A 264,206-nucleotide genomic window follows, 5' to 3' on the forward strand; every position below is an offset into this window, starting at 1 on the left:
CTGGCTGTGCCTTGATTTCTCCAGGCACCCGCTCCACCCCTGTCCAGCTGGAGAGATGCAGAAACGGGGTGTTAAATGCTGCTCAGCCCAGCGTGGGGCTCGAGGGACCCTGCCAGCGCTGAGCTGTGCGGGGCTGGACGCCACGCACACGAGCTGGGGCTGGCGCGGCTGCCCGGCGCTTTGCCGCTGCTCTCCCGCTGTGAGCGTGGGCCGGTGCCGTGCCAGCCCCGGGACCGTGGGAGCACCCGTGCCGGACACCCACCCCGGCAGGGCAGAGTCCCCCACGGCGCCGCTTTGCCCTCGCGTGTCTGCAGGGTCCCGCTCCAGCCGCGCGCTCCGGGTGCCCCCCCCGCGCCCGCCCGTGGGCCGGCGGCGAGCGCGGAGCTGCCGGCCGGAGCCCTGCCCGGAGCGCGGGGCCGCGCTTGGGGAAACTGAGGCAGCCCGCGGGCAGGGGAGGGGGCTCGGGGCAGCCCCGGGACGGCCCCCCCCCGGCGGGGGGGGTGTGGGTGGGTTAAAATTTTATGAATGGGGCCGCCCCGCCTGCCATTGCCGGGCGGCGCGGCGGGTGTCAGCAGCGAGCAGCGGCGGGCGGCGCTCCCCGGTGCGTCCCGCTCCCGTTCCGCCGCCGATGGCCGCCGGCCGCCGCGCTCCCCCGGAGCCCGGTGGGAGCCCGGTATTACTTCAGGGCATCTTCGGTGCGGGACCGAGCCCCGGTGCTGCCGCCTGCTCGCTGGCTCTGACGGCCCGGGAGCTGCAGGTGCGGCGTCCCGGCGGCTCCTCCGGGGGCTCGGCCGGTCCCGACGCCGCGCTCCGCCTGGCCGACTGCGTGGGCTCCGCCGCCTTCCCCGCCGCCGCCGCCGCCGCCGCCTGCTTCTCCCTCGTCTGCTACCCCTTCCGCGGGCCGCGCTGGGGCTCGCCCGCCCGCCAGCGCCTGGAGCGGACCTTCCTCGTCTCCCTGGGACCCGACGCCGAGGGCAACCTGCGCATCGCCCAGGCCTGGAGCCGGAGGATCCGCGAGCTCTCGGTGCCCGCCGTGCCCACGCAGGACGGTGAGTACCGCGCCGCCGCCCGCAGCGGCCGCCCCACGCTCCCCCGCGGGGGGGGGGACACGACCCGTCCCCGCTCCGCCGCAGGTCCCGACGGAGCGAGCCCCGGGACCGGGCGGGGGGATGTGCCGGGACCGGGACCGGGGCCAGCAGCCGCCCGAGGGCGTGGGGTGCGGGGCGCGGGGCCCGCCGGCTCTCCGTTGCCCGTCCCCACGCGGGACAGCTGTCCCCGAGGGGCGGCGTGGGGACGCGGTTGGCAGCTGGCGCCGCGCCGGGAGCGCTGCGCCGTGGTCGGGCCCCGAAGGGACAGGTCGGGGTCGGGGCCATCCGCACCCCGCGGGGTCACCCGGATCCCCCCGCCCCGAGCCCAGGGCGACGGGGACATCCCTGGGCACAGCCCCGGGGCCGGGGGTGGCTTCTCCCCCCTTTCGCCCTTAAACCGACGGGGCGGCAGGGACGTGGTCGCACCGCGGGGGCCCTTTGCACGGCCCCCCCGCCCCTCGCATCGCTTCGGTTCGGTAACTAGCAAAGCTCCAAAGGGCGGCATTAACCAGGAAAAATAATAAAGGCATCGTTGCTGTCGCAGGCAGGACGGGAGCCAGGCACCGTCCTCGGCAGGTCCCGTCCGTCACTTGGGAGCAGGGGAATCCCCCCGGGACCCTCGCCGGGACACCCGCCCCCCCGGGGCCCAGCGGGGTCCCAGGGCAGCACGGAGGGGTCCGGGTTTCGGTTCCCTCTCCCCTCGGGAGCTGCCACCAGCTCGAAGGGGAGCGTCTGGCTCGGGGGCCAAGTCCCCCAGCTCCTGCAGTCAGGGCAGGGCAGGCTGGCATATACTTGAACATCTGAGCAGAGATTCAATTATATGCACTACTTCATTTATTTAGCTGTCCAGTCGCACTGATCAGACTTGGAAATTAAGAGGCATGCGGTTAGAGGGATCCTGTCAAATCACATTTAGCCCAACTCTCCCTACTTGGATTCTAAAATGCAGCTTTTTTACATGACCTGCAGCTACAAAACAACTTTCTGCTACTCTTCCTAAGGAATAAAAACAAATCTAGTGGAAAGGGGTGAGGGTGAAACCAGTTCCCCAGCTCTATTTCCAGCCTGAACTCCGCAGCTGTAAGTCTCCAAGCATTTTAAAACCCTCGCCCTTTTAGCAGGCGGTGCGAGGGTGCTGGGGCAGGAGCAGCTCATTGCACGGCAGGGGCCTCGGGGGAGCCAGAGGAAGGAGGACGGGAGAAGGCGGTGTGGGATTTTGCAGTTATTTTTCTAGCTGAGGGCCAGCAAGATTTGCAAGCCTCCTCCCCCAGTTTGGGACAGAGCTAAAAATGCCTCTCGCCACACCCTGCGCTAGCACGCACCCTCACGTGCCGGTGTCGCGGCGTGTGCGGGACAGATAAGGCTGTGCCGGGAAGCTGCATGCGAGTCCGTGTGTAGCAATCCTGCCACCCCGTCCCCACGGGGAGGGGACCCGGGGAGCCACCGGCGATCCCCTCCCAGTGTCATCTCAGCTCCAGCATCCTGTGGGCTAAGCCCTGCAGAGAGCTGCAGTGGCAGTCGAAGCTTCCCCCTCCTTATTTCACCCCAAGGGGAAAAAAAAGTCCCCCAGCAGTGAATAACCCCAAAGCTGGGGCTGCCCGCAGCGTGCAGGGAAGTGTCCCACGCTGCAGCTGGCAGGGAGGGAGACAACCGGCCCCGGGCTTGCGTCCTGGTGGGGAAATCCAGCCCCCGGCCGTGGCAGGAAGCTGCCGTAAGGCTGCCAGCAATGGCCACAGTGTCGCGGCGTGTCAGCTGCAAGCCCCTGTTTTGGGGGACCCCCTTGCCATGCTTGTCCCCTCGCTGGGCAGAGGTGACACTCTGTGGAGAGGGGATGCGGTGGGCATGTCCCAGTCCGTCCCAGCCTTGTGCCAGCTGGGTCACTGGGCAGGACAGCCCTGTCCCCCGCCAGCCTGGCACACTCGTTCCTTGTGTCCAGAGAGTTTCCAGAAGGATGCGGCGACACAACAGAGCAGCTGGGGCTGCTGACGGTGGAGCTGTGGCAGCGTGGTCCCCGCCTGAGCATGGCCGGGACACGTGTTCCATGGGGGGACGCGGGCGAAGGGGGGAGAGCAGAGTTTGTGCACTGGCAGCAGCTGGAGCCCCTTCCTCCTGCTGACTCAGTGTCTGCTCTGCTCGATGTTTGAGGTTGAAAGCAACCGCGCTGTGCTGGGAAGTGGCTGAGCCTCGCCGAGATGCCAGGGGCCGGCCGGTGTTGCGCAAGGGAAAAGGCTGCTGCTGAAATCTGCCCCTCCGCCTGAGCATCGCCGCTGCTGTGCTCCAGCTCTGAACCAGCACCCTCTGCTCCTGCCATGGGAGCCTGGGCTGAGCCCGGTGCTGCTGGTGTCACTGGTCCTGCACTGAGATCACGTCCCCATCCCTGGTCACACCCTGGTACCAGCAATCTGTCCCTGGTGATGGAGCTGCAGCATCCCTCAGTGCCCTGAGCAGGGTTCGCCTTTCCCCCTCCAGCCAAGGAGCGGGTCCTCGGCATCCCAGCCGTACCCTGCTGCCCAGCAGAGGCCACGGGGCAGCAGCGGGTCCAGGCAGGAGTTTCAGGCAAGACCCGGCTACAGCTCTGTGTGCATGTCAGAAACGATGTGGCTGATTAGAAACATTATGAGTTTAAAAACTGCATTTAGGCTCTTTAGGTGCCTTGTGCTCTCGCTCTGCATCCTCCAGGGTGGGGGGGGAGAAAGAGAGAGAAAAGCCCCCCGTCACCTGCCTCCAGCAGCTGGGGCTTGAGCACAAACCCCCTGTCCTGGGAGCTCGGCTGCGTTTGTCAATAGGGGATTTTAGTGCCGGTAGTGACCGGGGAAGGCTCTGGAGGGGAGGGACCAGGGCCAGCCCAGCCCCGGGGTTGCTGCCCGTTATCCATGACCCGAGCTGGGGTGGCCTCTGCTCGCGGCGCTTCACCACCGTCCCCGAGGGCAGCTGGTCCCCTCGCATCTGGCGCCCACTGATAAGGGGCCAGGGAGGGTGGGGGGCAGCCAGCGGCTTCCCCCGGCCCTGGGCGACAGCGTGGAGAGACAGCCCAGAGCCAGCGCCTGGAGCCAGGCTCAGCCCTGGCTGACGGGGCTCTCAAGGGCGGACCTTTGCTGTGGACTCGGTGGCAGGTCCCAAGCAGCCAGTGTGGGGACAAGGAGGTGGCCCGGAGGGTGACAGCCTCACCAGCTCATTCTCAGGGGCAGAAAACCAACCTGATGGCATTGAAATCAGCGGAGCTCTGTGCGCTCCCCAGGGCTGGGATGGGCACGGAGATGGGGTGCTCCAGACTTGTCTCCCCGCGGGGCAGCTCACGGAGCTCTGCCAACCAGCAGGGAAGCCCTGGCATGGCCGTGACCAGTGTGATCCTGGGGAGGTGGCACTCGTGGGACCTCCGCCACCCCAGGCTCCCCTCTCCCCGCCTCCATCCCCGGTGCAGGCGGCAGGAGGGGTTTTAGCTGCAAAAACGCTGCCTGTGTATTCAAACAGCTCAAATCAAAGCGTGCGGACAAGGCAGGGGCAGGCAGCCAGCCCCAGCCCCCCTGCCCCGGGTTAAAGGGGGGTTCCCGGCCCGGGACAGTGCCTGGAATTGCTGTCTGCTTTGGTGACTCAGCTCCTGACGGAGCAGCTCTTTCTGCTGAGTCAGCAGGCACAGCCCCCGTGCTGTCCTGCAGAGCCCCCGCGCCCAGGCCAGCACCCACTGCCTGCCTCGGGGCCTGATCACAGCTTAGGTGGCCCAGAGCAGGTAGGGACACCCCCCAGCCCCCCAAAACTGGCTTCACCCTGCAGGGCCGGGACTTTCCAGAGGCGCTGCGGGAGCTCAAGGCACACTGCCCTGTTCATTTTGGGGCTCAGGGTGCCCGAGCAGCACCCAGGGGTCCTGCCCTTGAGCACTCTGCCTCCAGCTCCCCCGAGTGCCATCGCATCGCTCCTCCTCCCTGCACCTCCCTCTCAGGGCAGCTGCAGCCCGGGCTCACCCCGTCCCCCCCGCACGGGGAGCGCTGGGCTTGGGGGCTGGAAGCGGGCAGGGGGGCAGAGGGATGCGGGCCCCTGCCAGGCTTGTAATTACAGCCTGACTGGGGCCCTCGCGCGGAAACCTGAGCCCCGTGGGGAGCAGGGGAAGCAGAAGCGTCCGTCTGCCAGCGCAGGTGTCGGAACTGGCCCTGCTCCATCTGGGACGGATATGGGGAATTGGGAGCTCGAGTCCTCCAGGCCCTCGTCCCCCGTCCTTGGCTCACTGTGCGTTGGGGGGCTGAGCCATGTCATGAGCTGTGGGGTTCAGCAGGGAAAACTCGCAGCCAAGGGTGTTTGGGGCCAGGTGGCCTCGGGTTTCAAAGCTCCCCTTTGCTTCCACCTTTCTTTCCTCGGTGTGTCCGAAAGCGCAGCCAGCAGCACCCCGCGGTCCTGGGATGCCCAGGGATGCTCGGTGCTGCAGAGCCCCGGCTCCACTGCGGCATCGCTGTATTGCCGTGGGGCTCCGGCCTGGGCGTAAGACATCTCTGCTGATTGCAGGGGAGCTCAAGAGGAGTCCCTGCAGGACCCCGTGTCCCCGTAGGACCCTGTGTCCCCGTCTCTGCCACCTCCCCTGCTTTCCCAGCAAGGATCCTCCCTCCCTGCTCACTTCCCGTTGCCTGTGGGCAGGGATGCAGCCCGGGGAGCTTGTGGGGCTCCGGAGCAGCTCCCCTTCCTGTGGGGCGGTGGCAAATGCTGCCCCGGCTCGCAAAGCCCTCCCCGGACAGTGCCATGGCTCCACCACCCTGACCCCCGTCTCCCCCCGCCCAGGTGACAGCTATGGGGTGCTGCCCCGGCCCTGCCGTGCTCTGGTGCTGCTGAACCCGCAGAGCGGCGCCGGCCGCGCGCTCGAGGACTTCCAGGCGGTGGTGCAGCCCATGCTGGCCGAGGCCGACATCGCCACCACCGTCTTCATCACTGGTGAGTACATGAGCGGCTCCATGACCTCCTCCTCCTCCCTTCCCAGGATCCTACCTGGGTGCTGCCACCCCGGGACCAGCTCCTCCAAGGGCCTCGTACCCCCTGCATCCCCACGGCTCTGGCTCCCGTGGGGCGGGTTTGGACAACACGATGGGTGGGCTGTCACAAGGGGTGGTGGCAAACGGTGCAAGGGGACGTGGTTACACTCAATACAGGTGACTGCCTCACCTCCTGCACCCCCACCTGGGACCCCCGTGGGGACAGTGGGGCTGGGGTCACCATCTGGGGGGTGGCAGCAGGCAGGGCAGAGGGGCGGAGGGTGACACTCGACTCTCTCCACTCTCCCCTGCAGAGAGACCCCACCACGCACATGAGAAGGTACGAGATGAAGACCTGTCGCAGTGGGACACGTTGGTGGTCATGGCCGGGGACGGGCTGCTGTACGAGGTGAGGGGCACCCCAGGGCATCCCCCCGGCCAGGATGGGCACAGAGCCGGGAGGAGAGGGATGCCTGGGGCAGGAGCCAAGCTTCGAGACGTGAAGGCAGGCAGGGAATGGCAAAGGAGAGATGGCACCTGGCTTGGAGAAAAGCAGGGCAGCCATGGCCTCGGTCCTGCCCTGGCCGGGGGCAACGTGGGCTCCGCTCCCACTGGGCTGTGTGGCGGTCGCTGGGTTCCTTGCCTGGCCCCAGGGGCCACAAGCTCCTTCCATCCCCGCAGGTCATCAACGGGCTCATGGAGCGGCCGGACTGGGAAGACACCATGAAGAAGCCGCTGTGCATCCTGCCGGGGGGCTCCGGGAATGCCCTGGCTGCCTCCATCAACCACTACGCAGGGTGAGCCCCGGCTCCGCGGGGGTACCTGCTGCCGGCACCACACCGGCCCACACATGGGGCTGCTCTGGCACCGAGGCGGGGGGGATGAGGGAAGCGAAAGCCTGTGCGTGGCTCCAGCCCAGGGGAAAGGTGCTGGGTACAGGGATGCCCAGCGCAGGGGTGCCCACCTGGGTCCCCACCTCCCGCCCACTGGTGCGGCACAGCCCCAGCCAGTCCCTGCAAGCATCGGATTGCGTCCCTGGGTCCCCAGCTCCCCCTACACCCTTTCTCCTCTCCGGGCTCCAAGTCTGGCGCAGCTTTACCCCAAAGGAGCCACCCTGGAGCACAGCCGATCCCACTGCACGGCGGAGGGACCAGGATTGCCCTGGCCCGGCAGCCCCAACTTGGTTCCCCCTTTCAGGTGCTGGTTTATCCTTCCCACCCCTAGCAAAACCTCTCCCAGCAGCTGTCCCTGAGGGTCACCATCACCCAGCTGGGATGTGTCCCACCCACAGCACAAGGGCAAGGGTTGCACGTAGATGGCAGGAGAGACCCTTGAGTTGGGTCCAGCCCAAACTCACCCTCTCCATCTCTCGCAGCAACGATCACGTCGCCAAGAAGAAGCTGCTGACAAACTGCACCTTCATCCTGTGCAAGGGGCTGCACACGCAGATGGACCTGGTCTCGCTGAGCACAGCCTCGGGCAAGCGCCTCTTCTCCTTCCTTGGCTTTGGCTGGGGCTTCATCTCGGATGTAGACATCGACAGCGAGAAATACCGCCGGCTGGGCAATGCCCGCTTCACCCTGGGCACCCTCCAGTGCCTGGCCAAGCTGCGGGTGTACCAGGGCCGCCTCTCCTACCTGCCCGCCGTCCCTGAGCAGGGCACCTCGCCAGCACCCAGGGACCCCCACGCGCCCGTCACCAATGGCCAGGCTGGCCACATCCTGCCGCCGGCAGGGACGGAGGTGGCCGGGGCTCTGCCCGCCGACTCTCTGTTGGTGCCACTGTGCCAGCCGGTGCCGGCGCACTGGACAGTGGTCCCCGAGGAGGAGTTCGTCTCAGTCTATGCCATCTACCAGTCCCACCTCGGCACCAACCTGCTGATGGCACCGGCAGCCCAGCTGCACGACGGCTGCATCCACCTCTTCTACCTGAAGGCTGGCATCAGCCGCGTGGCGCTGCTGAAGCTCTTCCTGGCCATGGCCAGGGGGACCCACTTGGACTTGAACTGTCCCCACCTGTGCTACGTCCCTGTCCGGGCTTTCCGCCTGGAGCCGCGGGCAGCTGCAGGCATCATGACAGTGGATGGCGAGGCGCTGGCCTGTGAGCCCGTGCAGGGCCAGATCCACAGCCGCCTCTGCCGCATCCTCAGCGGCTCCTGAGCAGCTGGGGTCAGCCCCCCGCAGCACCGAGCCACTGGCACAACCCAGCACGAGGGCGGCAGAGTCTTCCTCCCACTCAGGAACCTCCTCCTCCTCCTCCCATAGCAATAGCTCTTGGGGGCCATGGGCGCTCATCCCCTCGCTTGCCCCCACGCTTAGCTTTACTCCCTTGGGACAGCCGCCAGCACTGTCCCAAAAATGAGCCACGAGCCCTATCAGGTACTTTGTGCTGGCAAGATGCCAGTGTGTTTTGTCCCGGTACGAGGTCCTGGCCCCAGGCGGCTGTGCCGGCACAGCCCTGTCCCCTCCCCGGCTTGGACACAGATGGTGGCACCGCTCGTGTCCCTGCCGTGGAGCCAGTGCCACCCCCTAGGGATGGTCAGGACCAATGTATCTAACAGAAGAAATCAACTTTTTTAAGAATGTTTCTACGCAAAGCTTCCTGTAGAAGCAGAGTTTATTCTTGTGAGAAATGCAATAAATATCTAGCATTTGCAAAAAAATCCCCCCTGGGTTTTAAATCCGAGCTCACGGCTGCCGTCAGGGGCAGGGCTGCGGTGCCGTCACCCCGGGCTGGGCTCACACGCAGCCCAGCCAGGCGGCTGCCAGGACGGGTTTAGCCCTTCGCTCCCCAGCGTCCTGTCCGCGCTGCCAGACCACTGTCACCTCAGGGCCAGGACCAACACAGGGCGACGGCCCCAGGGGAGATGCCTTGGAGGCAAGACGTGGGCCATTGCTGCCACCGACACCGATTTTTGGGGTGCCTCCTTGCCCAGCCTCACACTGAGGCTGATTGAATCCAGAGAGCTCAGCCCCACAGCGATGGTTTGGGACAGCCTGGGGAAGGTTCAGTGGCCTCCGAGCGAGGGCAGGGAAGGGGTCATGGAAGAGGTTCAAGGAGTGGGTTGGTGGAGCCGAGGGGTTTGGCTTTCCGCAGGGGCCCTACAGGAGCTCACACGTCCCCTTTCTCGGGCAGCCCAGGGCCAGCTGGAGCCCTGCAACAGGTCCCTGCCTGGGGCCTTGCCGGGGAGGGATTACTCTGCCTGTTTGGTATAAAATTGCAGTAATTAAACCTCATTTACAGTGCTCAAGTACAAAGTAGAAGAGTAAACAGTGGTGGCTGTTTGCATTTATTCATCTGCAAACTATGCAATTAGGACTGCAGAGCAGGGAACGAAGAGCATGATTGTTCCCCCCCCCAGCCCCACTGGCTCGCAGGGAGCTGAGCTCCTGTTCCCAGGCCAGCAAGGCAGGTAGCAGCTGGGAAACTTTATTTTGGAAGGTGGTATTTCCCCTATGGCATTGGGCCAGGTGTAAAAATGGGCTCAGCAAGGCTTCGTTGAACTCTCTAACCACGTCAAACAGCCGCTGCTGCCGGAGGAGGCTGCAGGGAGAGCCCAGGGCAGGGGATGTGCTCAGAGCTCTTGGCTGCCTCCGCCAACGAGACAGCTCACGGGAGCTGAGCCCTTTGGGTTTGCAGCACCCGAAAGGCTCCCAGGAGTCTGCTCCAGGCCGCTCCTGGGGACAGTTGTATTGCTTACAGCAGCAGGTTTTTAGGATCTCCCTCTCCCTCGCTGTTCCAGGTTTTGCTGCACAAATCTCTTCCTTGACCCAGCTGCTTCCAAACCCTGTCAGCCAGCAGCCATCAGTTCTTCAGGGGAGCCCCTGACAGCTCCTCCCGTGAAGCCCCTCGCTCCTGACACCCGAGGGAGGTGGCAGCAGCTGCCACGCACCCCTCAAAAGGCAGATGCTTGCTGGTTTTGAACAACTCCAGGAAAGCCGCAAGTCTTAAAAGCACTAACATCGCTGCCCATCTCCTCTGCCTGCACCGGCCCCCTCCGAGTAGGCAGAGGGAGGCCAGGGAGGGCAGCCACAGGGGCAAACATCAGCGAGGGTTAAACACGCCATCGGCACCCAGGAGGTACAGAGGCCCTTGGCCCCAGCAGCCCAGACATGGCTGTGTTTGCACCTCGTCACACACTTACCTGTGCGCTGAGGCGAGGTGCTGGGAAGGCAGCTGCCCATCCCGCTGCCAGGCTGGGGGGTCAGCAAAGGGTTTTGCTTCGCCGCGGGTCTGGCCCCATCCGCCGGGGCAGCAGCCAGTTGAGCTGCCAGCCGTGCTGCGGCACACGCCGAGCTGCCGGGCAGCTTGCGTGCACCACACGCCAGCAGAGCATGGAAAATAAAAAAAGCATGACAGATGTCCTGTGAATCAGGGTTTCGGGGAGCTAGTTTATACGGAGCCACAGGGGCAGCCCCTCACTGCCAAATCTGCCTGGCTCCCTCCGGACTCGCTGCCCTCTCCATGCCATCAACTTCAGCCAGCAGGACCCCGTCCAGCCCAGACCCTGGCGCAGGGGCAAGTGCCAAGCGTGGTGGTGGTGGGGGAAAAAAAAAAAAAAAGACAACACTCAGAACTACTCACAGAGGCAAAATTTAATGGCAAGTCATCTTCCCTCCTTTATTACACCTTGGTTAGCCAAACAAAAAAAAAATTCTGCAGGTAAAAAAAGTTTTAATGGTCACACAGCACTTTATACATATATCGTAAGCAACCAAGCATCCACATCTGCACGTGAACGACACACCTCTAAGCATGGCCTCAATAGTCAGGTCTTTTTTTTTTTTCATTAAATACTGTACAGAATCAAGGCTACAAACTGATTTTGTAATGCTTCTTCCCCAACCCCAGCACTTAAAACAGTTACAGGCTGCTCTCATTTGTACATCACACAGTCATGTAGCCAGTTTTAAGGCTAACAATATGCATCATGCTTTGGCTTTTTTTGTGTGTTTTTAATTTTTTTTAAGGTTTTAGCCTTTTAAATTTTGTTACCCTTAAATATTACATACATACACAAAAAATTACATAGCTGCAGTGTGCTCACCACCAACCTCATCACCCAGGAGCTTCACATTATCAAAAGCTTTAGAAAATTTGTAAACCTCTGTGCACGCTTCAGTTTGGGACAGCCAGCTACAGAGAGCGAGTGATGCCAGGGGTAGCAGCAGCCAGAGAGCAGCATCCCCTTCCAGAAGGCCAATACACACCTCCTCGGCAGGAAGCCCCAGGAACCTGTGCAAAAGCTCTTGATTACGATCAGAAGACACAAGGAGACTTCTCGGGCGAATGGGAGAACTCGCCAGGGTCCGAGCAGCTCACGCCAGCAGCGCTGGCTGCCTGCCCTCCTCCCCAGGCGGGTGGGCAGCCTGCCCAGCCCCTGCTGACGGCCTTCCCCATGAGACGAGAGCTGCAGAGAGTGAAGGGTGGGCAAAGCAGGGAACCCCAGAGCTCCTCCATCCCTCCAGCCCCAGCCACGCCTCACCCCTAGAGGGTTTTCTCCCTCCCTGCCAGTGGGCCCGGCACAGGGGACAGAGGAAGTCGGCATCTGTAGATCACCAACCACAATTTTGTTTGGTGAGTAAGAGGTTTTAATCATTTGTGGAACAAGCCTCGCTGCCTGCCCTTCCCCTGCCCTAAAGCAACAGCCTCACCCCTCTGCCCCAACTGGCCCTTTATATTTTGGAGACGCCTCTGCTCCTCACTCAAAGGGATTCATTCATTTAGCACCAGCCACAGCCAGAAAGTGGCCGTGAGTTACACGTGCAGTTTGCACTGCCCGGCCCATGGCTCAAAGCATCTCTCCGCACCCCGGATGGGGGTCTGCCACGCTGCCAGACCTCCTGCCTGCCAGGCAGGGAGGGCTCCTGGTGCTGGAGCAGGGCCAGAGCTGCTGCACAGGCGATCTACCCGCCGACCAGCGCTTAGAGAGCTCTGCAGGCCCAGGTCTTCGCTCACAGCTAAGCTCTGCTTCTTCCAGAGCACCGGGAGCAGGACATGCCCTCCAAAATCCCAGCAGTGAATGGTGACACGAGAAGGGCTTTGCGCAGCCAGCCCCCTGGCTCCGGAGCATCACAGGGCAGCTGGAAATAGCAGGCGCAGGGAGCCAGGTGGGGGGATGTGGGCCAGTGGGTCCAGACCCTGGTGCTTCAAGGAGCAGAAAGCACCGCACAAACGTGCCGAGATTCGCCTGCTGTTCTCAGTTTCAAAATGAGAAGGCCAGATTCTGGCCCGGGTGGGGGGAAGGGAATGCAGCCATATTGAGCAAGAGCAAAGGAGAGTTTTGACTCCATCCTTATCTCTGGCAGAGCTGTCTGCTCAGTCCGACTCCTCCCCAGGAAGCCTGGCACCACTGGCTCCCTGTGCCGGCTGGAAGGACCAACAGACTCTCCCTAACAGACTGTGCTCCACATGGATGCTAATGCCTTCTCCAATGCCTAAACACTGGGCAAATGCAGTAGTGCTGGAGTGCGATCTCCCAGCTCCAGAAGTGAAAGTAAGTGCGTGCACACAGAAAGAGAGGCTTCAGGAAGGTGTCTTGACCAGGAGACTCTGGCAAGTCACTGCTTCAAAGTGCTCACGGTCACCAGCTCAGACAGCTCTCTGCTGCTGAAACATGGGCTGATCTCGCCAGCCGTTTCCCAGAGTGGCACAGCAGCGCTGTGGTTGAGATTAGGGATAGTATGTGCTGTGCCCACAATGCTGCCGGCCGCAGCGGACCCAGGCCACCACGGGAAATGGCTGGTAAGAGAAGGAATTGATAACAGTCCGCACCAGTGTCTGATGCGCTCCAGCTGCTGGCTAACAGCACAGGAACAGTCACAAACTGCTGCTGCTAGAACAGGACCTCGTCATGACACGACAGCTCCTTTCCCTTGGGTGACCCTGGCTCAAACAGCTCCGAAATACCCATCTACAGCCGAATGACGGAGAAGCAGCAGCCATGCCAGGTTCACCATCCAGACTAGCTGCTAGATCTACAATACGCCCCAAGATCACTTGCTGCCGCCTGCCCAGGCGAGGCTGAGATCCAGGGGTAGGTGTAGTGCTGTGTGACAGCCAGGACGGCTGGGAACGAAAGACACGGATACCTAAGCAAGTAACAAGGGCAGAACCTTCAATCCCATGTATTTCTAGAAGACAGGCATGCATGGTGGGAAAAGGGAAGTTTACCTTCCTCTGGAGAAAAAGAAGTGGGGATGGATAGAATTGCTTCCAGAAGACTGACTAGAAGTTGCAGACGGGATGGAAACCCCGCAGCACTACCAGGCAGCACAGGTGCTAGTGCAAAGCTCTGGTTCTGCCTACCAAGTCCTGATCAGAACAACCTCGTAGCTATCGGTGAACAACTAAGACTAGAGCAACTCCGTATGGTATAGATAACTTCAATGCAAACACAATCCAATGTCTAAGTACATATAAGCTGGGGTAGACTTCATAAAACCCATGGTAACGCAGAGAAAAATGAAAGACTGGGAGGGCATTGCCCTTCACTTCCAGATACTACAGCAATCACTTCTCCTGGCTTGAATCCCACCAGAACAAAACTGCTGGGTGTAGCGCTGGGTGGGAAGAGTCCTTGTGTGGAAAGGTGCCCCAAGATGAAAGTGCAGAGGGAACGTGGCTGCAAGACTGCTTCTGTGCAGGTCTCAAATCTTACCATTGCAGGGTCAAACTCGCAAGAGGAGCACGTACATGGGACAGGGGAAGGAAGAAGGGCTGGGGGAAAAAGAGTTATTCATGCTTAGACAACCTTTCCTTGGAGGAGCAATCAGGCCTACCACCTTCTTTGGAACAAACCAAGCTGAGGAAGAAAAGCTGGAAGGAGAAGCCAGTTTACTGGTAACAGCGTTTGCCAATTTCCTTTCTGCTGCTTTCCCCTCTCCCCTGCACCTGCCTGTCCCTAACCTGATGGTTTATTTGTCCTCTGTCCACTCCGGGATATTGGCCCCTGCTAAGGCAGCCCGGTACTGCTGCAAGACACCACGGATGCTTTTAATGAACCCCTTGGACAATGGGAAGAGGGGGAACCCAATATCAGGGTAACCGCTCTTCTCCGGAAGGAAACTCCTGTAGCTCTTTCTCCTTTTCTTTGGTTTCACACTAGGCTGCAAGGCAGAGTCCTGGGCAGCCTTCCCCTCGTCCGTTCGGTCTCTGGCCAGGTCTACCCCCCTGGCTTGGCCTGTGCTCTCCGAGTCTGAGTACTGTTGGAGATCACCGGCGTTGGGCGTCGAGGTTGTGAACTCCGACTCGTCCAGCTCCTCCTTCCCGTCCAGCGCAGAGTCGGAAAGTTCAGCGGCCGCTCCCTGCTCCGAGCTGCTGCCGTACTCCCCCAGCGATCCTGCATTGTCTCCTGGGCTCTCAGGCAGGGTGCCGCAGGCAGAGAGGAGGGAGGCAGAATCCGCCCCGTTGGCCTGTTCGTGGCTCCGCTCCACCAGCTCATTCGTCTCCAGCCAGGACTCGATGCGGGACACCAGGCGCCAGCCGTTGCAGCGAAAATGCTCACGGATTTCGTGCTCAAAGACTTCCACTGGCCTGCGCAGCAGCTGCATCATGGACTGCACCACCCGGATCAGGGTCATCTCATTGTAGCAGCGACTGTTCTCATAGCCCTCCTGGAGGCCCCGGTCACTGTCAAAGCCCGCCTCATTGTAGTAGGGCTCATTCACTAGGATGAGACCTGCCAAGAGAAGAGGAGACCAAGGCGTTAAGGGAGGAACTTTACTGTGAATCGCCATCCGAGGCAGAGACTGCGGGGACCCGATTTCCGCCAGGGTGGTTGAGATTTGAGGGTCACAGCACCGCCTCGCTGAGGCATCACCTGCAGCCACACCGATGCAGGCAGCCCGAGGCTGGCAGCAGGCAGTGTAGGGAAGGGACCGCAGGAGAACACATTGCAGGGAAGCTGTGCTCTGACTTCAAACAGGTAGCAGAGGCCAGGTTGGACAACCAGGAACCTGCAAGATGCACTGGACTGGTATTGCAAGGGGAGCACTCGTGTGAATGGGTCTGTGGCCTTCTGCTAGGGCAGTGGGGATCTGAGAATGGCATTCAAGATCCTTGGCTGGCAAGAATAGCCTTCTGCCAGTGCGATGCAGAAGGCACGCAACAGCAGAGTAGGTCAAAAGGGCAGAAGGGGAAAGGTTTCACAGCTCCTTTCCCTTTCCTCCCCTCCTAGCAAAAAAACCACAAACACAACTGAAGCTTTTTTTTGTTCTCCTCTTAATCAGAACAAAGGCCAATCTTCAGTAACGGGCTTTGAGCTGGCCAGGTCCCACCCTATCCAGCATAGTCCCATCAGACAGTGCAGTTCTGAGACAGTGCATACCGTGACAAGTCACCCATACCAAGCTTTCTCCTGCTTGCTTCTGGTCTAATGTAATTACACGTATGTAGCAACGGCACTAACACTGCCAGGCTGCTGGCAGCCTGCCACAAACTGCATTAGAGCTGGTGGAGGTGAGATCATGAGTCTCTCAAAGACCAGGCAGCAGGAGGGGGAGAGGAGGTTTTTCACTAGCACCAAGTTGCTCCAGTAAAACATTTAGTATTTCATTTTTTAAATTTGGATCCTCAGCTTTGTAAAAAAAAGAAAAGGCTTTTCTCATGGTGTCGTTCCCCCACAGGAGGACACAGGTAGACTGTGAGACTTCAGAGGAGGAGTCGCCTGCTGACTCAAGGCAGGAGCCCTTGCTCTATGTCAAAGGTTTCTCAAGTCACATGCCTGGGCTTCCTGCACAAAAAGCTGGCCTTGAGGAAGAGATTTGATTTAGTCTGTCTGCTCTCAAACTAGATATGGCAGGGCAAACCCCTATGGCAGGAAGCCCTGGGGCTGGTCTAGACACACCCCTGATTATTCTCTGCTTCAGAAGGAGCATAAACACCATCATCATGTGCAAAAACATGCCCAATGTAGGATGGGTGGGTGACTCAGCGGGGATAAAAGTGTCCTGCGAATGAAGCCCAGTTTAGCAACTTCAACTAACTTCAGTAATGGGCTGAGGACACAGTGGTTCACCTTTGTTAGCTCAGAATAACAAGCAAAACAGCTCTGTGCTTAGCCGCCACAGCGAGGAGAAGGGAAAGCATTGTGTCAGAGACCTGGGATGTGGCCAAAAATCAGGGCATGAGAAAAGCAGGGCATGCACCTGCTTTGACTGCTGAACTGGAAAGATAAGGACACTGCTTTGTCCAGCAAGGTGAGAGCAAAAGGCAGCACTAACTCAAATGGCATGGTGGATCTCAATTGTGTGCCCCTCATAAGCCTGCATCCCCTCCTCCCTCCGCCTTTTCCTGTCCCACAGGCTCTGCAGAAGCATTTACCTTGGATGGAGATGAGTACTTGAAGGAGGCTGGATTTACTGGTCCACCTTTCTGTTCCCTGAAATGCACATACAAATGCCTTAAAGGGCTGAAGCACCATCAGTTTGCACTGTGATAATTGTTAGATTAAGTGAGGTCCCAGTTTCCTGCACCCCTATTCACTAAGGTCCTGTGGCTCACAGCAGGAACAAGGGACTGACTCGACAAGCACGTGATGTGCTAGAGTCCCATTGTACCAGTCAATCTCTCCGTTACTTTTTGCCAGCACCGCACGCCATCAGGCCAGTTCTGCCTGGAACACTGTAACCCTACACACCAGACATCAGTTCCAACCCCTCCCCAGCTGCCCTGTTGATCCACCTGCCCAAAACACAGCACTTCCCTGGCTCTGTTTATTCCAAGTCTCCAGCTGGACTTTGTGCCACGCTACATGACTTGTCCGCAGTGTGGGAGACAGGGACCCAAACCATGGGAGAACACCCCATGCTGGTGTTGGCATCTCTGCTCTGTCCAACCATGACACAGCCCGGCTGGTCTGACCACAGGCTTCTCATCAAGGACGGACAGACAAGAGCCAAATACAGTCCCAGAAGAAGCCAAACTACACCAGTTACCTGCCCCAGACATCTAAAACAGAGCCCAAAGCCAGAGCTATCCCCAGCTCAAGCACCAGCTGAGACCAGAAGCCACCCAGGACTCTTGGCCTGGTAGGAAGTGGCTTGTTCCAAAAGCAGCCTGGCACAATCACTGCCCCCATGGATGGGCGGATGAAAGCGTTACCTTGCCTATCCATGTCCCCAGGAGGCTGACACACACTTTGCCATTGTCGTACAGGTTGGGATTCAGTCTCCCACTGCACTGGGAGAGGTAGCGGAAGAGAGGTGGGACAGCGGGGTAGATGTTGGGGAGCTGGATATCAAAGAGAAAGAGGCCATCTTCATAGGGTGTGCGCGTAGGCCCTTTTATAAGTGCTGAGAAGAGATCCTGTGGAGAGAGGCAATATAAGCCAGGCACTGTGAAACGTCCTCTTACCTTGCCAGGGTTGTATTTACACAGAGGGAGAGAGGGGATGTGATTAACTCAGCCCTTGCAAGAGTCAGCTCAAGCAACACATCTCAGGGCACCTTCCCCCTAGAAGCTGCACTTCTTCTATGGCCTGACGGCAGACCAAGCCTTCAGATCTGAAGCAGGGCTTCAGAGGATGGCCAGCAATCCCCAAGCTGCTCACTGGTTACATCAGCCCCTTGCTGGCTGGCTGCCTGCCTTTCCTGCTTGGTGGGACAGGCAGCCCAGTGGACAAAGCACCCAAAATAGGCTTCCTGCAATGAGGAGCTCCCCGTTGTTTGTGTCCCTGACTCAGGGAATGCGAAAGCAGCCCTTTATGGTAATTACAGCCATATTTCACATGCTGCACACATTCCTGCAGCTCTAATGCAAAGGATTAAGGCTAAGCAGGGAATTCCAAAGAAAGCAATCTGGATGCTGAACCCAGCACTAACACACAGGCATTTGAGAGCAGACACTTGCCATTCGATCTTCAAAGGTTTTAACCATGATGCCATCAGGCAGGGAGGTGGCCAGGAGAGCCATCTCTTTCCGCACGGTGCTAAAGAACTTCTTTGCTTCTGGGGGCTGGAACTCCATTTTCTTGAAGGCATGGGTATCTGTGGGGCAAGGAGGAGAATGGCATTAAAGTCTGCCTTTGGAAACTGCTGCAGGTTCCTTGTGAAGGCAAATCTATCCATGTGTTAAACCTATAATTTGGAAGAGAAGAGCTGGCTTGCTTTGTGTCGAGCCAGGAAGCAGCCTACAGATTATTTAATTTTTCCCACGCTGTACAGCAGCCACAACCTGCATCTCCTGTTCTCATGGTCCCAACACAACATTGTCCCCGTGCCCCACAAGAAGCCCTGTCCCACAGCCGGGACAATGATGCATCGCACAAAGCGATGACCCTTTCTCTGCAAAACCTAAGCATAGCTCCCCATCTTTATTGATACACACCTGCAGGTTCAGAGCAGTTTGGCCACCTTTCCTTCTCATGCCTGGCCTGGCTGGCCGAGCACCTTGGGCTCCGCTGTACCAGTGTTCCACACAACCAGATGCTCTTTTTTATTTTTGGCTGATTAACATTGGCGCAAGTGAACAAGGACACTCACCCACCAAGGACACCCAGCACAAGAACACCAGCTGTTCCTGCTCTGCTTCTCAACCAATCCATCCCTGCAAAAAAACCTGAACAAACCCTGTAGCTTTCAAGAAAGTATCTGCAATGGAAAGCAACTGATCTCCACAGCCCTCCAAAGTTAGTTACCAATGTGGACAAAGAGGAAACCCACTTCTGTGGCTTCAGAAGTTATGGTAGTGCCTAGAGACGCCATCTAAAAGCCAGGTTTAAGTCCCAGAACAGATCATGCTACAGAAGTTGTCTTGATTTCTCCTCACCAGTTAATGAGCTGTGAATAGGACTAGGAAGAAGAGAGGATATCCAATCCAAAAGGCCTAGAAGCAAAGGTTTTGAAGACAGAAACACTGCAGGACAACAATGAAGGACAGAGTATCCCACACTGGCCTGACCACTCACCTGGAGCATACTCCAACACAGAGAAGACTTCTCCCTTGGCACTGGTGAAGGTGACTCCAGGCTTGCCTCCACTCTGCTGGCAGAGCACTGGTGTCTCACTGGGCCACTCCGACCTCACTGGTGTCTGTGCCTCTGCTTTTTCTTCTTTCTTCTCCGTCTCCACCATGGCTTCCATCTTTTCCTCCTCTGCAATAGCCACATTATCCAAGGTCTTCTTTAGATTTTCCTGCAGCTTTTTAATATCGTCCAAGAATTTCTTCTCCCGAGTGGGTTTTTCCAGCTCCACAGTTGGGGAGGTGGGAGAGCCCGTCAGCAGCTGCTCCACAGTCATATTTTTCAGGCTTTCCAAGATCTTGATGGCCTCCTTTAGCTCCCGGAAGCTCTTTGGGGCTCCGTCCTTGCCAGCTTTCTCTGCAGCAAGATCTGCAACTGCCATAGCCACAGCTCCCTGGACTTGTTCCTCTACTTTTTTCACCTCCTCTGCTGCCGGCTCCTCAGGCTCTAACTCCTCAATTTTTGGGTGGTCGTCTTCCATGAGCCCATTGTCTGTCTCCCAGCTGTCGCTTTCATCCTCCCACTCAGAGGATGCCCCGCTGGTGCTGCCGTCAACAGAATCGTAGTCTGACTCCTCAATTTCTGATTCAATATTGTATAAGTGCTAAAGGAGAACAAAGTTACAAGAGACTTAGGCTGAAGCACAAAGTTTTAGTTGTTTTTAAATGCAAGTCAGTTCTCCCCATGAAAAGGGAGCTTCCATCTAGGATCGGTTGGGCCGTTTCAAGCCCTTCCATCTATACAGGGTGGACTGTGTTTGATCCAAATAACAGGCTTATCAATGACTGGCACAGATTATTAATCAGCATAGCCCCATCCTCCACCTTTCAAAGTAGGGCATTGGGGGAAAACGAGGGCAAGTTCTAGGTGGGCTGCAGCCATCCCAGTGGCTGAGATCCAGCCAAGGAGAGCACGCAGGCGCCAAACAGCTACCTGGATGCCCCAGGGTTTCTGAACGCAGAGCTAGTTCAGGAGGTATTGGGTATCGTGTATGGAGTTAGTATTTCTGGTCCTGCTTCTGCACCAGCAACTGTGTTGGCACAGAGCCCTGGTCTGGCTGCCTCCACACTCTGTGCCTTCCACAGAGACAATGCTGGAACCAGGAAAACATTCCCACACCAGCTTTCTTCTTCTGTGGCCCACAACGCTGCTTTAGCTGTTCTATGTCACTACTGCTTAAAATTCAGCTGGGACAATGAAGCCTAACCCAAGTTGCTGAATAAGCTCTTACATAAAATGTTCTCTTCCCCTTCACTACTGGAAGCTGAACCCACCCACACTCCGTCTAGCCTCACCTGTTATAATCACGCATTTGCACATGCTACGTCTCTCACGAGGTTTCCCTGCAGAAGCTTACAGGCATACTCCAGCTACGAGCTCCCACAAAGAAGCAGGGGAGCAAGAACAACTTTGTAAGGCTGTGTTAGGAGTTTCAAGATGGAGCATTTTATCCACAGGCTTCTGACACTTGAATGATGGCCCAAGAATCGTCTTAATCTTGCAAGATATGACCCCAGAGGCTAAAGCGCATGGACACTCGGTTGTCTTGTCAAAGCCTAGAACTGAACCAGCACTGTTCAGCTAGTCCTGTGCCACCCAGAGACAGGCAGCCAGCAGGGGTTAGCTGGGTTCAGCACAAGTGACTGCAGGCAGGAAAAGCCATCAAAACTCACTGCCCTCAAAGCTAATCCAAATCTGAGTTGGAAAGTTAATTAGCCAGTTATGCCATCTTTATTTTTAGAGCTGAGAAAGAGCACCCAGACAGCTCGTCTCTGGGCACATGGACAGGCATTGATAAATCACGGTTTTACCAACTGATAATTCACGCTCCTGACATTTCCCCAACTCCCATAATTACGCAGATGAGCAGAATCGAAGGGACTGGCGTGACACAGCAGGAGCTGCTGCAGAGCCCCAGCATCGCAGTGTGAGAACAGCCCTTTGTGGAGCACACATCAGACCTCCGATTGTGCCTGTGATCCAAGCACATGTGACAACAGGGGGAAGGGAGACAGCAGCCTGCTTTGTAATGCTCTAGTCCACTGCCATAGTGCAGGCATTGACTATTCTACTGTAATTAATGCAGAGCTGCTTGGTTTAAAAAGAAATCTTGATCGAGTGCTTTCTACTTGCAAACGCATCTCTGCAGCAGAGGCAGTGGTGTTCTCTGCCACAGTGACGGAGATGGGACCCTACAGAAGCAGGTCTTCTCTTATCTTTAGGCTGTCTGCCTTAATTTGAGGCAACAAGGAGAAGAGACATGGGATGAAACTGTACGTGGAGTAGTGAATAAGGTTACAAGACAGTACAACAAAAACTTAGAACAATGCAGAAGACAAATCAATAGGGTTAAGTGGATTACTGTGGCTATATCTACATTTTTAAGTTCGTAGTCAACTCCTTTCCCTCCCCACCCCAGGAAGAGATTTGGGCTTGATCCCTAGGTTAGCTAAGGTCACAGCTTGTGGCTCTAGTCCAGCTTCTGGGGGAGCTTCTTTAGCCAAAGAAAACACTATGGTGCCATTTCACAAGCAAGACAGAACAAGCAATTGTCTCTCAGCAGTGCCTTAGGTAGGCAATGCAGTGAACATGGGCTTAAGTCAGAACTGATGATCCCCGAGCTCTGCAACAAGCTCTGCAACCCCCTCTGCAAAGCAGCAGGTGCTGGAGGCCAAGAGCAGGGCTGTGGTCAGAGCTGTGAACATGCAGTGCAGCGTGTGAAGGAGCAACAGTCTGCCTATACTTTCCTGGCAGCATAATATTCTCTGTATTCATGGGGAGTGATGACAAATTAGTTGCCCAGTCCTCCTGACAAAGGATTTTGATGTGCTAACAGAAGTGGGAAGCCACCCTATCATATGGTAAGGCAGCAATAAACAGAGTAAAATTCCCTTACAAAGTGAATCTCTCTGCACCCAGGATTTAAAACCAAGACTTGTCACTCAGCTAAGGATTACAGAGATATCACGAGCTGGAACAGGACCTCACCTGAGGCAGAATGATAGTCTTGGAGTTATCAGCCCACACCACTTCCACTTTACTGCTGACATCCACGCGAGCCACCTGTCCGACCGATGGCTGTGGAAACAAGAGCAGTTTGTCAGTCCCTTTTCTTTCCCAGGCATTTCAGTGCAGAGCCAGGAAAATTTTGAGAAACAGATATTCCCCAGGTTGGAGACCCACCTAAAGTAATGATTGCAGCCTGCTGCAGAAGTGGCAGAAGTCCTGGGGTCCCATGCCCAGGGGGAGAAGAATCCTACAGATAGGGTTTCCATGAGAAACCCCACGACACTGCCACGGAGATGGGGAAAATTCCGCCCCCAAAACCCCCAAGGAGGAGAGGACCAGGAGGGCTGGTCTGTCAGCAGATCCTAACTTCTGATCAGGACCAGGGCCATTGCAGGGCTGTGGCCTTTCCTCAGGCAGCACCGCTGGGGTTGTGCCAGCAAGGCGACAGGACCTTCCCCTGAATCGGGCTGCCCTCTAGTGGGGTGCCAACAGCCGGCCCCTGTGCTCCGACACCCACCATCGTGGGCTCACAGCAGCTTCTCCCAGCAGAGAGTGTGCAGGCGTGAACAGACAAGTCACGGTTGGCACAGGGTGTGCACAGTAAGTAGCATCTCGCACTGGAAGAAGGTTATTTAGGTCAGCTGAGCAAGCTCGGGTGTGTTTCATGCTGCTGAAACTAGAACCGCAGTAAGAGCCACACTATACCTTTTAATCCTTTTTTAGGGCAGTCTCAAAAGCTGGAGATCTTCCCTGCACAGTAAGGAAGCCTGTTTCCTAGCAAAGAGTGTATCCTCTACAATATAAATTGTTCCCTCTTCCTCCCCAGGAGATCCATCAGCTCAACAAAATTAACACGTACATAATAACTCAGATAACCAGAACCCCAGTCTTCTGTTGCCAAGTGAAACTGGTTTCATGACAAATCCACCTTCGCTCTTGCTCAGGAGCCCACAGAATATCCTCATATTAGAAGTTACTCTGAAATCCTAAGCAAGAGTTTTATTAAAAACCCGCAGGCATATGTTCGATTCTTGTCTCATCTTTGTTCTTGTTTTGCCATACACTCTGTCACCAAGGTCAAAGGATTTCAAGGTTACATCTCCACCAGACTGATATGTCACTCATGACAGCAGGGGACACTGACACAAAACTAACAAGCTAGGGAGTTCCGGATGCCCGTGTGGGGCCTAAGGCCCTCGTATTGACTTTTTCAAGTGTCTCCACTAATACCTGGTGACAATGCAGTCACATAACTGTGCCCAGAACCTACCTCATCTTCCTTAGCTGTGGCTCCATCCGAGTTGCCAATGCGAATCACAATGTCAGTAGTGCGGAATCGAAAGTCTGGATGATCAGCAATATCATACACACTCACATCTTCCTCCTCCCCAATCAGCTGCATCGGACACAGAACGTGAACGTGTCAGCCCCAGGATGCTGCACTGACCTTCAGAGCACACCTTCAACACTTGAAAGTACTGTGTTACATTTTGTCAATTTTCAGTTGCTCCAACAGCCTGCAAGAAGCTGCTAATGTTCCTTGTCACCTCATCCTGTAGCACATCAATCAAGGCACAACAATGAAAGGAAGCAGATATTCTGACTCATCTGCTCACCCTCACCTTTACTTCAGGTTCCACGTCACTACGATCACGAGACATGCAAGAACAACATTTTATTCCCTTCTGAACACCCAGATTTCTCAAAGCAGTTCATTGGGGCCCAAAGGGTTAGAGTATACTTTTGAAACTATTCAAGGCACAGGAAATGGCTGACAAAAAATTTGTCAATTAATGGGAAACATCTTTCCTTTGATTTCTCCTGGAAGAATAGAGCTAGGAGCCCACAAGTAATGAGAAATGGGTAAAGCAGAGCACAATCCCAGGCCAGACTGATGTTCTGCTTCTGGATGTAAAGGGCCCTGCCCGGTTAGGACAACGTGGTCTCCCATCCTAAGGCAGAAAGCAGTACACCAGATTTGTGTGGTTCCAGTCCCCCTCTCATCTCCAACTAGACTGTAGTCTACCAAGACTCTGCAAAATACAGTGTTCCTACAAGCCCCGAGAAAAAGGTATTAGGCTGACAATAGGCAATAGTGCCTGGCAGAGGCAAGCAGGACAACATGCAATAGATTGATTCTCTTTCTGTGAACTAGCAAAGACATGGGAAGGAAAAATTCTTACAGTGAACTCAAGAAGTCAACTGTCTGTGACAACTTCAGCAAAAATCTTCATCCATACCAGAGCGTGATGTTGACTATGGGATGTAAACCCTCTGCTTGGTCTTTGCTGCCTTGCAGGCATCTACAAATATGAAGCGACACCACCTCTAGCCAAGTCTCCCAGGCCCAAAAGCACATTGCTGTTCCCTTCCTCAAGGACAAACTCCACTGCAGAGCTGACTCCCAGGCTTATCTATGTTTTTCTGTGAAGCTTGTGCTGTTTTGTGGCTGCTTTCTCTTAGCTGGTTCCAACAGGCACTGGGGCTCCTGCACTTACCTCCACATCATCGCCACTGGATTTCAACTTGAACCACTTCACGACACAGGTACGGCCAATATGGTCACCAGACTGCACGACTCCATATAATCCAGGGTCCTGGGAGCTCTGAGCTTTTGGTCGCAATGGTAGGGAAGAAAATAGACAAGTTAAGTGGAGGAGCACAGACTTTGCACAGCAACTGAGGCTGTCAGCTCCCAAGCTCTCACAGCTGAAACCTTCCATTTGTGAATGGCATGAGGAAAAACAGTTCTTCCTACACAGTCAAACTTGTACTCGACTAACAAGTTGCATTTTAATGGGGCATGGAGTGATGATAAAGTAAGATTATGTTGCATTGGACTGGGTGAACACGTTCACTTTGGGACCACTTTCAAGCTCTATCACCAAGAGAAAACACGCTGTCACCTTAGTGCTCTGCTCTCCAAATTAGCTCTGCACCAAGACTGCCAGAGTTTCTGGACAGGCTAGCTAAGAGCTCCCTGAGAGCAGCCCCAGCTGCCAAGCTCTTCATCTAGAAGTGTGCCACCCACAACAGTTTTGCTCCTCTGGAAAAATGGACTGGACAAAGGTGGAAGGCAGGTAGGATGCAGGCAGGCACACGTATGTATACACACACTGAGGATCCAACAGCACCAAAGCTGGGCCTGGACCACCTCTCTAGGCCTGGGCTGTTATCCAGCACACTGTTATCCAGACACCTTTCAGATTTATCTGGCTGACAAGATCCACCTCCCAGCATCCTTAGCAGGGGGATGCAAGGAACTGTGGGCATCCCAGACTGCTTGGAGACCATGTTTGACAGACACAGAGGAATACAGATTCCCTGAGGCCAAACTAGAATGGTAGAGCTAGAGCTGATGGATAACTTTAGTTTCCACAAACCATGTCTAACCCACAAGACCAGTCAGACTATTAGTCATCGGAAGTGGCCGCACAAAACAGCATTTTTTTTGCTAAGCCAGCTTCCCCTCTTCCCAATCTGACAGTATCTTGTGCTCCTCGCTGTTGAGGGTCTATCCCTGCTAGAACAGAAGAGGAGCTGAGAGCCAGATGGTGTGCCATCAGTATTTCGTATCCAAAAGGTGTAAGTCTCCTTGAACTTGTACTGTGACCCTCACTAGTGTCACCAATTGGTTTGGTGAAGAAAAGGGATGCAAAAAGATGCCTCTGGATCCCAAAACTCTCCAAGAAAAAAAATGGAGGGTCATGATAGGCAAGCCATACAGAGAAAGGAGTGCAAGTTGTTCATTTCTCCCCTTATTCTGCGAGAGCACTCAGAGCCGTTTGGCACTTTCAAGGAGAAGCTGGGCCACCTCTACTCTACAGAAATACTGAGAATCCTAGCTTTGTTCCTCGGCATTTATTCGTTTCACATCTTGCCTGTTGTCATAGTCCAACCTTGGTATGTAAATAATGGTTCTCCACTGACATTCATGTTAAGTCACCTGAATCACACTCTGTCCCTTGTTAGGCTCTTGTGCCTATCTCAAGTGAGTACCTCTAACAGCTACCATAAAAAGGGCTACAATTTACATTAGGAGATCCAGATCGAAGAATACTTCACAATTAAGAGCATGTTTGTTCCCCGAGGAGAGCATTGTTTTGACACCCAATACCTCTTTTGTCCACCACAAAATCCCCAGGGCAGAACTCGTTGTTGTCCAGATGGTGGACTGGAATCAGCTCATTGGAGCGAATGTTTGTCTCCACGGTGCCATCCTGCCACATCACGTCAGCTGAAGTCATTGTGGTCACCACTTCTACAGCAACCCTGGGAACACAGAAAGGCAACAAGTTACCAGAGGGAACATGCATGAGCACAACCAGAACGTGATGCTGCCAACATAAGGAATCAAGATGGATCTCAGCAACACAAGGGTACACATATCAGCAGGCTGGGAAGCAAGTCAGGAAACCCCATCTAGTCCCAGTGGAAGCAGCTACACAGCAGGCTTTGTTTTGACAGGTTCTCAATCACTGCAGATGTTACATTGCTGCAAGTCTATATTGCAGGAGGACTTACTTTCCAGGGAGCTGATGCTGAGCTCACTTTTATTCCTAGTGGAACAAATCAACATCTACTAGCACCCACTTTCTACCCCTGGCAGAGGCACAACAGGAGCTTTAAATACTTTGAAACTTAAGATCTTCTCCACTGAAGCACCTTCTAGCCTGGCAGCTCTGAGGAGTCTTTGAAGCTAGGAGCATGAGACTGGAAAGGAAAGACAAAGCAGCATCTATCTCAGCCCTTCCAGAAAGGGGGAAAAAAAAAAGGCAACACATTGAATGTGGGTAAAGCAAAAGGATTTTGTTTAAAAGAGACAAGACTCCTTCCCAGCTGTTCAAACACATACATGTGTGTCTGCAGCTCAGAAATGAAACCCAAACATGCAACAATGGACCACATGCTGGTACTCTGCTGTGGAGCTTGACAGAACTGCTTGAAGAGACAAGTTGCTTGGGGGAAGGAGGAACAGAGCTGCAGTCTAGCTGGACAGGCTCTTCTAATGTGCCCTCCACCATTTTCATGTCTCCTACAGCACAGAACAAATTGAATCCCACGCTGATTTTAAATTTTGCCTTTATTTTGTTGGCCAGGCCTTCCAGACCTAACACAAGTGCTGCATTTATGTTGGTTTCAAGTCAAATCATAAAGAATAGGCAAATACAACTGATTTCCTCCAGCACTGTTTTTATGAATGTCAAAGAAATATTTTTAAGTAGAAATAATATGAAGCTTCTAGTAGGGCCAGCACTCAACGGCATAAATTATCAGAGAAGGAAATCTGTAACAGGTCAAGTGTGGTGGGTGACATGCCAACAGATGGTTCCTTTGGGGAAGTGGGGGCATGTGCAGCTGAGGATGGAAGGGTGGAAAGGCAGGCCACCCAAGGAAACAATATGGTCCTGTCTCCAGTGCAGTTTATGCTGCTTCACAAACAAAAATCACGACTTGGCATTAGTAAAAATCCCTGTATATCCTCACTAAAAAATAACCAGAGGTCTGTGTGCTGCCTGGAGAGCTGCAGCAAGTCACTAAACGATGGTAAAGCCACATGCTGAGTTGGCCCCCTGCAGTCAGAGATGCCCATGAGCTGACACATCAGATCGGGTGACTAACTGCAGCAAGCCCATCCACCTTGCATTTCTCAGCAGTGCTTGGCAGCACACCTACTGATGGTCTCACCAGCTTCATCCAAATATTCAAACAGTGAAGACCCCTCATACTGAGCTGTGACCAGCTGCCACATATGCCCTTTAAAGTATCAGCTGGGTTTTCACATTCTGTGCTTAAAAACCTGTATTTCTTATTCTCTGTGACACGGTCATCTCTGCAAAGTGTTCCAACATCTGATCTCTGCATTTCCTTGTACGGAGCTGCCCAGATCCAGCACAGGCATCTCTTGGTGTTGTCACAGGGATTTATTCTCCCCACTGCCTGTATGGTGCAGAAAGCTAACAGGTTGACTAGCTAAGCTCTTCTTAGCAAAGCCTTTAGTGAAGTAGAGGCACTCAGCGGGGGAGTGAGAAGTGAAAAGTGAACTGAGAATCAGTTCCCAGGCACTCTAGCATGCACTCCCATTTTTTTTTTCCACTCGAATACTGCTGTGCTCATGTTTGTGACCTTCAAATCCAATTTCTCCAAAACCCACAAGGACTAAAGGAACAACTCCCCTTGCATACAGGCAAAGCTAAAATACCCAAACAAAATGTGAATGAAGTTCATGGCATTCTCTAACTACTTGATCCCTTGAATCCTGATAATGCAACTTTCCTGGGAGGATTCTCACATATTATCTGCACTAGTTAATTTCTGATGCAGGATCTGTATACAACTAAGTAGCCCGGGGAAGCCAGCAAGACAGGCTAGCCAGCTGTCAGATGTCTTTGCATGCCCTGAAAACAGTTTAAACATTCTCAAGTTAGGCAAAAGATAAAAGCTGCTGAGATCCAGTTTTATCTAGAAATGGGCAGATACATGCAATGCTCCCTCCCCCAGGCTACTGAAATAAATTCCTCCAAGGCTCTCAAGGAGTGCATTTTGTTCATTAAAAACCCAATAAGAAGTATACTGCTGGCAAAAGTTGCAGATCTCTCTCCAGAGCAGGGTAAGGAGAACAGAGACCACTGCAGTATGAACCCCTGCCAGCAAAGACCTCTGTGCTGATCTGCAGACAGCTCTCTGAGGATAAGCTGTCCATTCCTGCTAGCATGGTCTATCCTCAGCCTCTCTGCAGAAGCTGCCAATGACATAACCAATTAGTGTCATGTTTAAGCTCTATGATCTTTATTCACCTGTCTCTTTCTCTGCGTACAGAGTCTAGTACAGCACAGATATTCTGTCGATGCCCTGAGGCGTAGCTGAGATAGAATAGCATCAGTGTCACATCACGTGGCCCCACTTTCATCAGAAGCTGGACTGAGACCAAGCTGATTTCAACCAGGCCACTGCACAGTCTTCACAAGATAATCACTGTTGGTTACTACCAAGGGGTGTTCTAACATGAGGCATACCATCATCCTCCACCGAGGCTAAGGAGGTGGTTTACATCTGAGACCTTCTGTAAGGGATATTTTGGCAAGTATACCTGGGTTTGGAAATCCAACCCACCTGTCTCCTGGCTTAAACTCTCGTGAAATCTTGGTCTTCTTCTTCTTGTGCTTCCGCTTCAAGTTTTTGATGGAAAGAGGGATGCTCTTCTTGCGGCCAGTGCCACTACCACTCTGGGATGAGGCAGTGGAGCTAGCAGAAGAGGTGACAGAGCTGGTGTCATCAGTGTCATCAGCTGCCTCGTCATCAGCATCTTGCTCCATGGACTGAAGCCGGTAGTCTGACGACCCTTCGTCTTTCAGCAGAAAGGGAGGCTGCTGCTGTCGTGCTGCTGCTCCCCCTTTCTCCTTCCCTGTTTCTTCAGGCTGCTCCTCCTTTCTCTCCCCAGGGCTTGGTGCACTGTTGGAAGAGTCATCCAGCTCACACTTTGACCCAGGCTTAAGCTCTTCTGATTTTTGGTCAGCAGCTGCAGCAGACTCTTTGTCAGGGGCTTCACTGGTACCCTGAGACTCTGGGGAGCATGACATGATCTTCACTATCTGCTTCTTCAGCAGTCGCCTCACCTAGAGAAAGCAGACCTGGGTCAGACAACATGCCTGTACACTCAGCAAGCTGCCAGCCATCCTGGGGAATGGTTAGCTTTGTACACAGAGAAAAACAACACCCCACAGGCCTCTGCACATTTCACCTGCACTGGAATACTCTGCGAACCAGCATCTCACCACTGCTCTACTCAGGAGCAAATACCAGCCAGTTCCCAAGCAGCACTGGACTAGGCCAAGGAAAGTGAGTTTTGCTCTTTAAGGTTATTTTAAGTACATTCTAAACTTTTTGTTATGGAAAGTCACAAGAGGCTGCACAAGTTAATCTATGTAACAGACACAGCTATGCAGGGAGGTCAGCATCCACACTGCTGATATCCTGTTATTCTAGGAACACCGCTGCTCTACAGACAGCATGTAGAAATCATAGCATGACTCATTTGGCCTAGGAGGCAAAGACTTCTTTCTTGTCTCATTGTAGCAAGGATTTAACTGTTCAAGTTCAGCTCCATAAGAAACCTGAGGTCATGCTAATGAAAACGACATGTGTAACAGTCCCGGCTGTCACAGCACACCAGCTCTGACAAAGCTTGACCCCTGCAAGGTGACACCTCTATGTTCAACGTCCTGTTCATGTTCTCTTGTGGCATTAGCTGCATGCTTCACCCAGTGCAGCGAGACTGCTGTACAAGGTGACTTCGCTGCTGGCAACAACAAGCCATTACTCTTTACAACAACCACTTCAGGAGTCACATTTCAGACCACATGACTACCAGGAAGATTTCTGCTTTAAAAGCCACAGCGACCAGAAGTGCTTAGAGAAGTCAATGCCTCCCTTGACCCCTCAACTCACCTTTTTGGCAACTGATCCTTCACCCAGGACACAGTTCCTCTCGGGGCATTCACAGGTAATTTTTGCAGGTTCCACTTTGTCTGGGAACACATAGAGGCACCTTTCCCCAAGCTGCCTTTGGGCATGGTCAAAGCACCCCAGACGCTTCACCCTGGTAGAACAGGAGGACAGTCATGAGCAAAGTGCAAAAGCAGTAACAGAACCTAGCAGCAACCAGGGCCTTCCCATGGCTGGCATGACCTCATGCCAGCGGCACTTTTTCTGGGGTGGTAGAAGCCAACACCACACCAAATCTTTTCCAGGCACACAACTCTAAAGGAGGAGTGGGAAGCCTCACACAGGCACTGGGTGGGGATTTAAAAGGTTTGGGTAGGACATCAGTCACTCCTCTCCCTCTAGCTCCCCCTCCCAGAGACAGCTGCCAAGAGACGTTTGAAGTTGGCACTGGTTTTTTTGCTGTCATCCCAGAGCTCCTCTCCTCCAGCTTCCTTATGAGCTCCAGGCAGGAACTACACTGCATTGTGCTATTACTCATCTAACTTTTCTTTCTGAATTTTCTCCAGCCCGTTTTGCAGCTGCAGCCTGCAGAGGGCACCAGATGCTCCCTCAGCATCAGTCTGGGTCCAGAGCAGGACACCTTAGCTGCCTATTGCACACACACAGTTAAAAGATGCAGCCTGCTCCAGACACAAGTGGAAGGACAAGGGAAGATGTGAGCTGTTGCCAGACACCACATTCCTCTATGCACTTGTCAGCTGGAGAGTACTTGGAGAGGATTGGTGAGATGCTAGCCCCTGTACTGGTAACTCAAGTGTCTGCTAAACTAATTTGGAAGCTATTCTCTCACATTTTTGAAACTCTGGAATATACAGGCATACAACAAGGAGAAAAACCCACTGGAAACAGCAGTATTGTGTCTAATCAGTTGGTAGGCATGTCACCCATAGTCTGCACAGGCCCTGGGTGCTGGGAGTGAAAAGGGGTTTTCAACTGATCTCACCTGGACAGGTTCTCCTGGCTGATTACCGAGGGAGGAGGGCTCACACTGTCAGTACCTCCAGGACAGAAGCTTTTAGTGATCCAAGTAACCTTTAGTTCTACCACCTGTACCTACAACATAAAAAGAGAGAAAGCAATTTAATTTTTCAGAAGTTTTCCTAGACCGGTGTCTAGGATCTGAATGCACAGGAAAGCGGCAAACCTGCTTTTATCATTTAGGTGCAGTTTTTAGGCCAAGTGCAGTTTTACCACATCCAGGACCACTACAATGCTCCCGTAGCATGGCTCTTGGTAACACCAAGAGCTTCTACAGTTTTCAACTTCAAGACAGACGACATCTGGCTTGGGAAGGAAGCTATAGTACATACAAAACAGCGGTCCAATGTCACAAAGAGACATGCTAATGGACTTGGAGCTGCTCCCTCTTTCAGCAAAGAGTCAGCAATGTTTCTCCCTTTTTGGATAGCATGCAACATTAAGTTTCAATAGAAGAGGTGCTTCTACTACCCTAATGATCAGCAGTACTGGCCTCTAAGTTTATTGGCACATGATCACCTTACAGGGTGCTGGCAGGAACCCTTGCAAGTAAAAGCCAAGCCACACTCAAAAGTCCTGTCAGTCCACAATGAGGAATTTGTCACCTCAGAAGAACAGAGCCACAGTGCATTTGCTCTTGGAAGGTTACCATGGCAAGCTGACTCCGCTTCAAAACGCCAGCCAGGGACCATTCTGTGCAGAAGGTGGCCATGTGTCAGCTTGTCAGTCCTTACCTCTTCCACCACCACTCTGAACTTGCTCTTTGTGCTCAGAACAGGCTTCACACCCGAGAGCCACTGCACACTGGAGAAGACTTTAGAAGGCCCGATGAGGACTTGCCCAGGATAAAAGCCATATGAATCATCAAAGAAGAGACCCTGTTGGGGAAAGGGAAGGGAAAAAAAACAGCATAAAGGACTCTTGCTATTAAGATTTAAGATTCCAGCATTTCTCTTCTCTCATTCGTGATCAGTAAGATTAACCATAAAGGAAAAGTCTGCAAGTTGCCCATCTCTTAAAGCTCATTCCTCTCCTGAAGTCAGCCCAGCAGTTCCTATAGCAACCCATTCTGTCACACATCTGAACTGGACTATGACTCAGTGAGGGAGAAGCAAAGGTACTTGGAGGAAACAAAAGATGTGGATTTCCACACAAATATTCTCAATAATGAGGTAGCCAAGGTGGGCTGAGTCCTGAGCAAGGACACCCATCTCTTTTCCATGTTCTAATTCAAGCACCTACAGCTTTCAGAACCAGAGGATGCCTGCCTTCACTCCTCTGCTTGTCAAATTAAGTTTGTAAGTATTACTCCTGTCTTAAGTGGATTAGTTAATATGACAGTTCTTTGAAAACAAAACAGGATGGTAAACACAACAATTGCTGTCCTAGAGCTCTTTCTCACAGCTATTTAGAGTGGCTTGATGAGCCGAAGATTCAGAACGTGGGGGCGGACACAGCAGTTTAGGGTAGATAAAATACTGAGCACAAAACTGTACCGAGTCTTGTAATTTGTCAGAAAGGATAAGAGCAGCATGACAAGATCTAAGTCAGGTAAGTATCCAACACACAGCAATTCTGAGTACAGAATCAAGAGTAACACTGGAGACAACTCATGTTTCAGACCAAACCGCAAGTCTCCAGAGGACTATGTACACTTTAAAGGCAGCCTGACTCAAAACAAGGTATCTCAAAATTGGATACCCAGAAGCTGGATGCTGCTACAGCATCCATTTAGCAAGCAGAAAACATACTGCACAACCCAAAGCAGCAGAGACTAAGATACTGGAGAATATCTAGCAACAGACCGCACCTTTTTTGTACAGAACAAGAAAACCACAGCAGCACATCCTATTAAACTGATATTCCATTTACTCTTCAAGAAACAGGCATCACATTTTAACAGAAGTACAGTTTTAGATCAAAGGGACCTTTGCTTTGAAGGCTGGGAAGGATAAGGGCTGACTGCATTGCTAGTTCCTAAGAATTACACGCCATTCTCAGTCAAATCCCAATACCACTGCCAGGAGTGCAGGAAGGCCCTACTGATGCTGTTTGGAAGAACAAGCAAGCTGTTGTCAGCCTTTGAAGGTGAGAGGTTAGACCCCATCATCACACAGGGAACTCTATGTTTTACCCAAAAGCTAGCCCACCACGTGATGGGGAAAGTGCCAGTATGGTGGCAGGTCTCCATTCAGAGAATGCGACGGACTACAATAGCAAGAGGGACAGTATTTTACATGATCTGGAAACGTGCTTCTAGCAGAACACCTTTTAAACAATATGCCCTTTTCCAGAAGGGGAACAATTTTGAAAGCATTAAATGGAGTAAAAGCCTTTTCAAGCATGTACAGATATAATAAGCAGACAGTGAACTGCCTTGATATCAGCCATCTGACTGCACGTTATGCAAGTTGTTTGCAAAGAAAGCAGCTGGATATACCAATTGTAATATGTCCTCAAAACCTGCTCATTACTATCATTACCTTTAAGCTACATCCTGTTACACTTACTTCAAGTGAAGATCTAGTGAAGTGTTTTTCAGCTGTGATGCATCGTTTAATTTTTAGGATTAATAAGTGCCTATGGTTTTGCCTTCCTCCTCCCTCCTGCACAAAAAGCTTACAAGATGAAGTTGATCAAAAAGACTCTCAGGAGAACCAGAAGCTCACCGAGTCACTGACGTGAGGACAAACGTCATACAGCTTGGCTCCATCTTCTGTGCTCATAGAACACCTGGAAAACAGACAAGAGAGACGGTTGCATTTCCAGAGCCATCCATCTCAAAAGCAAACAGCACCAAATTAACTGACACTGCCTGAGCAGGTCTGTCCATGTGCCCAGCAGTATAGCGCTGAGCCTTTATGGCCCACAGCAAAACCGGTTGTAGACAAGCTATAAAAGCACTGCCTGGTATTTAAAGGTTCCCTTCAGCACGTAAAAAAATAATAATTAAGTAATATGCAGGGTGCTGGACAAGAGTTGTCTGCTGCAAAAGTCCCATTTGTTATTCATACCGACACTGGAACCCAAAGGCAATTTGGGTATACTTGCTTCAGTAACAGCTTCATTTCCAGAGTGAGTTCTGGTGAGATTTCAAATGATTCATTAGGAAGAGATTTTGAAAACAGTTACCTCATTTTACATAGCTATGCATGAGCTGGTAACAGAAACCAAGCAAGGTTTTAAATTGCACCAGTAACTGCAGGCGATACAGATAGAGAAGTGTAGCTATTTTTCACTCCCAGTTTAACATATGTGTAAGAGCTTTTCAGTCTGGGTTAACCAAAAGCTAAAACAATCAAAATCACAGACGCATCCACCAATCATCTGTTACAGCTCTCACATTACTCACTTCTCTTAGAAAGACTCAGAGCTGGCTGCAGGGCTGTGGGTTTTTTTTTTTTTTTAAAACATCAATGTCAACACTCAATTTACAAGACAGATGGGTTATCCCCCAGCTGCCAGGCCCATAAGCCTCTTGGCCCTCCACTGGTTCCTTCCTTCCTTTTCAATAACAAAGTTTCTTGGACAAGACAGTAACAGAGTGAACATAGCGAGTTCAGATGGTTTGAGTTCTCAAGTGTACTGTCCGACACGCACAGGGAATAGAATTCAGATCCTTCTGCTGGCTTTGCAGAACTACAGAGCAAGTTAACCAGATATGTCTTTCAATATCTCTGGTTAAATCTCTCTAGAGATATGACTTTAGATTATGTCTTCATTGAAAAAACATTCCTAATACAGTTGCAAATAACAGTGAAAATAAAGCAGTGCTGTTCAGTCTTGGGCTGCTTTTTCATCTTTGATGAAAACCACTAGCCTGCAGGTTTCTACACTTCCACAGACGACTTTTTTTTTTAAGCTAAGAATCCTCCCCTCCCTGCATCTCAGTGAAGGTATGCACTCCTACTGAGAAAAAGTCTGGCATATGCAATCTATCTTAAACAGCCACTTTTCCAGGGGAAAAGTGCAGCTTAAAAACCAACATACTTTAGTACTAGAGGACTGGTCTGCTGGGATTGAAAAAAAAATTGTCATGTTTCAGACAACAGCTTTTCCAGAGGGTGACCAGTGAATCTCGATGTTTTGAGAGAAAGATGTATTCTTACTCTACATCTGAAGATAATCCAAGCAGATGATATATCAGTATGCAAATGAGAAGCCCAGCCTGTTTCTAGTTCTCCCAAAATACATCAGGATTGTGAAACCCAAGGCGGACAGTCTTCAACAGAAAGAAGTACCTGGCTCCATTGGAAAGCTTGAGGATGACTTGGTTCTTCAAATCATAGACCTTGCCCAGCCAGCAGTCATAGGCTATGTAGTCACCATACATGAAAGGCTATGAAGAAAACAGGAAACAAGCCTTATGAACATCAACCCTTGTACTTTGAGCCATCAAGTAAGTCCTCAGACAATGCAGACTGGATAGCAATCTCAAAGGGATTTATGACAGCAACTGCAGATCTCACTGTAAACTGGAATAAATGTACATTGAAGAGTTTGCTTGACAGTCAGCACATAGCCTGGATTCTCCAGTTAAACAGCTCGGGCTTTCTGGGTTTTTCTCCCTGGATTTTAAACTTGCTAAGTCGCACTTGCCTTCAGCCAATACTGACAATTGATTTTTATTACTGAGCCTAATATTCCATCCCAAGCAGAGAAGCCTGTATCCCACTGCCTTTCCACAAGCTGTTTCTTGAGAAGGGTTGTGACACTCCTGCTCTTCACTCCCAAATTATCTTTTTCTCAGAGGAAAAAGAATTATGAAATCCTATCCCACCTGGTCTCTGGAAATCACCCACCCACTCGAGAAGGAGAACCAGGTACATTTCAGACTATTCCAGCTCAACAGAAAGATACTTGACTCCTCTTAGCATTTTTATAGCCTGTTTAAACAATTACAATACTGCAGCTCAGAAGCTCTGCGCCACTGCCATGAGCTGCCCCAATCAGGTCATCACACCAGCCCATCTCAATGCAGAAGTTCTCACACAATTTAATGTCAACCTAATCCTCAAAGTCAATCTGGTCTCAGCAATGCGATCAGAAACACAGAACAGATGGGGAGACGAGGCGATGCTGCATCATCTTCTTCCAGGGAGGATGCTTTCAGTAAGTTTAAAATAAAACCAAACCGCAGATGCATCTTGCACAATATGGACGCCTCCCTTGCATGTGTTACTTGGAATACAGCAGCATCCCTCCAAACCACCAAGCCCTGGCTCCCACGTGTATTTTGGCTGTATTCTCACCCAGATATGTTGCAGGTCTTTGCTGTTGACGGGGTAGAGGATGCAGTTGGTTCCTACCAGCTTCACAGCACACTCTATGTTGACATCAATTACAGTCCCACACTGGCTGTCCTGAAAACACAAAAGAGAAAAACAGTTTATCACCTAGGGAAGGTCCTACATACACACATACGTGCTCTGTGTACAGATGGGAAGTGCAGAGACAAGTCTCAAGAGTAAACCCACCTCATACCTTTCAGGCCCTCTTTCTGAAGGGGCATTTCACATGACCCTGAGAACTCAGAAAGTGACATCACTATTAAAGACCTGCAGTGTTTTCTTCCCAGTTAAAATTTGCAATGGCTGCTAATGCAGCAGCCCAGAGACTCCTGCATCTGGTCAAATAAGACCACACTATGTCAGATGATTAGCATTTACTTGCTTTAAAATCTGCCTGGCTCCTTGGTCTATCCAACTGAGATGATCTCTGCAACTCCATAGGACTGTCCTGCAGGTACTTCCCTAAGCCAGCAAAGGCAGGAGTAGATCATCAAGCCCAGCACACAAGGGAAAACCTTTAAAGCTATCTGTGACTTCTCATGTAAAGTTTGATTTTGCAGGACAATATAAATGGTCTTCAGTTGCTGCCATACTAAAAAAAAATCTGGCACCTTTCATCAGATTTCAAGGTTTCAAGCCAGATAATTTACAGTTGGTCCAATTACGAGATGGTTGTCATTATCTCCCTCACTTTTTAGCAAAGTTTTAATCTTTTTTGTCCCCAAGAAAATAATGCATGCTGTCAAGAGCCTTCTGGGGATAGTTTGGCAGGGAGCACACAATATGCACATTGCTTACACATATGGCGGAGGCCTGCAAGGAAGGGCTGCTAACCCAAACAGCGTCAAATGCGGCAGCTGCCCTGGCCTCCTGACAGCTGGGACAATCGATACTCTTATTTATTAAAGACCACAAGTCCATTATAAAAGCTGACTGAGGGCCAGCATGACAAATGCCCTGGTATCAGCAACTTCTGAAGCTGTCCTTATCTCAAACATCAAGGTCTCTGCTCCAACAGGACTTGAGCATTACACTTGAAGGGCTTACACCCTGCGAGAAGTGTATTTTTTTGCTCAGTCCACTTATAAACGTGCTCTTCTTTTGACCGCATTAAATACTTCCACAAGGCTTTCACTCAGAGCCCTGGGCAGCCCTTTTGGGAGTTCAAGGAGTTTGTTGGCGCTCAACTCATCCAGTCTCATCTTGGGCACTGGTAGTTAGAGCACAGACACCCTACAGGCACCTGCAGTCCAGGACAATTCCTGGACAGATTGCTCAGGCCGTTTGGCTGGCTTGCTTTCCACCTGCCTGCTGCAAGTCCTCTTCCTCACATCACACAAACCCTGTGCTCGTCAGCCCCACCGCTCCCGAGGAGGCTGTGATGAGCAGAGTGGGTCCTGCCCCACACATCGTCCAAGCACAGCTGTGCCAGCATGGCCAGGAAGGCTGGGAGAGCAGGGCCAGCAGAACCCAAAGCAGCAAGGGGCTCGTTCCCTCCAGCTGCTCCACATACTACTCCCTTTTCTTTCTAGGAAGGCTGGAAAGCAAAGGGAGCCTTTCCCAGCTATAGCTCCATCATGACAGACAGCAGCTAAGCCTAACATAGCTTGCAGCCTGCACAGGCTGCCAGGAAAGAGTCCAGCAGAGCTGTACCATAACTCTCACCTGTAAAGGGTTTGCCAGAACTACACCGGATCCACAACAGCTGCTGCCAGCATGATTCAAGCTGTAGGATGAGCAAGGCCTGCTCAGAAGAGGCACATGCTCAAAATGCACAGCTTCTGAAGGCCAGAGCACAGCCACCTACCCTGCTTTTCCTCCAGATTAAGGTAAATTAAGTATGCCCACTCCATCCTCTGCCTGTGCTTTGCAGTTCAGGCTCTGTGTTTTAGATTTCTTACTAGTCAGAACCAAAAAAACCTCAAGAAACAAATCCCTTGCCCTACAATGAGCATTTCAGAATTAATTTTTCCTCTATCAGCAGCCAACATGACAGCAGCTGAAACATACAATCGAACACCTGCAGTTCCTGTGGATCACCTTGTCTCTGGGCCTAAACATCCTCTTGTATTGAAGGTGAAAGAATAACAAGTAATTAAACCAGGACTGGGGCGACTGACATATACCAAGACCCCCTGCACATTCTCTAAGTGACAGCTTCCCCATGGAGAAGGTGCCTGCACCACCCTACAAGCCTGCCTCCCATCTTACACAGCTGGGTGCCACCTAGTCACAGGCAAGAGCACCAGGTTTAGTTCAGCTTGCTTCTCCTTCCAGTTGCAAAACACTTGAGCAAGCAGAGAGCACTGTCTGTGGTTAAGAAAGCAGAGATCAATGTTGCGAGCAGCCCCAGAAGCTACAGGGCTGTTGAGTCACAGCTCTCCTCCCTCACCTGCCACTGAACCTTTGTTTATTATGAGTTTATTTATTTCACTGTCACATGAAACATTAGCTTGTGACAGGGGAGGCAGATTTGCAGGCCGAGGGGTTCTGCTGAATCATTCTGAGATTATACCAGCACTCAGCAACGCAGTCCCAGAATGAGAAGTCGCCAACTGGTCTCGTCTTCCAGGGCGGGTCTACAGCCAGAACATGGCTCTTCACCAGCCTGCTCAAACACAACTGCCCATCCTGTGCATTAGATGCTCCCATTAAAGGAGGGGCCAAATGGAATGAGCTAACATTTTACAGTTCTTTTACAAAAGTCAATTTCCATCAACTCCAACAGCAGAGCTGGAAAAGGGAGGTGACTGATCTTCGTTAGAGGAGTCGATGGGTTCAAGCCCCACTCACACCAGAATTAAGTGCATTCTCTAGACTTTCTTCCTGCTTCTTCTAGTACCCTGACAGCATGCACCATGTTGGAGATACTGAGTATTTAAGCAGTGAATGGATGGAGAAGTGACTCTTTTCCTTCCCCACCAGAGACAAGGCTTTAAGGCAGATCTGCAAACTCCCATCTGAGAGAAAAGCAGTTCAGCAAGTGTAGTCTGCAGTCCCACATCTCCTACCTCCCATCCTTCTACTCTTGGCCTCGACACTCTGTTTTCTAATAAGGGCATCTTTATTCCACCCTCTTATTCCTTTATTTAAAAGCCACAGCATAGCCCAGTACCCTTTGAAGCAACAAAATCCAGGTGTCTGACAGATTACAGACCTACTTCTGTAATCTTTCCCCCAAATTAGGTTATCACCTGGAAAAATGAGCTCTGCCACTGTCACCACTTCTCATCCAGCTGGATTAGACTTACAGGCCCAACTGCATTCAGACAAAGTGATCTCATTTTATGCATTACCTCCTGAAGCAGTCTTTCCCCACATTCAGTGCTCGATGAGAAGCACATGAATTTGAGTCAGCTCTCTTCTCTTGAGGAAGAGAGGATTTCAAGTCCTTCCCGCTCAAGGTTAAAAACAAGCCCCAAGAGAGTGTGGTGAATACAGAATAAGTTCCACATTGTGCATTTGCCAGGCCAACTGGTGCAGGGCAACCATCCCACATCCTGAATTTGGCAGGCTGATGCTTGCAGATTTTCTATTTTAAATGCTTTTCTAATTTTTGGAATACATCTGATTAACAAGTGAAGGTTTTCTTTGGGGTAGAAGGGGTTTCTTTCATTTACCACTGACACTTAGAACATATTTGAGGGCAAGGTGAAGTATAAGTTGTCTTCAGATTTCCTATGCTTTTGACTAGAGGGGAGAGAAGAAACAGTTATACCCTCACCATTCCATCAATTAAAAAAAATGAAGTTATCAGCCACTAGTACAAATGGTCAAGCAAAAGCCAGTGTTTAAAAATGCAAACAGACAATAAAGGAGCATGCAAGACAACTGCTGGGCAATGTACCTACTGATACATGTGCAGCAAGCCAGAGAAGCCAATTTCTGTTCAGATGAGTATGGAAATTGCAAACAAAAGCAGTACATCCATGTTTGCCAACAGGAGAACAACTTGCTGTCCTGAAAGCTTAAAATTACTTTAAGAAGCATTGGAGAACAAACAGTTGAGAGGCAGGACTCAAAGCATCCCTCTGAGCAAGAAGAATATACTACAGAGTCCAGCTGTGCCAGGTACAACAGCATGAACAGCTGATATTTCAATTTGCTAGCAGTTCTTTGTTTTGGATTGAAACGCTTTCATAAAGCTGCAGTTTTAGTAAGATATGTTGACTCCAAATTTCCATTTCAAACAACAATTACATTTCTTAAGAAAATACTTTGTTTCAGCATTTTTCAAATTACCCTTCACGTTTTTTTCCCTTTTCTTCTCTTTGGAACATTCTGTGAAAAAGGGGTGGGTTTACTTTTTTTTAATTGACAAAAAGGCTTTATTTAAAAAAACAAACCACCCAGGTCAGAGAACGGCCTTCCCCATCCCTGCACCAGGCTGCACACCATGTGGTGCAACTGCAGCACAGTTAGTAGCCAGCTGCCTGCTTCATCACAACCTTGGTAGCCACATTGCTGGAAGCAAGTCAAGAGAAGATACAGGCGTGCACATGGCAGGCCATATGGCTCGGGGTTATAGGTTAGGTGTGAGCAACAGCAAGAAATTGCCAACCTAGCTAATCTCCTAAAGAGACCACATCCCATCTGATAATCAATCTGAACAACGCTCCCAGTATTCCCGACACAAACACCCAAATCCACTCATCTCTGACAAGCACAAATGCTGTACAACTAGAACACAATGACTAGGACTTAAAATAGTATCCAGGAAAAGTAAAGGTAATGATTCTAGGCTGCTGATTAAGAACCAGCTTGCTTCCTGCTGACCTAGCTGTGTCAGATGCTTCAACGTATGTCTTGTTTCAGTAATGTTGGGATTTGTTGTATTTCTGGGAGAAATTGGACAAGATGGTGCTCACTGTAGATTGAGAGGAATCCCTGAAAACATTTCCTCCAAATTCTCTACCACAGCACGCCAAAAGGCACACAGCAGCAATGTGATCTACCTCCACTCCAGCCTCCCTGTTAGGTCCAGGAGAGCAGGTCCATACTCCCCACATCTCAGAATGGATTGATTTAAAACTTAAAGGATGGCAGGATAGACAAAGCTTCTTGTCTCATTACCTGACATTATCAGGCTTGCTTGCTCAGGAGACCTTTGCAGATATGCAACAGTAGAGAGGCAGCCTTATCAGCATTTCATTTTCAAAGGATGCAGCTAGGTCTATCAAACACTAAAAATAGAACATGCTCAAAGCATTACTGTTCAGTTCCATTCTGGCAATTTGGCAAGTCTTAGAAATCCATGCAGCGGTATCACGATCAAAAATGGACAAAGAAAAAAGCACTTACACTGGAGCTCATATGTCTGACCACATCTCGAGGGACGACAGAGCGATCTTCAAGCTTCAGCTAAGGGAAGAGAGAGACACTGGATTTAGTGACCCCAGATGATACTTGGTCAGAAATAACATGACAAATACAAATGTATAGTATGCTGTTCCTCTGGACTGAGGAGGTTTTCAGCAGAGGATGGTACTTCCATAAACAGTTAACCCCTTGGCACATTCGCAAAATCCAGTTGACAGATCTGAACACAGCAACCAAGCAACCTGTCCACAACTGTGCTCTAAGTCAGCAGACACATCAAAAAGGGTGCAGACATTCTGACTCATTCATCACTTAAAGTCTCAACTCTCCTCTTCCTCCATCTGCATCACATGTCTTTTCCTACTCACATCCAGTCCATTTACTAGAGAAGACAGGAGAGACAGGAAGAAGTGCATGACACCAGTTCTGTGTCTCATCTTGCATGCTTTTCACCAAAGATACCCCCAAATATCTGTGGAAATTCTGTTTGGCCTGGAACATTTTAAGCAAGGTACTGTACAGTGAGAAGTCTTAGCTGGCAGGGGAACTGGTGTCAAATTCACTGCAGCAAGAACTTGCTTTGGAAAAAAAGGAAAAGAAATGGCTGTTGCTGCACTCGCTAGCCCCCACGTCCATGCAGGTAACACAAAACATCGATAAGAGCATGGATAAAGTCAAAGCACTGCTCATACTCCAGCTCCTGCTAAAGCACTTGCTGGCAAAGAGCTAGTGCTGGCAAAAAAAGATGTGGCTGGACCATCATTACATATTCTACATCAGTTCATGCAGAGTTGTGGGCACCAGGAGTCATTACTGGTAAGGGAAGGTATCACTTGATGAATCTCCAGTGACTACTGGCCAGTTAACCAAGGCGATGTCCTTCATCAAGCTGTTTCAGTGATGGCTTGCGGGCTATTTCATTAAGTGTTATCAGCAAGCTCAAAACTACAAAATGCAGTTGCCATTGAATACATCAATACTAAAATGCTACATGAGGGATAAAGCCTTAAGCCAGGGAGGCCACAAGACTGAACTCCAATTTCAGGCTTGCTCAGCCTCACAGTAACTCAGCTAAGATTTCCTTCTGCTGAACAGGGAGGAGTCTCATCTGCATTTCGGCGGTCAAGAACATATTTGCATTGGTACATCATTCTGAGCCCTGCAAATACACTAATTACACACCACACATTTTGGGAAGCACCATGTGACGCAGTACCAGGGACAGAGCCTCTTTCACATCTCGCTTTCAGAATCTGCCTCTTCACTACTGCTGCATTCATTGCTTTTCCTTGTTGATTCCCAGCCCGAAATCCACGGTGCTTTGTCAGCATTTCATCCTAACCCACGCCCTGGCTTACAGCCTGCTTTACTAAATTAGACATAAATCTATAAATCCAAGGACATGATCCGGAATCAAACCAAAGTACCTAAGTATTTATTGCCTTCTTGATTGTGTGTTTCAGTAAGAGAGGAAGAGAGCCAGCCAATTAGGCTTTTAGACCCAACTTCTGGAGTCAGAACTCCACCGGAGTGGGAAACCTGAAGCCTCCCACAGCCCATTTCCAGATTGTGGAAGGGTTTTCATCGCCTCCCACATCCCACCAGGGTATATAGATAGACATAAATTTTTATACAGCTTTCTAAAATTATTTGTTAAAATAAGTACTGTGTGGATAGCCTCTTAACATCCAGAAGCAGGCAGCAATGCTCACATTCCAGTAAGTACTCACACGTGAGCAGCAGTTTGAGTATTTTAACTGGAGTTCTCTTGCTGCAGAGCTCCAAGTGTATAATGATACTTTCATTTCAACATGCATTAGGGCAATTTAATCTCTGACACGTGGTATTTAAATTGATGCATTATGTTTCAACATATCACTGAGCCATACCTCTCTGTTCTGTATTAAACAGTATCTGAAGAACCCAGACTGACAAGATGATCCAATGCTACCTGGCAGCAGCAATATTTGTGTGTTAGTCAACTCTGGTAAATCATAAAAGTTGTAAATGAGTAGCTTTCCCATTTTGTGATCCTTCCTGAAGGATAAAATCACAAATTCTTCCCAAAGCAAGGCATAAAGCTTTCTCTGCAGGGGAGCTACATTTAACCTGTTTTCAGATCTCTTGATTTTTAAAGGCAGCACAACTATTTTCAGCTTCATGTGCCAGACCCACCTGCCTCAGTTGCTAGGATAAGCAAGGCAAGTAGTAGGCAGAATGCCAGCATCAACAATAAATACTTAGCAGGTCTGTCATCACACAAAAGACTGTAAAAACCCAGAAGAAATCCGACCAGAGGAAGCCAGAATGGCTGTTGATGAACACATGACAGTTCAGTCATTCCTCCTCTCGTCTGTTATACCCAGAGCGATGTGATCAACAGCCAAAGGTTAGCCCCCTCACTCAGCAGTGAGGGAACTCAATATCGGAGAAGCACTTTTAAAATAGGTACTTACAGCTCAGCTGCTATATTTACCTCTATGAAAGTCGGTGTTAACATGAGTAGTTTTATGTTCTAGCCATGTGCCTTGATAATAGCACCAAGAATGAGAAATATCAGTTTCCCAGAAATGCTCTCAGCTAGTCCTGCACTCCTGCATACCAAGCTGGGCTCAACACCCTCCAAACACCTCAAATGCAAGGCATGTTTTGTGTTGCCTTTTTAAAAAATAAATTCACATTTATGTATGTTAAATAAGGCAAACCAGACACTCATCACTGCACACACATTTAACCTAGGCAAAAAGGGACGACCAGCACACACCCACTGGGAGTCAGTTACATTGGTTAGTGCACCAACTGCAAAAAGAAGGGGCAGAATAGCTCTGGCTCCCATTTATTTTCTCCACTATTCAGATGCTCTCTTGGTGCTGCTCAGCACTGAATCAATGCCTGAGCTCTACAGCAGATCTACTAGTCAAAAGGCACCAGCTGCAACTCAGAGAACATCTGATACTTCCCCAGGTCTGATGATGCTCTCATACCAACACAGCAGGAAGGGTACAGAAATTTTGATTTTTGCATAGCAAACAAGCACCAACAGGAACACGTTCCCCCTCTCAGCTGAGTCACCTCATCTCAAATGAAATAAAGTAGCCATGACAGCTCTCACCTGAAACTGGGTAGACTAGGAGAGAAGGACAGACATTTCTGCCTAGCTGCTGAGCATTAACTCATTAAGCCTTAGTACCTTATTGCTTCAAACCATTTAATTTCTTATCACAAATAAACTTGTCATTTGAAGTAAAAATCTTTGTGGTTTTTTTTAATTAACTGCAGAGATTGGGAGATATACCTGTGGCAGTAAACTGGATCCTCACTTCAGAAAACAATTCAGCAGCTAGGTGTAGGCATCCTTGGGCCAGGGTGGGTTAAACTCACACTGTAACTTTCTGGGTTTAACCTCTCAATTCTATAAAGCAAATGGGAGACACGGGGCCAGTTTTCCTCTCCAACAGCCACCTTCTGACAAGAGATCAAAAGCAGAGTAATTTATTTTGATGACTTCGACTAGCCACCAGTGCCAAGTATTGTGGCAGGTAAATAAGCAGCAATTGCTTCTGAAATTTAGTGACAAATAATAGAGGAGTTGCTGAGATTTCTATAGGGACAACTAGCCCTGGTTGGTGTGTATCCAAACAAAACCAGCACTGGAAGTACTCAGTAGTGGCATAAATCCCTGGTCACTACCTGCATATTTAAAAGCAGAGCTTAAATTCACTAATTAGCTGCTCAGGTTTGCTTGTAACATCATTGGTACCCAACAGTGGGCAAACACCTCTACACAGGCTCCAGCTACCAGTGTCATCCCCCCACCAATGTTTTATCCAACAAAGGGGAAACAATGACACATACGCTTACTGCCAGCACATCTCTTGCCTTCCTATTCCCATACAGTCTCTTTTCTGTAGGGGGCAGGAGTCTTGATATTTTATTTTAGGAGAAATAAAAGAAGGCAAATAGCAGCATTTTGTTTTGCTACTGACACACTTCACTCCAAGTGGGCAATGTTGTCACAGGAGGGAATTACGAACAAACCGTCCCCTGCTCTGAACAACCCAAGAAGATAAGCTAGGGGACAAGCTTAAACACAGAAGGGAACCATAGTTTTAAAGGCTGAATGCATCTACATGTAGTCATTGGTTGTTCAGTCTCAAAATACGCCAGCACGCACCTTTTGGACAGGCTCCCTTACCAGCTTTCAGAGGAGCCAACTACTCAGTGGACCTTGCAGGTTCAACCCATGCTTGGACACCAGGAAGGACAGGAGACCTTGTCACTATGACTCATCATTGCCCAAGGCTCACTTCAGATGACAGTTCCTTGATCTTCAACACCCAGTGACACACGGACTTGGGAGCACACTTTTCACCTGGATCAGCCATGGTTTTACAACTGCATTTCTGCTCAGCTACCCAGCGATACAGAATTCACCCTGGCTATGGAAGATGACCCCTGATCCAGCACAAAGCTTGCCAATACCAACTTAACCTGTTAAAGTTCACACTCGGTTAGTGCTGTCTCATAACTGCAGTGTCTGACCAAGGAAGAATAAAACCTGCTCGAGGGTGCCAGTGTGATCCCACAGCCTCTACCTCCAATGCAATCAGCATGGCAAGGAGAACATCAGTTTCTATTCCAGAATCTTTCCAGATTTTATTCTCCAAAACAAGAGCCCTGGGAATAAGCACATAAGGATGGAGGAGAAAAAGCAGCACACACACATCCACCCTCCCTTGGTAACTGCTTATAAAAATGGGAATACAAGGCACTGCAAAAAAAGAAAAAAAAAAAGGAGGAAAGCACAATGCTGGAGATGAAACTCTATATATTTGCCTAAACTGCTATATGATGGTTGCGATGTTATCCAACTAAGAGTCAGAAGGGAACTATCTATTATGGAAGCTGCTTCTACTATTTGAGTTAAGCAAGGACTTGGTTAGCAGTGGTCACCACCACGAGGGCAGGGAAGCCAGGCTTTGACCTGCACAGACCTGCTACCACTACTCATTCTGGGCTATTTCTCCACCCTTACATGTCCTAGCACTTTCCTCATACATCTTGTGTAACTGATCTCATTTAAACCACTGTTCCAGGCTATCCTCCTACATTTGCAAACAAAAAAGTAAAAAAGAAAAAATTACTTGCAATTTTATAAAGCCTGTCTTATAACAGGAACGGTGAGTTCTATCAGTGGGACTAAGAAAGCAAGCGTGAGGGGAAAAATAATAAATAATGCCTTTTGGATCTATTACCATTCTATGGTCTCCTTTTTAGTCAAGCAGAGGTATTATACATGGGAAACATGTCACACTTTTGTCTTTTCTTTTCTCTGCCAATGGACAAATGTCGTGATGGAGGACAGATGAACGAGGTATCTGATTTCTGTCCAAGTTTAACAGTTAGGATTTTAGTCTCACATGCATCAAGGTTTTTTTAAACTGCACTGGAGAGTGCTCCCGGCAAATCAACTGTCTGAATCTGTTCTGGAGTTAAAAATTAATCCCCTCCCTGGGACATCCCTCCAGGTCACCAACTCCAACTGCCAGCATCCTGCAACCTCCATGTTAGTATTTTTGTTTTGAAGGGACAACACCTACATGTTAGCTTGGAAGTTGTCATGGAAACTTGTAGCACCAATGCTCAGAGGAAAAAGAAAAACCACAGGTTGAGAGCAAACCAGAGAGAAAGCAGTCTACTGCAGCAACAGGTAACAAGGCACCGCAGAGCTCTCCAAACCCCAGAACACACTCCGAGGATGCTTCATAATCAATTAAAGCTAAATCCAAGTGCCTGATGCTGTGAAGAGGTATAATCTTGCTTCATTCAGCTGACAGACAGGCTCCTCCATAGGTCTTTCAAATGATCTGGCCTCTCAGCACCTGAAGTCCATGTGAAGCAAGAGGTGGTGTACCATATTTCCATGCCTGGTTTCTAAACCTGAAACCTATTAGGTCCTTTTCTCCAAAGGTAAAGCCGCAATTCAGAAACCTGCACCAGATAGCACCGGTTCGTGACTGGGACCACTGCAGGGCTCTTACTGGAGGTTAAGGGGAAGCCTCCTTACTATGTGAAGCAGCTCCTGGTACACCACCAGCTCTAGTCCCAGGCACTAACAGAAAACAAAATGGTGCCAACTAATGCCATGGCTGGCTGTAACCCGGAGCAGCTCAACAGCAGCCTCGACACAGGGGCGGCAGTGGGATGGGTGTTCGTGGAGGTGGGACAGGAGGGAGCACAGCCAGCAGCAGCAGGCTTAGCAGGAGCCAGCCCAAGTCAGCATCCCCCAATTTATTTTTTTTTTTTTAACTCTAAAGTCTGATTACACACCCAAATTCACTTCAGCTAAAACAGTAGTGCAGCAATCATCTCAACACAAGCTGTTTTTATTGAAATCCAGCAAGTCAGCTGTCCAAATATAGCATGGATACACAGAGTTAGATGACAAAGGTTCAGAAATTCAAAGACCCAGAAGATCTGAAGCCAGGATATTTTTAATATCATTTCAGTATCAACACATTACTAGTGGCATCACATACTACTCTCAGGAAAATATGTTCCACATACAAAGTTCACTTCCCTTGAAAGACTTCTGTTACATTGATCATATTGCATTGCACATGAGCCGTCTAAAAAGCAGGAGGAGAGAGGATAAAGCAGCAAGAGCAGAGAACCCCATGGGAGCTCAGATTTGGTTCACACTGTGACATTTGAAGTGGCACACATTGCTTCACTTTAACAACTGGAGGTTTCGAACCACACTGCGTTTTATGGAGAAGGAAGACAGGAGAATGGGGCAGAAGAAAGACTGCTAGAAACTTAAGACTCCAGAGAACAGAAATTCTACTACCCAGAAGAGCTGAACAATGAGCTAGACAATATGGAGAGTTTTAAAAACAACCCTTGAGGGATGCAGCTGCAAAACTGTGAGAATAAATCTTCTGCACTGCCCATGACAGCTCCCGGTTACTCCTACATGGCAACCACATGTAGCCTGTGGCTCTTCCAGACAAAAAGTTCAAAATCTGTTTGAGACAGGAGGTTATGGAGACACCCGCATTACTCACAGAAGAACTACACCTTTCTGGGACAAGGTGTAGGCTTCTGCCTGATCAAGTAGTAGATGTCAGAGTGGTATGTTGCTCCCTACACCCTACTATAGAACAGAGTCAGTCACTGCTCTGCCACATAACTAATGCCTTTAGATGAGTTTGGGTTTTTGGCCATTTTGCATTTTAACATCATCATTCTGCATTTTCATAATATCATGATATCGCTTGTCATCTCAAAGTGCTCAAAGAATTACAAAAGGAGAAAATATTTAGAGTTACTTAGGAATTGCATCAGGAGATTAAAAAAAATTGTTCAACATGGCCTGTATTCAACTAACTCTCAAAAACCTTAAGTGACTCAGGAACACACAGTTCCCCACTTGGATTGGCCAAAGCAGGGGAAGGACAGTGAGCAGGATCTTTGTTTCCTATATTCAGGGCAAAAGAGTCCAAAAGCTCGTTCATGAGGCTGTTTGGGCAGTGCAAAACACCATTCTGCAAAAGGTCAGGTTGACAATTAACTTCAGCTGCAGGAAGAACAGAACAGGGGTAGGCAGGGAGGTGTTAAAATGCTCCCCAAGACTGAAATAAATGCTTTCAAGGACTTCACAGAAGCGAAGATGAAATCAAGACAGCTTTGCATTGCGTGCAGCACTACCTGCAGGCAGTCAACTGATAACATTACAATTCTTTTGTTCATGCAACCAGCAGATCTGAATCTGCCAATCATCTGACATTCAGCACATTCAAAACTAGCAGCACAAACTAAGATTCACCATTAAGCCTACCCCAAGTAGTGCCTGTTACCAGCAAACTACTGTGGATTTAATTGTATAGTGTGGACATAACACTTTTTCAGACAAGCAAAAGGCATGACCTAAAGCAGGATTTCCTAATTTAGCTCTGAAGATACCAATGCTGGTCGGGATGAACACAGCAGCTTCCAGCCCCAGGCCATCACACACTGCTCTAAAATAAACTTGCCTGTCACCAGCTGAATGTCTACAACAGCTTTAAAGCCCCTGTACTAAGGGGACATGAATTTTTATCAAATTACACACCAATTGTTTACTGGACTGCCAGAGACAGGCAGCACCTGCAATCTTCTAGAGTCATTTAGGAAACAGCCAGCAGGTGACTGTATGGAAGGCAGCAGAGAAGGGAAGACTTTGCAACACCCACAGGAGATCAGGCAATCTGAAAAATGAGAATCAAATCATTGGCTCCACATTGCTGTTCCCTTTCAACACTGCTAGTGGTGCAGGAAGGCTTGTTACACAGGCAGCTTCAAAATCCAGCTGTGTCATTAGTTCTTATAATCTCCCAACACTGTGAGCCTCCCCAGAGACCTGCAGCTCTCGTGAGACAAACTGACAGCTCTTTAATTTGTCTTTATGACATATTATGGAGACACAGAAACCTGAAGTTGTGCCACTCAGTTGAGTTCCTTCCAACTTCAGGCTGAAGCCTCCTGAGCCTCCCCTATCTACACATCTACCTGCAACGGACTTGTAGCTGCTTTTGTCCGTCGACATTTCTGATCACCCTACCTGTTGGTTTTTTTTTTTTTTTACCCTCCCTGTTATTTTTGGGTAGTAAAGTTCTTTGGTGGCGGAATATCTTTCCATCCTCTCTAAGTATAAAACTCCTTCTGCAGCACAGTTCTGGTCCTTCACTCACAGCCATATGCTGCAGCATCTTCCTCCCCTCCCAACAAATATCACCTTTGAGCCTTCTGGCAGAAAGACACTGAAAGGCTCTACTTTCCTTTCACAAGAAGTGGAATTTGGCTAAAAAGTCTGAACAAATCACTGGATGCAACAAAAGTTCAGTTTAATTATAATGTGGGTAAATGCTGTGCTTTGGAGCAGAGGAATCTGGCTTTTACATAAATCTTTTGCTTAGCAAAAGTAAATCTTTTACTTGGATTTCCCTTGTCCAAGACTGTCAAGCATTATTTATTATACTGGCAACAAATCACTTCTGTAGCTCTGCAAATTTACGTGACATTTTGGAAAACACTGCAAGACAGATTCCCTGGCCTGGTGAACGCACCAATCAAAACAAAGACAAAGTACAAGGCAGTAATTCAAGGGAAGGAATACAAGACAACAGGAAGGTTACTGGGTTATTATTTAAAGGAAAATAAGCAGGTTTGGGAGCATTTCCCAGCAGAGGCAGCGACGTGGTTGGGAGAGAGGAGGATCCTGGAAGTAGAACAAGGAGAGCTGCACAAATCCACCTTACTCTCTGCTTCGCTTGGAAGATGAATCGCACCTATAACCAGCAACAGCAACTCTCAGCTTTTCAGCATCCTTAGTCTCACATTTCTATCTCATGCATGTAAAAGTTGAGCACCACCACTCATCACCAAAAGGGATGCGGCAACAGGAAAGCCACTCGCATGTGAGCCTGGGTTAGATGCCTCAAGAAGGGGCAAAGCAGCAAAGACAACCTGGTACCTAAAGTGCCAGCTCTGGCTTGAAGGAAGAGGACCTCAACAGCCTGCTGAGCTTTCTAGACTCAACAGGCAAGAATGATCTTTAGTGCAATTGGGAAAAGAGTTACAGAAAAGTTTGACTTTGTCCAATGTTGTCATCAAGTGCTGCTGAATTGTTTGTTCAAACAGGCTTACATCCCATATACTCACTCACATCAACCAATAACCCTGTGTGTGCAAAAAGGTTTACAAAACCTTAGAGGAGACCTGAAAAATAATTCAGAAAGAATGAACATGATATGGAAGGCCAAAGTTTAAAAATACATGGCTACGACTACAAAACACAGAAAGATCTTGTAAGAGAAGATTTACTAACGACTAAGTCTAGCAGTAAGCCACCTAGAGTCCTATTGGGAATCTTTCAAAGATGTTCCCAATTACAGGATTTAATCTAAACATAGGATTTTTCTTCTCAGCAGCAGTTTATAGTAAAAGATATCATCCCCCTTCTCAGTGTTTATACTTCTTGCTTCATGTACCCAGTCTTCTGGATATAGCAGTTCTGGGAAAATCAGTTGCTTAATAGAAAAGACAAGACAAACCTAAAGGATCGCCTCCAGGTGCAATGTCCCAACAGCACAGATTATTACAGGACAGCCCTCCTCCCATTTTCCTATAGTAAGATGGCTGATTAAAAGCAATACTGTCCTACTATCTCTGCCTAAGAATTTTCAAAAAGCTTGATAAAGAGCAGTGCTCTAGCACCAGATGGCACTGTTACCTGAAAAAACCCACATGAGACTGCAGTTAAAGACAGGAGAAGCTGGTTGGAAGCAGTAAGCAGAAAAGTAGACAACATTTTGCCTATACATCAGCCAACGCTTCTTGCAGACAGGTTGTCTCAACACTGCCTCAGTAAAGCCTCATCTGAAACACAGGTCAGAGCTAGCAATTCCCAAGAAGAAAACAGCCATGAGGAGCTCAGCACCTCTACAGACATCCAAGCCCAGCTTGTCGAGAGATGCTCAGTTCAAACAGGACCTAAAGGGATGGCTGTTGAAACCTTGGTGAATACCTAACCATCGAGGGTGACAGCAATGGTTGTGCTGATCTTTTTGACAGTATCTAACAAAGACTAAGTGAGATGCATTTGACTGCTAGAAGAGACTCCCCTAAGGAGAAGCTCACCTGAATGCTAACACCAACCGGTGTGACAGGGAGAGAGTAGAAGCCCACTTCAGCCAACAGTCTATATTCCTGGGATTCCTGACAGCCTGCTGTTTTATCTTGCCAATTAAGCTGTCTTCCTCCTTGCGTGCAAGAAGAGCCTGTCCAGTAGCTCTTTCATTTACCTGAAGCAAAAGGATCCCTCAAATTGTTGCCTTGGGAGGGAGATGGCAGTTGTTATACAACAGGTTTTCCACCTTTTTGCTGGACCATGCTGGGGTTGCCATCTGGACAGCATCAGCGCTGTAGAAATTAGTCACTTGCCACTCTGAGCAGCATTTGGGGCACACTGCCAGGCCTGGAGGAAAGAGTGGGACTGCTCGAACCTCCATCTGCCTTTGGAAGGATGCTGCGAGGAAATCTGTGTGACTATTGCTGACCAATTCACTCCTGAGGCACAATAAGTGCACTGCCCCTTTCTACATCTTTAGGAGTAGGAATAAAGAGTATATCCATGAGAAATATTCCTTTGCTCCATTCCTGGAGAAAAGCAGCAAGGGCTCTTCTACTGAGCCAAAACTAGACTCTGCTGGGTTGGTGGTAACTCTGTGCTAGGGAATGAAGCATCCTCTCTCCCCTTGCAATCAGGTCAGCAGCATGCAGGGGGAACTCATTATTAGCCCACAGCAAAAATCCACCTTGCAAAAACTGCCAGGGAACAACAAGAGGGAGACATATCAACATAAAATCACCATGTCTGCTTTCCAGCTGGTTAGCTCATATGCTGCTGCTGTGAATACAAACCAGCCATTTAAATTAGCTTCTAATTGTTCACAATTATTCAGAGACAGCATAACCTGCAAGCAGCTTTAAGACAGCAGGCAAGCAGGAGAGAAAGAATGGTTTAAGAGGCCTTAACAAGTTTCATATATTTGTGCTTTGCAAGTCTCCAGCAATGCTGCCTTCTCTAACAGAACCCCCTGAGGATGTGTGCTTTGCATGCATTGGAGAAAAATAACCCATGAGTATTTCTACTCTTTCTTGCTCCATTTTTTGGACTGGTTCAAAAATTAAGCCAATAATATTTTGGTCTACCCCAGTCGTTCACAGTCTCTGCACACACAGGCAGTTTGAGCAACACTATTTATAAAGCTGCTTAAAATTCTGGACACAGCCAGAGCTCTTTGATAGGATGTCAGCCATGCGACACCCGAACGTAGGAGGTTGACACAGGATGGTTAGTGTAATACAGCCCACTCTTCTTTCCCTTGCTTTCACCCAGAGCCTCCACTACCACCCTCACAGGAGTCCCTTCCCCCAAACACAGACAGTAATGTTTCACAATTGCTGCAATTTTCTCTCCTAGGAGAGAGGGAAGATATTAACCTGTTATCCTTAAATCCCTAGCATGTCAGTTTTGGTTCACACAAGACCCAATGCAAGTCCAGTCCGCAGGTCAAATCGCTTTAGGGGACTGAATCCAGACATACCTTAATGATGAAATTCCCTCACATTCAGCCATGTTTGGACCCAGAGGTACCACACTGCCACAGAGCCAAAATACTCATCTAGGACTAGGAACTGTAGCAAATTTAATAAACTTAAGCAGGATTATTTTATCAAGTACAGAATCTCCTAGAGGAGACAAAATAACACTGAAAAGGGATGTATAAATAGCTGTAGCTGAAAGCACAGCAAATGCTGTGTCATGTTACACTCCCAAGTCAGTCCTGGGCAGCGAGCGCATGGAGCTGACCGGTCTCTCTTGTAGCTTCTCTGAATTTCATGCCTGCTCTGAAATGAGAGCATACCCCTGGAGAAATATTCTTGGTTGATCTCACATGCAGAACACACTCCCCAAGCACACTGCAGCGCCTTACTGCTCTGCTACATGAGGAATGCTGCATGGACAGACAGGCTGTCTGAAGCCCAAGGAGAAGAGGCAGAGCAGTGAATTCAATGAAGCAGATCAGGACCTGGGTAAATTTGCTAGCTTAGCTAGGAAATATAGGATGCTCAAGCTGGAGATGGGGGCAGTTTCCACGGCTAGTGGTTAAGAGCACTCAGGGGAAACTCTGACATTTAGCTCACAAGGAAACCAGTATCACTGCCTCCTCATCAGGACGCAGCCAGGGCAGAGGTCTAGGGTCACCTCTCCAGCCCCTCCTCGCACAGAGCGAAGGCAAGCGCTGTTTTAAGAGGTACAATGGCTAACACTAGCTGCAAGACATAGCAAGTGTTCTGCAAAGGCTTTCTGTTAAATAACATGCCTTCTGAACCAGCTGTATCCACAGTTAAGTCAGATACTGGTTTAAAAAAACAATCAAAGCCTTTACGACCAGTTCAAGTAACCTCTGGAACACTACAGAGAATCCACCCAAAATCCAGTGACAGCATGGGTACCCCGTGCATGCATTTATTTCTGATAAACAGCAAAGCCACTCCCCCAGCTCACACTGCAGATGAGAGTATGTGAATGCTACTGGGACAATGCAGCACAACTGCATCATTGCCCAAAAACCTCAGCTGCATTTTCTATTCACTGAAAGAGTTTCCAATTATCCCCCCCTGTACATAAATGCTGTATTGGCCATTACAAAAAGAAGGAACAGCCCCTAGTGAATCCATACACCAGGCTACAGAAGCCCAGTTATTTAATGACTGAATTTCTGCAACCCCTGCACTGTTATATGTCTTTTCATTCAAGGGGTGAATTCGCCACTTGCAGAATGGCTGGGGGAAAGACTAAAACATCTCCCAGCCAGAGCAGGTTTAATTCATTGCCTCCTGTTTGTGCATCCTGTAATACAAAAGCAACCAGCCTTCAGTTCCCTTCAATAACTCTGGGAAAATCTCACCAGGACTGGTGACAGCAATGATGCAATAAGGACAGAAGTGTAAAAGCCCTTCAGGGTCTGACTTCATACTCCTGGAGCAAAGCTTTTTTTTCACACACACCCCCCCCCCCCCCCCCCCCAGTAAGTCTAGTGGACCGGCTTTTTCCTCCTTACTATCTCAGCCAGAGCACGAAGCTTTCAACATCATATTTAAAAACCATCAATGCGATCATACAACACTACTATATCATTTTGCCTTCAGATGTTTTCTAGGCTGACTTCTAAACCATTTATTATAAGCTCTCCAGATTTGTGCCAGCAACCTAAGACAACACCACATTTGCCCAGCAGAACATCCAACATCTGCATGGAAACACCGCTCTCCTCTCCACGTTACTCCACAGGTATCCATTCAGTTATTCAGCAGCACGTTTGATGTGACAATAATTCAAGATTATAGCTTGGGGAATCTTTTCTCCCCCTGTCCCTTCCCTGGCAACTGAGCAACCAAAAAGCACGTATGTAGATGGCTCACAGAAGTCACTGATAAACAGTAAACACTTACAGCAATGGCATAGAAACCAGAGGAACAATAAAGCCAGATGTTCCCTGGTTTTGTATGAAAACACACAGTTCCCATTCTAAACCTGCTGAAGTTAGATTATTACCTCCCTGTACACAGGTTTTAAGGGCAAAATCCTTTATACCTGCATTAATCCTTGCCAGCCTGGTTTTCCTCTGGACATGGCACACAGACAACAGTAAACTTCTTGCAGGAGTACGTCGTTATGCTCCTCAACTTCGCACATGCTCTACAGCACAACACAGCCCAACAGCGGTACAGCAGTCACAAATTACTGGGGAAAAAATATTTCCCAAGATGCTCAAATCCAGTTTTCAGGAATGGCTTAGGTGTTTAGGAGACCCAGCATCAGAAGAGTCCCCAGGGGAGTAACACACTTCTAGGCCAACCAGGAAATGGTGAATCTTCCATTTTTAATGGGAGGAGTGTCTCAGAGAAACCTGGAACTGCCCCTTCACTAAAAACATTTCTAAAAGGTCACCTCTCACAGACAAGCAAGGGGAGACTGACTGTTAACAGAACTCACCTCGGAGCTTACTATCGTCCCATAAATGTCAAAGACCGAAGTCTCAGAATTTTCCTAACTGGGGTTTAAAACTGTTTTAAGGGATGCTTTGCTGCATCCCTCACCTCTGCATATAGATCAGCAGGCTGCTCCTAGCAGGTTTTTTAAAAAGCCTCCTCTGAATTTGTACACCTTCAGCAGAAACACGTCTCTATTCTCTTCCTGCCCTAATATGACAAACACCAGATAGTAACATCACCTGTAAGATATTTCAATGCAGATCTGGTTAGAAAAAATGCTAAAAAGGCATTGGGGGATGTCACATTTGACTCAGCAGCTCTGTCAAACACTGCACACTTAGAAAGTGCATTTGTTCCACTCCTATCCTTCCCACCCCTCCTTCAGACCTGCTAGCTCAGCCTAAGGTCTGAGATGAGCTGAGGTCTTTCATCTTAAGCATCTTCACTGCCCTCTGTGGACTCTCTCAGGTGTAACCTGACTGGATGTAAGTAGCTCTGCTGAGGATGCCCTTAGAGGAATAAGTGCTCACTCCAGACAGCATGAGCAAAAAGCATAAAAGCCTGTTTGCCTGAAGTCAGCAGTTCTGCCTCCAAACAGACACACAGCTAGCCAGTGAGAGGCTTTTTCTTTTTTTTCCTTTTTAAAAAAGCATTCGCCTTTCAGAGCAGAAAGGCACTAGATTCCTAGCACAGATGCGATACTGAGTCTTGCATTGTACCTGTGCTAACAGCCTCTTGGGAATATCTTAACCAAGAAGCAAAAATACTAAGGACAAATGATGCAGCTAATCAATTACAAAGCCACTGATCCCTGTCCCTACAGTGGCATGACTCCAAATGTATGCTTTGTACATCTGGATGCCTTCACATCTACACATCAAAGAATAAAAACAGTCTGGTGAACAACTAATCAATAGCCCTGTCTGCAAAATACATTTTACCTTCTTAAACCAAGTCAGTTACCCTTGACAGGGAGCCCCATATTTCCTGGAACTGTAATTCACTTGATGCCTACTTCCTAAAATGACCTTTTTTGAGGATATATTGCTATGCACATACACAGTAAGAAAGTGCATATTTTGCTTTAACACCAGACTCTTTGTTATGTGCCACACACATAACATGTTCTTTGCTTTAATGACTTCAGTTATAATAGAGGGATTTCAGCCCATCACAACCCCAGTGAAACATTGAGCCATAAACACAGTTAGAGTAGGTTTGCAAACACTATAAAAATACCCTCACAAGATGATTTAGAGAGCTCTGCTCCCCTGACAGCTGGAGAAGTGCTCTGCCTCCTCCTCCCTGCTTCCAGCAAAACAGAGGTTAACTGAACCCTGCCTCTAATGAGCACTGCCAAAATGCCATGGTGAGGACTGTCCTGCAAACCCTTGAAAGGGGGACAAAGCTGCAGGCCTGTGACCGCAGAAAGTAATGACTGGACAGCAGATTTCAGTCACTGAAAAGCCACGTGGCATGAACTGAAGAGCATTAGCACAACCGTAAGCAGAACTGCTCTGAGGTGCTGAGCCCCAGACGTGTTCTGGAAAGGGTCCATGGGTTGATAAGCCTTAGGCTGCATTATATGGCTTGTTGTTCCTAATTAAACACACAAACTAGGTTCTTCCTTAAAACTGCCCCTACTCATTAACTGCCCCTACTCATTAACTGCCACTGTATACTCCTCAGATTTGGCAGGCTCCTGAATAGGATGTGTAACCTCCAGCAGCAACTCAAACCAAGTCAGACCAGCCACTCCCATGCTTACAATAGTGATTTTTACTTGAAAAAGATTCCCCAGCTTTGCAGGCTATGCATATGCAAAGGTACTGTGTCATCAGCCACTGAAGTGCAGCTACTGCTGGGGTTGAACATGGTAGCTATGAAAAAATCAAGTGCACCATTAAATAGTGGACAATAATAAGCCAAGAACACAGCACTTCTCCATTTGAAGGTGTACACTCTGCATATACTCAAGTATATAGTCATATAGTCAAGTACCCAAGACACTGTCAAGATTCAAAAGTATACAGAAAAAAGCAGCAAGAGGGATACTTTTGCTATGAATATGAAATGACATATTGTGTTCTTACCACAAACTAAAAAATCCAGAAAGCACCCGATACGGCAAAATCCTGGAGTGAAAGGTCCTCAACCGTGAACATCTGTGTAATATAACCACCAGCCTTAGACCCACTGCCAACAGGCATTTCTTGTCTTTGTCGGATTTTTTGTTTTTTGGATACACCCCTTATCAGGTGTGCGTTAGGAGATCTCCTGCATGTTACAACACGTGCCTTTGCAACAGATTCAAGCAGTGAACACAGAGCACCCCCTTCTCTGCACAGAGCCAGCTTCCATCCCACTTAATTCATCTGTCCAGATTCATTTCTCATTACCCTAGAGCTACATGCCTGGCTCAGACGGCCACGTATGCAACATTACCTTTATCCTATCTGGTACTTAACAGTGCCTCACACCTCACTGCTTTCCTCCTTTTCCCTTGCCTTGGGCACTGAAGGCTGAGAATACTGATTTGGACAGAGAAAACATGGCAGACAGGAGGATGCACTGGCCAGGATGCTAGCCCTAAAGCCTTAAGAATCACATGTGCCATGGCATTTAGTAGGGGTGAAGCTGCTACTTAATTAGGTATGCTTAATGAGTTATATTAAATAGTGTATATGTAAGAACAGGTCTTCTATTAGTGCGAGGACCTCACTGGATTATCTAGGTGAAATGCTGCCATTACAATGGAGTCTTTTTTCATTTTATATACTTAATCATGACCTACATTCCTTTGCTCGAAGGAGGCCCATCTCCAGAGGGAATGTGCCTCTTTAATCAGCTCCAGCATTTTTTCAGGAATCAGCAGGGATGGATGGAGCAGCCTCACATCTCTTCAGATAACACACAGCTTACAGAAGCTCCAGGAGAGAGTGGTAAAAAAAGCCATCAAGTTCAAATAAGGGCAAGGCAGTATCTACAGCCTGATCTGACCGGCACCCTCTGCTCCAGAGACTGCTGGGATCGATGAACACCAAAGCCTCCACATGCCCCCAGTGAGCCTGGCCAGCTGCTGTGCCTTGTGCAAGGGGTTGTCTCCTGGTGAAACTGCAGTCAAGATCAGGTTTGAGGAGGAAGACAAAATCAGGTCTTTGGAGCAGTCAGCAACCTTAACTCTTGTCTCCACAGGAAAGGATCCTATGAGCCATTAGTAAAGAGAACACATAGACAAGCAGACTCACCAGCTGCATTAACATACAAAAAGGGAGCAGCAACTCACATGTAAGGATTACACCTTACCCTTGTTTCCCTAAAGTTCTGGGAAATTCAAACTGCTTCCAAGATACAAGCCTCTCCTCTCTAATAATGCAGAGCCAGCAAAACACAACCCCCCAAAACACACCCCAAAACCCAAAAACACCAGAAAGGAACCACAGAAGGCTTGAAAGAGAAGGAATTTGTGCAAAGCTGCTCTGGGGCAGCGTGTCCAGGGAGCCAGGCCCATCCCTCGGAGCTCTAGGCTGAGCTGCTCAGGGCTTCCCCCAGGCCCACCACGGCCATGGACACTGCCTGCCTGTAAGGCATCAAGCTACGGGGACAACAGCTCACTCCGAGGGCATCAGGGCTGCAATAGGCACTGAGAAGGGCTAGAAAAAGCAGTGACAGAATAACACACCTCACTGCCACAGCCTTTGGAAAACACTAATTTGATCAACGCATTCTCCCCCTCAGGACGAGTTTCAGATTTACACTTTTTCAATCCCATATCAATTATAGATATTTAAGAAACCAACAGTTTTTACAAGCTAAACCACATCATTTTTCTGCCCTCTCCATCACCACCAGCAATAAAGATCCCTGATACTTCCAAAGGCTGTTAGCTTTGTTGATACATGATGCAGAACAGGATACGCCCAACGCTGCAAAGCTCAACAATACTGACAGCAGTAAAAATAACTCCTGCTTTGGTATACTAAGCAGTTAAGATCAGGAGGTGCACAGAGAATGTGCATACAATAAGCTGTCACCAAATGACAAGGGTTATGTTGCACAGAAATAGGTCTGAGATTTAAACAGATATGAGATCACCAGGGGCGTGGTAAGAAAGCCACAAAAGAAAAAAAATCCCACGATTTTCCCTTTTGTTCACATCACCCCAAACAGAACAAACTACGGAGAGATCAGGCTTAAAGTTCCCTCCAACTGGAAGGAAACAAGCACGCCCTCCTCTTTGTTACGGTATAAACTTCTTTCCTTCATAAGTCAGCTTACCGAGACACAGGCTGGCGGGTGTTAGTGAAAAGGGCCTTGCCTGCACTAAGACAGCAGTCAGGGCAGGTCTGGCAGCCAGACTGCATCCAGATCCAGGCTACCTACCGCGGGACAGACCCGAGCCTCACACTGTGGCAGGACCCTTTTCCCTTGCCTTGGGCACTGAAGGCTGAGAATACTGATTTGGACAGAGAAAACATGGCAGACAGGAGGATGCACCGGTCAGGATGCCAGCCCTAAAGCCTTAAGAATCACAGGTGCCATAGCATTTAGTAGGGGTGAAGCTGCTACTTAATTAGTTTTGCTTAATGAGTTATATTAAATAGTGTATACGTAAGAACAGGTCTTCTATTAGTGCAAGGACCCACCACCATCACCGTTCCTACCCCGTCCTACTCCCCTGCTGCAGTGCCAGCACCTCTCAAGTTCCTGGTGCCATTCAGCATCATGTCTTCTCTCAAACTTTTCCATCCTGTGTGCCAGACTTGGGGAAATGAAACAAAGATCCCAAACTCAGGTGTGTGCAAGCATGCACTCTCACACTGTACTCTGCCAGAGCATGACAGTCTCAGCAAGGAGGCAAGGGATGAAGAGGTGAAGTCTGCTTGTCTTCCTTCCTCTCCTCGCACAGCCCTTTGCAGAACTGTTTTTTCCCTTGCCATTTTTAAGTGTTTTGTTTTCAAATCTCAGCCAGAGAAGCATAACCTGGGAGTACAAAGCCATTAACTAGCTACTTCTGGCCTGGAATCCAAGCAACTGGAGGAGGCAGGACAAGCAGATTTTTCCAAAGGCTTCAACCCATAGAGGGCTGCCTGCCCACAGAGCTACTAGTCTCTACACAACAAGAAATAACCAACCTCACTGAAATCCATACATAAGGGTTTATGGAGCCTGTTGTATGACATCCTGGAGGGCCACTGAATATACTAAGCACACTGTAAACTGATCTCATCTCTTTACTTTTGGCAATGTTCAGACCCTAGAACAAGATAAGGTTACTTTTCACAATTACCCAAAAAGATGAAGAGCCCATAGTGGAACACTGCTTCTAAAACAGGTAAAAGTTTAACCCCAGATTTTTAGGGACACTTAAGCCAACATTTATATTTAAGCTGAAACATAACAAGAAGGGTCTCCCCTTCTGTGTTCCTAATCAGCAGTAACACAAACCGTTTGTGGCAGAGTCCCAGCACAAATACAAGTCACCTCTGAAACCATCCCCTGCCTGCAAGGGTTGCACTGATGGATGGTTTGTATTGAAGTGCTGCAATAATTAGTAAATTATTAATCAAATAGCAGACAACCATACAGTTCTCCTATCAGAAATCTGCATTTTCAACCCAAAAGAAGAGGCAAATACCACCTTTCTGCGTGAAATGATTTTAAAGAAACTCCAACCCTTACCACCCTGATTTCTGCACCCCTCAGGATGGAGACTCCAACTATATTCTTACCACACACATGCCTTCCACAGACAAAGCATACGTGTTGTTTCAGCCCCAAATTCAGAGTCCTTCCTAGCTTTCAGTCTGGTCAGCAACCTAGGCTGAGATGGTAACACAAAAATGGGAATTACTAAAAATCTTTTATACAGTAGTGTAGTACATGCTTGTCCATCAGTGCTTCAGTCTTCTGCCACAGCCATGTTCCAGAACCTTTTCAGGATTATATTGTCACCTCAATTACATCACCGGCAGGCATCAGCACTAAGCCTCCTTGCAGTCACAAGCAGGGCAATGCAGAGGTAACTTCCACAGACATTGGGTGTTAGAGATTTTTACCAATACCTTACTAGCTCACTTAATAAAGCAATAATGGTAACTGCAAAAAGGTACTCTCCAGTCAAGTTCTCCATCCAGCAACCTGAAGCCTCAAAGCACCTCAGTGTTAAAGCATTTAAGTCTCATGCACCTTTTGAACAGGAACAGCCCAAAGATCAGAAGTTGGCTTAAAAGTCAAAATCTATAATTCAAAAGTCCCCGATTTATTTAATCTAGCAAGGATGATTTTGATACAGTAGCTTTAAAAAAAAGATGCCAATGAAGTTTAAAAAGAAGCTGCTGCTCTCACCTCAAGAGTAAGTGATGATCAGTAGAGTTCATCACCTTGGGAAGTGGTCACAATAAAGGCAAGTAAAATTTGCAGCTGAATCCTAATTTTCTTCTACCACATGCACCAATCACAGACCTCTCCACAAAGTTCAAGTAACACTTCAGGGTTGAATGGATCAAAACAAACTGCAATTTTCCTCTGGTAGAAAATCTCAGCATCAGAAGCCTAGTCCCACAGCAATATTGCAGAGACAGCATGTGATGGATAAATATTTCAATGGGGAAGTCACCATAGCTTACTCTTTCAGAGGACAACTATAAAAAGAGAATTGTGAAGATACTTGAACACTGCACCAAAAAGCATATTGCTAGATGTTACCAACAGTCTGGGCACTCAAACAACACTTCTTTTCATAATAATGGGAAAAAAAAGCCCTTGTGATGTGCACAAAAGTAGGGAACTGAAAAAGTGTAGAGTTTTCTGAAAAAAAAAAAAAAATCACTTATGGTGGGGGAGTAGGGTGGGATAAAAACAATACATTTCTATCAGTGTGACACTTTAACAACAGCAGCAGCAGCTTTTGTGAATGGAGCACCAAGATGATTCAAGAAAATATTAGAGTTTCAAAACACTTCAAAAGAGAAGCTCTGATAAATAGCTATCTCACCATTACAACATATCTTGGCAGAGATGCACAGCTTCCAATACATCTGACAAAGCAAGACAATGCCTCTCTCTGCTCAGAGACATGCATTCAACACATCACTCAGATTTCACCCAAGTGACATTTCAGTAGCACCTGCCCACAGTTAAAATAGCCATTTATAGCAAGGTGGGTGTCAACAACAGTAATTTCACCCATCACTTGAGGCCTGGGTGCAAATCACAGACCACATGTTGTCATTTATGATTAAAAGCTCTTCCTGGGCTCTAATGGAGATTTGCCACTTTGCTAAATCACAGCATAGCTGAACATGACAGGTGCCTTCTTTTCCTGAAAGCACAAGATAAACTCAAAGGCAATGTTTGGATGAGGCTAAGCTGGAAGTAGCAGTACTAGCTATGCACGTAGCACACACTAACCTTGCAAAGTTACTACCGGAGCCTCTTTTCCACATGGGAACATAATAAACATCCTTTGTTTTACTCTTCTTCAGAAGACAGATAACCCTGCTTCATTTCGAATACCCTAAAGCAATTTAGTGGAAAAAATGCCCTTTTAGTTCACATACCAGCGTCGTTCATCAGCAGGAAAACCTAAAAACCCAGCTCAACATCACTCCTCAGTTCAGGTGAAACACTCCCAGGCTAGAAGGTCATACTTAACCACTTAAGCATTTTGAGAACATCTAGGGATTTTTCCTGATGAAACTGGAAAAATGAGAGAGCTAATGGATGTCCTGCCAGCCGGGGACACAAAGCATTGGACAGGTCTGGCAACATCCAGAGCAGGGCAGGGACCACTCTCTTAAGAGCAACAAACATGCTATTGCCCTGAATAACTTAATTCCCAGAGAAAAATGAAAATAGCAAAGATAAGGGATGTGAGGATAAATGGGTGGGGACAAAGGGTCTTTGAGGCACCAGAGATCCTGGTGTGGGGAGAAAACTAAACCTAATCAAAGGGCATGAACACTTAAGGGCCTCTGAAGCAGCAAAATGTTATAAAAATGAAAGAAACAGCTATGAAAAAAGACCTGCTACCACAACAAACTTTTGTCTCCAGTAGCAGTAACACACCTGATCCTCTTACAGCACAGCAGGAACCAGCTGAGCTAAGAGCCAAGCTAGCAAATACTTAAGAACTGCAATTTGGTGTCTTTTCTACCACACTCAGTACATACAGGTTGGACAATGATGCTATGAATGCCATTCCATGTCTAATCCTTGATCTTTTGTTTTAAACCTTCATTCAAGCATTGCCAGCACTGTAGATCAGAGGCAGGCAATCTGAACTGAACTGTAGCTGAGCTAAGTTAGCAGCACTAACGAGCACAAATGACATTTCATAAAGATTTCTTAGGCTGCTTTCCAGAACAAGTATCACGGACTCTCCAGCTCCTGGGGTGTTCGGTTCGCTGCCATCATCACATCAACACAATTCTTCCAGCACCAAGGAGATAAAGATAGGAGCCACACAGCAGACTTCTAAGATTGCTCATAAATGCTTTTGCAAAATGGCTTGCTAGCCCAAACAGTACTAAGCAGTCGTAAATATCCAAGTTCTGGAAAGCAAGAGCTTTCCACCCCACATTTGTTGCCCCCCCCCCCCCCCCTTAGCAGCATAAGAGCACAACACTCATTTGGAGAAGCAGGTACAGGAGCACGGAGACAGGATTCTGCCCTACAAACACAACCTTTAAAAGCTGATCTTTTCAATCCTTTATTTCTCATCACATCTCTCCTGACAGCAAACACTTATCAATGCCAGATCAGAAGAGATTAATTACATTATCACAAGAGAAAGTTAAGGTTCATGTCAGTCACCATTGGGCAGTAAAGTACACTCAATAGTAACTATCAGAGGTAGGGTGGGTGATCAGAGTGGTCTACCCAACTGATTATGGCCAAGAAGGTCAAATGCAGTTTGTCAAACCCAACATGTAGGGCTCACCATCAGTTTCCAACCATCTCCACAACCTCTAGAGGAAAAAAATAGCTTTGCAGTGAGTGTTCACGTTACAGCAAGTATGCCAGCTATGGGAGTTCTCAGATAAGAATATTTTCTCTACAAAACTGCCTTGTTTGCATGATTGTACATATGCTAATCAGAGAGAACTGCTGTAATCCAAAGAGAAAGCAACTGCGTGGGGCAGAAACAAAAGAAGCCAAAGCATCACTGTGAGAGAAACAACATTAGGTGTGAATACACATTGTGTGTTTGCACCTGAATGCCAATTAAACAGCAGCATACACAGGATTAGTGCAACACACACTCAGACCACACTCACTATGCTAACATAAGACATAATTCAACTCACAATTAACTATTGTGCAAGAACAGAGAGATTCCAAATGGTAACCAGTATCTATGGATGGCAATCTGGTACTAAATTATGTTACTGAGAACAGAAAAAAAATAATACAGACAGCACGATTAAGAGGAAGCCAGGAACTTAGCCTGGATTTCTTCCAAAGTTCAAGGTGTCAACACTGGAAAAAAACCAGAAAGAATCCTCAAATTAATGTTTTTACTCATGAATTACAGTGACCACATCAATTACTATTTTTGTGATATTTATTTCCTATAAATTATTAATCTTTCTCTAAGATCCCCAACAAAACAAGAAATATGAGAGCGGATCACATAATACTCCTGTGAAATACAAAGAGTGCTCGATAAGGGAAGTGTTAAGTTTTCATCTAACGCTTGGGCTCAGATAAAAACAGCCTCAGGAAAGAAACATTAATACCATTCACCAAGGTACTCGAGGCTGATCAGGGCAGCCAGAGACAATTCTGATCAAGGAAGCATGGCGTGAGCTGGAGTAGGTGCGGACAAGGGCTGCCGGATGAGCAGGGAAAGAGCCAATATGGCAAGGAAGTTAGTGATATACAGTCTGAGGGTGAAAGGGGGGAAAACGATTCTGCTTCACCGCATAATAGCACATTTATAAAGACAAGAAGCTATTTAGGAGCCAAGTTTGCCTTTTTTTTTTTACAAGAAGAGATAGGTGTAAACTGCTTGCACATTTATGCTAGAAATTACAAATTCTCTCATCAAGATTAGGACAGCTTCCTAATTCAAGATATCAAAGCAAACTCTTTTTATGACAGACCTTCCCTGATGGATACATGAGCAGGCTGCTGCTCCAGTGATAGCAGGGACTGGCTCAGGATGCCCTCGCGAGTACTAGCCTGGAGCGCGCACGAGCAATCACAGGGAGTTCCTTCCCGGCACACATTTTATTATAGTAAAGTCACCCTGTACTTAGCACTTGGCTTTATCATTACAGGGCAGGTTTCGTTTGTGAACCAAATGAGACATTTCTCTGTCATTTACCAGCACAATCCCCAACACCACACAAAACTAAACAGAGGAAGTTTCTAGTCCCAGAATCAAAAGGGCAAATAAGCCAATTCAGCTACACAGGTCAGATGTTCTGGGTGAAAAGGTAGTTACGGAGCCAATAACACACTCTGAATCTGATTGTCTAATTTTTACACATAAAGTGACATCTCAAAACATTGACAGCTGGCACATTAGGATGATAAAAATATCAATTAATATATTAAAAAAATCCTGAAGTTTCTCCCTAACCTAAGCAGCCAGGAATTCTGGTATTTCCTGTGCAGTGTCACCTTCCCTGCTGTGTAATTCTGCAAGGTGCTCTCTTCTTTCTTGCATTTCAGGAATATACAGAGGTGCATAGTCTAGGAAGCAACTTGCTTCATCCTGTGAAGTTTGCTCCCTTTCAGAAAGCTTCCACAGTCAGGATAATTCAGGTCTATGTTCAGGTCTAATCACAAGCTGCATTAAATATACCCCAGGGAGGAAACATTATATACTACTACACCTCCTTAGGAAGAGCTTCCCAAGCTCTTTGGAATACACCTGAAATGTTGGCCAGCCCACCTCTTACAGGAAGCAAATGAATCACCCACATCTGCAGACTTTAAAAAAAACAAAACCAGAAGTTTTCCAGGAAGGACAGAGATTCCTCCCTCTCCCCCGCTCCCATTTTCTGCTTTAAACTGAAACCCACAGACAATTCACTAAAACAAGATTGTGCTTCAGCATGGGAAACCAGAGCAACTTTTACAACCTGTGGCACAAGGACAGAGAAAAGGCTTCTGACAGAAATCGCATGTGTTAAGGACAAAACAAATATGAAGAGGCAGTTCATTATGTATCATTTCCAGCCAGTTACACAACTGCATAGTAACTCTAAATTTAGAAAATGTGGCTGTTTTCTCTCAAGACTAATGCTGTTTCAAGGAACTTGGACTCAGATGCTGAACAGAAGCATGAATATTTCTTGCAATAGTCATGAGAATTATTCACTTGCATTAGATATGTAACCCACCTTCCAAGGGAAAACACCAACTTTCATCTTCAAAAGCAGACAGAAGGGCAAAGCCAAAGGATGAATAGGGCCTTGCTGGAAATCTGATCAACTCTGAACAAAACTATTAAGCGGTGCTCCATGCACACTCGCCTCAAATACTGAAAAGCAAAGGTGTGAGGGCAGAGGCCAGCAGCAGCAGCCACTTGAGATGGGCAGCAGCCAGGAAGGGCAGCAGAGCCCCACGCTGCAGGGGCTGAGACCTCCGACCCCTCTCAGCAGCAGGCAAGGCAGAAGTGGCCATTTTAGTGCCATGTGGAATAAAGCCGGATGAAGGAAAATACAAAGGCTCCTTGGTGATCAGAGTGCTACTCAAGTTCCAACTGTGTTTCAGCGTAGCTGCTGCCAACAATTTCACTGAGGACTGAGATCTAGGACCAGTTATTTAACAATATATCTTGAGCCAAGAAGCCTGAAACACCCACTTGATTCTAGAACACTGCTATGAACTAAGTTAACAGCATACATCTAGGCTGCTCTTCACTGACTACATTTCTTTCCAACCCAGCCCTGCAAAACTTACAGCTCAGTAGATTTATACCTAAACTAACTTTTAAAAATGCTCCGTTACTCAGTTTAGCTACTCACATGAGTAAAATCAAATCAACCTGAGTTCCTCAATAGCAAGAGATACAGTATGCCATCTAGTTTCCAAGCATCCCATTTTCCACATATGCTGAATGACCAATGTATTATGATTTGGGGTGAGAATAATTTGCCCAGACAGAAGTCTCTAGCTATAGCTGCACTGAGGAACGTCAAAAGTTTTTCCACCATCCAGACATCTCATGCTCTCCAGCCTTGATCAGAAAGGGTAAAATGCAGAAGGCACCGGGCAGCCACCAAAAACACCACCGGGGCCTGGCAGCACTGGTGCAGGCTGTCTTACCCAGCGTCACCTGAGGGGGAAAGTGTTTGTCACCTTTCGGACATGAACAGCCAAAGAGGCACTGCCACATCAGAGCCCGGAAAACGCTTTGAAGATGAAAAGTGCTACTTATATGCTAAGCATCCTTATCAGCAGAGAAGCAGCACTGTTTCTTACAACCAAAAAGATTCATACACAAAATTATTTTATTCTCAAAGAAGTTATACCCTTTCAAAAGTAGGTAAAAAAATAAATCAGCATGATGGAACTAATTTCAGCTCTCCCAGTATTAGCGTATTTCACTAAGCAGAAGGTTCATCATCCACTGACGAATGAAAACTGTACCCTGTCACTTCAACAGGAATGATGCACCAGGAACTCCCAGCTTTGGGCTAAGAAACACAGTTAAAAGCCTTAAGCTCCTCACCTTTTCAGCTGGTGATTAACTAGCCCTCTTCACTTGGCAGACTCCAAACCCCTCCCTCACAAGCAGAAAAGCTAATAGCTTTACAGGCAGCGGTAAGAACAAACCACAGAGGCTGTGTTTGATGTGTGCTGAATGCAGAACCACATGGTACCACTGTTGCAATTTTATGGTACAAAATGAATGCTGTTTAATAGACCAAGGGCACAGCTACCTAGTTTCTCTTCAACTCAAGAGACTGTAACCAGAGGCTGTGAAGTGATACCACTGCAAATGCAAGCTGAGCAGGGTTTCCTTGTTTCAAATTTACTCCCATGAATTAAATTTTTTCCTGGCCTGGAAGCTACAAGTAAGATACCGAGTGCTCCTGTCCTCTCCTAGCCTGCTTTCCTGCAAGTCCTTGGTCTCACCTCCTACCAACAGCCTTCACACTGCCCATTCGGTTCACAAAGAGTTACAGCACCAGCTGTTGAGGAAAGAAACAGAGGTCATGATTTTAAAGACGATGGCAAAAGCAAGGAACAAATGCAGCTTTGCAATCACAAAGAAGCCTAACTACCTACCTAGAGCATTCAACATATCTCTGTAGCAGGGAGCTATCCCTTGAAAAACTGGGCAAATTATTTAAGATGTAGCTTGATGCGTCTCACTTTCAAGATCTCGGCGTGTATGCACAAAAACCATTTTGTATCTTGGCTTCCACCTGCTCCCCTTATATATCCAAGCAACCTTCTACCCCATGCCAGAAGCTCATAGAGCCTCATTGAGATAACTGCTCTAGACAGCACTTCCACACATCTCTAACTATTCATTTGTTAAAGTTTAGACCAGCAGGTTAATAGACACATGGTGCACGCTCTAAGCTCACAGCATACAGGCATCAATACTATTTAGCTTAAGTCTTCTCCATAACCTGAAGTGAACTGCACTGCAACCTCCTCCACAGTCAGAGAGCTTCTCCAGTGTGACACGCACCTGACCAATGGAGAAGGATGAATGAAGCATAAAGATAATTACATTTCTTTAAAAAACAACCCCAAAAGCACAGTCTAGTGTACAGAGGTACAGATTTCTTAGTCTTAAAATCTGACCACTCTCAACCCATGATTTTGGCCTCGACCTATATGTCATATTCTGTAAGAGAGAGGAATTCCAGCTGCAGGTGCTTATTGGATCTCTCTCTCCATTACATTGCTTTAAACCCTACACAATTCAGGGCAGAAGACAAATGTAACATCACCTGTACTCCCTTTTACTTCTCCCACACAAGCACATATCCAAGATACAGTTATCAAGCCCACATCCACCATCAATATGTTTGTTTCCGTCTACACCACACTCTGAAGATTTCAGTCCAGTAAACATCCACTGTTTCCACTTGGGCCACTTCCATTGCCTGGTCCAAGCACTCCCCAAAGGCTGGGGCAGACAGCGCAGCAGACGACTCCATATGCACAGTCAAATGCACAAGGTAGGTAAGAATAATCCTGAAATGCACAGTAAGAGATGCTTTCTATCAAGAAACACAGCCGAGCCCACAACACATCTACCTGCACGAAGCTGGGCTGCGTGTGCCCTGGCTTACCACCACAGGCATTGGATCCTCCATGAAATTCATTCAGTACAGACTGAAAAGAGCAATAAAAGGACACCTGTCAACTTGAAACTCAGGCGCATCTGAAAGCACCGTGGCTATTATAGTTATCAGTAATCCCCACCACCTCTACTGCCAAAACCACATGTGTTTCATAGTATTTGATGTTTCTAATCACCCCTTACAACCATTATCACTCTACCCCCCACAAAGTCTCCTGCTCCCTTCACAGGAACACTTAACATTCAGAAAGAAAAAAACCTTATCAATATCTGCCAAAGGTAAATCCCCCATCCAGTCCCAGGACCTTGCCATTAAGAGAAATTGACTTTTGCTGACGTTCATTAACTTTGCAAATTCAACTTAGCAGAATATTTTGGTTTCGGCCACAAACATGCACACATCTATTTAGCAGCCTAACAGCCAATAGCAAATGGAAAAAACCTCAAACATTACCATGGAGTCTCCCTATGGTGGGTTTTTTTGTTGTTGTTCCAGAAGATGGAGTTCGCATTCTCCTAACTTGCCACAGGTCTAAAGGTCTCCGGAGTGGGACACACCAGCTATGCAAGGTAGAGTCTGAACTGAGTTACAGGTCAAGTGCTCCAGAGCATGACATAAAAAGAAGAAACAAACTAAAGCCATCATCTCACATCACTCAGTTCCAGGAAACTCAGGACTGACAAGCTCAAAAGTAAGTGCAAAGATTTCAGATGAAAGTAGCAGCTCCTGTGCTTACAATGACCCATTTGGGCAAAACCCCAGCACATGGTGGGAGGTAACAGTAGAGTGGAAACAACGAGGCAGGTTTTTTTCTAAGTAGCATTTAGGAAGGTGTCATCACCTTCTGAGCCTTTGAAATCCCCCAAGTAATTAAACAGTCAAACGAGAGGAGGCTTTTAGCTTTGCAAATGCCAATTATTTCCCGGCACCAACACAGATGCTGAACATCAAAAATAGTGTCTTTCCTCTGAAGAAAGGAGAGGAGCTGAGGACTGCTGCCATAAGCAAGCAAGACCTTGCTCCAAAAAGCATATCAGGCTTCTGCCATTTAACTTCAAGGAAAAATCTTCAGCCAAAAAAGTAACTTTATAAAATTGCTTAAAGCTGCTGCTTTGTAGAAGTCTGCATTGGAGCTGCATCTCATCAGGAAAGGAAGAACTTGTATGAGAAAGTTGCAGCAAAATGCCTCACTCACACAGGTATTTCAAAGCCTGTCACGGCCTTTGATCGATTCCTTCCAAAGCTTTTAGTGCACATTAGTTTGTTTACTAGTCCTAAGAGCATTACTAATTTAGCTTTTTTTTTTAAGCTATACCAGCACATTGAAAGTGAGTGCACCTTGGAAGAGAGCGCATCACAAAAACTGCTTGCTTGGGCAGAGGTTTTGTCCATTTTAAAAATAACACTCCTGTCTAGATTTGGAATAGTTATAATTAATTGCTTAGCCCAGGTGGCCACTTGCAAGTCCTGAATTATCAATTCACTCTGCACACTGCACACAAAGCAATTCTCCATACAGTAATAGCATACACTATTTAGTGCTCCTGAGATTTCCATACTGTGAGTTGAGCTGGATTCCATTTTTGCAGTAAAATATTAATGATGAACCCCAAGTCTGTATTGCAAGAGCCAAACAAATCAAAGTAAAACGGGGAATCGACTCAAGGGTACATAACCTTGCAATGGATACTCACAGGATGGAAAGGTCACCCATTAAAGTGGTTCTATTTTACACAGAACTGCAAAAATTCCAGTAAGCCTTTTCTCTTCTCCTGTCTCTAACAGCTACAAACAGCAGGTGGTTTCAAAGAACCCCCCTGGGAGACTAACTGAAATGTCAGATGCAAGAAGAGGGTTAGATACAGCTTCCTCGCACAATAAAACCCAATATTAATAGTTTATGGGCATTGGGTTTGTGTGCTGCAACAAAACTAGAGTTCTGCACTGTGACCAGCATTTCCTCACGGCTCCTGGAAAGGACCCTGCCCATGCAAGGCAGAGCTATCCCTCTTCACCTGCTGCAACGCACCTACACTGCGTCACCACACTTCCAGATGGTGAATGCCTTGCCAGGTTTAAAGGCAGAAGATTAAGTCTCTGTTTTCATCCCTCAATTGCAAATAGGTTCCACAGAGTCACTAGCTAGGATTAACATCTGAAGAGCGCACGCTGGTGGGCTGGGATCCCAGCAGTGAGGGCTGAGAGTGGCTGTAAAGGGACAGAGAGGGAAAACACAGACCTTCAGTAAAAGGAAATATTTCCTTCTCCTATAGTACAAGCACAGAAAGATCACAACTTAAAAGTTTAGGTCACAGCAGTAACTACATGGCAGAATTCAGACAAGAAACAAAATACTTATTAAAATCTTGAAATGATGCAAGTATAATGTCTTCAGAAACTTCTCCTGCAACCTTGCATTCATGACTCAATATCTGGGGTCAAGAAATTATAGCAGTGAAGGGTGGGAAGGAACAGAAGGGCTGTGTGGGATGAAGCAGAGTTGAATTCATAGCGAGACTTGTGGAGATAACATCAGATAATTTCCAGCTAACAAGCTGATCAACCCCTGGATTATGTCTGAGGAGCCCTGATAGTGTGACTCTGTTTCCAAAGCAAAGCTGGACGCAGTAAGAGAGCCACCCAAACCAAGTCGTATTCTGGACCTTACAAAACAAAAGGCTGCTAACAACTTTAAAAAAAAATTGCACCTTGACTCTTAGGGCAATCCTGGGGCCCTATAGGGTCCCCTACACATAAATCAGTTGGCACCACACGTGCATACCACAGCTTCACACCAAGACGCAAGCACAAGCATTCGCTCCCCGAGGCAGACACAGAGCAGGAGGCAGGGAACTCAGAAGCCGGGAACTCGGCAGCCTGGCTGGCTGAAGGCCATTAGATAAGGTGCTGAAATACAACACCTGCACTTTCCATTTCCCCCAGCTGCAGAAGAGGCACATCTGCCTCACACAGGCTTTGTGAAAATGAAAGGTGGCAGAGAGCTCTGAGGCTTTCAGGTGAGAGGCAGGAGGAAGGGTAGCAACATTTTAAAGCACCCTATAAGCCTTACTAATATATAATAAGTTCCAGCATTTTTGTAAAGTTCCCAAAGGCAGCTCAAGTGTGCAGCAGGAATGCTAACCTACAGCTGAGAAATCCTGAAACTAAAATTCAGCTGGGTCTCAAGTACTCCTGCTAATTTGTTAGAAAAAGCATCAAGTGCTCACACTAGTTTGCAGTACTTTCACAACCTGTGTTGCAAATTACATCTAGCATTCAAACAGTACCACGAAGACAAGAGATGGCTTTAGCCATAGAGGAGGAACTGCTCTTCAGGTTTGTTGGGTCAGGCAAGACATAGATGGCAAACATACTTGGAAAGGGAAGCTTTCTGCTTCCAAGACTCCTTGGGCTTTACAATATTCAGCAACAATGATTTCCCAGTGTTTTGAATGGGGAAAGTAGTCATGGAAGGCAGGAAAGGAACACACGGAGCCAGAGGGTAAGAAATCCTGGCTCTTCTTTTATTCACATCATTGTCATGATACTGCTAATGACTATCAATGCGGGAATCAAAGGCAGGAATGCACACAGATAAACCACTTATTCGGTTGGAGAAGCTAGTGTCGCTTTGTACCAAATACTAGCTCTATTTCAAGAGAAAGTTTCTATTACTTATTAACATCAGTAATTGTGTGCTTGGGTTTAAGTGGTAGTCTGCCTACCATTTCCAACAGGAGAGAGCAACAGAAAGCACTGAACTTCTAGAAGCAACAGTAAAGTGATTAGCCTACCTATTCCCTAGCTGAAAAAAAAACTATTTAACCACCCATAGTTTAAAGAAAAGACAGGAAAGCTCTAGGATTATAATTGGGTACACAAAGCTGCTTTTGACCTTTGCACTGAGAGCCAAAGGTGCTGTTTCACTATCCTCAACATTTGCAACAACTTTAATTTTCCCCTTCCTCAGTTACAATGCTCGCTCTACCCAATACATACGCCAGGGTTCATAGATCTGAAAGTGCTTGACAGACAGGAGACAGACAGGCACCCAGCCTTCTACATGAAAGCAGGACATACATGGATGTTTTGTATGTATTCTAACATACAACGTTTGTTAGACAACATACAACGTTTTGTATGTATTCTAACATACAAAACATACAACATTTTGTATGTATTCTAACATACAAACCAGGCACATGATGGCAGAAGATGGGGCTAGTGAAAGCTCTGGCCCCAGGAGCACCTTCACCCTTATGTAATGGGCACCTTATGCCCATTGCAGAACTAAGAGCTCAGGGAAATAAAAGGGTGCAACAAGCACCCTATTGAATCCATGGTTTGGCTGCAACCAGGACAGGTTAACATTTTTAAGGATGTCAAACAAGAATCTCACAGCCAAAGATGCTAGAGAATCAGAGTCACAGCCAAAAGATGTATCTGCAGATAACAGCAGGCAACAGCACCCAAAAGCCAACAAACTTTAGGCCTGGGACAACCACGTGGTGCTGATGGTTTGTACCTCTCCCAGCGTGGACAATGACAAGCATGTCAGGCTTACCTGGCTGGTTCTCACACATCAGTGTAACACAAAAAGGGCTGGGTCAGCAGACAGCTAAAAAACCTGATTATAACCACGAAATGCTAAGTCCTGCAACATGTTTCCAATGGCATCAGATTTGTTTTTAGCAACCCTGAGCTGCAGTGCACATCGTACACAATGCCTCTCAATTTTGTTAGTGGGCTGCTTTTCAAATGGAAACATCAATATGATAAGTACACCTAAATTCCTCAAGCACTGAGGAAACTTCTCCCCACGTCTATTATCTGAGTGGTGAAGACACCTACACCAGAGGAGAAGGACCACCAAAAGGAAAGACAGACAGACCGTTTATTTACATAACTGTGTTTCGTTTCTGATCCTCCCCAGTCTAGCTTTTTCTGATGTTGAAAAGGGTACAGTTACCAAGTGACTAAAGTCAGAGCTAACGCTTCTGGATTTGGGAACCCAATAACAACTCCTAAGTCTGTGTTTACTCACCCAAATTGAGGCGGCTTTGTTTAGATGCTGAAAACCACACTCAACTTGGGACAAATTTTTGCTGCAACAGCACACGAAGATTTTATTGGAAAGCTGCAGTGATTGAATTGTGGTTCTTTAGAGAAAGGCGGCTTTTTTTTTTTTAAGGTAGAAATACATCACATGGCAGTATCTTTTCTGAATACCTGTTTTCATTTTCCTTATCTCCAACCAGTCACGTGTCTAATGACACTACTACCTAAATTTAGCTCATTCTGTTAGCACTTGCAATCCTACCGATGCCTGTAGGACTGCAACACACCTTTCTTCCTCTCAATCTCCCCTCTCTCCTTTGGCATACGGGGCCATTTCTGAAACAGCAAAGCAGACGGCATACCAGAAGCCTCCCGCTTTCGCCTGCCACCCCAGAAGAGCACTCGGACCCGCTCCGCTGCAAGGACAGCGCAGGCCGCCTGTTTTTTTCAGTGCAACGCCCATTCCTCGCAGGCCCCTTTGTGCTATATTACAGTGCCCCCTCGCTCGCTTTTGTCTCCGCACTGTCAGCCACTCTGTGCGAAACCCCACGCCAGACGAACTTTGGGAAGTGGGAATAGTCTAACGCCGACCTGCACCCTGTGGCTCTTCAGATATCATTAAGATTTACGTACGCCTCATCAGTGGGGGGTAAACGCTCACGTAAACAAGGGCAGATCCAAACCACGGTTACTCGCCACTGAAATCTTTATCTAGTCGAGGTTTCCCTATTCGGCCGTTGACTCCCCTGAAACAGGCGATGACAACGTCGTCCAATAAAGGCAGGGATACTGGCCAACATCCCCAGCAAGTAAGAGGGGTCCGGCAGCCCGCTCAAATCACCTTCACAGGCAGGCCTCTCCTTATGCCATTAAATCCCAGCGCCCCAGCGAAACAGCTGCGCTTTGCCACCAGCGGCATCCACGCCGGGCTTCCAGAAGGAGCGTGATGAAGGCAGGGAAAGGGATTTCAACCTCCGGAGGACACCGTCCACCCTCCCCACGCTCAGAGCGCTGCTCGCCGCCACCGGCGGGCGAGGACAGGGGGTAAGACGGGAAAAGGAGCAATGGCCCCTCGGGTGCCTCCAGAGCAGCCAAACACCACAGCCCGCGGGGAAGGGAGCCGGCCGGCAGCCCCGCAAACCGGCAGGCCGCGCAGGCCCCTGCCCCGGGAGGCCTCCAAGGCGGAGCCCCGGCCTTGCGGCCGGAGCCAGGCCCCTCGGGGAGGGGGGGGGGGGGGAGCCCCCACGGACGCAGAGGCCGAGCCAGGCCGCGGGCAGCCCCCCCCTCCCCGGGCGGGAGCCGGCGGTGCCCGAGGCCGCCCCGGTTACCTTGGTCTCCTTGACGTGCTGCTTGATGCCCTCCGGGTACCACTGCACCCGCACGTAGCCCCGCCGCAGCGGGCTGGCGCGGCCCTCCTCCGCGCCGCCGGTCCCGGGGCCCCCCGACTCGGAGCCTCCCGAGCTGGCGGCGCCGCCGCCGGTCCCGCGCCCGCCCTCCTCCTCCTCCGAGTCCGAGTCCTCGCCGTGGATGAGGCGCACCAGGCCGAACCGCACCGAGCCGCGGTAGCGACCCGACACCAGGTCGTGGGAGAAGAGCAGGCGCTGCGAGCCGCCCGGCGGGGCCGGCAGGGGCAGGGCGGCGGGGGGGGCCGGGGCGGCGGGGGCCGGAGCGGCCGGGGCCGCCTCAGCGGGCTGGTCCGCCATGGCGCCGGGCAGAGCGGGAGAGCGCGCGGCCGCCGGCGCAGGCTGGGGGAGGGGAGGGGCGGGGCGGGCCGCGCGCAAGTAACGGCCAGGGGGCGGGGCTCGGCGGGGACACGCCCAGATCCGCGCCACGCCCACCGTGCGGGAGGGGCGGGAGGTGACGGGTCCGGACCTGGCGTCGGGAGGTGTGCACTGCACCATCCCCGGGACCCCAACCATGGGGGGCTGCACTGCACCATCCCCGGGACCCCAACCATGGGGGCTGCACTGCACCATCCCCGGGACCCCAACCATGGGGGCTGCACTGCACCATCCCCGGGGCCCCAACCATGTGGGCTGCACTGCACCATCCCCGGGACCCCAACCATGGGGGCTGCACTGCACCATCCCCGGGACCCCAACCATGGGGGCTGCACTGCACCATCCCCGGGACCCCAACCATGGGGGGCTGCACTGCACCATCCCCGGGACCCCAACCATGGGGGCTGCACTGCACCATCCCCGGGACCCCAACCATGGGGGGCTGCACTGCACCATCCCCAGTGTCCCCGGTCACTGGAGGGGGGCAGAGATGTCCCCAGCCGTGGTGGACAGCTGGAGTGGACTCCCCAGCTGGAGTGGCCGATGGGTCTCGCCCCAGAAGCATGTGCACCTCTACTATAAAAAGCCTCGACATTGCAGCCCAGATGCGGGTATCTGCACGAGGAGGGGGTACAAAGCCCACCCACTGCCCCTCACCCCCACCCGGGCCCTCCCTGCCCTGCCAAGACAGCCGCCCTGGGCATGGGGTGGGGGTCCACCCTGGCACCCAGCACTGCCCTTTGCTGGGAGGTGCTCTCCAGCCAAGAGCAAAGCCCGGTCTTGATTTTATGGTTGCTAGAAGCCCTCATTAGGGTGTGCAAATGAGCCAAATATTTGGCTTCAGTAGCTCTAATGGTGGGGTTTTTCCCCTCTATCTGCAGGGATTTTTGAAATAAAATGGTTTCTTGAGTGGGTCCCACTGCTCTGGCACGTGAAGGGCTAAAGGAATCCAAAACAGCCTTTGCTGCCTGTCCTTAACCCAAAGTCATCCTGTCTCTTTGCTCCCTAGATCTCCTCACCTGTGCAGCGCTGGCTGGAATATCAGGAAGACGTCCCAAATCCTCAGCCTGACTTGTTTTGGTGCAGGAAAACCCCAGGAGCAGCATAGCAGTGTTTTCCCTCTTTCCCTCTCCCTCCCACCAACGCAGGGCTGCTCTGCCTCGGTTGGATCAACCAGCTGGCTATCATTGCTCCTTGCAAGGTTTCTCCTTTTAGGAAAAGCAACGAGGATAAAGACCTGCCCGTGCTCACCTCTGGGATTCACCACCCCACAAGGGAGCAGGGACCCTCTCCTCAGGCCTGCTGGGATTTCCCAACCTTTCCAACCTTCCCTAAAACCCTGGGAAGCAGCTGGGAAGAGGCTGAGCAGACGGGCTGGTGCGGGGATGAGGGGTGCATTGGGAGCCGGCCGCTGTTTCAGCTCTGCCCGGCTCCTCAGGTATCCCCAGGGGTGGGCGGCAGGGCAGCAGGATGCTCTAAGCGATGGTGAAGTACAAACTATTCCTGTCCTGCCTCCAAATCAGGGAGCTGCAGGCAGTGCAGCACTCTCAACACCTGCCTTCCACCAGGCCCCCAGTCAGCCTGACCTCCACGCCAGCATTTAATCCCTTGCTACAGCATCATTTTAATCAGAGGGGTATCGTGTTGATGTGGTTCCCTGCTGGAGCATTTCTCAGCATCGACCCCAAGGATAAGGAACAGAATAGAGCTAAAAGGGACCATTGGGTGGGAAAATAGCAGCATACCCTTGGGGAAAGACAGTGTAAATATCCATCCAGTGCCACGTGGTTATACAGCTGTTTGCAGGGATGTGCTTCTGGGAGTACAGACCTCTGTCAGCAAGCCACGACCTCTGTAAAGTGAATGAGGCAGAGTAGAAAGGCAGCGCTCAGCACTTGCTGAGCACGCGAGTGCCTCTGGCACGGGGATTTCACCCTCCGACCATCGCTGTGCTGGAGCAGGGAGCGAGGCACATCTCCCCAGGGCATACAGTCAGCCCACCTGGAACTGAGGTGCCAGCCTCCCTCCCTCTGAAGCCAGGGAGAATTGTGCCTTTGTGGGACAGGATGAGGCCTTTGGGATGGGGAGAGGGTGCCATCTGGCTCCATTGGAATGGCAGCATGTTCTTCTCAAGGTCTCAAAGCACAGCTTTATCCAGCATGGCGATGCTTCTCATCGTCTCCTTAATGTACATCGTAACAGCCGCTAATAAAATATAGATACATGTAATGGGCATAATCATGTGTGTAGATGGAAACTGTCCCTCTTCAGAGCAATTACATGCTGAAGAGCAGCGGTGGGGTTTCAGGTAGCCACAAATAACCATGCAAACAATCAAATTATACAACCAGCCGGGCTCACAGCAGGGGGATTTTAATGGGGACAAGTCAGGGCTGTTTGCTTGTTAGCAGGAGTTGTGCTGGGTGTGTTTTTGCACTGTGATCCCAGCTGGGGCTCTGACTTGCTTCCATCGGGAAGTGGCACTGAAGGAGAACTCATCACTTTTTCAGGACACACCAGCCCGGGGCCTGGACTGCCACAACACTGATGTGCTTTGGGCACGAAGTCCCTGGGTGTTGAAAGGAGCATCTTCCATTCAACAAGCCAGGCTATTCGGATCTCCACTAAGGGGCCTCAGTAAGTCAGACCACCCTGCAAAATACTAAGGCAAACCCAAGAAGCATTCTGCGTACATGTTGGTTTTTTGTTTCTTTCTTTTTTTTTTTTTTTTTTTTTGAGAATGAGACTGATTCAGCAGGAGGTCTTGAACACACAGGACTTCTGCAAAGTGACACACATCGGCAGCTTCCCCCCCCTCCCCGTTTAGGGACAATTCCTGGTGTTAGGCTGTTGCGGGAAGCATTGGCCTTTACTCTCTTTGCAGGTGAACATGCTCCCTGCAAGCAAGCTGCTCGTGTGATCTAACTGCCTTACCTGCCTCTGCACCAAGATATTGGTGAAAAGCAAGCCCTGTCCTTCCTCCCTGGGACCCAGCTGGTGCTGGGTGCACCTCTCATGGCGCATCTTTGCACGGGCCTTGTGGGGGTTAAGGGGCAGGTGCTGGGATGCCTTGCCAGGGTACCAGGGTTCCCACTGGGTGCTGGGGTACCCACAGAGTGCTGGGATGCCTGCAGGGTGCTAGGATGCCTGCCGGGTGCCAGGATGCCTGCCAGGTACTGGGGTGCCTGCTGGGTACCAGGGATACTCACAGGGTACCGGGATGCCCAGAGGGTGCTGGGGATGCCCGCAGGGTGTCGGGTGCCTGGAGGGTGCCAGGATGCCCAGAGGGTGCTGGCATGCCTGCCAGGGTGCCAGGATGCCCAGAGGGTGCCAGGTGCCTGGAGGGCGCTGGGATGCCCACAGGGTACCGGGATGCCTGCAGGGTGCTGGGTGTCTCCAGGGTACCGGGACACCCAGAGGGTGCTGGGGATGCCCGCAGGGTGCCGGGTGCCCGGGGGGTGCTAGGGATGCGGGGAGGGTGCCAGGTTGCCTGGAGGGTGCTGGGGATGTCCGCAGGGAGCCCACAGGGTGCCGGGATGCCCGGAGGGTGCCGGGTGCCCAGGGGGTGCTGGGGATGCCCGCAGGGTGCGGGGATGCCTACAGGGTGCCAGGTGCCCGCAGGGTGCCAGGTGCCCACAGGGTGCGGGGATGCCCGCAGGGTGCCGGGTGCCCGGGGGGTGCTGGGGATGCCCGCAGGGTGCAGGGATGCCTACAGGGTGCCAGGTACCCGCAGGGTGCCAGGTGCCCGCAGGGTGCCAGGTGCCCACAGGGTGCGGGGATGCCTACAGGGTGCCGGGTGCCCGGGGGGTGCTAGGGATGCGGGGAGGGTGCCAGGTTGCCTGGAGGGTGCTGGGGATGTCCGCAGGGAGCCCACAGGGTGCCGGGATGCCCGGAGGGTGCCGGGTGCCCAGGGGGTGCTGGGGATGCCCGCAGGGTGCGGGGATGCCTACAGGGTGCCAGGTGCCCGCAGGGTGCCAGGTGCCCACAGGGTGCGGGGATGCCTACAGGGTGCCGGCTGCCCACAGGGTGCCAGGTGCCCACAGGGTGCTGGGGATGCCCGCAGGGTGCCGGGTGCCCGGGGGGTGCTGGGGATGCCCGCAGGGTGCCGGCTGCCCGCAGGGTGCCGGGTGCCCGGGGTGCCCGGGCTGCGGCGGGGCTCTGGTGCCACCTCGTGGGCTGCCGCCTCCCGCCGCCGCGCAGGGTCCGGCCCGGCGGCTGCGGCCTGGCGGGAGGGAGGGGACGGCGCCGGTTTGCGGGGCCAGCGGGGCAGAAGCTCTGCTCGGCAGCCCCAGCGCCTGCAGACAGGGCCAGCCCGCCGGCCTGGGGCGGCTGGTGGAGCTCCTCGCCCGGAGGCAGGAGAGCTCGCAGCACCCCTCTGCTCTGCTGTGCAGCTCCTCCTTGGCCAACCCTGCCAGTATTTTCTTCTTTTGCTGCTTCCCAGAGGCACGCGTGTTCCTGTACCACCCCCACCAGCTGCTCAGAAGAGCTGGTGCCTTCAGAAAAAGTAGTTTGGCGTAGAGCTTGCCGCTCGGTTCCTGGGGAATGTCTCCAGACCCTCCTGCAGGGACGGGTTGGGATTTTATCGCTGTCATGCAGGCAAACAGCTTAGCAGGAATCACTGTGTCCTGAGCACATCAGGGAACAGAAATACTAGCAAGAGACACAGCATATGGCAATCTTTTGTCCCGTCTCGGTAAGCCCAGCAAATCTCCTGAGGCTGGGCAGGCAGGGGAATGCCTCTCCCCTGTGAGAGGGGCCGCTAGCAGTGCCCGGTGCCCTCCTCCTGCACGGGATTACCCAGCCCTTCCCTCCTTGCTTCTGCTGCCCTGATCACAGAATCACAGAATCACAGAATTGTATAGGTTGGAAAAGACCTTTAAGATCATCAAGTCCAACTGTAAACCTAACACTACCAAGTCCACCACTACACCATGTCCATAAGCACCTCATCCAAACATCTTTTAAATACCTCCAGGGATGGCGACTCAACCACTTTCCTGGGCAGCCTGTGGCAATGCTTGACAACACTTTCAGTGAAGTAAAATTTCCTAATATCCAGTCTAAACCTCCCCTGGCGCAACTTGAGGCCATTTCCTCTTGTCCTATCACTTGTTACCTGGGAGAAGAGACCGACCCCCACCTCGCTACAACCTCCTTTCAGGTAGTTGTAGAGAGCGATGAGGTCTCCCCTCAGCCTCCTTTTCTCCAGGCTGAACAACCCCAGTTCCCTCAGCTGCTCCCCATCAGCCTTGTGCTCCAGACCCTTCACCAGCTTCGTTGCCCTTCTCTGGACACGCTCCAGCACCTCAATGTCTCTCTTGCCCAAAAGGCGGCATCTGGTCCCCAGCCATCTCCGTGCAGCCATCTCCAGCAGTGTGCCAGGGCTGGACCACAGGCAGGAGAGCACTTGCAGAGCTAGGAGAAGCAGGGTGCCCCAGCGACACATCACCCAACTGCCATGTCCCAAACCCAGAACTGGATCTAAACTGGAGGTCTGGGGCGGGAGGGTGGGGGCTGCCTCTGCCAGACCCCTTCCCACCTGCCCGGCCCTCTCTTCCCAGAGGAGCCCCTGCAGCCCCCGCTGAACCCCATCCCCCTTCCTCCCAGGGATTGCATCTTGAGTGGCCGTGACCTAGTTACAAACTACCACAGCCCAGCAGAGAGAAGGAAAGGAGGCTAATCACCGCCAGTGCCTGTGCTCTAGGGAGGGGATAAACGAGGTCCCTGCCGGTCCCGGTCCCCTGCCTCCTGCTTTTGACTGAGGTTGCCATGGCCAAGCAGACGTGGGTGAAACTGTCCCCCAAACTGTTTGTACTCTTTCCTCAAAGGCCCACGTAGAGGAGTGACAAGATCCACCAGCCCTGCAGAGGCATGTGTTGATCTGGTGCAGGTCAAAGCCAGAGTTCAAAGCCTCTTTCCCCTGACCATCTCTGGGATCCCAAACAAGCTGTGAAGCAGCAGCCCTTCATCCCTTCCCCAGCTCCCTGTGACTGTCTGTGGAGGGAGTCAGCCCTCTGCCCTCACAGAAGAGGCATCAGCTGCCCTGATGGGCCAAAAGGAACATGCCAGAGGAAATCCACGTACATGTATATTTGCATATCATATATATATTAACAGTTCAGAGCACAGAGCAGAACCAGCCCCTCTAAGGTCTATTTAGAGCCTGGGGCTGGGGTCTGGCCCCTGTCCATAGGAGCCCCGTATTGCTATTTCAAAAGCACATCAGCTCGCAGGCTCCTAAGCTGCACTGAATGCCCGGCTCCAGAGGAGAGGCTGGAGGCACGCTGGCTTCACAGGACCCGCTGGCGATTCTGAACTGCTCTTGGAAACACGAGAGGGGAGCACCAGGGGATAAAAGCAGCAGGTAGCCATCCTGGCAAGTGCTGAGAATACCGAGTATGTCCAAAGAGCCGCATCCTGTGGTGAATTTACAGCAACGACGAGCACTCGCATGCTGCCTGTCCGTGGCAGCTGATGAAAAGGCAGGAGACAACGGAGAATGAGATCAGAGCCCGTGGCTGATCTTGCAGCGATGCCAAACTGCAGAGCCCTGCTGCCACCCCTGTTATGCCATTGCCAGGAGAAAAGCGTCACTCTCTTGGGTATGTGGGTCCCGATGGCTAAGCCAGGGGAAGGTGTAAAACAGGGATGTAAGCAGAGTGTCTAGCTTTATAATTATGTGAGTAATTATGTGTGTTTCAGAGAGAAACCTCCCTGATGGTGCCACGTGGGAGAGGACCCTGGTGCCACCTGCGTCCCCTGTGATGGCAGACCCTGCCCCTTGAGGCCAAGGGACTGCAAAGGCTGCAGCCACCAAAAGCAGCTTAATGTCCCTGAGCACCAGGATAACCGGGCACCGCAGCGGGGCCCGAGGCAGAGCACAGCACAGCTGGGGAGCCCCTGGGCTGCGTGCGTGTCACTTCATTCCCAAGTCCTGGCAGAGCGGGGGGACGAGCCGTGATTCATCTGCCTCCCACGTGCCGCCCCTCGCTGCAAATCCTACCCAGGGATAATTGCTGTCTTCCTGAGCGGGCACCCCGATGGAGGGACCAGCCTGGCTGCGGGGCCGGAGTGACAGCTCGGGGCTCTTTGAAGATGCTGAGGGAGCTGCTAAATATGTAAATCTCAGCACACTGCTGTGGCTCGCATTTAATTGAGTTTTTGACCCTCTGTAGCTGTGTAGGAGCAGAGAGAGACGGACCCAGCTAAAACCACCGAGAGCAGCATCCCCGCTTGACTATTCCAGCCATAGGCCAGCCTCTGCTCTGCTGGGCTCAGTTTTAATGTCTGGGAGTTGCTCTGAAATGCCATTTCTGAAGAGCAGAAATCTGCTGGGTTGTATTTCTGTTTTGACTCCGTGAAAAAAACTTGAAAAAGGGAGATAAGGGTGTAGCCCCAGGTCACTTTGCCCATGGCTGGAAACTAAAGCAGGTCCTGAGCTCCCCTGGAAATGTCTCCGGTGGAACAAAGCCAGCTCTGCCTCTTGCTCCGGGCTTCTTTAGGGCTGCATCTGGTTCATGATGATAAAGATGATGCCAACATTTTTAAGCTATTTTTGCTGACCTTCCCAGTCATTTCCTATCTAGGAGCTCACGCCTGGGATAATCTCCTTTTTATTACACATGTCCTGACGGGGACAAATAGTGCTGGCTTTGCCTATCCAGTTTCTTATGTAATAGCTCCCAGGGACCGTGGGCTGTGTCGAGGAGAGATGCTTGGTCTTTGGAGTAAGCTCCTTGGGGCAGAAACCTTAGGTCTGGCCCCCCCATCCTACAAGAAGCCAGCTGGTTCCCCTGAGAAACTCCCCATCGCTCAAGCCCAAGGGATGATCACGCCTGGCATGGCCTGCAGCCTCCCCATCCGCGACACAAAGAAGGCCCATCCACCCTCGGCAGGGCTGTCTTCAGCTTCCTACGAGCTCCCGATGCCGTCAGAGAGGTCTGGACCAGGCACAGGACGTTGCTCTCCTTTCCTAGCTAAGTCCTCTGCTCTCCCTGCCCGGCCCACAGCGGGCACTCAGTCGAGAGCAATCAGCTAAATGCTTTATCCCTTTGCAGGCAGTCACGCCAGGGGAAAAAAAAAAATAAAGCCTGATGGGATCCTTTTGCTGGTCTGTCACCTTAAAGCCTCTCACCTCTCCCTGTCTTTCATCGGGGTTATAAACTCCTTAGGATGTCATCACGTGCTCCAGAAATAACAAATATATAAGCAAGGGCTGCAGAGGGTGCAGCAGACAAAGAGGAGGGGAGGCAAAACCCCGGGTCCTCCTCTCCCGCCAGCTGCGAGGCAGCACCACCGGAGCCAGCCGGGCAGAGGAGCGGCGCGGGGTCCCTGTCCGGTAAGCACCCATGTTTCTGTTGCATCCCAGTGGTACTAACAGCCTTGGGGACAGCTGGTGGTCCCGCAGCCACTGCGACTTGCCAGCCCCCGTATCCCAGGATGTGGGGAATTGCCCCAGAGGGGAGGGAGGTTGATGCATGGAGCTTAGCTTGCCTGAAAAGTGACTTTGGTGGAGGTAAGAGTGTGACTCTCATCACAGCCCCTGTCCCATCTCTACACTTCCAATACATGCTATCAAAACCTGGGTGTAGGGACTCTTCCCACTGAAACCCTCCGTGTTTGGGGTGTGGGAAGAATTCAAGCTCTTCTGCAAAGAATATTTGGCTTCAGAACTGGGTGAATAACTCCTTACTACCAACTCACTTGAAAATTCAAGCTTCAAATCCAGGCAGACGTTCATAACATAATAAAAAGATGACATTAGGGGGGTACTGCGGACTTGCCTCTTTATTTACATGTGAGCATCTCTCTGGACCATGCGGATGCTTTGGTGTCTAGTGCACAAACACAAGTGAGGGGGGAAAATTTACAGAGTGAGTTTTTGGTACACTGCTATGTACACCCAAATGTATGATCAGGCTCATCTCAGGCAGGTCTGGTAAGGAGCTACAGCACAAAATTTAGCCTGGGGTATGTGACTTGCACAATATACAGGAGGCTGTGTTGGAGCATGGAAGACAGATGTCTTGAGCTGGGGAGAGAGGATTTTCCTCCTCACTGTGGTTCTCACTTACTCTGTGACCTGGGGCGAGTTTCCTTCACCTCTGCAGGTCAGATGCTTCCCAGGTGTAACTGCACTGCTGGTACCCCCATGGCCACGCAGGGCCCAGGCTCAGCTCCAGGGACAGGCTGGGGAGGGCGGCTGGTTCCTCTGCGCTCTGCAGGCTGTATGTATCCCCCCCACAGAAGACTTTTGCATCTGCAGGGAGTTGAGAAGCAAAGCAAAAAGTTCATTTTCAGAAAACAAACACAAATATATCAGCCCTCCAGCTGTATAACCTGGGTTGCCAGGAATAAAGTGCCAGAGGGGAAAAAATACAAGAAAACAAGCTAAGGAGCAGCCTTTCCCCATCACTGACTTCTGCTCTGGGCTGTTGCTGGTTGGGGTGTCAAGAAATTTCTAAAAATAGCTGGAGGGATCTGATTGCCCTTTCCCAGTCATCTGTAATGGGAACTGAGCAGCCACTCACACAAGAGGCTTTGAACCTCCCCCCAACTCTGTGGATGTCCCCGTAGAGAGTTTCCAGTATTCACTTCTTTACAGCCTTTGTATGGTCTGGGATAACGACTTGTTCTTGGACAGTGACCTGGCTAACAGAGGCTATCGGTGAGCAAACCTCCCGCTCCATAATTCCCATGGCAGCTGAAACACCAGCCCTGCCCGAGGCCGTACTCCGCTGGCCGCTCTGCCCTGGCATCCCCGCACAGCCGTCCCTGGGCCTGATCCAGCAGCATCCCCAGAACTTGCCCCAGGCACTCAGCACCACCAAGGATCAAACCACCGTTGCATTTTCTAGGTACCCAGAGCCTACCCACTTGCCTGCTCTGGGATTTATCCAGGTGGATGAGCTCCTAATCCAATTAGCAGGATGAGGAGTTCCAGAAGATTTGATAATAAGCTCTACAAACACTACAACCCCCCCCAGCACCCTGCTCTCCCCTCCAGCTTGGCCACCCCATTACTTCCCTCATACATTGTTCCCAGGAGCATGAACCACCCATTCCCAGCACGATTTCAGTTAGTCCTAGGTGACTAGAGCTGGCATTGGGGAAGCTAAATAATTCCCCCACCAAAGAAACCCCCTCTCCTTGATGGACCCAATCCCTTAGATACATATCCACTGCCAAACCGGCAATTCTTTGAAAACAAATCACAACGACACCCTGTCTCGCCTCAGACTGGGTAAAACAGGCGTTTCAAGCACCCATCTCTCGGCATTTCAGGATGGAAAATTCCCAGCTTGCGCTGGTTCTGCCCTGTGCAATGTTTGTGCTGGTAATGCTTTTGTTTCTATAAATCCTATTAGCTGGAGGCAAGCCTATAATTAGCAGGGAAAGCCAGCACCTCTCAAACAATAATCAAAAATGACCTGCCTTTGCTGCAATTTGCTTCAATATTGGGCTGAGCAGGGATGGACGGGTAGATGGCTCCGCAAGCAATTCCCACTATTTCTGCCTGTGGGCTGCCTCTGCTTAGCAAAGTTATTCGCTCAGTTTGTGGTTCTCTCCGGATTTATTAACTTGGTTTGCTCACGCATGAAACCAGAGGCAGATTGAAGCTACAGGCTCTGATCCAGGCTGAGGGATTTGGCTGGGCTGTGCAGGACGGGTGCTGCCGGATGAGCTCGGGGGCCAGTCACCCCCCTGGGGGAACCGAGGGGTCTGGGGTCCCACGTTGCAGGTGGCTTGTCCCAGGACGGGCTGTGCCCGGTGGGATCACGCTGCCTGAAGCTCCCGGGGCAGGGGGAAAAGCCTGGGGGCACCTCACCCAGGCAGGATGCCCGAGGCTTGTGGCCACAGGCACCCACTCGTCCTGCCACGGACCCATCTCAGCTCTGTCTGTGAACGTGGACGTGACCTAAGAACCCAACAGGGGCTAAGCTGTGTCGCTTACCTGCTGAGTGAGCCGGAAAAGGGAGCAAATCCCAGCAGCTTGGGCTGCCTGACATGTCCGTGCCGGGGCACCGCAGTGCGTGCATGGTGGCCCGGCACTGACCTCTTGCTCACATACAGCCATGCAGCAGCACAAATGCAACAGGGTTGCAGGGAACATTCACCCAGAGAAGCTTATTTTGCAGCCGCTTGGTTTCCTGCAGCCACATCCCACCCTCCTTGTCTGCAGGGCAGCACCTGGACTTGCCCTGGGGGTCTCCTGCCCATCCCACTGCCTGGCTTTGCCATGGGTTGGGAGATGTTGGGCAGGATGCTCAGCCCCATGCCTGCTCCCCCTGCTCCAGCTCTAACAGCTCCTGTCCCTGCTCTGTCCCACCACACAGACCCCCTAGCTCACCACCAGACTTTTGTCCCCCTGGTCCCTGGGGCCGCAGGTTTGCTACAGCCCATGGCTGGTGCCAGGCTGCCGGTCCCCAAGCACGGGCCCCAGCTCACAGCGATGGCAGAGCAGCAATGGGGTCACTGTGGGCGGGTATTTGCGCTATATATACACACACACACATATGTATAGGAAAAAGGTGGCAAGCAGCCTAATCCTGTGCGTGATCAACAGGTATTTTCGGCAGCTAAGAGTGCTGGAGAAGATTGGCTGAAATAAAGGGTGCTGTGCCGCTGCCAGGGCCAGGAGCCGGCAGAGGCTGCCCCGAACAGAGGGAGCGGTGGGAAGCAGGGCAGCAGGAGGAGGAGGAGGAGGAGGATGTCGGCGCTCAGCACGTTGCCTTTCCTGAAGCCTGTTCACCTGAAGTCCCCCCGAAGCTCGCCCGGGGGCCAGCGCCGCCACACGCTGCCCGCCAGTGAGTTTCGCTGCCTCAGCCCCGAGGATGCCGTCAGCGTGTTCGAGATTGAGCGGGAAGGTAAGGGGCTGCCCTGGGGAGGTCCTGCCTGGTGGTGTCGGCTGGAGATGCCCCGTCCCTTCCCTCTACCGGTCCCTCATGCTCCTTGGGGGCACGCCGTGGTGGGAAAACCCCCATGCATGCCCTTGTGGGTGATGAGGGAGGGAGCCAGCGGCTGTGACTTGTGAGCAGGCCACCACGGGCTCCCTAACGAGGTGGGGGAGGCTGTGATTAAGGAGTGGGGAACCACGGCCCTCAGCTCACCCCGCTGCCCGGGGTGGGGATGGCAGGAGGCGATGCTGGAGCAGGACCAGGCGAGTGGGGAGCAGCTCTCCCAAAACAGCCCTGCCAGAGGTGAGCGGACAGCAGAGGGGGAAGGTGGGAGGAAGGACACCATGCTCAGCCTCCTATTGCACAGGGGCACTTTGAGATGCACCCCCAGCAACCTGCCCCCTCCCCTCCATCCCAGGCACCCCCAGCTCCCCTCACTCAGACTCACCCGTCCCATTTCTCCCTCCTCTCCAAAGGGCAAGGGCAGCTGGGGAGATGCCAGGAGGAAGGGTTCATCTTAGCACCCACTGCTGTAGCCCTGGAATCAGCAACGAGAGCAGGGAGCTGGTCCCTGGGCTGTGGGGGCTGCCTCTGGAGGAGCAGAGCTGCTCCCTGGAGCCATCCTGTCCCTTAGAGCTCCTTTAGACCAAGTAGGCAGCAGGACACATGCCATCTCTCCCCATCACATCCTGCTTTCCCCGCTACATCAGTGCTGGGGGGTTGTCTGGGTCCCCCTCGCTGTGCTCACCGCCGTCACCCTCCAGCCTTTATATCCGTCTCCGGGGACTGTCCCCTCCACCTGGATGAGATCCGCCACTTTCTGAACCTCTGCCCGGAGCTCTCCCTTGGCTGGTTCGAGGAAGGGCGGCTTGTGGCGTTCATCATCGGCTCCCTCTGGGACCAGGACAGGCTCAGCCAGGTAAGAGCCGGCCCCTGTTCTTCCCGGCTCGTGTGCTGGGAGAGGCACTGCCAGAGCCTGGGGACAAGGAGAAGCTCCCTGGGGCCCTGAGGCTACTCGCCAATCTTCTCCCAAGACTAACTGCTACAGGGCTGAACTTTCTCATTAATTAATTTTACTGATGCTGTTAAAAAATATGCTCAGTAATTCCCCACAACGTTCATTTTAAAATTAAAAAGCCTGCAGGAATGATGGGGGGAGGTGAATGGGGATGGCACCAGGACCCTTATCCCTTCACGGAAGACATGGGCCCTGGTTCATTGGGGTGGGAAACCAAGACACAAGCAGGATGGGACCCCCCCGGTCACACTAACTCCCCCCCCCCTTGGCAGGCGGCGCTGACCCTGCACAAGCCACGGGGCACGGTGGTGCACATCCACGTGCTGGCCGTGCACCGCACCTTCCGGCAGCAGGGCAAGGGCTCCATCCTCATGTGGCGGTACCTGCAGTACCTGCGGTGCCTGCCCTTCGCCCGGCGTGCCCTGCTCATGTGTGAAGATTTCCTCGTGCCCTTCTACCAGAAGTGTGGTTTCGAGGCGCTGGGTCCCTGTGAGGTGACGGTGGGGGAGCTGGCCTTCGTCGAGATGCAGCACCCCGTGCGGGGACACGCCTTCATGCGCAGGAACAGCGGCTGCTGAGCCCCCTCTGGTCCAGCCCTGCCGGGTGGGGGCTGGAGAGAGGCTGCAGGGGTGGGATAAGAGGCTGCGACCCCTCTCCATCCCCACCACAGCTATACATCTTCCCCAGCTGGCCCTGGCTACAGCTGCTCCCTCTGCCACATCTGCCTTCCAGCCAGGAGATCAGCCCAGTCCCATCCCAGCCCTGCAGGGCTGGGGACAGAAGTCTCCTGCCTGGCCCCGCTGGAAGCACTGACCCCCCGGTCTCTGCCAGCAAGCCCGGCCAGGCTGCAGGGCCACGTGCCCCACGGGATGGAGAGGTATTGCCCCAGGAGCAGCTGGGGGGGCTCTGCTGATTTAAGGGCACTCACAGCCACATTTTGCTGAGACATGCAGTAGAGCCCGTGCACGCACATGCCCCCAGCCCTGCACCCTCGCCCACCACCACTAGTGAAGCACACCACGGCCAAGCCCTCCCTGAGCAGCCCCCAGACCAGGCAGGGGTCCCAGCAGCCACCCCCCTGCCCGCAGGCCCCTTGGAGCACACCCCCAGCCCACGGCCACCCCCAGCTGCACGTTGCAGAGCCTCCCTGGGGGCCCAGTCCAAACCAGTCCTCCCCCCCAGACCCACAACTGGCCCAGGACAAGCCTTCTGCAAACGTCTCGGGCTGTTGTGCAGCAGCAAATAAAGACAGCAGTGGTTTTCTATGCAGCCCGTGTGCGTTCCTGCTCCGCTCCGACAGCTGGAGGGAGGACACCAGCCAGCACAACAGGAGAACATCCAACATCCCTGGGGCATCTCGGCTTCGGGGGAGATGGGGCAAATCCAGCCCCAGGTCATTTGATGAAGGGTGGGATACAGGCAGGAGCGTCTCTGCCCTTGGGCAGGGTCAGGAGGCTCCGTGGGTCGTCTTGCTCCAAGCATTTGGCTTCCCCTTCTGCTCGAGATGCTCCAAACCCTGACCCCCTCCCAGGGAAGGGTTTGAGGGGTACCAGGGGACAGTGCAGCCCTGTGCCCTGCACATCAGGGCACCAGCCCCAGGCACTCCCATCTCTGCTGCTCTCCCTGCCCCGCTGACCATCATCAAAACAACCAGAACCCCCTAAAAGTGCCACGGCCCTGCACCCAAGAAGGGAGAAGAGGCCTTGTATGTCTCATTAAATACAGGTAGAAATTTATTAAGGGGGGGGGGAACCCACAGCTTTTTAAAAAAGTATCAAAAAGAGACAAATGAGGTGAAGTGTCTGTCTTTGGCTGGAGCGGCACCAGAGGGACAGAGCGGGGCTGAGAAGTGGCCCGTGGTGCAGGGAGGGACGCAGGTGCCACAGAGCTCCTGGGGTCACCCAGAGAGTGGTTGTGGACAGAGGGAGCCGAGGTCCCAGCCCTTGAATACTCATCCCAGGACATCCCGGCTGGGGGATTCACACCTTCCCCCATTTAACAGCACTGAGACCCACCAGCACCAAAGCAACACAAACCGGAGGAGAGACAGCCCAGCACCAGCCTGGGTCCAAACCAGCCCAGCGGAGTCACCCGGACCCCAGGAAGGACCTGCCTTCACGCAGAGGCTGGCAGGAGGGAGGAGGAGATGCTGGGGAACAGCAGCCCAGGGCTGGGGGCAGGCAGGGACATGCAGCCCCAGGCAGGGAAGGGGGAAGGCAATTGCCCCAATCCTGCGCTCCTCCATCTGTCCAGCACAGTTTGAGGTGGGGAGGGGCACCTGGGTCTACGCTTTGAAAAAGAGAAAGGGGTAACAGCAGGGACTTGAGGCAGAAGTGAAAGATGGGAGCACCCATGGCTTCCCGAGGGGGCTGTGGGCTTCAGGAGCAGCCACACAAGCTCCCCAGCGTGTTCTTCTCCACGCCTGCCTCCCAGCACAGCACTACAAAGACGGTACATGCTGCTTCTCCACTTCCAAAAAGGGAATTTCACCGAAATAATGGGAAAAGAAGCCCCCCTGCGCCAAGTCCTGCCTCTCCATCCAGTGAGGAGCCCGTGTGGGGAAGCAGAAGCCTCCTTCCGTGGCCTCAGGGAGCATCAGATGGGGGAGCAGGACTGAAAAATACCTTCGAAGCTCAGCTCTGAACACCTCAGAGCCACGGCAGAGGCCCTGGGGAGCCCGAAGCAGGGAAAACCCTCTGCCTGAAGAACTGTGGATAAAAAAGAGTGCCCCTGCAAAAAAGGGGGGGTCGTGTTCACAGTATGAGCTACAGTGCCCAGGGGCACTGAGGTGGGACGGGGTCCCGCGCAGGCAGGGGCACAGGCAGGAGACCTCGGCAGCTTCAGCCCCAGGGCTGGGAGCCCAACCTGGCCATGGATGCACCGAAATCCCACTTCCCTCAGCCCTTTCCCCACACAGGCAGCAGTCAGGGTCGGTCCCAAACCAGTTATGGCTTTTCAGCGCCAAGAGGCAGCCCCAAAGGGGTGCAAGGCAGGGTTGGCTCCAGCCCCGCTCCCCACTACATCCCCAGCGTTTAAGAGGGGTGATCCCAAACCCACCAGCCCTGAGGATGAAGCTGTGCCCAGGATCTGCCCCATCCTGGAGCAGCCACCATCTTCTGCAGGCTGGTGAAGACCTACTCCATGGAAGGCATCACTGCTATCACCTCTCCCAGCCCTGTCCCCGCCGGCAGGGTCAGTGCAGGACCTGCTCCAGCTCGTACTTCTCGCAGAACTTGCTGGTGAAGGGCAGGCAGGTGAGATACTCCACCCAGCGCCAGTTCACAGGGTAGACATAGAGCCAGACCACCAGTGAGGCGAAGAGCCCCACAAAGACCAGCAAGGAGATGATGATCATGGCTCGCTTGCGGTACTTGTCCACCGTGCCGAAGGTGATGTAGGGCAGGAAGGCGAAGGAGAGGAGGAGGCCACTGAGGAAGCCAAAGAGGTGAGCGATGTTATCAATCCATGGCAAGAGGCCGCAGATGAAGAGGAAGAGGACGATGCCAAAGAGGTTGAGGAAGGCTTTCCAGGGTTTCTCCAGCACTTGCCAGCTCTGGAAGAGCTCCACGAAGAGGCAGGCCAGCAAGCCAAACTGGGACCCGGCAGGGCCCACCTGAGGGGATGGGGGAAGTCACGGCCGGACCCTGCGTACATCACCCCAGACATGTCCCCACATCCCCACGGACTGTCTCCTCCCCTTACAAAATGCATTTGGCTCCTGCAGCCCTTTGAGGGCTGCACTCCACCAGCACACAGCTCAGGGGTGGGAGCCCTGGCATGGGAGGAAGAGGAGGGGAGCACGCCGGCACTGTTTCGGCAGAGCCAGGACATTCGGTGACTCAGCAGCCAGGCAGCATCGCCCCCTCCCAGGCCACAGCCCCCCCAGCCCCATCCCAGTGCACCCCCGGACGGATTAGGGCACTCGGTGTGATCTCATTTAAAGCCCGGCAGGGTTTCACCGCCAGCAGATTAGCCATCTGCCCACCCGGGGACCCCGCACGCACACCGACACGTGGCGATGCATGATTCACGCGGCATGTGCGAACCCCACACGTGGGGCAGAGACCCCCCCCTCCCCCCACCACGGGGGCACCAGCCTCCCCCCGCCCCGCAGCAAAACCGGCCAGGGGCTGAGAGCTCTGTGCCGACAGCTGCAGCCCCCTCCCCAAACCTCTGCTGGGACAGGGATGGGGAGGGGCGTCCTTTGGTCCCTGGGGAGCTGGCTGGGCTTGGGGTGCTGCGGGCAGAGCCCCCCCAGCCCTCACCTCTGCCCTGTACGGCAGGAAGATGGCACTGGCCAGATTGCCTGTGATGCCGCTGAGGATGAAAATGATGGAGATGCGATGCCAGCCCGCCAGCTTCTCCAGGTCCCTCAGCACTGTCATCTGGAAAGTCACCGACACCAGGCAGTGGATGATGCTGGGGGGAGAGACCCTGCGTTAGAGACCCCTGCCCTGGCAGAGCCCCTGCCCAGCCCTCCCACCCGCTGCCCGGGGGGGCACGAGACATCTTACAGAACACCCTCCACGGACGGCACTGTAGTCTGGGGGTGTCCTCCCCTCTTCCCTCCCAACCCATCGGGGGTCACAGACCATCCCACTGGATACTCTGGTCCCAAGTCACCCCCATCATCCCCTGGGGGCGTGGGGGGGCCGCGGCTCACCCGGCGTGCAGGAACAGGGACAGCCACAGGCGGTAGAACTGGTCAGGGACCTCCGGGTTGAGGAAGGGCAGGAGGCCGCAGACCTCATCCAGGCAGTGCACCTGCAAAGGTAGGTGGGGTTGGGGGGTTATGGGGGCTCGGCCCACACCCCAGAGCCGCAGGGAGCAACGGATGGGTGACAGGGACATGTGGCTGACGATGCCGCATGTCAGTTGTGGGGGGGACACTGGGTGGTGCGGGGCACCCGCACTGCCCAGGTGCTGGGGAGGGAGCAACCGAGCATCCCCAGTGCCCCAGGAGAGGCTGAAGGGCCATTTTCCTGCCCGGGATGTGCCTTTCCCAAGGACACTGGTGCTGCCTGGGTGAGGCTGGCTCAAGTCCTACATCTCTTCCTGCCCCACACCAGCAAGGCAGGCATGCAGCGGCCACGGGAGTCCAGCCGATAGCTGGGCAAGTCCCTGCACTTTGCATTCCCCCTGCTCACACCCATCCCAACCACGTCCCAGGATGCTATAAAACCCTTTGGCATCGGCACGGCCACGCGTGACCCGGCTGCTAGCATCCGCGCCCCCAGCCCCGCTGACCTGCGAGCAGAGCGTTGCCTCCTCGTGGAAGTAGCCATGCATGAACTCGCAGTACTCCCGCGTCGTGATCTCGCAGCTGGGCAGAGGGCAGGCAGCGGGCTCACTCGGGGCAGGGCTTGCTCCCCGTTCCCCTGAGCATCCCCCTCTGCTCCTGGTAGCCGGTCCTGCCGCTGCCGTGCTTCCCACCCCCCCCAGGCTCCGTAACCTCCATCTCCCCCCCGGCACAGCTCTGGACACCGACAGGGCAACAACAGGCAGTGGGGCAGAGCGGGGAGCCATGCCCGGGCCGGGTGCCCCCGTCGCTGCAACCCACCTGCCCTTGGTGCCGATGCAGCAGGGCCTGCCCTTGATCTGGCAGTCCATGTGGGCGAAGCCCGTGTGGTTGGTTTTGGTCTCGTAGGTGCAGATCTACAAGCAGGAGGGAGAGGAGCCAAGGTCAGGGTCTGGCCCCACGCTCTCCCCGCAGCCCCCGTGCCTGGCTTGTCGCCCACCATGACTCCCACAGAGGCTGCCAGTATGGTGCCACCCAGCTCGCAGTGGCACCCGGCTCTTACCGGCCACTTGGTGATGTCATCTGGCCACACGTGGGGTGGGTTGGACGCCGGCTCCTCGCACGTCCTGGCGGGAGGAGGTGGGTATGGGGTCAGGAGGGTCCCCCCAACACATCCCTCCCTGCAGACCAGTAACCCTCCCCAGGCACCAACAGCCCCGAGACCTGCCCCCTCCCCCGTCCTGGGAGGGATCCTGCACATCGGTGTCCTACAACACCCCACACCAGCACCTTCTGCAGGTGAACCCCGCAGCACTCACATCTGTCGGACAACCCCATCGAAGCCCGCTCGCAGCATCACCCATCCCAGCAGAGCAGGCAGGGGCCAGTGCAAGACAACGGCGTCACCCATTGTTGCCTCCGTTTGGGACAGACCTCACCTCAGTTTCCCCACTGGTTCCTTCTTCCGTATCACTCTCCTATGCTGTGTAACAGCCCCCCAGCCCCTTGGACGAGAGGATTCAAGGCATCCAAGCTGGAAACGCGGCCCCACGCAGCACCTCTGCCATGCCCCACATACAGTTAGGTGACCGCAGTGCTTCTCCCCAGCCGTCACTCCTACCTGGGGTCCTGGTGACACACAGCCCCCGAAGTCCGCTTCTCACCCAAGCCCATGGCGGGCGCATTGCTGCCCGGCCACTTGATGAATGTCGCCAGCGTCTCCTGGGGAGGATGAAGACATTGAGGATGTGGCAGCGAATGCACCGCTCTGACCCCACACGCATCCTGCCCTGGTGCTGTGAAGGGCGGAGATGGTTTCCCCCTTTTCCCCAGGGATCCCCAGCACTTCCCGGTGGCGGCGGCAGTGGTGGCACGCACCGAACAGTCCTGCGGCAGGGTCTGGATGCAGCCCGAGTTGTCATTCTGGACGCAGCAGCCGGAGCTGCGCTCCCGGTCCCGTTCGCGCTGGATGAGCTGCTCCACCTGCCGATCCTTCCGGATGCAAGGGGAGAACTTGGCTCCCAGGTGGATCAGGTCGATCTAGGAGGGAGATGCCAGTCAAGGGATGCTCTGTGGCCCCTCCGCACCTTCCCTCCCTCCAGCTACCCCCGGGGATTGCTCAGCAGGGGCAGGGGGTCCCCACAGGCAACAGCCCAGTCTCCGTTACCCCAGCGGGGGAGAAAGATGATGGGGTCTCTTCTGACCACGATGCTGCAGCTCTGGGAAGTGCTGCTGAGCCCCCAGCCCGGCCTGGGACCCATCAGCATTTCCCAAAGGGATGGGGGCACTGAGGGCCCAGGGCAGCAGGCTGGGACGAGGGGTCGAGCTCTCCCCCCAGGGAGAGGAGCACCCCAGGGACCCCCCTCGGCTCAGGGCAGAGGCCGGCAGAGGACAGACCCTCAGGCTGGTGGTCCAGCGGAGCCCTTACCGAGCTGGGCCCGATCCAGAAGTTTTCCTGCTGGATGTACTTGACGCTCTCATAGACGCCCTTGTTCCTCAGCACCTGCAGAGCCAGGCCAGGGTCAGCTCCCGCCGAGGGGACTGGTGGTGTGGGGGTGCAGCCCCCTCTCCTCCACTTGTGGGGGGCTGGGCAGTCCCCTTTATCCGAGGGAAGGGCTGCTGGGTCCCACCAGCAACGTGGGAGGGAGAGCAGCTCTGCTGCCAGCATGCATAACGCTGCAACATGCCACTGCTCATCCAGCACACGCAGAACCCCTGCCCCGGCTATTTAATGGAGCCTCTCTAACAGCAGGAGCCAGCAGCACCCCAAGACGCTCCCAGCCCTAGCAGGCATGGGACACTGGTGGTCATGGTTCCTCCGGGAAGATGGATGCCTGCTCTTCTCTCCAGCCTGGGTGCCAAGGGAGCAATGCAGCCGGCTGCAGGTTCCCAGGATTAACCCCAGATGGAGGATCACCTTTCTGAGGTGTTGAAGGCACCCCCCAGACACCAGCCGTGCTTTCCTTGGCAGCTAGCTGGTTGCCGTTTCAGAGACAGACATTGCACGGGAGAGCTGGGAGGGGACAGCCCTGGCCGGTAGCTCTTAAACTTACTAACTCTGTCGTCACGTGCTGGGCGAAGCCGATGGGGGCGATGCCGTAGGTGCCGATGACCAGCAAGGTGATGAGAATGTGGACAAAGGTGATCCAGTACGTGAAATACGGCCTGCAGAGGAAAGGACCCAAAATTTGAGCAGCTCAAGGATGGCTGGGCAGAGGGACACTGCAGTCCCCCAAGCCCCGATCCCCAAGCATCGAGGGGGACACACATCTGAGTTACAGCTGGGGAGCCCCGTGCCCATCCCTGTCCCATCAGTCTGCCCTCACCGGTGGCTGTCGGTGATCTCCAGCTGCGACTCCACGATGCTGCTCAGGCTGCGGCGGTACGTCCTGTTCAGCCACTTCCCCACCACCCCCAGCCCGTAGTAGCGTTTCTTGCGGTCAAAGGCGAAGTGCTTCACTTTGGAAGCGATGCGCCTACCTCGCCGGGGAGCCGGGCCAGCGCTGGCAGAGGCCGAAGTGAGCCGGACACCCTCCTGCCTGCAGAGAGAGGAGAAACCCATCACACCTGCCAAAAGGGACCAGCTGAGAAATCCCCCACGTGCAACCCCACGGCCACAACCCAGAGCTGGGGAAGGCCAGAGGACGCCTGGGATGAGGGCTAGGGGCACCTCTTGGCTTCATCCTCCTAGGAACACGCTAAAAGTGCCCAGTGCCCCACAGCAGGGACGGCTGGGGACGTTGTCCTGACTGTGGCAGGGGACCTGGGCAGCCTTGAGCAGCACCCACCGAGAGCTGGTACTCACGGGGTGGCCTGCTCCACCTCAGGGGACGCCCTGGCATCCTCCCCCACCGGGTGCATCCGTAAATACGTGGCAGATAGAGGCGGTGACTCGAAGACATCATCGGGCATGGAGTACGTCTCATCGTGCATGTCCATCTGGAAGGAGGATGGATGATCCACTCTTGTATGTGTGCAATGGATGAGAAACCTCCCCCTGACCGAGCATGCCCATCAGCAGGCCAGCCTGGTTCTGTCTGGCCCTGGAGCCTGGGGAGGGGGTGGTCCCCATTGACATCCTATTAACTATCCTATTCACAGGGTATGAAACACGCCCACAATGGTGGCATCGCTCCCTGCCACCCCCGAGGAGCACCACCGAGACCAGGGCTCTGCAGCACCAGGCACAGCGGCCACCAATGCCCCTGCTCCCAGGCAGGGCGAAGCACCGACACGGGCGTCCCTGTCCAAGCCCCGCTCCACGTCCAGCCCCTGTGCAGGGACACTGGGACCCCTCCCTGCTCCGGCGGCCGGCGTGGAACGGCGCTTGCCTTACTGAAGAAGGACGAGTCCAGGGTATCGGCAGCATCCACCATGTCCTCGTCCATGAAGCTGGGGTACACGAAGCTCCTCTTGTTGCTCCTCCGCTTGGGAGCCAGGGGCTCCAGGACAGAGCGTCCCTTTGTCAGGGGAAGCAAATGAGGGTAAGCAACCAGAAGCCCCCCGGTTTTTGCAGCACCAAGGGTTTCTCGTAGCTTCCCTCCGCAAAGTGGAGTGGCAAGGATTAAATCCCAACCGGCCACCATATCCCCCCACGTGGGAAGGGCAGGCAGCAGGAGCTGGCAGCAGATGCTGCCTTCAGCTCCTCAGAGCCAGCGCTGGACCGTGCCCATGTTAGTAAGCACGACAAGTGAACTCTGAATCCCGTTTGGTCTCAGTCCCACAAACCTGTCCCCAAGGCTTGCCCAGGGCTCCCCAGGGGCTAGAAAGCTGCCAGAGAAGCTTCCTGGCTCCTCAGCAGTGAAACCCACAAGCTGCTTTTTCCTAGGGATGTCCAGTTTTCACCAAAACTTCTCTTTCTAAGCAGAGCTCAGGTTAAAAAACACCAACCTTCCCCCTAAAACCCACTCTGGAGAGACAGCAACCTCTGTGCAAAGCAAAAGGCCAAGAAGCAAGGATGATGGGTGAAGGACAGAGCTGAAACCCGGGTCAGGAAGAAGACAGTGCCCCCCAGGTCCCCAAAACTTACACGGAGAAGGGCTGCGGCTGCCTTGAAGCTCATGTGGGCGACAGACTCCCTCTTCCTGCGCGGCAGGCGGCCGGAGCGGATGCTGTTGAAGGACGCCAAGGAGACGACGCCAGGGGTGAGAGGGGGCAGGACATGGTGGGGCGTGTGAGGACGGTCAGTCTCATCGGGATGGCGGAAGGGACGGCCCCTGGCCAGCGGGTCCACGATCTGGAGAAGGGAAGAGGTGTTGGTGCTGGGAGAGCAAGGCTAGGAGATGGACCCCGCACCCCGAGCTCTACCTTGGGCATCTTGGCGGGCTTGGGCGACTCGGTGCCTTGGAAGGAGGGCACCTCCTGGCTGGGCAGCTCCATGTCGCGGTAGGCAGGCTTCAGCTTGCCATATCTCATGCTGCAGTGCTGCAAGCTCTTGCGTTGCCACTGCTGCCGCTTCCCCTCCCAGTCACTGCTGACGCCAAACCACTGCGCCGTGCCCCTGGACGCATGATGGGCACGCTTGTCACCCAGCTGGTCCCCCCATCCCAGGTACAGCCATCCCACCCGGGCATCCCCTCTGGCAGGTGATTTGGGTTGGGGTGCTTCAGCTCAGCCCACAGCACGGCAAGTTTTGACCTGGCTATGGCTCGGGGAAGGGGAAGAGATGCTGCAGAGGGGTCGCTGGCCTTTGGGTCTCTCTGGAGAGGTAACTCCATCAAGACTTGCACCTTGCACGGGACAGTGCATCAGCTCTGGGCTGCAGCAGACGTCCAGCTCAAGGTGCTTTTGAAGGTCCTACATAAACAGGGCAGAGAAATTTTCCCAAGGTGCAAAACAATGGTTTGAATTAACACTAAACAATCCTGCTGCGGGCTTATCCCCAGGCAGACACAGCGAGTCAAAGCAGAGCTGCGTGAAACCCTCCAAGGCGTTCCCTTCCGAACCCCAAGTCTCCATCCCCATCCCAAGCCTCTGCCAGTACCCACAGCCACAACACCCCGACAAGGGACCGAGGGACCCCTCCGGTGACCCAGCCACTGCCGGAGCCCACCCTGCCCTCACGCTGCCACTCCCCGGCCCTCACCTGCGGATGCTCTGGGACAGGGAAGTCTGCCGGCGGAAGCCGGGCCGGCGCTCCGAGCCGTCGCATCCCTTCGTGCGGGGCTCCTGCAGGCTCTTGCTCTTTCGGTAGATGGGGACCTTGGAGGGCTGGAAGGCAGAGCAGGGCGTTAGGGACAGGATGGCATGGGGTGGTCCCCTGGGGACGGCAGCCCCCCAAGTCCAGCGTGGGATGGACGCAGCTCCCCGTCACTCACCTCCTTGCGGGCGCCGTCCTCCTCCGCCTCCCGGGGGGGGATGACGATGGAGAGGTTGGGAGGCTTCTTGCTCTGCAGGCGGCTGCTGCTGGAGCGGCTGCCCCCATTCTTATCGCCGGCTGACATCTCGGGCCGGCGGCAGTCAGCAGGCTGGGAGAGTGCAAGGAGTCAGCGAGCAGGGAAGAAATACCCCCCAGGAGCTCACGCATGGGGAGAGACTGGGTCCCAGCAGGAGACTGGCCCTCAACAGTGTGATCTCACCAGCCTCAGCCCCCAGGCCACTGGCCGTGCTGCTGACACCTCACCACCTCAGCCCAGCTGCCGCACTCCCAAAACCCGCACCCCCTCCTCAGGTTTGGGTGGGCAGGAGGGCTTCCATCACCCACTCGCTCCCAGTCCCCCAGGCCCACCAGCACCACCCCTTCACCTGCCGGCAGCAGAGCGAGGGCTGGCAGGAGTGGTAGGGTCAGAGCATCCCCATCACCCGGGTGCCTGTGGGACACCCGGGTTTCACACCCCGTCGGGATGTGCCTGACCAACTCGGCACATGTGTGGGAGACACGGGGGAATCCCTGCAAGCCCTGGCCGGGCCCATGGCGCACAGCTGCGGCTCTCGGACACGGGGGCACCAGCCCCTGTGGTTTGGCACAACAGGGGAGCCGAGGGGGGATCGCTGGTGCTCCTGGGGGGTCTGCAAAGAGCTCACCTTACCCGTGCAGGGCAGGGTGGGAAGGGAGGGGATGCAGTCAGGCAGGGGACACGCAAAGCCTGAAAACACCTGATTCACGTCCCCACCTGCACCACAGCCCCTGTGGGGGATGGCTCCTGCTGCAGTGAGAGGGGCTGGGGAAGCCTGTGCCCCCTCCGGCCAGGGAGCCGGGACCCACCGCGTGCCAGGGTGCCCCGTGGGAGCGGAGATGCGGGACATTCCCCTCCGGCACGTGCACGCCTGGCTGGGAGACTGAATCCTCCCCGGCACCACGTGCAAGGAGGGGGAAGCTTAATGGCCAAGAGGCGGTTAATTCCTTGAGCAATCCCCTCCCAAGGGTCCCCGCAGCCAAGCTCTACCGGGCAGGACCTCGCGGGAAAAGTAATTCCATCCGAGCGCAAGGGAGCGAGTCCCAGATCCTATTAGGGGCTACAGGTGCTCTCGAAGGGAGGCATGGCCCCCTCTGGCCTCTTCCCGTCCCCCTCAACCACGTGCCAGCACCCAGGGGATTCACACAGCTCTTACAAGCATCCCTTGTCATCCCCCCCCGGCACAGCCACGGCCACAGGGATGGTGCCACCTGCCACGCTCACCCCATGCCACGTGCACCAAGCCCTGCTGTGGGCTGGCCATGAGGACCGGCATCCCCATGGGATCTGCTCCCAAGGGGAGACGGGAGCTGGCCCTCTCCACCCGAGGGGCACAGCAGAGTCCCCTGAGGGGGACCAGGTGCCCTGCTGCAGCTCCTCTGCTGCACCCACCGTCCCCGAGCTGGAGCTCAGAGTCCAACAGTGCCACCGGCTGCAAAACGCCAGCTCCACCCATGGGCCTGACCCCTCTCTCTGCCCAGGACCCCAATAACCAGCCCCACTGTACGGCCTCATGCCCCACCCTGCTCTCGTCAGGTAAGGGTGCTCAAGCAGTCAGCTGGGCGATCGAGACCCCACCGGCCCCCCCTGCAACAGGGTCCCCACCTTGGCAGCACGTGCCTGAGCAGGAGGCAGGCACAGGGGCACTTTCATAGCTCCCCCAGCACCCCGAGTCCCGAGCATGACCCTCCCCTCAGACCCCATCGCAAGCAAAGCCTGGCTTTAGCAGTGTGGGTCCCGTGGGACCGGCGTCCTGGGGACAGGAGAGTCCAGGACAAGCTCCCTGGGAGCATGGGAGCCCGAAGCCGGTGGCACTGGAGGGCATTGCTGCCCTCCGCTGGCTCCTGGGCCAGGTGACAGCCTGCTGCTCCTGCCTGCCCCTGCACGGCTTAAAATGTGTGCGGGGCAGGCGGGGGTACGGCACGGGGCAGGCGGGGGTACGGCACGGGGCAGGCGGGGGTACGGCACGGGGCAGGCGGGGGTACGGCACGGCAGGGACGGGCGAGACGCTGGAGACACACGAGACGCGTGCGTGGCAGGGGGAATGTCAGATGCAGCCAAGCGGTGGCTTCACTGAGATCCCTCGATCGAGGGGCACCAGCAGCCCTGGCTGGTGGCAGGGCAGGGTCCTCATTCCCAAATTAACCCTGCTCCTCTCCAGCCTTGGCCATGAATCGGTTCATGGTGGGGATCCAGACCGGAAGATGCGAGGAAGCCATCACACAAATGCCACTAGGACCAGGTGAGACGTTACTGGAGGCAGCACCTGCAGGCAGCATTCCAGCATGCTGCCTGCCTCCACTCCTCCCCAGAGGCACCGAAGCAGCACCCTTGGGTGCTGCCGGCAGCTCAGCTGCTGCCTCACCCCTTGCTGCCGTTAAGTGCCAAAGCTGGGAGCAACCAGCTCCCAGATTTCTCCTAGGGGCTCAGCCAGTGCCGGTCCCCGCCAGGGTCTCCCTACCTCATAAGAGTGGCAGGGATCCCACGCAGTGCGTCTCGACGGCAAACACCCGCGGCAGCCTTCCTCTTCCTCCTCTGTCCTTCACACACGGGAGCCCCGGGGCACGGCCAAACTCCTCCTGCCTCACCTGGTGGGGAGAGAGGCTGCAATGAAAAGCCACGCGAGGGAAAGCAGAGGGCTGCAGGAGCATCCTGGGCGGAGGGAGAGCTGAGCTCAACGCTCCCTGGGCCCTGGGGATGGGGCCGCTGGCAGCCAGACACTGGGGACACGGACCAGCCGCTGGCACAGGGCGGCAGGAGGAAAAGCCGCTGTTTGCAGCGATGCACCTTGCTCCGTGGCAGGGGAACCGTGCAGGACAGGCAGGGAGTTTTTGCCCACTGCTGCCAGGCAAAGCTCTTGGGAAGCAAGACACTCGCAAAGAGCGGGCACGAAATGCGAGTGCCTCATTGAGGTATTTAATAGCCGCTAAGCTGGGAGAATGCCAGCTGGGATGTCCAGCCCCAGCAAGCAAAACTTTCCGTCCCACTGGTGAGCTGGAGACGCTGTTTGTTTTCCTCCCAGGGCAGCCAGCAACGAGCTTGAGATGCCAGCTGCTCCGGAGAGCCAGGGATGGGAACATGCTGGGGTCAGAGCAAGCCCCGGGACACCGTCATCCTCCTCCGGCTCTGAGGAATGGCTCTCAGTGGCAGGAGCCGACACAGCCAGGAGCACAGAAATTGGAGCCGAACTGTGTCATTCAAAGGTGCGAGAGGACATGGTGCTCTTGCACGACCCTGCTCTTACACCCCTATCCCAAAATCCCATCCCCAACTGCTCCCATCACACCCCAGGCAGCCCTTGGCAAGGACCTCCGTGCTTCCTGGCGAAGCAGCTCTGCAGCACATTTAAAAGCTCGGTCCCACTCCCCACCGGCTCCCCATGAAGCGTGGGTGGAGGGATGGACCCGGCCTCCCCTGAGCTGCAGGCGAGGTGACGCAGCTCCCGGGGGAGCTGGCACAACTCGGCGGGCACCTGCCGTCCCGGTCACACGGCACGGCTGGAGCAGTTTTCACGGCTCTGTGCATTAACGTAATATTTGGCATTGAGAGAGGGGGGAGGAGGGGAGCAGCCCCCGAGGGCTGAAGTCCCCTTGGCCGCATGGGTTGGGGGCAGCGGCCATCCCCCGAGCACGGATCCTGACCCGCAAGAAGTTCTACCCCACACCAGCCAGAGAAATCCCGTGGGGACGGTGCTGGGAAGGTGTTTTCTAGCTCCCCACGTGCTTGGCACTGGCACCCAGCCCCTCCGGCGCTGGCACTGCTCTCGCCCAGCACGCTCGGCGTGAGAACAGGCGAGCCGGCGCCTTCATCCAGACCAAGCCCAGGATGAGCTCAGCTCTCTGGGTCCCATTTGCCCTCCCGGCCCCGGGACGGAGGGCTATGCCACCAGGAGCGTCGCTCTCTGCCTGGCAGCCTCATCTGCAGGGCACAGCCCGGCTGCCCCTCAGCGCTGGTGGCTGCGGGTCCCCAGGGAGCCTCAGCCCAGTCCCCAGGTGCTCGGGGTGGACATGGTGGCTCTGGCCCTGGGACAGGAAAGGGAAGTGAGAGGTGACATGCAGAGCTGGTGCGGGGATGGCCGCATGAACACCCTGCCATGGGGACAAGGTGGTGACAGTAGTGGGGGGGCGACGGACACGGGACTCGGCACCCACGAGCACGTCCCAAGCTTGGTAGGAGCTGTGCTTCCAGCTGGAAGAGGGATCCCAGGACAGCACAGCGTCACTTCAGGCTGGAAAAGATCTCCAGGGAGAGAGAAAAATGCACTGGGGATGCTGCCATCACCCACGGGGGAGCGATAAATGAGCAGGGTTGGAGCGGGGTAACCTGGTCTGGTTGATAAGAAGAAGAGATCCCCCACCATCACCATCTTCCCTCTCAAAGCTGTCGCATTCACCAAAGCTTGCCAAAGCCCAACATCCAGCAGCGAGGGACAGACACTGCCCTTGCCCCAGCAACAAGCGGTGAAGCCCCCATCCCCTCCTAAGAGGGCAGGTGCGTGCGGGGCACTGGTGAGCAACTGGGATGAGGTTTTAGTCTTTAACCAGGCGAGGCACAGGGAGGGCGACTGGGGCTGCCTCCCAGCCCCAGCCCCAGGGTGAATCATGACAGACGCTGACCCAAGGAAGCACGCCCAAGGAAGAAAGCGATGGAAAAAGTGATGTGGCTCGTACCAGGCGTCACCATGGGACACCCTGGGATGCTCTGAGCAACGCAAAGGGACCATCAGCAAGGCCAAGCAGCAACCTGCAGAGCAGAGCTGGGGACAACCAAGCATAACCGTCGTACGAGACACCGGAGACAACCCTGCAGAGCAGCCCTGCTCGGAGGGGGATGTATGCAGCATGCAGCGGGCGCAGAGAGGCTCAGGGAAGGCTCGGGATTGCTCTCCCCGAGCCTGTTGGCATGGGGGGAAGCAGCATTACCGGCACTGGAATAAAAGTGCATCAGGCTGGTGCAATTAAAGCCAGGAGGAGAAAGCCGCTCTGAACCACCTGAGGGTGCAGGGCCGGGAGCAGGACCCCCGTGAGCACCCATCACCCTGAGCATGACGAGCCCCTGTTCTTCCCTCTCCATCGGGGAGTGAGAAAGGGGTCAGCGATGCCGTGGAGCCCCCCGAACACCCCCACAGCCATCACCGCTGCTCACACCCCAGAGTCCATTAGGCAGAGCGTGCCGCTGCCGCACGCTAACGGCTGCCCATAAATGATTCACGACTGCGTTAAAGACCTCTCTCAAGGCTGGAGCCTCGTTAAAAGGTGCTCCTGGTTATTAAGAGCCCTGGATAGGAAAGTGATTCAGTCCAATCGCCCCAAGCATCAAATCCCTGCGGACTCGCACCCGAGCAGAGAACCCCGAGCGGCCACCCAGCACCTTCCCCCCCTTCTGCTCCCTTTCTAAAAGCTTTTTAGCAATTTCCAGTCTCAAATTTCAGATCTGAGAGAAGCAGCCCAAGACAAACAGCTCTTGAAATGAAAAGATATTATTAAAAAAAAAAAAAAAAAGGAAAAATACTTCTGGGGTGGAGAACGAAATATGTTGATATTTTGCTTTCTTCTGGGAAAGCCCAGACCCCGTCTGTGTCTCATTCCATTGTGGACCCACTCAAATGGGGAGACCCGGAGAGCACCAGCCCCGCAAGCCTGGGAGCAGCCAGGCTTCATCCCCTGCCTCCCTCCTCTCAACCTCCACTTATTTTTTGTGCTTTGAGTATTCAGGCTTTTTTTTAAAGGACAAAATACTCTTTATGGCATCGCTGCAGGAACCCTCCTGTCCCTAAGGGACTTGATGTCCCTGCATGGCCCCGCACTCACGGCACAAACCACCCCCCAGCCCATGCACGGCCATTTCGCACCCTGGCATCACGACATCAGGCTGATGTTTTTTCCCCACGTGTCAACCCCACCACAACGGGACTGGTCAGCAAACCTGCAAGATGCAAGGTTTCACTCTGAGTCTCGAGAGGGGACCACTGTGTTTCAGGGGGTATTTTAAGCTGCTCCCTCCCTCTTCCGCATCGCTGAGCCACGCAGTCGGCACCGACACCTGCAGAAGCTTTAATCCCCGTCTCCAGCACGGCTGCTGGGGTAGCAAGACGGGGTACGGATGCCTGACGGGTGGCGAGAGCCCAGCCGCTCCCTGGGGCGCGCAGGCAGCCGACATGCGCCTCGCCCGCGCTGCCATTATGAAATCCTCTCCCACATTCTGCGTCGGGCAGGACATTGGGCAACTGCATCGGGTTTGTTCAGCCCGGGTGAACTCGGAGCGCGTGGCACGCCCTGGAAGGAAGCAAAACTACCAGGGGAGATAGAGCACGCTGGCCGGGGGGGCTGCGCTGGATGCCGCTGATAAAGGCGCAGCGGACAGAGCCCTGCCTGCCTGCGGGGAAAGGGATCGAGGGCCGGGGAGGGTGCACGGCTGCTCGCATGGTTGCACAAGGCAGCCATGTGCTGGGCTTCCCCTCTGCAAGGGCTCGATCGCCGGAAGCGTGCGCGGCCCCGGTCTGTCTGGTAGTCCTGGGTGCCGCCGCTGGTATCTGCACGGAAAGGGAAGGATTTGCCTGCGGGATCTGGGAGCGGATGGAAAAAGCCCCGCGGAGGATTTCCCGCATCCCAGACATAGCCTGTTTCCCACCATCGTTAATTTTTACCAGCACAACAACCCCCCCAACCCTCCGCCCCGGCTGAGCGGGTGCCGGCACCCGAAGGCGTCCCGACCTGCTAGGGTGGGTGGCGAGCCGTGGTGAGCCAGGGTCCCTCCGTGCTGCTGCTCACCCACCCCACACCTCCCTGCTCCCCCTTCCCGGGGGGTTCCGGGGGGTCCATGCACCCTCACAGCAAAATAGCCCCAAACAGGCAGCACTGCACAAACCCACTCTGTTTCCCACGGTGGAGACACACTGGCCGGGACGGTGGGTGCTGCTGGCCCTTGCCCTGTGCTGGAGCCCAAGCCGAGCAGGGGACACGCACATGGAGGCTTTGAGTCACCCCAACAGCTTTGGAAAGAGCAAAGTGCAAAAGTCTCTGCTGGCAGCGAGGGAAGCAAGGGCGGCTCTCCTGGTGGAAGCGTGGAGGGGTCAGCTGCTCCCCGGCAGCGCCGCAGGCAGGCAGGGTTGCAGCACTCTCCAGACCCAAGAAAAGCTCTTTCCCAGGCACCGCACGGATTCCCCAGGCTATCAGGACTGATTTAACTTGGTTTTATCTAAGAGCTGTGTAATTACTGAGAGCCACTCCGATTCCTTGTTAGCTTGGCTTAAACACAGGATGCATGGGCATGAAGGTGTGAGTGCTCCCACCCTGGCTACGCCTTCTGGAAGGGGCTGAGGTGTGCCAGGCTATTATTTCCCCGAGCAGGCTGTCTGCTTGTGATCCCCATGCCACAGGTCATTACTGAGTTCATTCTTGCTTCCCTCTTCGAAGGAAAATGCTTGGTGCGAGACGACGATGGGAACGGACACACACACACATTTCTTCCTCCGGTTCTTCTGCAAAACACTCCTTTTGACAGCAACTCTTGGTGCAAGGGTTCAGGCTAGACTTGCAGACTTCCTCAATCCGCCGCTGCCCGTTTTGGAGTGCACCGAGCCACCCGGAGCCGCACCGGCCTGGGAGAAGCACCCCATATTTGCAGAAGGTCCCCTTGCCGTGAGGTCTGAGCATCCCCGTGCCATGTGGGATGCAGCAGTGGGAGGTGGTGCTCGGCCCCACACACAAATTCGGCTCATCCCAGGCACGAGATGAGCCGTGGGCTGGCGGCAGGATGATTCCACTTGGCTAAAGCTCCCTATCTCCGGGAACAGGCTCCTTATCTCAACGCAGCCATTTCAAGGCTTGTGCAAAGGGAGAGGCCCGGGTTGACGCCAGCAGCCTCCTTCGATCCCCCCCAGGGCCAGCAGCTGCCTGAGGAGGGGACAAGGACCTTGTGGTGTCCCTTTGTGCCGTGGATGGAGGTGGGATCTCTGCTGGTAGCAGGCTGGGGGCTGCACCTCAGACACCCCATTTCGCTGCCCTCCAGCCACCCCTGCAAAGGGGCCATGTCCCCAGGCAGTAGCAAAACCAGAGGCTAACCCCCCGAAAGCCTCGGCACCCCCCTGGCCCCGGTGCAACCCAGGGAGGGTGCTCCCAGCCCACCCCTCCCTCCTCCCAACCACCAGTAGCCAAACGTGGGCCACTCCTCGGCCTTGTTCCCTTCGCTCCCGATTGCCACAAGGCCAGAAGCACCCAGGTCCACAACCCACAAAGGAAAGCCCAACTGGGAACAGCTCATCCCCATCCAACACAGCGCAAGCCCAGCACAGGGGATCCTATGCTCATCGGTGCCTACGGAAACTGTGCGATGCTCTCCCCTGCTGCAGCATCACCGTGAACCTGTGCCAGCAACACACTTTGCAGCCTCTCGGCTGCCAAGAGCTGGTGGTGGGGTCTCCCCCACCATCCTCATCCTCCTCCTGCCCACCATCCCACCCCAGGGATGCTGCACCCCCAGGGAAGCCGCACAGCTCACTGCAGGGACTGGAGATGTTGATTTTTAAGGAGCCGTCTCTATACCTTCCCCAGGAGCGCTCGGACTGGGTTAAGCCACCATGTGCATGAGCCAACTTAGCCCCGGTTACAGCATCACCCATGGAAAAGCCCCGTGTCGACAGTGCTGTCTCGGTCCCAGCAAGGCTCTCACGCTGCTGAAGAGACAGGGAAAAGGGCAGGACGCGCCAACGCCGAGCGTCAGGGATTTGTCCTGGCTGCCTACAAGGGTGGCATGCAGCCTTTGGGCTTACATGTAACGGGAGGTCACTCCCAGCCCTGCCCTGGCATTCCTGCAGGCCGGCAAATTACAGGGATAACCGCGTCAAATCCCTGGCACAAGCTGCCGCGTGACGCACGGGGAGCGAAGGCAGCCCTGCGAGGCTGGCAGCAGCCCTGTGGCACGGGAGGGGGGCACCGGCACATTGGGCAACTCGGGGGACACCAGCCACATCTCCCCTGCTCCGAGTGGGTCTGTCAGACCAGTCAAATACATCAGGAATTATTATTTTTAAACAAAAGACCAATTAAAAAAAAAAAAAAAGACAAACAAACACTGCTGGAAGGAGGAGACCATCACCCTGGGGGCTGCAGCACCCCAAAAAGGCACCTAGGGATGGGAGGGATGGCCGGGCATGCGGCAGCTCCCAGGATGGGAGCGGAGAGCAGGAGCATCCCACCGAGGAGCAACCAGCCACGCCACGCACTGCCCGGCCGAGCGGTCACCGCAGGTATGGACATCCAGCACAGAGACCGTGTCCCTCCCACACTGACCAATTTCTCCCTCCAACCCCCTGCCAGCAGCCTGGGAAAAGGCTGAGGAGCACCACTAGGCGCTATCCTGCTCCCTCCCCTTGGCACCGGTGACTTCCATGGGGCAGCAGAGCCCCGGGGTGCCCCGTGCCCTGCCGCAGCCCCCGACAGCACAGGCGTCGAGCAAGTTGATTTGCACCCATGCTCCCACCTCTTGGGGTACAGCCACAGCGGCGAGTCCTGCACTCGTGGCCGCTCAAAATCCCCTCGAAGCAATAAGCAGCGGGTTTCACAGGAACACTTCACGCTTTCTGACTCATTTGTAGCATTTCACAAGCAAGGAAACTGAGGCACTGCAAGACAATAGGACTCCCTGCCTTCCCACCCCCCCGCTGCCCCGGCAGCTGCCCTGGTCCCTTCCCCAGGCAGCTTGTAAGGACTTCAGTAAAGCCGTTACAATTCCCTCAGATTTAAGTTATTGGAGGACGAAGGAGGAGGGGAGAAGCTCTCACATACAAAACCATAAACGCTTGATTTCCACAAGGGGTGCAGGCTGCTCCCCTGCCCTCCCAAGACAGTTATTCAGGGGCTGCCCCTGCCTGGAGATAATGCAACCTGCACCTCATGATGCCAGCCCTCGGGGTGCAGGTTCCTGAGGACGAGGGGGACACAGGGGTCCTGCACCGTGGCCAAGCAGAGGGCAGGTCTGGTCCTGGGGCCACCTGGCACATGGACCTTCCCCAAGGCATCCTCCCCGAGTCCATTCCCCCACCACAAAGCCTCATTAAGAGAGCAACCACTAACCAATTGCTTTTTGGCTTTTTTTTTTTTTTTAAAGAAATGGGGATTAAGGGAGAAAAAGGGTACCAGCGCCAAGGGTTTCTTCCATAATCACAAGCACACGCGCAGCTTTCAGTGCTCACTTGGAGGCCGGGAAACAACCATAACTCAAAGCACTGCACGCTCCCAAACGACCACAACTCCTGGATCCTCGTAATTAAAAGGGACCGTGCCCATCCCCACTGGGGGCTCGTCATATTACCAGACGTCTCCCGGCCCGGCAGGAGAGTGGGAACCAGTGGTCACTAGATAAAAAGCTCTTCAAGAGGAGAAGAGTTTATGATCCCATCACTTGTGGGCTCATATAGATTTATGTAACTAGTTTTCAGCCTTCACTAATTGACTCCTTTGGTGCAGAGCCCCTGCCAGTGCCAAGCCCACGCTCGCTGCTCCAGGCTCAGGTCCCTGCAGGGCTCCCAGTGCCCGTGGGAAATGTGGAAACGTCTTGGGGGCCCCATGCCGGCCTGGGCAGCTCCCGCACAGCAGGCAAGGGACAGTGGGAGAAGGACGAGCCCCCTCCTTGCAGAGCGAGGCACACTGCCACAATGCTTTAGGATGTGGAACCAAGTCTCCCACCACCACCCCCCTTGCAAATTCCCCACCGGCCAGTTCTCCATCACCTGTCCCCGCTTTCTTTGCCGACAAATGCTGTTTTGAGCCCAAGCTCATCCCGAGGGTTGTTTTTGGATTGACACCAACAACCCAAGGGAAGGAATAAGGATTTATTTGGGGTTTCCCTCAGGTTCACTGTAAGAGTTAAACAGAACCAGTATCAAAGGCAAAGAGATCCGTAACCAGAAGAGCCACGTGCTCGTCTTTCAGCCCAGCGCAGCCAAACACCACAAACACTGCCTGAATTCCCCAGCTCCCCCAGTGCATGCCAAGGCATATAGGTCCCCTGAGGAGAGATGACCCCGCCAGCCCCCTTCCCCACCAGATGCACGCCCCTGCGCTCCGCATCCTCAGCCTCTGAGCTGCTCTCTCAGCACCCGCCGGCGTCTATTGTTCTTCCCGCTGGCATCCGCGGACACGATCCGGCAGCGCTGCTCTCCCGGCATGCATGAAACGCATCAAGCGCTCACACGCGCATCTGAGCGCGAGACCAGGCTCAGCCCCCTCTTGCAGAATTTGTACTGGGGCAGCTGTTTGGATGTCAAACCCCGTTCCTTCTGCTGTGGTTTACCCTTTCTCACCCCAGGGCTTGCAGCACCTTCGGGTGCAGTTTCCAGCACAGCTGCAGCGGTGCCAAAGAAACCCCTGAGTGGGGGAAGTGGGGAGGCCACTGAGGCTTGCTTTGGTCACCAGCAAACAGGAGCAAAACAGGCACAAGCTGCCCTCCAAATGAGCAAGCAACAATAGGTGTTGATCGCCCTGTTAATTGCAAAGGAGCTCAGAACGGCAGAGCCCAGGCCCAGCAGCTGGGGTGCCCAGGAAGCACTTGCGAAGCCAGCTGCGGTGCAGAGCCCGTGGCACCTGGGGTAGGAGCAGGCAGAGGTGGCCCTGGTTTCTCCAGGGCATGGCTGCAGTTGAACCCCCCAGCTCATTTCAGAGGTGGGATGTTTTCAAGCTGTGGGAGGTTTTCCACTTGGAAAACAGGCAGGAGCCAAAGGATGCTCGTTCGGAAGGTACAATGGAGTGAGCCGAGCCGGGCGGCATTTCCCTGCTGAGGACAGCCATGGGATGGTGCTACGGGCTGTGCTCCCAAACCCTCCAGCCGGGCTGAAGTGCTGCAAGCTTGGGGCAGCGGCGATACGATAAGCTCACCCTGGAAATCCCCAGGAGTGACCATTCAGGACGCGGGCACACGCAGGCAGGCGAACATCCCGGCTCCCCATGGCGGGAAGGATGACGCCGTACTGGGGAAGAGGGCAGGCACTTCCTCTTGCCGCAGGGACCCAGCAGCAACAGCACAGCCTCTCAGGTCCCCTTCCCCCTGCAGAGTGCAGGCATGGGGAGCTGAGTGAGAGCTGCGGGGTCTCAGGGGGGAGAAGCAGAGCCCTTGGCCCACTCCGGGCACTGCAATCCGGCTGCGGGCAAGCCTGGAGGGACGGCTTCTGCCTGGTCCTGCTGGCCTGGCAGCAAGGCAGGGTAGGACCAGGGTAAAGCCCAGCCTCAGCCCTCTGCCCCAAAACTGCTGAGGGCCAACAGCAAAAAAACGACTGGCTAAAACAGCCACACCCAGCATCCCTCTGCTCCCTGCGGGATGCAGTACGGATGCAGGATGACCGGACCCTTCTGTTCTGGAAGGGTTTTGTTTGTTTGCAAAGGGCTGGCGGCAGCACTCACACTTCAGGCAGCACGTGTGAGCGTGCCAGAGACTTTAAAACAAACCTCAACCCAGCAACAACAACAAAGCCCCGGTGTGGGCAGGCGGGATGGCCGGACGATGCTCTCGGGCAGAGCGGGAGCGGGCAGGGGCCCGGGCACCCTCGCCTGCAGCTTCGAGGCTGCTGCCGCTTCCGAAGGGCGCTGCCAGCCCCGCTCGCCTGGGAAGGGGAAAACCCACAAAACAAAAACAAAACCGCACACCCGCTTGTTTATCGGGCCATCGGCTCCAGAAAGTAGGTTAGGGCTTTCCTCCCGAGCCTGGGCAGGGGAGCGGGCAGGCCCCCCCGCTTTCACCTCCGCCCGCGGCTCACTGCCGGGTCACCCCCCGAACGCACACCCACTTCCCCCCGCGATGAAGAGGAGGAAGAGGAGGGTTCCCCCCATCCGTCCGGGCTGCCCGCCCCGGGGGCGCCGGGGAGTGCGCGGGGCACGGCCGCAGCCCGGGCAGGGGGATCCGCGCCGCCGCCCCCACCCCGGCCAGGGGCCCCCGGAGGGCAGGGGCAGGCGCCCACCCCCGGCGGGGCCGGTACCCCGGGCCGGGCCGGGCAGAGCGGCCGCAGGGCGGGAGGCGCGGGGCGGAGGAGGAAGCTGGCGGGACGCGGCCGGTCACAAAGCAGCAACAAACCCGGCGGTCGCGAAGCGGCGCGGAGACACCGGGACCGGGACCCCTCGCCCCGCTCCCACCCGCGGCCCCGCTCACCTCGGCGCGGCCAGGGTCCGGGTCCGGGTCCGGGTCCGGGTCCTGGCCCTCGACCTCGTCCCGGTCACGGTCCCGGTCCCGGTCCCGCCGGCACCGGCCGCCGCTCGCCGCCGCCTCCTCCACCTGGGCCGGGCGGGGCCTGGGGGCGGCACGGGGGGCGGGGCCTCATGGGGCGGGGCCTCGCTGGGGGCGGGGCCGCTTCTGGGGGCGGGGTCTCCGCCCGGGGGTTCGCCCCGCAGAGCGCACGCCCACGGCGTCACGCGTGGGTGGTCCCGCGGGTCCCCGCCCCGCCGGGCGCTCGCCGAGCCCACACGGGGCGGCCTGAGCCTCTGCGGCCTCCCCCGGCCCTCTGCCCCGGGGCACGGGGACTGCGAGCTGGGAGCTGCCCACCGCCGGCACCAGGCGCTGCCAGGGCCGGGCACTATCAGGACCGGTCACTGCTGGGACCGGGCTCTGTTAGGACCGGTCACTGTCAGGACTGGGCACTATTAGGACCAGTCACTGTTAGAACTGTTCACTATTAGGACCAGGCAGTATTAGGACCAGCCACCATTAGGACCGGTCACTATTAGGAACAGTCACTATCAGGACGGGGCACTATTAGGACCGGGCTCTGTTAGGACTGGGCACTGTTAGGTCTGGTCACTATTAGGACCAGTCAGTATTAGGACTGGGCACTATTAGGACCAGTCACTGTTAGGACTGGTCACTATTAGGAACAGTCACTATCAGGACTGGGCACTATCAAGACTGGGCACTATTAGGACCGGGCTCTGTTAGGACTGGTCACTATTAGGACTGGCTACTATTAGGACCAGTCAGTATTAGGACCGGTCACTATTAGGACCCGTCACTGTTAGGACCCCAGGGCATGGCCCCCGACCCCGCTCCCAAGCAGCGGGGACCAGGCGTGCCAGGCAGTGTGGCAGGCGCGGTGCAGGCGGGCACACCCCAGCAGGCACCGTGGGCCCGGGCACGTCCCGCCGGCTGGGCCGGATCCAGGTGACGCACCGCGGGGCTGGGGCAGCGGGCAGTGGCTGCAGAGCCGGTCGCGTTGGCTCTCACCGCGGTGACTCGTCCAGAGCCTGCAGAGCTGAGCCCCACGGGGAACTGCCCCTGCTCCCATCATCGCCCTCTGCCCTGGGTCGCTCTTCTTCCGCCACAGCCTCACATTCAGCTTCCTCCCATCCCTGCGGAGGAGATTGGATGCCGGCAGGATTTGCGGGGCTGAGGAAAGACCTTTATAGGTTGGGTTTGGCATGGCTATATTGCTGAGGCTTTTATACGGGAAAATATGCCCTGTTTTTTGCCACAAAATAAATTCTTGATTCACGACTTGCTGCAGGTCTCAGGCAAGCGCGGACTGAATTTATAGCCAGGACCAGGCAGGACCAGGAATTAACTTTGCCTCGCTATTCAAAACTGCATTTTTCCTTTATATTTATCTTACCTGCACAAGAACACTTCAAGCAAGCCCGCTGTGCTAAAACTGTCCCTGGGCGCCGCAGCTCAGGTCCAGCTTGGATTCACTGATGGGCATTGACCTCGTGCCCGCAGTGGCCCTCCACCTTCCACTTCCATGGGTTCTGGCTCAGCAAATCTGCTCCCAGTTCCTGGTAGAAAAAAGGGTAGAAAAAGGTTTCGGTTCCTCCCAGCTCCTTTGAAGTTGTGTTTTGAAGCGGGTGGAGAAGGGGAGAGCCCGGCGGGTGCCGGGGTGGGTGGCTGGGCATGGACGCCCCGACGCAGGCTGTGCCGTGGGGCAGGTGGATGCTCCCTGCCCGTGACTCAGGGGTGAGGGAGGGGTGAGGTGGGGGTGTCCCCAGCTGCAAGCTGGGGCAGGTGGCAAGCAGGGACCTGTGCCAAGATGCCAGGCACCGACTTCTCCCTGCGTCTGGGAGAGGACAGATCAGCCTGTCCTTGGCTGGGACAAACAACAGCCGACAAAAAACCATGGCTGCCGTGGCCTTGCCTGCATCCCGCTCCAAGGCTTGGACCTGCAGGATGTGTCCTTCGGTGGAGGAGCCGGGCAGAGCCCCGTGCAGGCTGGCAAGGCCCACAGAGAGAAAGAGAGGACGGTGACTGCCACCTGTGCAAACGCCGCAGAGCGTTGGGCAATAAGGAAGCGAAAGAAATGACCAAAAAACCCCCAAGGCAGCAATGTCAGTGCGTTGCGTCAACACGTCGGGGAGATACTCTGCAGAGCACTTCCCTCTGCGGTGCAAACCTCCTCACAGCCCGGCCCGGCCAGAAATGTCCCGGCTGGCCTGTCCCCAAAAGAAAGCAGGGAGGGGACACAGCGCTGCACACCCCAGCGTTGGGAGACCCTCCCTGTGCAGGGTGCACCCTGCAGCGGTGCCACTGGGTGACTTGCTCGGAGCCCCCGGTGCGACATGCCAGGCCCAGGGCCAGGACATCTCGGCAGGAGCCATCCTTCCCTGTTATGCTGTGAAATCCTCCGGGGTGGGATCCGTCCCCAGCAGCCTGGGGCCAGGCAAGGTCCTGCTGCTCACTGCCCGCCGAAGGCTGCTGCCAGGGCAGGTCCAGTCTCTGGACGTGAGACACATTGCAGTGCCCGGCGGGGAGGAGATCTGAGCAGCATCGGGTTTCGTTAGAAACCAAAGCCAAGGTTTCGGGGCATTTTAAAGAGGATTTTCACAGGCAAGCTCAGCCCCGCTTCCCTTGGCCTTGGTATCCCTGTAGCAGGACTTTTTCTCAGATAATCCAAGTATGTTTGGAAGAGGGCATTTGCCTTCAGAGCAGGTGTGTTTTTTTCCTCCCAAGGATGATGGTGCACAAATCTGGGTGCTGATGGGGACCCACCGCAGCCGTCCCACTGCAGGAGAGCTGATGGAGCCGGGCGGCTGCCCTGCTCCCCGGGGAGAGGGAGCCCTGCCTCCTGCAGGGTTTGACCTTCCCTGCTCGCCAGGCACCCTCTGTCGCTGGCTGGGACACACAGGTGGATGGAGTCAGTGTTATGAGATGTGCTGGGGCTGGATGGAGCCAGGGAATGGCTTTTTGGGTGGGCCCCCTCCTGCGGGGGGGCTCCGGGAGCCTGGCACCAGCTCCAGCGGCTTTTCAGAGGCAGCATCACAAGGATGCTCAGGGAGAAAGATTCTGGTTTTCACAACCTTGTAGTTTCTGTGTCATAAAATACCCATGCTCCCATCCTGGGGCTGCAGTCCAGGGTTTCCTTGTCTTTCCAACACATCAACTGCTTCCTAAAATGTCTCAGTCCAGGTTCTCCAGGAGTTTTTTCCTCTTGTTGGCTCTTCACAAGCCCCCCCCATCTGGGTGTGAGATCCCCTGGGTTGTCTTGAGTTGCTCCCACATGCAGGCAGATGGGTCTGTGTCCCATCTGTGTCCCTCCTGTGTCCAGGAGCCTGTTCCCCCCATCCCCTTATCCCCCAGCCTCTCGGTACACAACCTGGGGGAAAGCCCCTCACGGAGGGGACACGTCTTGCCCCCGCCCTCGCCGCTGCTTTGGCCCCCGCCATGTCCCGCTCTCACTCCGGCTCATCTCACTCAGGGTTAAAAAAATGCCTGTCCCTGCTGCCACCATCACCTCTGCCCGCTGCAAGCCAGCACAGCCCCTTGGCAGGCAGCTGCCCGCTGTGCCAGCGTGAAAGCCGCCCGGTGCCGGGGCTGGCTGCCTGCAGCGCTGCCGTTCCCGGTGCGAACGGCAGGGGCCAGGCCGCGGCCGTGCTCGGCGCTGCTGGGAGCGGGGCGGGAGCTGCTCCAGCAGCAGCAGAGGATGCTCAGCCTCTGCCATCGCTCAGCGCTCCCTTCCCTCTCGCCTCCATCTCACCGGCGACTGCTGCCCCACTCCCCCATCCCCGCTGCTGCCGCACCGGGTGTCACGGCTGTCACCCCTGCCCAGCCCCCGAGGGACGCGGGGCACCGTGGGACCACCTGGCTCTTGGTGCTTCACGCAAAGACGGGGGAAGTTTTTTCCTATCAGGCAAACTGGGAACCCAGGTCTGGTTCTGTGAGGGCAGAGCGGATGGAAAAGCCCCCCAAAAGCCTTTCCCACGGCGTCACAGTGCTGGTGGCAGCGGTGCCACCCGGCTGTGCGGCAGACGGAGCTTGTCACGGTGTCCTCACCTGCCCATCCCTGCTGCTCCCCTGCCCCGGCCATCGAGGGGCTGGGAGGTGGGGAGCAGCACCCATCGCCCACCCGTGCCGTGCTCTGTGGCTGCCCCGTGTTCGGTCACCTTTGCAAACACAGGGATGCTCCCACTCACCTCAAAGTCCACAGCCCGGGGGGCTTGGGGACCCCAGCTCCCATCCTCAGAGGCACTGTCACCCCCAGGTCCTGACCGAGCCACCCTAGCAGTGCACAGACCCCTCCAGGCCCAGATATTAGTGGGAAATTTGTATTTTTACCCCCTTCAAGCACTGTTTCCTCCTGCCCTCCCCTCCTCCTCGGCCAGCTTGCGGTGGGAAAGCATTAAGAAATAAAACAATATCAAATGCAATCAAAGGCAGGCTGGTGGGAGTTTGTCTTTTGGGGTTTCCTTCTCTTTTATTGCTTTCCCAAAGAATAAACATTTGGGAGGGCTCTGAGGTGATTTAGTGGAGCAGGAAAGGGCAGGAGCTTGGGAGCCGCCTGCTCCGTTTGGCAAATCTTGCAAGGACAACGGTCTGGCTTTGGGGATTTTTCTTCCAGTAGAAATGACTGCCCAGTCAGAGGATAAGGCTGGGAATAGCCTGGCTTGATGGGGAGGCTGCTTCGCCCCCTGGCACTGGGGCCAGCGGGAGCTGCTGGGACAGGGGCTGCGGGGAGGAGGAGGGATTGAAGCGGGCGAATTCACAGCAGCGTGGAGGAAGCAGTGACCTTTGAGAAGCAATCTTCCTTGCCCGCTGCTATTTATCCAGCCTTCCCAGCAGCTCCTTCTGCCGAGCCTGATCCTGTATGTGCAGGCCAGGCTGGGAGATGCTGGGCTGCCCTGGTGCTGAGCCGCGGCTGTCTCCTGTCCAGGGGTGGTTCTGGTTTGTGCAGCTGAATGCAACATTTACTGTTGGAACAGCAGCTCTGCAAGAGGCTGACCCTTCCTGCCTGCTGGGTGCCCTTGGGCAGGCGAGCTGGGTGGAGAAGCCGTCCGTTTGTCCCTGAGCATCCCCCTTGCCTTGCCTACCTCTCCCCTGCTGCTGCTTGGACAGCAGGATGAGCTGTGCCTGGGCTCCGTGCATGAATGCCAGGCTGAGCGGAGGCTGCAGCACGGTGCTTACCTGCACAGCCATCTGTGCTCACCTTCGGAGAGGTTACCTGCCTGCCGCCAGCGCCGAGCCAAGCTGCATCCAGCAGCCGGGCTGCTGCGGGAAGCAGAGCTCTGACGGATTGTGCACCGCAGCCCTCCATCAGCCCCGGCCGCTCTTAGCTGGGAAGGGCTGGGGCCAGGGAGGCTTCAGCATCCCTCAGTGCAGGACCCCAGGGGAGATGGGTGTTTGGTAGAGAGTGAGGCTGGGCTGCCAAAACAGCCGCTTCCCTGGCGCATCCTTGTCAGCACCCACATCTCTGCTGGCACCCTGTCTCTCCATAGGCACCCCAGTACCTGTAGGCACAACATCTCTGCAGACACCCCAACCCTGCAGGCACCCCTCTCCGTCATCACCCCAAACCCTCTGCCAGCCTCTGTTCCCAAAGTGGACCATGGCACAGGTGGATTTTCATGCAGGGGGGGACGGCCGCTGTCTCACTGACCCCTGTCCAGCCGTCATCACTAGGATTATTTTTTAAATCAGGTTCCCAAAGCTGACGGTACGATTTCCAGGACCTGCTCCCTGCCTTTTGCACCCTCTTGTCACCTGCAGAGCCAGTGCGGATGTCACCTGGTGCCCTGGCAGACGAGGGCCAGGGATGCTCTGTTGCAAGGGACAGAAAGCAGCTCAGCGGAAAGCGCCTGGCCGCATCCTGGCAGCAGGCAGCAGGCAGGGCACAGGCAGGGCGGCGAGCGGCAGGGCAGCCGGCCCCAGGGGGAACAGCAGCAGCACCACAGGGCACATGAAGCCACGCGTCTCCCGAGCAGCGCTGAGACCCCAAAATACATCTATAGGACTACATTATATGCAGGTAGATATCAAATGTATTGTTAAATCCTGAGCATAATCATAATTTGCTGGTAGCAGAGCCCCAAGTGATGCACAGCTGTTGGCAGACAGATGAGACATGGGCTTTCCTAAGTTTGAAATAAAGCAATTTACCTGCTCATGCACTACCGGGCTTTTTGTCCAGCCATTTTTTTGCTCTACCAAGAAAACAATAAAAATAAGTGAAAGTATTTGTAGTTATTTGCTGAAATACAGTTTCCTTCATATTACTTTCTAAAGAAAGTAAACGAAAATCACACTATTGCTTAGAAAAGTATCCCCAAAACAAATCCCTCTGCTATATAAGTATAAAACCACAACAATGCGGCAGAGCCCGATGATTATTTTATTTCAGGAGCTGTTTGGAACATCAGCCTCAAAACTGACCAAACATACAAACACCAGCATCCACGGAGCGGTTTTCTAAAGCTTTCCCTTAAAGCAAATATACTTGTCAATTAATGAAAAGGATTTGTAATAAACAGCAATAGATGTCCCATCCGCATGGGGATGGGAATCCTCCCAGCAGCAAAGCTGTTCGGTTCGGGTGATCTCGCAGTGTTTAATACGCCAAGCAACGGGAACGTGCTTTGTGCTGGTTTGTTCCCCAAAGAGAGGGGAGCCGGTGCTCGTTCGTGTGGGGACGGCAGTTGCCCCCCAAGGCCAGCGCGCACCGACCCAGCAGCGAGCGGAAAGCAGAGGGAGGCTCCTCTCTCGGGCACGGTGCTGGCTGTTCGAGTTCAGGTCTCCGGGAGCACCTCAGTGCCTTCAGCGCTGCTTCCTCCGCCGGCACCCGGGGGGTCCTGCAAAACCAGAGGGCGATTTGGCTGGGCTGGGCGCTGCGGGTTGTGTCCCCCACCACCCCCCGCGTCCCTGCCGGTGGGGCCAAGCGCTTCTGGGCGCCACGGGGCCAGCTCCTGCGCATGGGGCAAGTGTGCTTTCCCAATCATCCCCACTCCCTTGGGTCCTACGGGGGAGGAAGAGGAGGAGGAGGCAGCCTGCCCCCCTGGAGCCACCCTCCTCCTCCTCCTCCTGGTCTTCTCCCCCATCCTCCCTCTGCCCTCGCTTTGCTCTCTCTCAAGTGTGCCTGGGAGAAGAGAAACCTGGCTGTAAATTAGCCGGGAGGATTTTTCAGTCTGAGATGTGCACTCCCCCCCACCCCAGCGCTGTTATTTCATCTCTCGGCTGCCAAACTCCAGGGAATTAATCCCAGCGCTGACAGCGTTTACATTCAGTGCTGCTCAGATAAACCATATCAGCCGGCGCAGCTGAAGAGGAGCCGGGCGCGGAAGGAAGGGCCGGCTCCTGCTCAGTGTCAGTCCCACTGGGGTGGGATGATTTTTTCCTGCTTTTTTCCCCCCCCCGGGGGCTTTGCTCTGAGCAAGGAGCAGCCAAAAGCCCCGCGCTGGTGAGGGTGGCCATAAGGCGGTTGGTACAGCAAAGTCTGGAGCTCCTGGCTGTTATCTTGATGCAGATAATGGAGAAGAAGGGATGTGTCCTTCAAGCCGGTGGGAGCCTGCAGGCTCAATCTCCCAAGGTTTCTCACCCTGTGCCACCCAGCACACAAGGGAGGAATTCTCCTCACCGCCAGCTCCCGCAGGCTGGGTTTTAATAGGTATTTGTGCAGTGCAGTTATTGCATATTCTCTTTTTTAATCTCCCCCTTGCAGATGTATTTCTTTCTGTCCCTTGCAGTAACCTCCTGGCTCTCCCCTTGGCTGTCACTGGGCGCAGGTGGGATATGGACACATGGCAGAGATGTGCCACCTCTGAGCCAAATCTGTGCCTGGTTTGTGAAGCTGCAGTTCCCCCAGCATGTGGCAGGCGCTGGGCAGGGAGCACTAGCCCCCGTGGCCAGCGGTGTGGGGCGGACGGGCTTTCCCAGGGCTGGAGCACGGGAAATGCGCTGGGAGCACACCCCGTGCCATGCCTCAGCTATCAAATTCCCCTCTCCCTCCACTGCCCATCACCAGGACCACCGAGGCGGTGTCTAAGAGCTGGATCTCCTCCGGTTCCCTCGGGTGAGGGTTGCCTCCTGGAAAGCAGCATCCCCAGGCTGTGACGCTTGGAAACAAGATGGGTTTAGCCCCCCCCGGGCACAGGGAAGCAGGAGGGTGTGAGCCCATCACCCAGCCACCTAGGCCAATTTTCCAGTGCACTGTGAGCCTCATCCTCCCACCCTGTCTCTTTTTCCATCAGCGCTTGCAGAGCAGTGGCGTGGCCGCAGGGTCCAGGTCACGGCACGATCATCACAGCCACCCTGAAGTGACGGGATCTGGGGGTAAATATTAGTACGAAGTGAAGGGCTGTGTACATATTTTCTCCCTGCAAGATAATGCTGAAATTCCCAGCTCCTTTTCAACAAGCCTTTGGAAAAACCAGCCCCGTCTCAGCACCCTCCGGCCATCACTGGTTCTGGCTAGTCTCAGACCAGCGTGCAAAGGTCTAAGAGCTTCAGGTCCCCACCACAACCTCTCTACTCCTGAGCCAGCCAGTCCTTTTGCTTGTGGTTTCCAAGCCAATGTTTCCCATCTGGAGCATAGCAGCGTGCGGGCTTTGCTGACCATTCGCTTCTGCCTGGAAGCGTATACAGGATGTGGCGGAGACTCCAAGGACGGCTTATTAATTGCATTAACAGTACCAAGCAGTTTTCCCCAAAAAAAAAGACACAGCAGGAGAAGACAGATTGAACCAGGCAGTTACTCCCTTCCCCATGTGGGTTGGCCTTTGGTTCCCTTCTGAATGCCATGGCTGGTTGGGGTTGCTTTGGCTAAGCTGTAGGGGAAGAAATAGGCTCCCCTTGCATGGCCACCCCAGCCCCTGTAGTTCGGGAACCCCGCACTAGCTCAAGTGCCTGCCTACGCAAGAGCTACCCTGCCACGTGCAGGGCTGGAGAACATCATCATTGCCCTCAGCTCAACAGGAGACAACCCAGCATCAGGCTCCCCAAGACCCTGGGCAGCCTCCAAGGCACTGATCTCTGCCCTCCTCTTTCTCAGACCCCACTGAGGCCCCCCCAGCCTCAGACCAGGGTCCTAAGCTGGGATTGCTCCCCTTAAAATTGCTTGTGGCCAGGTGCTGGTGGTTTCTACCACCCCGGTGGGATGAGCTTTCCCTTTCCTGAAAGCCCATTCTGACTTGTGGTGCTGCACTTAGCATCAGCAGAGAGGAGCACAATAAAAAGGCTTGCTCGGATTTCTTTTCCAAGCTTTGACGCTTATGGGACCATAATATGCATCTGTCTCTCTGTCCATCCATCCTTTGCCAACAACTTTGAAAAGGTTGGCCAGTGTCAGCCAAATTTGACAGAGGTCTCAAATACTTCACAGGCCTGTTTTGCAAAAGAGGGAGCTGGAAAGACCCACGGAGGGAAACCACGATGTGACCCAACCGTGCTGGGACCCATCCCACTGCAATGTGATTCAGCCGAAGCGTGAGGCACAGGAGGAACCGCATGGGACAGAGCCATGGAAAACTTGGCTTCTGCTGCTCAGGGAGCTGTTTGTTATTTTTAAAGGCTGGGAACTATCTCACAGTCCTTGGAGGCTGTGGCTGCTGCATCTTGTGGCCACCATCACCACAGGTTTCACGTCCAGCTCTGCCCCGCTGCCTCCCACAGTGGACAGGAGCCTTCGTCTCAGCGCCTGCCTGGATTCGCGTGCCATGGAGGCTGCGTATCAGCCTTAAGACGTCTGCTAGGGAAAGTCCCCGGCTGATCCCATGCAGCTCATCCTCCCTGTATGCATTTTGGGCTGGCCGGGCTGGCAAAGGCAGGGGAACGGCTCCTGATTCAGGGGGAGCCCCCAGAGGTTTGCACAACTTACCTGGAAGCCAAGCAAAGAGTGCAGAGAAGGAGCAGATCTTCCCCTTCTCACTTGAGCCCACCAGTAAAGCACCCGGCACCTCTGCCACCCTTGGTGCAGAAGGGCAGTAAAGGGCACGTCTCCCCCCTTTGCTGCTGCTTTCCAGCTGCAAAGCTCCCTCGCCAGTGCCCCAGAACAAGCAGGCACCCACAGACGTGCCTGGCCATAGGGCAGCCCCCCGCATCCCCCCGGCCTCGCAGCCACCCCGCCGGAAAGAAACCAAGAAGAGCTGGAGGGGTTTGATTGATTTATCCACTGAAGATACAAGTTTTGGTTTAGTAACACCATTCTGTCCGGTTACAAACATACTAAAAACCTACAAAAAGAAAAACAAGTTACACCCATCGTACACGAGACGGCATGTATAAAACCAGCACGAAAGCGCCGAGAAACACGTACATGAACAGTATCTGCAGCAGTAACAGGAAAGACACGGAGTTACATCAGACCACGCCGGCTCACGTCTGTGGGACTGGTTAAGACATACTAACAATTAGAGACAACTTCAGCTATGGAAAATAATTAGCGTCGCAGTCTGTTAAATAGGTCAGACCCAGGCGGGTAGTTTTATCCCTCCCTTTCCAATAAGTTGGTCCAAGGTTAGCTCATGAGTTTCCCTTCCACCCATCTGTCTGGCATCGCTGGCGCTGGCCCCGAGCAGTCCTCACACTGCCAGCAGTGCACCAGGGCGGCTTCCCTACGGCAAGGGGCAGGGAAGGCTGAGCCCTGGCGCCGGAGGCCAGCCAGCCGAAATCTGGTCCCCACTGAAGTCGCTGGGCACCTCCCCAGAGAGCGAGGAGATGCTGGGATCCCCTTTACTGGGGCAAACTGGCAGAGATGCAAGAGGATTCCCCCGGGAGAGCCTGCAGCTCAGATGCCTCGGCCGCAGGGATTCGTCTTGCCGTAAGAGGAGATGAGGGCGGTGGCACAAGCTCCTTAAGGGTTCCTTGTCTGAACGGCTCTGGTGGCGTTGGGGTGTCTCTCTAGCTGGCCGGGTGTACATGGAGCTATGCCGCCGTGAGTGTTGGCCGTAGGGAGGGGGGACCAGGTGGATGGGCTCTGTGTCCCATCACAACCCAATGCTTCCCATTCCCTCCAGCGCTGAGCTCCCTCTGACCAAACGCAGCGTTGAACTTGGGGTGGGGGGACTCAAGCTGGTTGATATGAGCAGATGTACCCAAAGGGAGCCAAGACAGGGTGCTCGGGGTGGGGGAACCCTGCCCTGGGGACACCAAATCCCCCCCCCCCCGCCCATTCATCTACTGCTGGCAGGGGGCACAAAGACTTTCCCACTGGGGTCATGGGTCCAAGCCCAGCGCTGATGCTAATGCAAGAGGCACTGGCTGTGCCAGGGGCCGGATCCTGCCCTGGTTACAGGGGCAGCAACTCTGAGCTGAGCTTGGCTGGCTTGCACAGGGACAACTGCAATGGCGAGGGCATCAGGGAGGAGCAGAGCAAGCAGGAGCAGTCAGGCAGTGTCTCTGGGGGAGATGAATGGGGTGGGGGGGACAGGGCTCACACCCAGGGAAGCGGAGAGACCAGCCGGTCCCCAGCACATGCTGGCACCGTGCCCTGAGCCCCCAGCTTCTCACCTGTGAATTTCAGGGGAACAATTTTGCAAGTCAATCCCTACCTACCACCACCAAGGCAAGCAAAGCCGAGCCCAAAGCGTACACGGGCAGCACCTTTATCTCAGCCCAGGCACGCTGGGAGGTGAAATGCTGTGCCCCAGCAAGCAGAGCCTGAAGGGAAGTGGGGATAAGGGGGTCCCCAGCCAGCTGCGGTGGGTTTGGGGGGGAGCAACGGTGCTGGCAGTAACAGGGAGCAGCTGTGCAGGCATGTGCACGCATGTGCACCAGAGAGCCACGCTCAGAGCCAAGACCCGGCCTCCCTTTCTGCTCTTCCACACGGCATTTATCAGCCCTGTCACTCTGGAATGGTATTTTTTCCTTTTTCTGTTCATTTTCATCTCTCCCCAGATGAGAATTTTCCCTGATTTAAGCCATGCCTGCTCTGCTGCGGGCGGCAAAGAGGGGGCGTTTGCTTTATCTCCATCTCTTCCCCTCGTGAGCTCTGCCCTGGCCGCCCTCCCCACTTCATCTTACTTCCTACAGAGCTGTTAAAAATAAACTTGGTTTTGTTTGCATGTATTCGACTGGCCTGCAATTTGGCTGATGGGGGGGCTCCTCGAGGGACAGCAGCTGCACACATCTGGATTTGCTTTAGAAAAATGTGCCTGGAAAAAACCCAAAGCCCAGCACACACACGCGTGGGCGCACAAGGTCATGGGTCAGTTTTTTCTAGGGATGTGAAAAAAAGAAGAAACCAAGCCCTGTTCAAAGGTGAGGTGGGGGGACCTCACTGCTGCTCCCCCAAAGCCAAGGCACGGGGGTGGGTCAGGCATGAACATGGGGACCTTCCAGCCACCCCAAAAATCGCTTCCCTGCTGATTGCAACTGGGCCCAATTTTGGTTGTGGGAAGGGAGAAGAAGGGTTTACACTGAAAAATAAAATCCCCACCTGGAGAATATTAACTTCAAAGGTTAATGTGTGAACTTTGTCTAAAGATGAAACATCCCTGTATGGAAACATCCCTGGCCCAGCATCTGCAGAGCACGGGGAGTATATGAACTCATCGAAAATATGTGCTGCTGGCCCAGGCTTTGGCAGAAATCGGTGGAACTGTGCTCGTGGGAGTCTCGTGATGCACCCAAAAAAAAAAAAATCTAACAGTCTTGCTCCAAGTGATCTCTCTCCAGTCTTGCACTGGAGCAAAGTCAATGACTGAACAGGTCTTTTCCCATCTGCATGGGCCTAATCCTGACACCGGCCAGCAGCTGATGTTTGAGACACCTCTCCGCCAACCGTGCAAGGGATGAGCAGCTGCTTTGACATTCGGACGTGAGCCGGAGGCATCAGCTGCTGGCACCTTCACGGGTGCAGGCTGGTGGGCTGAATTTTGGGGGTGCTGACCCTAAATGACAGCCCGCCCCATCAGCAAAGCAGCATCACTTGTCACCCTGTGCCTGTCCCTTCCTTTTACAAACCCCTTGACCTTGCATGCTGCCATGCCAAGGACAGCCGTGCCCTGAGCAGTTATTTTCACCCAAGCCTCTACGTACAGCCGGGACGTGCCATCGCTCCTCTCCACCTGTTTTACTGTGGGATACAGTGAGGAAAGAACTGCAAGGCCAGAGAGAGTGGCTGTAGTGGCATTAGCAGAGTCCTGGGGCTGTTTTGGGACTAACCCTGGTCCCAGGGCTCTGTAGGAAGGCAAAGGAGCGCTGGGGAACGCAGCCAAGAGGTTTAGAGCCCTCCCCAGGTCCCCCTTTGCCCAGAGCCAGGGCACCAGGCAACAGCACAAACTCTGGGCTGCATCTAAGCAAGCCCGGAGGAACAGGAGAGGACATCTCCCCCACTGCCACTTCGAACAGTCGTCCCCCAGGGTCACTGCCCAGGTGTGGGCTGTGCCAGCATCTTGGCACGAGCAATGGAAGGAGCAGGGCTGGAGTCCGGGGTTTGCCGCTCTGTATGGGCTCCCACAGATCCTGAGCAGAAACCTGATGTTACAGCCGGCGGAGGAAAGGGGAAAACTCCACAAAGAGCGGGCACCCGGTGCTGGCCACCCCCCGCGGTGCCGGGGCTGGGGGGCAGAGGAGCCCCTTGGCATGGAAGCAAAACACCAGAAACAGGAAAAAAAAGTATATCCCTGGGGATATTTAAAAGCACAGATGAACTGGCTGCGGGTGAGCAAAGCAGGAGTTTCTGGCTGGCTGCTCCGGAGGAGGGAGGTCAGCGCCAGGCAGGGTTACTGCTGTCCCCGCCAGCAGTGTCCCCATGGTGGGGGCAGGGGGGACGTCCCCAGGGCACCCACGGGGATCCCAGCCAGGGACCGTGGGCTTGCTGCCTGTCAAGCCAACCTCCAGGAGAGGAGCTGGTCTCTCCCAGAAAGCTCTCAAGGGCAATAGTGGAATGAGGCCAGAGGAAATCTCAGAAGGGAACCCCCCCTCCCACTTCAATAGGTAACATTGCCTTTAACATTAGAGCTCTAAAAATAACACAGACACTTGGGGAAATACTGGGTGGCAAGGATGCCAAAGCTTCCTAGCACATCTGATGCTTCATCCCCAAACTTTCACCCATCAGTCCCCAGAGCATCCTATCAAGCAGAGCACATGTGTGCAGGGGGCAACAGGGCTGCTCCTCCTCCCTTTTTTGTAACCAAAGGGGAAACTGAGGCAGAAGCCAAGCAGACTCACCCACAGCTTCAGGAAGAGTCGGTGTTGGAGGCAGGATGAGTGCTGTGAGCCCTGCAGCCATGTCTCGTTTTGGGGGGGGGGGGAGGAAGAGGCCTTTGCCAGGCACGAGCAGGAACGCTGCTGGCCCCTGAGGAGGGACGCAGCTCCTGCATGGGATGATTTCTACCAGGCACTTTATTTGAAGGAACCCAGTTTCACCAAGAGGGCAGGAATATGCTCTATGTAACAAGTTATTTATTCATTTTAACAGAGCAGGGACCCAGGAATCCCTCCTGCTATGTCCACTTCATCTTTCCCCCTCCTGATCACAGCCTGAACCCCCCTTCTCACCACACAGGGCAGAGCTGCCCTGGCTCTGCATCCCTGCACTGCTCTGCTGCTGGCTGCTGGACAGACAGACCTACGCATGCCAGCTCCCGGGGCAACGGCACAACGTGTGCCCCCCAAGCCCATCCTCACGCACGTCCCTGCTGCCCATGGGAGCTGACGGGAGGCGGGTGGGCTCACCAGCTCCCTTCACCTGGCACAGGGATCCCACCTACGCACCGTGCTCCGAGCCATGCGGGCAGGCAGCCCAAAGGCATCCCCCTCCTTCCCCACTCTCTCATGCTGGGGGAGCACGTCTCTCCCACCCCCTCGCTCCCTCCAGCCCCAGGAGAGTTTGCAACAGCCGGCCAAGGAGAGGGACTGTGGATGACGGGGAGAGGCGAGGGCTGCTGCCGGCCCACGATGCAGGGTGATGGACAGCTGAGATGGGCTCTGGCCACAGCCACCAGCCCGGCCACCCTGCCAGGTGAGTAGAGAAAGTGCAAAACAAAGCGTTTTTGGAGACAGCCGGGCAGCTGGCGGTCCCCATAAGCATCGCGACCCCAAAAGCAAGGAGTCAGGTTTACCCGGGGGCTTTGCATGGAAAACGAGGGTCGTGTCATTCGTCAGCAAACAGGGCTGCACATAACTGCTGCGCAGCAGAGCTTGTGCAAGGGACTTTGAGATGGCGCAAGCGAGGTGCAGGATTTGGGAGGTGGTGATGGATGGGCCAGGACAGTAAGATGGAGCCAACAACCAACGCTCTCCCCTCATGCTCTGCATCCCCTTCCAGCGTCCCCTGCAACTGCTTCACCCCGACCCACCCAAACCCTTTGTGGTTCTATTTTTTTTGGCTTATTTAGTTTGTTTTTAAACCCCATGGAGATCAAATTGTGACTTGGCAGCTAACAGAGCTGGCCCTACCAGGCTTCCCAGACTGAGCGAAGATCTTGAGAAGAGACCAGAGTGAAGTCCTGGGGTGAGCGAAGCCCTCCCTGCCCCTCGCCCGGCCCCACTGGCCGCTCACAGGGTGGCGGTGGGGTACTGCGCCCAGCCCACCTCCTTGTACGCCGCCGTCACGTGGGTGTAGATGAGGGTCTTCATCTTAGTCCAGGCGCCGTGCACCTCCGGGGTGAAGTCGTTGGCGTATTCTTCAGCAATGACCTCCAGCATGACACCAGTGAGTTTCTGGAGTGGGGCAGACAGCAAGGGGTTAATAACTCTTCAGGGAGTGGCTAACAGCAAATGCAGTTTTTTCCTAAAAAAAACCCCAATTTAATCCTGTGGCTGAGTTCTGGGAATGACAACCCTCTGTGGGACAGACGGACTTTCAGGAGGTCTGTCGACACCCCACGGAACAGACAGGGCACGTAACCAGCCTGCCCGGGCAGGGGAGAGGCTGAGACCTGTGCATGATGGGGTGCTGCTTGCAGGTTCAAGCATCTCCCTAATTTGGGCACCTCAAATTATTTAGTCCCTCCTATCATGCTTGATTTCTAAAAGAAGGGACATACGGCCACAACCATGCCGGAGGGGCTTCAGGCAGGACGCAGGCAGGTGGGTTTCCCTGGGCAGGGAGAGGTACTCGATGCTCCAGCGTTGGCTGCGTTTGGGAGTGGTAGTCTGTGTGGGACAGCATCGCAGTGGGACACTGCAGCCATGTGGGGAGCAATCCCCATGACCAGCCAACCTCCTCCGGGCAAGGACAGGCAGCACCGGCTCGACACGGCTCCCTCTCTCCTGCCCTCTCCCTAATTTCTAAAGCATCCCAGAGATTTTTTTGCTCCCATCCTTTACCTTAAAGTAGATGGGCTCCACTTTGTGCTTGAGGGCATGGGCCTTGCCCACCAGGGCCAGAACAGAGGAGACCTTTTCGGAGTCATTGAGGTTCTCCACCACAGTGTTAATGGCACCCATGACCCGCCGAGCGTGCTTACGAAGTTGCAAGCTCCTCTCCATCTCCAGCGGGTCCTCCATGTGCTTGAACTGGCTGAAGTACTGCTTGGCTGATGGGAAGTTGACAAAAAACCTTCAAGAGGAAGGTAGACACGAAATACCATCAGGAGACCGAGAGCAAACTGAGAGGATAAAGCAAAGTATGGAGCAGTAGAGATGCTGGAAACCACCCCCTTGCATCTAACACAGCCAGGGCTGGTTTTCTTATGGAATTCCCTGGGACCTGTGGCATTCAGCTGCCTAAAAATCATCAGGTTAATGCTTTTCTCCCCAACCTTCCCTATCTGCTACAAGGGCATTGCAGCTGGATATTCATCTACAAAGCAGAGGAAAAAGAGTTCTTGATACCTAGAGACTCCACCCAGGCATGCCAGATGCTGTATACATGCCCACATACATCAAAACACCATGTCTTGCCTCAGAGAGCTGGAGATGAGCACGAAAACCTCTCTTTATCCCTGCCAGCCTGTCCCTCTTCCCCAGACCCGCAGCAGCTTCCCAGCCCCATGGGCTTTATTTCTGCATCGCCACCCAAAATAGTCTCCCCCTGCCCAGGATGCCCCTGACTTCCACAGATCAGCCCCACCAGTCTCCAGCAAAGCCCTGAGCTCACATCACTGCTCATCTATGCCAGGAGCCATTTCCCCCAGCACCAGGATGCCCCAAACACCCAGCCCAGCCCTCTGAAGGGCTGAGGACCCTCTTTTCTGTGGGATTAAATAAACCCCAATGAAATGCAGCTGAAGCAAATGAAGCTGCAGTTGCAGCTGACATGCTGAGCTCCCTGGGGAGCTGGAAGGCTGCGGGGGGTTTGAAGGGCACGAGGTGGGGAGGTGCAGGTCTGGGGCCACTGATATCAGCACCATCCATGCCAGCAGCGCAGCCAGTTGCTCTCAGCAGCCGGGGCCAACAGTCAAGTCGTGTTAAACGCCCCCTTCCACCCGATTTACACGGGAGAAAACAGCAGCAGCATTTGCTCCCCCCTTTCACCCCTCCCTCCAGCTCTCCCTGCCTCCTCCTGGGCCCCCCTTCACCTGGACTGGAGCCAGCGAAGGATGCTCAGGAGGTGGCAGACGGCTCCCAGGGCTGTCCCCCATCCTACCCGTTGTCTCTGGCTCCAGACACCTGGCTGCCTCCTCCCCTCTCCCAGGCTGCCGTAACCCCCTCCCCAAGCACCATCCCAAACCATGTGAACCCATCCCACCCCGTTTCCCAACCATCCCTACCTCCCTCCAGGACCAGGTGGGATCCTCTTCCCCACTCACCACTCCACGAATAATCACAATATTGAGGAGCAGGCTCGTTTACCACTTCGTTATTCTCCTTTCCCCCCTTCCCTTCCTTCCCCCGCTCTGTTGGCTTGCAAAAGCTTGGGGGCATTGCCAAGGAAGCGGCGTGAAGCAGCGCCTGGAGTGCACCACCGCTTCTGTTGCTTCCCCGAGGCATCTGGGATTCATCAGACGGCCCAAAATAGGTTTCGGAGGTGTGAAGAGTGTGCGGCGGAAAGGGTGCGGGAGGAAGGAAGGTGGAAAGGGGGAGATAAGGTGTTGCTTTTAAAACCTGGAGGGGACCCGTGACAAAACTCCTCTTGTTATTGTGCAGCCTCCCCCCGGCAAAGCTCCTCCTGACACATCTGGTCTCTCTCAGGAGAAATAATTTCCAGGCCCGGCTGTCTCCAGCCCCTGTCGCCACAGAGATGCTCAGTCCATACCCTTCAGCTCGGAGCTGTCAGAGAGGTGGTTGGGGACGGACACCGGTCCCCTGACTGCGGGACAGAGCCAGCTGGGGCCACGCAGATAGCACCGTTCCCAGGATTCAAGACTTCTGCCCCGAGCATTTCCCAACAGAAGGACAAATGTTCTTCTCTGTTTTAATGGGGGTATTTTTTCCATCTGGCCCCAGCATCCTTCTCCCCCCTGTCCCTCCCCACCTCTGGGCAAGCTGCTGCACCCCCGAGCCTGCAGCTCCAGCCGGCCATTGAGATCAATGCCCTCCAGCTATCAACAGCTAACACCCCGCCGAGGTCAGAGCTAAGGGTTTTGCCATCCCTGCTAGCAGATCTTTTCCCCCTCACGCTCCGGCTCTGGCAGGTGTCCCCCCAGGCGCTGGGAGCAGGGGGTGCTGCTGGAAGTGGGACCTGCTACCCACAAACTGCCCCGACGCAGGGGATGGAGGCTGCCAGCCGGTAAATGCACGCCTAAGCCTCTGAATCCCAAACCATCAGAAGTTCCCTGAAAAGCCCTATTTGATCTCAGCTCAAGGGCATGATGTTGTCAAGACCCAGGGAATGAGCTCAGAAGAATTCCTGGTCTGAGCCAGGCCTTCAGCAGAAGGGGTACAGCAAGGGGGGCTGACCCCCGCACCGCCAGGAGCCGCAGCATCCCCCCTGTCCAAGAGAAGGGCCGAAAGGAGCCACTGGGGCCAATGCCCTTCTGGAGCAGAGGCTTCGTGCCTCTCCCACGGCATCACCTCCACCTCTCTGCTGCTTTCAGCCAGCTACGCCAGGAGCAAAGATTGATTAAACCCCAAAAAGTCCCCAACCTGGGTGAGACCAGGCCAGTGAAAGATCCAAATATTTGGTTTCCAACCTTTCCCCACTTTGCAGACCCTCAAGGTGATGCCCCCAATGGGAGCTGAGCCCAGCAGCCTCCTAAGGGACCTTCAAGAGGGTCGGCAGTGGTGCTGGAGGAACGTAAAACCAGCAAACCCCTGGCTCACGTGCTCAACCCCATGCGCTCTCTGCTCGCTTTCATCGATGGAGAACTGGAACAGGGGAGCCCAAACCGCCTTTGCTTCAAGTTGAAAAGCAAATCCATGGCCGGCTGGAGACCTGCAGCCACCTCTCCTCGGCCAGCACCTCTCTGCAGGGCTGGAGAAAGGCAGGCGCCTGCGACAAGAACTTCTGGCCTGGAGCAAGTATTTGAGTTGTCGAACCAAGAAAAAGAGGGAAGGAGGCTCGCTCAGTGGTATTTGTTAATAAACAGAGAAGATTAATTTAACACAAAGGTTAAATATAACCAGAGGAAAGGAGAAAAAAAAGGAAGAAATAAAATAACTCAAACATTAGCGAATTAGAAGAGGTGTCAGTTGGGGTTTTTCCATCTACAGAACATTTTTTGAGAGTTCAAACATCTCAGGCTCTGGAATTTGGTTGGCTCATTATGTGTGTGTGTGTGTTTTGGGCTCTTTTTCTTCATTGGAATCATTAAAAAGATGATATTTACCATTACATATCACACAAAATGATGATTGATAGAAACCAGATGCCTGCATAGCGATCTCATTAAATTTCTTTTTAAGCGATTCCATTCTGCACCCGCCAATTTGTACGCTGCAAGCTACATCTGGACCCAACGGACAGGATGTCAGGATTGCTTTTCCTCTCTCTTTTCCCCTTTTAACAACTTTAAGGACACAACCGTTCCCAGTAGCAGAGCCAAAGGAAATAATTAAGGTGCAAAACCGCTGCAGTCACTGGGAACCTGTTTTCTGTTCAGGAGACACACCACTTCTCCTCCCGTCTCCCCCATCTTCCTCCCTCTCCCCAGACCCTGCACGGAGAAAATTTTCAAGCCCAGCCATCTCCTTCCTTTTCCAGCTGGGAAGAGGAAGGAAGCTGCTCGCTTGGTCCCCCCAAGCACCTAAACCCTCGATGCTTCACTTAGCCTGTTTGCAAACTGCGGGCAAAAGGGCTAGTGAGCCCTTGAAGCTGCTGGGAGGCTTCAGCTGAACCCCCAGCCAGCACTTGTAGACTTTTTTTGCTAGATTTTCCTACCAATGCTTTCATGTTTTCTCTCGCCTCGTCCCTCTGCGTGGGAGAAACTCTCTCTAACGCAGCCTGGAGTCTCTCCGCATCCCTTTTCAAACCTCTCTTTCCAACTCCTTTCTGCTTGGGTGCCTACAAAGCAGCTGATAATGGGTAGGCAGGTGGTGTGTGGTGCTGCTATTTATTATGCTGAGGGCTGTCTCACCTCTTTGCCTGCACGTTCCCCCTGCTCCTCCCAGCCACCTGTAGTCTATCGTCCTGTTTTCAGGCTGGGGCAGAGCTGCTGGGTGCTGCCTGCATTTACAGCTCCCAGCCCAAGGTGAGAAAGGTCGCAGCCATGTCAATGCCACCGCCCAGCAAGACAGAAAAAGGCAAACTAATTGGAGTAAGAAGAGGCTGGTGCCTGCTTGCCCCCCGCAGCACAGCTCTGCCCATGTCCTCTCTCCGAGGGCTCACAGACCAGTGGAGGTGGTGGTGGGCAGCAGCTCCAGCGCAGGAGGGAAAAGGCCCAAGCCGCTGGTCCACACACTGATGCTAAATTCAACTTCTTCTACAGCTGAGGGAGAAGAGGTGGAGCTGGCCTTCCTCCAGGTGAAGCCCACATCCTGCTGCAAAGCCTCAGGAGCAGACTCCAGCACAACGCTGAGCCGTGCTGGGAGGCTGTAACGCCCCAGGCACTGCAGAGCCCCAGGACAGAGGGACCAGGACACCCCGGTGAGGCTGGGAGAGGACCCAGCAGCAAAGATGCAGGCAAATACATTTGGGCATGAGCTAGCAACCCCCGGGGGCACGTCCTGCCTGCTCATGTGTGCGCAACTCACACCTCTGAGTCCTCATTGCTGTTGTCTTCCCCTACCACGCATGTGGATTCAGCTCAAAGCCTCTTGGCCACGTAGATGAACCTTTAGGCTAGGGGTAAAGGCAGCTTTCATCAGATAAATTAATTAACAGCACCAAAGTGGCTTTCCCACATGCCTCCAGTTTCCTATGGTCCTTGTGATCCCATTCGCTCAGTGCCTTCATCCACAGCATCATCCTCATCCTCCACACGCGTGTCCCTGCCCCTCTCTGCTGCCAACCCACTGTCCCTGCCTGTGTCCCTGCCCGCTGGGTACAAGCAGCGTGCAGGGACGGCCATGTCGGCCCCCTCCACCCCACCACCAGCATCTCCCCCCGCACCGGGCACCCTTCCTGCAGCTCTGCCAAGCGGGGTCAGTGTGGCTCAGCAGGGTCCATGGGTATTAGAAGATGATGCTAAAATGTGACTCTTGCCTCTGAGGCAGACGCACGGTGAGGACGGAGCTTGCTGGAGCCCGGCTGCATGTCCCTGACCCCCAGGGACAGCTGGAGGGGTTTGGGGGTGGAAGAAGGGGTAACCGAGATTCACAAAGATGTGGTCCCTGTGCCGGGACATGCCATCTGTCCAGCAAAATTGGCAACCCGATTTTTGCTGGCATCTGCCACTGCCTCTCTTCTCCAATGCTCCCGTGCCGATTTCCAGCAGCCCTGGCTTGGCGTTACCAGCGGCTCTGCTGGCCGCTCGCCCCCGGCACTGTGCTCCAGCAGGATTGCCAGCCAGCCAGCACTCCCCGTTCCCCGGCCGCGCTCAGCGCCTGCCAGCCCAGCGAGGGCTGTCCTGACATTTCCCTGCCTTTAATGAGCGCTGAAACTCCACAGATGAGCGCTCGCTGAGCCGCGTTCGGAGGTACAGCCCTGCTCCGCTGCAGCAGCCTCATTAACGGAGCCGGTTAGCAGAGCAGAGACTTGGGCCTCACCTCCTGCTCCAGGGGAGGGATTCTCAGGGCTGGTACCAACACATCCAGCATGTCCTCAGCCATAGCCAGGGAAACCATCCAGAGACAGCGTTCGACCCCCCTGTGGCTTTGTTTCCCTTGGCCAGGGATGTCCTTGCAGCTCTCAGGGTGTCCAGTGGGATCTTTCTAGCCCTGCGTGGCTCGCAAGCGATGCAAGGGCAGCCCTGGGACAGGGGACATGGGAAAGGCTCTTCTCAGGTCACCCCGAGAGCTGCTGGCAGCCCTGAGGCCGTGGCTGGTGCGGGATGTGCCGCGGGCATCCCCACGCAGCTGCCCTGGCCATGAAGCAGCCAAAAGGGCTGCTTCCAGGTGCTGTGATCAGAGAGAAAACGCAGCCGTACGAAAAGGGGCTGTTTCTAGACAGAGCTTATTAAACCCACACTCGCCCCCTTCACCACTCGTGGAGGGGGCTGTTGTTTTGGAAAACGTTCCTCGTGCGTGGCCTCGTCAGCAGAACAGAGCCCTGCTGCTCTCGGGCTCTCCTTGTCTTCAGAAAAACATCTCTCCAGCTTGGCCACAATGATTTGCAAGCGTGTGACAAGCTGTGGGACAGGGACATCGTCTCACAGAAGGTCGGTCTTTTCATTGGGCCCTTTTCCAAGCGAGATATTGCAGCAGGGGATCTCTCTGAGCTGCTTTGCTCTGAAATTCACCCATCAGCAGCCAGGAACGGACCCCTTCCCTACGGACACCTCCACAAAACACATGTTGGCTTTGGGGGTGGCTGCAAAATAATTTCTTTAAATGACATTTTTGGGTGGATTCAACCCAATTTTTTTTTAGATTCAGCTGAAAAAAAAGGGTTTTCTGCATCCCCAGACTCATTACTTGGGATCTTTGCTATTTTAACCTAAAACTTACAATAACATCTGGCATCCAAGGATGCTTTTGTATTTCAAAGCTCTTTGCAAACTGTCTGAACCCAGGTGTGTTAGCTCAGACTAAGCAGCTGTCAAAATCCGGGGGCCTGATTCTGCATTGGCAATCCTTTTGCTTCCCCTCCTACACCTCCTGAGAGGGAAAGAGCACATCAGGAGTGGTGGAGAAGGTAACAATTTTGGAAATTCGGAAAGCTGATGGGTCTGGAGCGGAGACGGAGGGAACAGTGATGGAGAAACCCCATGGACGCAGCACAGCCTGCAGTGGCTGCGGCAGGTTGCGTTGCCTGCGCTTGGCATGGCATTAACACTTGGTGCGGATTTGCCTGGGAGCTAACAGAAACTATCCCTGGGTTTTATCCCCTGATGGGATCTGTAAAGTTTTGTGGTCCCACATCTGTGACCGCGGTACGTGTGCGTGGGTGTGGGAGCGAACGCATGTGATGGTCAGGACAGGCGGCGGTTTTAGCCCTGGCGTCCCAGGCTTAGTTGGGGTCTGCAAAGGAGCGAGGGTCCCGAGCCCCCGCTGATGCTCACCCCCGCTCACCTGGGTGCTCTCAGCCCCTGCGTGCTGCAGAGGGGGTCAGGGGGAGGGCTGAGCCGCCTGGGTGCTTGCATCCCCCAGCACAGTCTCGGAGCATGGGGTATTGGCAATAAACCATTGTGAGGGCGTTAGAGAAAGGGGGATGCTTGGGGAGCGACGGCCGCGTGCTTGAAGGGCTCCTGTGCCGCACAGCAAGGGCTAATGTAGGTGCCAGAGCTACTGAAGGCTGCCCTGCTCCCCTTGCATGCCTGGGCTCCCCTGCTGTGAACTCTCTAGTGAGGGGTGTTTCTCAAAAAGGACTGATTCCTAAACTACAGATGGGGAAACTGAGGCACAGCAACGAGCCCAGGGACATGGGGAGGCTACAGGTGAGCTGCAGCCCAGGGCTCCCAGCCGTGCTGGCCAGCGTGCCCACTTGGGAGTGACCCAGCCAGTACCCACGGCCCCAGATGTGCAGGTCGAGGCTCCAGCTCCAGCTCCAGCAAGGGTTAAGGCGCTGGCTGCGAGATGGAGCCTGAAGAGGCCCCTGAGCTCCCGAGGAGGAAGATGAGCATGTCGAGGAGACTGTGCTTCCTCCGCCGCAAGGCTCCCCCACTGAGGAAATTGTCAATTAGTGACATAGTTTTAACCACACAGCGAAGATTCCCATGGTCCAGTGGCTGCTCAGCCAGAAGTCCCCATTATTCATGTTTATGTCCCCGAGGACCCCAGAGGCCCTGAGAGATCAGGACCCCACCGTGCTGCTGGCAGGACTGCAGGGGTTTGCTATGGCTTCAAGCACTTGCAGCAGCCACAAGGGCTGGGAACCTGATGCCCAGCTCTGTGCCTCAGTTTCTCCATCTGCAAAGCATGGAAAGGCTGGGGGTGGAGGAGGAGGTTGCTGGGCAAGGGGCTGAAGGAGGGGCAGAGGGAGCCGGACCGGGTTCCTGCGGGACACCGGCACTGCAGCCCTCCCCATTGCTGCCTTTTGGGTGGGCATCGCTGCCCCCCTGCCTCCACCCTCGGGGCACAGGATCAGTCCCCAGATTCATTTCAACCCCTTATGTCCAGAGGTGCTGCAAACCCCCAGCCCTTCCCACAGGGGAAAAAGTCATCCCCTGCCCTCAGGAGCTCCGAAGGGATGGAGAGGGGTCAGAGCAGGAAAGCACGGAGAGACCCTCTGCCACCAGACACAGGCAACTCCCCAGTTGCAACCCCCACAACGGAAATGTGGCTCCTAACAGATTTGCCCGCTTTTCCTAGTCTACACAGTGGGGTTGCACCAAACTGGGGCCCACAGCTGTGCATCCCCCTTCCCGCTTCCCGGCCACCCTTGCGCACATCACTTTCTGCCTCAGTTTCCCCAGCAAGGCGATGAACAACACTAGCCCTGCACCAGTAAAGCAACGGAGGCTGGCTGGGGCAGCTCTCAGGCCCCGGCACATCGCATGAGTGTGCACCCAAAAGCGTGCTGGGCAGGTCAGCTCGCGCCGCACCGGTGGCCGCCCGCCACCCCCTCCCCAGCCCCGACCTCTGGAGCTGCTGAATCATGTCTTGGGAAGCGGCTGCCGCCCGCCCGCACTGCCTGGGCTCCCGGCGGCCTCCACGCATGACCCACTTCTCCCGGCAGCTGATGCCAGCTGGAAACGCAGCCAGGAGAGCGGCTGCTGCCAGTGCTCCCAACCCCGGCCAGGGTTGCCCTGCTTTCGCCAGGCACGCTCTTCCCCAGGGAGCTCAGGTTGAGCTCGTCGGAGCTCACGGGGGAGCGGGGCTCAGGGCAGCAGCACGAAGCCCTCTCTGGGGACAGGGTTTGCTGCCGGGGGTCCGCTCGGCCACCGGAGCCGTGGCACAGGGATGCAGGTAGGTGCGCTGCTCCAACCGGTGCTGCTGGAGGGGATGGTAGCTCTCCCAAATTACACCACCATCCCCAGGGACATGCACCAAAAGTCCAGACCTCACTTTAAGCATCCCAGGGAAGCTCTGGCTGAGGGAGTGGGTAGTGGGTTTAGCTGGGATGTGCCAGGGCACGTGCCGTGGCCAAGCATGTAAAGGTTCCCAAGGAGCCGGCGTTCACCCTAGGAGCCAGCTCAGTCCTGCCCTGTTGGCACAGCGGGGGGAAACCCCTCATCACAGTGCCACAACTCTCCCCAGAAAAAAAAAAATGGACCAGAAACTTCTACTGGGAAAGTTTAAGTCAGGACCAGAGCTCGGCCACATGGTCCCTGCTGCCGCACCTCGCTGCGCCTCGTCCCCAGCCCTGCTCCGAGCTCTGTGACTGCACACAGGGACACCAAAAGCAATGAGCTGCCCTGGGTGAATCCCCTATGGCATTGCCACGAGTCCCTCAGCGCCAGCCGCAGGCACCTGGCCACCTCCCTGTGCTTGCGGGCAGGGGGACACCGGACTGCGCTTACAGATGGGGCCATGGCATGACCTGGGTGCCGGGCAAGGAGCTGGCTGTGCACAGCTGCTGGCCAAGCCCCCTGACGAAGCTCATGGGATGGGGAAAAGGGGAATTTTGCATCCCCCAGACCTCTGCCATGTGTGGGCTTCAAACCCAGCCCAGGCGGGTTGGTGTCCCCAGCCGCAGGGCTGTCGCACCTCCAGACCGCCCCGGTCGGCTACACAGAGCGGGCGGCCGTGGGGGAATGGGCTCAGCCGTCAGCTGGCTCTGCGAGAAGGAAATGTTTGAGAAGGAGGCGGAGAGGGGACTCAAATGTCATTTTGGATTCTCTGCGGAGGGCTCTTGCTAGGAAAATCCCGTTGCAGTGCTGGCAGTGAGCCTGGAGGGGAACCAGCTCTGCTCACCGGCATGTCTGGGGAGCCTCTGCTCTCTGCAGATCCCGTGGCTCGGGGCATTAGCTCTCAGCCTCTTGGAAAACTTTTGGATGATTATTAATAAACAGCGCATCCATCCAAGGGGTTCTCTGAGCACCCACAGTCCCCTGCTGCAGGAGCAAAACGGGAAGGACACAACCCAGTCTCCTGTCTCCTGTCTGGGGTGCCTGGGCTTGGGTCCAGGCAGGACCCTGACCAGGGAGTTCCCTGTGTTGCTGGTCCCCGGGATGGGTGGTGGGAGCTTTGTCTCTCCGGAGAGCATCTTTCCTGTTTGCCAACAGGTCAGTGCAGACATCTCGCCTGCCCCTCTCCTCGCCCTGCCCGTCCTCCTCTCCCCTCTTAAATAAGGGAAACAGCCTGCTGGTGCTGCACCCCACCGATACCCCAAACTCCCGGTGTCCGCGGGACCCCGTGGGATTTCCACTCGGCGCTTTCCCGGGGTACCCGGACAAGGGTCGCATCCCCAGACAATGCAAGAAAACCCACCTGCCTCTGTTCCCCACCTCAAGACCACCTCCCCCGTTTTGGTTTCAGGCGCGGACACGGGGCTTGTGAGCTGCCCATCTCTGCCGCACAGCCCCGCGCCGTCGGGCGATGCTCCGCACCCCGCTCCCGGGGCGGCTGGGTCCCTGCCCCCCCGCCCCCTCTCCTGCCTGTGCCCCCCACACCCCTCTTCCACCGCCAACTTCAGCGCTCTCCTTCCCGCCGACGCTGCCACCGGAGGGACAGATGGTGCCCTCCGAGACACACCTGCTTGGGTTTTATCTTGGCTCCCAACTTGCATTATTTCACCCGCCAGCCTGCTACGTACCGATGCCATCCGCACGCCGCTAACTGGGGGGTAAAAAAATATCCCCAACCCACCCAAGCCCGGCGAGCAGAGCCTGGCGCTGCTCTGCCCCCACCTCCGCTGCCCCCCCAGCTCCGTCCGCCGGCTAAGGTGACCTTTGCAAGGGAAGCAGCTTCCCCCAAAGTCCCCGGCACGGCTCCCCCCGCTCCCCCCGCCACCGCCACCCGGCTCAAAGGTGTGGAAATCAGAGGAGTGCTGTGAAACCCTGCCTGCTCCCAGCCAGCGAATACACCCAGCCAGCTCCCCACTCGCTGTCATTCATTTCAGTTCAGTTATATATATTGTTCTGCCTGTTTCTCAGCTATAAAGAGATTTAGTTGGATTTGCTGCTTCCTTTTTTTTTTGTTTTTTTTTTTTTTAAATACCTGATGAGTATGGAGACCCCAACGTCCTCGCAGTTTGCATATACTCTGCTCCATGTCTCTTGAATAACCTTTTTTTCTGCATCTGATATCTCTTCACTTCTTTCCCATCTCTCAATCTCCATTTCTCCCTGGACTTTCTCCATGAAAAACAGCCGGCACAATCCTCCAGGAAGCCAGGAGGAGATAAAGAGAGATGTGTGTGAGCGGGTATATCCTGCGAGAAGAGACAAGGTGTTTGCTCAGCGGCCGTGCGGGTGCTGGCGGCTCTGCCGACGTGTGGATGTATATGTGTGTGTGCGAGCGCGGCTGCCTGTCAGCGTGTTTATATATGTAATTTAAAAAAATATCCCGGAGGTATGATGCATGCGATTAGATTTCAGATCTCCTAGTGCTGTCCATGGCTGTAGTTAGCTTCAGCTCGGCTCGGATGTGTGTGGCTGACTGATGGGGAACTGCCTAAAAGTAAAATATTCAAAGGCATTGCAAGACCAGCCTCTTTACCAATGTGTGAACGTGAGCTCACTTTCTCCCTCTCTCCTCCTCTCTCCCACTCCTCCCTCCTTCCCTTTTTTTTTCTCCCCGAAAGGGAGGGATGAGGGAGATGTTCTGGGCAACATCAGGACGGTGCTGGGGGGGCGGGTTAGGGCTGGAAGTTTTTTTTCAGCCCTTGTAAACAGCTCAGAGGAAATTCAGAATCCAAAGTGCCGAGTTAAAGTTATCCCAACCGCTGGCTGTGCTGAGCTCTGCCCCGGCTCTCCCCCTTGCGCTCCCTTGTTTTGCAGGCAGTTGTGTTTTGAAGGACGGACCCTCGCTCGCCTCTGGTGTCTGGGCTGCACGGAGAGTCAGGGCGAGAGGGGAGCGTGAGGTGCCCCCACCCACGGGCATCTCTCTGCCACCCAAAGGAGATCAGGGTCTGTCCCACGGGGAGTTTTTTAATGACAAGAATTTGCTCTCCCTTCTCGTGGCGGGACCCAATTGTAAAGGGATCCAGAGTTAAGGTGCTCGTGAAATTAATATATTATTGCTGTTCTGTGATTGCATCGCTCCTGGTGGCGTCTTGGCAGGGACGAGGAGCACGGGAACACCTCCACGCCAGGCTTCCCGCTGCCTTCGTGTGTGAGCTTTTGGGCTGTTTTTTTACCCAAATGCCATTTCCAGCTCCCTGACAATCCGGCATATTAAACCCGCAGCACAGTCCATTTGCACAGAGAGAAGGAAAATACTACAGAGACGTGTAATAACCGACAATCCCCCAGAGGGGGATCCGAGACAAGAGAAGCAGCCTGGTGTGCACAGCCGCCTCCCGCACCCGCTGCAGACCCTCGCAGGGCAGGCAGACAGACAGACGGACAGACAGACTGAGGGTGCGGCTCTGACACCCGGGCAGGCAGGGGCTGGGGGGCGGCTGAGCCCCTTTGGGGGCTGGAGCTTTGTTATCGCAGATCTGTCGAGGCAAAAAGCTGTTATTTCTCCTCAAAACCAGCCTCGGTTAACAGCAGCCAGACTGGCGGTGTCAGCAAATTTGCTCTTGCAGATCTAACAAGAGCTGGCGGAGAAGATGCTGCCCACGGGTCCCCCGCTGTGGATCCCCCACTGTGGATCCCCCACCAACTTTGTGCTGGGACAGAGTGGGAGCCCCAGGCGTCTGAGAACCCCTCGGCTCAGGGACACAAAGCTCGGCTCAGCTGGGGTTGCCGAACCCACCAGCATGCAAACGCAGCAGCGCGGCCAACCCTCCCCGGCTGGAGTTCGGGCATCATTCACATCCCCAATAACACCACCACCGGCTTCCAAATCATCAGATTTTCACCAGCCAGCTTAAAGTTTGTCCATTAGCCACTGGGATTAGCACTTGTGAGCCCAAGCACAAATATTAACTACAATGTCCCCAGGTGGCCACCACGCAGCAGAGAAACCCCTCTGGACCCAGGACGGCACGGCCAAGCCTATCGCCCTCCCTTAAAAATGCAGGGGAAGAGGCGCTGCGCTTAGACCCAGCTTAAAACCAGAGCAAACCTGCAATGCAGTGCTAGAGCTTTCAAAAAGGGAAAAAAAATCAAATTCTGACAAATATGAACGCTCGGGCAATAATCTAGGTGGAGCATTGGTTAAGTTATTACTTGCTGTGTGTTTAAAGAAAAGGACTCTTCAAAGCTTTTGTGCCTTAGTCAATACTGGGCTCGCAGCCTGGTGCCTGGTGGCACGGTGAGCCTGGCTGCCGTGGGCGCTTCGCCTCGCTCCCCGGTGCTGGAAGTTGAAGGGTCTTGGCTCAAGAGTCTCCATTTAGAAATATTAGAATACTAGGAAATACTAGAAAAGTAAGTGAGAAATCCCCCAGCCTTTTCAAGGTTTCTGCCCCCCTCTTTGGGGACATCACATCTGGCCCTGGCAGGAGCCCAGCCCTGCTCCCATCCTGCTCTGCAAACAGGAGACGGCGGGTAAAGCGGCGGCGATGCTCCGCTGCCTCAAAATCCCAAACGAAACCCAACAGCTCTGAACTTCTGCGTCTCGTCCCAGACATGAGACATAAATCAGGGGCAGGAGCGCAGGCACACGCTGTCACACGCCAGCCGCCCGTTTCCATGGTTTCCTGGGACTATTGCTCTCGAGGGCTTGGGGTTAGGAGGCGACTTGTTCCAGAAGGACAAAGATGCTGCGTTGACACCATTGCTGCAAAATCCCGGCTGGGGATCGCACTGGCAGGCGGGCAGCATTGCCCTGCGATGCCCTGCCAGCCTGTACAGCCCCGCGGTGCCTCGGGTGACCCCCTCATCCCTTTGGTGCAAGCTGCTGCGTGGAGAGAGGTGGCAGCCCTGAGGGCTGGGATGGCGTTTGCTCACCCTGCCCAGCCCAAGCTGCCCATGGTCACCGCCTGCTGTCCCAGAAAGGAGCTCAGCACAGTGCCCGCTGCTGTGGCAGGGTGGCCCAGGGCCATGGGGCTCAGGGATGGGCACAGAGGACTTGGGTCCCATGGCCAACGGGAAGGCTGAGATGGGATCAGCCTGCGTAATCCGTATGGAAGAAATCACTCCATCTCTCTCAGTTCCCAATTCACTTCAACACCCTGATCCCTCTCTCCTCTCCCACTGAGCATCGCAGCTCTCCTGCTTTCCACCTCCTTCCCACGGCCTTGTCCCCACGACGAGGTGGCACTGCGGTGCCAGCCCTGCCGTCAGGGCCCATCCCTGCTGAGCCCCAGCCTGCTCCTCCCGCAGCTTCTCCGTGCAGGGAGAGATCAAGCGCCTGTTCAAGCTGACCTCCGTTTGCATGGCCACGGGGGGCGAGGATGGGTTTCCAGGCCCTCCGAGCCCCTGCTCGCGGCATGCCGTGTTCCTGCGGGGTCTGCACCCGCCTGCCGATGGCTTCTCCCACTCCCCCCGTGCCCTCCCACATTGCCTCTCCTTCTCCCCACGCGCTGGGTGCAATGAGAAATGTACTTGGCTCCCGATCTTCGAGTGGGAGGTGAAGGCAAAAAAACCGAGACTTCAGCTCCACGGCGTGTGGGTTGTGGATGATGGCAGATCCCCACCCTTGACTCCTCCACTGTCTCTGGGGTGAAGGCAGAAACCCCAAATCCAGACCCTCGGGGCTGAGCTCCCCTTCCCTCATGCGTGGGGACAGCCTCGTTATTAGGTTCCTGGAGAAAAGCGGGTGACTTCTTGTGTCCCCTACAAAGCCAGCTCCCTGGGACTTTCTGACAAACACCATTACGTGGGGTGGTCCCATGAAGAGACCCTGCGAGCAACCTTGGGGAGTGCTTTGAGAAGGAGCTGCAGGAGCTGCCCCAAGCCCTTGGCACTGGCGTGTGATGCTGGGAGGGCAGCGAGGACCACTTCTCCAGACCCTTGAGACACCGACCTGGACAGAACAGGAGCAGTCCTGGGATTTTAAGTGAAAGAAGGCTGAAGGCTTCAGTGTGGTAAAGCCCAAGGCATCCAGAAGAGCAGCCCTAACTCTGCCCCTTTTCCCTCTGAGCTGGACAGGGTGGGAGGTGGAAGATGCTGACAGGGCTCGTTGTCATTTTTGCTCCCACTGATGTGGCTGAGGGCTATTGCAGGACATGCGTGCGTGCCAGGTTGGGTGTTCCTCCTTCGTCCTCCTCCCAGAGCTGCTCCAGGCTGCTGCACTGTCTCACCCAGAGATGTTGGACTTGTCACCCTGAACGTTGCTGAAACGAAGCCCCTGGTTGCCAGCCTTGCTCACCCAGCATTGCCCCCAGCGTGCAATGCCTCTCTCTCTCCCTTCCTAATCCAGCCCTGCTGCCAACTGCAAAATCCTGGCCTGAAAAGGAATAATAAACTTTAGGAAACGGCTTTACAGTGCCTGCTCCAGCCAGCCACCCTGGGAGGGAAGGATTTAGCCTAAAGCCTGTATAAATGCTCTGTACTTATCGCAGGTTTCCTTCCCCCGGCTTCTCTGATCCCAGGAGACCCCTGCGCAATCCCGATGCTCCAGCTCTGCGCCGGCAGCGCCTGTGGCCTGCAAGCTGTCACTGCGGGAACAGGCTGAAGGACAACATGCCGGGGGCTTAAAAGGGGCTACAGCCAACAGGAGCCCCCCAGATCCAGCTGGGGTTGCATCACTGCCTGCGTCTCCATCACATGGGGGTGGTGAGCCCACGTGGGATGTTGTGGGATCCTGGTTTAATCACACAGCCATTTTCTGCGTTGCTGGCACGCTCCAGTCGCTAATTTACTCGTAAAGACCAGTAGTATCGAGGGACTGGAATTCCTGCAGCTCCATGTCCTCAACACGGCTGGGAATTGCTGGGCGAGGGAGGTGACAGCACAGGGAGCTGGGCAGCCCCAGGGAAGTGAAAGCCAGGCTGCTTGTGCCGTGCAAAGCCAGGGGCAGACATTCCTCCTCTGATTGAAACCAGACCTCAGGCGGTGCTGCTGGAGCTGGTGGGGAATGTGTTTAAACCAAAGCAGCCCAGACTCTCCTTCTTACATGGAAATAGGGTTCGTCTGCTCTGGGGTCAAAGTCCAACAGATGCAGCTTTGTGCAGAGACTGAGGTCTGCGGTGCCACCAAAGCAAACCCCCCAGTGGGACCCTGCCCCGAGCCCCCAGCTCCCAGAGGGGACCCCAACCCCTGGGGTCACCCCGACCTCCAGTCCACCACCCCCACATGTGGGAGCAGGATGGTGTGGGATGCTGAGGACACTGGCTCGGGGACCGGCACAGCAGCAGTGCCAGGGTGATGCCCAGGAAGGGAGCATGGGATGAAGACACCGAGGCAGGACCCTCGGCAGCAGCGGGCAGAGGGGAGGCGGGCGGGTGAGATGGGGACCTTCTCAAACCGTGTGTCAGCTTTCCATGTCCCTCCCCAAAAAATCCCTACCAACCCACACAATCTGAAAAACCCCAAGGATTAGGAAATCCAGGGGAACAAAACAAAGCAGAGAGGGGCCCTGGGAGCGGGGCTGGGTGCTGGCCAGTGCCTGCAGGCAGGGCAGAGCAGGGCAGGGCAGGGCAAGAAGCTGCTGAGGCAGCCCTGGAGAGCACTTCCCACCCAGACCAACAGGGTCCTGGCCTGGGAACTGTTGCAACTCCAGTCCCACCCTGGCATTTGAGGAAACTGAAACCTTGTGGTGCAACCGGGAGGGATGAAGCAAGAGGCGCTCGCTCAGGAAGCAGGTGACAGATCCAGCACCATGGGGCTGCATGGGCAAGGCATCAGCCGGCTGCTAAACTTCCTCGGACCCCGAACGGCCTCCGGTGTCACCACCTTCCCCTTCGTCCCCTGTGCCGAGCTCTGCCACCAGCAGGAACCGGCTGCCCCCCGGGAACGCAGCCCCTGTCACAGCTGGACCCTTCAGCGATAAGCGAGGATGACAGGGTTATTGGGAAACAAGTCGACACTTCCAAACAGATTCTCTTTGCTGCTCTTTTCCTTCCTGAAGCTGGTCTGAGCATGGCAGGGGTTGCTCAGGAAAGCCAGCAAGCTAATATATTCATGTCATCTTGCATTTGGTGCCAGGACATGAAGTAAACACCGTCAGGGACCTCGCCCCGGTTCAAAGACAAGCCCTGTTTCTTATTCCGATCACATTATCCATGCTCCCCGTACAGCTTCATTGATTCATATCTTAAAAAGAAAAGCCTTCAAAACCCATTAAGTCTGCCTTGCTGTTCCAGCCCTGCTCTCAAGGGCTAGGGCAAGAAGCATTAACTAATCTGCTCACATTACCTTGCCTTTGAACCGAGCATCTCTCGGCGTCAATCAAGAGTGTTTGGAAGTGATACACTCCCGCGCGGGGCCACTTTCGGCTGCTGAGGTCACCCAATGTCAAGCGAGTGGAGGGACCAGCACTTAGGCATTGTCCCCTGCACCGGGCTCCCTTTGGCATCCGGGGAGCACCCAGGGCTCGTGCCCACGGAGGCACGGTGGAGCAGCCCAAGTTACGGTCCTCTGTTTGGTTATGGAGGACCGTACGGTTATAAACAAGCCCATGAAGGAGCAAGCTCCCGCAGCTGCTCTTTCTCAGGGCCTCAGACAGGATCTGGGGTGCGAGAGTGGGGACCTTGCTGGTGTCAGTCCGCTGGGTCTTGGCGAGGGGAGAAGGGTTTGCAAGCAGTGATGTCCTCCCAGGGATTACGAAAGCCACGCTGCCTATTGCCAGGGAAAAGAAGGTCCTTCCAGCCTCTTGGGCTCCAGCTCAGCCAGCAGCCGCTGGCTACTTGGCTTCAGAGACTTCACAGCATACCGAAATGTGCTCCTGGGAGCCCAGTGTGCTCCAGCGCGGCTGGCCGGGACGTCAGGCTCGGCCACCCCACGTGCTCCCTGGTGCCTTGCGTAAGGCAGCTCCGCATCCTCCGGCCTGACTTCCACTTGGGAAGAAATTATTCACTCTCGTTTCCATCTGGCCGCAGGAGATGCTCAGGATGTTCCTTCCACCACCCTCCCGAAGGCTTCCCATCCCGCTGGTGCCAGCAGCAAGGCCGGATCCATCCCCTCTGCCCCTGGCTGACCCCCAAGTTCAGGGGCGGGGACTGTTCACTGGATGGGCATAGAGGGATTTGGTTTTACTGACATTTCAAGTCCTGCTTGTGACCGTTGTTTTTAGGGTTTGGAGCACTTTGAGAGGATGTGTCTACCGAGTGGGTATTAACCATAGCTGTCCCAGGCCCCTGCCATGGCTGGATTGGTGGCCGTCTCCGGCCCCAGCCAGCCAAGGATGGAAAGCCAGGCTTCCTGGAAGCTCAGCTTTGCTTTCTTTTTCAGACCCAGTCATTGAACCTGGACCAATCTAGGTTGCTTGGATGTGGTTCTGGTTTCAAAATCCTTTTGCGGGGGAAGCTGTTTTCCGGCTGAGTTACGGGAATGCCCAGCTTGGGGCTTTTCTCAGCTGTCCTGCCGCAGCCAGCATCTGTCCCACGTCAGCCCCTGCCTTGCTCCCCAGGGCCAAACCGGAGCTGGTGTAAGAGGGAGAACCCGTGGGGCTGCATGCAGCCCCCTGGGCACGGCCCCAAAGAGAGACACATCCTGACTTTTGTGAGCACCAGCATTACACACCCCAAGGGTCTCCATGGCTCGGAGCCCACTGCCGCGGGGCTGGGGTAGGTAGGGCAGGTAGTGCTGGAGGTGTGGGCAGCGGAGAGCATTGACCCGAGGTCCCTCGTGGCAAAACCCCATGTGGGGACAAAACCCCATGTGGGGACAAAACCCCACGGGGCCACCAACCCATGGCTGCCCAGGAAGCCAGTGCCAGCTGCTCCCTGCCTGCTTCAGGGATCTTCTCCGGCTCAGGACCTTCATGCACCATTAAACCCTACATGTGTGCGTTCATGGGCACGCGTGTGCACACACATGGCTGTCTTCCCCTTGCCCTCTCTCTTACAGAGGTTTCTTTCCCATTTATTCTCTTTAACCTAAATCCACAAAGTTCCTTGACTCCAGGAGACGTGTTTTGCACTGCAAAGGTCTGAGCTGGGACAAGGTGTGTGAAGGCACTTCACTGCCCGTGGATGGGGACGTCTAAGGAGCTTATAGGGGAGGGAAAGGCTTCCCTAGTGAGACCCTGGACATGGGCACAGAGGTCTGGGGGGAGACCGTGGGGCCAGAGCCGTGCCGCGGGGAGAGGTGCGTGCTGCTGAGCGATGGGAGAACGGGGAGGAGGAGGCAAACCCAGCGCTGGTGAGGGGAGGATGCAGACAAGGTCTCGGGATCAGCTGGCTGAGATGCGTCCACAGGGAATTACAGGCAGGTCTGAGCCTGTCAGATTACCGGAGCCAGGAAGGGGGGAGCGGGTAGAGGCAGGTCTGGCAGCAGGAGGGAAATGGGAGCTGGAGAGAAAGGGAGGAGCAGGGGGAAGGTGGGCAAAGAGGGGAGGGAGGCACATGGGAAAGGGGGGAGCAGAGGGGAGCACCCAGCCCTGGTGGTGATGGGGCTGGTGGGGGCAGGAAGATGGGCTGGGGAGGCCATGGGGTGGAAGGGGCTTGGTCCATCACACATCACCCCCAGTGCCCGCCGAGCCGAGGTGCACAGCCGGGGCCAGCCGGGGCGGGAGCACTGCGTGCCAAAACCAATTAAGTGCTGAAGGGGTCACGGACCAGCCGCTCGGCTCCCTCCCGTCTGAAGGTCAGAGGAGAGCGTCCTCATTTGTTGCCTCTTAATTACATCTGATCCTGCCCTAATTCCTCCTAAAACCAGCCCTGAGAGCCTTCAGGTGGCTGCTGGGGAGAGGTGCCTGCCAGCCAGGGTGACAGGCAAGCCGGGCACGGGTGACAGCCCCAGGCTGAGCGGTGCCTCCAGGAGGGCCGCGAGGGGCCAGCGGCACTGCGTGGTGATGGAGGAAGCGCCATGTGCACCACCATCCTGCTCCTTGGCACGCTGGTCATGATGCTGCGGCGCCGCTTCTTCAACAAAGTCGAACCGTACGTCCTCTCCCGTCCCCTTCCCGTCCCCTCGGGGCCCCGGGGCTGGGGACGGGAGGGTGAGGGGTGGCCCTGGGGTGGAGGATCTCGCTACTCAGCCTAAGACCCATCCTTGGAGATATTTGGTTTCCTTCTATTTTCAGTCCTCTGGGTGACACCAGGAGACATTCCCTTGTGCTGGGCGGAGGGGAGCCTTCTGTGGTGTGCTGTCACCTCCTCCCCGTTGCACCAGTGCAAGCAAGGAGGAAATGCTGGACTGGTCCCCTGTCTTTCTGGAGCAAAGGGACAGGGCTGAACTCCTGGGGTGCTTTTACACGCACCGATCAAGGTGTTTCCCAAATGGAGCAGCCCAGCACTCTGCTGTCCATCCAGGCAAGCAGCCTGGCTGCCTGTTTGTCTTCATGCCTCGGCTGGGGAGGAGACTGAGCAGTGCTCTCGGCCGTGGGGACATCACCAGGCTGCCAATGACACCCCAGCAGCACCCAGCTGGCAAACCTTCACCTGGCGTAAAATAGCCTCGGGGAGGTCCCGCTCTGTCCCTGGGGTGCCGGGAGCTTGGGTGAGGGTCTGGGTACAGAAGGTGCTTGAGAGCATCAGCGAAGTGGCAGCTCTCAGACGAGCCAGCAGCCACCACCCTGCAGCCATGGCTCTGTTGCACTGTGCTCCGTGCCCACGCGCACACTCACGCACACTCACACTTGTCCTGGCTCCGAGGTGACAGCAGGGAGCAGATGGGAAGGGACTTGCTGCAGTCCCGCAGCAAGGCAATGACAAAGCTGCGACCGGAGCGCAGGGTCAGCTCCCGCTCGGTGCATCCCCACCGCGCCACAGGCATGGTGCTGGCGGCTGCGGCTTCCGCTACCTGCGGCTCCCCGTGTCTTTTGGGAGGGAGTTTTGTTCCTGTTCAGCACTCGCTTGGCTTCAGCTTGGAGGCAGCGGGGCCACGCTCACGGTGGGGCCACGCTCGCGGCGGGGCCGAGCATCGCCCTCGCTGGCTGTGCAGCCGCCTGCTCCTCCTCAGCTCAAGGAGGTTTCCGCTGGAGACACGCAAATCTATTTACCAGTGGAGACTGGAGACATCTGAAAGTGGGGAGGTCAAATTGGCACTTAATGAGCCAATTAAGTCAGGGGAGGGAGAAACAACACTGGAAGCTGGGAAGGCATCTCCTGGCTTGCGTGCCCCCTGCCCTCCCCGTGCTACCTGCAGCACCGGCTGAATTAAGGACTCATTAAGTGCCTGAGCAGGCATGTGCTCGCTGCAGAGGTGGGGGCTGTCTCTGCGCAGGGGGTACAGGGGTGGCTGGCGAGGCCGGCAGAGCTGGCAGCCTGCAGGTCCATCCCTCGGCAAGCTGCAGGGCGAGCAGGCAGCGCTGCCCACACACAGGGCAGGTGCGTGGCTGGGGGACGGCTCACCTGGAGCAATGGCACCGGTGCTGGCAGCGTGCGGGCAGCCCAGGGCCCCGGCCCCGGGGAGCCAGCTCCAGCCGCAGCACAAGCCCTGCCCGTGGGAGCAGGCGTGAGCTGCCTTCAGGGTGGTCGGGGCAGGGGTGCGGGGGCAGCTTTGCGGCTGGCTCAGCACCCTCTTAGGAGCAAGCCAAGCATGCAGGTGTGGGAGAAGGTGGCAGGGCTGCAGGACTGGTTTGTGGCTCAGCCACCGTGTCCTTGCTGTTAGGAGCAAGCAGTGGGAAAGCACAAAGCCTTGCAGGAGGGGGTAGGATGGAGCATGGAGCCGAAAAAGATGGGGTTAGGGGAGACACTGGGGCTGCCCTAGCTATTTCCACTCATGGCAGGATCTGCACCCCTTCCACCACATCTAAACCGGGGCCCTGCAGCCTGGTCAGACCTTGCACCTGGCTGCCATCATCACCATCATCATCATCAATGTGTGGCCAGTGAGACAGCAATGCAGCATGGGTTAGGAGCGTGCCTGGCGCCAGCAGCAGCAGCTCGAGGCGGGACTCAGCTCGAGGGCTCCCTGGCACGGCGCAGGGCCCTGGGGAGCAGGAGGAGACTCACAGCTGGATGGACAGCAGAAGCTTCCTCCAAGCCCCACCACAGCTTTCAGACAGACTCCTCGTCCAGATGCAAAGACACCAGCCAATAGAGAAGCCATACGCTGCTAGATTAGCTCTTTTGGTGATTAATTGCTCTCACCATTAAAGACCAGTGGCTATTAAGAGGTTTTCTACTTGCTCTATTTTGGACTCCCATCTAACCCCCTCTCTCTACACTGGCATAAATCAGAGCAGTTCCACCGACAGCTTTATACCAGGAGACAATTTGTCTCCAGCCTTTCGTATTTTGGAAAAGACAAGTAGCAGAAGCAAGAGAAAGAAGTGCTGCCAGCCAGGGACTGGGGAGAAGTGGAAGTGGTACAGGCGACAAGGGCAGAAGGACCGAGGCTTCAGATGGGCACAGCAGAGGGAAGCCAGCATCCTCCAGACCATGAACAGACCCGAGGCACCAGAGCCCCAATCCAGTTTTGATCCAACTGGATTTTGCTGAGTTAGAGGACCAGGCTCAGGCTGGGCAGGCACCAGGACCCCATACAGCAACAAAGACCAGGATTTTCCACATGTGCACTGGTCTGGATGACCCCTGGATTAAAGACATCCCTCAAAACCAGCACACAGTGAAGAAAAAGACAGGAGCCCACATGTTCCACAGGATGAAGCTGCCCTGGCGCAGGAACGTCCCTCTGGCTCTGATGTCCCTGTGTGCGAAGCAGAGCGTGTGTCCTGGGCAAAGGACACAAATGAACAGCACGGGCAAGATCAGATTATGTGAAATCCCCTGCTCACTTGACCTCCTTCACGTCCCATCTTCTATTTATATGCCTTGGGGCTGCCAGGGACAGTGCAGGTTGTCCTTGGCCCACACTCGCAGGGCTGTGGGCATGTGGGGTTAGGGTTCGCCCCTGGAGCTGGCTGCTACTGTCTCAAAAAGAAGTTTGAAGGTTTTCCTCCTAACAGCAGGGCTGTGGGGTCTGCTATCCCTCCCTTGCTGGAAGTCAAAAGCAAACTGAAACACTACCCTGGACTAACCTCCCCGTCGAAGGACAGGAAAGTCAAGGGGGACTCCTTGGGCTTCGGAGCTTGGGTTTCCTCAACAAGCAGTGATTTATTCTTTGTTTTATGTGACATTTAACAAGAAGGTCCTGGCTGGGGGCCAGGGCTGGTTACGTATGCCTGCTCTGTTTGCCTTTCTCATGTTCTTCTCCTCTGGTCCCTCCCCGGTGGGAGCTGCTCACCACCTGCTCCTGAGCGATACGTGGGTTTGGGGGGGTAGAGATGCCGCTGACCCAGAGCCCGGGGTTTGGTCTCGATGCTGGTCCAGCGCAGGGGGATGCAGGGCAGTGAGCACCCAGGGGAGTACAGGAGCACCCAAAGGAGCCTGCTGGGAAGAGCCAGGTCTGCGAGGGGAGACGTCCTCCATGGAGAGCTCTTGGAGAGGGATCAGGTCAGGGGCTTGGTGGGGCAGGGCTGGACTATGGCAAAGCAAAGAGGCACAGGTTCTTTGGGTGAGCGGGTGAGCAGGTTCTTTGGGTGAGCGAAATGTGGATTTGCCTTTACTGCTGCCTTCTCAGCCCCCTCACAACAGGCTGGGCACGAATCCCCTGGGTGCCAGAGGGGTTATTTTCCTAGGACTGGGAGCCACGGCCATGGAGAGAGGGAGTGTTTGGTGCCTGTGCCGATCTCTCCCCCCACGGGGACACTCTCGTCGCACCCCACACACCGTGCTGAAAGGCAAGAACAGACCTTCTGCACCTCAGGCTGGAGAAAACAGAGCTGGTGGCTTGGCATCATCTGGATTTAACCTTCCAGCTTAGTCTCCTCTGGGAAGCAGGACGTGACCTCCTCATTTCCACCGCCCAGGCACGGCTGGCAGCCGGCAGTGGCGGCACACGGCTCTGCATCTCCGGGCTGGAGCAATCAGCGCACAGCAGGCATGCACAGACAAGTGTCAGCTGAATTTCTGTATGACTTTAAACACATTAGCAAGGCCACAAACACAGCTCCAAAGTGCTGCAGGCACAGCCGAGCCGATAAATAACCCCCAAACCCACCAGCAAGAAAATAACCTCCCTCTTTCCACAGGAGACAAGGCTTAGCATCGCTTTCCCCCTTATATCTGCTCAGCAACTGAGCAGATCCACTCTCTACCTTGCTGTGTTTGAATCCAGTACCAGAAGGGTCAATTCTGTGCCTCTTCTGCGGAGTCATTATACTGTCGGTTATATAAATGTCTGGGCATGCACAAAAGGCAGTGCTGATACAGTGGCTCCAACACCAACTCTCTCCAACACCTGCTTTTCAGCTGGAGAGAAAGCCGAGCACAAGAACATCTCGAGAGCTGTCACACAGAAGGCTGCTGTCTTTCAAGCTGAATGGAGGTCTAAATAGCTCTCACTTCTCCTTTAGAATCTCATTTCTAAATGCAATTAATACTGGCACATGCATAATGAGAGACTGACGAGTGAATACAGACTCCAGCAATAAAGAAGCCAGCCCCAAGTGCTATGTAAATATTACAAATCCTCACTTAGAAGCTGACCCGGGGAAGACAGCTTTCTGATGATTAAACCCAACTGACAATACGACTGGATTCCTACATCTGTCACAATACTACCTGCTGATACATAATGAGCGACACTAAAAGAACTAGCTCTTGCTGCTCTTCAATGCAGATAAAATGTCTATTTGTAGAACGTAATTAATCTCTTCTTCAAAATCAGGAACCTTAGTGTCCTTGGTAACAACATGCCAGTGACTCAGAGAGCGTCTACGGCTTTTTCTTCTGATTTTTGAGCGAGTTATTGAAAGTGACCCCAAATGCTAGCACTGAAAAGGAGCTGTGCTTCAGAAGTGGAAAAGCCAGCTGGGTATCTGGAGGGGGGGACAGGTTTTACCCACCTCTCTGGTCTCTGCAGGGCTCCCTCAGCAGTTAAGGAGGTTCCTGGACTTGTTTCAGCCACGTTCCCTAGGATGAGACGAGCTCTGTCCCAAGACCTGGTCCCCAACCCATCGAGCACAAATTCCTTTTTATCATCAGGTGTAACCAGGCAGAGAATCATACTGAACGCAGAGCAAGGGCAAGAATCACAGGATGAAGCTGCTCCCTCTTTTGCCTGGTTTCCACAGGCAGCAAGCGCTGTGCGATCGTGCTCTGTGTGTGTACATGCTCACACGCGTGTGGCTGCTCCCCCAGATGGCTTTCAAGCCTGCTGGCTTATTTCAGCCAAGTTTGGAAGGGGATAGACGTTCAAAGACATCCAGTCCCTACCAGGTAGCGAAGATGCAAAGCCATGAGCCCTGGCATGGCAGAGGGATGCAGGGAGGTGTTGCTGGCAGAGCCCTGGGTCCCTTTGAGGGCTGTGTTTGGGCACTGCCTGCCTCTCTGGCCACCCCACTCCGGGCTGGCTGAGATGGGTGCCAAAAAGGCAAAGCTGGGCCACTCAAAAGCACCCGGGGCCATATCTGCTTTCTATGAATTTCAGTGGGAAGCAACCGCTGCTGGATGTCGCTCACTGACCCAGTTCCAAAGCCCAGGGGAAGGATGGGCTGTGATAAAGGGACAGCTGGTTGGAGAGAGTGGGTGATGGAGGACTCGCATGATTTATTTATTTTCTGGCAAGAAGGAGAAAAAGAATTGTTGGCTAAAATCAGCATATTCCAGGCTAAACTGTGCTGCAGCAACGCCTCGTGGGACCTGAGCTGAGGTGCTTGGTCGCCCTGCAAGGGATGTTCACCCCTGCCCTCTGCACACTGCTTTGCAGAGCCAGGTGGACATGGGGAAAAGGAGGTTTTTGTTGTTACCAAGGGCTCAGCTCCTTCGATACAAAGCCGCCCTTTCTTACAGCAAGTTAACAACTTTCATTTAAAATGCCAAATTAGTCCAGAGGCTCTGCTCCCACTGAGGGCAAGGTTTCGGAGCAATTTGCCTGCAGGCTGCCTGGGGGCTCACCCTGTCTCCTCTGTCCCCAGGCACCCCGAGGGAGAGGAAGAGACCAGGAGAGAGGCTAGCTCTGACCCTCGTGCCACGTAACACCGGTTCGGAGTAACAGCCAGGTGGGATGTAGCAGTTATCTGGGATAGACGCAGCTTTGGGGAAATTGTGGAAAGAAAATACTAGCTTGCGGTAAAAAGCCTGGTCTTTGCCTTTCTGCCCTGCTCACAGACCCCAGGAGCATTTTAATGAACCTTCATGTTTCACCCAGGATTTATAGGTCTCTGTCTACTGGTGAAGGCTGTGAAGGCTCTAGAAAAGTGGCTTGCTCTGGGGGAAGGAAATCAGAGCCTGAAATGGCCAGATTGGAAGGGAAAAGCCCATTTTTCCAGCACTTTCAATAACAGCCCAGTTCCCAGGTGAGGGCACATCCAGCCCTTCCTCTGCAGCCTCCCGCCTGCTGCCTGATGCCAGGAGCATCTCATACGGACAGAAAAGGCAGCAGAGCTGGTGGTGGTTTAGCTGGGGTGGGGATGGGGTGCATGTGACGTGGGGATTTGGGACTGATGTGGCTTTGTGTCCTGCACAGTGACCCTAGGGAGTGAGGGCTGGCTCCAGGCTGTCCATCTGCGGCCCCCAGCAAAGGTAGGGCAACTCACACCACTGTCTTGGCCCCGGGAGGAAACCTTTGGTGTCAAGGGTGAGGGGACACTGGCCTGGGCTGGGGCACATGCATAAGGTTTGGGGGGGAATTGAGGCCAGGGCTGTCTTTCCTAATGCCCCCTAGCCTACAAGGCACTGCTGAATGCCCGCGGGCAGCTCAGGGATTCACCCTGCCCTGCCTTCCCTTCAGCAGATCCCCCAAAGCTCATAACCTCGTCTGTCCCAGCTCTCAGCAAACAATTAACCGTGACTCCTTCTCCTCCTGCAGCTCCGCTGTGCCCTGCAGCCAGCACCCAGCACATCCCGGCCTCAGCACATGCCGAAACCCCCGGCAAAACAACCCGCGATGGCAACCTGCATGCCGGCAAACCCACGTCATGCCGGCCCCCCTCTCACAGCTCAGGAGGGACCAGGCACCAGGTTAAATGCTGGTGCAGAAAAGAAATTTGCCTGTCTTTAAGGCTGAGCCCGGGGGGTGGCCGGCAGCCCCACAGTGATGCCCTCTGCAAGCCATAACGCAGCCTGCGGGCGTGGGGCGATCAGAGGTCCCTCTCCCGGCAGTGGGGTTCGCGCACCCTCTGCAGCTTTCCCGTCTATACAAATACGTTAATAAAAGATCAGTTTGCAGACGCAGCTTGCTGTAGATGACAGCATTAGAGGCGCATCTGTTTCTACTAAGCACCAGTCTCGTGCTGGGTTTATTTGGTCCATTTGCAGCAGGGATGAGTTGCTTTCGGCATTCAGAGATGTCTCGTGTCTAGGAGAAGCGGGGGGGAGATATATTTTTGGCTCTATTTAGCCACAAAAATTTGGTTTTAAAATAAAGAAAAATATTCCTGTTTTCTGTTTGCTGCCAAACTGAGGCAGACAATTTCTTGTGCAAGCCTTCATTTGTTTGAGAACTCTGTGTCCTCTTGGAAAAATAAATATTCTGATGGGAAAAGTCTATCAGCGTGTATTGATCAGTCATCGGGACCAGTGGACTTGCAAACATCAGCTTCAACCTAACTGAAAAAGCAGTTCCCAAAGCTTTTGCCAATACATATGAGGCAGAAGGAGACAGGTCTTTGCTTTTGTGGTGAGTGAAGTAGTTACAGAGCAGAATCCTTTCTGCGGGCACAGTTGCGCCAGCCTCATGATGGCTGGCATGAATTTTCAGTGCCAAATACACCCCTTTTGCACGCAGAACAGGCTGTTTGCTCCTTTCTGAGAGCCGACCACCGCTGGCAGTCACTAGCAGGACGCAGAGATGGGGGAAGGAGAGCGGCTGATCAGCAACAGTGGGGAAGAAGCCCAGGATGTGGCTCCTGCCCAGGATGCTCCTGGCTGATGCCAGCACCTTCTCCGCATTCCAGGGCTGTAGGGTGGCCTCCCCACTGCCGAGGTAAGGCCAGACACACAGACAAGAGCTCCCAGCGGCTTGGTTCTCCTCAGTGAGAATTTCACAAATGCGTACAGAGTTTTCCTAATAGATTTTTTTCCCCTGAAGCTTTTTAATTAAGCCTTTACAACCTCAACTCACTTTAAACAATTTTTTTGTCTTCTTTTTGGTAAAGGAAATATTATGATCGGGAAGAATAAAAGTGCTGTTTTACCTGGAGCTGCCTTCATTTTATAGCAGATTAAAAGCAAGATGGAGAGTCAATAACACCAGGAAGGGGGGGTCAGGGGATGAATACAATGTACATGCACTGAAGGCAGCACAGAAGAGATTGGGGGCTGGAAAAACAAAAGCTTATCAGGATTCAAGCTTCAAAAGCAGAATCAGCTCTTCAGATGATATAAATCACCTGGACTCCCCTGACATGCTGGTATTGCTGTAGCATGGCTTTTATGTATTGATTTAAGGGAAAATAAAGGTCAGGGGCTTAGCTGCAGAGGAGGCATCAGGACTGAGGCTGTTCAGCTCTGGGTGGGCAGTGATGAGCGACGAGGAGGATCTACATTCAGGCAAGGTCAGAAACAGGTTGGAGAGGACCCCAAGAAAGATGTGCATATGCTGGAGCTATGATAGCCCCAAAGACTAGGAGCAGAGCCTGGTGTAACCCGCTGAGGGTAGCCGACTGGAGCCCTAGTTTGCAGGGTTAGCCCAGGCACAGTCATCCTGGGCTAGGGAAAATCCAGATTTCAGTCTGGACCTTACCATCAGTAACTCCTCCCCATCTGGACTAGCACAAAAAAAATCCCAGAAAGGGCAACGTGGGGCCAGCTGGAAATGGTGCCTGCAAATGTCATGGTGCTGCCGGGAACAGGGTCACTGCTCTGCAAACCGGGGTGTGCAAACATCGCTTGCTAAATCAACTGCACGGGGGTGTTGTACATTTGGGGGATAAAGGTTTCCCGAGCCGCGGAAAGGCCAGCTCTCCGCCTGGGGACCTCCAAGAGGGTGGATTTCGTGAGAAATGTTCTTTATTTACTCAATTAGCTGCAGCCAGCAGCTGAGCTAAGAGACGGTGAGTCTGCTGTGGCGAGCGGCTGCATGAGGATTGCTGGCCGCAATGAGGTGTTTGCTGTCTGCACTGAGATTTGTGATGGTCCTGGAAGGCCCTTGGTGGGTGGGAGTGGGAATTCGCTTAACCTCATTGACTGCGTCCTCTCTGCCAGCCAAAACCACCCTCTGCTTTACAAGAAACACAGAATTGCTAGTGACAGCCCTCACGGGCCAGGCGCGGTGTCACTGGCAGTTCTCCGAGGGATGGGATGCTGATGGTCTCCTCAGGGCTAGGAGGCTGAAGGACATGGTCCCACCATTGCGGTCCTGCTGTCATGGTCCTGCTGAGGAGATGCCGTTTATTTGAGGCGGAAGGAAGGATTGTGACATCTCTGCTCTTCTTCTTTCCATCTCTGTTCCCACTAAAATACACTTTGGGAAAAAACAAAAGGGAAATGAAACAGCGAGTGGTGGAGGTGGTGTGGGACCAGCAGTCCCGCACAGCCTGGAGGAGGGGGCAAAGCTGTGGGGCCTTGCCGGGCCCGGCTCCCTGGGGTTTATCTGACTGTCTGTTTTCATCATTTCTCTGTGAGAAGGGAAAGGGACCACACAGCAGCAGAAAGTCCTGGAAATCTGTGAGGGAGGCTGTTCCCAGCACTCTTCCCTCCACCGTCGCCCCTGTATACAATTGGCTATGGAGGACATATGGCTCTGTATAGGCTCCAACTCAGTGAGATAACGCCTCACAACTAAATTCCTAATTACAGCCAGCAAGTGCACTTTCCCAGCTCTGACCCTCCTGTCTTGGTTGCACACGTGGTCGCTCTGACGGACCAAGTGGACCAGGGCTGTGGTCACCCCATCTCGACTGGCCTGTCTGCTCCATCCCCTCCGTATCAGATACGGCTGTCTCTCCTCTGCTCCCACTTCTGAGGCATCCTAAAGGCTGCTTGTGCCCTATAACTTTGTCTTTTCTCCCCCCACCTCAAAAAATCAACCAAAAAACTACAGTAGAAGCAGGGGGAGGAAATTGCTTCAAGTTTCTTAACTATCTCATGGAACAAAAATGCTTCTTAAGGCTGTTCAGGGAAAGAGAGGGTCAAATGTCCCTCATTAAGGCTGATTTACTGAGAGGGCTGGGAAGTGGAAGAGGGAGACAGTCCAGCTGCCTGTCCCAGTGCACAAGGAGACCTGTCTGGGATCCAGGCTGGGAGGTGAGGGCCGGTCCCCCCGGCCTGCGACCGGGATGGCGGGCTTACCAGCAGAGGGTACAGCAGGGTGCAGGCTGCCGCGCGCCCACGCTGGGCTGCCTGCACCCCGGAGCAGACCTGACCTGCACTGATGCAGCAGAGAGGCAGGGCAGAGTTTTCCTGGCCCTTGGTTTGGAAATTGGGTGACTTTCTGAAGAAAAGAGCAGAAGTTGAGTCCTTTGCAGGAAGGCTGGTGCTGGGTCGGGGCAGTTTCCTTGCACCAACCTCAGCCCATGCTGCCCTTTGCTGGGCAGCCTTCACTCCCCACGCAGCTGGAGCCTGGCAGAGAGAGGAAAGGGAGAAGGCTGGCCCAGATTTGAGGGTGTAAATCAGCAGGGTTCCTCTCCAGAGAGAGCTCAATTACATTGATTTACACTTGCTGCGGATTTGGTCCATTCAACCCAATTAAAACTCCAGAGGAAGTGCAGAGAGGCAGGATGTAATTACCCGTGCTGGAATCCCGGTTCAGAACAGGAGGCAGAGCTCTCCGGATCAAATTAATCCCTGGTGTAACTCTGCCGAAGTTACACCAGGGCTATAATTGGCCTGAAACATTTTAACTATCTCATTTAATGTTATTCATGCTCTGCTGGAGATGAGAATGTTTATCCTAAATGAGAGACTCTAATGCTCCGTAGCAATAATAGAGTGTGAGGCTTATGCGGTTTCTCATTTACGAGGATGCTGGGGAGGCCAGATTGTCACGGAAGATGCGGCAGACCTGGACTCCCCAAATCTTTAACCACTTCCATGGGTCCTGCGGCGGCTGGTTTCCCTGTTGTCCTTCCTCCAGTGTGCCCACCCTCCTCATTCCCAGGCTGCTTTTCCATCTCTTGGAGATACTGGGGGCTTGCACCCTAGCCCCAGCCAGGAGCAGAAGTAGGAGGAGATGCAAGGTGGTAGAAGAGGGAATGGAAAGCACTGAGAGAGGCCCTTCAAGATTAAAGCTCCTATAAATCAGCAGAAGTAAGATTTCCCAGCAACAGACTTGCCTCCCCAGTGATTCTAAAAGAGGGGATTTCCATTGTTGAGAGCTGGCTCTGTGGTCTCTCTCTGAGTCACTCCAGGCAAGCAGCCCCCCAGGCTCCTGCAAAAGGAGCAGGGTCAGTGCCGCAGGTAGCTCAGCAAGCACGCAGAGTGACACGGTCCCTGCTGCCAGCCGGACACCCCCATGGACGGTGCTTCCAGCTGCCAGCCCTGGGTTATCCACCAGGCTCAGAGGATGGTCCCGCAGCCATCTGAGCTGCCATCGAAGACGAGGCCTGAGCACGCTCCCTGCAGCGGAAGGCAGCAAGGCAGTGTCACCCTCCACGGGGAACGTGCCTCGGGAACCACGATCCATCCCGTTCCCCTTCCCATGGCGATGCCATTGGCCAGCCCAAGCACGCATCCTGCCGCTTGGAAAGCAAAGCCTGCGGGTTCCATTCCTCCCTGCCACAGCTGTGCTCTGGCTGGTGGCACGCTGCCAGGGATGCAATTTGGCCCTGAACCTCTGCTGTGTGCCCCGCATCCTCCCAGAGCCAGCCCTGGCAGGTACCGCTCACTGCAGGCTCTGCATCGGCATTACCAGGCTTTTGGAGGATTGCGATTATCCGTCATTAAATTGTACTTCCACTCCCTAGGCTGTTTTTAAGACAGACCCCTGGTCTTTCCCTCTGTTCCCTTGCCGGTGGAAACCACAGGAAAGGCAGAGCTGTTTGTTCCAAAGCAATTTTTAATGCCCTGTAGCTTAGTAGAGGCTCAAGCATTACAATTCATTCTGGCTCCTCTCTGTTCCTCAGGGGATATTAGATCCTTCTCTTCGTACTTCCTCACTCTGTAGATGTTAGCCTAGTTTTAATTTCCAGGGCTTCCAGACTGTTTTTAACAATGCTGAGCTTTCAAGTTGCTTCCTTCAAACTATCTCCAGCCATGCTTTCCCAGAGCCTAAATAGCTTTGATTATTCCCAGATGTTCTTAGTTTGTTAACCCCAGAGTAGTATTGTGTAATGGCTTGGAAAGAAGACTGGTAGCAGGCATCCTGGGTTCTCTTTCCTGGTTCACCAAATAATTACTTCCCTAGCAGAACATCTATGGGATTTATCCTACAGAAGCGATGCCATTAGCACCAGGTTATCTTGCTATAGAGAACAGGACTAGAGGTGGCTGAAATCCTCTTGCTGATAAAGATAACCCTCTGAAAGCATGGGTCATTTTCTCAACCCAGTTCCTCCTTATCCCCTCTGCTGAGATTTCTAAGCAGGATGACACGCTGGGGCAACACACCCGCAAGGAAGCCTTTGAGCAGGCATCACCAAGGCTGCCAGGCAGCACCTAGTGGAAAAGACCTTGTTCACCTCCAGGCCAGGCTGGATTCAAGCTGTGGCCATCCCTACCCGCCGGCCGCCCGGCCAACAGCACAACAGCAGCTCTGCTTGGGCCAAGTTTTCCTTGGCCCGGGAGGATGTATGCGTGTATCCTGACAGGCCAAAGTGTGGGGAGTAAGGAGTTTTACACAACTGGCTGAGCTCCTAGCAAATGTCCGTGGCCGTCCTGACTCCAGCAATCCTGCTGCTCTCATGTGTAAGCCATTGCATTGCTAAACACATATAAAAACCATCCCTATTCCCACTAGCAGAGAGCTAGGGTGTAGCTGAGCTGGCAGGAGATGTAGTTCCTCTCAACCATCCATAAATCTTCCCAAGATCACCCCAAATACTCCATATTTCTTGGTGCCTCCACCCACCCTGCCCTATCCTTCCACTTCTGTTTCGCAGCCCAGTGCTCAGCTCCGCAAAGCCCAAGGTTACTGGGACGGATGTGAATACATCACGTACCGTCTGCCTCCCCTATGCGGAGGACCACGCCTGGGCAGGGCAAGGAACAACAACGAAGAAGGAGGAAAACAAGATGGGAACAGGAAAAAAAGCAAGTGCCTGGAAAAAAGCATCAAGAGAGAATATTTATTTAGCAGAGGACTAAGCTAAGGGACAAACCAGCCTGCCCCAGCATGTCCACATGACTGCAGCGTGGTACTCGGCCTCACCAGCTTGTACCAGCTACAGCTGGGAAAGCAGGTGAGAGGCAACACAGCAGCACTAATCCCTTGTACAGTCAAACTGACCTGCTGTACGAGGACTCTACCCCAAGGCAAGCATCCATGCCTCTGCCTGGGACACGGAGCATCCCCAGCACCCAGCCCCACCACAGCAGGGTGCAGCATAGCGCTGAGCGGATGTGCCTCAGGCCAGCTCCCTCTGAGCTGGTCGGACCAGGGCTGCACCCAGAGGTGCTCAGGAGAGCAGGGAGGAGGTTGAGGGAGGGGGATCAGGAAGCCAAGCTGTGAGTGAAGAGTGTCAGTGCTTGGAAAGGGCAACCAATTTGCTTTTAGTACAGTTCATGCCTCTCCAACAGTGCCTAGAATAACAAATTCCTTCCACCCTCCATGCCTGAATGCTGGAGGAAGCTGCTGAGAAACTTAATTGATTAGCTGGCTGCGTGCACAGAAAAAAATTGCCCAGCATCAAGGAAGTCACTGTCTTGACAGTTAATGCAGACACTGGTGGGAGATTAGAGAGACCAGCTGCAGTTTTTTAATCACACAGCCCCTTCTTTTAGTCTGGGAACAAGGCAAGGTCTGTTTTGATGGGGCAACCCATTTTGCAGTGGCGTCGAGGGGCTGGAGCATTAGGGCTGTGTCCAGGCTGTGCTCACCACCCACCCAGGACTCGCTGGGCAGGCATGGCCTGATCCTCACTCCCAGCACCTTCAGCCGTGAAGGGCAGGGAAGCAGACTTTGGGCTGCCTACACCTCTCGCCCCCCACTCTCCAGCCCCAGAGGTCCTATCAGCCCTGGCAGCCCCTGAGCAGCAGGAGGACATGCCCTGAGCACAACTTCAGCATCCAGGGTGCAGTGGACAGAGCTGAGCACATTGGAGGAGCTGAGTTTCCAGATGCTTCATAGCATCCTCCCAAAAAAAGAGGTGTCCAACTTCCCTAGCCCCCGCAGGCCATCTCCCCCCTCCCAGCCCTTGCCTAGGCTTTCTGCTTTGCTCTCAGCATCTCTAGCGCTGCCCCACCTGCCACAGGGTCACCGCCTGCGACTCTGTCACCGCACAGGATTGCTTTCCCCGTTTGGCAAAAGAAAACAAGAAGCCAAAGGCCTGCAGGGGCTGTGAACTTGCCTGTCATGTTCTCTGACAGTATCAAAACCTTTTGCTGCTTGTGTTTTTCCCAAACTGTCACTGCTCATCACACCCCTTGTTTAAACCTCTGATCCTGAAAGCTTCCCTGAGCCCTCTGCAAAACAAATAGAGAGAGCGTGGTCTGTTCTCCAAGGAGATCGGACACCACCGCAAAAGCAACAAGGCTGACAATGCCAGAGCTCCCCAGAGCAGGTACAGGCAGAGCCAAGCATGCATGCCTGTGCTGTGTGGCTGCCAGAGGTGGGAGGCAGGCAGCCTGCTAAGCCTCAGCTTCCTCCTCTCCTTCAAACTGCTCAGCTCCTGCTTTTTGGCTCAGGGGAGAATGAAAGGGAAAGGAAAGGGCTCTGCCCTCCTGTTTGCTCTCTGCTGAGCAGCGCTGCTCTCCCACCCCCCATTTCCCCTATTGCTGTTATTTGCTATTTGACCTGAGCAGCCCAGAGGAATTTTAGTCACGGTGCATTCCTAGCACAGCATCTGTTTTCTAGAGCAAAACGGGAACAGCTGCCAAGAAACAAATCTTCCCCTGACGCCTGGCACTTCTCATGGGTGGAACGAAAACTTCTTGAAACCCCAGGGGGAAAAAACACCAGAACTCAGCTGCAGCAAAACCCATCCCACTCCAGCCTGTCCCCTCCAGGGATTTTTGCAGCATGAGGGGGCTCAGACAGAGACTAATGAACATCATGATAGCATCCATACGGTACCACTTTGAAAGCTTTGAGTGAAAGAGGAGCTAAAGAGGGATCTCTTCATTAGCTGAGGGCAGAGTGCTGTGGGAAAAAGCACACTCTGGCTGAACCCCCTCAGCCCCAGCATCCAAATCCAACTGTGCCCAGTGTCCTCCTACTTGTCCAGGCCCGTTGTGCCTATTGTAACCGGGCAGGATAGAGGCAGGTGGATGGTGCCGATATGGGACACGCTGAGTTCACACGTGGCTTGCTGTGAAAGAGCTTTTGAGGCTTGTCAGGGCTAAGTGAGGTTTTTCCCCAAGAGCTGTGAGAAAGCCTGGTGCTACCAGTCAGACTAGCAAGGAGCGATGCAGGCAGGGGTTGCATGGGCTGAGATGGTTTTCAGATTTCAGGTGGAGGTGCCTATGTTCACAGGACACTGCATGCTTGAGTAGCAGAGCTGACAGATGTATGTAACCCCTTTCCCCATGAAGGCTAATACCTCTCCCAGGTATTAAGCAAATGTGGGACAGAGCCTGCAGCAATCTCTCTGCCATGCCCATGGGTTTCTTCGCAGATTGCTGTGGCTCAGCAGGTTTTTCAATAGAGGCTAAAGACTGATGTAGAGAGTCGCTGGTTACCGGGAGGAGCAAGGAGCAGAGCAGCTCAGGTAGCTGATGCAGTCAGGCAGAGCTCCAGCAATGCTTTGGGAGCAGCAGCGTTACTCAGGAACAGGGAGGTGGTCAAAGATAGCCAGAAAGGAATTAGGAAAGACTTTCTGGAAGGCCTGGGACCAGCTGAGACACACAAGCAGCCTCAGAGCACATGGTTTCTTGGCCCTTCTAGCTGAAGGAACAACACTTGCTCTGTGTTTGCTCACATCTTGAATGCAATAGATAGAATAAGGTCAGAAATATTGGTAACCCAGTTTCTTGGAGGGCTTATACCAGCTGACGCCTGGTTTTTGCTGGTAACCAGATTCCACCCTCAGTCATGATGCAGAAGGCAGCCTTCAGACAACATGAAGGCAGTATGCTTTTTCTTGTTCACCCTGACTGAGACCGAAGTTTATCTTGAAAGTACCCATTGCACTTAGTGCTCAGCAGTCTCAGTCTGACAGCAATGGGCCTGATGGAGGTTCAGCTACACCTTCTCAGTGCATCATTTTAGCAGGATATGCTGGAACAGGCTCAGTCAGTAGCAGTACCAGCCAATAACTCACACCATCTCAGTGGTTCACTCAAGCAGGGGCACTGTTTTTCCGACCATGAAGATTTTTAGGAATGAAGCATGTAGAGTTCACAGCTAGGACAGATGTAGCACTGATCTGCTAAAGCCTAAGGCAGTGACATCAGGTTAACCCCAGTTGATGCATTTAGGTTTTCTGTGAAGGTAACGTGAAGGTCACATTGCAACACACATCACATCCTCGGTTATTGAGAGTCCCAGGAGATTGCTGAGAATGCTGCAGAGTGACTAGAGCTACTGACTGCAGGCAAGTCGTGACAGCACTTTAGCTTGTAAGTTGAAGATGGCAGAAAAGTTTGATCCTTGAAAAAACAAGAGTTCATTTGCGATCCAGGCTTTCAGGCCAGGTTTACATAGCAAACCAGTCTCAGCAAGACTAGACTGCAGCTTCTCCTTCCGTTTCTTGGCTAGACCAGGCCGTTCTGTTATAACAACACAAGCAAAGTCCACTGTCGCAAACACCATCTGCTGAAGAGGAGGAAGGTTTCACACTGTGTCAGTCTCTTTTATCTCAGTGTAGGTTCTGCACAGGAGCTGGCTGAAGTTGGAAAAGCAAAGGAGACCCCAGCAACAGCTTTCCCAGCTGCTGTCTGTGGGCAGTTACCAATTTAACTAGAATAGGACTTCAGGGAGGCAGGACAGCACATAAGCAGGCCAGTCCCTCACATCACTCTTTGGGCTTTGGTTGAAAGTAGTATCAGGGTTTTCCCCCACCAAACTGCATGAAGCCCCAGGCAACAGAAGCAGCCCTGCTGAGCTGCCAGTCCAGCTGAGCTCCACCTTTCTGCTTTGGATCAGGTCACTCCAGCAACAGAAGCAGCAACAGCCAGGCTGGGACTGGCTGTATGAGGAACCCCTGCGTACATCTTCCCTCCCATATCTGCACAGAGGTACGGCCACACACAGGTCAGCAGCAGCAAGGTCAGCTTCTTAAACATCAGGTACTCAAGCTTCACTGGAAACAGCATCTTCAGACGACAGCTCAGCACCACTGTCAGACTGAGCAGCTGAAGCAGGAACATAATTCTGGGGTAGAGTAGAATAGACTGTAGAGCAAATACACCAGATGAGAGCACATTTACTATAGCAATACAGGTTGCACACACCAGCCAGAGCAACTAACAGCAGAGCTACCCCACAGCAGAGAGCAGATACCCAGCTATGGGTGCTGAAGTGATATATAGCCCACAGCTCGGCGTGGGGCTGAGCAGGATTGGGCCAGAGGGCGATGGGGGCAAGCACATGACTGGGCAGGAGCACAAGCCCTTTCCCTGGTTGGGCAGGAGCAGAGCAGGCGGGACTGGGCAGAAACGAGCCCTGACTGGGAGCTAGCAACCAGCTGAGACCTCAGGCAGGTTGGTGGGGAGTACAGTCCTCCTCTCCTCCCCAGGGACCTTGTTCTCATATGTCCTCCTCAAGGATGTGCCCTCATTCTCCCAGCCCAAAGTCTCCCCCATGCTGAGAAGGATGCCCCCCTTCCCCTGAGATCCCACACAGATGACTGTCCTGCTCCAGGGCAGATGCTTCAGGGCTCGGGATCTGGGACCCAGAGCATCAGATCTGTATGGAGGCTGGAGAGCAGCCACCGATCTCCAGCCTGTGATATCCAGGGCTTCAGATAAAGTCCCTCTCAGCCTGAAGCCAAACCAGGATACAGCTCCAGCTCTTCAACAGTAAAAAGCTGAATTAGTAAAAGTCATGTTGCCAGCTGTGTATTTAAACAGGAATTACACAGGGTTTCTGCTGCGGTAATGCACCAGGTGCCAGCAGTGCTATGGAGGCAGATGAGAAAGGAGGGGCAGTGGTCCGGGATCTGGGAGCCCCTATCTCCTGAGAGAGGTGCTCAGAGGAAAGAGAGGCTCCTGATTCCTTCCCGGCTCACGTGCAGGCAAGGTACCCCAGCAGTCAGCAGCACCTTGCTCCTTTGAGCTCCCTGGCTCCTTCTGAGCTTTGACCACTGTGAACCTAAGGTCTGGGAAAGAAAAACATCGTCAGGAGCACTCACAGCCACTGACTCCTAGCATAGATGCCCTGGCCATGAACTGGGGACCTACGGCATGAGGTGCTGGCCAAACGCAGACATCAAAGGTGGCGCCTGTGCCAAACTGCAGCCTCCTGGAGGAAGATGTTAGGGAAGCGATTATGAATTTGGAGCCTCCCAAAGCGTGTTGGCAGCTGGATCTTCTGGATGAATAAAACCCTGCCAAAAATTAAGATCTGTTTCTGCAAAGCTGAAACGGCAAACTTGTTTGTCTTTCCTCCTTCCCCTCCCAACCATGTTGTTGTTTTAAACATTTACAGAGACCTTTATACTGTTTAAATAATGATTTGGGGGAGGGGGGATTGTTTTCACTTTTTTGCCAGCTGCTCCAAGTCAGCAGCACTTCACACACAATTTCTGGTAAATCAGGTGCTGTGGTTTGGGACATTACCACCCACGCTGTCCTGGTTACTCCTGCCTCAGTTTGCCTGCTCCACAGCTGATCTGGCAGGAGGAACCCCCACGACCTCCCCTAAGCCTCAGCCATACCCCCACCAGCTGCCAGGGAAGGGGGTTACCCAGAGACCAGTGAGCCGCAGCAGCTCCCTCTCCGCAGGCTCTGCTGCGTGTGTGCGGGAGGAGTGCCGGCAAGTGCAGCCCCTGGTTTGCTAGATAAAGGGGTGAATGTCCAGCTCCCAGCACACAGCCCCCCCTCTAGCCCCGCAGCAGCACTCCCCAAGCCGCAGAGCTGGCACACCGGTGCTGGTGCACACATATGTGCCGGGCAGCCGCGGCAGGGCTTTCTCCCCCGACATGGCGAGGAGAGGTGGAGGATGCTGCTGCCACGGCTGAGTTCTCCCATCCCCGAGCATAAGTGCTATGGAAGATCAGCCATCTCCCGTGGTGCGTGTTCTCCCGCCCACCTCCTTCAGCAGCAAGGCTGCTTGAGATGACAGCTGAAGGGAGAAAGGAGAGCACTTGAAATGTGCAGGGGGAGAGATGGCTGAAGACAGACCAACCTTTATGCAACTGCAGAAGCATTAGGTCAACAGCAAAGCAGCAGTACATGTGTTTGTAGTTAAATCAGAAAGGCAGGTGAGTCTCTCCCTCGTGGGCAGGTCTCCAAGAATTTGGGGGTTGTGTTGGGCTGATTGAGTTTTATTTGCAACCTGGCAGAGGCTGGGGAGGTTGGGGGGAGAAGGAGTGAGGAAGGCTGTCAAGGAGGGCTGGAGGCTTTTTGCAGGATGTTTGGACTGAGTGAAAGGACAGAGAAGTGAGTATGAGACATGCTGTGGAAGCAGGATGTGGGATAGAGAACATGTTTATACAGTCAACCATGGGCTAATCCATGGGGGGCTTTAGACACCATAAAAGCCATCTGCAAGTGGATAGATCACATTCTGTAGGAAACTAGTGGTTTAAAACAATGCTACCCTCACTCTTTGATCTATTCTGAAGAGATCAGACTTGGGAGCCTGAAGAGAAGGGAAGGATAAGTAGGTCCATAAGTTCTGCCCACACAGGCTCGGTGGGTAGGAAGGACCATTCATGGTCTCTTCCTGTACAAGAACTTGGGGCCATCAAACAAAACTCACAGGAGCCAGACACAGAACAAATGAAAGGAAGCTGGTCCTTCTTGCAGCACAGGCTGACCTGTGGAAGTCCTCCCCACTGGAGGGAATGGCTGCTACAGGTTCACAGGGGGACTGGGCACATTCATGGAGAAGAAAGTTACCGAAATCTCCATTCCAGAGAAAACCCGTTAGTGGAGGCACTGAACTGACATCTGGCTCTCGAAGTTCGCACCCCTCAAATGGTTGGTGGCTGGTAGGGTACTGGGAGATGTATCATATGTAATCACCCCGCTCCTGCACTTTCCTAGGCATCCATTTTGGGCAACTCTTGGAAAAATGACATTAGACTGGATGGCCCTTGGTCTGATGCCCTGCAGCAGGGCTCCCTCAAGGAGATGTGACCAGGAGGCTGCCCTCAATAGATCTTCTTACAGGCAGCAGGAGGAATAACTGCAGGCCTTTAACCAACTGCCCTCTGTAATCTAGTGACACCTCAGTTCACCCCTTTGAGCTTGGCCAAATTAGACATTCGGCCTGCTTCCCCTGCATAAGGGCAAGAAAAATGACCTAACAGGACCTGAAATAACATGACCTTTCATCATTTAAACATGTTCTTTCCCACTAAGCAACAAAAGTAGCAGAGATGCTATTCTTAAAAGTACCTCAAAACAGTTATCTCCTTCCTCTGGTATAAACAATGGGAAGCAAGAGGTGAGCCCAAAATACAACATTTGCAATTCTCCATTTTCAGTCTTCAGGAGGAAGAAATGTTGGCAATTTGTATTGTGCTCCGACACAAGCACTTGACCTCAGTGCAGCTTATGCTAATCACTTGCAAGAATATGCTTGTTTGCTCCGTGCGTGCCTAGCATATTTCTTGCATCTAAGCTTAATAGATGTGATATTGCTTATATGACAGTGCAGATTGGGTTGACTGAATCAACAGCTGGTTGGCCGAGTAATCCAGGCAAACAGAAATACTGTTTGTGATAAAAGAGGACCTGAGAAGTTCCTCATTAACATTGCCTAGAAATTTTTATACTAACTCACTCCCTTTCTGCTTACCATGCCTTTAATCTCTCAGGCTGACACAGAAAATAGAGGATCCACCTCTTTGCCCAAAGCAAGGTCAACTCTCAGTTCCTGGTAATCTTTTATGTAGCTTGGCCTTAAAGACCTTCTGTGAAGGAAATCTTACTCCTGGTTTCACTAGCCTTACAGTGTCAAGTTTTTCCTACCATCTTTGAGTGCATTTGTGTAGCTGTACACATCTTCCATCTCTGGGTATGCTCTGAGGATATATATTTTAATTAAACATATTCATCCATGAAGAAGCTGGATTCCTACTGCTGTTGTTCAACAAGTGCATATGTCTGGCCCCAGGATTTATCCATGCATGCACTGCAATCGGAACAATTTGTTGTGTGCTCTCTGTTCTGATCGGCTCCTCCAAGGAACGAAGCTGTGAATGCAATCTGGCTAGCTTTGACAAGACGGACACTTTGCCTAGCTGGGACATCAGACCTGAAGCGATCAAGTCAGTGGCTGAAGCTGCCATTTCTTCTGCTGTTTAGCACCATCGGGAGGAAAAAAGGGAATCTTTTCTGTTCTCCATCTGCAGGAATCCATCCCATAACCCTGCCTGCAGATACCACCGTGCTCCCAGAAAAGCCATCCCTTTGTTGCACAGATATTCTGTGAAGATAAAGGTCTTGTTATTCAGCGTACAAGGTCCAGCCTTTAGACAGGCCCCAGTTACAGCAGAGCATTTCTGAGCCTGCTAAAATTCTACGTAAGCACACAGGACATGCTGAGGAGGAATGGGTTTAAGCATGTATTTAACATTAAATGGAGGCTTAAGAGCTTTGCTGCTGGGAGAAAGGAAGGACGTTTTGTTTGCAGCGTGCCTTGTCCTGTGTGGGAAGATGTTGCTTGTCTGCTACTGAGCTCCAAAGAACCCTTCTGGTATTTCTTGGGACTGACTTGAAGCAGCAGACAGCAGGATTTGGGACCTTGTGGCAGGCTTTTTTTAACACTACAGATCTTTTCTCTCAGAAGTCTGGCACCTGAAACACCAGCAAGCAATCTCCAGCTGTACCCCAGGGGACTGTTCTATGTGCACTGCTGTGCACATAGCGTGTGTAACAGAGACAAGGATGAATCCAGCTACCCCCTGCACCTCGGTGTCTCCTCGTGCTCCATACGCTCAAGCCATGCAGGGGGCTGGTGCCTGCCAGACGCAGTTAGCAATGGGGGACTCGCTTTTTAATGTGTTCAAATACCCTGGTTGCTTCCCCCGGCCATATGTCGAAGATGATAACCACAGCGGGGCATCTCTGAATGAATGGATGCTTTGTTTCTCCAGGCTTTGTGGAACCCTGTCTGCAGGATGGGACCGGGACAGACAGAGGGGGAAATCAAGAGGAAATCAAATTGCTGTCAGTAAGCATGGAGAGTGTCTCCCTGGAGGGACTTACAGGCAGCCAAGAGGGGAAATGGGTGGGAAATTGGGAGGAGACCTTGTCCTTCAATTTAGGCGTGGGATCAAAGCCCAGCAGAACTTGGAGAGATTCTGTCATTGGTTTCTGTTTGTCTTTCCGCCTTTCCCTGCTCTGTCACATATTCTGCCTGTTCTCCTGTTATCTGCTCTAGGGATAACCAAATACCCTACAGCAGAGCTCAGACTTCTTTGTAGAGGATAATGCTGTGGCTTTGCAGGACAGATACTGAAGTGCCTTGAGAAAGCAGAAAGATGGGGACTTAACCTAGTATATGATTTGCTGGAGGAAGTAATCCCCTCCGGATCCTCCGTTGGGAAGCTGAGAGCAGCCTCAAAACATTCACACGTAGGAGATCTCCATGCCCTTTTAATAGCTTTCCTTACTTGCTCAACACAAACAGAAGTCCTTTCAAAGACTGGAACAAGAAAATCCTGTAACTGATGGAGAGTGGCCACAGGAAATCTCTCAAAATTATGTCCAAATTGCCTTTGGGAGCAGCATTGCAACTGCCTGAGGAAGGAGAATATGTTCAACCAGAACCGTTCAAGCCAGACTGTAACTCCCTTCGCATCCCTGGGAAGGTTCACAGACTGTTCAGAAGAGCCACCATGTTCTGCTGACCTCTGGGAGGCTTTGCCTTGTACTGCAGCTCCCGGTCGAAGTTTGCACGTCGAAGATGTGTGTGACGTGGACGCCCTCTAAAGGGAAGAGCTGAGAAAACTTGATTCGAAGTTGCAGAGATTTAAGAAAGCATCGGTGAGGCGACGACCATCTCCCTTCATCTACTCTTTGTTCTGCCTCCAAAATACGCTTGGAAACATTACCTAATCACTGCAACCATGAATAATTACAGCCAATCTACTGCGCACTTAGCTCATGCTATTCTCCTGAGTTTTTAATTGTTGACTCAGTTCATTACTTGGTACCTTGTGGAGCTCATCCATTTATAGGCACAAGTAGACAGTTACTCTACGGTCTGAGCAGCTTCCACCCAAAAATCAAGATGGTGGGAAAGCCCTCAGCACATCTGAGTCTACATCTTCTCTCCTTCCAAGATCTGAACTCAGCACAAGGGGGGATTTTAGTTGTTTTGTTTTATTTTAAAAACCTTATGTCCCTTGGGGACTTAAAGACCTAATTCTAGTTGCAGGGTTTTATGCATTTGCTTATTCGAAAAGCTAAAAGTAATCAGGCAGATTGCTAGCCACATCTTCACAGAGCAAAGGCCGCTGCAATGAAGGCTGCGTTAATTACTGCCATTCTGTATCATCGTCCGCCTTCCCACCAGGCCAAACACCCATGCAACAGGCTCCTGCGGGGCAGGAAGGCACTGAAGCTCTCTCATGTCCTCATGCCAGAGCTCGGAACTCACTGCAGGCTGCTTCATCCAGGCTCCTGCCCAACTTGCCAGGGCAACCTGCTAGGCTTTCTGCAGCTAGCAGAGGGCACAGAGGGCTGGGGAAGACCTCATAGTCAGCCATTTATGTTGGAAACGGTTTATTTTTAACTGCATATTGGCATCTCTTTACAGCCTTCTTGCACCACTGTAAAAAAACCAACAAAAAAAAAAGGTGCCTCTTGCAGTCTGTTGACTTTTTAAGAGAGACTTTTAAGAAACAACATGGGCCATTTTGGAGAGGAAAGGACTCACGAGTCGGGTTAAATCTATGCTTGGGAAAAAAAAAACTATCAGGTTCTAAAATAGGAACAAGGCTGGGAGGATCCAGGCACTAAAAATAAACATGAAGTCACGCTGCCTTTCCCTGGGAATTTGACTGCCTTGCCCGGAGAAAGGCGTCCCGGAGCACAGGGCTGGCCAGTGCGGGCAGCAGCATGGAGCCATCTCCCTGCCATCGGAAGGAATCCAGGAGCAGAGAGACACGGAGCTCCTTGGCAGTGCTCCCCTCCAGCTCAAGGGACTCCTCTGCTCTTTAGGGTAACACGAGGTGTTGTTTTCACAGACTTGGCAATCCAGGCAGCCAGGTCAGACAACAGATGAGTTAGCCATGCCGTACAACGGCAACGTAGGACACTTACTCTTGCTATCGCTGTGGGGAACCAGGCAACTTTCCATGAACACATCTCCAATTCAAATGCCCCAAGGGACTGTGAATCCCCCACTACTCAGACACTTCAGGGGTGACACTGGTTAAATACAGGGCTTTTATCTGTCCTCAGACTTCTCCACTTTCAGACTCAGGTTTGTCTGCTTTCCATTTCCAGTCACTGGAGCTTTTCATCACAAGGGCAGATAATCCTTTGGGGCAAGAAAGTGAATATTAGCTATTCTTATTTTGCCTCCCCTCTGGTTCTGTTGACAGTTTTGTTATTGTTCATAAGCTAAACAAGATCCTATAGATTTCATGGCAGTTTTTAACAGCGAAGGACAATCATAGTACATACTGGAAGCATCACATATTCAAAGCACAGCACATACATTTACTAACTAATCTCTGACTAATCCCCAATCTCCAGCTAATTAGTCTTTTTGAAGTGTGCCCCTTCTTACATGAGCTAATGCTTGTTCAGCCTTTTGAAGCATTTAGCGTGCTAAGTACAATCATGTGCGTCTCCCTAGTAAACAGGGCACATGAAGAATGAATAAATGCAATTAATGAGCATCATGACAGTGCAAAAGCTCCACGTATGGAGCCCAGGCCCAGCTCTGGGCTCACGAGCCTGTATCGCCGAGGCTGACCCCATCCACCTCCATGGCTTCCCTGCATCGGCTGCTGAGTCCTCAGGTGAGGCGACAGCTGCACAAGCAGCCTCTGCAAGAGTCCAGTCTCACCCTAGTGCTAAACCACACTCCCTTATTTCTCTGTCTTTCTCTTGTTTGGCGTCTCCACCCAGCAGACACAGGATGGAGTGAAGGAGCCTGCCCCGCTCACAGCTCCCGTCAGAGGAGCCCTGTCCCCCAGACACTCACTGTCACACCCCAGGCCCATCCCCACGCCCCCGAGGCCCAGCCCCGAGGGCACGGTGCCTCGGGCGGTGCCCCCGCCCGTACGGGGCGGGGCGGGGCGGGGCAGGGCAGGGCCGGGCCGGCGATGGAGGCCGCGGGCCGCCGCTGAGAGACGGGACTACACTTCCCATGAGCCCCCGCGCCTCTCGCGAGGCTTGGCGGGCGCGCAGCCCGCCCTCCTCCCTCTCCGCGGTTGCTACGGGTGGACATGGCGGCTTGGCTGCAGGCGGTGAGTAGGGCGCGCCGCCATCGGCAGCCATCTGCCGGCACGGCGGCGCCGAGGGGCGCGGAGACAGCGGGAGGGAGAGCGGGGCACTCTTGCGCGCCGCCGCGGCTGTCTATAGGGGTGTGGCGAGGCGTCGATGTCTGCCTGTGGGGACGTAATGGTGCCCCCCCCACCCCGCCACGGTGGGTGGAGGGAGTCAAGGCCGGGCTGCGCTGGGCTCCGCGGCTCCTGCTCGCCGCCTGGACGGGGCTGCGGTCCTCTCCGTGCGGGGGATGCTCCTGGCAGCACGGCCTGGTCCGGGCGATGCTCGGCTCGCAGATTTTGGCTACATTTGTACTGATTCTTCCCCAGCAGTGCCTGTGGGAGGGCTTTTAATACAGCAGCTGGTATAGCTCAGCCTGAGCGTTGCCGTCAGTACAGTATCGGGGCTTGTCTTTGAGCACCCTGCAAACAGTGAGGTTTGGCGGGCTGAGCCAGCATTACCCACCGCACTTGACCGTGTACCCACGCAGAAGGAGGTCAGTGGAACGAGTGGTACCCACCAGGTGTCGTTGCAGCCCGGGTGAGGAGCACGCTAACCACAAAGTCAGGAACAGGCTTGAGTTTTTGGGATGGCCCTGCGTGGTCCAGGTTTGGCTGCTCTGGAAGCTGAGCTAGTGATGATAAAGTTATCCCTGTCTGAAATTAATCTTTCCTCTGTGGAAGCATGACTCTGAGGCTCAGCATTAAAGACACAAAGATAAAAGAATGGTCTGTTACATGAACTAATTCTCTGTCCCCTTCCTCTGTTTCAGAACATGGCATGGTGTCGAGCAAGGGTAAAAACACCCACCTGCCTGGGAAGCTGATTCCTTCACTGGACTGACAGTAAATCTGCACCAGCTGTGCAATGGTGAGAAACATCAGCATCTGTCTTGTCGTAGTCTAGTTTTCTCCTGTTGCTGGGCTATGGAAGTAGGATTCATTCTGCTGTGTCAGATGATATCCTTCTGTTTCCCTGGGGCCACTGGGAGGAGGTACAAAAGCCCAGTGGCTTGATTAATATAATTAAGCCAATCAAGGCTGTAGCTTTGTTGCAGCTGCCACCTGAGTGTGCAGCCCTTTGCTGCCATGGAGCACAAGTTGAAAGGCAGCACAGAATGAATGGGAATTTTACTGTTATTGGTGCCTAGTAGAGCACCTGCTTGTCAGCGTGGTCAAAGATGAGCAAGAGTAGAAGGGATTAGAAGTAGGAGGAATTGGATGACAGCCCATTACGGAGACACTTGACACAGCTCATCTTATAACTGTATTTGTCACTGTAGTGAAAGAGTAATTGGTCTGTGTGCCTAGTGGAGGTGCACTGGGACAGTTTCAAACTTGCATCAGGTTGCTGGGGCTGGGGAGGTGCAGTTCACGTACACCAAAGGGTCATCCTAGAAGGGACACACCCTGAAGAATCCTTCCCTAGAAGAGATGTGTCTGTCTTACATCTGCTTAAATGCATTTCTCAAGATAATCCGTAGACAATTTACATCCCAGATGAGTGGATTATTCTTGTGTGGAAGAAGGAAGTTGCATTAAGATGTTTCTGTATGACGGTGAGGAGGATGTCTGCTTGAAACAGCTACAAAGGGTCTAAACCACCAAAGTCTCAGAGCTGGTGGGTTTTTTTTCTAAGCAATTATTTAAGTAGCATCCACCTCCCGAAGTTTCTTGTCTCTGAGTGAGACAACTCACTGGCAAACATGCTTCTTTGTCTCTTTCTTCTGTGCTAAGTTTGTGAGACAAAAATTGCTTCTCTCTGAATTGAAAACTTCCTCTCTTTAATTCTTGCTCTGTGACCTAGTGGTGTGTTTTGTCAGAAGGGGTGGAGAAGAGATGAGCGGACAGACTACTTGAAGTATGGTTGCTAACGGTGTTCAATGCAACTTGCATTTAGGAGGAAATCATCCTGCAGAATCCTGGGGTTGCACCATCTCCCAAAGACAGCTTTGGCAAGAGGGCAGCTGCTAAGCTGGGCTTCAAGCTGATAAGAGAATGCTTCAGTATTGCATGCTGCTCGTTTTCAACTTATTAATTGTATGTCAGATCTGTAGGCAGCATGACTCATCTGCTGAGCAGAATACCTAATCTTTGAATGCTTACCAGGAAAAATACTAGTCATCAGGAAGAACACTCGTCATTGGCGTGTCAGCATCTGGGTATCTTTGCTGTATGTAATTTTGTAGAACTTGAGGAGTTTATATAGCCAAGGGCAGGAGAGAAACTGAGCCTGTGATGTGCTGTTATCCCTGTCTGACAACTCAGCTGTGAGGGAGAAACAACTGTCTACTGAGGCTTATGTATTTCCCCTTAGCAGGTCTCCTACCCCTTGCAAAGACTCAGATGACACGAGTGGCACCAGCAAGGCAAAAGCAGCGTCTGTCCCCTTTCCTCTTGCCCATACGCACAGGCCGTTCAGCAGCCAGCTCTCCGGAGCCCAGATATGGCAAGGCTCAGTACAGGCACTGTATCATTGCCTGCTGGTGTCATAGCACAGTTTAGATCTGTGAAGAGCTTTTAAGTTGCTTATCCAGTGAGGCACAGCAGCAGGTTGAAGGGCAGATGAGAAATGCATATTTTTATCTCACGTGATGTACACTGAATGCGCATGCTGTAACAGCACTTTGTCTCCAGGTAGCTGACAGCTGCATTCAGCTAAATAATTTCACACTTTATTTAACAGAATTTGTATTTGTTTGCAGAAGAACAGTAACATTCACTGACAGACTGAACCGGCAAACTTGACAGTGGACTTCCTTAAGAAATTAAGGTTGGCATGCAAAAGGACAGGGAGTGGTACTACAAATCAGCAGTCGGATTGATTGCTCTGTCAATGTAGCTGTGTTCTGAGTAGGACCAGCCATTGGGAAGAGCACATAGGGCTTTTGGCTTCCAAGGAGTAAGGGGAAAAAAGTGAAGAGGCAGCCCGATGATAAATAGGAAAAGCAAAAGCTACTCAGTGCGTTGAGAATAAAGAGGGGCAGGAATTGTTTCAGGAAAAACTTTTTTAGGAAAGCAGTTACAGCATTGTTTTGTGGTGTCTCCCAGCTGTAGAAGCAACAGAAGGAAGATTGTTCTGGAGCGTGTCTTACAAATGGCCACTGATACGTCACTCAAAACAGTGTAAAATGGCCACCCGCGCCTAACTGCAGGCTCCTCCTGGCTGCTCAGTGGTTGCTGCAACCGCATCATGGGTAAGTTCCCAGTAAAGCCAAAGAGGATTGGGGTGCTAGTACCATTGGCTTGGGAGGGAGCAAGTTTGTGTCTTCTTGTACTCTTGATTAAAGAGTGACGTGTGTCACTCTTTTGTAAATTGTGTAACATTTACATTTGTGTACTGTTGTAAATTGTGACCTGTACTCTTGATTAAATAGTGAAAATCAGGAACTTTTCAGCTGACAGTTGCTTTGCTCTGAGACTGTCTTTTTTCCACTAGGACCTGATCTACAGCTGGCTGGAGGAAAAAGTGGTTCCCTGCTGTCTTCTGTTCCAGAATAAAATAAGTTATGGAAAATCTGGGAGTTGAAGTCTGTTTTTGTTTGGGTTTTTTTGTAAAGGTTATCTACTTGAACAGAGATGGTTTTGAACAGGTAGAAAGGATTTTGGGTTAAAACGCTTTCTGAAATTCAAGCAGCTGTGAGCTTACCCTTCATAGCAAAACCTGCTCCTCGCTGATACCTAAAGACTTCAGTGTCTGCAGATGCTGAAAGTTGAAGAGCAATTCATGGTTAGTGTGACAAAATTACTTACGGCTAAGCTAGCACTGGTGACAGAAGTGGTTCTTGTGGTCTGCTTGGAAGCTCAAAGATAAAGGAGAAGTGAGAGGCAGTAGTGCAGCCATCAGGTTCCTTGTCTTGTAAGCCCTTAAAATGGAGTGTGTTTAACTCCAGGGCTAGGCTACACCCTTGGCTAGAAAACCTCCCTTTTTGAAATGGGAAAGGAGGGTGTGTGTAGCAGTTAGTCTTGTGCACCAACAGCTCTGCTCATGAGCTGGGTGGGATTCCTGGCAGGACGCTGCCCTGTGACAGCACTCGTTTTTAAAACTTGTTGGTTTTGCCCAGTGCATCAAGGTGCTGCTGATTGCCATGTTCAAAGTCACCTGCATGGGCTGTGCTGAGGCGTGGCCAGAGCTGGTTTGAGGAGGTTTTGGTGCTGTCTTGGGAAGTTGATGTGAGGATCGGGCTCATTCTTGTCACGAAAGCGGTTTTGCTGAGTGCTTGCGAATAAATAACATGCCTAACAGGCTGCCTTGGTACCATTGTAAGGTGGCTCTGATGCAAACAAAGGTTAATTTGAGACGTGGGAACACAAGATGGGCTCCAAGCTAGAGATTACATCTGAAACAGGCTTATAGACTAATCTTCCGTAATGCTCATTTGAACTGGCTGAAAGCAGCCTGCTGTGAGCTTGAGGGGGTTTTGAGGTTCCCTGGCTTGTGGCCAGGATCTCTCTTGCCATCTCTGCAGTAAACCGCTCCTCCCCAGCTGACACACAGCAAATAGCATCCCGAGTGGAAAAAGGCTGTGCTCAGACCTGCTCCCACAGATGCGGCACAGCGCCGGGCACCAGGCCTCCCTGCCAGCCCAGGCCTCCACGCTTTAACCCCACTCCCATCCCTGCCTCCGGGGCCGTTCCCCAGTTGAAGGCTCACTGCTACATGCTACAGCTCCTCTGCTGCGGGAGGTAGCGGGTCTCAGCCCCACCCCATTTGCCAAAACAACAGAAACAGGCATAACAGAAAACAATCATTCAGCGTTTATGTGATTACACAAAGTGGGAAGGTGTCTCAGGTTACCGCTCCCACTGCTGTGCCCTATCAACCCTCCAGCCACCACCAGCTGGAGTAGCCTCCCCCAGCGGGTCTTCCTTAGCTTACACAGGATGGCTGAAGGGTTCAAATCTTCACCTCCCTTGGGTTTTTTGGGAGGAAAGAAAGAGAGTGATGATCACTTAGATTCACCCAACAAGCTAGCAGGTTCCCTAACCCACCTGGCATGGGGCTGCCTTCTCAAAGCACTTAGAGGGCACCACATGGTCCCTGTGCAAGAAAAACCCAACAAGCCCACTACCACACACATGTGGGCTGTAGGCCAGCTCTCATCTCCAGGATGCTCAAAGGCCAGCCGTGTTTCTGATGTCCCAGCTGAGCTGCACTAAACCCTACTCTTAGCTGATGGCTTTTAAGACCCTTCCTTGATTGGAAACACCATGACCTAGAGAAGGGGAAAATGACAGGGCACACTGCGTGTCTTGTCACAGGAGAGGCTTGCCACTGGCTTTACCACTGATCATGGAGGCAAACAGATGCTTCTGGAAAATGGCACACATCAACCCAGAGCTGGCTGGAATTTGGGCTTTCTGCAGTCCAGGAGGGAGGGCTTCTCCAAACACACCACCTTCCTGTTAGCTGGATGATCTAGTCTCCAGTCCAAGGATTCATCATGCCTGTTGTGGTCCCACCACGGTGACAACCATTTGAGCTGGGGTGCAAGGTGGCAAGGTGAAGGGCGTCTTCCAGCCAGAGGCTGACACATATACATGTCTCCAGCACCTTCTTCCAGCATCACCATACCCCTCCTGTGCTTCCCAGCTGTGTTCGTGGGGCTGGGAGGTCGCAGCCACATGCCATGGTGCTTCTTAGTGCCCCAAAGGCCACATTCAATCACGTTGAACCATGAAACAAGTTGCTGGAGATCCCCAAGGAAATACTGGCTTCAGCTTGTGCCTTACCACCACCACCACCAGCTGCAGTGTGGAGGGTCTGCTCCTTGGGCTGGCTGGCCAGCTGGGGAGAGCCCTCAGGAGGGAGACGGTGGCCTTCGGGAAAGAGAAGAAAAGCCACAGGAGTCCTTGGACTTGCCCCCATGGGCCACTGCCCGGCCTCACCGCTGGTAGAGGGTCATGATCCCTGCTCGGTGCAGGCTGTTCCACAGTGCCGCCTCCAGCATCATGTCGTGGTTGGCATAAAACACCAGCGGTTTCTTCTCCAGCTCGTAGTAGTGGTCTGAGAACTGCTCGTAGTTGGCGGTGATGAACCCGTAGGCACTGACCTGCAGGGAGGGAGGTGGGACAGACGGATGCATGATGGGGTTAGGGCTCAGCCTAAGTGCTCCATGCACCACCACTGCCACCACCCCTCTGGGGACAGGGGATGGCATACGTAGGACAGCCACCACAACACGCTGGTGCCCACCAGGAGCCTTACAGCAGCTAGTCACAAGTCCCCAGCAGCCAAACGGCGGGGACCCTGGTCCCCAGGAGGAGGGTGGCCCCGTGGCCTCTTACCTGGTCGCAGGTGTGGAGCGCAGTGAGGAGCATGAGGGCGCCGGTGCTGGGCATGTAGAGCAAGCCGTACTGCGTGTTCAGGAGCTCCGACCGCAGGAACCTGCTGGTGGACGTGGTGGGTCGGGGGGGCTCACCGCCAGCACGGCACCGCGGCCCCCAGCACCAGACCCAGCAGCACCCAGCGCCTGTCCAGCCCCCACCATGCACTCGGTGACGCTGGTGCCTGGCAAGGCAGGAGCACTGAGTGAAACGCAGTGCTCGTGTGGATTCTCTGATGGCTGCTACTAAGGTTCAGCTCATTCGCTGCAGGCTGCTGAAAGGCACCTCCCTGCTGTTTGAAATCATCCCAACCCAGGCGCCTGCTTTCATGAGAGGTAGGAAAAGACAATCCCTTTGGGCCCCACCCCTGCTCCTGTTAGACTAGGTCAACATTTAATTTATTTTGGGAGATGGGAGGCGAGGTGAGCACGGTGAGGCTGTGGGACTCTCACTGCTAGGAGGGGACGTGAGCTGTGCTGCAGTGAATGGGAATGGAGGGGGACAAATCTCTCTGCTTTATCTGCAGAGAGCAGGACAGAGGTGGTTCCAGTGCCTGGGGAGGACTGGGACTGCACTTTGCTGGGCAGCCACCGGTCTGTACTGGAGAGAGCAGTGGTCAGAGGCAGACGGTCTGAGCCCAGCCCGGAGCAGAGCTGGGCAGCAGCCATGGTCCTCATCATCCTCACCTTGCTGTCAGGTACTGCAAGAAATCAGGATGCAGCAGCTTGAACTTCTCTGCAGAAGCCTCCGGTCCAAAATACTTCTGTGGCCTGCAGCGGGGAGAGGAGAAGGGCAGAATTTGCATCACAGGAGTCTGGGGGCTACTTGGGGTTTATCCCACCAGGGACAGATGTGGGGTGAGGGCAGGCAAGTCATGCTCCCTCCGGTGCATCACCGAAGGTTATGGGGCTACTCACTCATCCCCCTTGTCTGAGCCCTCGGGGACCGGGCTGCCCTGGATGGCCGACTTCAGCATCACGTAGTCGCGGACGTCCGAGGGGATGAAGATGTACCTCAGGTCCTGCAGCGGGGACACAGACGTGGTGCTTGGGGGAGCTTTGGGGCACTGCCCACACCAGCAGGGCGAGGGCTGAGGGCTCCTGAGATGGGGAGAAGGTTTGGGGGGCAAGCCCAGCCTCAGGGGACAATTTGGGGTCACCTCCCCAAGCAGCCCTTGGGTTCTCACCTTGGCCTGGGGTATCTGGGTGAAGCCATACTCCTCGTAGGCGATGAGGGAGTTCTTCATGGTGTTCACCGTGAAGCCGTAGAAGGAGATCTTGGTCCCGACATCCTCCTCGAAGCCTTTGATCACGGCACCATTGAGCCTGCGGGAGAAGGGCAGGATGTGTGTCCGGGGCCAGCCGCTCCCCAGCACGCATGGCCCCATCCTACCCAGGACCCGTCCCCACCTGAAGACCAAGTCGTGAGCGTCGATTGCCTTGCCCTGCCGTGAGCCATTGAGGATGCCGCCGTTGCCCACCACGGCACAGCGGACGCAGCCCCCGGGGAAGGCGTCCCTGTCGAAGAGCTGCCTGTTGGCAGAGGCGTTGAGGAGCCGGAGGGTGCTGCCCACCACTGGAACGGAGCAGGATGCGTCCAGTCAGTGGGGAAAAGGTGTGTGTCAGCCCACGCGAGCACTTAAGCGTGCAACATCACGCACAGACAAGCTTGTGCAAGATCACATCCAGGAGCAGCACACAAGAAAGCTCACACCACCTTCATGCAGGAGAGGGGTCTACAAGTGGGATGGGGGGACACCAGCCAGATCCTCCTCTCCCAGGTTCAGCATCAGCCCCCTCGCAGCCCCCCACGTACTTAAGCCCGCTCCAAACAGCGGCTGCCTGAGGCCGTGCAAGGCACGGGGATGCATCCGGACATCTCCAGCCCCAGCCCTGTGGATGCTGCTGCCTGCGCTGGCCATGTCCCCTCCTGACAATGTCTCCTTGCAACTGCCACCGGTTCACTCCCCCCCGCCGTCCCCAGCACTTCCCAGCCCAGGGATTGAAGCCAGCGGCTGCCAGGGAGAGCAGAGAGTGGGTTTGGGGTAGGAAGAGAAACAATCTCCGTCCACAACAATGGAGCGGGTTGTCCGAGCTCCTCCGGCCCCAGTTAATAATCATGCACACACTGGAGCTTTTATTGGGGGAAAATGTCACAAGATGCAGCAAGCAGCATTTGCAAAGCCGTCCCCTCTGCCTCGCGCCCTGGGAGGCAGAGTGGGAAGAGGTCAAGGTCCCTGGCTCCTCTGCAGGGCTCCTCTGCCTGCCCCATGTCTTCAGTCCCTTCTGCTGGGCTCCCCAGGCCCCTCGAGCTGCCCCGCACCCTCCCATCTCCCCCCTTGCCCCATCTGCTGCCACCCCCATCCCGGCTGGGTCCACACCTGCATGGGACAAGCCTTGCCAGCCGTAGGGGACATGTCGTGTCTTCAGCCTGTCCCAGGTCTCCGGGGTGAAGTGCTGGTCCCACATCAGCACAGGGGTGTCGAAGCGGAAGACCTCCCCGAACTTGGGGTCTGCCTTTGCTCTGGCCATCACCGAGTGGAGGCACGTGCTCGGCTGGGAGGGAAGAGGACCTCGGCTCAGTCTCCAGCCTGGGTCTACCTTCCCTCTGGACATCTCCACCCCTCAGCAGGCACCGGGGAGAGGACAAACCCAGGGACAGAAATGCTCCTCGTCCATCCCATGTTCTGCTGTGTCACCCAGGCAGGGCACTGCTTCATGCCTCGGGTTCCTGCTGCAAAACACCCTTTGGTACCCAGCTCACCGGGGCTGGGAGGACCAGGGCTTCCAGAGTCACCTGAGAGCATAAGCCCCATGAAAGATTCAGCACCTTCTAGTGTGGGCACCCCACTAACGGCCTTTGCTGTACGAGAACAGCCCCAGCGCCCAGGACCAGTCCCTTCCAGAGCCTGGGTCCGTCCTCACAAGTCTCCAGCCCGGGCTGGTGGCCCAGGCATCACGGGGTTGGAGGGAGTGGGTGATGCTGGCTCCAACCTCCACATTGGGGAATTGCTCGGGGAGGTGCTGCAACCGCAGCTGGGAGGCCTGGGGAGACCCACGTGCATGGACGGAGGAGCTTGCTCCTCCACACACACATACAAAACTCCTTCCAGGCGATGCTGCTCCTCCTCAGCTTCCCCACACAGACCTTCAACCAACAAAACCCGGCAGGGAGGGGCACAGGGGACGCTGACCGTACTGTGCTAATGATTACCTGCTTTCTGCTGGGCTTGGGCTCCTCCAGTTCGGCAGAAGGCTTGAAGGACTTCCCACTGGAAAGGGGGAAACATATAGCAGTTAAAAATCCATCACTTGGGCACTGGGGAACCCCACAGTGGGCAGGGGGCTCCCAGCTTGTGCCAGGACCACCGTACACACCTTCCCCCCTTACCTCTCTAAGCCACCGCCAAGGGCCCGTTGACGGCTGCCGGCTCGGAGCGATGTCCCCAGTGGAGCCAGGACCAGCGGCTCCGGCTGCAGCAGGCTGGGAGAAGAAGCCGGTGGGGGCTCAGCCAGGGAAGTGACACTGAGCCACCGCACCCCAACACCCCCCCACCTGCGAGAGCCACGGGGCAGGACCACGTCCCCTCCACTCAGTTCCCCTCCATCACTGCCTGCGCCCACCCACCCCCTGTCTGCGTGTCTTTCTGCAAGCAGAGAGCCACAGATTTGCAAAATACTGGGTTTATGAAGAAAGCAGCCGCCATCTCCTGGTGAGTCCCCTCCCGGGGGGTCCCTCCAGGACCCCCACGTACCAAAAACTGCACCCAGCCTGCAGCCTTGGGGGGACCCTGCCGAGACCTCCCCAGCTTTTCCCACCATCCCACCCTTCCCGAGCCTGAGGGGGACGGGGCTGGCGCAAGCTGCGCAGGCCAGCAGGACACATTTAGTTGCTACACTGGAGAAGCAATCAGCAACCGGGATCTGGAGGCTCTCAGGGTGCACGGGACCCCCGTCTGCCACGGGGCCAGCTGGGGCATGGCCTGATCCTTCATTTAGTGCTGGGGGACAGAGGCATGTTGGGGTGCCCTGAGCCCTGCGGGGCCAGGCAGAGCAGACCCAGCCTCCCGGGGAGGGTGTGGGGCTGGGGACGGGCAGGGTCGCAGCCTGGCGAGCAGGAGGTGGGAGCCCACCGGAGGGGAACAGGCTCCCATTCATCCCCGCACAGAAGGGCCCTTCAGAGCCCCCCGGCGCCGCCTCCAGCCCAGCCGGCAGGTGCTCAGGCCAGAAGGGGGGTATTGTGGAGGAGACAAGGGCCCCCTTGTTATGGGATCTCTGCTTGGGAGCCCAGGGACAGGTAGAGGCAGGTGGGGAGCGGAGCTCTGCCTCCCCCCGGCACGATGCTGCCCAGCACAGCAGGCATTGGGTTTCCGTCCCCGCTATGGCCCCTGTCAACACCAGCAGCACTGACAGCCCTGCCCGGGAGCGGATCCAGACCAGTTTGCCACCCAAACCCTGCTCCGTGCCACCCTGGGGGTACGGCATGACACAGGGTGACAGCCCAGTGCCTTGCCTGGGTGCTGGCACCAGGGGCTGGAGCATCTCCCCAGGCATGGATGGGGAGTCAGGACCATGCAGGCTTTAGTCCCAGCTCTGTCCTTGCTCCGTCCCAGTACTGCCAGCTCTGGCCAGGGGATGCCGAGCGCAAAGGCATCCCCCCTGCGTGGGGGGCCGAGCACTGCCAGTGGAGCAAGGCAGCTTTTTCAATCAAGCCAGCGCGTCTTGCCTCGGTGTCCCATAAAAAGGCAGCTCCCCAGCAAGAGCTGCTGTCCTGCAGAGCCCCCACCACTCAAAACACACGCTCCTGCCCAGGGGCAAGGTCCCCAGCTTAGCCCTGCCCCGTGGCCACATCCTGCCCTCCAAATACATGCAAAGAGCCTGCTGTGTACAGTACAGGAGTGCAGACACCGAGGCTGGGAGAGGGGTTGGGCACAGCATTGCCCCCACCTCCCCTCGCAGCCACCAGCTCATCCCTGAGGCTCATCCCAGGAGCACCCGAGCTGGTGGAGAGGAGGGAGGGCAAATCCCAGGGAAGGTCCACCAAGCCAGAGCCACAGCTTTCTGCAGGACCTTTCTGGTGTTATCACTGCAAGCATCTAAATAAACCCAGCCTGACCAAACTTGCCTGTTCCCTCAGCTTGCGGACGGGAGCAGAGCTGCCCTGGCATGGTCTGTGCACAGCGAGGCACCGGCTGGGAAAGGCCATCCAAAGGCTGTACGAGACCTTGCGGTTATGCTGGAGGCAGCTCATCTCTGCCAGGTACAGGCAGCACGTGCCGGTCAGAGCAGAGCTCACCCATGCAAGAGTCTCGCAGCAGCTACAAGGAGAGCTCTGCGCGCCGAGTCACCTTAGCTGCAATGAACCACCATGGGATCCTCAGGGAGCTCATCCTCAGCGAGCTGTCCCAGCCCTCCTTGCTTCCTCCATCTCATGATGCAGGAGATCCCTGGCCCACGTGCCTCGTGAGCAGGAGCTTGTCAAAGTTACTAGCACCTAACTGAAGAAACCTCCCTGCTCCAAACCCAGAGCCAGAACCAGCTCCTGCAAAGCACTGAGCTCCCCGGAGCAGCACACCCTCCTGCACCCAAAGCCCCCGGTTTGGCCACCCACCCTTTTTCTGGCCGCAGAGGCGCAACCCACCACCAAACCCAAAAGCCATTACCCCCACACACCATGCCCAGGCTTGTGCTGCCCGGGACTCGCACACAAACAGCCTCTCCTGGCCCCGCTGCCTCCCCAGCCCTTCTCCACCAGGCTCACAAGCCCCAGGTGCGTATCTCTGCCACCCAGCCCTCCAAGCTCTCCCACTCTTGTTTCTTGGTACAGACCCTTCCCCGGCTCATCCCAGTGCCTGCAGGTCAAGGCAAAGACCCAGGCACTGGCAGGGGGAGGCTGCTGTGCTGCTTTCTGAACTGCCAGGGGTGCTGTGGGAGCACCCGGGGGGCTCAGGCTGGCTGCAGGGAGGTGGGCACAGGCAACCCGGCTAGTTGGCTCCTGCTGATGTTGGATGGGAGCTGGGACCCGCCCCCACCCGTGGCCAGACTCGGTGCATGGCACTTGCTGATCGATTCTGCCAGGACTTGTGCTGACCTGATAAACCCAATCCCTCTGTCAGCACCTCCCTGCACTCGCATCCCAGCTGTGGGTGCTGGAGCCATCTCCCCAGCATCGCGGCAGCCGTCCTGGCTGTGGCTGCTGCCCAAACCCTGGCAGGGAGGACGTGGGGCAGCCGGGCTCTCCTGCCAGACAGCCGCTCAGCAGCGCATCGTGGAGCCAAACGCTTTGACGTCACCCGCCAGGATGTGGCGAAGCACCTCGTGATGCTTGGTTGACTCAGAAGATGACAACCCTCCCGGGACCGGCCGATGCACAATGGGGCTCTGGGGAAGGAGTGGCCCACAGCTGCCCGGGCACCAGACACGCTGGCGGAGCTAGCCAAGCCTGTGTACACTCTCTCACCACCGTGCCATTCACTAATATGACGTCTCTGGTCCACGGTCACCCCCCCCGGTTTCCAAAAGATAACACTGTGTACAAGTTTTGTGAGCACACACTCCGGCCTTATCTTCAGCAAACACTCCCCGGGCCCCACAGAGCCATTTGAGGGAGCTGAAGTAGCAATGCAAACATGGTCTTGGAAGGTGTTTGCTCCATCCCACCACAAAGGGCCAAGCTCCAGAAAGCATCTTTCCCCGGCGCAGAGCCGGAGTGGCATGGCGAGGCTGGGCAGAGCTCCACACTCATCCTGTCTGCCCTAATAATAAAGGCACAAGCAGTGCCAGCAGCTCACCGGTGGGGTTTCAGAGAGATGGCCGGGCAGAGAGCGGGACGGGGCTGTGCCCAGCTGAACCGGGGGCTCTGGGGATTCAGCTCCCTGCAGCCCCGCTGACCGCAGGGTGGCCGGCTTTGCGGGGACGGGGGCATTTTGCCCATCTCCGTAGGGTCCTCACCGCTGCTGCCAGCTTTGCGCTGAACTGGAGGCGGACTCAGGTATCTGGCCCTTGGGTGATTTGATGCTGGCAGCAGCCAGCATCAACTGGGCAGTCAGCTTCCTCCCAACCCCCTTCATCCCTTGTAAGTCTGCAAGGAGACACTGCTCACACAACCCTCCCTGCTGAAACGTGGCTGCCCGCACTGACACGTGAGCACCCCGACCCTCCTTTTCTGCCCCAATGGCAGGCAGAGTGGGAAGCGTGCGCTCTGCGATGGCGCGTCAGCCATGTGAAACACCGGCCATCCTGGTTTCACCTCTGGACTCTGCCCCGCATCCGTTGGCAGGGCAGCACTGGTTCCTCTGGGTGCACGGTTCAGGCTGGACAAGCAGCGATCACAGGGCAGCATGTTTGTAAACACAGGGAATTGGAACAAATAAGACTCACTCTGGTTTGGGTCTAGCTTTAGTGGTTGGATTAAAGCCAAGAGGAAAAGTCCAGGAGAGCTTTGGAGCGCAGGTCAGCTCCCCGTTACCTCACCCTGGGCTCCTCTCTGGGGCTGGACGAGCTGACCCTCGGTCCCATCAGTTGTGGGGCAGGAGCCCGGGCTGGCCCTGCGGCAGGGGAACCCGGGGCTGGGGCAGGTCCAGGCAGGGTTAGGCAGTGGCTGAGTTACCTGCAGCCTGCCATGTGGGGGGAACCCCCTCCTGGCTCCCATCCCAGGGGTCTCCTCCGCACCCAGCTCCCAGGATCAGCCACAGACCCTGTGCCAGGGCGCGGCTGGTTTCCATTCCCAGCTCCAGCGTGGTCCTTGGGCACGTCCTGCTGCCCTCGTGGGCTTCACTTTCCCCTCTCATGGACATCAAGCTCTTTGCGGTGAGGTGCTCCACACCCCAGCCACGACCTGCCCCAAGCACCGTGCGGTACAGGCTAACGCTGCTGCCGGTGGCACTGCTGCTCACCCAGCATGGCCGAGGGTGGAAACAGCCAACCTCTGCCCGGGCTACTGGGGATACTGCTGCTCCGCATGTGCGGCAGGAGAGGGGACCTCTGCCCTGGGCAGGACAGGAAGGGGCAAGGAGAGCTCCCAGCTCGGGAACAGAGAGTGTCTGGACCCCAGGGTAGCCCAGCCCGCTGCATCCCCAGCAACTCCCAGCACAAATCTGGCTGCACGCAGCTCACCCCGTGCAGGACCAACTCCGGTCCCCGCAGCATCCTCCATTCCTGGGCAGCACCCAGGCAGCTGGGCTCTGTTGCACCAACGGCACCCAAGAGCACCCAGCGTGGAGGCGAGGGACCCCCATAGCACTCTCCTGGCACGTTACCTGATGCTCGCAGGAGAGGAGGGTGGCTGGTCCTGCAGGCCAAGTGCTGCGCAGGCTCCCTCACACCCTGCCCGCTCAGCCGTGCTCCCCAGGGGACCCCGGCACCCTCACCCGCCTGGCACCGCGGAGACTCAGGAAGGGGCTTGGGGAGGTTGGAGGATGCAGGGAACGCAGACGTGACCGCAAAGGGGGAGATGCAAATTGCTGGAGTTTGGGAAAGGCTGCAGCCCCTGGGAGTGTGCAAGGGGGGGGGGCAGCCCCGGGGGCCGAGCGGGCTGCGGGCAGCCGTGCCCTGCCCCTGCAGCGGGGGGGGCAGCTCCATGGGGGCCAACCCCCGCCAGGACAATCAGCCGGCTCCGATCCTCAATCAGCCCAGCGGGGACACGCGGGGCTCGCAGAGGGTCTGGCCGGCTGCTGAAGGGGGTTTGATCCCGCCGGGAGCTGAGCACTCTCAGCCGTCCCTGGACCCAGCAATGGTTTCTTTGCACTGTGACGGGCTGAACCCACGCGGGGACCCCTGCAGCCCCCCACGGCCCCGGGGTCCCGCTCTGGGCACCCCTGGGCTCGGCGGGCGGCCGTGGGCAGGACCCGGTGCCCCGGACCCCTCGGGGGCGGCAGGGCCCGCTGCAAGCGCATTTCTCAAACCAGCCAACAACCGGGGGCACCGCTGGGATAACCCGCACTAAGGGACCCACACCGGCACCCCAGTCCCCCCTCCCCATCCCAGCGCGCGGTACCTCATGCCGGGTTTGCACATCCCTGCCTCCCCCCTTACCTGGCTATGATCCTCTGGCTGGTGGGCGACTCCACCGTAGCGTAGTAATGGCCGTAGAGGAGCAGGGAGGATGTTAAGCCTGCCAGGAGCAAAAGGCAGAGCCGCTTCCAGTGCGGGGACCCCATCCCAGGCACCTCAACCGCTGGAGCAGCCCAGGCGAGCGGGAGCGTGGGAGCCCGCGCTGCCCGCACCAGGGACACCGCCGGCCGCGCTGCCTGCAACGGGCCCCGCAAACTCCCCGGCCCCCGCCGCTCCGCTCCGCTCCCGGCCCGGTGGGTGCGGACGCGGCTCCCGCCCGGCTCCGTCCTGCCCCGGGTGCCCAGCTGCACCTTGGAGCAGGCTGGGATATTCCTCCGGAGCGGTGGGAGGGTGTGAGCCGGGGGGAGGAGGCACCAGGCTGACTGGTTCAGACTTGCTGAGAAAAAAAAGCACTTTTGAGCTGCTTTTTCTCCGAGCCGGGGATTAAACATTTACTCAGACCAGCAGGGTAATGCGCTTTTTTTTGCCTCCTTTTCATGCCACCCACCTACAGCTCACAAAGCACGGAGGTTCCCCCTTTCTGTAACTTTCTTGTTCGGCTGAAACATGTGCTTTCACCGCCGGCTGCTTCACCGCCGGCAGCACGCACAGCCCACGCCGACACCCGGCGACCCCGCGGTGCGGCGTGGCCGGAGGCGTCTGCAGTTTGTGAGAAGTTTATCAGAAACTCCGGGCTCCGAAGCAAAGCCGGGCTCCCGCCCCGCGGTGCCGGTGCCGCCGCGCGTTCCCCCCCGGGCCGCCGCGGGCAGCCCCGCCGCAGGAGCAAGGCTGGTGCGACAGGGGGGCCGGGGGGCCGCTGGCGGGGTGCTGCCTCCCGGGCCCTGCCCGCCTCCCGGCTGAACAGCTCGCTCCCCCCAACGCGGTTTTGCAGCCAACGAAACCGTTCAGGGCTTTGTGCCGAGTTCGACAAATAGCTTGGGGGAAAGGAAAAACGGGTTTGGGGGGGTTGGGGGAAATCCGAATGAAGCATTTTGACATTTTCGGAAGGGAAGTGCTTCAGTTTCTTTTTTTGAAAGAATATTTCGGCGTTACTTTAGTCAAACTCATCTAAACAAAGAAAACAGCCCTGCGAACTAAAGGATATGCATACCAAAATGTTTGTTGCAGCGGGGGAAGGGACTCAGAAGGAAAACAAGCGGTTTCAGTTGATCTGCAGTGATTTCGGGGGGGGGTTGGTTAGATTTTTAGGAAGCCACCAGACTTGGGGAGTGGCAGCATGGTGAGCCCTGCTCCCTCCAAACCCTTGGCCCTGCGCCCACGGTTCCCCGAGCACCCACAACATTGCCCCAGGGTGTCACCCACCTCCAGCCCCTGCCCAAATACCCGCTGTCCTTATTCAGACCCAGAAACCCGGGGCCAAACCCCATCCCTGCTCCCACCCGCACACCCACAGGCCGGTGTATTCACGGCTGCATTTTCCCCAACACTTCTTATCCCCCCAGATCCAACCACCCCCCACTGCCATTCCTGCCTGCCCAGGCGCATTTCCAATGATGCTGCTCGTTCAAAGAAGGATAAATGCAAAAATAGTTTCATACGAGTTCACTTCAGTCTCCATTTGCTTGCATTACTGCAAGCCTCCCCGTTGCCAGCCCAGGTCCTCCGGGAATTTTGGCTGTGCGGGGAGGGCACCACGCCGGCATCCACGAAGTGCCCAGGTTGCATCCGTGGCGATATCCTGGTGTGAAGACGGGAGCAGGTCTGCGGCCCAAGGCTGGCAGTGGTGGCAGTGCTGGCCTTGTCCCACTGGGAGAGGGGACATTGGGCCTGGGTCACCGCGAGGGGATGGTGGCCGGGCTGACTTTAAAGAGAACTTACAGGGAAGAAGCCCTGCTGCTGCGCAGGGGCTGGAGAGCTGTGGCAGGCAGGCTTGGCTGGGCACAGGGCGTCTCGGGGAAGGAGAGGGCAGGCAAGAAGCAGGAATGACAGGACAGACCATCACTGCTTGGACACGCAGGGATGAAATCAGGTCTAAAGCTCAGCTGGAGCTAAAGCTACAAAAGGAGGGGCAGGAAGAGGGAGTTAACATGTACCCTAGTGGCAAAGGGCAGCTCAGAGAAATGTGGGTGCACTGATGGAAGAATTTGATGGTTTTTGCCTCTATCAGTAAAGCCTGCTCCCAGCCCCTGGGGGTACCAGCATCGTCTAGGAGACTCAGGGCCAGCAGAAGGGGGACAAGAGCCTGGGGTCCTGCTCAAAGGTCCCCCAGCCTAGAGCCTGTCCCCCCCCGGTGTAACTCAGGGATTGCCCTTGTTTGCTCTGACCCAACAGATTCACTCCCTGAGACCCGGTGTCTCAGCTCATGTGCTCTTGACTTTGGCCCTTCGTTAATCACAGCTAATTATTACCAACTGTTCTAGTAAGTCATAAGGGACATAGCAAGGCCTGGCCCTGGAGGTGGACGACTGATGTTCCAGAGCGAGTGGCCTGGGGAAAGTCAGGAATTTGCCATTTGGAGACATTTATGGCCCAATTATGCAAACACTGGTGGAGTGCCAGCTTCAGTGCATTCGCCCAGAGGGATGGAGGAGCTGGTTTCTTCCCACCGCTCTCATTTCTCTGTTTCCATGATATATGGTTTTCTACTGTTGGTTTTTTTTCAAAGGGGTGAAAATGAGATGCACAGTTCTTCATCTGCTCTACTTGTTTTGTGCTACAATGCATTTTGGCCCATGCCCCAAAATTAAGTGGTGCTTAATTTAGAAGTTAAATAAGCGTGAAAACCTTTTAGGATGATAGTTGCCAAATAAAGATTAGGAAAAGAACACAAAAGAAATTACAATGAAAACCAGCAAGTATCATTTTTAGCCTGGGCTTCTTATTCCAGTGATTACTTATTGGAAACAAAACCCAAGCCATCCACATGGCTAGAGAAAGCGAGAGGAAAATAAGCACACTTTGCACCAGCTGGCTGTTGGCCACAGGTTGGTGGAAAATTTTGTGGTCTTTGCCATGCTGAACTGTCCAGCTGGGAGAAAAAGATCTCCAAACACCTCCTGGACGTTTTATATATCCCAATTTGTTCAGCACAGGTCAGAGGTGCATTTAAGAAAGTGCCAAAAATCCGCTCATAGAAAATGTCCCTGAAATGCAAAGTCTGGACCTAGGAACGCATTGCTGTGTCAGCCCCGCTGGAGAACGTGGGGCCATATGGCTGCCTGAGGAGGCAAGGCCACCACATAATGAAAAATTCGTCAGCAGATGTCTCGGGAGGCTGATGCACAGCCCCTTCCTGACGGGGCAGGAAGAGCAGCAAGAGCACGCCTCGGCCAAACCTCCTCTCGCCAGGTCCCCCACAGAAATGGGGTCAGGCAAAGCTCCTGCCCACACTAACGCTGCCTGGGCAGTGCTGTGGATGCTCCCTGACAGTCTTTGCTCAGATTTTTAGGTGTTGCTGCAACCAAAGTCAGGAGGTGAGTGGGGAAGTGACTGCACAGAGGATGCTTGGACACGGGGACCCCAGCACTCACGTGGTGCCAGTGCGGTGGCAGCACTCAGCTGCGGGACCAGAGATGCTCAGGGCTGTGCCCAGCGTCACCCCAAGGCAACTGCAGCTCCAAGCACTGGGCTCTGCCTTTCCGCCTTGCGCACAATCCCACGCTGGAGGCAAGCAAAGGGGCTGGGGGATGCAGCTGTGCAGTGAAACTGAGCTGATGTGCCCCTTCTTTGTGGCAAATCTGGCAGGATGCAGCCCATCGGGCAAACACACCCTTTGGTCCCCTTCTGCTCCTCGGAAAAGCAGGAAGGTTGCAGGGACGAGCCATGGGCTGAGGCAGCAGGTCAGGACCTCACATGCAGTGGCAGTGCGTGGCTTATGGTGGCTCGCTCCCCTTGGCGTTGCTGGGGTCCAGCCCGGCCCTTATCACAGAGACACCTGCACATGGCAGAGCTGTTGGTCAGCCCTGGACCACTGATCAGGGCCGAGATAAGCTGAACACACAGCCCGAAGGTCATCCCCTCTCCGCCGGGCAGGAGGCAACCTGTGAGGCTCTGGGTTATGCCCTGGAGGGGTGCAGAGCTGGAAAACACCTTTGAGAAATTAGGGTGACAACACAAACCTCTGCCTTCTCATTTCTTGCCAACTCTGGACCAGGCAGAGCAGATGTGGACTGATCCTGCCCTGTTCTTAGCAGCGTAAACAGCCCAAGGTCTGCTGAAACATGGGAGCCTCAAAGCCACGTGGCCCAGGGGTCGGGCCAGGCTCTGTCCCCAAAGCACACAGCTGGGGAGAGGGGACACCGTCTCTGAGTGTGGATGGGCACCAGCTCCTTGTCCACCTGTGCAGTCCCACCTGATGCTGCATGGCTGCCATGGGAGAGATGGAGGGAGCCTTGGGATGTCCTCAGGACTCAGCAAATGTCTTTCCAGGATTTACCACCCCAAGGGGTGGGTCAGGCCAAGCTGGGAAAGTCCCGCAGCACCCAGGGTCCTGCTGCTCAACCTGGCAGAGGAGCCTGGACTACCACAGCCCCTTGGCATGGGAAGCCGGGGCTGCTGCACCCCCAGGAGCTGTTTGCCTGCAGGGCCCTGCCCCAGCACCTGGAGATGAGGGCTTGCTGCCCAGGAGGTGCTCAGAGGTCAGCTGGTGCTTTTTGCACAACAAAGCCATGGGCTGCTCCTTTATTTTGTTCTCCCTCCCCTATTATCAATAGTTTTTCTGGTCCGACTGGATTTCCCTGCTGCCGTATACCCAACAAAGGGAGAAAGTCCACACAGCGGAGGTGAGGAGGGTGAACCCCCCACCCCTGTGCACCGACAGCCTGCCCCAAACCTCTCTGCAATTGGGGAACATAAATAGCAGCTGGTAAGTCACCAGCACAGGGGGTTTTGTGCTGACCTGGAGCAGGGACATGCCTCTGCCACACTCCCATGGCACCCAGTCAGCCACGGCTGCTCAAGAGCGACGCATCCAGAGGGAGCACCCGCTCCACACTGGGAAGCCGGGCGCCGGCATCCAGCTCTGGCTGCTCTGTGCCTCGGTTTCTTGCCTGGGAAGAAGAGACACAGGAGTGACAATCTGGATGTGCCACCATGGCACAGGGCTGCCTTGGAGCCATGTGTGGCACATGCAGTGGCTCCCTCTGGCACCTGCCTGGGTTTGGTCTTGGCTGCCAGTGCTAGCAGGCACCTCAAGCCCCATGACATGGTGCAGAGCCCATCTCGTCCCCACACCTGGTCAGCCCAACCCTGCTCTCCAGAGCCTGAAAGGCTCTCTGCACCGCCTGCTTGTCCCCGAGGCATATCCCCATCCCCCAGCCCAGCAAGACCCCATCCGCTTCCTCCTGCTTTGGCCCCAGCCCCAGCAGCTACATGACTGTGAACATGCAGCAGGACACGGTCCCTGCTTCTGCTAGACAGGCGAGTAATCACGCCGCAAGAAGGTAAAGAGGTGGGAACCAAACAAAAGATTCGAAGCCCTGTCAGGAAGGTGACACCGTGAGAGCTCCTGCGTGACAAATGGATTTGTCTTGCAGCCTGGCACAGAATATCTAGAGGCTGTTAACTTCTGGGGAATCCAGGGAGGAGTTGGGCATGGCTCTACCAATGGCTCATGGTACTCACCAACAGCTTCACAAAAAAGCAGGGCTGATGCTACAGCAGCTTCTGGACACATGAAAGCACAGCTGCGTATTTCTCCCCCAAATCAGACATCTCTGTTTAAATCCGGCAGACCCTGGAACTCCTGGCTGGCAGTGGGGAAAGACGTTGCTGGTTGCTGGCGCTGGGTACCGTGTCCGTGCACAAGGACGAGTCGCTGTGTCTGAGGCATCTCTCAGGATGTCAGACCCAATCCCACCGGCGGTCCCTCCGCTTGTGCTGCCTTCAGCGCCATGCCACATTGCACAAGCCGAGGCCGCACACTTTGCAGCTGCAAGAGTGGCACTCGCAGGTGCCAAACCTCTTCTATGCATGTCTCTACATACCCCAAGGAGCTCCCGGGCCATAAACCCTGCAGGCAGGCAGGCGTTATAAAGCGAAGGACACTGGGGGACAATAGACTGATGCAGTGTGGGCAGCTGCAGGGCTGTGCACGGCACTCTGACATGGCCTGTGCCAAACCTGGATGTACCAGACACGGCACGGTGCTGACAGGTCCCTGAACAGGAGCTGCCACCTGGTGGCACTGGGGCAATCCTGCTGGCCTGCCAGCCGCGAGGACCTGGATGGGGACATTTGGGGCGACCCTGCACCATGGCACCCACTGTTCAGCTGCGCTAGGGAGGCTGGGGCTGCTCTGGCACAGCCCAGCATTGCCGCTTTCGCCCTGGGACACACACCCAGGTGAAGAACTCACCCAAGCCCTGAATCCTGGCTCTTGCCAAGGGTGCTCCAGCCGTAGCTGCGCTCCACAGGTTCTGCTACACCAGTTTGTGGCAGGCTAGAAGTTGGCTGGCAAATGCCACCTCCAAACCCCCTTGACTTCCCATGGCCACTCCAGACCTGACGCCGCAAGGTCAGGCAGCTCTGGTGAGACGCAGATGGACTTGTGCTCCACGCAACGTGTCCCTCCATGCGCCTCACCTCAGGCAGCCCCCGGTGGGATGGGACACCTTGGTGCAGGGGTGTCAGAAGCAAAGTGAGGAGGCAAAGGGGACGGTCAGGTGAGAGCTGCTTTTCTAGGGCCAGAGAGGATGTGGTTTAGAGCTTGCTGGGAATCTCCAGACCACAGCAAAGGGCCTTCTCCAGCCAAAATTATCCCTGATAACACCAAACTATGCTAGCTGTGCTGCGAGGAGAGCCTGGAGGGAATGGGCTCTGCTGGTGGAGAAAGCCTCCCGGGAAGTTTCCTTCCCTTGACTCTGGGAAGCCTCAGCTGCAAAGAGGAGCTGGGCACCAGGGGAAAGCATGGGCTGCGGACCACCAGCCCATCCCCAAAGCCTCCTCACCACCACGGTCCCCTTGCTTGGCGGGACTCAGCCTCATCCCGCATCCCAGAGGAGAGGAAAACAAAAGAGGAGGAGGGGGAAGGGAAGGGTCTAAGAGAAACTTCTTCCAACTTCTCGGGAAGAGAAAAGCCCTATTCAGGCAGGAAGAATACCCGTGTGGAGCTGGTCACTAAGCAACCCACAGCAATTCAGCATGGCCCGACACACAGGCAAGGAACAAAGCTGCCTTGCTGCCCACCGAGAGCCCAGCCGGGCAAGTGCTGGGCAGGGAGAGCCTGCAGAGCCTGGGGACACGGGACACCCACCATACACAGCCACCGCGAGGGACTGAGACACCCAGTGGGGTCCAGAGCTCCTGGGTGCTGCGGGAGTTTGTCCTTGGTCAGCTCTGGACGGTGACTAGCCTCCACTGGGCTCCCCCTTCATAGGGAGGCTGTTTGCTGCTCAGGAAGGACTTCTGGTCTGCTCCAAAGCCCGTGGCTCCCCATGGGTCTGGTGTTCATGCAGGGCTACATACATCATTGCCAACAGAGGCACAGCGCACTTCGGATAACTCCCTGCTCCCATGGACACTGCGGGGCTTGTATGGGCAGAGCAGCCAATGCAGGCTACACCCTCTCCCAGATAATCTGAATTCTTCATTCAGATTATCTATGTGGGGGGTTGTCCTTTGCAAACAAGCTTAGCGAGACATGAGAAACTGCTTGGCCCCTCTGCAGCACAAGGAAAAAAGGGACAAAGGAAATCAGGTCTGACAAACCCTGCTGATGATCCGTGCTGAAATGTCTCCCTCGGAGCCCAGGGGGTCCCTGGAGATGCTGCTGCCCCCAGTGGAAATGCTGCACAAAAGGAAAACCGCTCACAGCCAGAGCGGGTCCACTGGGACCAGTCAGTGTGCAGCTGGGGCCCAATCCAGAGCCTGATGAGCCCAGGGAGATGCACTGGACCTGCCTGGACACTGGAAGTGGCTTTTTGCTTGCATAGTGTCATGGGGGAAACATCCAGCCCTTCATGCATTTGTCTCCAGCATCTGATATACTTGGATAGCAGTTGCTGGGACAAGGACAAACTCGCCAGGTGTTTACACACTTCCTCAGGGAGGTGTTTGGCCAGCTCTGATCTCCATCCTGCGATAGCAAGGTGAACAAGTGGGGAATGCTCAGGTGTGTCCACACAAGCTGCAGAGCACCTGCAGATGGAGGTATTCTCATTAACACTCAGTCCTGCCCTTTCCTGGCTTCATCATCCGCTATCTCAGCCTTTAAGCAACTGCTTTGGACACACACTAAAGAACCACAACCAACAGGGCTGCAATCAAAAATCAGCTTGGCCAAAGTAGTGCCATTTATTTTGCTTGCAAAATCCCTTGCAGAAGGCCAATACACTGCTGGCTTGCTGGCTGCAACTGGGCTCCTCTCAGCGTGATGAGGGGCAGGCACTCCAGCCAGCAGCAAGGGCGGATAGCATCCATGCCTGGACTTGGAGAGCGCCTACCTCCCCTGGCAAGAGGGCAAACACAGCACTCTTGGCACAGCTGGGAGCCAAGTGTGCCAAAGCCCAGCTAAGCAAGGACTTGGCATACCACAACCGCGACACATTCACGTGTCCTGAAGCCAGAGGAGCTCCAGAGCTCCAAGAGGCACGAAGTCCAGCATGCCTGCTGCACCATGGAGAGCATTTAACTGCCCTTGAGCTGATGGTGGTGCTCCTTCAGAGGTGTCATGACAAGGCCACACTGGGACGCAGAAGTGAGACTCATCCTTTCTCAAATTAGTCACCTGGAAGTATCTAGTCCATCCTTTTTATCTGCAGGGAGCAGACTGAGAGCAGCACCTCCAGGAATTAGGTCAACCCGAGACAGGATCTATGTGTCCACCTCCATCCACTGGCTGCCAAGGGAACTTGCTTAGACAGTACACCCAACTCCAAGATGGGCACCACTAGCGGAGAGGATCCACCCAGAACAGAAGTAGCCCCAGCCTGAGGAGCATCTCTTTGCAAAAAGAGAAAACCTGGATGAAGATGCAAGACATGACCATATGCTACCCAGATCCATCCTGGATTCTCCTCTCCCAATACCAGTGCCTACAACCATCAGCAACAGTCTTGCAGCATAGCCAGATGGGACTTCTTTGTTGGCATGCTGCATTTTCTTGCTGCTGTTCTCCTGGTCTGTAGCATTTGCACATTTGTAGAAACGTTATGAGAGAACAAAGGTGCTGAAGGAGGGAAATATCTTTGTGGGGATGAAATGTGCCCGGAAGTCCAGAGCTAACCTTGGCTCTGGTGGTCCTCTTCCGTTCCCAGTGAGGTGTTCTTGAGATTTCCCAGGCAATGGCCCTTGCCACACAATCAGGATCTCTGGTATGATATTCAGGATATCTGGTATGATATCTCTTCATGATATTCTCATCGTGAAGCTTTTTCCACACCTGCTTCTCCAGGCTGAAGTCGTGGTTAAGGTAGAAAATCAGATGTTTCCAGTCCTTGGCATAGTAGTGATCTGAGTACTTCTTGTGACCCGCCGTGATGTAGCCACAGGCACTCACCTGGGAAAGACAGAGGGCTCACTGGGGAGGGGTACCAAGGACAGAGGGAGCTAAGTGAAATGCAGGACAGAGTTCCCAAATGGGGAGGGAGCACAGGACAGCGATGCCAGTCAGGGCTCCTCCAGGTGACCCTGCATGGGGGTCCAGAAGGACCAGACTATGAACACTAGCTCCAGAGAGCCTGCTGTCCTCTCCCTGCCTCCCTGGGAAGCAGGATGGCTCTCAGGCCACAGCAGGCTTCACAACCTCTATGTGAACTATTTTGGGGCTGATTCTCTTGTCTTCAATCTGCTTCTCCACAGCTGACAAGAACCCATATACCATCAAGGCAGATGGCAGGCAGGGTTGGAGCCACCCCTGCTCTGCCCTGTTATCCTACCCCCCTTCCAGACAGTGCTGTGTGCAAGAATCATCGTGCCCTTACCTGGTCACAGAAGTGGAGGGCAGTCAGCAGCAGGAAGGCCCCCATTGTGGGTCTGTACAGCCGCCAGTAGGGCTCTTCCAGACTTTTAGATTTTAAAAACCTGCAGCAGCAGAGAAGAAAGCACAGAGCAGTTGCTGGGTGCGGTGGTTCAAGCTGGGCACACCTTATCCCCCTGTAGCTTTTGTGGCATATTCCCTCCTTGCAGCAGTTTGTGGCCATACAAGGCATTTCAGACAAGCCGTGAGCATGCCCACATGTGTGGGTACAGCTGCATGCTCAGTAAAGTGTAAGGCCAGCCCAGAATGCTCCATCACCTGCACTGCAACCTAAGCCCAGCTCTGTCCCAGCTTTATGGAAGCAGTAGGTCTTGAGGCAGTGGGGATAAAGAGAGGGTGGATTAAAGGATCTAGTACGTTAAAGCCCACTCTTAAATCTGTCCTTTGCCTTGCAGTGCAGAAGTGGCTTTGAAGCTCCCTGGTATATCCTGCTCCCCATCCACATTCAGGAGTGAAAGGAGACATAGGGAAGGTGCAGAGGAGGGTCACAAAACCCACTAGGAGCTATGGTGTTTCATGCCAGCAGTTGTTAGGAAGGTAGGAGTCCACACCAGGAAAAACTAGCATTCGAGCCCTCTTGGCCTTGGAAAGGACCCAAGTCAGAGGGGAGACAGCAGAATGAGCAGGGAAGCGCAAGCCATTTGGCACTGCATTTGCCTTCTCTTGGAGAAGGCATAACTCAGCTCTCAAGGAGACCGAAGGGTAAACGCAGCCAAAGCAGGGCACAACAGGAGCTCTTCTTCCTCCATCTCTTGGTCACGTGTGGCACACAATTGGCAGATCTTACAGTGACAGTGTCCAGCAGGCTTGTGAAAAGGATTGGAGAGGCAAAGAAGTGCAGCCAGGCCAGGAAAACGGGATACTGAATAAGTGCCTATTACCATGTTTGAGGCCACAAACAACCTCCCGAGTCAAGAAAGGATCTCTGGAGAGAAGGGCTGTTACAGAGCCTTCCTCCAAGGTGCTAAGCAACGGGAAACATGAAAGGTTGGTCCTGAGCTTGATCAACTGTTCGGGCACTTTAGCAACACTCTTTCCACATCTAAAGTTGCCATTTGCCCAGGATGTCTTTTGGATGCAGAAAGCCAAACTGTCCAACAGCTGTTGCTTCTCCAGCTCACAGATGGTGGATGTCTATGCATCCTTAACATCCCACTGAAGTACCACAGAGAATTTTAACTGACTGCGCACTGATGAAGCTCACCCCCAATCTGCTGGTGTGGCTAAACTGCAGTTACAAGGCAGCGAGCTGGGAGGAGAGAGCCCAGAGACAGACAGAGATGGTGCTGGCCAGAAAAAATAAGCCCGTTAGAGCACATAACCCCTAGCTCACCTGTTTTTCATGTATCTGAGGAAATCAGGGTGAACCACCAGGTATTCGTCCATTGTGAAATCTTCATCTAATCTCTCCCGGGGCCTCTGCCTAAGGACGGGAATGGGGACACTCAGGACAAGCTGCTATATTTCATCACAGCTGGAAAGCATCAGCCCTGATGCACTTGGTGATAAGAGAACCACAAACACTGTTAAGTTATTCTGCAACATTTCCCAGATTATGACAAAGCCTCCATAACCTGTGTGCATTGCAGAGGAAGAGATCGGGAAGGAGAGGCAACAACAGGAGACAGGAATATCAAAAGCATGTGTGTGTAAAGATAAGAATTGGTGAAACCAGGCCTTCATCCATGTAAGCCACCATGTACAGACACCAGACCAGACAACAGCATGTGTTCATCCCAGAGGACCGCAAAGCTTTCTCCAAGCTCTGGCCACACATCATTAAAATCGGCTACTTCTGGGAAGGAGGTGTATTGGCTACAGCAGGGCTCAGAGCTGTGGAGGAAATAAGATAGTTCTCCAGACAAATCTGCCAGGGGAGGGAGGCTTTAACCTGGCTTTACCCTGGCCTGCACCTCAGCAGGGCGGAGCACTGTGGAGAGAAAAAGGGCATAACAGAGAGCTCCACACTGAAGGGTGTAAAGGTCAGGCCAGTTTGTTTTACCCGTAATGGTTCAAGAATCCTTTCCTGATGTTCTGGTTCAGTAGAAGAGCCTTCAGCCACTCATAGTCCCTAGCTCCCTCCAAGAAGTGAATGTATCTGACATGCTAAGAAAACAAGTGAGCATTAATGAACAGCACAAGAGAGACACATCCTTTACAAACAAAAAGCAAGCAGGCATCTAGGCTCACTGAGTTTCTCAGGCACACATCTTCGGTCTGCAGCTTTTAACTATCTCACAAAAGAAGAATGGAGATAACATCTGATGTGCAGCTACTTCTATATGCCAAAAGGCTGGGGTAGGACTGACGCAGCTTGCCACTGCAAATACTCGCTCCAAGCCAAGCCAATGCAGGTTCCCTCACTAAGGGTAACGCTAAAGTGTTAGCTCAGCCCCTTTGCTCCTCATGCATGGCAAGATCAGGACTGAAGGCCACAGACTAACAGCATCCCATCAAAGCTGTGCATGCATACAGCATGGACCTGACTGACTTTTTCCTGTAGAATGTTGCTGAACCCTCTGTGTCCCAAGATCTGGAGAGAGGACACCAGGGAGTAGGCTGTGAATCCATAAAAGGAGGTTTTTGTTCCCACATCTTTTTCGTAACCTTTGATTACAGCCCCGCTGACCCTGGCCAAGGAAATCAAACAGAGGAGCAGGTGTCCATTGAAAACCCTTGCATCCATGTTTATAACAGAAAAAGACAGCATTAGTCTGGAGGAAGGGAGGATTAGGCCCATTTTGAGCTACACCTCTTGATCTGCAGGAGAGCCCCTGCTTTGGAGATGGCTCAATCGATAAACCCAGACTCTTCCTGTGTGTTTAGGAACTTTTCAATTCCTTTTTGGTTTTTCATCTCCTCCTGCCATCAGTCATTTTGGCACTTGGGAGCCAGTGCAATACTAGAAGAGGTGAAGTTATCCAGCTGTAATTATCTGCTAGCCAGAATAAGCTAGCTGCGTATCTTCTAAGAAGGAAGCCTGCCTTACCGGAAGACGTAGTCATGGGAGTCAATCTCCTGGCCCATCCCAGAGTTATTCAGTATTCCTCCATTCCCCACAACAGCACAGCTGATGCATGTTGGCATGCTGCTGTTGCTGTTGGCTAGGAGCAGCTGCTGGTGGGGATTCGGGGGCAGCAGGGACATGATCTCCTCCACCACTGTGAAGCAAACATGGTGGAGAGTTAGCATCAAGAGCCTTCGGGACGGACACAGTGAAACCACCAGTTTCCACCACAAGATCCACCTAGCCTGATGCCATTGACAGGGAGATGCTGCAAACCTCCAGCTACTTGGCATAAGGTTCCTGTTGGGAGTTTGATGGTCCCATCCTGACATGCCCTGAGGGACTCACGTGAATAATTCAGCTCCATGAAGCCATACAGAGGTGCAAAATGCTCCAGGCGGTCCCACTCTCCGTCATTGTAGTATCTCATCTGTGAAGAGCGTGATGTTGGGCAGGAAAAGATCTCGCAGCCAGTCAGACTTGGCAGCTTTGGCCTTCACTGATTCAGAGCAGGTCTTGAAAAACAAAAAGAAAACGGTAAGGACTGATTACCAGGGAGCTGATAAACCTGACTGAGTGCTTGCGTGTGTGTGAGAGTATCAGAAAGAAGCATAGAAACTCCAGTGGTACATCATCCATTCCTCTCAGTGCCCCCATCACCGTGAACACGAGGCATAATTTCAGCACTACATCAATAACTAGCTGGTGGAAAGTCACCTACAAGGAAGCCAGAGTGACTCCAGGTCTCTGAGACTTTCCTCTTCAGAACAATAGGCCTGCGATGCTCACATGTTTTACTGGCTTTGGGCCTCATTAACTGATGCAAATTAATACCTGTAATAGGTCTAACCTAAACATACTAAATAAGGCTAGCAGTCCCTGTTGGCAACACACCCCACAAGGTCCTGACCTCAGACTGGACAGGAGCAAACACATTTAGGAACACGTGAGATCAGATCACCATTATGACTCCCTTTAAAGATAAGAAAAAGTGTGCAAACAACTTGTTCAACATTATAAATGAATCATAGAGGAGCATGCGGCTGAGAAGGGAATCCAAACCAACTTATCGTCTCTAACAAGAGGGCTCTCATTGCAGCTGGCAAGAGTTAGGCTGTGTGTGCAGATGGAGAGCAAACAACTCCACTGCGCTCTCTTTTCCGCTGAGTCAATTTGGGCTCTACTTTCTTAGACATCTTCCCCAAATACCTACTGCAACACCTACTGGAAGACAAAACAGGAGACCAAGTGGACCTGCATGCCTGGCTCAAATCCCCAGCAATGACCAGACTGCATTGCCAAAGCCTTGCTGTGTGCTCCACAGCTGAGCTGGGCCCTCTGCTACGGGTGAGGATGACAATCCGGTCACAGCCTGAGGACACAGCTCTCACTCTGCCTGTCACAACAGGAGTGCAATGAGAAGAACATTGTGGAGGGTTTCATGTTGGCATCATTTCACTTGCAGCACATTTCATGTCCAGAGACAGGGACATTCCCTTCCTGCTCAAGCTGTACTTCGTACTGTCCAAGGCTTGGTACTTCTTGTGCCTCCACAGCCAGACTGGATCAATACCAGAGGAACTAGGGAAAAGTCTGATCATGTAGGAAATGAAGGAGGTGGGAGTGCTTCTTAGCGACTCCCTCTCTCTGCAGAATTAGAAATCAGGGTTGGAAGCGAGACCCAACATGTCATGTCTGGATCCACATCTTCACTAAAGACCCTTCTGTGCACATTTTCTCTTCTTTTCCGTACTGAGGAAGGGTTTTCCCCACTGTCTCAGCTGTTCTGCAGACCCAGATGCTCTGCAGCCTCAGTTACAGTGGAGAATGTTCTCAGCTTCCTACTGTGAACTGTTGTCTCACATTTCTCTGCCAGCTCCTGCTCTGCACTTCTGAGATAGCTGCACATGCTCTGCAGCTTATCAGATGAGAAGACGGGAGCATCTGGCAGTCGACGAGCAGGATCCTGGTGACCTAACCCCACTGGGTCTACAGGCAGTAACACTGCGCAGGAGGGGTGAGATACTGTCTCACGTGGCATACACACTCTTAGCCACGTAATTCACCCACTCCCATGTGTATTCTGGGTGCCTCAAGACCACGTGGAGCCCAGGAAGAAGGATGCACACGCTGCACCACAGACTGGATCATCTGCCAGGCCCTTCTGCTGTAACTCAGTAAGGCTGGGCCAGTGCATGAGCGTTTAACAGCCAAGTTCTACATTTAATAGTCACAGATCTTTGGATAACAGAGCTATCTTTGGGGCCAGCTGCTCCTCTCAAGTGGCTCAATGCCACACTGAAGAGCATATCCTGTCAGCAAAAGAATGGCTCGCACTGCCTAAAGGGGCAACAGGGAACAACATCAAAATACCACAAGGGAGAGAGAACTCAAAAATAAAACATCAAAACAATAAAATTAATCCTAGGATTTTTATCGGCCCAGTTCATCTACCTCTGCTTTCTGCACGTCTCCCAGGGCATCCTGGGCACTCTGGGGTTGGGGAATGGGATTCAATTTTTCAAGAGTAGCCCCTGCTCCACCAGGAGAGGTCTGAGCAGAACAACATGGTGCCTGCAGCCCTGACAGTCCCCTGGAGCAACATCTACATTCCCCCAATGCCACCAAAATGACACATGGCAATGGTGGAAGATTGCAGCACTGAGACTTTAAGTAGGCAAATGGCTCATCTAAGACCACCAAGCCAGAATAGGCACTCCTGTGCCTACACCCTCCCTCCTCTCTGAGCACATGAGCAGCGTGTAAAGGCCACTTACACCCATGTATAAAGACCATCCTCACTCTAGAGAGGGTTACCTGCCTGTCCAAGCCTTCCAACAACAGGGGTGCCAGGGAAAACTGCTCTGGGTAAGCTTTACAAAGAGTTACCAGCATAAGATGGGGGACAGAGACAGTATTGTGCACCACAACCTGCCCCATCTGCTTGCTGAGAACTTTGCTATAGTGTACGACTTTCCTAAAGGCCCTGTTCCTAGACCCGAGTAATTACGCTCAAATTTCATTTTAAATTAGTTCCGAACCCTCACAGCTACAAAGGAAAGGTCAAAAATCTGGTCAGAACAAGAGTTCAGTGCAAAACAGAAAAGAAAAAAACAGGCTTTCAATTCCATGGCTGTTAAGACACCCTGATGGTGGATGCTAGACTTATCATTTTGGAAGATCATATCAGTAATATGACCTACACAGGCAGAGGTGATCACGAGGACTAATCTACATAACAAGACTCCCAACAAACAGGACCTGTAAGAAAACTTGGAAGCTGTAGCTGTGCAAGTGCTACTGCCTTGACAGGTATAACTGTATCATTTGAGATTCTCATCTTCACTTCTACCAAAATACTTTACCTGTGCTGACCAGGCCTACAGTTGTTCCTATTTAACAAAGAGGAACAAAGCAAGACTTGTTGATTGCCACATCTGTTATCAATTATTTGCTCTGCTGTGATGATGGTTCAATGCATAGCAAGAAAACCCTAGATAGCAACCCAGCATGCTGGAACCATCTGAGTCGTGGAGCTCCGAATGGGTGAAGAATCTACTTGCTTACTATGGGTGTCTACATACAGGGTGGAAAAGGTGAATTGACAACACCTGGGAAACACTCTCCTCTTGTTGATAATAAACCACAAGAACAGTAAAAAAAGTTACTTTTTAACCATAATTTCTCCAACTGGGCATAAATACACATAGTTGAATTTTTGCCAATATTGACAGAAAACCTTAAAAATGGAACAGTCCCCACCCTACTGTCTCCAAAGCAGGCAGGTACATGCATATAAATCCTCATCTAACTCTTTTTCTTTGACCTTACTTTGCCTTTAATACAAGCAACTAACAAAGCCTCCATTCCTGTGCACTGAGACCCTCCTCACCATCACTGCCAGCGTCATTCTTCACAGCCTAGCACAGCACAAGCGTCACTGCTGCCAAAGCTTTTGACCTGCTTTGGTAGTATGTGCTTGGGTGAACAGGCACACAGAGGCATTCCTATTCCTGTTCCCTCACCATGACCCTGCTTGTTTTCTTTAGCTAAGCTGCATAAAACAAAGATCAAGGCGAATCTGGGGATTGTAAACCTGAGTCTTCATAGGAATGCAGATGTTCAGTTTCCCAAGAGATCGGGTGAGAAATGGGATGCCTGTATAAAGACTGCCATTTAGTGCCAGACACCTAATGCCCGCCCGTAAGCATCACAAGACTAGGTGTGACCCAACTTACCTTAGGGTGCCACGTCACACGGAACATATACACTGCATTGTGCACCTAAGTCGCCTATGCAATATATCAAGGCACCTAAGAGCGGGACCACCTTGTAGCACATCTAGAAGGAGAGATATTTTCCGCAGCTTCTGATGCACCTGAGCTCCAGAAAGGGCTGCTCAGGCTGACTTTCAAAGGAACCCATGGAAATGAGTGCAATTGCAGTAAGTTCCCATCCTGGAGCATGGTGGAGGACTGGCCAGGCTAATTGAGTTGTACATGTAGGTCTCTGTCTCTGGGTCCCAGCAGCATTTGCATATACCAGTGAGCTGATCTACCAGCTTGGAGGTCATCCTTGACTGCAAAGGGCACACATGCCCAGGGGACAGCAGGCAAGCAGGTCAACAGGGAGGCATCATTCTTGGCGAACACACACAGTCATCACACCTACCGATGGTGGAGATGAGTTGTCCAGCAGGTACTTGTCCTCGAAATCCCACCACAGCTTAGACTTGAAGTCAGCAGCCCTCAGTTTCTTCTTTTCTGTCACTGCAGCAGCCTGAGGAACAGGTCTTACAGTTTTCACTGATGCAGGAGGCTCTTTTGGCTTTGTTTGGTCTTTGGATGTGTTGTTTTCATGAGCTCCCTTCACCCCAGAGGATGGTTTCACTGTTGCCTTCTCCTTGGCTCCCTCCACCCTGGGAAGCGGTTTCACTACTGTCTTTTCCTTGGCTTCTTCCACCCCTGGGGCTGGTCTTACTGTTGTTTTCTCCTTGTTTGACTGCACCATAGGGGCTGTTTTCACTGTTGTCTTCTTGATTCCCTCCAACCTGGGGGGTGGTTTCACAGTCATGTTCTCCTTGTCCTCCTCCACCCGGGCAACTGGTTTTGTCATTTTCTTCTGCTCCTCCTTTCCTTCCCTTCCCATCTTGGTGTCCTCTCAACCATATCTTGTTTGAGCCTTGTGATGTCTCTCCCCAAAGTCACCTTTAAAAAGCTCGAGTTCCCATTATCAGTGTTGCTCTTGGCTGTCCACTTGTAACACATCTGGGGCATGTTGGAAAATGCTCAATTGCCTGAGTGCAATCAAAGGAAAAGCAGACACATCACACACGCACGTTCCACTTAACTCTGAACACCTTCCAGCCCATTTCTAGTGCTGTTGACTGTGCTTCAGAGCAACCACTGCATATGACCACCACACTCAGAGGACTTGCCTTGGCAACTGCCACTGAGTTTCTGCAGGATGCTGTATGAATTCAATTTCATTTTCAACTTCACCATCAAAGTGTTATTCAACTTCCCACACCATTCTGGCCTGAATACTGCTTATCTCCCCACTAAGCAAATCCCAGAGGCTACACACTCCTCTTCAGCACTTGGCTCATGAAACATCCACACTGGCAGTAACTGCAAACCAGCACAGAACAGCTTTGCCCTGCACTGGGCAGGACCCCGACAATGTCTCCAGAGCACTGCAGGACTGTTTTGGAGATCCTGAATTCAGGACACGGCACACACCGTGAAGGCAGCCATGTGGCTATCTTCTTTGCGAGCAGAGCCAAGTGTTTCAGTGACAGAGCACAAAGATCTTCCAGAATTCAGTAAAGGAGGTCTAATAAGAAGTGAAACTCACTCCTTTACCATACATCACTTCTTGAGCATTTGGGGCCACAAGGCACTTTTTCCTCTCCTCCTCCCCCTTAGCCAGCTAATGCAATGGCATCACACCGCACTCGCCAGGTACACATCTTAAGACAGGCACTCTGAAGCTTAAAGATGTAAAATCTCTGCATTTTCAACAATCACCTCTAATATTGCAGCTGCTCTGTTGCCTGATTCAGAGGCACAGGCAGGTACAAGGATATCATAGGAGGATACAGCTGCCAACAACAGAAGAGCCACCTGCAACAAGACTGGGCTGAAACACAGCAAAAAAGTCAAGGCAGAAGTGGTGGGGTTTTGTCCCAAACATTAATTCTTATCTGCACATGGCTGGAGGGTGGAACAGGAAAGAGGAAGGTGAAAAATTTCTGCAGCTGAGCTTTTATGTACAGCAAAGCTTTTCAGAATAAACCAGCATAGTTGTGGCAGTCTGTCGTCACACTTATGTCACCCTTTGCATGACACATTTGTTTTGGAGAGCTGTGGATGGCTTCCGAGGTGATAAATGGGGAAAAAAAAGCACCTCTGCAGATAGCAGGCTGTAGATAACAGTTCAATTGCTGCTGAAGCTTCAGAGTGGCATGGCATTCGTTAAAGTGATTAGGAAACTATCAGCTAAGGAGGCTTTTAAAAATAATTTTGTATCAGACAAATACTTGAACCTTTCCAACGCTATTTCTAAGAAAAAGAGGTTGTGGTAAATGGCCTATCAGCTCTTCCTCTACCTCCCCTCATAATCATTAGCCAGTTTCAACCAAGTATGCAGCAGCTGCTTTCAATCATAGTGCTTCATGTATAAACTTGTGTTGCTGTTTACTGCCTAATAAGAGGAAAGATTTTATATAAACACTCTAAGTAATAAGAAATTTAGTAAGGTAGCTCAGGCAGATCTTAAATCCCTGGATGATTTTCTCTTCTATTTTTAAGATTATGTTTAAAATTTTGAAATTAAAGGGCAGAGAACAAATGAAACAGGACAGTATGACAAATCACCCCCCAACCCAGACTTTCAGTACTTGCTGTCTTGCAGGGCACAGATTCCATCCCAGCTCTATTACACTTTAATTTCAAATACTGTGCCAAACATACAGAGACCAAAATGTAAAACTGAGGGCCCTTCACATCCAAAACCTTGCTCCCTGCAGTCAAACCCACATGGCCAGGCACTCGTGCCTGCAAAGGTCCTTGCTCTCCCGACCAGAATTTTAAATCCAGACAACTGGTCAAAGCAGCTCATCAAATTTCAGGCTCTAGAGTCCAGCTGGCAAACAGCTGCAGAAGCTCAATGATATTAACTGTCATTTTCCTCTCCATTTACAAAGCCCTAGGACAAACAGAGGATAAAGCCATGAAAATGCTGCTTTGTGTATTTTGTTGCATATAAAGGTATGGAAATAAAGCTGACACAGAGATAACCACATACAGCTCATGTCTAGTTGTGTTTTATTTAAGTTGCAAAAATAGGGACAGTTCCATTATGTGAAACTACAGCAGAATGAAATGGCTTCAAGCAGCTGTGCATGGAGAGCCAGTTCTTGTCCCAGCTCTGCCACTGAGACGCTCTGTGATCAAGGACAACTCACTTTTCTACACCTTTTCCTTCTCCCCGCCTCCCTTGTGCAGATTCTGACCTCTCCAAATTGATAGCTGTCCTCAAGGTGTGGTCTCAAGTCATTGGAGCTGAGCTAAACTCATGCCACCTCCAGAAGAGATGTAGGTGTTCCCAGCCTCACCCCTCCTGCCTGCCCCCACAGCATCAGCCCCAAGAGGTCCAGCTGAAAACTAACCCCACTAAGACAAGCCAGATGAGCTCATTGGGAGAGCTGGGACCATATGAGCGCTGGTGGGGAGGCTGGGGAGCAGTGCTTCCTATACACAGCACAGGGCACCAACACATAAGCGAGCCATGCTTGTAGTAGGAAAGGCTCAGATATCTGCTGTGCAAGGAACAGTACTTCCTGCCAACGCTGCCAGAGACATTTTACTGCAGACTACACTGTAATTCCCTCCACACCCATTCTTGTAGGATTTAGTTGACCATTTATATAAAAAACAATATATATTGATCATGTCTGCATGAATTGGTCTCCCAGTATGTAGCATATTTGTATTAGGAATCAGATGTTGAACTGACTACATATTTGAAGGTATCCCACCAACTTCAGTGTCCAGCAATGCAATCTGGACTAGGGCTGAATGAGGTCCGCCTGGCAGCCACCAGGAAAAGCCAATACTAGGTAGTGCAAAGTATGAAAACAGGTAGCATTAGTAAAGCAAAAGCTGCTTTCCTAAACAGCTACGCAAGGAAACACTGGAAACTAGTGATCCAGCAGAAGCAAGTTTTTGACTGTGGATCTTCCAACACCGTGCTCTGATTGTACACAATATGGTCTGCTAAAGCAAAGTGGTCATGTAACTCAGATCATAAGTGCAAGTTTCAGGGTAAAAAGACACAGAGACAGAGAGAAAGAGAGAAAGTGAGCACAAGCACTCTATCTAGACAGTGCATATCACAAGGAAGCAGGTCTCTTACCTGAAAATCCTTGTCTTCGGCAGACGAAACGAGGAGCTGAAAATAGCAATGAAGATCCAAAAGTGTGTTAAAACAATGAGCCAAATGAGGGCTCTGGGAATTTTAGGAAGCCTTCTCCTGAAAAACCACATGGTGAGATGCCTGAGAGCGACAGAGGCTCTGCTGCTGCTGCCCAGAGGTGCTCACTAGGCAGTGCTTTCCAAAGGTGTGTTGAATGAGTGGGCTGGTCTTCTCTCTGGATTTCCCTACAAGAACGTGCACACCCTCTCTCCCACCATTCCCAGATGCTCCACACACAGATCCAATTTCTCAGACAAGACAGTAGTTTTGCACTGTTCCCGTCTATCACCCTAAGCCTGTTGCAACAGAGAGTGGGGAAAGAAACACCTTTTACTGCAAACAATGGAAGCTTCCTATATTTTCATTAATGAGGTTAGACCAGTATAAGAAGGAAACCCTTTACCTTTAATCTGGTGGAAACATCACTGGGAACATTTGTGTGAATTATGGAAGTAGCCATAGTTAGAGTCAAACACATTAGCTTTCAGACCACCACGTGCCCAAGGGCTCAGGCAAGATTCTAGGCATAACCATAAACAGATCTTTATTTTGTTCTTCATGCAGTACTTGCTTGTAGCTCCAATCCAGAAACAAACCCTGCCCCCAAAAGCTGATGGCTAGATACACATCCATTTTACCTTGTGATTGCTTTGAAACAAGTCAAAGTAAGACTCCTTGCAAATCCACCATAGAACAGAGGAATTAGTGTTTAAAGGCAGATTAGTGCTTGGGTAAAGCACTAGAGGACAGGGCTTAGTTAGACAGTCCTCTCCCTCTCTAATAAAGCTGACCTGCCTTTAGGGCAAATGGAAAAACTTCAATCCAGGATTTCACTTGTCTGAAAGATGCCAACTCCATCACAGTCTAACCCTGCTATTGCTGACTAACCTGTTACACAGGCCTGCCTGCAGCTCAGGTTCCCAAGCTGGCTCAAGAGTGTGCCACTTCAGCTCTGAGAGGCTTGTACAGATAGCAGCAATACACATGCTTCAGCTGCTCTTCTTTGTGAGCACTCAGTCAAGCTTCCTCCAGCACCAACTCTAGGACTGGTCTTTTACTTTTGGCTTTTGAACTCTTGCCCCATTACTTCACAGGGATCACTAAGTGGCCAGGAAATGACGGCTATGTCAGTTCACCACTAAAACAGGACATGGATGGATTTGAGTCTGTGGCTAGTTGTAGAATTTAAAAGAACTAGATCACCCTGGTGACCCCCACAGTACAGCACCTTGAAATTTAGTTGGTTTCAAGGGAGCTCTCTTCCCATCCCAAGTTCCACAATATGTATCTCATCCTCTCCTCGTCATGAAAATCAGCGGTCTGCCTGGAGATCGATCTTTGGCAGTCCAGAATACATCTCCCCACCAGCAGAGGGAGAGATTAGCAGAGATGAACACCACAGCCAGAGAATTGCTTACCTGTACCAGAGATACAGTTCTACATGCTCAGCAAAGGGCTATTTTAACTCATGGGGAGCTGTTAAATATTAACCCTGACAGTTCAAGGGGAGATGGCCATACTGCTTCTTACAACACAGGCTGCTTTTACACAGCTCTTATGAAAAATTAAGCTCAGATATAAAAAAGCTTTTGTTGACAATATCACAAATCTCAGAGGCTAGCACTCACACTGTTACTGAATACACAAAGAACTGAAGATGTTTGCTCTAAGTTATAGGAAAGCCAGTCAACAGGTTTCACACCTACCTCATACCCCTCCACGCATCACAGCAAAAAGCTGCAAGGATTCCCTGTACAAGGCTCAGCAGTAGCTGCATTTCTTTATTGTCCATACTTCCTGACAAGTTACTCTCTGGATTTAAGTGCAATCGGTTATCAGAGGACCTAGGAGAGAAAAATTAAATAACAACACTGGTTTCAAAAGCCCCTGAAGAAACACAAGGGAGGTTGTTAGTCCAGGGTACAACCCTGCCTCCATCTACAGCAAAACATTTCGCTATTGCTCAAACTGAGCCTAGGATCAGAGGAGATCTGTTGAACAATTACAGGCACTGAGAAAGGGATCAACCAAGGTATGCCATATTCCTGGGCAGCCCTCATTAGCTCCAGGCAATTCTAGAGAGGTGGGCTACAGGTCTGGGTGTGCAGCAGGCAAGTGGCAACTCTGTGCCCACAAGATCTCCAACAGGACATTCTTACAGGAACAAGTATCAGTCCTGAAGCACCGATATGCAGCATACATAGCAATGGCTTATTTTCAGCCTTCCTCTTTCAAGCCCTACACACCTTCAGGCATACTGCTTGGAAGAAGCTGCTCGTGTGTGACTACAAGGCTTTTTTTGTTAATAGGGTCCCAAAGGGAAATTCTAGAGGCAGCAAACATTTTCCTTCAACCTCCTCCATGTAACATTGCTGCGAAACCAAGAGCCACAAGGGATAGCAAGATTCCTACAACGAGAAAAAGACAGCTTTCTTTGCTTTTAAGGAACTGTGCTGGCAATTGTGGAGAACATGTCTGTAGTACTCCATGTTCAGGAAAGACTGTGCTTGGGGGAATATCCAAATCTCTGGCAAGCACATTAGCCAAAAGCAGGCTTGCTATGCGAAACACACAGCTTTTCACCTTCTTGATGTAAGAAAAGAAAACCTAAAAAAAACCTATCAGAGTACTGCCTTTCACTTCCTTGGAGTATTATTTCATCCTCCTTCACCCCCACTACTGAAATCAGTCTGTCAGAGCTCAGGCAGCCAGGCTGGTTAGCTCACACATGAGGTCAGACTGGGAAATGGGGATGTGTTCTAACTCCTCAGGGATGGCCTGGTGAAAACTGAGGCCAAGAGAAGAGCTGGTCCCTTTTAAAGTTCTGTAAGAAGTATGATTCCTGGGATACACAAGGCTCCCAGCCCACAGACAGGGAGATAATAGGAAAGACTGCACCTAACACCAGGGGTTGGCAGCCTGTCAAGGGCCACAGGCCAGATGCCAGCCTCCTTTTCCAAACGAGAGGTTTTGCATGTTTCTCTGTCAGTCCTACCGGCAATCCCAGGAGATGCTGCTTCTCTCACAGTGCAGAGACTCCAAGCCCAGCACTGCCACTCCATGTTCAGTGTGTACAGCTACCAACATCAATGCCCACACTAGAAGTTCTTCTGTTCTTTAGCGCTGTGAAAGCAAGACTTTTTTTTTTTAAGCAAACTCCACCTGGGACCATCAAGTGAAGATGGTTATCTGTTAGCCCTTTTCCATCTCTAACAGTCCATTTAATCCCACATCCATTTAACTACATCCTTAGTTACATCCTGGACAGATAAAAGGCAGATTTGCCTTTCTGGGGTTTTTTTTGGTGGTTGTTTTTTTTTTTTCCCCCCCCATAAACAAACTTTATCTCCATTAGATCTTAAGCTGTGTATGTTGTGGGTGTCAGCTAGAGTCTGAACTATGCCAACAACTTATCTGCATGCACGTCCTCCAGAGGGCTGTGTATCAAATCTTGCTTACTTGCCTGTGCCCTGTGTGCCTTCCACCTTCCCATGGCTCTGGCCTAGGGAACAGGGCATCACAAGATGTGCTTTAAGGGCAGAGCTGTTCTACAAATTGATCAAGCTTCACTGTAGGACAAACTTGTCTTTCAGTGATGTTCACAACATATCAAAACCAGTACTTGACTGGAAGCCTGTGGAATAAGGACCTGCTAATGAAGGTGGGGCTGTTTGGACCTGTTCACAGTATTACTTGATGATATAAGAACTGAGTGAGTTACAACTGGGAGAGAAAAAGAATGACATTGCCTGCAGCATGTGACTGCTCAGTGGTCATGCCTGTGGGTTAGCAAAGGCTAAGCTAGCAAAGGCTTGTCTTGGAAATGTTAGGTCCTTGTTTTCCCCTCCCAGTTCAGTAGTCATCTTCAGAAGCACATGCTTGCAGGGAATCCAGGGGGGGAAAGAAATTACAAAAGCAAACTCTGCACAGCTATTTTTCTTGCTTTCACCAAACAAAACTGATAGCCCAACAACTCCCAAGCTTGCCTTAATTCCACACTCACTGGCCATTTTCCAGCAAGTCCCTTCTCTTCTGTGCCAAACCTTCTCTCAAAAACACTGAACAAACACCCAGAGACAACAGTATTTATCGGAGCAAAGCCCCCACCTCTTCTACCGCTGCACTTGCAAGAATACCCACAGTTTTGTCACAGGGCAAAGCCTCGGAGAACTGCACCAGGAGGTGGGGAACAGCTTAGTGAGCCAACCGGTCTGTGTTCTCCACAGGCTGAAATGCCCCTGGAGAGGAGACAGTGGCTTTCATGGTGGAACGCTAGCAAGCGCCTCCTCAGCATCCACACAGCAGAGCTGCAGAGAATGGAAAACTTATTGTTTTTTTATTAGTGGTATCCAGCCCCACCCAGTTAATGCCCCAGTAGAGAAACTGCCTTCAATCTCTGTTGTAACAGCAGACGATACGGGTCCAAGATGGAATATTTCCCCCTCTCCCACACGGTAATGGGAACATAGGCAGGCTCCTGCAGCCACCTCCCACATACCAGGGAAAGTCCTTTCCTGGAGCAATCACTGGGAGATGGGGTATAAATGCTCTGAATTTGGCCATATTACAGCCTCTGGTCACTGGAACTTGTTTTAGTTCTTTCTGCGAGCACAATGACTACTCAGCTATTGAGCATGACCCCTGTGGCCACAGATATAGGTGTTAACCTCTCTGCATTGAGTGAAGCAGACCAAGTCTTCCATCACACTGCTTTTCTGCTTCTTGAGCTCTTCACCGTTCACCCCATCCCACTTAAGCGGCAACACTGAAATGGCTCTGGTCCCAGCATTCCTTTCTCAGATACACGAAGCTGAGAAGACTGATGAGCCACTTCATTTGAGAGAACTTAAAACCCCAGAAAAATACACTCCCAGGATAATGGCTGGAAACATCAGCTGGAGTTACATAGGCTGGAAAGAACCAGTTCTCCTTTATCCAAATGCCTCCCTCAACAGCCTTTGTCTGTGCCATCCCAGCAGGAAGCCTAGCATATCACCCAAGAGCTGACAGACAGAGAGACAAAACTGACACCACTTCAGGGCTCATATGAGTTGTGGGTTTTTTTTCCCCCTTTAAAATCTATTTGATGGAAAGGAAGAAAATATTCTGTTCCTTGACTAGGAATCTCTTGAGAGCTGTTCCCCCAAGGAGCAGGACAGTACTGCAGACAGGTGAGGAGGAAATTTATTAAACACAGGGCTAGCTGGCCTCCCATCAGAAAAGCAGCCTCTCCAGCTCCTGTCCCTGACAGCTACCAGGAGTAGGAGCATTCCAGGACTCTCCACTGCTCCAGAGAGAGAAACACAAGAATCACAAACCCTCTCCATACTCCTGGCAAAAAATGCAGGCATATTATCTCAGCACTTCAAGTCTGGCTGCAAAAATCAGGCCCTGCACAGATATGAATTACAGAATCACATCTGCACAGGAGTCTACTAATTTTAGAGCCAGAAGTGAAATATTTCTTGCTAAAGGTCTTTCCCATACTCTTCCCACTGACTTAACATCAGAAACCATCCCTCTTGACATCTGGCAGGACAAATGTGCCACTTGGCATCCTTTAGGGTGAAAAGTGCTACAGGAATGCAAGACTTAAGCCTGCTTCTTGAGTGGTATAAATCATCATGTCCATGACTTACACTTGGAAAAATGTGGCCTCACAGTGCCTTCCTCTGTTCCTGACTGACAAATGCATCGGAGAAGTGCAGTCACATTTTTAGCTGCAAGAGTAGCACAGCCACAGAGTCCTGTGAGAAGCAAGATGGATTGACTGCTGGAAATCACATGCTTCTCTTCCCTTCTCTCTCTTTTGTCTATTGTCTTCTATTTAACAGTTCTTCTCCTGCTTTATTTAGATACCTAGAGGGTCCTGTGCTACTTACCTCCATCCTCCTCCTATTAACTTGACAGAGGCTTTTGCCAGCCACTGAGAGAAAGTAATTCTTTGCCACCCCAGTTGCACAACACCTATCAACCTCATACTGGAAAAATCCCAAAGTAATTGCTGGGCAGGAGAGCAGCACACTGTGCTACTGTAGTGGAAATGAGAGATCCTTGTGCTCAGGAAGGGCATGCCATTTCTCTCCTGGTTCCCTGGGAGCTGCTTAGCATCTGTTCAATTGGGGTTTGTCTCACAGGCCTTAGATCTCCGGGAAGGACACTCCTGTTGCACAGTCTCAGCCGGGGCCGAGAGGATCAGCCAGTCTGTTTCTAATAATGCTGTGCAACAACATTATTCATCTCCTCCCATGAGCTGCACTTCCTAAAGATAGGTGTCACTCTAGTGAAAAGCATGGCACGGAGAAGTCAGGCAGGACTAGGAACAAATACACTGAGCCTATTTGTTCCTAGCTCTGCAGCTTGCACCTCAAACCTTGTGTCCTCATTTTTAATTATCAAATGAGAATGATCAGGCCTACAACAGGAAAAGTCTAAGCTGTGCTGTTAACAGGATGATGTCAAATTCAGGTGGTGTCCAGCCCTTGTGCTGATCTCCGCTAGCCTGCCCTTACAGCTCTCTCCTCTGTAAGCAGGCATTTTGCACTCACTGAGACACTACCCATTCATCTAGAATGAGTTACACTGCAGAGCCACAGCAACAAAGGCTGGAAGAGACACCTTGAAAGGTCATCCCATGCAGCTCCAAGCTTCAGTGATCTCTAAACCAACCCTGTGACTCCAAGCAGATGTTGGTCGGGGCTTGTCTGTCTATCAGCACTTGAGGTTTCCCTCCCTCTCCCTAAGCAATCTACGCCGCTGCGTCATACTCCACTGACCGTCATCTAGGGCACCACCTTTGCTCCACCCCACCTTTCAGCTTTGTCAATGTTTGAGTTCATATTTACCCCTTGATACTGTAACCGTAAGTAAATGCAAGCCCAGTTAACTAAAATAAATAATATTTTGAGAGGAAATGCACAAAACAATCAAGAGCAAGAGGACACTGAGAGGTCCGTAGAAAAAGAAGGACTGTGGAAAATGACTCTTCTGGGTATTTAACTACATGTGCTATTCTGTGAAACGATAAGGTAAAGTGCTCTGAGAATCCAAGAGCAAAGATCAAGCCCCTGGGTTTATAAACGCTATGTAATTTATCTTAAAGCACTTGCAAATTACCTTACTGTGTTTCCTTCAGCTGATACTGAAAGGCAGTCATTGCTGAGAGGAATACGAGGAGCCATGCTGCAGCACCACACACTTTTCCACACAGAAGGTCTCTGAAATAAACAGAAAAGAAGCAGAGCGGTAAAAGCCAGTTAATCACATGAGAATTTAACCAGGATGGTGCCAACAGTCCTGCTTTTGCCCAGAGCTATATTGTTATCTTTTTGTTTTCAGCTTCATCTAGACACTGGTGGCTCCACCACAACATCCTCAGAACCCTGATGGCTGAAGCCACAGTGCTCCCGCAGCTCACAAGTCTAAGGTCGGCTATTCGTTTTGCCACTGCCGAAGTATTTTACTGTTGTTCAGAAGGCAGATCTATTAAAAACATTTGGATATGTCAAGTGCCCCACAAACACATTAAAATAACTACACTGTTTCATGGATGAAAGTTCAGGTCCTCCCTAAAATACAGTTTGATTTGAGGATTAGCTTTATCTCACTCATAACTCACATCTACAAAATGCACATTGTCTCTTTCTCTTTCAAGATAAATAGGTGGTATTTTACTTGTGGAATTTCACATGGTTTGCTATCTATCTATCCAGGAAAAAAAAAATTCCCATCTTGTCACGTGGTTAGTCTTTGTGTTCTCTGTTATCCTGTTAAACAATTTATTGCCTAAGGATTGCAGCTGAATTGCAAGACAGTTTTTCTACAAGGCCATTTCCTTCGGTTTATCTGCTGTAAACTTTGAAGCGCACCACCGGTCTGGAAAGTCAGCAAAAATGGTATCTTAAGGCTGCCTGATCTTGTGCCAGGGACTCTGGGTTAGATATGCTCAGTCACAGATACCTGTTCTACCTGCCCGCTCTGCTAACTGCACCCAAAATGCCAAAATCAAGACAGGCTTGGTGGTCACCAACATTACCAGGGTTTTCCTGCAGGCCAAATCGAGTCACACTCATGCCTGCAAACCCTTGGTCACCAGTTTTATTAACCTGGTTTGACTCAGAGCAGAGTCCAGGTGATCAGATTTTGTTTCAGTGCTGCAATTAGCAAGTGGAATTGATGCACGGAGAAGAGATGAGCAGAACTGGCAAACAACAGACCATCCTTACACCATCCCTTCCCACGTGCACCGAAACACAACTTTAAATAACATACCTGCCAATGCCATCGTCTAAGTGACCCGAGGAGCACACTCTCAGTACCCCAGCTACCTCTTTCTCCAAAACTAGCTGTACACATGGCTATTTTGTGATATTTTGTGCTCACAAAGAAGGAAAAAGAATCGAGAACACAAGACAGGCAGCTAATGCAGCATCTTATCCTCTGGTAGATTTGTTTAGAGAAAGAAAGAAGGTTTGTACAAGGGAGTCTTGAATCACAGCTCTGCTATCCCACCACGTGCTGATGACCCTCTAGGTTGAGGGGACAGAACCCTGCCATTACCATCACCACATGCTCTCCCACCTTAGGACAATGTGGTGGATCAGTCTCGGGCTCCCAGATCCTAACCCCAAGTGTCTGCATGTGTGTGCCCCCCCCGACATTGAAACAGTCACTTTTTCTCAGCTTAGTGAGCCATTATGACTGCAGAGGGCAGGATAAAGCCCGCCATATTTTGATACAATTAGCAAGAGGGTGTCTGCCTCATCTGTTGTTGCAGAAAGGTAAGCAGGGACATCAACACCATCGTCACTGGCTTGTCAGTATAAATATTACCAACCTGTCATGCATGATGCAGATCATTCCTGGGTACAGAATATCCATGTACAAACAAGGATAACACACCTTTTACTAAGAAACATTTGCCACAAAAGGCTATAGGAGGAGCTGGTAAAAAGGATGGTTGGAGCCAGAGAGAGCAGGTGGTGCTCCTGCAGCTCCATGGGATCCCCCCCAGACAGGCAGCGTCACTCAGCTGCAAAGACAGACCTTTGTCATGAAGGAGCCTGGAAAGGGAGTGGCCTCCCAAGACAGCACTTCTGCTGGAAACCAGTATAAAGGTACTGGATGCAGGTCCACCATCTTTCTCTGCCTTTGCACCCAAAATTTTGCAGTGATAAAGATGCCACTCCCCACCAGTACCAACACTGGAGCAGCTCCACTAGCAGCCTAGCACGGCTTAAGGGGCTTCTCGTAAACCTGCAGCATCTCTGCTGAGATGACTGCTGAGCTGCGGGTGAAATAGCAAAGTGCAAGAGGAGAGGGACCATCCCAAATTTTGTCTGCACAAGTTCTCAGCCCTTGGAACAGGAAACCACTTGCTAACACCACGGCTAGCAGGATCTCCACAGCCGTAACTGCACTGTGTCCCAGGCAGAACATTTCAGTGGTGAAAGCTTCCCAGGAGGCATTTCCTCAAGATCACCGCACAGGTCCAAGAGCCACTCCTGCAGGGTTTTCTTTTTATGACTTTGTATCACACAGAAATTCCTCTCTGCTGCAATAAGTTACATTCTCAGTTACATTAACATCAGATTTTCTCCCCTAGTTTTGCTCTCTGATGTGGATGTTCATCTGTGAGAACAGATGTAGCGGAGAAGGGAAAGATCCCTTGCAGATCTCAGGGGCAGCACAAAGGACTGCTGGATCTTCCAGTTGCCTGAATGGTGTGTTAAATCAAACAGCCAAACAGAAAATTTCCCACCTCAGTGGCCCTGACAAGAATTAAAAAAAAAAAAAAAAAAAAAAGAAAGCAAAGGAGGTGTGTAGGACAGTGTGCAATTTCCTTGGGACATTTTAGGGAACCATCTCATCAACCCACTCGCAGCACTGCCAATTTAACAGTGCAATTGTAGGGTTGTTGAAACTCTCATGGTCTACATACAAAATGAGAGTAAAGGACTGAGGCCCAACGCTCTTGGGAGTTCATAGGCAGTTTGAAAATAGCTGAAAGATAAAATACCCCGCTAAAAACAAGTTTTCAGAATGCCTCTGCTCCTTTCTCAAGGTCGCTGGGTTCATACACAGTGGTACTCTGCTCCTTCACTAACGTCATACAGCTCTATCCTGCCACAAGGACAGCAGATGTGATGCAGAAATCTTTTATTGCAGGACAAAGAAACACAGCCCGTACAGGAGAAAGAATTGGCAACATCCAACCTACAATTTTCATGCAGTGCTGCCTGAAATAAAGTCTTCTTGCTCATGCCAAAAGTCAAACTTCACCACTACAAAGTTGATTTAAGTGCGTGGGTGTGAAAATTTCAGCATAGTCTGTACAGAGAAAAGCTGGGGTTTCTATTTTCTCCATCCGGTTTCCACTGGTCTTTCTATTGCTAACACACAGGTAACACCCTGTGTAACTCATCCTGTAGCTTCACACCACAGTGGAAAAACAAACAAAACAAAGACCATGGAAGAGGAACAGACAACATCTACCCAGGCCAATCAAAACCGAAGTGCATAAACACACACAGAGGAGATCTTTTAACAAAAAGACAAAACAAACCGAAAGTTCAGAGATCAACAGGTGTGAGTCTCTCTCCCAGCCACTCTGATCACACATACACCACATCTTAGAAGTATCCAGAAACTATAACTCCTCCATTTTGCAAAAGACATAGCTCTGACTTTTAGGACTAATGTCAGATGCTGGGACAAGCTTAGGCAGTCAGTCATTCCACCTCCCTGCAAATCTGTTTCCCCAGGCAGTGCTGGCTTATCCATCCAGTCACATTTTCAGTAAGTCCCTCTTCCCTCAAAAGGTCACGATCATCTCCATTAGCTGCTGGGCTCCTCCAAAATGAAACAGCTGGATTTTTAAATGGTCCTTGCTGATATGAAAGGACACACTCCACACAAACGGAGTGGCAGCTAAAGGGAATTCAGGGTGACAGGAGGGATTAGAAAGATCCTGTGCTTCAACAGGGAACTACTACCCTGAGTCCAAACAGCTTACACTACAATGAGAAATTAAGGCATGAATCTGATGCTGTCATTCATCTGAAGTCAGGACTTACTTCAAGTATGAACCACTGGCATCCTCAAAGCAAGATACCACCTCTTCTCACCTCTGCTTTCCCCTCACATTTGTAGCAGCCAGTCTCTAGACCCTGGTTAGACACACCCATGCATGCATCCCATCAGATCAGCTCTCGATTAGCTCAGACATGGCTGCTGCAGGAAGATGGGTACTCACGAAAGCCTTGCCAGTAACACAACATAATGCTCTGCGCTGCGCAAGTGCCATCACACAGGGGTTTTCTACCTGTGTTCCACAGACTAGCAATGGTCATCAGAAACATCTGCTGCCAGCAGACTGCTGTTTTCTCTGCAAAGTTCTCCTCTACTACCAGAATTCAGGGTATCTGGAAACTGAAAGAAGCTGATATCCAGTCCCATGATGCTGGAAGGCACTAAAAATTCAAAGTATCACCTTTCAGAAGAGTTACTGAACCAATGAAGCCATCTTCACTTACTACAAGCTAAACACTTTCACAACTTCCTTTCCAACCCTCCCATTTCCTTAAAACCAGCATCTTGAGTTAATTTCTACTGCCATCGATTATCAGCAGCAAATTCCAACAACTGAGTCATAAGCAGAGCTTGCACAACAATTTCTCATACCACACAGGCTACTATTCTTTGTTTCCTTTCCAATAAAAGGCTGAACAGTGTTGACAAGGAAGACAAATTACAGAGGCAATGATCCACAAAGTCCTCTCCTTCGTAAGGATCGCAGTTATATCTTAATGAGGGAGTTATAAATCAATACAACAAAAAGTTCAAGGACGTTAGAACAATGTCACATAAGTCGCAAATACCTATTTCAGATCTTAGCTGATGCTATGCTAGCTGATGCTATGGCGGGCAAACAAAATTCAAACTCAAGTCCTGGCCTCTGGAAAGGTGGATTCATCAGGGGAATGTGTCTTCTCTTCCCCCACAATGAAGTATAACCACAGACTCTGAAAACAAGCTTTTCCTAGCTAGCTTACTGCACTTGACTGAGCCAACAAATACTCATTCCACAGGTGAAACAAAGCTTAACTCTTGGGGGCTGAGGGATTGAGGGAAGTTTTAAATGAGATTTTTAGAAAAATTCTGGTCCTGACCAGGAGGAATTACTCAGGAAAATATGAGATTTCCCATCTGCAGTCATTAGCTAAGTTTAGCCAGTCTCAGGAATGCTGGATAACAGGCGGATCACAACATACAGGATTTGTGAGAGACTTGCTAAGGAGAAAAGGACTGCGCATATCCTTCTTAATTCTCTCCAAAGCAAAACAGTACTTGAAATCTCCAGTCGGAGCTATGCGGGACCCTCTGCTGTTTGTATAAAACAACAGCACCACCCAGTGGATAAACACTACTCGCTTTTCCTCTCCCACCATCTCACGTTTACCTACATTTATCTACAGAAAATGCAGTATTTAAACTTTCTTCCAATTCTGTGCACTTTAGGGTTTCATTTACCTTAGCCTTGGCTTCGAAAAGGTGAGACATTTCAGGAGAGCAGTAAAAAATAGCTCCAAAAAGAATCATACTTTTTACTGCCAGGCAGCTCTGTCAGCAGCACCGTCTCTCTCCAAGCGTTACCTTTCCTTGCACCAAGATTGCAATCTCTTAACCACTGCGGAGGCAGAAAAACTGAACCCAATGGACGCAAGTACTCATCATAGCTCACCCTTAGATTTTACTACTGCAAACAACCTCACAGCCAGACGTGCTGCAGTAAGTCCACATGTGACCACATGGAGAAGGCACGCAACCTCCCCCGCCATGTTTGGCCCAGTTCGCACTGCCAATTTTGGAGACGTGTTGAGACTGCTTAGGGTTCCCCAGCATGATGTCGGCTGGCTGTTTCATCTCATTCCATAGCGGCATCCCTAACAATTTGGCTTAATGTGTGAAAACAGTCACAATCCCCACAGTAGGTTTGACACTACCCTCTCACGGAAAACAAAATCAATTATCCCCTTTCTTTGAGACAAATGGAAGATGAAACAAACTATGTAATACCTCCTCTTTGTTACTTTATTGTTCCCGATACAAATTAGCAGTTAACAAATGCAAGAAGTACACAGCATTCCCAACAGCTGATCACACCATGACTGACTCACAACACATACGTATCTCAATGACTGCATTCCTGACCTACTTTGGGAATTAAGAAAGCATTTCAGACAAGAGATTTTCCCCTTTAGAAAAAGGAGTGTCCCACAGCTATTCCAGAGTTGTTGGCTGGGATCCAGTGATCGGATGTGTTTGATGTGCAATAGATATATTCAAAGTTTAAAAATAAAAAAATCCCAAGGACTTCCATGTTTTGCTCCATTCCCATCCTAGCAGAAAGCCAGATGCAAATCCATGGCACTAGCACTCTATCCCCATCTCCTGAGCTTATCTTTAGGAATTCTTACCATCTAGTGCCGCTTCTGTAACTCAGTCTGAACATGTACTCATAGATCAGAATCTCTGCTGTTCCCTTGACATTTAGAGAGGACTCACAAGAAAGATCACATTCCTGAAACATGTCAAAATCCCTATAAAAACTCACATTTGCGAGAAAAGCTTTAGTCATATTATGGAGAAAGGAGAATAAAACAAAATACCATTCAGTTGCCACAAACAGAAGGTAGCAGACACCACTGTACATTTTCCACCACCTCTGAGGTTATGTTGGTCAAACAACTTCCAGAGAAATGCGGGTGGAAAAGGCTACGATACCAAGGGTTTTATAGTGATTTGTCTCTTTGGCCCATTTTTATATAGTCCTTATATCAAAATGTGATTCACCAACAAAAGTGTGGGTGGTAATAAAGGTGAAGCTTCCTTCTTAAAACAGGAGATGTTTATGGCACACATTCATTGCTTGATTACTACATAAATTCATTGCTTGATTACTACATAAATTCCTTATAGTCACCAGTTACTGCAAATTTCAGAACCAATTATTTCACTCTTCAGAGGAAATTATATTCTCTAAAATGGGTTGTTATCTACAACATGACTTTTGAACTTTGTTCCCACTGTTCTTACGGGAATAAACCCAGTCTACTATAAATTCAGAGACTGTAGATTTAATTCCCTGTTAAATGCATGTAGCCTGGGTACAGTGATTAAGAGACATGAGGGACTGGGGGGAGGGGGGAAATCAGGAATGTGGGTTTTTTTAGTGTTATGATAACTCCAAAGCTGGTCTGGAAACTCCTACTTGTTCTCCTCTGGTGGATATTAGTGAGGACTTTTGCCTTTGATTCATTCTGAGAAATGCCCCAGAGGAATTTATTCAAAATATTTGACATAGTTTGCAAAAATCCCAGAACTCCCTTTAACAGCACAGAAGGCAACATAAGATGGAAAATAATCTTGTAGGTGCAAAAAGCAGAGGGTTTATGGTGGGTATGTGGCCACACTCTTTCCCAGCGACAACTATTCCCATTTCCTTCAAAGGAAAGGACAGTGGAAACCCACCTCTTCACTATCGGATACACTTGACAAGTTCACTGGCACAATTCCTCGTACTGTTAGCACAGCCATCCACTTTGCCTATGCTGCTAATGCACTGAGCCAAGCCAAATTTACATAACTTTCACCAGCTCTAGAGTGCAAAGCAGATGCTATCACATCACGGAGGATAAGGTTTACGAATTCCAGAGGCAACCTATGCAAAAAAGCTCATTTAAAAGATCCATAGAGAAAGTCTCCAAACCTGAAATCCTTACCAAAGCTACCTACAGAGCCAGAGGAGGGGAATTCTGCTTTCTCTTTCCCCTGCCTTCACCTCCCCCACCTACTAAAGCTCCTAACTAAATCATTCCAGACTCTTTTTAAATCTGGACCTGTTTGGTGCTCAAAGACTGCCTGCACTTGAATGAGAAATGAAACGTGTCCAAGAACACCGAGGATGTGGAACAAAACACTCCCATTCTCTGATCTACCCAAGATTAGATCAAGACAACACCATCTATTCCTTATCTGCAGGATCAAGAGTCATAACGCTAGATTACACTAAAGCATGCTTAGTGGGGTGTCAGGAACACACATAAATAAGAGTACCAGAAAAAATGTGGCTACAAAACCTCTTGGCAGAGTTCTAGGATGAATCATTCTTGCCAAGCATGCCAGTGGGTGCAGCAGCACACACTTCACATTGCTTTGGGCACTTTTAGACAGACAGAAGATTCATTTCCAAGGTGCCAGCACAGATAGATCCCAAGACCATCACCGAACATGAATTTACTACCGAACATCTTAAACCGTGGTCACCTCAACTTATCTCACTGTACTGCCACTCAAAACCCACTGAAACGAATGTCCTGACGACTTCAATGGACTTTGGGTCACGCTAAACACCCGGTGAAAACCATCAGTGCTCAAGCGGGTTAACCTGGGTGCCTCACAAACTCGGAGCCCGGCGTGCTGCCTGCCGGCTGGCGAAGGGGTGGCAGGTGGTCTAACTCCCCTGCCTCCCCCACAGGGCAGCCCATATCACAGGCACCGAAACGGCCCTCTCCGAGCGGCCAGGAGCGCTGCCGCCCTCCAGCCAGACATTCACGGAGAGCTGCCCTCGCCGCCGATGAGGGAGGCCGAGGCCTCAGCCTCCCGGCCGGCAGCACCCGCCGGCAGCACCCCCCAGGCCGCCCCGCCACTGCCGCCACCTTATTGTGAGGCGCGGTGAGCGGCCCCGCCCCGCGCATGCGCGCTCTGCCCCGCCTCAGGCAGCTGTAGAGCGTGACGCCCACGCAGTACGCATGCGCACTGCACGACAACGGTTTGACGTCTTCCCGGTCTGCCCCTCCCCCCCCCCGGCCATGGAGGGTTACGGGGGCCGGCTAGGGACAATCCAGTCCCGTTTCGCGGTGGCGTACGGGTGCCAAATGGGGACATGCGTGTCCAATAGCGAGCGGCCTGGGGCAGCCGGGGGCCGGTTGCCGTAGCAGCGAGCCCGCGGTCCCCCCGTCCCCCGGTCGCCTTCCCGGAGCGTCCGCGACAGCCGTGGGCAGGAGCTGCTCCCGGCCGCGGGAGCGATCCCGGAGGGGCTGAACCCCCCCGAGACTGGGGCTCACAGGAGACCAGGCCTCCATGTTATGCAGGGCCATGAGAGGCCCCTCAGCGCGAGCGCCGATTCGGGATCCTCCCGGCCGTGTTTGCAGCCCCAGAGCTTGTCAAAGGGGAGAAAGGTTTCCCCAATGGCCCTCGGAGCGTGCCCCCCACCCCGCTACCCGCGGTGCGCTCGTACGGCCACGCTTGTACCCTGCAGCCCTGCATTAGGCTGCAGAAAAGCAGCCAGTGTTATTTAAAGGACAATACCCAGAAAGGGAGATCCTGCTGGAGCAAGTGGTGAAATTTCCTGTATAAATATTGATGAGCCCAGAGGCAAAAGGAAATTAGAAGCTGGCCGGCCAAGTCGGGACATACCCCATGGCAGCCTGCAGCCTCGAAGGCGGCCTCCGAACGCCCTCCCCACCGCCGTCCACAGGGCACCCACGGACGCGTCCACTGGGCTTCTCTTTATTACAGCCTTGCGCCGCACGCAGAGAAAATGTACCTTTTAAAACCCATGGGTTTTCCATCTAGACATCCCTTTGTTTCATCTCTTAGGCACAGGCTTTTTTATTTAGCTTAATTTCTTTCTTAAATTTGGGCCTAGTAAATGACAGATCTTTTACCGCTGTCCTGTCATCAACAGCATCTTAATGTTTTGGTGACACGGCTCGGGGTTGGTATGGGCAGGACAGCTTTAATGCCAGCTGCTCTTCCGTATTCAGGGTTATCACTGCTGGCATAATGTGAAGCTGGAGTTTGAGGAATTTTTTTCAGAAATGTTCCTGTTCAGAGAAGGCCCAGATGTAAAAGAAGAAATATAAAAATACTTTGGAAATAAACTGTAAAGTTTACAAGACAAAGACTAAAAATCAACTAAACCTTAAGACTAAAAATCAACTAAACCTTAACTCTCCTTTGCTTGCTTTCAATAAGAGCTTTGGAAAAGATCCTGCTTTTCAGTTTTGAACTAGGGAGAAGTCCCACAAACAAATTTCCTACATTTCTCCCTCTGCACAGCTTGACAAAGGAAATTGTGGCCTAGGGACACAGCAAGCTAGCAGTCTGCTTGATGTTTCACATCATGAGACTCCTTTTCCCACCTAATTCCTTCATGTTGAATAAGAAGAGGTAATTTTCAGACATTAAATTTAGATTAAGTCATGACTTGGTAGTAAACCCAGCTCGATCTCATAATCAATATGCCTTCACCTAAGTGAAAACAACTAGAAGATAAAATGATTCTTAGAAGTCAAATAGTACAGTGTTATAGAATATACTGTAGTGAGAAACAGTGACCAGGTAATGGGATATTTGGTTTCTCAGACTCAGAAGAATTACACAAAATGAAGCAAAGTTAGTCTTTTAAGAGATCATTCCCTAAAACTGGGTCAGAAAATGTTGCCTCCCTTTGTCAGCAGTTATTAAAACTGAGAAAATCCTTCCTGATAATAAAGTGTTTAACAGGATTTCATAGGTGAGAGAAGTACACCAGAAGACATTCAGTTAAAATTAGGAATGCTCATCGATTTACTCTATCCAAACCACGAAGAGTTAGTCAAAACAGTGCAAAATACTTGATACATTCACAGAGCTTTCCTAAGTATGTCATTTCCCCACATAATTTTTTATTTTAGGAGAACAGGATCTGAATTGGACACAATCATCCTTGTAAAAATGCCAGCCACCTTTCTGGACTACTTTTACCAGTGTCAAGAGGCGAAGAGATGTTTGTGTTTCCAGGCTGAAGTTAGCTGCTGTTTTCTCAGGCGTGAAGATGAGCTCAACGGGGTCAGCCAGAACCAACTTGGATTTGTTTCAAAAAGCCAGCGTGAAGGAGGATGAAGTGTTCCTTCCAAGGAGATGAGAATGGCAACTCACTTCTAATCGGGGCACTAATGCCTTGGCTTTGGCTATTCATTTTCTAACTGTAGGATCGGAAACCTCTCTGCCAAGAGAGGTTGTGCAGTCTCCATCCTTGGAGGTTTTCAAGACCTGACAGCATAAAGCTCTGAGTAACCTGGCTTGATCTCATCGCTGATGCTGCTTTGAGCAGCAGGTTGGACTACAGACCTCCTTAGGTCCCTTCCAACCTGAGTTATTCTATGATTCTATTATTTTCATCCTTTTTACATCTATCATCTTTGGCTTTCCTCAGATATCAAGCTGATAAAGACTAGGTTTGAAAGTTCATTTTTATAAAGCATGTCCAGAAAAAAGTTGCGAGTTTAACTACTTTGTATAACTGAGACATATGACCCAGCCAGAAAGCCATAAAAATCTCTGTATGAGATTAAAATATCATGGTAACTCTTCAAGGAAAAATGATAAGAAGGGTGAGAAATTACAAGTCTTTTGAAATATATATCACAGGCCTATATGCATTTGCAAAACAAACTGGAACTGCAAAATAGCTACCAAAAAATGTTTATAGCACTACAGTCTCCAGTGTGCTGCATAATAAGGGCCAAGATGACTTTTGGGCATAGTCTCCACTGGCTGCAAGGTTATATATCATACAGTCTAAGCTGCTCCTTCATGTCTCCTTCAGACATCTCTCCAAATGTGTCACTTTTTTCCTTCATGAGCCTGAAGATGGCAGCCAGCTGCTCTCTCTGAACCCTGTCAAGGAGAAAAGGAGAAGGAATAGCCAGTCCCCAGAAGGCACTTTGAGCAAGAACATCATGGTCAAATGAAACACGAAGCCAAACGCAGGTCATTTTACAAGCCTTACTGGCTGCAGGAAATCTGCCCATGTGAGGTGAGAAAGAGATAGCCTCTGGTTCTCCTTCCTCCACCTTCCCATCTATCCAATAATCCTGCACATCTCTCTGCAGTTCTTTAAATATGGAGATAAAACAGACTGCTTTAACACCAGCTTTGGAGTTTCTTAGGGCTTATCTGTGCTCAGAGTTTCAGGATAACTTGACATGTGGAATTTCGTAAGACCAACATGTCCCAGTTTAGCAGACTCCATAATGAAACTGGATTAAGCTTCATCAGCACAGTGTCCTTCCAATTCTGTAATGAGGGTATGTAGATACGGAGTAATTCAGGAATAGCTATTAAATTTTAAATGCATACCCTACCTTAGAACTAGAGACTAGACTACCTGCCAGTGTGGACATGACTTTAATCAGCCACTGGAAGATAAGATCACAGATTCAAATCTTTGATTAGAGAGTTCATCTGCCAATGTCAAATGGTGAGATGGACTCATGTAGCCAGTCCAGCAATGAGGTGATCCCTGTGTGGGCAGCGGCTGACCAGTGGACCATCTTGCTCAGATTTCCATCCCAAGAAAGTCCCATAGTAGATGATTAACTCCCTTCTCCCCATAACAGGTGATATCTTGATTTTTCCCTAACCTGAAGCAGTTAACCATTGTTGTATGTCCTGCAGCGCAAAGACTGGTATCTGTCACAGGGCTTTATTTGAGGAAGGTTTATAGGAGGGCTTATATTGGTCATACGTCTACTGATCATCACTCAGGGATACAGAATGGTGGACAGCACAGGAGTGTCATTTGTTTGCAAGTAGCTCATGAACTGATGCAACTGATTTTGAAGTCTACAAAATCCTCTTTTAGGGCAAAATGAATGTGCACCTTGGCTCCAGTCAGGGCTGTGGGCTGGTTCGTTCTCACTGCTGGACTCCTACCTGACTGGGACCAGATTGCAGTATTGCCTAGCACACCTCCTACCTGACTCTCCTGTGTGACATTAAAAGAACTAATGAGGTTGTGGTGCTCTATGGCTGTAACAAGGGAGAAGCAGTTTCTATTACTTCAAGGCTCATTTTGCCCCTACATGACTGTGGGGCCAGAATTCAGCGATAGCCCAGCAGCTCAGAGCACAGATCTGCCACAGTCCCAGCTCCTCCTGCTCATTTAGCATCTTTAGACCTCCCCTGGGATAGAAAGACAGACTCTGGCTTTTCCTTCCACATGGTCACCCTGTCAAGATTCCTCTGTCCCTGTCACAGCCAGCTTTCCGCATAGGGCTTTAATACACTGTAATTAATCCATTTAAATGCACGCCATTAATTAACCTGGGGTAGTCTTCCTGCAAGTCCTGTGTGGACAAGCTATTAGCTGGTCCAGTAACAGGAGGGGTAGAAATACCTATTCACAGGCAAAACCAGGACACAATCTTTGCTTGAAAGAAGAGAGGACAGCATCAACACATCAGAAGCAACCACACCACGAACAAGATCAATGGAAGGAGACAGTCAGGAACAAGCAGAGGAGCCTTCGCGTGCTGAGCTCCTGCCGAGTGGGGCTCTGCATTCTCCCCTCTCCTGGACTAAGCCCCAGCAGAAGCAGGAACAGCAGGCAGGGCAGGAAAAAAGTAGATCCTGGCAAAAGCTCATTTGCCAATTCTTTTATATTGCAATTAAAATGCAATTGTCCTAAGGCCAAACATATCCTGATAATGATGTGGGATCTTTTGGTTATGAAAGCTCTGGCCACAGGCTGTCAAGCGCCTGGATTTTTCTGTCTCTTCTGTAATTTTTTGTGCTTACATGAATAGCATCCAGCTGCCCTTTCCAGACGAGAGGAAGGGAAGCACAGTCATTAGTGATCAATATTTTATTTTAGATCAGTGCTGGGCACCAGAGGGCACATTTCCAGTCTAGTGTGGAGAAATTCAATACACAGCTTTGCCTCACGTGTCTGAAATGCATGCCAGCTGGGAGTGCTCCACACAGGTCTGCATCCCTCGCTCGTTATTTCACAGACATTAACACTGTTGAAAGGCCCAAAGGCCTGTTTCCTTGTCTCCAAACCTCCAAAATCAAGATCACAGACAATATTCACTCTATTTTTTTAAGTGCAACATCAATGCATTTTGGCTCTCCTCTCAACTTTAAATATCATGACTGTGCATTTGAAAACCAGAAATAGAAAAGAGCTGTTGCTGCTGTTACTTCTCTGTGCTACATAATCTACAACAAAGAGAGAGCAAAACAAAGATAAAGAGAGAAAAGAGCCTGGGAAGGAAGAGTAAGGCATCAAAAACATGAAACCGATTTCAAAAAGGAGCTTCTCCTATCAAAGGCGACCTTGTAAAACAACTTTGTACTGCTCCAGGTTGTATTTTTTTTTATTATTTCAGATCAAACCTACCCCATTCACAAGTAAAATCGTTCTCTCTTCCCGTAAGTGCTGTCCTCAAAACTACTTGGATTCAGGTCAAACAGAACTTTACTTATTGCTGACAAAATAGATTAATTAAGGATTTTCAAAGCAGCCTAATTCTTCTTGATAGGCAATTGAATTTGCATACTTAACTCCCTTAGGCTCTTTTCAAACATTTCAGTCCAAGAATTTTACAATTACCTGGAGATTTGGGGCAGTGAGCCATAGGTATATTAAAGGAGATCTACGTTTCAGGAATTGCTAGGCATCCATGTTCACAGCAGCTGAACTCCTGGGCAGAGCTCTGCATTTGGGAACGTTGCTAATTGCTCCGCAGCCAAACAAGATCAGGATCCTGCTGCAACACTCACTACGTTGCTCCAGCAGAAATAAGGGAAAATCCCTGACTTTTGCCACTGGTCTGACTCTATTGTTAAGGAAGCCAGTGGAATAATTTATGGGGTAAAAGGCATAGGAGGGCAGAATGTACCTCTAACCTAAAATCCGGGTTTTCAACACAAATCTCTTGAGGAAGAAGTTGCAAGTTGCTGGAGGCAGGCAGAACAAGCACAAACCAAATAAACTATTCAAAGGTTTATTGGACCAAACAAAGGCAATTTTTACAGATTCAAGCCACTAGAATTACAGTCCTTTGTATAAGAGCCACCATCAGATACAAAACAAACAAACAAAACAAACAAAAGTAAAAAATACCCAGACAGCCATTTGAGTTGAAGAAATAGTTTGACTCGCTGCCACTAGCAAAAATCTGGACTCAACTATAGACTTTGCTCGATGTACATATTGCCATGTAACTTAAACACAATGTATATAAGGCATTCTTTGCATAGTTGGGTGCTTGGGACACAGAGTCAGCTAGCCAGCACCAAGGGGAGACAGCGGCTGTACCAGCGGGATGTTGAAGCAGAGGGTCCAGATGTGCCTAAATTCATATGCAAACTACTGAACACGCTTGCAGTTGTCGGCTGGGAAGGGACAGCCCAGCCTCTTCTAAAGCTGAAGCCTCCTGCTGTTCTTTAAATAAGCCCTTTTTTGAAGAGTTTGCCAACCCCAGGCGCTGGAAAGGACAACTGTGTACAAGGTTTCAAGTATTGTCTGCATAGGAATTAAAAAGGGGGGAAAAAAAAAAAGAACCAGCCTGTTGGGTTTCTGATATGTTTGCAGCGTTAGCCAAGAGGCAGATGTCCTGCAGTGAGAGAGAAACTTTGAAGGACACATCCCTACCCAGCCTGGTGTTTCTACAACATCATTAGAGGACACAGGCCCTCTTCTCACTCTCACAAACCATCTGGGTTTGATTTGAAACCTGCGATGTCTGAAGCAGGTATACACGCCCAGCCAAATTCACCTTCTATATGTGACAGAGCTGAGGAGCAATGCTGAGCTCTGGCTCCAGTGGACAAGCCGCAGGGTTAGCAAGAGAAGAGGGCACTGGAACAGCAAGCAGGCAGAGGAATGGGGAGGGTGTCTTTTCCAGGACCCCCACAATCTTATCCTGAGCCAGAGGGAACCCCTGATGGCATAGCTACCTCCTTGGGTCTTTCCTCTTGGGAACTGGCATAGGGAAGAGTGAGAATCCAGATATTAACAGCAGCCAAAGTGTGGCCTCCTAAACCTCCATCACAAGCAGAACAGCTAAACTATCAGTCTTCGTCACTTCTCGAGTCATTCTGTCTACCTACAGAATCAGCTCTCTGCTAAAATAACTATAGAAGCAAGATTTGAGTCGGTCCAGCTACCATCTGCCATCCCTCACTTGGACCCCACTTTGTCCCTCCACCCCTCAGAATAAAGCAGCATTGTACAACATTTGAAATCATAGGCAGTTCCCACCCCCCAGCAATAAAGAGGAGTTTGGCCCCAGGAAGAAACAACTTGATAGTCTGGTATAATGTCCAGGTTGGTCTGGGAGAAGAGCTACGGCTCGCCTACCCCAATAAAGGAACAACACAGATTTCATGGCAGGCCTAATACATGGTTATGAACACAACTAATAGACTTGCTGCATATTTAGTGTCCAATTTAGGTTCTGTTTGGGGGAGAGGGAGGAAGGTTCATCTCCTAGGACATCCCAGTCCCCCAAACACAACTCAGGTCACTGCTTGGGCCCAGCTCCCAGTCCATGGAGCCACACAACAGGATCTCCTCAAACTTGACACCACAGGAGTTTTTTGAAGAACTCAACTTCAGACCAAGAGGGGATCCCAAGTTTTGAGGGTTTATGGATTTCTCTTATGGGTGTGTTTGGTTGGTTTTGGTATTTCTCTCAGGCCTTTAAAGATGTCAAGGGATGCCTTTAGGAGGAGGCTAGGGACAACTTCATATAGTCTTCAGTTCTGCAAAGAGAAACAGGGAGAGAAATCATTTCAGTCATTTCACCCCTCAGGTTGGTTCATTATTATTCACATAAATGAGCAGGGGGGAAACTCAGGGTGTGTGTGGGGGAAGGCAAGGCAACTTCCCACCTCAGGGCAGAACAAGCCACTGTTTGCAAACCTCATGCCTCTAAGGAGGAGGCACTTTGCTTCATCAACTGCAGCAGGATAGTCGAAACTCAATCAGAGGTGTAAATCCTCTCATCTGGAACCAAGTCTAAGTTACAACCCTTCTGACCTACTGATGAAAGCTGGAGAAGCCCAGCTAATTGGAAGCCTTTGTTAGCTCCAGGGGTTGCTGCCTCACTGTCCTGTGCAGAGCCTCCCTGGGCTGCTGGCAGCCTTGTCCAGCCCAGATTCCTCCTCCCACCTGCAGCCAGATGAGGCAGGAACAAGTACTGGTTTCACAGGGCAGTGTGCCTCAAGAGGTCAACCTTTCTCAATCTTCCTACAGATGTGTCTGTTCAAGGGAAGAAGGCAAAAAACCCCAAACTCTCTGCAAGTCGGGGGGCTTCCTTTTGATGGGAAGCTCTCCCAATGTCCCAGGGAAGGAGGGTGAGATTATTAGATGTGTTTTACGAGTGGGGACACCCAGGCACTCCCTGAGATCTTGCAGCATGTTGTTAGCAGAGCCAGGGCTAAAAACTGTGGTCCCTCGTTCTCAGCTTGAACCTTTCAGACGTTCTGCCCTTACTGCCCCAGCATCTCTCACGGCCCACCATCCACAATGGGAAACACCTGACAGTAGGCTGGACAGCTGCCCACAGACAGAGACCTGCACTAAGGTAGAGGGAAGCTACAACACACATTACCTAGGCACTTACACACAGATGCACCCCAGCCTAATTCCTCCTGAATGTGATAGGGTTCACTGCCCATAACGCCTGAGCCCCATTTAAAAGTCCCCTGCTCCTGACAGCCACAGCATGAAGGCAAATTACAGTCTCATCTCTTCCTCAATCATCTGCAAAAGGTTGCCTTCTCCAGCAGCCTCACAAGTGCAGCTGGCGACCCGGATCCCGGATGGGAGATACAGGCTGAAGCTTCACATGGGACTGGGGTTACTCAAGCAACGCTGCGGAGGCTCAGTGGCCGGTGGCCGGCCCATTAGGACAAAGAAAGGAAATTCTCCGGAGTGGATAATCGCTCTGCAAGATTCGCAGCACTGAGGATCGGATCATCCTGCTCAAGTCACGCAAGCATAATCAGATTTCACGTGTGAGGGCATAAGCTTGTTGCCGTGGGGGCCCAGAAGGAGAGGTCCCCTCCAGCATGCTGCAGTTGGAGTGGTGAGGGATGGAGGATGTCAGGGAGGGTGGATGGGGCTCGGTTGCAGCCCCTCACAGGGATACTCACCTCCAGGACAGGGCCAGGCCGATAGCTGGGATGAGAAGATCTTAAACCAAGCATGAACTTAATGGAGGATGTCCATCAGAGCCATAAATTCCCCATCTGCACAACAGGGATACCCCTTACTGCTCTTGGAGCAAGCTGTGAGGGGGATTAGACTAAAAAGCATGAGACAGTCCGTCACTGGGGACATCAGGGCCATATAACCCCTCAGACTGAGAAGCTCTGACATTGCTGCCACAAAGCCTGAGAGACTTAACTAGCTTGGGATGGAGGCCGAGAGCTTTGAGCCACTGCTTATCCTTGGCTCTTCCCTCCTTTCCATTCGCCTTGGACGATGAGATCAACCTGTTTGGCATGCTTTCCCCTAGCAGCACATCAATCAAACCAAGTTAGAGTCGTCTTTTGCTGGAAGCCTGTATCCTCTCTTCAGATACAAATTATCCAAATATCTCTCCTCTGGCCCCAGCTGAAGGCCAAGTCAGTAAATTGTACGATTTGTCAGCTGGACATGGTTCTGTGCAAGGAACAACTGGAGAACAAGGAGCTCAGACAAGGGCAGGTCCTGGCTTATGAGGGAGGCTCAGGTACTGAAGGTCTCAAAAGACCATGCTTCTCCTGAAGCATGGAAACTGGATGTTCTTCTGGTGGCCTCAGAAGCATTCCCCTCACTCCTGCTCAGCCATGGCATCAGCACAAGGGCATGGGCTTCTTCCCTTTGAGAGCAGACAGCATCCCAGCACTGACAAATGGGGTGGGCTGGTGGCATTCCCACATGTGTTTATCCCTCATGCGTGCAAAATCTGCAGCAGGAGATCAGGGAATCCTGTAGCCCATCCATAGACCATAGCTTTCCAAAGGAGTCCTGACCCACTCCAAGGAGATCCCAGAGCACCTTGCTGTAACCACCTCTGGCAATCGCTTGTGCCCTTTTCAGGAATCACTTCACTCAGAAAGCTGATTTTCTGAAGTGCGGACCATTCCCAGCTCCTTCCCCTGGCAGAGGGACCAGGTGCTCGGCTTCTCAGGAACATAAGTCCTCTGGTCTGAAATCCTGGCAAGGAGGGCAGACAGCAATCTGGCTCCAGACTCTTTTCAATCCAGACCGGCTAGGATTGACCCTTGAGGATCGAGAGCAGTGAAGAAAGGCCGTGGGTGCTGGGCAGACCTGGCAATGGGTGGTCAAGCTCTCCCCAGGCAGTTCCCTCGCATCTCACTGCTGGGGATGGCCCCATCACCACTGCTTCCCATTTCTCTGTCATTGGGGCAGCTACCATCTCACTTCTGGTAGTGACCAAAACCCAGTCTTGTCCAGGATCGGGGTATTGCAGGAAGAATATGAGGAATGACATACTAAATATAAGCTTTCCTGGTGGTCACCAAAGTGTGGGCCAGTTCCTTCAGCCAATAGATAAAACATGGAGAGAGAGGACTTAAATGCAGAACAGGGAGAGACAGTCAGTGCTTAGAAAAGAGAAGAGTGGGACAGTGAGAGGTATCAAAGGGAGCTTCTATCAACACAAATCTGAAATTCCTCCAGTGGGACAGAAAGGTCGAAAGGTGCACACGACCTCGGGAAATACCTACTGCTCCTCAGGAACAGCAGGAAAGCAGTCGAGGCTGCCAGAGCCTGTGCGACTGGGGAGCACAAGTCCCATCACCTTTAGGATAGGGGCCGGCGAGGAGTCACTGGAGTCGGGGACTGCGTCACCCCCTGAGCGGACCTTGCCCACCGCTGTTTCAAGACAGAAGCTTCCCATTTTTCCCAGCCGCAGCAGCAACAGCCAAAAAGGCCAGAGCACAACCAGGAAGGTGGCTCAAGCTCCTGGCCACCTCAGCTGAGAGGCCACGATCACCTCCTTCAGTTGTGTGCCCATCCCCTTGCAACACTCCTGACCCCCCCAGCCAACACCACAGCAGTGGGGAAAGCCATGGATGGGCCAGCCTGTGCTTTCCTCCATTGCTCAGTGTTTGTGCTCCAGCTCGCTGTCTACCAGTTTGCACGCAGCCTGGTGTGATGCCCCGATTCCCTGCAGCCCTCGGTGTCCCCTGGCCACAGGGGAGCCGCGGGAGAGGCAGAGCCAGGCTCCCAGAGAGTTAGCAGATAGAGAACGGCAAGCTGCCCATGCCACACAGGATTAAGCAGAAGCAGATGAAGACAAGTTGTGAGCGCTGGGTGAGGGAGACACGGAGAAGCAGCCACAAGCTGGGACAATTCAGGACCTGAGCCAAAAGAAAAAACCCGGGAGCTCAAAGCAGAGTCGCTGTCTGGTCTGAAATCTCATCCCAGGGCAGGGTCAGAGATTCACACCCTGCAAAGGCTACGGGGGAGCTTGCAAAAGTTTCCTCTCTCAGACAGGAGAGGAGGAGGAGATGGGGAAGGGGCTTCCTGGCCTCCCCTTCCCCTGGGTTTCCGAGGGAGGCATCCTGAGTTGCTCAGTTTTTAAAGCTGGTGGGGACTCATGACTCAATCAGATGCTCTATAAATAGGGCCAGAGCTCAACTCCACTGACATCTCGTAGGTCAGAGGACATTTTTCCAGGGGATATGGTGGAGGCAGGGAACAGCACTGGGCCACCAGGAGATCCCCTTCTCATACAAGCAGACTCTGTCACCTCCGGAAAGAGCATCAGAGTAGCGGGAGCTCAGCAGGGACCCCCAAACACACAGTGCCCCTTTCCTACAAGAGGCAGGGGGGAAGGAAGCGTGCCTCCTGCGCTGGGTGTTTTGCGGCTGAAAGCAGCCTTGCCCATGGTCACTGCCATCCCCGTGACTGGTGGTCGCAGTGAAGCAGTGGCCAGCCTGACCTGAAGAGTCCCATGGCCCTAGGCTTTGCGGTCCCTTGCTGCTACTCCTCCTCCCTCAGCCCAGGACGACTATCGTGCTGCAGAAGATGAAAAGCAAACAAATAATAAAAACCCAAAGAAAGCCCAAACTTACCAGCTTCCCTCATCCAAAAGAAGCACCATGCTGGACAGGACAGGACAGCAAAGCTGCTGGGTTGGGGGTGAAGGTTAGCAGAAGAGAAGGCAGGAGAAAGAGGCCCAGATCCCATGCTATACAGAGAGGGGAGCAAGCAAGCGAGCCAGGGCTATGTGATGGCAATGCAGGGGGTGGACGGGGACAGATGCCAGTGGAGAGCTCTCCCGAAATGCAATCTCCCCCAGCCCAGTCCACCCACTTATTTTTGGAGAGCCAGTAGTGGAGATGTGCAAAATAGGTCAAGGTCTGTCAACACAGTCATTAAACCCCTGCAGCTGCTTCCTGCCCTTGTGTGCTCCAGAGTTGTCATGACGAGCATTGTCTCGTTCAAAACTGAGCTTCAGCACGGTTCTCCCTCAAGCCACAGCTGCATCCCCACTTTGATCCGGGATGTCTGGCAGAGCAAGGAAAGGTCTCTCCTTTCTGTCATTCCCTAGAGCCAGGGTCTGTCTGGGGCACCCTGCCTTGCTGAAACTCCAGGGTCCAAGCCCAGTTTTATTCAGTGCCTCATAACCAAGAGGTACGCTGAACCCAGCTGGGGAGGAGACAGATTTCCATTGCTAAATTACCACCAAGAAAAGGACTGAGTGTGAGACTTACAGCCATCCAATTCCCCTAGCATGAATTCCAGCTGGCAGTTGAGCCCTAGGGTTAAGTCTAGCCTAGATTCAAGCAATGGCTCCTCAACCTACTCACGGCAAGCCAGGAGATGAGAGGAGAGGGTTGGGAGGCAGGAGGAGAATTCGCTCCTGGAATGGGTCACCTGACTGCGGGAACTGAGCCCATTAGCCAAGGCAACTGGGAAGCCATCCCTACCTTCTTCTCAGTCTTACAAAGGCTGGGGAATCACCTGCTCTATCCATGAGTGCACCAGCAAACAGCGGAGCGTGTCTGAGCAGTTTGGTGCCATTCACTCAGACCCCCCCTCAGCCCCAGCTGAGGCCCCATGGGGCAGCTTCTGGCTCTCCACCCCCACCTCTTCCTAAACCCCAGAAACGAGAGGACAGAGGAGAGACCTTTCCACAGACCATCACATGGGATCTGCTCTCCTTTCTCCAGCCAACACACCTAGCAAAGAGTGGCAAGGACAGAGCACAGACAGCTCAACCCCTCAGCATGACTGAGGCCAACCAAGACTTGGCTGGGACCTGCCCTGCCTCATGGAAAGAGAGAACTGAAAGCAGAGACCCAAGGGAGTTGTTTCTCATGACTGTTTTCTTCTGTACCTTGAGTGGTGCCTTGTTGCAGCTGTCAATGATCAACACAGTCCTGATCATACTCCTTTCTAACTGCAAAAAGCCCCCACTAACCTCTTTCAACCTCAAGAGAGGTTTGAAAAGCAGCTGGCAGAGACCACTTCAATCCATCCATGCGAGCCAGACCCTGAAGGCACACTGGGGAGCCCTTTCTCTTCCTCCCTCATCTGCCAGCACAGCAACACCTAACAGTCAACCCTTCTGGGCTGTCTCTCATGCCTACACAACTCAGCCCTGTCTGAACGGAGGCAAGCTGCACCACTACGAGTCATATTTCTCAGCCTGAACTAGTGCTTTGCACCATGGCAGCTACAGTTGGCAATAGATGGCCAAAAGCCTCAGGTGCACAAGAGAATGATTTGTGAAACACACTGTGCTGGCTTGACTAAGGGCTGCATCCTTCCCCTACATTCTTCCCTTTCCTGTCCAGACTATTTTTCTCCCCGAGGGGAGCAAACACTACGTGCTTCTGTTCTAGAAGTACTGGTGACCCACCAGGTGTGATCAAGCACAGCCACCACCAAGCAGATGTATTTCCCAACTAGATTTACAGTCCTCCTCCCCCACTGAGAAGTCCCTCTGTTTTTTAAGACTGAAGTAACCAGAAGCAGGAAGTTGTATCACTCGGTAAAGGTCACATTCCTTCCCCTTTTAGTCCAGATTTAGTGCCAGTTTGAAGCCACAAGACTCAAGTGAATACTAGGCAAGACAACCGCAGCTTCTGGAGTGATGCACGTTAGAGCAGAAGTGGGTTTTTGGTTAAATAACCCAATCTACTGCATGCTTGTCCTCTGCTGTCTGAAATCCTATAGCTCTTCCTGCAAAGGCAAGTAATTCTTTCAGTGGCACCTACAAAATCAGGGGTCCCCAAATTAAGACTTGTGGACTAATGATCACCACAACAAGTAGCCTCAAGGAGGTCTGGGGGACCCACTTGCATTTTTGGGGATGTTGCTTACAGGCTGCTTCATACGGGAACCCGTTGGTCCACGGGAAAACTGGAGGGCTGACAGGGCTAAAAGCAAAGACTAAGCGTGTCTCAGCTTTGGCAACGCACCTTAGGACTAACTACCCACTCAGCAGCCCTGATTTTCCAAATCAGGAAACATGAGCGGTGGTGGGATGTCCAACTTCAAGCATCCAAGATGGAAGGGGTGAGCATCCAAACGTGAGAGCCCCCACTCCCCCCAGAGCGCTCATGGAAAGCGAGATGGAGGCAGAGGGGAACGGACTCATTAATCTGTTATGAGGAGGGAAGGGGGAGGGAGGTGGGGAGGGAGGTGGGACAGGCAGTCAATTGCAGCTCAGAAACAAGCCCTCCCCCAGAAAACAAGACCCCAAAGCAAAAAAACACCCCCACATTAGCAGATGTTATCAGTGGTACCACTACTTCTAAGAAACAGCATGTCCTTACCAAAAAGATTTGCAAGAATATTTGTGGCCGAGGACCTAAGGTACTTGCTACAGAGATGTGAGATCAGAGGTCAGCTCAATCCTGCAACATAAAGGTGGCAAACCTGGGTCACAGCAGGTCAGCAGCGCGGTCAGGGTGCATGAAGTCGGAGAGAGGGATGGAAATGCTGAGGGAGAAGGATGCAGGACTGGGCTGAGCCACTGTGCCCAGCTTGCCCGGGAGCTTACCTGGCAGCAGCCCTGCCCCCTTACACCACCTGCAAGGCCTGAAAGGAAAAGCTGCTGATGCCGCAGTGAAGATTTGGGGGGAAAAAAAAAAGTAAGCCAGCAACAAAGCAAGACAAAAAAATACTCACAAAGCTGCCTTAAAGAAATGAACAACACAAATATGGAAGAGGAGAAAATAAAGGAACAGTAGGAGAAACATGTCTGCCAATGGCCCTTAGTGTAGAAGGCTGCTGAGAGCCTCCAAGGGACCGCAGTGTCCAGGCACTGTCCATCAGTCCTAGGTGCACTGTCCTGCCCTGGGACTGCTCCAGAGGGACGTGGTCAATGATGCCTGGGAAGTCCCACAAGCCCAGGAAAGGTCCACCAGCCCCCAGAGCGGGTTCTACAGTCCTGAGTACAAAACCCCCATCCCACTGCTGTCCGTACGTAACGTTCCCTCAGTGTCCCCAGACGACAGTAGGAACATTTGTTGCCACAGAGGAACCAGACGAAGGCCCTGCAGGGCTCGTGGCCATGAAAACCTGAGCAGTGATTGCTCAGTTGGTTTGGATGGAGCTGGTGATGCAAAGGATTTGAATTTGTGTGCTGCAGGTAGATTTTTTTTTTTTTTTTGCATTGGTGCTTAGCAGGATCCTGAAAAGCAATTTCTGTTGAGCCCCACAGGTTTCACTCTCATTCGCTCAGTTCATTCCACCACCACCTTCCCGAAGTGAAAAATACAATGACGCTAACAGACCTGCTTAGCGTTTTACAGGTTGGGGGCTCCAGGCATGATAAAGATAAAACAAAAGGAAGAAAGCAAACAACATTTTTTCCTGATGCCACCAATGCAGAATCAACCCATTGCCAGAGAAAACCAGAGCTCATTTCTGTTGCTGACCCCAGAGCACACAGCCCTTGCAGTAGTTCTTTGCTCCTGGCAGTGCTACAAGGCAGGTGAAGCCCAAGATTTGAGGACAACTGGGAGCTCAGAAGCCAGGGGAGAAAGGGAAGACATCTCTTGATGGGAAAGTCGGGTTTGACATGGAGAGAATGGCTGTGGGCTGCAGGCTCAGCTAGTGAAGGCAGCCTGCACGGAGCCCTGTGCACCACCTGAGTCTCCCACAGGACCAGAGTGAGGACATGTCAGTGCCAGCCCATGGGCTGGTCTCTGGATTTACGCTGCATACCGCAGTGCCCTGCTCAGGCCACGGAGAGAAAGCCTGGCCAGCCCAGCCACCAGCAATGGGGACATGTTGCCCAGAGGCCTCAAGGCCAGGCTTGCCAGCAGGATCATGCCTGACCCAGGGGCAAGGGGAAATCCCTCCATCCTTGCCTTCCCTGCTGCGCTCAAGTTTCCACTTAGTCCGTGTCAGGCCTTTATATCACACCAGTTGTGGCGGTACCCAAACCACGGCATCAGAGGCAAGGGGTGACAAATTCCCCCGAGTCATCCCAGGAGTTGCACACCACTGGGTGGAGAATTGAGTCCCATAGCCCTTGGGACAGCAGTGGAGAGAACAACATCTCCCAGGCTTGCCTTGAGCCACCACTGGGAAATCGGTTCCTTGTAGCTCGCCCAAGAGGGAAGGAGTACCAGCTGCACACGTCTGCTGGGGAGCAGCCTGCCACAGAGCCTGCTTGTAGGGCAAAGCCCTTGGCTGCAGGGTTTGGTGTCTCTGGTTTAGCATGGGCTCTGGGTGCCCATGGGCTGAAGGACTCCCTGCGCACATGGGCAGAGACTTCACACTGACAGCACAGACTGGCTTTGGATAGGGCTTTGCAGCTCGAGGTGCAAGGTTGGGTTTCATTTCCCTTGTACAGGCTGGGAAATCTTTAGCTAGAAAGCTTGTTTTGGGTAACGGGACAGGCTCTTCCTTTCTTCAGGCAGGGCTCAAGCTCAGGAGGAAACTTTAGCAAAAAGTGCGAGATGGACAATTCTTCTCTACCAGGGCCACTACATGGCAAATCCCCACCATCACTTACAGCTGAGGAGCTGGCCCTATGTATGGACATTCCCAGTCTCAACCATGTCACAGCGAACTCTAAAGCTCCACACTAACTCACTTTGCTCCAGTATTTCTGAGCTATGCCCATGTCCTCAGTTTGGAGGCCATCCACAGGGTAAAGGGAGGGGAAGTAGCTAGACATCAGGGCCTCAACAGATAAAAATCAATGTGGTACTAATGGGATCAGGGGAACTACACCAGCTTGCATCAGCTGGGAGATTTGGTCTAAGCATCCAGAGAAGGAGCTTGAACAGGTCCAAGGGTATATAGGGCCACAGTGTCTTCACCTCCTAATCAGTGTGACTTTATTTGTTCTCATGTCTTCCTGGGTGGGAGAGGTCTGGACCATGGTGCAATGAGATGTTGAGCCCAAGGCTACCAAGGTAGTTTGGGGAGAGACAGGTCTGAACACACCCCGCTTGCTTCAGGAGGATGCCAACCAGATGGCCTTGGGCAAGAAGAAAAAGGAAACTCAACTTACCTTTGTTCTTCCTCAAGTTCTTCTTTGGTCATCATTGACTTGTACTGGTTTCCCCTCAGCTTTCCAGGACTGTATTTAAAAGAGAACGTCTCATCTGCAGCTGGAGAGTAGGAGAGGGAGAGACAAAGAAGAGCAAGAGATTGTGTGAGCCAGAGACCTCCCGAAAGCAACAATCAACAGCAGTGGGCTTGTTCCCTTGAGCTTCTCGCTGACCCCTGCTCCCACTCACGCACCCTAAACGCTACGACCACCCCAAAAGATACTTCTACAGTCAGCTCCAGTCTCCAGAAAGCCTGGGCAGTGTCGGGGAAGCTGTGTGGATTGCAGTGGAGAGCCAAGGTGTTGCTGGCCAGAGGACAGCAGGAGTCCCAGCCGGAGCTAGCACTGGAAACAGCGAGGACTGCCGCGAGCAAGCAGCCCTGCTTGGAAGCAGATACAAGTAAATCCTACAGCACGGGAACCATATGCTATTGCTCTCTTTGGATTCGAAGCCTTGCAGGCCCATCTTGGCTTATCAAGACATGCTAATCCTGCCCTGATTAGCTCACAGCATTTTCCGCTTCTCCTCTCCAGACTTGCATTCCTCCTCTCTCCCTCTCCTTGTCTAGGGGCCCTTTCCCATGCTTGGGGTTCACGGATGGTGCCACGAGCAGAGCTGTCCCAGGCCACGCAGCCCAGCAGCTCTCCTGCAGTCCTTGACAAAGCTTGGGAAAAAAGGAGGTGCTACACTGCAAATCCCAGGGCTGCAAATAGAGCTGAGCCAAGGCAGCCCCAGGAGCACCAACACAGCCGGGTCCGGTTCCCTCTGTTACCAGCCGACAGACCTAAACAGGAAACTGAGGTCTCCATCTCCAGGCCTGGGTGCTCTCCTACCCGGCTCGCCAGCCTCAGTCCTGTGCTAATTAGAGCACCGAAGCTCACGGACTCTGAGCCAAAGCCGATCCTTTTCCAATCGGATTTTGTTCAAGCACTATTTGCTTTTAAAAACCTCTCCCCTGCTTTATCTTCCTATAGATGGGAGAAAACAACAGGAGTGGAGGTCAATCCAAAGGGCAGCCCAGGAAGAGCGGCTGCTTCGGGTAGTTGCCTTTATTGGTTATCTGTGGGCTGTTTATCTGTGAGCCTTTATCTCCCAAGGACTGCAGGACTCGGCTGCCTCACATCCAGCCATCTAGCACTGCTGTTTCCACATCCACCCAGAAACATCTGCTGTTTCCACCAACCCTCAGAGCCCTGGGGATACTTCTAAGGGGTCCACAAAAAGAAGATGTTACTGTATTATCTGCATGGCCCTGAAAAATTGCATGTTATCCATAAACCAAATACCCAGGATGATACCTCCCAGCACCAGCAAGACCCCAAGAGTGGTGAAACTCCTCTGTCTTCTGTGGCAGGAGAGAAAGCTCCAACTTGTACATAACCTATTGCCTGTCCCCAGCCACCTAGGAAGCCCCTTCCAGTCCTCACCGCTGCTATTGCGGGCACCACATTCACGACAGTCTCTCCTCCTCCACCTGCCCAAATGAAAAACACCCCACAGCCCCTCTCCTCCCTTCCTCACACCCAGAAGGATTCAGCATCAGCAGCTTCCCTTTATTTTCTGACCAACAGTCCCCTTAAGGATTTTCTCCCCCTGTCCAGGGTCCACCGCTTGATTTAGTGATTTCTCCAACCTCAAGCTCACGCATGCACTCAGCTGCTGCCAGAGCTCTCGCAGACTTTGGGGACCCCCAGGTGAACGGCAAGTCAGAGCCTCATTTTGTAGATGGGGAAACTTGAGATCTCAAAACCAAGCTGTGCAAGGCTGCACGGGCAGATACAGGACCGAGCATGCTGACCGCTGCAAGGTCACTGCCACTAGTGTTTGGAGTGTACCTGGAGTGATGTTAGTGGGCTGGGAATTTAACAGAAACCTCCTCCCTGCAGATATCCACATTTCCTCCCTTCTTCTCCACATCTCTGCGTCCCTCACCTTGGGGAGCTTCCCTGGGAAGTCCTGGTGGATTACTGCTCAGTTACTGATCCGGAGTGTTACTCTAATCCCAAAACACCATTGGGGTTCCTGGGGGAACGACGAGGCAAACACCTTCCCTAGCGTCTTCACAAGTGTCCGAACACAAGGACCCCCATGCTCCGATCCCGCAGCCCCAAACATTCAGCTTGGCCATATCTCACTTCCCTCAGGGGAAAACCCTCCCAACCATCAGACAAACAAGTCCAGCCAGCTGGAAACAAGCAGTAATGCTGCAGCTTATCAGCCCTTCGGGTGGCTGTAGAAGTGCACGGAAAGAAAATTCAGCTGGCTGCTGCTTTGGGAAATATTAAGAGAAAGAAAAAAAAAAAAAAAGAGGGTGTAACATCCTGTTTCTTACCCTGATGCAGAGCAGGAGCTGTTTCATTACCTTTGTATAGCTCGCCTGATTTCAAGGACAATTAAGATCCTTTCCCTCACGTGGTTTTCTGCCAAGTAAATTGAGATTTGGGATTTTGCCTGTCCCAAAAGAGGCGGTTTAATTGCCACCCCACCAGAAAAGAATAAGGGAAGAGGGAGGCGAGGAGGCTACCCATCTCCCTGCCCACATGTTGTGGTTAAAAAGGAGCCAGTGTGCGGCTTTGGAAACCACTGGATGTTTCCTGAGCTCAGGAACTTTCTTTGCAGACTGAAAACAAACTTCAGGAAACACACGGAAAAGGGGAGACTGGGTTTTCACATGGACAGTGAAAACACTACAGAAATATGAGGTGACCTACTTACTCAGAGCCTCCGTGAGTTCATATTAAAGAAAACATGTCTTTCATCTCTCTGCCCTTGCATTGCCAGCACCGTGACCCTGGGCTCGCAGGGTGAAAGCAGCCCGTCAAGTGCACCTCTGCTCCAAACATGCTTGCTCCAGCGTGCCCCGTGCACACAGCAAGTACCCGTCTCCTCCCTGCCAGCTCCCCGCGAGCCTTGCTGCCTGAAGCGGGGAGAAGGCTGCTCTGGTGGTTTTGGCCACTGTGGCAACATCCTGGGCTGGTGACAGACTGCCCGTGCCATCCCCGTGTGCCCAAGGGGAATCTCTCTTCACGGGCTTGCCAGGCAGCAGCTCAGTGGCCTGAGTTGGGCCAGGACCAAGCAATGCGCAGGAGAAACAGTGAAGGAAGGAGCAAGGTTTCTCCCCAGCAAAGCCGGGGCACCACTGTTATTCCCAGCTGCACACCGCTCGCCTCCTCATCATCAAGCTGAGCCATTCCTTTACCCAGTCCCATTAAAACACCTCAGAAATGGTGTAAATAATAGCCTCAGGAGAGGAGTCGGCGGCTGTCTGCAGGAGGTGCTTAGGGGGAATGCTGGGGGAGCCACGACCCATGGCCAGGGGCTGTCGTCTCCGCCTGCTCCCGAGCCACAGCCGCTTCGGGGTGATGCACAGCAGTGCTGGAGCAGCCCTGAAACAGGGCTGAACTGAAGGAGACAGACCCTGGCAGAGCAGCATTACTGAGCATCCGTTTGGCAGGATACGTCCATCATTCCTCAGCCAGGTCTCCCACAGTCCCACACAGTAACATCCCCGATCACCAGTGCTGTGAGGAAGCCTAAAGGGGTGGAATAAGCGTCTTTTGGGAACCCCGTCTCCAAAGGCGCTTCCCCCACCTTGCAGGCACGGCACCAGGATTAAAATTTGATTCTCTGTGGCATTAGGTGTAATCCTCCCGAGCCAGGGGATTGCCACACAGCGCCTTAAAAAGGGCAAGCGGAAAGTGGGGCAGGAAAGGGGGAACGTCCCCAGCTCTCCTGCTGCCCACGGCCACCCTGGGCAGGGGCTCTCGGGGACATCCCAGCATCTCCAGGGCTGCTCAGGAGAGCAGAGTCCCCTTCAGACACACACTCTTGCTTGGCACCATCTGTTTCATTTTCTTACAAGTGCAGCATTTGTCACCCCAATTAGTCAATTAATCATTTTCCAATCAACTGATTGGCTAATCAGTTAAACAGTTAAATCAGTTAAACTAAAGCCCCCGGAGATCGTCCTGGATGCGAGCAAGGAGCTTTTGGGGCAGCTTCATCACAAAGCTACCCGATGGCAAACAGCCCAAGGGCATCTGGGGAAGCAAACAGGGGCTGCTGCCGGGGTAGGAATTTCCTCTGCATTTCCTGGAGGAAGGAGACCATCCCCAAGCACTCGGGGCTTCAGCCCCTCAGACCCGTCCGTACCCTCCCCGCAGGGTGCTGGCTTGCTCAGCACTCACCATCTTCATCCTCCGGCTCTCTCATCACCAGCTTCTCGTGTTCTGAATCCAGATCTTCCTCCTGGAGAAGTTAAAAACAGAGCAGCTGTGAGAGAAGGTGCTGTGCTAAATAACCCGTGCTCAGGCAGGGCACGAGAGCCTGCAGGGCAGGGAGGCAGAGACTGGAGCTCCCGAGGCCAGGGCTGGGTACCCCTTCCCTGCCTCCTTCACAGAACAGGCCAAAATGATGCTCACTAATGAGCGAGGTTCGTTAGTCTGCTTTCTTCTCACTTCTCAGTGGGGGGGATTTGGCCTTGCTTACTGCATTCCCACCCAAAGGCTGCAAAGTGCAAGTGCCTCCCCGTAATCGAGGGGATATTGAGGTTTTTGAGAAGAACCTGCTATCCCAGTGTCCCCAGCCACAGCCTTGTGCCCGAGCACCCTCCCGGGCTGGACCCCCTGCCAGCACCCCCTGCGCCCCCCACCCTGCCCAGGGGACTGAGCCACAAGCCGCAGGGAATTCTCCTGTGTGCCCCCAGGCCAGGCGTGGATGGACCATCCCAGTGCTAGGAAAAGGCAGGTCCCCAGCAAAAGCTGCCTTGCAGCCACGGGCCAAGCAGCTGCTCGGAAGCACAGGAGCAGTCGCCAGCCGGGACCAGTGGTCGAAGGCAACGCTGGGGGGTTTGTGCTGGGACCGCGCCAGGAGCCCTCCCAGCCTCGCCTGGCAGCAACCCCCCGAGACACCGCTGGCTGCTGGCCATGGACCCCCAGCCCCTTGCTCTTCCAAGACATGCCTGCCCACACGCGCTGCGGTGGCACAGCCGATCTCTGGAGCACAGACAGCAGCAGCACATTATTTTTATAAGTGCAAAGCAATTTTGGAAGTTTTGGGGGTTGCCTCCTACAAGCTACAACAAGCTTTATCAAGCCCAGATTCCTTCCCTTTGTGGCACACGCAGCAGAGTGTCATGCAAACAGCAAACAGGGAGGGAGAGGACTGCTCCAGCTCTGGAGATAAGACAAGGACATATGGCAGTGACCCCACATATGTGCCTTCCTCCCGCAAAGCACAGCGCCCTGGCTGCAAACCCCCGCGAACTGAGCCCGGAGGTCGACAGCACCCTGAAGCACACGTCCTCCGGCATCCTCCCCGGCCCCGTGCATTTGATTCGAAATGATGGGGCTGGTGTGCAAAGGGCAAAGCACATGGGAGAGAGGGGAAGGAACATGGAGGGAGCCTGGCAAGCCACCACACTGTTGAGGACAAGGGAAAAGTCAGGGTGAAGGAGACCCGAGGGAAACGAAGACGGTCCGAGAAGGACCCTGTGCAGAGCTGAGCGCTGGCTTTGCAGTACACGGCTTTAGATAAACTGCGGGAGTGCGGTATGCAGCCCTGACCGAGAACTAGGTTAGTTTGTCATCGGTGAGGAATGCGCATTATTCACAGCCATTTGGCTTCTTCTCGCCACCCTGCTCTTGGGCTCCCCAGAAGGACACGCCGCCGAGACACCCACCCCCTGCAGCCACCACTATTTTGGGCCACGCTCCCAAACATGGGCACTTCCCGCCAGACACCTGGGCTTCCCCCAGGGATGGCTGGGAGCAGGGCAGCACCCAAAGGAGAGGCCTCAGGGAGGGTGTGGGGAGGGGACGCTCAGCCCTGGCCCCGGGGACTCGGCCACAAGCCCGGGGCAGTGGTTCCCCATCACATCCGTCTCTCCCTGTGAGCCGGGATGCCCCCAGGGAGACCCGACCTTCCAGGAGCTGGCACAAGAGGGGATATTTTAGCCTGTTCCCTGCCCAGGCGTTAGGAACTGAGCGTTTCTGAGCATTTAACAGTGGAAGCAAGTAGGAAATATGGGTGCCAGACCTCTAAGGAAGGAAAATATCTCCGCTCCAACCCAGGGGAAGAAACATTTGATGGGAGCAGAGAGGGAGCAGCTGGGGATGCCAGGCTGGCAGGCAACAGCAACGTGCTGTGGCTGTGGCTGTGCTGGGAACCCCCGGCTCGTGGCAGCCGGTAGCTCGCTGCAGCGCAACATTTTTCTGCTTGGATGGCTTAGAGGCAGATGCCAGCACCTCCCTTCCCCCCGTGCTGCAGCGCCAGCCTCGACATCCCCGTCCGTCTGCCTCGGCGGGGCTGCTCGCTCCCTCGCGCCCATTGCTGCCCCACCGCCAGAGCCCCCCAGGCTGCCTTAGCGTGATCCCACTCGCTGCCCCCCCCCAGGAGCCAGGCATCGCTCCCTGCACATCGGAGAAGCACATTTGCACCTGGAGCACTGTTTCTCTCTGTTTTAAATGGACCAAGCCATTAAAAGCCCACCCAAACCCCCCTGGGGGGAGCACAGCAGGCAAGCTTTGCCCCCTCCCCCCCGCCATGGCCACTGCTACCCCGGGATGATCTCCCACCCATGCAGGGACACCAGCACACTGTTTGCTGTGCCACCCTCCCCAGGCCAGCTCTCCATCCCATGCACCTCTGCCTTGCTGGAAAGCACTGCATGGCCGCATCCATCCTCCGCTTGTCCTGTGTGCCCGAGGCTGGACCCAGGTGAGGCACCCAAAGGTGGTATCTGGAAAGAGGCAAAAGCTTTGAGCACAAACGCCGCCGAGTCCTCCCCGTGCTCAACCAACCAGCCCCAGCAACATCCGCACATGTGGACAAATCTCTGGATGCGGCCGGCAGCCCACCTTGCCCCAGTGCCCGAGCCTATGCTGCCTCCGATCTGCGTGCCAAGCCATGGCATGGCTGCTAGAGTGAGGAACACCAGAGACCTTCAATGCCCAGCCCTGGAGACAGGGTTTGGAGCTCATGAGCTGCCCTCTGCAGCAGCCCCAGCCTTGCAAGTAGCCATTGGCGAGGGGGCACAGCTTGGCCAGCACTCGGCCAGCTTGGCTCGGCTGCCCGGGTGTCCTGGCAGGGCTGGAGGCAGCTGCCTGGGATGCTGATGCAGCAGATCAGGGCTAGCAGGAGGGAAGAGGAGAGGAACAGCACAGTATGCTCAGTTCGTTGATGCTTGCAGGGCCTGCTCTGCCAGCTGCCTTCTCCATCACAGGGTAATACCCTCTTGAAACCCTCCCGTCCTCCTGCTGCAATCCCGGAGCTGGGGCTTCCCTGAGCTCTCAGCACCACATCAGCTTTGAATGCAGAACGGCCTCGACCCTTATGCAAAGCCTTCCTTCCCCTGCCCTCTCCCAGCCCAAATGCTTCTCAGCTGAACCTTTGCCCACTGCACCAGGAGGGTGGCCGCGGAGGAGGATATGCGTGGGCAGGGAGCGAGGACATCGGGTCCCTTGGCGTTGCAGCAAAAAATACCAGTGCTGGGCTGGGAGTAGGCTCTGGGCTGGCTTGAAAAACTGTCGACAGGGACAAAACCCCCACCCTGAGCCTGGCTGTGCCCGCAGCCCCTGCCAGCCGGGGCGGAGGGGAGCATCCCGACAGCCCCAGGGAGCCTGCCCCAAATTTCAGGGCATCTCAGCCCTGCTGTGGCCGGTGGGTGCTGCTGTGTCAGTTCCCCTCACAGCCGTGGGGTAAGAGCAGCTGAGCTGGGGGCTGCCGTGCCCCAGGCACAGGACGCTCTGCAAGAGCAGGGCAGTGTCCTGCAGCCGAAAAAGGGAGGGGGAAGGTGTTGGGGCAACACTGGGAGACTTGACAACCAAAGAGGACACTATGGCACCCCAGGCACTGCTCTTCTATATGAAACACAGCCCAGGGGCAATACAGGGAGACTGTTTTGAGCAGCAGGGAGCGAGGGAAGCATGGACTGGGACCAGACAGCAGCAGGAGCTGCTGGAGAAGCAGAGGCCCCAGTGCTCCAGCCGCCAGCCCACAAGGCAGCACCTCTCCATGGTTGCATGCCGAACAAGAAGGCCTCCCCGCAGAAAAAAAAAGGGTGACAAGAAGCGCTGCAGGGAGACCGCGCACGTCATTATCTGGGAGCGTCTGGAGGAGACTTGACACAGGCTGCCCAGGCCAGCTGCTGCAGCAAACAAAGATCGCATTGCCACCGGCATCGGCAAGGGGACGCGTTCGGCGGCAGCTGCCTGGCCCCGAGGCCACGCGGGGTGGGGAACATGCCCTGCACTCCCTGCCTGCTCCTGCTTGTGGGCAGGAGGGACCCAGCCCACTTCACAGCACATCCCGTGCCCGCTTACATCTGAATCATACCTCTGCACAGCTTGCCAGGGGCTTTGGAAAGCCTAGCACCCGCCATTGCAGGGTTAAAATCCAACAAGTCATTTACCTTAAATACCAATGCCGCAATACATCTGTCCTAGCTTTTGGCAGCTCTTGGCTTTAGGGCTGAAGCATTTGTTGGATCATCAGAAACATGTTTTTGCCCTTTAGCTTCCACAGCCAACAAGCGAGACGCCTGCGCATGAAGCTGACTCAGGAGCGAGGACACGACCCCCAGGGACGTTTTGGGCACGGGCAGCCCCAACCACAGACAGCCCCAAGTTACCCAGCAGAAGATGGCTCAGACACAGGAGCTTGGTGTTGTCCCTCCAAAATCCTCCCTCGTGGCTCTGCCGCCATGCAAGCCCTTTCCCAGCCCTTATGGGAGATGGAAGCCAGGCTCCGCATCACAGCATCATCTGGTTTTCAGCTCATTTCTGGCCATTTCCTCCCTGCTTCCTCCATCCCCAGCACAAACCCCTCTGAGCAATGGGTTTCCCTTCTCGGAAGGCACACGAGGAGCCCGTGGGGCTGATGTGTTCCTCTCCCTGTCCTCAGTCACAGGGACAGCCCCAGCATCTATGGGCAGGATGGGGACAAACGAGTGCCCCACTCCAGCTCCGGGAAAAGGGAAGATCCCAGGCTGCAAAGCAGGGGAAGAAAATTGTCTTGGATTAAACTCCTGGGCCCTGCGTGTTGCCATTTATGGCTGCACTTTCTGCTCCAAGCCTGATGCAAGATGTTGCAAGAGGGAAAGAAAGCAGACAGGAGACAGCCAGACAGAAAGAGAAAAGCCAGGAGGAAAAGGGGAAGGAAGAAGCCATTAAAAAAAAAAAGAATAAATAATAATGTTGGGCAGAGTTTAGCAAAGCAAAGCAGCTGCTATGTCGGCTGCTCCCTTTTACCCCACCGCTGGTGCTCTTCATCCTCCCAGCAGCCAGAGAAGCTGCTGCTACAGAAGGAGAGCAGTTTTCCTGCCGCGGGCGATGGTCCTGCCAGCCCCGGGGTGCCCGGCGGGGATGCGCCTCGTGCAGAGGCAGCACTTCCCAGGTCTGACCCCCCCAGAGCGCAGGGAGCATCTGCTCCCACCCGTCCCCCCATCACCACCGCAGGCAAGGACGAGCCACAGAGCGGCCAGAGCCCCGCTGAAGCTCCGGGGCCACCCAGTCCCCAGCGAGGGGTCAGGCAGCACCAGCTCTAATTAGGAAAACACTGGCGAGGAGTCCCGGTTCAGGAGCACCCATCCCCACAGGCAGTGCCGTGCTCCAGTGCAGCACCCCCAGCAGTGCACCCAGCCAGCTTGTCCGGTGCTCTCCCCTTTTTGCTCTGGCCTCTGGCAAGCAAATGCCACAGGCACCAACACTGGGACATCTCTGGCTGCCACGGATGGGCCGGATGGCATCCCTGGGCAGGGAGCAGGGCCTCAAAGCCTTACCCTGCGGCCGTTCACATGGGTGGGCACTTCAGAAGGCAAAGAGCCCTCGTGGCCTCTGCTCCAGCAGTGCACCAGCTCTGGGCAGGCTCCTGGGGCCATACCCAGTCCAGAAGGGACTGAGCAGCAGCCCGACCTCCCCGACCCACTGTAGGGAACACAATGTAAAGCCCAACGCAACCGTGCCCCACACCGTGTCCCAGCACCAGCCCTGTGCTCCAGCCCCAGGACTGGGATGGGGGGGAGAGCACGACACATGCAGAGGCTCCCTGGGGAGGTGACACATGTCCTGCCTTGCTTCCCAATTTGCAGACACTGCAAGAGATGATGCATTCGTTATCGGCACAGACTGGACTGGCTGAGAGCCAGGGCACATCCGAGCAGTTACGGGTCCAGCAGCAGAGCCCCGCATCCCTCTGGCAGGGGCCTGTGCTGCTGCTGAGGCTGCGACGAGGGGTAGCACATCACCGCATCCCTCCCTACCACGCTGCAGGACGGCAGAGCTCCTGCCCCAGCCCTGCGGCAGCGCAGAGGCAGCCTGCACAGCCGCCAATTAAAGCCAGACTAATTAGACACCCTCTCCCCTCCAGCACCAGGAAGGCAGGCAGGAGGTATTAGAGGGGGAGATGCTGACTTCTTAAATTTAAAGAGAGTCCCTGCTGGGAGCTGGGCGGTTTGTGCTTCTGCTGCCTGGTGTGTCCAGGGGTGCCGAGAGCCCCTGGGAAGGCACAGATGGGGGTGGGGGGCACAGGGAAAAGGTGCTGGGAGCTTTGCAGAAGAGGCAGGTGACATCCCCTTCGTGCCTTTGCTATCTGGGTGACAGCACAGCACAGCACGCTGTCCTGAACAGGCAAGGTTTGCATGACTTGCCCTGGCCAGGACGAGCTGGGCACCTCCGAGTGAGAGGCCCCCCCTTGCCGGATCACCTCCAGAGCTGTCCCCTCTCTTCCCACTGTCACCCACTTGACCCTGCTCTGTTTGAAGCTGCCAACTGTGGTTAACCCTTGGCAAACCAGCCAGGCTGCTCTGGCCAGCAAAGAGCCTGGCACTGCCCGCTTTCCCTCCCCATCTCCAGAGCATCCTGGCCAGGATGGCATCCCAGCGGTGGCTCTGGACCACCACTGAAAACCCTGCCCTGTCCCTGCCATCTGCCATTTCCACAACAGAAATACTCTTTAGAGAACTGAAGTTTTCTGACCGTTCCTTGCAAGAACAAGACTCAGCAGCCCCAGCAATGCTGCAGTTCCCACCCAACAGCTTTTCATTAGGGGATCGCTTTGACAGCACTGCCTCATCCGTTAACAAGCTGGGGATGGGGATGAGAACAGACAGCGACACACTAATTAACTTTTTTTCGGTGATGGAAGCCAGCAGAGACAAGGGGAACCACTACCAGCAGTTAATGGAAACAAGGACTCCTGGGCTCCTGTCCCTGCTCTGCCACTGCTTCATTTTACAGCCGTGGGCACGATGCTGCAATGGTCCGTTCCTCCCAGAGAGGGGCAGGGAAGCCTCGACCCACACTGATTTTAGCAGCCAGTTGTACATCGCAAGCTGCCTTGGCAGGAGGTGGGAGCAGGAGGGAGACTGAGCCACATCGCTGCCCCAGCTCAGGGTGCTCAGCAGATACTGGTTTGCGTGGGCAGGGAGAAGGGAAGGAAGGAGGCAGTGGGATGCACAGCTCCAGCCATCCATTAAACACATCAAGGCTGCTCTCCCCGAGCGGGTTCATCCATCAGCATTTTGGTCTAGTGGTTAATGGCTGCAGTGAATCTGAACCAGCCCGGTGCAGTATGTGCTGAGCAAACAGGAGAGGAAAAAAAAAAAGGAAGGAAAGCTCTCCAAGTGCCGAGCACAGCTCTCTGCTTGCTGATGTACCGAGTCAACCAAGAACCCCTGAGCCTGCAGCAGCCCCGACACTGCTGGGAGTCCACAGCCAAGCAGACGGCATCTGGGAGCCTCATCTGCTGAGTCACATCAGGGGACCTCAGCCCTCAGCCGAGCCAAGACGGGTTTGATAGGGCACATTTCCACCAGCAGCCGCCTGCAAAGCACTCGCTGCTCTGCCCAAGGCCAGTCCCATCCCTGCCTGTAACATCTGCTGGGCTTTGGCCTAAGCAGTGCTGGAGGAGGAGGATGAAGCAACTTTGAGGATGTTTGCAGGGAGCAAAACCAGGGAACCCAGGGGAGACTCTGCAGAGCTGTGGATGGTCTCCCCGACTCTGCCCGCAGGATCGGCCCCAGGATCAGCAGCCCAGGCACTACTCCCCACTCACACGTGCGCGGTGCCTGCTGGAAACGCATGTACTCCCTCCGCCATGCCACCCAGCACCGCGGGACTGCCAGCCCCGGCCAGGCAGCCTGTGCCGAGCAGTCCTGGCAGCTGCAAAATCACACGCGGGCCGGCGCTCCCAAACACTTACTCAGCAGTGAGAAGCATCCCTCCCCCTTCCTGCTGCTCTCCACCACCACTCAGATCGCAGCCACCGCCTGGTCCCCGTCCTTCCCAAAGAGACGCTGCTCAGGTCCAGGGTGACTTGCCCTGCCTTGCTCCCACAGCGAGGTAACCATTCCCAGGAGGAAAAACTGGCCAGGACCCTACTCATGGGGCCCAGCCAGGCTTCTGGAGGACACAAGACCCCCTGTGCCTTGAGTAAGGGCTCACCTCCAGGCATGCAAAACCCTTTTATCACACTGTGCCCAAGTGGGGATAAAGGAGCTGAGCCCATCTCTGAAGGCAATAAGCATTGCAGCAGTGCCTGTTCAAGGAAATCGGGACTGAAGAGCAGCCAGAGGGGAGGAGAAACATTCCCGAGAAGACTCAAGCTAGCGAGACAGCAGAGGAACCCGTGAGCTCTGGCAGCACTGGATACAGCCATCTGTCCCAACAGGGTGCTGCACTTCATCAGGGAGCGCTGGGTGTGCCCCGGGCCCCACAGCAGCTCCAGCCGAGCGGACAGCTTTGCTGCCAAGCTAGCCCAGCCAGGACCCAGCCAGCTAACGGCAGCCCAGGGGCTCTCCAGCTTGACAAAGATCCTGGTACCCAAAGGCACCAATAAATCATGCGGCAGAGGGACAGATGTGGCTTCCAGGACGCTGGGATGAGGGAGGAGGCTGCTCGAGAGCCGAACCCACGGCCAAGGGGTGCCGGGAAGGGGGGGAGAAGAGGGAGCTCTGAGGCTCAGAAACAACAAGGGGAGGTGAGGAGGAGCACAGGGAGGCAGACCCATGTCCCAGCCCCGAGAGCGGGTTAGGAGGGCTCACCCCTGGGCATTGCAGAGCATCACGGTAAGGAGGGGGTGCGCAACCCCCTGGGACTTGCCCAAGGCCATCCAGTGAGTCAGTGGTGATGCTTTCCAAGGCGAGGGCTGTCTGCGCACTGCCCAGCAGCCTGGATACAGTCGCTGAGGATTACAAATGCTGCTAATAATAGCCAGCAGGCGCCTGGGCCCCAGGCCTGCGCTCCCCAGCTGAAACGTGCTGCCTGCACACAGACGACGCATCGCTCCTGGATTTCTGAGCCACCCCGCTACTCACTTCCCCCCACTGGGACAAGGGGCCGCCCCGGGAGAAGGCCACCAACACCACGAGTTCAGGCACCTCAGGTTGTCGCCGAGTCCCATCCGAGCCCGGCAAGAGCAGAGCAAGCTCTTTCACAGATGCTGGGTCGCCCTTTTATTTTTAAACAAGATCCGGTGCTGGAGGAGGATTTACCGGGCGTTTATAGGCATCGCTGCCCCCCCTCCCCAGCCCCCCCAGTTCAGCCAGGGGTCAGACCCCGGGGCCAGCGTCCTGCCGGGGTTGGGAGGGAGGGGGGAGCCAGTCCCTTCCCTGGGGCAGGCAAGGACAGCCGGCCGGGAGGAGCCTCAGGGAACCCTGTGCTGGCAAGGGGACAGTTTGCTGCAACCCACAGAAAGAGGATGCAGACGGGAAGAATAAACACACCCACCCACCCCACCCCCCCCAGCACCTGGATTAGCTCTTGGGAGAAGGAAAAGCCCACTCCCAGGGGCTGGACGTGCAGACAGGGGAGGCTCACACAGACGAACGCTTCTCTTAAACCTTCGCTATCTTGATTATTTGCAAAGGCATACCTTGGGGGGCCGTGGTGGAAAGGAGCCCGAAACACCCCCCCCCCCACCGCTGCCGCCCTCGGGGACAACGGGCTTGTCCCCACCCGAGGGCAAACCCCGGCGTTTGCCGGGACCTCCCTCGCCCTGGAGGAAAACCCCAGGCGCTACGCTCCCGCCCCGCCACCCCCGGGCACCGGCCCCTCCCGCGGGGACGGAGGCAGCCGGGAAGGGACACCGCGGGGGGGGGGGGGGGGGAGCGGCTGCGGGGACCCCGGCGGGCCCGGGGGACGGGGAGAGGCTCCGCAGGGAGCCGGCCTTACCTTGCTCTCCGCATCCTCCCGGTGCCCGGGCTCCCGGGGCTCGGCGGGCGGCTGCCGGGGGATGCTCTCGGCCGCAGCGGGGCCGGGCTCGGCCGCGGGGCCCGGCTCGGCCGCCGCCTCCCGCTGCTCGCCGGCCGCCTCCTTCCCCTCCTCGCCCGCCCCGACCTCCTCCACCGGCACCCGGCCCCCCTCGGCCTCCGGCCCCTCGGCCGCGGCCGGTCCCGCTTCCTCCGGCGCCGCCGCCGCTTCGCCCCCGGGGCCGCCCTCCCGGGCCGGCTCAGCCGCTGCCGGCTCCCGGGGCCGCTCCGCCGCCCGCTCCCCCGCGCCTCCCCGCAGCCTCACGAAGACGGAGGCGAGGACGAGGGCCAGGACGGTGAAGAGCAGCGAGACGGCCAGGTACAAGTCCACGGCCACGTCCATCCTGCCCTGCCGCCGGAGCCCGCCCGACCCGACTGCGCGGCCGCGGAGGGTGCGCGGCCAGCCCGCTCAGCCTGCGGCGGGGCTGGGCAGGCTCTCAGCCGGCTTTACCCGGCGTCATCTGCCTGGGCCCTGCCCACAGCCCCGGCCCCCCCTCTCCCCGGCCTCGGCACCCACCTCCCGCACGGAGCCGGCAGCCAGAGCGATCCCCCCCCTGCCCGCCGGGGATGCCACCCGCGCCCGCTCACAGCCACGGGTGGGATTTGGGCGAGGGGGACCGGGGGAGGAAGGCTGCCTGCAAGCAGCCCGGCTCTGCCCGATGCGAGTGTCCGGCTCCGGGCAGGAGGATCTTGCATTAGACACTGCCCTATATCCGAAAAGTCGTTCCCAAACCGTTCTGCGCACGCACTTGCATCACTTGTAACTGACTTGGAAAGGTCTCTCTCTCCCGGGATGCTCACCATGGGCAGGCGGGCACCCACAGCTTGGCGAGCTCAGCATGACTGCAGGGAGCTCTGTGCAGGCTGGGGTGTCAGCTGGCCTCCATGTAGCGCTTGATGAGCATTTGCACCTTGGCTGGGTAGTGGAGGAGCTGGCAGGGCAAGGGAAGGCTGTCCTGACTCTCCTCGGTGAGGAGCATCTGGCAGCGCATCTACGCCAAGCTTCAGAGCGTTGCTCCACCTTCCCCAGGAGCTGCAGGTGATATCAGTGGCACGTTTGTGCCATAAACTGCTGCCGCACCCACCAGGTAAGTGGGTGCTGAGAGTAGCTGGGCTACGAGAGCCTCCCCCCAAGCACCCTGCTGCTGGGGCGTCTGAAAAACAGGAGGCTCAAAAACCAGGATGTGCCCAAAAGCCATCACAAGCTGGCAAGGAGGCTGGCCAAGGCGTTGTCGGGTCCTTCCAGACTCTGCCACCAAGGATTTCCTGCCTCTTGAGACTGCTGGGAGGATTAGCCAACCTTTCACAAAGCAGGCTGAAATTAGAAGGCCTAAGCTATTCCTGCCAGGGTAAGACCAGCACGGAGCTTTCTCCCAGCTGGGTGTGAGGGGAGCAGACCTGGGAATCCGCCCCCAAAGTTTCCTCCAGGGAAAAGGCTTTAGAGAGATCTCTGGGAGCAGAGATTTTTATTGACTGGCTAAAAACATGAACAAAGATGGGATTAAATCCCCGGGGTGGGAGGAAGGAAGTGAAGCCATGATCCTCACTGTGGTTTGTCTTTATTGGTAATCCTATCAGGCCGGCAATCATTAGCGTATGGATAATTGTATTCTTAGTAACAACCAACCATGGTACTTATCTTCCCTTCTCCTGCATAGCTTTGCATTTCCTGGGCCCCGATCAGCAGAACTGCTCTAGAGCTCAGACAAAACACCCAGAGATTGGTAGCATCACAGCGCTGTTTGGTTCAGCATCTTTTTTGACGTATACTTGGTCCCTTTGTCTCCCTTCTTGTCCAAATCCACTCTTCAGCTTGGTGAAACTACCGGCTTCCAAAAGGTTGACTCACTAGATGGAAGTAGTGGGACGAGGGATGTGACAGCCAGGACTGCTCCACCAGATCAATACAAAGGGGTATAAATAGGTCCGGAGTACAGCGAGGCTGAAATTCTCTCTCAAGCAGCTCCTGGAAGACCCTTCCGGAGCAGAAGGAGCAAAGAGCTTCAGCTGAAGGGTTTACGGCAGAGCCTGTCCGACAGGACGGGGTGATCGTTGATTAGAGCCTGGCACAGCCTCGGGTATGTGATACATCACTGTGTGTTGGGAGAGGCAGTTTGGGCATCGGCAGTTAATCAGGTGTGTTTGTATTCTGTTTTTTAAGTAACCTTGGAGCTGAGCTGACCACCTCCAGTAGCCACGAAGGCATCGTCCCAAATCCAATGCACCACTTGCTTTCAGAGACTTCCCCTGAGCCCTGGAAATTGCTCACAGCTGGAGACAGAACCAGGGTGCGGAAACTCACAGGACTGGGTCTTTGCTCCTGTGCTGACGCAGACTGTCAGTTTTGGGGACAAAGAGGAATTTTGGGTGAGACTGCCACAAACTGGCCACTGTGGCCTGCTAGTAGGTGCCTTGGGGTGTTTTGGCCTTACACACTGATGCACATGTTCGCAGCTGTTGCAGTGCCCTCGATTACTGCCGACATCTGGGACATCTCCTGCGCTTTTTCCCTGGCACTGTACATTTTCCATGGCTCTTGGTTGGAAGTCTGTTCGGGGGTGTTTGCCTGCACAGGAATGCAGTGGCATGTGGCTTGCATTAACCCAGTGCAGAGACGGAGCACTTCAGCAGGTACCCTCCCAAGCGGGATTTATCACCGCCTTAAAATACGAGGTGCTGGCCCTCACAGCTCCTTCTGAGATGGGCATCACTGATGGGGAAACCAAAC

General features: G+C 53.4%; 8 protein-coding genes, 1 long non-coding RNA gene and 1 other non-coding gene across 16 annotated transcripts; 4 read left to right on the plus strand and 6 right to left on the minus strand.

Annotated features, from left to right (window-relative positions):
• The first annotated feature begins 209 nt into the window (after positions 1 to 209).
• Positions 210 to 9,290, plus strand: SPHK1 (sphingosine kinase 1). The gene is made up of 5 exons (XM_072880846.1): positions 210 to 1,049; positions 5,853 to 6,002; positions 6,355 to 6,449; positions 6,722 to 6,837; positions 7,416 to 9,290. The coding sequence occupies exons 1-5, from the start codon at positions 629 to 631 to the stop codon at positions 8,197 to 8,199; spliced, it is 1,566 nt and encodes a 521-aa protein (XP_072736947.1). The 5' UTR covers positions 210 to 628; the 3' UTR covers positions 8,200 to 9,290.
• Positions 9,291 to 10,615: 1,325 nt separating this feature from the next.
• UBE2O (ubiquitin conjugating enzyme E2 O) lies at positions 10,616 to 77,790 on the minus strand. Its single transcript, XM_072880845.1, has 18 exons — positions 77,379 to 77,790; positions 42,086 to 42,145; positions 36,746 to 36,856; positions 35,735 to 35,832; positions 34,163 to 34,226; positions 32,228 to 32,371; positions 31,459 to 31,568; positions 30,459 to 30,609; positions 29,124 to 29,626; positions 26,128 to 26,282; positions 24,509 to 24,621; positions 23,281 to 23,406; positions 21,990 to 22,079; positions 18,948 to 19,605; positions 17,891 to 18,027; positions 17,144 to 17,347; positions 16,364 to 16,421; positions 10,616 to 14,720 (listed from the first exon to the last, which is right to left on the minus strand). The coding sequence occupies exons 1-18, from the start codon at positions 77,751 to 77,753 to the stop codon at positions 13,957 to 13,959; spliced, it is 3,921 nt and encodes a 1,306-aa protein (XP_072736946.1). The 5' UTR covers positions 77,754 to 77,790; the 3' UTR covers positions 10,616 to 13,956.
• Positions 77,791 to 89,541: 11,751 nt separating this feature from the next.
• Positions 89,542 to 91,324, plus strand: AANAT (aralkylamine N-acetyltransferase). The gene is made up of 3 exons (XM_072881355.1): positions 89,542 to 89,698; positions 90,493 to 90,647; positions 91,019 to 91,324. The coding sequence occupies exons 1-3, from the start codon at positions 89,542 to 89,544 to the stop codon at positions 91,322 to 91,324; spliced, it is 618 nt and encodes a 205-aa protein (XP_072737456.1).
• Positions 91,325 to 92,466: 1,142 nt separating this feature from the next.
• Positions 92,467 to 115,161, minus strand: RHBDF2 (rhomboid 5 homolog 2). The gene is made up of 19 exons (XM_072881306.1): positions 115,017 to 115,161; positions 104,341 to 104,467; positions 101,802 to 101,951; positions 101,570 to 101,694; positions 100,792 to 100,984; positions 100,514 to 100,720; positions 99,816 to 99,944; positions 99,290 to 99,423; positions 98,811 to 99,023; positions 98,538 to 98,649; positions 97,913 to 97,987; positions 97,363 to 97,524; positions 97,106 to 97,206; positions 96,548 to 96,611; positions 96,307 to 96,401; positions 95,994 to 96,069; positions 95,410 to 95,510; positions 95,012 to 95,165; positions 92,467 to 94,359 (listed from the first exon to the last, which is right to left on the minus strand). Exons 3-19 carry the CDS (start codon positions 101,925 to 101,927, stop codon positions 93,940 to 93,942), a joined length of 2,487 nt encoding a protein of 828 aa, XP_072737407.1. The 5' UTR covers positions 101,928 to 101,951; positions 104,341 to 104,467; positions 115,017 to 115,161; the 3' UTR covers positions 92,467 to 93,939.
• Positions 115,162 to 121,466: 6,305 nt separating this feature from the next.
• CYGB (cytoglobin) lies at positions 121,467 to 143,006 on the minus strand. 2 transcript variants are annotated; one of them, XM_072881206.1, is made up of 4 exons: positions 142,521 to 143,006; positions 131,328 to 131,559; positions 130,590 to 130,718; positions 121,467 to 121,906 (listed from the first exon to the last, which is right to left on the minus strand). In XM_072881206.1, exons 1-4 carry the CDS (start codon positions 142,661 to 142,663, stop codon positions 121,844 to 121,846), a joined length of 567 nt encoding a protein of 188 aa, XP_072737307.1. In that variant the 5' UTR covers positions 142,664 to 143,006; the 3' UTR covers positions 121,467 to 121,843. The 2 variants fall into 2 exon arrangements, with proteins under 2 accessions (XP_072737307.1, XP_072737308.1); XM_072881207.1 differs by lacking the exon at positions 121,467 to 121,906 and having other exon boundaries at positions 125,200 to 130,718; positions 142,521 to 143,004.
• A 33,912-nt stretch (positions 143,007 to 176,918) lies between these two features.
• Positions 176,919 to 180,573, plus strand: LOC140660604 (uncharacterized). The gene is made up of 4 exons (XR_012045424.1): positions 176,919 to 177,038; positions 177,830 to 177,927; positions 180,108 to 180,253; positions 180,496 to 180,573. It is a non-coding gene; the product is annotated as an uncharacterized lncRNA (long non-coding RNA).
• Positions 177,684 to 177,758, plus strand: LOC140660651 (small nucleolar RNA R38). The gene has a single exon (XR_012045449.1). It is a non-coding gene; the product is annotated as a small nucleolar RNA R38 (small nucleolar RNA).
• A 1,226-nt stretch (positions 180,574 to 181,799) lies between the features above and the next one.
• ST6GALNAC2 (ST6 N-acetylgalactosaminide alpha-2,6-sialyltransferase 2) lies at positions 181,800 to 193,088 on the minus strand. Of its 3 annotated transcripts, none has more exons than XM_072881594.1 (10): positions 192,416 to 193,088; positions 186,774 to 186,866; positions 186,597 to 186,654; positions 185,764 to 185,938; positions 184,793 to 184,958; positions 184,570 to 184,708; positions 184,301 to 184,404; positions 184,070 to 184,153; positions 183,345 to 183,567; positions 181,800 to 183,109 (listed from the first exon to the last, which is right to left on the minus strand). In XM_072881594.1, exons 1-10 carry the CDS (start codon positions 192,883 to 192,885, stop codon positions 182,942 to 182,944), a joined length of 1,680 nt encoding a protein of 559 aa, XP_072737695.1. In that variant the 5' UTR covers positions 192,886 to 193,088; the 3' UTR covers positions 181,800 to 182,941. The 3 variants fall into 3 exon arrangements, with proteins under 3 accessions (XP_072737695.1, XP_072737696.1, XP_072737697.1); XM_072881595.1 differs by having other exon boundaries at positions 183,345 to 183,447; positions 192,416 to 192,858; XM_072881596.1 differs by having other exon boundaries at positions 183,345 to 183,444; positions 192,416 to 192,837.
• A 7,601-nt stretch (positions 193,089 to 200,689) lies between these two features.
• Positions 200,690 to 226,459, minus strand: ST6GALNAC1 (ST6 N-acetylgalactosaminide alpha-2,6-sialyltransferase 1). The gene is given in 15 exon segments (XM_072881419.1): positions 200,690 to 201,890; positions 202,315 to 202,414; positions 203,704 to 203,793; positions 204,373 to 204,476; positions 204,862 to 205,000; positions 205,360 to 205,531; positions 205,726 to 205,805; positions 205,807 to 205,892; positions 210,049 to 210,516; positions 210,519 to 210,615; positions 210,617 to 210,673; positions 213,796 to 213,831; positions 215,562 to 215,699; positions 220,972 to 221,072; positions 226,387 to 226,459. Coding segments are annotated over 15 exon segments (2,244 nt in total). The 5' UTR covers positions 226,456 to 226,459; the 3' UTR covers positions 200,690 to 201,383.
• A 5,063-nt stretch (positions 226,460 to 231,522) lies between these two features.
• On the minus strand, positions 231,523 to 261,936 carry MXRA7 (matrix remodeling associated 7). Of its 4 annotated transcripts, XM_072881591.1 has the most exons (6): positions 261,402 to 261,931; positions 253,877 to 253,972; positions 251,421 to 251,481; positions 247,194 to 247,293; positions 244,498 to 244,578; positions 235,681 to 237,456 (listed from the first exon to the last, which is right to left on the minus strand). In XM_072881591.1, exons 1-5 carry the CDS (start codon positions 261,819 to 261,821, stop codon positions 244,545 to 244,547), a joined length of 711 nt encoding a protein of 236 aa, XP_072737692.1. In that variant the 5' UTR covers positions 261,822 to 261,931; the 3' UTR covers positions 235,681 to 237,456; positions 244,498 to 244,544. The 4 variants fall into 4 exon arrangements, with proteins under 4 accessions (XP_072737694.1, XP_072737690.1, XP_072737692.1 ...); XM_072881589.1 differs by lacking the exons at positions 235,681 to 237,456; positions 244,498 to 244,578 and adding an exon at positions 231,545 to 232,581 and having other exon boundaries at positions 261,402 to 261,932; XM_072881590.1 differs by lacking the exon at positions 244,498 to 244,578 and having other exon boundaries at positions 261,402 to 261,928.
• Positions 261,937 to 264,206: the final 2,270 nt, after the last annotated feature.

Source organism: Ciconia boyciana, chromosome 16 (genome assembly GCF_034638445.1).
Source record: "Ciconia boyciana chromosome 16, ASM3463844v1, whole genome shotgun sequence".
Lineage (NCBI taxonomy): Eukaryota > Metazoa > Chordata > Aves > Ciconiiformes > Ciconiidae > Ciconia > Ciconia boyciana.

Excerpts from the sequence above, each read along its gene's own strand:
- ST6GALNAC2 (XM_072881594.1), bottom strand. The coding sequence starts at position 192,885 with ATGTTTAATCCCCGGCTCGGAGAAAAAGCAGCTCAAAAGTGCTTTTTT. Across the intron at positions 186,867-192,415 it reads AGCCAGAGGATCATAGCCAG|CCTGCTGCAGCCGGAGCCGC; the intron begins GTAAGGGGGGAG and ends TTCTTCTCCCAG. Across the intron at positions 183,568-184,069 it reads TTGCAGTACCTGACAGCAAG|GCACCAGCGTCACCGAGTGC; the intron begins GTGAGGATGATG and ends CTGCCTTGCCAG.
- RHBDF2 (XM_072881306.1), bottom strand. The coding sequence starts at position 101,927 with ATGTCAGCCGGCGATAAGAATGGGGGCAGCCGCTCCAGCAGCAGCCGC. Across the intron at positions 97,525-97,912 it reads TCTGGATCGGGCCCAGCTCG|ATCGACCTGATCCACCTGGG; the intron begins GTAAGGGCTCCG and ends TCTCCCTCCTAG. Across the intron at positions 96,070-96,306 it reads TGCATCGGCACCAAGGGCAG|CTGCGAGATCACGACGCGGG; the intron begins GTGGGTTGCAGC and ends CCCTCTGCCCAG.
- CYGB (XM_072881206.1), bottom strand. The coding sequence starts at position 142,663 with ATGGAGAAAGTCCAGGGAGAAATGGAGATTGAGAGATGGGAAAGAAGT. Across the intron at positions 131,560-142,520 it reads GGGGTCTCCATACTCATCAG|GTTTTTTGTCAACTTCCCAT; the intron begins GTATTTAAAAAA and ends TTCCTCTTGAAG. Across the intron at positions 121,907-130,589 it reads TGACGGCGGCGTACAAGGAG|GACCCCCCGGGTGCCGGCGG; the intron begins GTGGGCTGGGCG and ends CTGGTTTTGCAG.
- AANAT (XM_072881355.1), top strand. The coding sequence starts at position 89,542 with ATGTCGGCGCTCAGCACGTTGCCTTTCCTGAAGCCTGTTCACCTGAAG. Across the intron at positions 89,699-90,492 it reads GTTCGAGATTGAGCGGGAAG|CCTTTATATCCGTCTCCGGG; the intron begins GTAAGGGGCTGC and ends GTCACCCTCCAG. Across the intron at positions 90,648-91,018 it reads ACCAGGACAGGCTCAGCCAG|GCGGCGCTGACCCTGCACAA; the intron begins GTAAGAGCCGGC and ends CCCCCTTGGCAG.
- SPHK1 (XM_072880846.1), top strand. The coding sequence starts at position 629 with ATGGCCGCCGGCCGCCGCGCTCCCCCGGAGCCCGGTGGGAGCCCGGTA. Across the intron at positions 1,050-5,852 it reads CGCCGTGCCCACGCAGGACG|GTGACAGCTATGGGGTGCTG; the intron begins GTGAGTACCGCG and ends CCCCCCGCCCAG. Across the intron at positions 6,450-6,721 it reads GGGACGGGCTGCTGTACGAG|GTCATCAACGGGCTCATGGA; the intron begins GTGAGGGGCACC and ends CCATCCCCGCAG.
- UBE2O (XM_072880845.1), bottom strand. The coding sequence starts at position 77,753 with ATGGCGGACCAGCCCGCTGAGGCGGCCCCGGCCGCTCCGGCCCCCGCC. Across the intron at positions 42,146-77,378 it reads AGCACGTCAAGGAGACCAAG|CTGAAGCTTGAAGATCGCTC; the intron begins GTAACCGGGGCG and ends CTCTTCCCTTAG. Across the intron at positions 36,857-42,085 it reads TCAGACATATGAGCTCCAGT|GACAGCCAGTGTGGGACTGT; the intron begins GTAAGTGCTTTT and ends TTGTGTTTTCAG.
- MXRA7 (XM_072881589.1), bottom strand. The coding sequence starts at position 261,821 with ATGGACGTGGCCGTGGACTTGTACCTGGCCGTCTCGCTGCTCTTCACC. Across the intron at positions 253,973-261,401 it reads GGGAGGATGCGGAGAGCAAG|ATACCACCTTTGGGTGCCTC; the intron begins GTAAGGCCGGCT and ends GCCTCTTTCCAG. Across the intron at positions 251,482-253,876 it reads TGCTTTCCAGCAAGGCAGAG|GAGGAAGATCTGGATTCAGA; the intron begins GTGCATGGGATG and ends TAACTTCTCCAG.